This window comes from Trachemys scripta, chromosome 1, assembly GCF_013100865.1.
Source record: "Trachemys scripta elegans isolate TJP31775 chromosome 1, CAS_Tse_1.0, whole genome shotgun sequence".
NCBI classification, from domain to species: domain Eukaryota; kingdom Metazoa; phylum Chordata; order Testudines; family Emydidae; genus Trachemys; species Trachemys scripta.
Window position 1 is genome coordinate 101,859,896 of NC_048298.1, and position 288,358 is coordinate 102,148,253.

General features: G+C 44.5%; 6 protein-coding genes and 1 long non-coding RNA gene across 15 annotated transcripts in view; 6 read left to right on the forward strand and 1 right to left on the reverse strand.

Moving 5' to 3' along the window:
- TMEM178B (transmembrane protein 178B) overlaps positions 1-21,096 on the forward strand; it is a 324,432-nt gene extending 303,336 nt beyond the window's left edge. The window contains exon 4 of the mRNA XM_034779586.1: positions 16,977-21,096. Coding sequence (XP_034635477.1) covers positions 16,977-17,227 — 251 coding nt within the window. The 3' untranslated portion in view covers positions 17,228-21,096. The remainder of the gene's footprint in view (positions 1-16,976) is intronic.
- A 34,199-nt stretch (positions 21,097-55,295) lies between these two features.
- Positions 55,296-112,918, forward strand: AGK (acylglycerol kinase). Of its 2 annotated transcripts, XM_034779598.1 has the most exons (16): positions 55,296-55,443; positions 57,023-57,185; positions 81,389-81,428; positions 87,745-87,824; positions 89,132-89,207; positions 90,552-90,644; positions 91,658-91,690; positions 93,700-93,794; positions 95,971-96,040; positions 96,878-96,957; positions 99,145-99,202; positions 102,106-102,253; positions 103,459-103,556; positions 105,975-106,045; positions 110,783-110,867; positions 112,444-112,918. In XM_034779598.1, the coding sequence occupies exons 2-16, from the start codon at positions 57,076-57,078 to the stop codon at positions 112,645-112,647; spliced, it is 1,341 nt and encodes a 446-aa protein (XP_034635489.1). In that variant the 5' UTR covers positions 55,296-55,443; positions 57,023-57,075; the 3' UTR covers positions 112,648-112,918. The 2 variants fall into 2 exon arrangements, 1 of the variants encoding a protein (XP_034635489.1); XR_004646876.1 differs by lacking the exons at positions 55,296-55,443; positions 112,444-112,918 and adding an exon at positions 108,732-108,874 and having other exon boundaries at positions 57,044-57,185; positions 110,783-110,868.
- Positions 112,919-119,657: 6,739 nt separating this feature from the next.
- DENND11 (DENN domain containing 11) lies at positions 119,658-139,088 on the reverse strand. Its single transcript, XM_034779614.1, has 9 exons — positions 138,831-139,088; positions 126,991-127,090; positions 125,618-125,776; positions 124,606-124,759; positions 124,091-124,229; positions 123,402-123,533; positions 122,946-123,096; positions 122,339-122,407; positions 119,658-121,170 (listed from the first exon to the last, which is right to left on the reverse strand). Exons 1-9 carry the CDS (start codon positions 139,039-139,041, stop codon positions 120,975-120,977), a joined length of 1,311 nt encoding a protein of 436 aa, XP_034635505.1. The 5' UTR covers positions 139,042-139,088; the 3' UTR covers positions 119,658-120,974.
- On the forward strand, positions 132,049-138,065 carry LOC117881864. Its single transcript, XR_004646877.1, has 2 exons — positions 132,049-133,588; positions 133,938-138,065. It is a non-coding gene; the product is annotated as an uncharacterized LOC117881864 (long non-coding RNA).
- A 2,180-nt stretch (positions 139,089-141,268) lies between the features above and the next one.
- Positions 141,269-166,202, forward strand: WEE2 (WEE2 oocyte meiosis inhibiting kinase). The gene is made up of 12 exons (XM_034758013.1): positions 141,269-141,592; positions 145,214-145,575; positions 148,891-149,090; positions 150,050-150,101; positions 153,416-153,588; positions 156,226-156,347; positions 157,627-157,773; positions 159,888-159,992; positions 160,382-160,467; positions 161,496-161,666; positions 161,772-161,914; positions 165,721-166,202. Exons 1-12 carry the CDS (start codon positions 141,577-141,579, stop codon positions 165,878-165,880), a joined length of 1,737 nt encoding a protein of 578 aa, XP_034613904.1. The 5' UTR covers positions 141,269-141,576; the 3' UTR covers positions 165,881-166,202.
- Positions 166,203-173,120: 6,918 nt separating this feature from the next.
- On the forward strand, positions 173,121-181,750 carry SSBP1 (single stranded DNA binding protein 1). Of its 5 annotated transcripts, none has more exons than XM_034779657.1 (7): positions 173,121-173,200; positions 174,726-174,778; positions 177,104-177,164; positions 178,843-178,983; positions 179,694-179,781; positions 180,031-180,119; positions 181,592-181,750. In XM_034779657.1, exons 2-7 carry the CDS (start codon positions 174,755-174,757, stop codon positions 181,633-181,635), a joined length of 447 nt encoding a protein of 148 aa, XP_034635548.1. In that variant the 5' UTR covers positions 173,121-173,200; positions 174,726-174,754; the 3' UTR covers positions 181,636-181,750. The 5 variants fall into 5 exon arrangements, with proteins under 5 accessions (XP_034635548.1, XP_034635566.1, XP_034635529.1 ...); XM_034779675.1 differs by having other exon boundaries at positions 173,192-173,210; XM_034779638.1 differs by lacking the exon at positions 173,121-173,200 and adding an exon at positions 173,230-173,537.
- A 15,653-nt stretch (positions 181,751-197,403) lies between these two features.
- CREB3L2 (cAMP responsive element binding protein 3 like 2) overlaps positions 197,404-288,358 on the forward strand; it is a 126,700-nt gene continuing 35,745 nt past the window's right edge. For 2 of the 4 annotated variants that reach the window (XM_034779686.1, XM_034779692.1), the window contains exons 1-2: positions 197,404-197,892; positions 273,991-274,207. In XM_034779686.1, the coding sequence (XP_034635577.1) occupies positions 197,791-197,892; positions 273,991-274,207 (319 nt within the window). In that variant the 5' untranslated portion in view covers positions 197,404-197,790. Of the gene's footprint in view, positions 197,893-230,429; positions 230,517-230,716; positions 230,987-273,990; positions 274,208-288,358 lie in introns of those variants that run through there. The other 2 variants (XM_034779701.1, XM_034779711.1) reach the window with 2 other exon arrangements.

A 288,358-nucleotide genomic window follows, 5' to 3' on the forward strand; every position in this document is an offset into this window, starting at 1 on the left:
GTTGCTATGGTGAAGGCTGAAAACACTTTCCATTATGAGATTCTGTTATACATGCCTATAACTTTTCATAAATTCTCATTTGGGAGTCCAATTTCTCATGCTTGGTCTCTTCTCAGAGATGAATAATTTTGGGAAGCTTATACAAAATCTTTTCATCCATTTGTGAGTGATGGCAGATACATACACTTACACACAAGAAATCTGGCCATCCCCTTTGAAATAGAACTACATAATCAATGGCTAAAACATAAACATTGAAGAAGGGCGTAAATGTAGTCTTCACTGAGGAATAGTGTCTTTCTTTGGTTTGACAAATAGTAGCTGTGGTTTGACAAAGGTCGGAGCATTTGCAAATGCTGAGCATGCTCATTTGAATTTGTCCATGACACTGGGAGACAGTCACTTAAAAATGGGCACCGGCTGCATACATGTGCTGCTCAGGAAGTGCTTGTGTAATACCACCATGGGCCAGTCACATAATTAACACCTATATGTGGTTTAGACACTAGAGGGGGACAAAGAGCTACTTCGTATTTGCAGGTCTTGGACACAGGCCTTTCAAAACTGGTTAACAGGCAGGAGTGTGTCCTGCCATTTTGTTACCCTGTTAATTTTGATTTTTTTTTTTTTACTCTTCTTTTGCATTTTAAAATTATTTAAGGCCTTGAAGTGGCATAAGCAGCTTAAATTGATCCGAAGTCTTGGACTAGTTTAAGCTCTTTAAGATTAAGGCCATAGACTGCATTAAGCTGCAAACAAAAACGGAACTGGTGAGCTGGCCAGGGGCTCTTATGTTACCTTAAACATTTTTGAATCTGTGCACTGACGGGATATATATGTATAGGTATGAAAATGCATATTTGTCCTGAGAGACTAGCAGTCACCAGTCATCCTTTGGTCAACTAATGCCTGTCAGCTATGGAATGGGGCATTTTATTTCTTTATTTCCTTTTTTCACCAAGAAAATAAAAATCTAGAAAATTAAATAGTTATACCACCTCTTCCCCACACCCCTTTTTAATGTTAGGAAATGCAAAAGTTAAGGTCAATTTTACAACAAGAAGATACACAACAGCGTCATAATACATATGCCCAAAGGACACAGTTAAGGTAGCAGATTAGTCTTAACATTTCTTGACTTCCAAGTGCTTCACTTTGCAGCCTTATTGTTGCGTTTCACACAGGTTTTGCATTTTTTAAAATAATATCACCCAGTTTCAAAAGTAGACACTTTGAACAATGAATGTGAAACACTGCTTTCACTGAGATTGCTTCTGTAAATCACTCTGTATCCTCCATTGTAGTGCCCTTTTGTAACTTCCTACAATAATACTCCTCAAGGAGGGATCGCAACACACATCTCACCACCTACTGTAGCATCAGTTCACTTGTGGGACTATGTGTCCTCCGTCTGGCAGAAACACAGTTTTCACTAAATGATTTGCACAGAACATCAGAAATGGAGCCTAATCTTTATGCCGATACCAACAGGCACAGCACTTTAAAGTGAAAACCTAAGAGTTTATGTCTACATGCGGAAATTGGGGGTGAGGGGTTGAAGCAGTGGTGGATTCCAGTCCAACCCCAGAGATGTAACACAGGTGGTATTCATTTAATGCTTTTAACAGAAGGGATGGATCAGTAACTGCAGCTGGAGAATTTAGTGTCAACTCTGTAGCATTTGATTGCCAGGGAAACATCAGCTGACCTCAAAGACAAACTTCAAATGCTTTCTTTTTGTGGTTCATTTCTGCTGCTCCTAGATATGCACTCACACCCTGAAGAAAAAAGACCAACACAAATAGTTATGGCACCTTTGTATCAGATCACACAAGAACTCTGGCTTTTTGTGGTGCAGAGATCTGACAGTAGCTGTGTGTGTGAGAGAGAAAGAGAGAGTGTATACAACTGTCACGGATCCACAGGATCAGTGCTCTGACCCCAGATTTGGAACAGCCTCTTGGATGACTCCTTCAGTGAGCCAGACCCCTAGTGGTCTCACTCTTCCTTGAGGATAAGCCCCATGGCTTCACAGCCTCCTTAGGCTGGACCTCTGGTCCTTCAGAACCTGCTTCACACTGTGCACTCCATTCAGCAAGCCCCACTGAGGCAGATGCCTGAAGGAGACTTCTACTACCTTAGGGAGCAATGCACCTCCAACAGCATCTGCAGGGTCATTCGCACAGCGTTTATTAGAATGGTTTATTAGTCAACTGGAACACAGCATAGAAAGTCCTTGGTTAGCATAGATTAAAGAAAGTTACTGGCATGGTTCGTTTTTTGTAGCTCAGAGCCCCAGCCAAGTCATGTCCCGTTGGTTCCCACTCTGTCCCCTCTTTGTTGAAGTTCCTGGCCCTTCCTCAGTCCTTTGTTGTCCAGCTGGTCAAACACGGCTGGCTTCCTGTGGAGGAGTGGGCCATCCCTGGTCGTTAGCTGCTGGGTAGAAAATGTCCCAGTGTTTGGCTTTTCCATTCTCTACATGGACTCTCCAATGGCATGGGCCCCAAACTCAAGACAGTGAGGCCTCAGTCACACCTGCCTGGTCGCCTGTTCCAGAGTAAATAGCCCTTTTCTATCCCCTACGTGACAATGCAGGATATGAGGGGAACTGAGGCACGGGGTTCATACAAAATATTTACAGAAAATTCCCACTCCATCACAACAACCCATCGTCCTATACTTCTGATTGGGATCAGCCCGCTTTCTTCAACGTGGCCTACATTAGACTGCTACATCAGTTCATCCTGATTTTGCAGCACAGGGCATTTTTTCACGGTTCTTGTTTTATTTCTTTTTAAAGTAGGCCAGATAGCTAGAGAGAACCTTAATTGCTCACTCCCAAGGCCAGCATGCACTGGGAGAGATGTGGAGGCTACACACTCGGCCCTCTGGGGAGATGAGAAAGCAGGTAATGCCTTGTGCTGCTCGCCAGCAAATAATCTGGCCTTTGGCTCTGGGGAGAGTCTGTGTAGCCCCTGTCTTTTGGGAGGACAGTAGCTCTGCTGTGAAGAGGTGAATTAAAGCTGGACAAAATGTGTGGAGTAGGCTCTGATAGGAACACAAAGGACTGTCCCAGCAACAGCCATGGAAGATAAGCTACATGTTTTTTTAAAGTTCTGTAGTTCTCTGCTCCTTGATAATGTCATAGAATAGAATATCAGGGTTGGAAGGAACCTCAGGAGGTCATCTAGTTCAACCCCCTGCTCAAAGCAGGGCCAATCCCCAGACAGATTTTTGCCCCACATCCCTAAATGGCCCCCTCAAGGATTGAACTCACAAACCTGGGTTTAGGATGCCAATGCTCAAACCACTGAGCTATCCCTCCCCCTGGCATTGAGCTGCTGCTGGCATTTGCATTTCAAGGCCAAAGGAAGATGGTCAAACAAAACTTGAGTTTACTGGGTTTTTTTTAAACAATTACTTATTGAGTGCCTTTAGTATACTGGTACCAAACAGAGAGGAAGGCAGTGCATGGGTAATAGAAGGAGAGGTAGAGCTGGCATGACACCTTACTAGGTAGGAACAACTCTCTGTAGAGAGAGAAAGGGGACTGCCTGTGTATGTGTAACAGAGCCTAGTTTGGAATTTAGAAATTCACTCAAGACTCAGACCCACCTTCCCAGGCACCCTTGCAATGTGGGCCCGTCTTGTCTATTCTTGAGGGCCTTATTAGGGGGCGATAGAGAAGTTAGTCATACATATGGTACTTATGCGGAGTTGGACAGCTTCATGGGAGATGAAAGTTTTAGCTCCCTGCAACATGAAGAAAGAATCCACCTTAGCCCTTTTCAATGCCATGTAATCTTTAAAAGGCAGAAAAATAAGGGATTAGGAGTGCTGCTGCCCACTCTGCAATTCATGTGATACCATTTTCATGGATTTGTCCTGTCTCTTGCAGGCTTCATTTACAGGACAATGAAAATCTCAGTTTGATTTCTGGATAATTATATCCCTCAGGATAAATATAAATGGTTCCAGTTCTAACTGAATGGCTTGGGAGACTGGTTGTGGGATACAAAGCCATCTACAACAAGGTCCGCCCCCTGCCCCATTCAAATTCAATCCAAGTCAGACAGTGAGCAAGAAAAAGTCATTATAACCTGACAGGTGTGTGGTTGCCTGCGTGAAGTGAGGTGGTGGGTCTCAGTACAGTTGCTAATGGACAGATGTCCAAATCATACAACAAACACCACCACAACTGGTACCAGATGGCATCTTTGATGGCATACACAGCAGAGGAATAAGGATTAAATGGACATTGAGATAACACTATCCTCTCATCCCTTGAATTGTTCCTTGCAGGGTATTTTAGAGGCATTGGCAGGGCAGTGTGTGAGAAGTTTGCACTGCTTCTGTTTATGCTGTGCTTCTATAGACAAAGAAAGGACCTCAGCCGCCATGAATCTGACAATTCTCATCAGCTCTAAATTCACTTTAAAAGCCAAAGTCAGACTTCCATATAGGGATCTGATTTTCAGAGCAGAAGTAGATTTATCCTCCACATCCTGGAAAAGGGAAAAATTAGCCAGGGTGCTGAAAGATCATATGAAAAGGGTGCTGAAAGTCTCTTCTTCTTGGGTGCAAAGGCATGTTTAAACTGGATAAGAAGCCTGCTGCGACTTTAATAGTCTGTTCTGATTATGTTTAAATTTCAGCTTACATATAACAGCGAATGTGTAAGAAATTGCAGAGTAATCACGTTTGTGAGGAAAATAAAAGATAAAGTAGCCACAAAGCTAGAAGAAACTGGTTTGAACTAACACAAATCCTGTACTGGCAGGGGAGGAGAGTTAACATGGAAACGAGAAGATAGCAGAAATTATAAATAAGTCTGTGTAACAACGGGAAGCTGAAATCTTATTGTCCAGTGCTGGAGGTAACCATGATGAGATCATCCTGATGAGCTTCCCATTTGTGATTAATTGATCACTACTTACTGAGTGCTTTGCCTTCCAAAAGATTTGTTAGACCCACCTGCTGAGTAAGTGAATCTCAGTCCAACACCTTTACTGCGGTGAATGCGGCACTGTGACAAGTCAAGTCCTTCTATGTGATAATGAAGGTCAGCTCAAATTAATTGAGAGCCCGTAACAGGGGGTTCCTGCCAGTGCTACAATTTGGCATCAATCTAGCAGTCTGGTTATATGGCAGACCTGAGATGTGATGGAATGGCAGGCATATGAATCAGATACTGGACGAACTTGCAGCAGGATAAACAGTCTGGGAGATCAGACATGCAGTGATGGAAGGAGTTATTTCCACACAAAAATTACTTAATTATGACTTTAATTACCACTGCCTATATTATCCCCACACCACTAAAGGGCTATGCTAATACTGTCCCAGTTTTTTGCTGCCTCTGGTTATGCGCTTGCAAGGCAGCAAGGCATCATGTTGGCCTCATGGGTGTAATCAGTCATGTTATTACTGCTGGGCTATCTTGAGGTGAGATGGTCATGGTCATCACCATGCCCACAGTGTTCAACGTTAGTCACTCAGTAACTCCCAGGCTTTGAGCATCCCCTGTTCTATTCTGTTCTGGAGTCCATCTCATCAAAACCTAGTGCGACTGTAGCTTCTGAAGAAATAATGCAAGACAGGATGTGCAGTGATAGTGTCACTCCTGACTTGCGTGCAGAACACGTGGGAGGGTGTGCACTTACTGTGTTGTGCATATCTTGGATGCAGAGATACATGATAGGGTGCACTGTATACACACCATTGGTGCAGTCATACACAACAGGGTGCACTGCAATTGTAGAGTCTTGTGCTCAAATCTTGGGTGTCATAATATACAACAATTTGGAGTTACTGTGTCATATCTATGTGCCATAAGAGAGTAATACACAAAGGGCCAGCTCCTTACCTGGTGTAATTAGGTGTAGCTCAATGAAATGCATTGATTTGCACAAGCTGAGGATTGGCTCAACACGGTGTACAGTTATGGTACAGGATACACGTTCTCCAGGTGTAATAATACACTACAGATTGTGCATTTACAATTCAGTACACATGCACTGCTGCTGAAATAATACACAACAGGATGCATGGTTACCGTGGTTTACTATGCATGCCTCCAGTGTGCTGTGAGACATGAGGCCAAAGGCCAAATGCAAGACGCACCCAACCAGCAGATATATGATACGATAACAGCATTACTATACACCCCGCTGTTTATTGTGGTTCTTAGTTTTTAAAAAGTGTATTAAATTCCAACCCATGTGGGTTTATGGTCTCATAATGACACAGCATGGAAACCCTGTCAGCCAATCAGATAGCTCCTTCCACCCAAGCCTTTTTATAAGGGCAAATGTAAAGTAAATCCTTTGCATTCTGCAACCCGTCTGTTAGCTGATGATGATGCAACGGTGTATAATTAAACGATAATTTATATTCCGTGCAAGTGTGCACAGAGCAATAAAGTGTTCTCAAGAGCCGTGTGCCGCTGAGGCATTCAGTCCATGCACAGAAGGAGTTTACTGCAAAGCTGCTCCCGCACAACGGAGTTTGTCACCACGGAGCTAGGAGCAGTGTTGTTTTATTCTTTAATAATTTCAGGATTGTGATATAATTTAACTAGTTAATGGGACATCTACCTCAGGATCAGGCCGCATTTTGTTATTTATTTGTTTCATGTACCTGGAACAAAAAAATGTGTAGGGTAAAGAGAGGCTGAAAATAATACAGCTTCTGTTGTGATGTGGGGTTTTTGTCCAGCTCTATAATGAAAGATCAGATGACGGCCACAAGACTAGCACAACCTCCAAAGAAATTAATAACCACAAATAACAACCAATAGCAACAACATCCAGATGCAGATCTACAGAAACACTTTAAAAAACAAAACTCACATTTCAGTGAGAATTGCCTGGGTTAAATAAAGTTAAATAAATATCATCTTCTAAATCAGACTTCTGTGGGGCTGTTCTTACCTACTAGAGTTGCAAAGTAACACCTGAGGTTCTTATAACTGTAAGAGATCAGAGAGGAAAAAAATCTCTATTTCCCCCTCCCCCCCCCAATTTATTTATCATGCACATTTGAAAGCACAGTCTGTTCATGAGTCAGTTTCCGTGATTGTTTTTTTGGGAGGAGTGGGGAAGGGTGTGTGTGTCTTTCAGTCAGGCATAGAAGAGATATTTTTTAAAAACCAAGAGGAAAATGTGATTGTAGATCCACATAAATTTTGAGGCGTCTCAAGGGCAGGCATAGTACCAGAAACTACTTGTATCTATTTTTAGGAACTGACTAGCTTTCAAATCCATGGTGTCTCTTTAAGGTGAAGGAACGAATTCCACTAATAGTTGGCTTTTCATCCTTTATCTAAGGCCTCAGTCACAAATACTAGCCACAGGCATGTTTAAACAAAGTTGTTGTTAGCAGGGTTCTGGCACTGTGCCAGCATACAGAGGTTCCTCTAGCTTTCCAGCTTAGGCCTCACAAAGGTGTAGAGGGCAAGGAATCAGGGCCGGCTCCAGGCACCAGCTTACCAAGCAGGTGCTTGGGGCGGCCACTCCGGAGAGGGGCGGCACGTCCAGCTGTTCGGCGGCAATTCGACGGATGGTCCCTCACTCCGGCTTGGAGCGAAGGACCTCCCGCTGAATTGCCGCCACCGATCGCGATCGCGGCTTTTTTTTCTTTTCTTTTTTTTTTTTTTGGCTGCTTGGGGCGGCCAAAACCTTGGAGCCGGTCCTGCAAGGAATTGACACATGGCTGGGCCACAGAGCCCAAGCAAGTTCTCAGAGCAAATAAAAGGGACTCTAAAACTAGTTACTTGGTAATCAGAATGGAGGAATATATGTGAGAAAGCAGAAGTGCAGGTGTGGGGCAAAACTTCAAACCGATTCAGCATGGCTAGTGCTGGCAAACTGAGCCGGTTGTGTTTAAACCAGTTCAAGCAAAATCAGCCTGGTAATCAGATGATAACAAAACCTCCCTACCTGAACATCCCCACCACACTGCTTGTTGCAATCATGCTTAAAAATGGCTGTAACTAGCTCCACACAGTACTGCTTCCGATATGGAGAGGGCAAAAGTGGACTCTCAAACCATAGTCACAACTCATGTATGGTTTTCCACCTCTGCAGCTCTGAATAGCCTCCATGAAAACTTATCCATGCAGGGTCCCCAGGTGCTATAGCGATTAGTATTTATTATTTGTATTGCAGTAGCACCTAGAGGCTCCAATTGAGATGAAGGGTCCCATTATGCTGCACATTGTGTATAACAAAAGGATGGTCCCTGCCCTAAAAAGCTTAGAATCTACATGTAAAATAAAACAACGAGGAGTCCTTGTGGCACCTTAGAGACTAACAGATTTATTTGATGAGATGATGTATGTAATAGCCCTTGCTGGCTGTTGTGTTTGTACCCACACCCTAGGCCTGCATGCTTTTAAGCTTCCTTTGGTCTGGGGAGGCTCTGGCCTCTTTGACATACTTCCTGGATGCAGATTCTCTGTTGGGTACCTGGAGGTTGAACCTCATGGCCCCACTGCTGTAGGCCCCCAGAACCAGTTCTAAACCTCACTCCCACCCCAAAGACACCGCAGTAGCTTAAGCACACCCTTTCCCAGAACGCCAGCTTTGTAGGTTTTCTAGTTTATAATTTACCCCTTCCGGGACATGTGATCCTTGAAGCAAATAGGCACAGACATTGCAAAGGGTTTCTAAAAAGCAATTACTCTTTACTTTAGACACACAGGAGATATACAGATCTATGCAAAATAAGAAAAACCCATGTGTGATTCCCTGCCTCAGTTTACTAACCACTCAAGTGTTCTCTGAGATTTGATCTGGATTCTAGGACTTTTCTCCTTCAACACATGCTTCTTTTACTGTTCTGGTAGGTGAGAGACAGCTGCTCTGAGCAGACCTAGTCCTTTTATAGACTTCCAGACTCCTTTGTTAGGTCAGCCTCAAACCCCTCGTCAGGTGATCAACTGCCTGGTTACCAGCCCACCTGAGTGGACTGGGTCTTATGAGTGCCCGATAGCTCCCTGAGGTAAGGTATCTTCCATTTGAATGGAAGATCATGGAGGTTTGACAACCCACCATTGTTCGCCCTGTGTCTCCACCCTTTGGAATTTCACACGAAGATGGAGGTAAAAAGACAGCAGAGAAGGCATAGACCAGCCTTACAGTCATAATGGAGTTTGTACTTTGATATAGGTAGGTACAGAGGGTTCATAATATCAAACAGAATTAATAAATTGTATATAGATTCCCCAGATTGGCCTCGTCAAGATTAACAGAGCAGGGGTACCTCACAAGTACTGCTGGTGAGTTCTTACACTCCTTTTTTTCAAGATAGAGCTTCTGTTATTACCTTTTATTGATTTAATAGCTAGACAAATACAATTAATGTGCAGTAACAGGTGTTTAACCTCTCCCCATTATCAGGGCAACCATTTTCAAAACCAGATTTAAAGGAAGGGCAGCTGTCTGATTAGGAGTAGCTACTGGATGTCAAACAAAGCAATTTCTGTGGTGTAGACACAGCCTTAGATGAGACTTGCTGTCTTGCCTGACAGAAGCATTTCCCAATGAAATGTGATTTTTCCTTTATCAAAAATATTGCTGTGGCTTTGTCTCATTCACTAGTGTTTCATTTGGGACACTCCCACCTCCCCTCACAAATCTCAGCCTGGATTTCTCTGCCCCCATCCAACAGAATTCAGTTTATTACACTCCTGTCAGCTGTGCTGGTGAAGTCAGTTTTTCTCCCTCCAGTCCTGCTTGGATGCCAACGCATCCCTGATGGACTGTTATTACTGCCTGTCATTCATATTCTATCCGCCAATTCCATGGAGGGGAGATTTAAACCTCAGCCCATCTGCATTCAGTTCTGATTGGGTGATTATCCCAAAGCTGCAGAAAGTGTTTTTGATAAACAAATAAAAATTCTATATTGCCACTGCTGTCCTGGGACGTTGGCTCATTAGTAAACATGGAAGGGAAGTACATGACTGATTGCAAGAACCTATCAGGGCAATTCTTTAGGATTTAATTTTTTGTGGGGAAGAGACTGTTATAATGAATTGTTCATGAAATTTGGCAGTCCTGGAGGCTCTGAAGTCCTGTGTCTAGGGTAGGTACAGTATCATGGGCAACAGTAGTCTACTTTCCCCTCACACCAGTCTAACCCTGACTTGGAGGAGACCACTTCTTGGGGTAGTTAAATCTCCATGCCCATTCAGTCCAACAATGGTGCCAATCAGGAGGGTGGTTTTATGTCATACAGGCATCTATTCACTAGGTATTGGACTGCAGGCCCCAGCTCATTTTGCACTGGTCCCCAAACCACCCTAAAACACACCAGCATTCAGTTATTATCAGTAGCCCTGGTACCTCTTACATCATGAGGCCTGATTAATGGTAAGTGGGGCCATCCTAGTTCTGATAGTTGAATCTGAACAGCATGTGGGATTCACACACTGGACATAAAATTTTCTCTAGCCAGCATGATTCAGCATTTTTGGGGCCTTGGTAAGTTGCAATAAATAGTGAGATAATGGCATGTCATTGATGGATGCTGGTAAATTGGAGTTTAAAATATTGTACATGACGTCTTACATAACCAAGGACAGTGGAGGGGTACGGAGCCATGCACCAGCAAATTGTTGTGCATACTACTGATTATTTATTAGCTCAGTAAAAACACAGAGTTTGATCCAGGGATTGAAACAGCATTTTTAATGAGTTTCAAATTCATGGCTGGTTTTACTCTCCATTGTTTGTAACTTTCTCCTCATTAGTATTTATTATTTTGTTATATGGTGGTGTCTAGAGACCCCAACCAAGATCTGAGCCCCATTGTTGTGGGCACGGTACAAACACTGTCCTTGCCCTGAAGAGTTTGCCATTGAGATAGATGAGACAAAGTGTAGGAGAAGGGGAGTACTTCCTTCCTTTTCGTATTTAGCAACCACATGGTTTCAAACTGGCAACAGAGATTTTCCCTGATATCTCCTCGTACAATCCTATGTCTCTAATGGAGCTGAAATTATTCCTTTTAGCAAAGAAGGGACTCTTTTGCCATTTTATAACCACAGCCTTTTGAAACAAGCCATAGAGCTTGGTTTATAGCTCCGTATCTCTGCCATGCACCTTCCTCCCATCACGATATAAGAGCCTGGATGGCCTGCCACACAGGGACTACTGCATTCCTACCCACACAGTCTCATGTTACGAGGATAATCCATTTAACAAGGGAGGATGTGGGGGAAGGGACTGAGATTTCTAATCAAACAAGTGAGTTGATTTCAGAATAAAGAGGAGGGGATCACCTGCTGACTTCTGGGAAGGAGGCCCTCCAGTGGCCTGCATCTCCTGCTGTTGATTTGCACTTCTCTAAAGATGACCCCAGAGCCTGGGGTGTCTCTACAAAATATTTGGAAAGATCTGGAGCATTTAATCTGGGGTGAGTCTACCCTCTGGGGCAGGGATTGTCTCTTCATCTATGTCTGTACAGCACCCTGCACAATAGGGACCTGATCTTAATTGGGATCATAAAATGTTTATTATTCAGGAATGTCTGGTCACCATGTATAGAATTTGGCCAGAGAGGCAAAGTTCCCCTCAACCGCCCCTTCATTAGAGGGGAAAATGAGGGCTAATATCAATGTATTTCCCCCACACACACTGAGGTGAAAAATCAAACTCCTTCCATTCTCCATCCTATGCCTCTGCCAGGAGCTTTCTGGGCCAAAGGACACCATCAGTGCATTAGAGGAGTGAGTCTTACAGGCTGCCAGCTGCCAGCAAGGTTGGCTTACCACACTACCAGGGGGACAGAGCAGGCTGAATGACCTTCTGTCATGGGCGGCAGTGCAGACTGTATGGCCAGAGTTCTGAAGGTGTTTGCTGGCAGCTGGCTTTGTGGGTTCGTCTAGAGAGAAGCCAAGCCAGTGTGTATCATGCCAATATATAGTTTCAGATACATCAGTGGGAGGGAGAGGAAATGTATGAGGCCAGGGTCATGTATGTGGGAGGCAGGGAGATAAAACCATCTGCAGCAGAAATATATTGAGGCTCTTGGTCTCTGTTTGTTGGTCTTCATTTAGCCTCAGAGCAGGGACAGGTTCAGAGCATCTCTTCCTTTCAAGAGGGCTGTGAAACCTTTAGCTCAAAAGAGCCCGATGCCCACTTACAGTAAGGTTCTGGCAGCAGGTACACTCCCAGAGCAATGTAAAGGGGCCTCAGTGCAAGTGAGAATCAGGCCCAAAAAAGTGTCAGGGGGCCAGTTTTAATCACTCTTTGTGTGTACCTTCATGCCAAAGGAAAATATTCAGAGTTGTGGTCACAGCGTTCCACTCTGTACGATGCTGGCCAGAGCGTTCTGTGCTGTGCAGCACGGGACGGGTTAATGGTTAGCATGCCCAGGCATTTGCATGAAGAAAATGTGAACCAGAACTAAGTATTAATATGGGGGCAGCAAGGAGAGGGGAGTGACTCTTCTAGCAGCTTGCTTCTTACAAGAGGGGTCCCTTCCTATCACAACCCCACCCCATGTAAGGTGTGTCTCCAACTTCTAATGAATGTGGGATTTCCTTGCTGCTGTTACACAAGCAAAGGAAGTGTCTCTAGTGAATTCAGAGATGGAGGGAGCCCTCTGGCATTTTGGCACTACCAGATTATTATTCATTATTATTGGTCATTATTATTATTATTTATTAATTTTATTACAGTATCATTTAGAGGCCACAGTTGAGAGTGGGGGCTCATTGTGCTAGGTCAGTGGTGCCCAAACTTGTCCTCTCACAACCCACCTTTCCTGTAATGGAATGTGTCTGCCCCCGCTGGGAGCGGAGCTGCAGCCGCGGGCCGGGGGCCTGGGGCAGAGCCGGGGCCGTAAGCAAGAGCCGGGAGCCAGGAGTGGAGCCAGGGCCACAGTTGCGGCAGGTAGGCTGGGGGTGAGGGCAGGGCCAAGGCTGGAGCAGAGTGAAGCTAAGGGCAGAGCAGGGCTGGGCGGCGCTCCCTCCCCATCTCCTGTGGTGGCTGGGCTGGGCCCTGTTGTGCATCTCGGATGTTCCTCCATGCCTTCTAAAGGGGTGTGCTCCACAATTTGGGGGCCACTGTGCTAGGTGCTGTACAAACACATAATAAGAGACAGTCCCTGTCCCAAAGAATTTACAATCTAAATAGACAAGACAGACAAAAGGTATATATACACTTCAGTCGGAGGTGTGATTGCAGCTCGGTTAGCTTACCAGCATTAGCTTCAATCTAGCTAGCATGGCTAAAAATAGCAGTGAATATGCAAGGAACAGGCCAACAACATGGGTACAGTCCCAGGGTCCCCAGCATGCTTGTACAGCCTGTGCTGAAGCCCGTGCCACGGCTATTTTTAGCCATGCTAGCTAGATTAAAGCTTGCGTGGGTATTCCAACCTGTGCTGCAATCAACTCTGAGTGCCATGTAGACGTACCCAAAGAGGGGGAAGGAGGAAACAGGTAGAGAGAGAGGAAGTGACTTGCCTAAGGTCACACAGGAGGTCAATGGTGGAGATGGGATTCACATGGAGATCCTAGACTTGTTTTGCTGCAGCCTCTAAAAAGGATTTTGCCATACTGGCATGTCCCTGTTTGCCAAGGATGTCTTTTGGTATGTGTTCTCCCCAACAGCTTGTCTGATTGGCTTCAGACATTCCGGAAATATTCTACTCTAGCATAATTCCACTCATGCCCGCAGAATGGAGTGTGTACAATTCACTGCTTAGCTGCAACTAGCAATGGTAAAGAAGAGACAGAAAAAGAGGCAAAAGCAAGAAGGAGAGAGAAGAGGAGTAGTAAGAGAAGAATGGAAAAAGAGCGAGAGAAGGAAATATTATAAAAATAACATGGCCCTGACTGTGTTGGGGGTGAAGTAAGGAGGAAAATTAGACCATTGGCTCTACTGTGATTTTGGCTATCATATCTAGGGAGAGGTGCTCAGATTCTATGGTAAAATCATAGGATGGAAAGGACCTCAGAGGTCATCTAGTCCAGTCCCCTGCACTCATGGCAGGACTAAGTATTATCTAGACCATCCCTGACAGGTATTTGTCTAACCTGCTCTTAAAAATCTCCAATGATGGAGATTTCACAACCTCCCTAGGCAATTTATTCCACTGTTTAATCACCCTGACAGTTAGGAAGTTTTTCCTAATGTCCAACCTAAACCTCCCTTGCTGCAATGTAAGCCCATTGCTTCTTGTTGTATCCTCAGAGATTAAGGAGAACAATTTTTCTCCCTCCTCCCTCTAACAACCTTTTATGTACTTGAAAACTGTTATCATGTCCCCCCTCGGTCTTCTCTTCTCCAGACTAAACAAACCCAATTTTTTTCAATCTTCCCTCATAGGTCATGTTTTCTAGACCTTTAATCATTTTGTTGTTGTTCTCTGAACTTTCTTCAATTTATCATATCTTTCCTGAAATGTGGCGCCCAGAACTGGACACAATATTCCAGTTGAGGCCTAATCAGTGTGGAGTAGAGCAGAAGAATTACTTCTCGTGTCTTGCTTACTACACTGCTGCTAATACATCCCAGAATGATGTTCGCATTTTTTGCAACAGTGTTACACTGTTGACTCATATTTAGCTTGTGGTGCACTATGACTTCCAGATCCCTTTCCTCAATACTCCTTCCGAGGCAGTCATTTCCCTGATTTTTCCTTCCTAAGTGGAGTACTTTGCATTTATCCTTATTGAATTTAATCCTATTTACTTCAGACCATTTCTCCAGTTTGTGCAGATTATTTTGAATTATAATCTTATCCTCCAAAGCACTTGCAACCCCTCCCAGCTTGGTATTGTCCGCAAACTTTATAAGTGTATTCTCTGTGCCATTATCTAAATCACTGATGAAGATATTGAACAGACTTGGCCCCAGAACTGATCCCTGCAGGACCCCACTTAATATGCCCTTCCAGCATGACTGTGAACCACTGATATCTACTCTCTGGGAACGGTTTTCAAATCAGTTTTGCACCCACCTTATAGTAGCTCCATCTAGGTTGCATTTCAGTAGTTTGTTTATGAGAAGGTCATGCAAGACAGTATCAAAAGCCTCACTAAAGTCAAGATATACCACATCTACTGCTTCCCCCCTATCCACAAGGCTTGTTACCCTGTCAAAGAGAGCTATCAGGTTGGTTTGACAAGATTTGTTCTTGACAAATCCATGCTGACTGTTACTTATCACCTTATTATCTTCTAGTTGTTTGCAAATTGATTGCTTAATTATTTGCTCCATTATTTTTCTGGGTACAGAAGTTAAGCTGACTGGTCTGCAACTCCCCGGGTTGTCCTTATTTCCCTTTTTATAGATTGGCACTATATTTGCTTTTCCAGTTTTCTGGAATCTCTCCAATCTTCCATGACTTTTCAAAGATGATCGCTAATGTCTCCGATATCTCCTCAGTCAACTCCTTGAGTATTCTAGGATACATTTCATCAGGCCCTGGTGACTTGAAGACACCTAGCTTTTCTAAGTAATTTTTAACTTTGTTCTTTCCCTATTTCAGCCTCTGATCCTACCTCATTTTCACTGGCATTCACTGTGTTAGACGTCCAATCACTACCAACCTTCTTGCTGAAAACCAAAACAAAGAAGTCATTAAGCATCTCTGCCATTTCCACATTTTCTGTTGTTGTTTCCCCCCCACACACACACCCCATTGAGCAATGGGCCTACCCTGTCCTTGGTTTTCCTCTTGCTTCTAATATATTTGTAGAAGGTTTTTTTGTTACCCTTTATGTCTCTAGCTAGTTTGATCTCGTTTTGTGCCTTGGTGATACATTATAAGAACATACCATAGACAGATGGTTCACTCCTGTGAAATGTGAAGAGGTCTGGATTTAATTTGGTGAAGTTGGGGGGTGGGATCAAAGAGGAAAATCAAGCTCATAAAGGGAGAGTAGCTCAACGAAACCTCAACTCAAATGAGACTCATGTCTTTCCATAACACTTCTTATCTGCCAGAATTACACACACAAGCTTCTCATGAAGTAGGTAAGTACTCTCATCCTCTTTTGCAGATGGAAAACTGAGGCAGCAAGTTTCAGGGTTTGTCTACACTTGAAGTGTTACAGCAGCATATCTGCAGCATTGCAGCTGCACCACTGTATCGCTTCGGTGTAGATATTACCTATGCTGATGGGAACTCCCATAAAGGTGGTAACTAGGTCAACAGAAGAATTCTTCCATCAACTTAGTGCTGTCTACACTGGGGGTTAGGTCGGCTTAACTATGTCACTCGGGGGGGTGGATTTTTCACACCCCTGAGTAATGTAGCAAGGTTGACCTAACATTTTAGTGTAAACCAGGCCTCAGTGACTTCCACAGTATTACAGAGAGAGGCAGCGGGAGGCTAGAATGGCAAGGAGGACAGATGTTCCGTTTTGTGAAGGATTTGGAGATTTCAAAATGTTCAGAACTGGAGTGAAAACCAAACATTTTAAAATTCTCTGTGAAGAAAAATTCCCCAAAAGTGTCATTTCAGGTGGTTCAGAACGTTTTGTTTTGAGAACATTTTCAACTTTCAGTTGATGTGTTATACTGTGCAATATACTGCAAAATTTTTAAAAAATTGAAAGAAAAGTGATGTAAAATGAAAAACTGAAATATTTTAGTGAGAAAATGTCAAAATGGGATGTTTTGACACAGTCAGAACTTCCCCTCCCCCTTTTCTATTTTCAAAACAAAATACCAGTGAAATTGCCCTGATTTCACAAAGCGATTTGATTCTGATGGAACAGCCTATTCCAATGGAAGTTTCTCCAACCAGCTCTAGTCAGGGCCAGTGCTACAGCTCAGCACTTCCTGGCACCCAGTGTGACCATGCCGCTTTTTGTAGCAATTCCTCCAGCCTTTCAGATATTCCCTTATTGATCACACTGCCTCTTTTGCAGACAGCTGGGGAATGCTACTTTTGTCATTCTAACCTTTCTTTATTCTTTCCCTCCCTCCTTCCCCCCTCTTGTCCTTCTCCAGGTACCTTCTGCATCATTTCACTGTGCACTTGCGTGGCTGGAATCAACTTCGAGCTCTCCCGCTACCCCCGCTACCTGTACGGACTTCCCGATGACATCAGTCATGGCTACGGCTGGTCCATGTTCTGTGCGTGGGGAGGCCTGGGCCTCACTCTTATATCGGGCTTCTTCTGCACCCTGGCCCCTTCTGTCCAACCTGTCCCCAGGACCAACTGCCCCAAATCCAGACCTGAGAATGGGACAGTGTGCTAAAATAAATAAATAAACAAATGTGTGTATATATATATATGTATACACATACATACATATATATATATGTATAGATATATTTATCTCAAACTGATGCCAGTGCCAAGGTAGAGCTCAGTTCAACATGGCACCTGCATCTCCACAGGACTTTCTGTTGCTTCGTTCTTTCTCACAGAGATGGGAAAGCTTTTCTGTAACATGGCTCTTCCATCTAACTCTTAACTTCAGTATCATAATGTAAAGGTCAAGTGAAAATACTGTTGCATCTATCTACTGCCACCTGGGGTGGGTGGGGAAGCAGTTTATATGGAGGATGTGAAACCTGAGTCTGTACAGGACGTGGGGAACCAAAAACTATCAACTGCAAGGCAAGAGGAGAATACAAGCAACAAGCAAAGAAATGAATCAACCATCTGAGTCACCTCTAGAATGTAACCTCCTCGAGGCCATTTTCAAACCCCTAACACCTTTAAAAAAACAAACTGTCCCATCATTATTTTTCTTCCTGCCTAAAAAAGCGGGGGGGAGGAAGCATTTTCTCTTTGCCTGCCAAACTTTAAAAAAAAAAACAAATAAAATAAATATGGAACAACAAACAAACAAACAAAAAAGAAAAAAACCATGAGGACATTTCAGCGGATGTTCTAACAATGCCGTTTTAATCTTCCAGCTGCCTTACATCCAGGCTTAACACGGAGGCTGAACTGCTAACAGAGACGCAGTGGGGGGCCTTTTGAAAATGCTGTGATACATGTGTGTATAACTCTATTTTCCCTTCTTTTTTTTTTAACAAAAAGAAAAATTTAAAAACATTGAAATGTGATCGTCTATAATCCATCCATGCTGTGTTTGTAGCCCAAGGAAGAGGCATCAAGACTGCAGAAGTGCGAGGGAAGGCACGAGTTCTGAGACAGCCGGTCTCCTTCGCTGGAGGTTGTTGGTTTTTTTCAAACGGAACAATGGAAAATTCAGGATGGTGGATACCAGGAAAGAACCATCCGGGGGAAGGGAGGTGGGATAGCCCTTGCAGTTGATTTTCCTGAATATTTATTTGAGTAGGATTTGTTTTATTTTCCGTTTTGGAAATTAAAGATCATTGGGCAAAAGCCATTGCGGAGGAGAAAAGGGGGACAAGTTTTTGTAAGGGAGAAATAAGTGGTGCCTCTTGTTGTGTCCAGGTATGCCAAAAAAGACTTTCCCACATCTTGTCATTGGAAACTGCCCCATTTCACTGGACATCTCTTCTTTCCATTTGGGAGAACAATCTATACAGATGGAATAGAATGGGTCAGATGCAGAGAATGAAAATCCATTCCCCATGAGCTCAAGTCTTGTATGATATAGTTGTGAATCCACAATTAGAATTCTCTCTCTTTTTCTGTGTGTGTGTCTTTCTCTTTTTCCTGCTTCTGCCCTATCTGCCATCCCCTTTCTACTCTGCTCCTCTCATTGTGCAGCTCATAGATCCCAGAACAGCTAATTTAGCAGCTAAAACTCAACTGGGGAGGAATAAATCATCCAGGGAAGCTAAATTTCACCTGAAATTCCAGTAGTTCCTACTGTGGAAGGTGTGGCTGGAAGGAATGCAGGGGAGAAGGCTCCAATAGAGTAACTAAAGTGGAGTCAGAGGGTGCTCTCACTGAATAGCCATGTGAAGGAGTGTAGAGAACCACTTCCTTGAGGCATTTACTGACAAATGTGCAGGGAGGGGAGAAGGGGTATGAAAAAACAGTTGTTAATTCAAGACCAATCTCTGCAACCATTTGTTACATGAATAGATCACGTCACATGTCCTAGTTGGTCGATAGATAACAAACATCCATGGCATCTAAGCAAAAATAATTGGCAGAAGAGGCAATCCATTTGAAACAGAATTTGCTCCAGAAAAAAAAGGACGTGTTGACTTCTAGGCCTATAGTGCTGCGGGGAGACAGTGTTTTGCCTACTTTTAAAAAAAACAGTCATTCTCATACAATACAATTATAGAGACATTGTCAGTCGTTCCCTGCACCCTCTCTCCTTTCCCTTCCTCTAGGTCTTTTTGTTGATTTTGTTTTATTAATCTGGCCCAAAGAAATGAAGACTCTTGGGGTATTTCAGAGTAGGATTGATTTGTTTATCTTTTATTCTCACTAAGCTGTTTGTTTTTTTGTTAGCTTGATTTGGCTTTTACATATTCCACAATCAAGCAAATCCAAGCTGCCAAAGGAGTGTGTTCACACTAAAGTGCCACCTTCTGTAGGTGAGTTTTCATTCATTTCGCTTGCAAACGGAGCTGGTTGAAACATTTAAAAAAATTGAAGAGTTTTGGTTTCTAAATGGACCAATTTTTTGGTTTTTAATTTTTTTTTGGCAATTTTTAAAAATTAAAGTGCTTTCAAAAATCATGGTTTTGTAAATAAAACTGGTCAATTTTCAAAATTCCTACCATATGACTAAGCTGACTAATTAACATTGGTAAAAGGGGGAAAAATAAGAAAACACAGAAAATTAAAAATAACTGAAAGCAAAAAATAATAAATGGAAAACAAAAACAACCATTGAAAAAATGAAAAGTTTTTAGAGAAAATGTTTGAAACGTATTGACATTTTTGAGCAAACCGATATTTTTGTGAAAAAAAATCATTTTTTAAAAAAAAGGCCACATTTCATTGAAACAATTTTTGAACAAAACCTCTCCACCACCTCTATGGTGGGTATGTTAGTAGAACCCTTATATGTAAGTACTTATATTTGATGTGCCTTGGGTAGGATCAAAGTGCACAGAGAGTACCTGCTCCACTCCACCATCAGCTATCATGGCCTGGAAAGCACCACACAGCCGGCTCATTGTGGTATGATCAGTGACAGCTCATGGGTTCTTTTGTCGATGGATTTTCAAAAGAGGCATAGCAGCAAAATGTAAAGAGGCAGAAATCAGTTCTACTGTTCTGTGAGCTCCTCGGTCTTTCTTTCTTCCTGCACCTGGGATAAAAATAGTCCTGCCTTTATGATGATGTACTTTGAAGCTGGCAATTTACAAAATGTATGTGAATTTGTGTATATGTGTGTGGGGAGGGAGGGGGCAGTTACATTCATTTTGCTTTAAAGAAGAAAAGAAGTGTTAACTCTGGAGACTTGGCCCAATTCTCTGATTATCTACTCACTAGCCTATGCCTTCCAAGACCTGCCCTAGGGGTGGGTAATATAAGTGGGCACCCACTATGTAAAAAATTATGTGGACAGCCATTGACGTGACAGGTGAATATTTATCCTTAATTGCTTAATTTTTAGTGTGTGCCAAACTCTGGCTTGTAGAAGGAGCCATTTTTCAAGAGGGCAGTTCTCCCACCCTCTTCCCCAGAATCAGGACAGGAACCCTACGGAGTATTCAGAATTCCACTCAATCCCAGGAACAGAGTGCAAGACACCTAAGTATTTATTTATACATTATCAGGGATCAGAGCCTTTGTCATGCTTTCTATTGGCTCAGACTGGAATTCTGAATCTCCACATGCTCAGTTTTTGATCAAGGGTTATTTTAAAATTCACACCTGAAGCCAGATCCAAAGGTTGTGATTACTGTCTAATTCTATAATGGGCCAAAGCAGAACCCCCAATTCTGAACCCACTCTGAATTTTAGGAAAGCTTTGAAATGTGTTCCTGAAACTACAACCAGATGTGACTCAGGCTCATCTCTAGTTTCTAGGCTTCAGAAGTAGTTCTGAATTGGTTGACAGTGATCTCAATTTTAAGGACCCGTGACTTGATCCTGCCATGTGCTGAACACTCTATCCTAATTCAGCAAAGCACTTAAGCATGTTCTCAACTTGAAGCATGTAAGTAATGCTACTGACTCCTCACATGCTTAAAGTGCTTTACTGCATCAGGTCATAGGACTGATCCCCCATTCCTCTTTCCCCATCTGCTCCCATTGCTGAAGTGATATTCTTGTCCCTGCCTAATACACTGTTGGGTATTTGGATTCTCTTACTGGAAGCTTGATAACTGTAGAGTCCAATATTTGCCAGAGTGTCTCACAAATTGCCTTTCAAGTCTCACTTCTATGACACGAAACGTATATGTTCCAGAGATCCACAGAGGAACCTGCTTAAGTGAACAGAGACGTCATGAAATGCCGCTCATTGTGAAGTAGAATGAATTGTTTCAATGCACTGCAGCATGCAAACTTCAGTTTTACTTATAGTGGATCTCCAATTACTGTGTAGTGCAGTTGTTCTGTGGATTCAATGAGGATTCTCATGTCCATACATACCAGGGGCAGTGTATGTGTGATTGTACTACATGGCAGGATTCCATGTACTCTATATCCAATGTACTGTATATGCCACTCTCTTAAAGCTAAAGCTGGTCGAGTGTCGAAATACCAGACTCATACCAGCCCATCTGTATATATTATCCATCTCTTCTCTCCACCCCCACCCTCCCCATATACACAACTGATCTCCCCATATTTAGTAATCTCATAGTTAGTATTTTAAAAACATTTTTCAGGCATAGCCCTCCATGCCCTGATCCTCAGCAGCTGCCCACAACCCCTCAGGTGAACAGAGCTATTCATGTTTTTGACAAGCAGTTTTGGACAGTGAAAAATGATTCTATGTACTCTGAAAGAGTTAAACCAAATTCCTCTCAGTGGAAGTTCTTCACACTCCCAGCAGAGAATCATTAAAGAATGCAAATGTTCTCCTGATTCCCTCTTCAAGCAAACAGTTTAGGGCCAGTTCTGGTTTTGACTTGTAATCCTACTGGTACATCAAGTGATCAATAGAAAAGGAGCCCTTAGTTAGGGTGAGGGCTGATGGGCAGGATCTCCCCTGCCTGTCCCAAGTGTTACTGGAAGACTGCGTCTTTATGGCTGTCCTTCCCCATTTTGCAGCACCTCTGATCCTGGTTACACTAATAAGTGTAGCTGAGAAGAAAATTACTGTAATCTCTCCTTAATTCTTGAGTGCTACGTGTGAAATGGAAACGAAATAATGAGTTACCAACTGTAGAGCTTAAACAAAGACATATTATTTGAGCTATTTCTTCTTCTCTGTGCATCTACAGCAGGCATCGAGACACTAAAGAAACAAACACACACACACGACCAACGCTGATCTGTTTGTAGCCAAATTGAGAACTCTTTCATGTCCCATACCGTTTACATGCAGAAAAATGCTTATCCAGGCAGAGGAGGAAGGCTTGAGGTGAAAACCTAAGACAGTTTTGGAAGATTGCCAGACTCCACTGAAAAAGAATAGAAAATGTCCATGAAGCACAAACTGCATATAAAGGCTAGTGCTGGGTGAATCTCCAAAGGTAAGGAGTCTAGTTTCAAACAAAGAACCTGAAGTTTGATTGCAAAATCCAAACGATCTGACCCTCTTGGTTCTGCCAAACTGAGCTGGAAATCTGATGACAACAGCCTTTGTCTCAAAAATTTCCAGCACTGCTGCTTCCAGTCTCAGACCTTGGGCCTGGTCCAAAGCCCACTGAAGTCAATGAACCTGTTGACTTCAATGAACTTTGGCTTATGCCACATGAAACCAACTTTTCTTGCAGTATTTCAGCATAGTCCTGGCCAGAGCTGAAAGTTCAAATGCGTGTCCACACATTTCAGAAAACTAAATGTTTGGTGCTAGAAAGAGGCAATGGTTCAGAAGCCTTTCTATGTTTTCTGATTCACTGTGTCCATCTCCAGTAAACACACACACTAATATTCCCCTCTTAGCCATAGCTCTGGTGTCACTCCTGGCAATATATGAGGCAAGGAGTGTGTTCCTGCTGCCGCTGATTAATGGCGAAATTCCTATTGACATCACTGGGTCACAGGATGGAGCCCAATATAGTATAATAATAATAATAGTAACAATTACAATATTCCCTGTAGGTAACAAGGATTAACTTAGAGAACAGGGGCTAGGTGACTGCATAGGTTTAAATCTTGCACACAATAAGACACAGGGGCAAATGCATTTTTTGGTCTCATCCTACTTTCCATTAAAGCATCCCTAAATCACCACCAAATGTAGTGCAATTGTTGTTCCTGCTCAGGAGAAGCCCAGCATGGAAATAACTGGGGAAGCTGTAGGTCACATGCTCAGAAAGGGCCCAGAACAAGAATAGCAGGGTTGTTGAAGGTCAGAATTGATGTGTGTTGGCAGAGTTGTATGGGAACACGTATGCCGTGCCTGCCAGCAGATTCATCATCTCTGTAGCTTGTCTTCTTATCAGTCCCTTGCTTTCAGGAGCAGTAGCTTTTTTTTAACTGGTAAAACACCACTGCAGAGTGGTAGAAAACTTCAATAGTTTCCATGTGCAGTTTATATATACAAGAAGTGTATGTCCATATGCTGTAAATATGGAGTCTGTGCGCTGTATAGAGAGACACTACATGGCAGGAGGCAGCATACCTTTTTTCTATTCTTTTGTACTTCAATCAGGAGGTGCAAAGCAATTCAAATCCCATCTCTTGCTGTATTATACCCCTCCATTCACATGTGTGCACTGATCACATACAGTGCCACTGCTGAAGAGTAGTGAGGAAACACACAAAGCACAGTGGAAACATTTGAGCTGCCTGCAAATGGAATTGGGACAATTTGTGAGTTCACTACTGTAGAGTGTTTGGATACTAAAGAGCTGCCCGTGCTGTATTGATCCTTTGTAACCGAATCCCTGAGACTCAGAGGCAGGACTCCTCCCTATCACACCTCTGTGACCAATCAGTCCTGAGCTATAAACAATGCACCCAAAAAGTTCTGATTTGCCCACAAGTTCCTGCCGTCTTCCAGTGCCCCGAACACCAGTAATAACCCAGCCACAGCCACACATGCTGTGTATGGTACAGAAGAAAACTGCTCAGAGAGGTCGGTGGGGGAACCAATGTGAAGGTCAAAGGCTCATCAGGAGGATAGTCTTGGTGTTCACAGAATCTCACTGAACTCCTTGCAACCAGCTGATCCTGACTCATGAGAGGTTTCCTAGGATGTAAAGGCTGAGGCAGAAAGCCAGTTTTGTTTTGCTTAATTCAGAAGAATGATTCTGTCCATGTCAGCTCCAATCTAAAAAGTTTATGATCGCTTTAGGTGAAAATCACTGCTGTGTGGAGGGGCAGCACCACACCTGTGCACCTCTTGAGCATCACTTGAGTCCTCAACATGGGCATAAGTTGGATTTCAGTGATGCATAGGCCTGGGTCTCATGCTGTCTTTCTGCCCAGGGTGAGTTACAAGAGCATTGAGCAGCAACAGTAAGTGATAGCGGATCTCCCAAGCCATTGAAAAGGCTTTTAATGGAGCAGGGTGGTGACAAACTATTTCTTTTAACATGATTTTGCTACATTTTCACCTGGTCAGAATTCTCAGCCAGTGATGATAACTCTACAGTCTACAGATAAAGTGCAAAGCCTTCAAAGGCACCTAGGTGCATTAGGAGCTTGTCACATTTTCAAAAAGTGATTTAGGGACTTAGGCACTAAGGGTATGTCTGCACTAGAGCTGGAAGGTGTACATTCCAGCTTGAGGAGACATATCCATGCTAGCGCTGATCAAGCTAGTGTGCTAAAAATAGAAGTATAGTCACAGTGGCATGAGCAGCAGAAGGGGCTAGTCTCCCCAGGTAGGTACCTAGGATCTCGGGTGGGATCATACATGGGACAGTTAGCGCCTTCTGCTGCTCACGCCGCAGTGGCTAGATTCTATTTTAGTGCACTAGCTTGATCTGAACCAGTCCCCGTATGTCTCCTCAAGCTGGAATGTACACCACCCTGAGTCAAACTGAGACTAAGACTCCCAAGTGGCTAAATGACTTTTGAAACCGGACCTTAGACGCCAAAATCGCTTAAGTGCTTTGACATTTTTATCCAAAAAGTCAATTTTACCTGTCAATATAAGGTTGCATGTTTATCAAGGGGTTTTGGCAACAATGTAGATCATAAGGGAAAAGATCAAGTCATCAGAACCACAAAGTAAAAAGTGCAGCTGTAGACTCAGTTCAGTTTGGGTGTATTGAATTATTTATAGCACTTGGGCACCAACAACAATCATAGACACCTCATTTAAACTCGTACTATTTTTACTCAGCAATTTCCATCACTTAAGTGTCTTTCTTCCTGTATTTGTTCTTTGATCTTCTACAAACTTTTTCTCTTTGTTCTGATATAAAATAGCAAATCTGGGGACTTTTGAAAGTATTTTGCTGCAGCAACTTAAATTATTTTCAAACGTTTTGAGGTCTAAGTGTGACATACATTGTAAAATTCAAAGCTGTTAGATATACCAAAAGTGGGCCTGCACTCGCAGCGCTTGCTCAGGCAGAACTCCCATTGATTGAAATCCATGAGAGTCTTGCCAGAGAAAAGTCTGCTGGGTTGGGCCCTATTAAAGGGTAAGAGGGTGTGTGTGTGCGAGAGAGAGAGAGAGAGACAGAGAGTATATATTTACATATGGGCCCACTTTAGGTATCTAGTCCATAGTAGGGATTGATTCATCACTGTGTTGCTCCAGCTTCAACCAGTGGAGTTATGCTGGTGTATAGCTGGAGTAACACAGTGCTAAGTTAGATCCATAGATAGATACATGTATATATGTACCTATATGTATATATGTAAAATTATGAACAATGTCCATATATTCATGATTGTCTGGAATACCCTTAGATTGATGTACAGAATTTTAGGCCAGGGCCTGTTTCTATGTTGCAATCCTTATATATCTCAGATTTAAAACAAAACAAATTAGAAAATGTGTTTCACATTGAATCCCTGATCCTGCAACTGCATGTATGTGGGCAGGGTATCACACTGAAGTCTATGGCACACATGGATCCACTCACAGGATCAGGGCCTACCTTTACAACAAGGAGTCTGGTGGCACCTTAAAGACTAACAGATTTATTTGGGCATAAGCTTTCGTGAGTAAAAACCTCACTTCTTCGGATACATGCAAGTGAGGTTTTTACTCACGAAAGCTTATGCCCAAATAAATCTGTTAGTCTTTAAGGTGCCACCAGACTCCTTGTTGTTTTTGTAGATACAGACTAACACGGCTACCCCGTGATACTTGACGGCCTACCTTTAGTATTGTTGAAACTCAGTGGCAGCTCCCCTCCTGACAAACAAAAAAGAGCAAGCTGATTGTTAAAGGGAGGGCTTGCCACCACCCCTAGAAGTGGATTATCAAACCTATCATTAGAGATGAACTCAATTCACAAAATTCTGATCTGGATCCAGATTTATAAGTTTGGAGGTGTCAAGATGTGGGGTTTTAGTTCAGGCCCATCTTTGCTTATAATGCAACACACCTCCAACCCAATTCTAGAACACCACTGAACCTATGCTAACGAACAAACACATGCCTGTCATTAACTAAGCCACTCCGTGAATACCTCTCTTGCTCCACCCACCAAATGACCTGGAAAAGGACATCCATCTGCCAGTAAACAGACATTTAAAAACTTCCTCTTAAAGACATATTTTTGGTAGCTTAATATTTCTTTTGAATCCTAAATATATTGTATTACAAACGGCTCATATAGGATATTGTGGGTAGCCAGATGTTGAAGGCAAGGGGGATCTGCTCTCTCACTGATGTGCACAGGATGAGCTATCCACATTAAAAAAAAAGCCCATGAATCAATGGGAGAACATTTAGTCAGGCAACTATTTGCACAACGATGCAGCCACACTGAGGATATGCCCCAACTCAACTGTTTCCTGCCACCATATGGCAATGGAGTCAATCAAAGAAAGAGATCAGTCATTGACAGAGGAGAAGGATCAACAGTTTGATCCAGTGTGACAACTCCTGTGCTCTCGCATGCTTCAAAAACTTTGTTTATCTCAATAAGACCAACAAACTGGGTGGGGCTGAGAGAATTAAACTGAGTTCCGAAAACTCCTGGATAAGGTTAACGTTAGCTGAAGTGGCACTGCATGGTCACGGTTATCTGCATAGCTCAGTTCTGCCAGTGACTTGGTGATTCCCCCCCCCCCCGCTCTCACCAATAAAGCAGTTGACGATACTGTTAAGATGGGGTTGGAGGAGCTTAGATGGGTTGAAGTGACCTATTTTGTAGCAGATCGATAATACTGTAGCATTCCTGTGGGAGAAACTGTGGTAATCAGTGGTAGCTGAAACTGTGATTTCCAGGAGATCAAATGTCATCCTTTACTGCAATTCTTTCCCCTGTCCCCCATCCCACCTTTTTCACCCTGGTCTTCCTGCTAAGCCCTGCCTACTCTTTTTTTGGATCACTCTCTTCCTCTCTCTCTTCCTTCCTGTGCGTGAGCGTGTGGAAATGTTTCATGTAGAGAGAAGAGCTTTTTTCCAATGAGTCCCATTTTCATACCAACAGCTGAAGTGTGTGACTGTTTTGCTATCCAAGATGTCTGTAAAAATGTAAAAAAAAAAAAAAAAAGACGACGAAATAAAGGATTAAAAATGAACTTGCGGGGGAGGGAATTTGAACGTAAACTGAATTTAAAGATGCAGCATCAATTTTCTAAGGAACTTTTTGAGACCGTCCCTGAAATCTCATCAGTATTCTCTCTCCCTTCCTTTGTATCATGGATGGAGATCTAGGATATTAAAATCTCTGCGGTTGTTCTTCTCACTGTAGAACTCTCTGGTTTCAATGAAGCGTTTGCATGTTTTTGAGACTATTGCTGTCAAAGGAAACCCCATTTTTAAAAGGATGTAAAGTCAATGTGAATGTGACATTATATATTGTGGGGGAGTTAAAGAAGGGTGGTCCTTTCCCCCAGTTTATTTGCTTTTTCTGTTTCTAGTAGCAGACCCCAGGCACCTGATCATTTGCGGCGCCCTTCACCGCTGCACTGACTTTTGCCAGATTATAGGCTTGCCAAGAGGGTTCATCTCCCATCTCCCCAAGCAGTAACCTCAGGATATAGCCAGACTAAGCCACAACTCCGAAAGCTTTGATTCTGGCTTGCCTTTCCGCTTCCCCTTCATAAGATGATTCCTTCTCCTAATAGAAGCCATAATCATTACTCTGACCCTGTGGCAAAGGTGTATGGGAAGCCTGCCATGAGAATACTACATCACTTTGGTACCAGCTGCAAGTCAGGGGCTTGGGGAAGCACCTCCCATGTGAAGGTTAGAGCATCACTAAGACTCCTAGTAGCCCTGAGAAGTGAAAAGCCCAACTTTGCAGATCCATTGAGCCAACAGGCCAGGCCTCCTTCTCCTGGGCCTGATTGCCCACTGCTTCACACCTTGTGCATTCATTTTTCCCTTCTCACAGCGTGCAAAACAGTTGTACAACACTTCCATTCAGAGCTGGGGGCATTTTGCGCAAGGTACCATGGGGACTGAGGGCCGCAATGTTAATCTTATCCATCCACAATACGTGACGGCCATCTGCTCTGGAGACATTCTCCTGCCAGAGATAACACATGCTGCACCAATGACCAAAAGTTATTCAGAAGGGTCCCTTCCTTTTCCCCCTTCTTCACGTTCTCGCTGCTACAAGGAGAGAACACTCTTTTGCTATGAAGGAAGAAAGGAGTCCAACAGCCTCCCGCAGCTCTGGTTAGGATCCAATTGCCTTCACCCAACACTGCCACTAACAGCTCGAGAAGCTTAGCATAACAAATCAGTCAAATGCCTGTGACCTGATACATTTCAGCACGTTTCCTATGACATTCCCGAGTAAAATGATACAAGAGGCTGGTACAAGACATTGGTCTTGTAGACACTGTGGGTCAGCCAGATGTTTAAAGAGGCATCACTATCCTTCATATAAATGCAGTGCACACATATTTAAAATATAGGTGACAATGAACTTGTACTACGAACCAAACACTGCAAGGCTGGACGTAAAAGATCTAAAATGGCATATTATTCCAATATATCGACAGAATGTGTTGATATGTAGCATTTATCTAGCACTTTTCCTCTTCAAAGTGCTTTACAAATATTAATTAATCCACACCATACCTGTGTGAGGCCAGTGAGTATTGTTATACACATCTTACAGATGGGGAATTGAGGCAGAGAGTGTAATGATCTGATTTTCAGTGGTACTGCACCCCCACATCTCCTATTAACTGCAGTTGGCATTTTATGTGCTCAACACTTCTGAAAATCCAGACCATAAGGGATTTGTCCAGATCTACACAGGGAGTCAGTGTGAACTCTGGGATTAGAGCTCAGGATTTCCGGGCTCCCAGTTCTGGGGTCTCATCACCAGCATATCCTGTAAGGCCCTGATCCAGCAAAGCACTTCAGCACCTGTCTAACTTTAAGCATGTGAGTCCCATTGATGGGACTATGCATGTGCTTAAATTCTTTGCTAGATCAGGATCTAAGTTAAAATATACTAAACCAGAGCATATTTTGCATATTGAGATATATGTTCATTTCTGATTGTGTTTCAAGCATTGTCAAATACATTTGAACTATATGTGCAGTTAACTTGGTATGAAGTAACTCAGCCATGTGGGACTTTTTTTAGTGAATCAAATACAATCATTCACTCCGCCAGTAGCCATACAGTTTGGTTTTATTTGCATAATGAAATCCCATGGGCTAGAAGTAAATGAGGATGGCGTGTCCTGCATGGTTCTTACTTCTGTGCTGTCGCCAGAGACAAAGTGGGTCCTGTGGCTCATTGGTGCTAAAAATAAAATGAATAAATAACTATTATGTTAGGTTGTTCTGATATGATGTGAATAAATGTGTTGTTTCATTTTACAATTAATGCTACATCTTACCAAATCTATTGTACTGTCCGTTCCTTCTCGTCAATAATTACAGAAAAAGTGAGCAGAGCTAGTTTTTAAAAAAAAATATTGTTCTATTCCAAGGCCCTGATTCTGCAAACACTTATGCATCAGTATAAGTGTTTGCAGGATCAGGGTCTGAGTTGTTAATTTTAATGGCGGGGCTCGGGGGTGGGGAAATGAAAAGGAAAATTGCCAAGTTCCTGTAACTTTGGAATGACAAAGGACACAGAGAACATTGCAGGACTTTGCTGAAAAACTGGCTGCATCTTGCAATTTTCTTTTTTCAATTGGCAGAAAATACTGTATTTCCATCAATTAAAATCTTGTCTGGTTATTAATTAAACAACTTGTTCATGGACAATTAAAATTAAATAAGTAAACTGTCAATTGTGGAATGTAAACTGATTAAACAATTAAATAAAAAAAAATCATGTTGTGTGTTTTAAGCGGATGTGTCTGCTTATGTCAGGATGGAGGAGGTGGGGCTTCACTCACTTCCTCCCCTGACAAATGGGAGAGAAGTTGAAGGGGGTGGGGTTTGAAGGGGCGTGTTGTTAGTGGCAATGAGCAACAGAGAAGCAATCAGCTATTTTTGAATAATAGGTGTTAGTTGTGTGGACGTATTCTGCTCAAATCTTCCAAACATGAATAGTTTCTGAATCTGCTTAGTTAGGGAAAGGTTCTTCTGTTCCCCATAGGTAGGAGAGCCCTTGGAGCTGTGAACATCCCCACAAATTTTAATCACAGCATCCTTCGTTGGATCTATTTAGCCTATACAAGGTTCTGTTGAAGTTTAAAGAAATATTGTCACGTAGTTAAACTTCAAATGAAAAGTTTATGACTCCCAAAATGAAAATAAAAATGGTCATAATTTCTTTAAAATGTAAAGGGAATTCAGAATCACTGTAGAATTTAAACATTCCCCTGCAGGGTAGTGAACCTAAACTCTATGATATTGTGGTAGGGCATGAGAGCCAGGAAGTGTGATTTGTAACATTTAGGAAACATTCAGAAGGTAGGTAGATTGGAGAGAAGTCAGAGCACTTATAATCATCTACATAAGCAATTAGCTCAGACAGTTTAGACTTCTGAAAACCTCTCCTTCTCACCACACATGGTCAGAGACACTAGTGTAGTCACTTATTACTGTTCCATGATCTCTTTTGCACATCTACTCCAACACTAATAACTTAGGCCTACATTTTCCAAAGTTTCCACTAATATGAGTGCCTAGTTTGAGACAGACCTTAGGTGTCTCAAGTCAGGCACCCAAAAATCAGTGGATTCCTTGGCAAATGTAAGCCTTAAAACCTATCTTTAGAAAAGTGACACTAAACAAAGAGTGACACTGACCAGACTAGTTTCAACTGAGTGAAAATCAAAAAGTAAAGAAGAAAAGTAACAAAGATTTTAAAAGTCATTCCGTTTTTATCATTGGGTTTTTTTATAAACTGTTACTGAACACACAGATAAGAAGTTTTTTAACTATCTTTATGAATAGCCCTTTAAATATCAAAACAGTCCTTTCAGTTTCTGTCCTCAGCCACATTCTGCTGTTGATCCATTGAAGAGAAGTCAAAGAAATAGGAGGATGTACTTAGCACTTTTTTTAATATCCTGCTTTTGCCTGCAAATCAGGAACTTAGATTTCTAAATGGTCTAAACAGAGAGTACAGAGGGAGGGGGAGTGATCAAGGGTGTCAGAAGGTGACAAAAAGATCAAGGTGAATGAGGGTGGAAAAAGTCTGTGAAGTGCAGTGTTAGGCAGAGAAATAATTAAACCCTGGTCCCTGAGCAGAGGATTAACAGGTGTTTTTTTCTCATTGCAGGGATTGCAGAGAAACCCTGCCATGGGGGGTGTGGGCAGTGCTTAGTTTGTGCCAGGGCTTACCAGGGCTGAGCCCTGGCACCTCTAGGCTTGGCAGTTCAGAGCCCCAGCACCTCTGGGATTGCTGCATCAGTTATGAAAGTAACAAAATTGCTTGAGCTCTGGCACCTCTTTCATTACAAATTAAGCACTCGGTGTTGTTGACGGGAAAGGCGGGCTCAGCTGTTGATCGTTCATCTCAGGAAGGAGAAAGATGAGTATAAGAAAGCAGAGGAACAGGAGATGTTTTGTTGTGTGTGTGTGTATGTGTGTGTGGATGAGGAATGTGTGTTCAATTAGCATGGGAACACTCTTTATAGCACAAAAAAGCAGGAGAAGCCTGGCTGGCAGAAACCCTTCTTTTTTAAATGGGCCTCAAACCTCTGGCTGCAGACTTTTAAAAGGAACATTCTGGCTTCGGGAAAGCTTCACAACAAACCTCCAGGTGTGAGGAAGTCATCTACTTTGTGCTGAATTGTGGCCACATTGGCTGAATTGTTTCTGCCAGCAGCAGATGGTCAGAAAGCATGAAGCAGACCTTTCCCGCTGCAGGTTGACAGCAGGCAGGCCGTATCCTTATATGTGGATTTCAAAGACATTAATAGTTTGGAGTGGCTATTCTCTCTCTGATAGAGCCACAGCACCAGACATAAATATCACAGCACTGTACATACACCTAGTCAGAGGTAGCCCCTGTCAGAAGGCACTTGCTTGCTAAATAAACAAGACAAAGGATGAGAGAAAGGAAGGTTTATTAGCCCTGTTCTACAGCTGGGGATCTGAGACACAAAGAGGTTGCACAGAAATCATGAAGCAGATCAAGGAACTGATCCTAAACTGGCACCCTTATTAAGCTATCTCAGCAGAGAGGGCAAGGGCTGAGTTGATCATGGAGACTGAACTACTCAACGGGTGGCAAGGCACTGGGCAGGAAAGCCACATTGCTACTGCTTGTGCGGTTTCAGTTTTGGGGATGTGGCTGGGACTTCAAGCTTTAGGTCTGTCAAGCTGTCATTTTTAACTAGCGCTAACATTTACTTGAAAACTAGCCTTGCCATCAAACGATGATACAAATGCCATCTTTCCATAAAGGAGTTTGCTAAATAGGGACATTCTGGGGAGAGGTCTCTACCTCCCAGTTTCCTGTGGGATATTGTGGGGGCAGTCAGTAGTGTGCAGTGCAGTTCAAACTGAACATTTCAAAGGGGACTCCAGAACCCCATAACTTGAGTTTCTCAAAGAAGCTAAACTACTTCTCTGCCTCTGAACCGTATTAATACAAGCTCTGATCAGCCACACAAAATGCAGCCCCTCCCAAACTGCATAGCAATCCTCGCAGACGCATCCTTCCCAAGCTGAAGGGCCGACCCTGGTGTCTCCCTAGTTTGCTGAAATACAACTGCTTCCTTTCAAAAGGCCTGATAATCTCACAGTGGCCTTTCTTGTCAGAAGCACATGTTAACTGAAACTGACTGGGGCTGCAGGGCGTGAGAATTCTAATAATGAAATGCTTTCATAGCCAGACAATCATTATTCCAGTGCATTACTGGGCTCCTCCCCAGGGACGGACTAGAGAGAGTCATGGTTGAGTTGTTCCTATGGAGGCCAAAATTAACCACCTAAAAAACTACCTTTACTAAAATTTTCTTTCCTGCCCCACCCTGAAAAAAAGTCTTTCTTGATTTGCTGTGAAAGAAAGCTGAATAAGTGTGACAGTGTTATGGTGCTATCGTGGAAAAAATCTGTGAACTAAAATCAATGCGTGGGTGACTTTTTCCACGACAGTGCTATCATCAGCCTATAGCCCACACCAAACAGAGCTGATGGACTAACTCCCACGCTCTGTAAACCCTGAACAATTCCATCGGCTCCCGTGAAGCTACGCTGGAGTAACAGAGCAAAACGTGTGGCCTAGTGTCTTTCAAGGCTAGTCAAGACAAGACATCTTCCTTTCAGGAGGAAAAATGACTAGCACAGAACGTGAAACAGGCTGAAGAGCACATATTTGGTAAATGGAAAGGCTTAAGGAATAACAACCAGGTTCTCAGTGGAGTTTGGACATGTCCTCTGCATTCACTGTCTACAATGACACCCATTAATGCACCCTTACCAATCTCTCTCCTAGCAGTGACCTGATCCGGAGCCACATGAGGAAGAGAGACTGGATCTCTGGGGCCTGGTAATTTGCAGAAACCAGCTGCCACCATGCACTTACACTCAAGGACATTGCACTTGCTTCATTTCTGTAGTGGCATCAAGGCCCTGACCAGTCTATTCCAGAATGGCTGCCTGACTGTTGAGATGAGAGAGGTTTCCTACATACAGCACAGCCTCTGATGAATACAGCATAGTTTACAATACTGTGTCAAGTTAATCTGTGCTATACCAGTCCTTGTACACCCAGTGAACATCTACTGTGCAATCCCACTCTCGCTCTCTCTGCTATACTGATCCCAGTATGTGTGCAAAGGTTGACTTCAGATCTCTGCTATCATGAGCCAAGCTTTTCTGTGATAGATTGCTTCTGTTCCTTTGATTGCTAATTCATGATTGCTTCTTCCAGTCCTTAGATCACTTTTAAAACCTTCTCAGAGCTACGGTTTAAAGCATCCATCCCACAGCAGGCCCTTAATGCCATTCATTCACTATTACTCATCATGTAATATGTGTGATGGAGAGGAAGGGGATAATCTGTATGCACAGAACACTGCAAGAGGTGATCACAAATGTGCCATTTAATAGTCCTGAATCAATGACTTGAAGGCGAGGCCTGTGGAGGGATTAGAACCCTTTCCCTAGGCAAGAGCTAAAGGAACAGCCACTTCGCCACACATTGTTTTCTACCAGAAGTGAGAGAATAGTTCTGTTCTTGAAAATGGGAGCCTAACAGAAATGACTAGAGTTACAGACTGTATAATGTAGGAAGGTGCTCTGCAAAGTCGCCCCTGCCCCCGCCCCAGCTTTGCTAATGCACCTCAGTTTTGACTTGCAGCACTCCCTGTTCTTCCAGATGCTGGGACTGTAAGTGAGGTTTTGGGTTTGTTCAAAGCCAGAACTCAAAGTGAAAATCAAATCCAATAAATGAAAGACAAGGGGAAAGTTTTCAGAAAATCAAAACCACTAAGTTTCACATGGCTCTGATTTCAACATTAACACTGAGCCGTGGTTGGGACCACGGACTGGATGGCTCAGACTACTGGTGGTAATGGGTACCTAGAACATTTCATCTGTAGGTTGCTGGTTTCAATCCAGCACGTTAGTAGTGATAGCAACCTATTGTCCTCTAGATGTCCCGATTTTATAGGGACAGTCCTGATATTTGAGGTTTTGTCTTATATAGGGTGCCTATTACCCCTACCCCTTGTCCTGATTTTTCACACTTGCTATCTGGTCACCCTAGCAGGATAATTCATGAGATTAGGAGGTAGCCGTCAGAGTCTCATGAGCTGTTGTCTGAATGAATTTGCAACCACCCAGTCCCGACAGTAGTGGGCATGTACTGGGATCAGTGACTTGTTTCAGATTAGGAGCTTTGGGGTACAGGAGGAGGCTCCAGGTTTGGGAGGGCTGGGGCAGGGGGTTGGGGCTCGGGGTTGGGGCCTGGGCTTACCTTGTGCATAGGTACTGACTCCGCGTTTAGAGCACCCATGGAAAAAAATTGGTGGGTGCTCAGCACCCACTGGCAGCTCCCCGTGGCCCCGCCCTGCCTCCCTGCTCCAGCTCACCGCCGCCTCCGCCTCCTCCGCGAGCGCGCTGCCGCCTCCTGCTTCTCCCCCATCCCTCCCAGCGCTTGCGCCTCAAAACAGCTGATTCACGGGGCAGGGAGGGAGGGGGGAGGTGGGGGAACGCAGCACACTGGGGGAAGAGGCGGGGCCAGGATGGGGATTTGGGGAAGGGATCCAATAGGGGCAGGGAGGGGGCGGAGTTAGGGTGGGGACTTTGGGGGTGGGGTTGGAATGGGGCCATGGGTGGGGATGGGATGGAGTTGGGGCAGGGCCAGGGACGGGGGGGGGGGCGTGGGCACCCACCGGCGATGGAGAAAGTTGGCGCCTATGACCTCGCACAGCTCCCAGTCAGTGGCACAGTGGGGGTGAGGGGGCTAAGGTAGGCTGCTTGCCTGTTCTGACACCGCATTGTGCGCACGCCGGAAGTGGCCAGCAGGTCGGCGCTAGTAGGCGGGGGGGCAGGAGGCACCATGCACGCTGCTCTCGCCCACAGGCACAGCCCCCCGACTCCCATTGGCCGGTTCTCAGCCAATGGGAGTGCGGAGCCAGTGCTCAGGGTCGGGGCAGCATGCGGAGCCCCCTGCCCTGTCCACCTAGGAACTGGATCTGCTGGCTGCTTCTGAGGCATAGCACGGTGCCCCAGGACAGGTAGGGACTAACCTGCCTTAGTGCCGCAGCACCGTCGACTGGACATTTAGTGGTCCCGTCGGTGGTGCTGACTGGAGCCACCAGTGTCCCTTTTCGATGGATGTTCCGGTCGAAAACTAGACACCTAGTCACCCTAGCGCTGAGGCAGGAGCTGGGGCTGGAGCAGTCCGGAGCCGGGTGCGGTGAGCAGCTGGGAAGCTCGAGGGGGGGCCCTGGTCAGAGGGCCCAGTGCAGGGAGATGCCCTCAGCCAAGAGGCCTTGCAGGCCAGACTGTGAGGGGGAGCGTAACCCCAACGAAGGGCTAACGCTGGGAAGAAGGGTCCTGCCACCTAGAGGCTGAAGATGTGTGGTCACCACCAGAGCAAGTGTCCAACCGCAGCATCCCTGCAGCACAGCCAGGGCCTGGGCAGGAGGCCTGGGACGTGTGAGGAACAGACTGTGAACTGCCCTGACATTCCAGAGAAGGTTGTTTGTGGTTTCCCCATGCCACAGAGCAGGGGTGACGTGTTTTCCTTTCACCTTTCCCATTTTTTCCTTATTTTTTTAATTAGTTGCTGTTTAATAAATTATATTTGCTTTGAGCTACATGTAATGATCAGTGGGTCAGGGAAGCATCCAGAGTGGAGAGAGTACCCCGGAGTGGGGATACCCTAGCCCCTGCCCTAAGATGGGGGGTCGAGCCCCCCAGAAGTCCTGGGCCCAGCCTTGTTGGGGTTATGAGGACTCTGCCCCACAGGAGAGTGGAAGGGGAGTCCTTGAGGTCAGGCAGGCCTCTGGGTAAAGGAAGTGGGAGTGAGGATTCAGATTCTTTCGCTAGCCAATTCCACTGGGTACTTTATAAGCCAGGAAAGTTCCACACAATAGGACCATTCCCCTTGTCACACTCACACCCCCAGGCCCAGAAGAGAAGGGAGCACTGCAGCCCCTTGTGATGACTAAGCAAACTTGGGAATGAGTATGTGAGCACTCATGTACATAGGCCCCTAGGTACACAAGGTTAATGCAAAGCCAAACAAAACATCTCTCTTCAAAGTAAGGCAAGTCTCCTTGTGCCACAGTTCTACTTCCTCACTGACATCCTACTAGCTAGTTGGGAAGGAAGGAGGAAGAGAATGAAAAAAAAACCCAGCCCAGAATGCTGCTTCTCCAGTGAGGACACAGGTGCTTCTTGCATGCCCAATGAAATCACTGTGCATCGGTAGTAATGGCCAAGATCCAAGTCCTCACAACAGTTTAGCTCAGTGATTCTCAACCTATTTATCGTATGTGTTACCTGGGCCGCAGGTTGAGAACCACAGCACTCCTCCCGGAGCTCCTCCCCTGACTCCTCTACCCAGTGCCTCCTGCCCAGAGACCCTTCCACAAAGTGGGGCCAGGAGAGAGCCCTGGGGGGGCGGGGGCTGGGCGACAGAGACCCTGGACCTCTCTGTGCAGGGCTGGGTGGTAGCCCTGACCCTGGAACTGGCCATGCGGGGCCAGATGGTAGGGCAGCCCAGACCACAACATCGCAGGGCTGTCCAGCAGCCCCGACGCTGACCCCGGACCCCAACCCCGTGGGTCAGCCCCCAGACCCTCTGCGAGGCCAGCTGGCCAGCAGCCCCGGACCTTGGACCATCTGTAGGGCCGGCCAGCAGGCAGCCCCAGACCCCTGCTGGACCCTGTGGGGCTGGCCGGCAGGCAGTACCAAACCCCATGGGGCCAGCCGGCAACTCTGGACTCCCACCATGCAGGGTCGGCCAGTGACCCCAACCCTGCCGCGCCCAGCTGGGAAGCCCGGACCCCGTAACGCTGGGCGGCCAGGCAGCCAGGAACCCAAACCCCATGCGGCCTGGTGGACTTTAGCACACAGCTGGCCCACAGTTGTGTGCTAATTGGGCTGCATGCAGCCCACAGGCCGCGGATTGAGAACTGTTGGTTTAGCCAATCCCAGCTGTTTCTTGTTAAAGCTGCAGGGTGGCTTCTCTGTCTTTCTCTCTCAAATAGGCTGACTTTGTGACTGCTGAGGTCTCCGTTCTGGGTCTCAGGACACCTCCTCAGGAGCAAGGAGGTCAGGGGAGGCAAGCAAAATTCATAATCAGAGCTGAAACCCATTTTCTACATACATCGTTTGAATGCTCACAACCTAACGATGGAAACTGAAAGTTTCCTCTGAGATGTGGGCAGGCGCCCTCTAGGGAGAGGTGGCACAGGACTGGGAGCCAGCCCCTCCCAAATTCTAGGTCCAGCTGTGACACTGACATCCTTGGTTGGCTTGGGCAAGTCTTGCAACCTCTCTGCTTCAGTTTACCTACCTGTAAAATGATGGTAATTGTGCTCCTCAGAGAGGTATTGTGAGGGTTTATTGGTTTAGTGTTAAAAAGATGTTTTGGAGAGGTAATTGCTAAGTGGTATTATTACCATTACAGGCGGCATAGTCGCTCTCCATTGTAAAACTCTGCCTTCTGCACCATATTGAACCTTTTTAAAAGAATATTTATAAGATAGAAGGCACAATGAATTAGCACACCACCCTTTCACCTAGATGAGTAGTAAATATAATTAGTGGGCTTAACCTATTTGTGAGTCCAGTGGATGTTTTTCTGGTCAAGAGAGGCACAGACCTGGACTTGGGACTGTGGAACATCATGCATTGACAAAAGTGTGGGCATGGGGACCCAGAAATGCTCTGGCAGGGTGTTAAAGTTCAGGACTGAAGTGCTTTGGCAGAGCACAGTATAGGGGTTATTTGTTATTTCTTTATTGCTGCAAACACATGAAATCAGCTCTGGGCAAGCATGGCCCAAACTTTAGCTGCAGGCAATAGAAGTGGAGGGGAAATGACAAGGGAAAACATTTACTGCATCTTTCCGGAATCAGATGTACACACTTCTCTGCAGAACATTTCTCTGCCCTTTTAAATGTACAGGGAGTCAGAACTGGAACTTGCCACAGCCTGATCCAAGAAAACCCAGCAAGCAAGACAGAGCTTAAACTTGCTTCAGCCAGGAGGCAGAAGCAAACAAATCTTAACTTGCAAAGTCTCTTGGCAACTGTATATAGTCCCTTATTTCCCATATCCTCCTTTCTTCCTGACCCTGTGGTTGGGTAGAGGAAATTCTTCCTTTCCTGTCTCAAGGCCCTTGTCTCAGAATTTCACTGGCTCCTTTGTAGCCCTGCTTTAATGTCCCCCCGCACCTCCTTCTCCCCCCTCCCACCATTTTGATCTCTTATTGGGAAGTGTTACAAGCTGCCCTAATTTTTTATTATGTTTGTAATATAATAAAACTCCACACCTGCACCCTCTTGCCTCAAAACTGTCTGGGGTAGAGCAAACCTCTAGGAGCTATAGGGGGAGTGCACACATGTGAGTCTAATTATCCCCCACCCTAGCAGATGTTGTGGGGCATCTTTCCAATGGGCTGGCGCTCAACCTGCCAGCCAAGACCTCTGGAATCATCTCCCCTCTCAGGGTCCCAGGCGAAACCACCAAACAGCCCACAGGCAGTAAAAGGGGCTAAACAAACGAAAGGAAAAGGAAAACCTGTCAGTAGATCCCTCCATGGTATGGGCCTCTCTGATGTTAGAAGGGCCTGGGAGTATCACTGTCCACTTCCGGGTCCACTGGGATTCCAGTGTAAGTATCACTCCTGTTTCCCCTTCAGCTCAGGGGTCCTGCAACCCCCCTTTGCAAGGGCAGGGGGCGCTGCAAGCCATCAGCCCTCTCTTCAGGGCTGGAAAGGCTCACTAGTCTGTTCCTCTGCCAGGGTTGTCCTGTCTGAGAGGAGTTCCCTCCATTTTAACTCCTGCTCCAGTCCTAGCTTGATTTCCAGGTGCATTGGGATGGGGCCATTCCAGCCCAAAGCACCTCCTTAACTCTTTCTATGTTAGTGTGGGGTTTATATATCCCCTCATCCCCCCCCTCAAAAAATTCAAATTAAAAGCAGGTCTCTAAGGAAATCAAGGTCATTCATTCAGATTAATGTAAAGTAGACAGGAACAGGATAAAAGAAAGGAGTAGTGACGAATAATCTCTCTTCATTCAGAACTACATGCAAAACTCATCTTTCTGCCTTAGCTTTCTCTCAATAAGAACTTTACACACACACACACACTCTCTCTCTCACACGCACACACCTATTCTATTAAACTCTAGGTAAAGAGAGAGATTTTTCTTTGGGCCAAACTGTAGTGAAGAGTTTACAAATTAATCTTTGATAAATGGAAATAACTTCCAGGAGAAAATAAATAAATAAAACGCAGTACAAAATCGGCTTGATAAAAATAGATATGTTAGAGGAAGACATTTTTGATACACCAAACTAATAAAGAAGCATAAATGTTACATCACACACGACACCTCAAGAAAACTACTCCAATGTACTTTCAAACAGTTTCCATTTGGAAGAAAAATTACTATCTGCCAACATTTCTTTTACCAAAGAGAGAAAGAATATTATGTTAGAATATTCAGTATGGATTAAGGGGAGATCTATGTATTAAATCTTATTGGGCTAAGTTTCCAGTTTTGCATGCCCGCTTTTGTATGTACAACTGGCTGCTCAATGTACATGTATAATTGGCAGTTTGCTGATGCAAAATAGGTGATCCCACTTGGAGATATGCAATCACGTGTATGCACAAAAGTAGGCATGCAAAAACAGTCTGAACATTTGGCCCATTGATATCAGTGAGCGTCTATCCATCGACTCCAATAAGCATTAAATTAAGATCTGGCCTCAGTGTCACTTAGAGCAGCCTATGTACCTAAGGACCTTTGGATCGCTGTAGCAGTGCTCAGCTCCATCACATCCCTGACCTGCCGCTGGCTTGCTGGCTACAGCAGGAAAGAGGGTAGCACCTAGTGCAGGAAGAGCCTCCACCAGTTTTACACCAACCGAGAGTTTCCCTTCACAAGGGGTATTTTCTACCAATCATTTATGGCAGTGTTTCCCAAACTTGGGACGCCGTTTGTGTAGGGAAGGCCCCTCGGACTGCGCCACTTCCTGCAGCCCCCATTGGCCTGGAGCGGCGAACCGTGATCGACTGGACTGGGCAAGTAAATGAACCGGCCCGCCCCGCCAGCGGCTTTCTCTACACAAGTAGTGTCCCAAGTTTGGGAAACACTGATTTATGGGTATAACCTATCTCATAGAGCTAGAAGGGACCCTGAAAGGTCATCGAGTCCAGCCCCCTACCTTCACTAGTAGGGCCAAGTACTGATTTTGCCCAAGATCCCTAAATGGCCCCATGAAGGATTGAAGTCACAACCCTGGGTTTAGCAGGCCAATGCTCAAACCACTGAGCTATCCCTCCCCCCAGTAAAAAACCTGGCCCACTTTGCACTGCCTGAGTGGTGCAAACTGGCCACATCCTACTAGAGAATCCTGAGACTGGAATATGATTTCCTTAAAGGATGTAAAGCTTTCTCAGAAAATAACAGATAAAAATCTCTGAGGAGAACAATCTGCTCCACAATTATCCATCATTCATGATGAGCTTTGAATTTCATTTGCGTGCAATTATTGTATATATATATATATATATTTTTTATTGTGCTCTGTTTACTTAATGAGTACTGCAATTGTATTGATAATAGGAAACAGCTTTTCAAAAAGATGATTAGCCAGTTAGATGACATCTTGAGGGTGCTTTTTGTTCATAGCAATAGCTATGTCCTGGAGTAAATAAACTCTGAGGATGAAGATTGTAATGGTAGTTCATCCAGGATGCAGTTATTACCAAGTTAAGTGGATACACCCTCACATTAGTATTATGTTGAAATACCAAACCCCTTAGCCCATTTGTCTTGTTTGCATGGGAATGCTAGGGGGAAAGAGGGCACAAGGAGATTAAATCTGGCTGCAAAATACTGAGAAATGCAAGATAGTGAGATTGCTGACCGGCTCTAGTGCATTAGACTAGTCCAGTAGACTCCATTACAATCCTTCAAATGGTCTCAGTTGGTTTCTGCTGGAACAACTGTATGCCCAGGAACCAGCAGACCAAGTAAACATATTGCTTTGTTCTAAAATCTAGTTACCAACAAGAACCAAAAGTCAGCAACTGGCAGATTTGTGCTGGAATTTCCATTCAGTCTAGTGGTACTGGCAGTGCTCTAGGACCCACAAGGGGTGCACTTGGATGTGGCCCCAGCCCCACACAACTTGCACATTGACAAACAGTGGCAGGACAGCACTGTTCAGAGCGTTGCTGTACGGCTAAGTATCACGTGACTAGCATGAGGTGTGTCTCTAGTAATGCGATGATGTAATTACTGCAGTGACAGTGCTAGTGCATGTATGAAGCCACTAGGCATGGCCAGTATGAGTGATGATGTTTTGAGAAAGCTAAGCAGGCAGACTGAGCTGAGTGCTCCTATAGTTAATAACAGTATCAGCCCTTTCGCTCCTTAGCCAGCCTGCCTCCTGAGTGCTTGCTAAACATTACATGATGTCAGAAGTTATATCGAACCACAGAAGGAATAATTGCTTTTGCAACACAATTTGAAAGGAAATGCTGCACCACACTTTGAAATCCTTCTCATTGCCATGGGGGCCATAGTACAGGTAATGTTATGTTTCCCGGGGGTGACCCCAGCAATGTGACAGGTACTGTTGCTCTTCTGCCATGTGGTAGCAGATTAAGAGGCCTCACAATTTCCCATTGGAGGAGAAATCAGTGACATGGAATCTGTACTTTCTTAGTGTAACTTCTTTATTTACACAATATACACCAGTCTTGGAACAAAGGTGTCACAAACAGCATGCAGGCAAACCCCTCGTTCAGATATTTCAAGCTCAGCACCGATGACCAGGAAGCAATTCTATCCCACTGAAGAACTGAGTCTAGTTGGAGGATTAAGGTAGAGAGCAAAATATCTTGTTGTTTGCCACAACTCCCCTTAAGGGATCTGCATCATAAAGCTAACAACAATGCAGGGCCAGATTAACCTTTTGTGGGCCTGGCGCAAGACATATCTGTGGGCCACCATGGGCCAAGAGCACAGCAGGGTGGGGAGGCTGGACCCCGGAGTGAGGACAACAGCACAGTGGGATGGGGAGGGTCAGTCTCTGGAGAGAGGCAGGGGCCAGGGACAAGCACAGCAAAGCAGTGAGGGCATGGACAGGGTCCCCCCTGGGGCAGCGCAGAGCCAGTACCTACTTCTCTCCACTGGAGCCAGGTCCTCGTGAGCCAGTTTTCTCTCTCTCCAGCTGAGCTGCAGCTCCTCCAAGCAGCAGCAGCTGCTCTTCCTGCCCTCCTGGCATGGAGACTGATTGTGGTTAATCCTGTAATCGGACTTTTAGTGTCCAGTCAGCAATGCTGACCAGATAGTGCCTGTCCACTTTTCGACCAGACTTCCTGGTCAAAAACTGGACACCTGGCAACCATAATGGGCTCAGCACGACGGTGCCATATTAAATCCAGTACTGCAACAATACAAACAACAAAGCACCGTACACTGGTGCACTCTGTGAAAAGGAATGTGCAAAACTATGTGTAACAGTGTCATCTGGTGTCTCCCATAACAATACGTTTAAAGGTCGGGAGGTAGAGGATAAAGAACATTTGGCAAAGATGATGGATAAATATGAGAGATGTTGGAACTGTAGCTAAAAATTTACTTAGGATGAACAAGTAGGTTATTTTATTCATAATATAAGGCAATATGAACTTTCTGCTGCATTCATGACTGACTTGAAGTTCAAAGATGTTAATGTAGGGAACTATGCCATCCTTTAATGAAAGACAGGCTTGTATGTGGAATATAGAACGGCCACAGGAGGTGCAAATTGCTGCAGGGAGCTGATTTAAGCTTAACCCAAGCTATAGGCATTTGCGGAGCCAATGATATGCAGATTCAGGCTGTTACAGACTGAGATGCTCATCCATGTGCCGCCATTTCACAAGGAGAAAGAAATAAAGACAACCAAAATAACAATAAAACAGGTGGAGAATTTGCCTGGCTTTTGGGTGAAGATGCAATTAATGCAAAGGAAGAAAATCATTTTTCAAAACCATCACGCAGTCGCAGCCAAGAGGGTCCATTTGGAGAACAGCAACAAAGTGGGATGGATATCTTTGTAGGTGCAGTAAATGGTAACTGTGGAAACTGCTTCCATTTTGTACAAGTTCTTATACTGCCCTCATCACCATAGTGCCCGAGCACCTTCCAGCAGTGTATTAAGTGACGTGAATATGACTAAACATTAATGGCAGAGTTGTATCCTTTACATTGGATCCCAGACCACAATGCAATGTTACTTCAAAGAACAGATGTAATAAGTAGCTAAAGAAACTACACAGAATTCTAAAGCAATGAGCGTTTCATATTCAGGACATAAATTCCCAATGCAAAGTAAAATAACTATTACTACTTGTTTTAAAAAACAGTGTCATGTAATAACTTTCCAGAAGATAAATTCATCTGAACCACCAGTGTTATGACTCAAAACCTAACTGGCCATGAAAAGAGGTACAAACATGTTTTCAGTAAGTGTCACAGAACTTACATGCAAAGCAGAGTTGGAAGAATTCTTAGGTAACTTCCAAGGCCCAGGGTGTCTGAAAGTAGAATATAACGTTAAAACTGAAAATCTGAAACTCCAGCAAACCACCTACCAAGAAAATTTCCATTTTCTCTCACGCATTAAAAAATAAACAAATAAACAAAAGTTTATAACATGGAAAAAATGGGAGTTATTGAAAAGTCAGAATAATCTAAATTAGGTTCATGGTAGTTGTAACTGAAAAGCCAAACGGATGTGCTTTCATCATTATGTTAAAAGACATAAAACTATCTCATAAAAATTGTTGAAATGGCAAGTAAGCTTTCCTAAGCAAAGAGCATTCTCAATATTAAGTGCAGGACATGCATTTCAGCAGGGATTGGATTGGTCCAACTTGAAAGACTCAGTGGGATGATCCTTTTCCCAGGGGGCTGTACCTTACTCTCCAGAATATGAGTCAAGTTAATTCTCATGCCCTTATGATTGCAAAGATTTTTGCCTATATGGAAAAAATGGGAGTGTGGGAGTGACTTTTTATTACAGTGATGGATTTACTCCTCTTGCATTGAATTAAGATTAATAATGTTGTCCCCCATCTCTGCCTAAGGATGGGAAGTAAAAATCTTGTCTCTGTAGAGTATTGGTACCAAATTTGGAAAAGGTGAAAGATCAAGCATATGCAAGAACGCACAGGACACATAGTCCAAGTTGTCAGAGACTTATCCAGTGGTCTAACATGATTTACACGACTGAGTCAAAACAAAATGGAAATGGAGATGTTCAATGGAAAATCATCAGTGAATCTCTCCTCTTTCTTTTGGATTATGAGATGTGGCTGTTTGATTACCATTGTTCCAGGCCTTGTCCCATAGATTCCCAGGTCACTGCCTCAATACAAAATTAATGAATTGTTAATGATGTATTAGTTGTTTCCAAAGACTCTGATTAAAACAGTATCATCTAGAAATGGGGTGTAGACATGACTACATTAATGGCAGCCATGAGTTAAATATTGGGTCTGGATTTCTAATATTATAACTATCAATAATGTAGACTGAGATACGGGTATCCAAGTTCATGCTTCGGAACATAAGCTGATTGCCACAGGGATCAGCAACGAGGAAAAAACCTTAAATTTCTTATCCCCCCTCTTACCTGTACCGAGTTGCACAGTTGACCAGATGGATTATGGAGAAAAGAAGAAGTGCATTTTTCTCTGAAACATCAGGTATTGGTCACTGTCAGAGGCAAGATATGTGACTTGAAAAACTCCATCCATTCTGAATCATCCACTCTGGAGACTCCTGAGGTTCTCTGTATGGAAGTGAAAATATTTGCTTGTTTGTTTAAACCCTAGAGAAGTTAGCTATTTCCAAGGAGTTGGCCTATAGTTATTGCCCTTCCAAATGAACATTGCTTTAAAATGCATTACGATCATGTGAGCAGTTCTGAAATCTGCTGGCTCTGTGTTAAACTAGTTTCTCTGAAGGGGTCCTGGCTACTCAGTCCATTCTGTGTTAATGATATACATTCAGATAGGAATAGATATGTGGCCTTCACCTTGGGCAGCTGGAGATTCCTAAAAGTAGGAATCAGTATCAGTTAATGACACTGACCTCCTTGGTAAAGTGCTTTGAGATCCTCTGATGAGTTAAGTATTATGTTTATTAAAGAAGTAGCTTGGGATCCCTCTGCACACGGGAGAATCCAGAATGGGATTGCGCTCCATCAATGTTGGGCTGTCAGAAGAGTTCCCTAGGGGACTCTCCCACCTGATGGAAAGTAGGGCAGCCCTGTGGCAGCTCTAACTTATGCTGGGGGAACAGTTGACCCTCAGCCTGCGCCAGAATCAGAGGAGGTGGGTTAGATCCACCTTAGCCTCCCTGCCCACCTCAGTTGTGCTGTGCCAGAGCTAAGGATGCAGGCCTGGATGTTCTCTCTAATATCTAGGTGACATTCTGTCCAAAATATGTCTCATAGGAGTGCAGAGACTTCTGGAATGAATCCTCATTTTAGGAATAGACCCGCTACGGGATTGCTATTTGGGTGGTGCAATATGGCTTAATGGCTTTATGGTTTAATGGCTTTCCAGTGTAATTCAAAAGCCATGAATATTTCCATATTAACTTTTCCCTAGGGAAATAATACAATCTGAGAACCAGGGAATATTCCTGAGCCATGGGCTAGTATTGGGAGGGAGGTGGCTGTGGGACAAGTGGTGTTATTTGCTGCAGTGCTGTGTCAGGAGCATCCCTTCTAATTTCTGGCTTGGGGAAGGTAAAGAAATCCTCCCAGAACCTGTTTTTCTAGAGCAAAAGGAAAGCGTGGCGGGAATGGAAGAAATGTTATTCCCAGGCAGATTTTCTCTGAGTTACCCAACCAAAACTCTGCCACTGTAATTTAGATCATTCGCTAAGCCAGTGGAGCAGGCATTAACTACAGATGTGACTAGCCACGGGACCAACAGCCTCGGGCAGTGTCAGAAATGAGGGCAAGAGAGCCCATCCTGAACCTTTTCTGTTCTCGCAGTCCAGAAAACCTCTCAGCTTGGCTTCACGAACTGCCTATTTTCTCCTCCCCCATCCCAGGCTGTGACTTGTATTGGAAGGTGGGGGCTAGGGAAGAAAAGGTAACAAGCAGACCCAGCAGATGCAAAGAGGATAGACACACAAATTGAAAGACGTGAGGAGGGAAACACTAAATGGGAAACCCATCAGAGACATAAGTCTATTGAGGGATCCCACCTCATGTAGGGAAAAACTGCTGCCTTCTGCAGCCAAGCCTATTTCTATGGCTCAGCAGTGATAGAAAGGCTCCAGCCTACCAAAGAGTATCATAGCTGGAGGAATGTGTATGCTTACAAGGCCAGAGTTCCCTTCTAACAGCCTGATCTGGAGAGCCACCTAGTGGGCCCTCTTCCAATCCTGAGAAAGATTTTTGCTTCAATGAAAAGGGACTGGTCACCTTATTCTAAACCAGGCCTGGTTTTAGAGATTCTGGTGGCCTGAAAGAGACTGGATTACAATCCCCTAATTGGGTCAGAGACAATGGGAGAGTGTGAAGCTACAGTTTCTTCACCGACAAAATGAAAGCTTGAGTGTTTTGTGTCAGAAGCAAGAAGCAAGTCCTTTTCCTGACCAGCTGAACATAAATAGTGTGCAGGGAGAGGAAGATAGTAACCAGGAACTCTGCTGCCTTTGTTTGGTTAAGAATATGGTCGTATTCTGGCCTATCAAGCATGCAACTCCTATTGAGTGCTGCAGTTGGCCAATTGGCAGTTTCCATTTCTGCCACTGAGAATCATGCAGAGAATTTGTTGAAGTACAGTCACCACTGGGTTGGAGTGGGCTCTGGTACTGGTGGGGGAGCTCTTGATTGTAGCCCTAGAATGTCCCACGACCACCACACCCTTGCCTTGGCTGAATATAAGCGGTCAGGGTTTGGATTAACCAGCAGACTGGTAGTATGATACAGGGATCTCCATTTTCCATTGCTGCAAAGATGAAAGAATGGAACAAACAGATAGGGATGGGCGTGTGAGTGCAAGGCTCACAGCCTTGGCTCTTCCAGTTACCTAAAGACACTCCGGTATGCATTGTGTATTTCTGGTGTAAGAACGAACTAGAGATTCAGCATGGTGCAACTTAGTCGGCTACACTAGAATTACCCAATAAAGCAGTTCTCACTTTCCACATGCAGCCCAGAATCGAGCCCAGGTCTGTTGCCTTCAGATCCTGAATTTGAACCTGTAGTGTTCAACAGTGACTTTCAGTGGATTTTGGGTTTATAACTCATAGTGCTTTTGAAAATGCCACTCAAAAGTACATATCAGCTGATGAATTCAATGGCTTATATGAAACAAGAAAGTAACTTCAGTCCCATTCTCAGTGGACAGGTCCAGGTCATAGTCTACCACCACAGTGGAATTAGTGCACTAATTGGTGGTCTTAGGGCAGATTAAGGGCAGATCTACACTACAGCGGGGATCGACATTCTGAGATCGATCCACTGGCAGTCGATTTAGTGGGTCTAGTAAAGATCTGCCAAATCGACTGCAGATCGCTCTCCAGTTGACCACTGTACTCTACCTCCAACTAGAAGAGTAAGGTAAATCGACGGGAGATTTTCTCCCATCAACCCCCTGCGGTATAGACCCCGCAGTAACTCAACCTAAGGTACGTCGACTCCAGCTACATTATTCACGTAGCTGGAGTTGCGTAGCATATGTCGACTTACAGCGGTAGTGTAGACATAGACTCAGTGTAAAAAGCCATGAAGACTCAACTACTTTGCCCCATATGGGTGAGCAACTGAAGGATATTGGCCAGGTAGTGGGGAGAAGCTTTCCATTGCCTGTGCTCCTGCTGAAGCTTCTGCATGGCTAAAGAGAGGAATCAAGCTATAGAGCTGTTAGTCAAGCATCTTTGACATGCAGTGAATTTACGTAAGCTGAAAACAAAGATGTCCCAGAGGCAGTCTCATATTTCTCAGGCTGCTTCTGCTGGCAAACTTGGCAGTGGTAGTGCAGGCAGGCTGGTAGGATGAGAAAAACATTACCCTTCAAACTGGGTTAGACCTGAGTAACTGGGGATGAGGCATCACCTGACAACTGCAAACCATTTGTGGGCTAATTTCAGGTGATACATCTCAAGCTCCCATAACAAACATTTTGACAGGCCAATCTTTTGAACACTGACTCCCTCCAACCTACATAAACCCTCCAACAATCAGATGAGAAGAAAACATTTATTTCAGCTTCCTTCAGTCTAAAAAGGGCTGCAAATGCAGAACTGTTTTGCTTAAGATTAAAAAATGACTACAGTATAGAATCCAGAGGGTATTTTAGATTGACCTTTTACCTTGTCTTCCACTGCACCTGCTGTGCTACCAATAGCCTTTAACATTGTATGAAAAATAATTGAATGCTTGGAAGAAGGTACTTAGTATATTCAGCAGCACAGTAGGTGTGATCTACCTTTAGGGTGATCAGCTGTCCACAGCCAAAAAATAGGACATGTATTTTTGCCAGGAGGGATTTCAGCAAGGACTCTGCATCAGTACATAAGCAAAGCCAGATAATAAGGCAAGCATAAAATCTGTTGTTTTCTTTAGTGTTACTAGTGGCTACCGCTCACTTGAAAGCGTCATCTAGAACGTCTAAGCCAGATTCTCAGCTACTGTAAGTCTGCACGGTATCATTGAAATCCACTGATTTACACCATCTGAGGTTCTTGCTTCCCATGTGATTACCTTCAACAGAAAGCACCTAGCTGAAAGCTAACTTTAAGTAGATACAAAGACCGATTTTGCTATTGTAGTGTCCCACTAACCTTATGGAAAGGCCCTTTTGCAATTTTATTCTAAAACCTTTTCCCCAGTGTTATTCCAAATCCTATTTTAAGGTGTTGATCAGTGCTTAATTTGTAATGAAAGAGGTACCAGGGCTCAAGCAATTTTTTACATTCATAACTGATGCAGCAATCCCAAAGGTGCTGGGCTATGAACTGCCAAGCCTAGAGGTGCCGGGCCTCAGCACTGGTGTTGATAGACAATTATTCTTTGAGCTAAATTTCTCATGCTTACATTCAGCCCAGAGGTGTTTTTCTGCGTATGAACTTTGATATATTTCCATTTGGCCATTTCAGAGATCCCCAAGCATAGAAAATGCTTCAGCCATTAACCATTTTCCAGATTGTTTTGCGTGTGTGTTTACCATACTAAAAATATGGCTTTATTTTAAAAGTTTACCCTTGCCATGGCAGAAGTCTTCAATAAGCACACGTGCACTTGATATGTTTGAAGAGATTTGCCTAGGAAATAAAATTATAAGTATTTGCCAGTTATTTCTGACACATCATAAAGTGTCCCTGCATTTTAAAAAGTTTTAACTACATATTATACTTTCACAAAATAGGGAGAATGGGAGTGTTAAAAAAGGAGAACAATTGGCCACACTGCCTTAAGACAGGCAAAAATTAGGACAATCCTACAAAAAGTAGGACATTCAGTCATCCTATTCTACCTGGATATAACTGGAACATTCAGCAGCACACCAAGTATGACTCTGTAAGCAGTGACTCTGAAAAAAGATTTGGGGGTTTTGATGGATAATCAGCTGAACATGAGCCAGCAATGTGACACTGTGGCCAAAAGGACTAATGCAATCCTTGGGTGCATAAACAGGGGAATCGTGAGTAGAAGTAGAGAGGTTATTTTATCCTGTATTTGGCAGTGCTGTGACTGCTGCTGGCATACCGTGTCCAGTTCTGGTGCCCACCATTCAAGAACGATGTTGATACATTGGAAGGGGTTCAGAGAAGAGCCATGAGAATGAAAAAAGGATTTGAAACCATGCCCTATAGTGATAGACTCAAAGAGCTCAATCTATTTAGCTTAATAAAGAGAAAGTTATGGGATGACTTGATTACAGTCTGTAAGTATCTATATGTGGAATAAATATTTAATAATAGGCTCTTCAGTCTAGCTAGCAGACAAAGGTATACCATGATCCCAGGGCTAGAAGCTGAAGCTAGACAAATTCAGACTGTAAATAAGGCATAATTTTTTAACAGTGAGAGTAATTAGCCATTGGAACAATTTACCAAGGGTCATGGTGGATTCTTCATCACTGACAATTTTTAAATCAAGTTTGGATGTTTTTCTAAAAGATCTGCTTTAGGAATTTTTGGGGGGAAATTCCATGGCCTGTGCTATGCAGGAGGTCAGACTAGATGATCACAGTGGTCCCTTCTGGCTTTGGAATTTCTGAATCTATGAGTGGACATATTTAGAACATTTAACAACACAACAGGTGCATTGTACAGAGAAATAACTGGATTATTTAGCAGTAAAGGATGTTTGTTGTATCAGGATGTACCTAAAATGTTAATCAGCAGTTAATCACACCAAAACAGACCTTTTATTCCAGAGACAATTTGTTCCAGAGCATAAAATGAAACATTAGATATCTCACAGCAGGGGAAAGAACCCATAGGTTTTGGTCTGTTTTCTGTACATGAAAATGCTAAGGGTGGAATGCCCCTCTGGATTCTCTCCTACATCACCTTCATGACAGGCTTCTTGAATAGCCAAAGAACTATGACCACACCATCATGTGCGTTGTCCCCAACACATAAGAGGAATGAAAGTTATATTGTACCTGGGAGCTGGAAAAGCAGTGGAGGGAACGACTCCTTTCTCGCAGGAGGCATAAGGCCCCCAGGATGTGGCCTGTGGAAAAAACAGTTACTCCTAGAAATTGTACCAGAAGCAGCTACATCTGCTGTAGCAGGAGCAAGTGTGTGCCAGCTGGTGACTTTAAAGCCTCTGCACCCCTATCACCTTTTCTTCCTGGATATGCATGATGATCTTATGAGCATAGGAGGAGTCAGATAGCAGATGGACTAAACAGACATCATGTTCATGTTCTTCTGTATGAGAGACGCTGCCAGCTATTTGTTCATGCAGGCTGTTCGACTGGACAGGGCAGAGAAAGAATGGGAGAGGCCCTCGTAGCCCTGGGAGTCCCTGTTATCAGAAGACAACTTGTACTGAGGCATAGGACTGATTTTCAGGGGCAAATGTGGAGGGTACCTAGGATGACTTGCCCAGGAATGTCATGTGGAGAGAGTACAGAGGGCAGCTGGGTAGTAAGGTAGGATGGGGTGTGAGACATGTGGGTTGGAGGATGGTTAGTGAAGGGGACTGGGGTGAGTGAAAGCTGGGTAAGGGTTACTTTGCTCTGGAAGAGGATTTTAGCAAGTGGAAGAGATTTGTACATATTGGGGAACATACACATAACAAGACATATGCATAACAACTAAGTAAGCACAGAATAGCAAAGTAACTAGCCCAGGATCACACAGTGAGTCAGCAGTGGAGCTGGGTATAGAACCCAGGTTTCCTGACTCCCAGTTCACACAGTAACCCACTGAAAAAAACCTTTATTCATAAATTCCAAAGCCAGGAGGGACCATTGTGATCATCTAGTCTGACCTCCTGTATAACACAGGCCAGAGAATGTCCACAAAATAATTTCACAATCATATCTTTTAGAATCAGTCCTGATTTAAAAATTGTCAGTAATGGAGAATCCACCATAATCCTTGGTAAATTGTTCCAATGGTTAATTACTCTCATTTTTTAAAATGTATGCCTTATTTCCAGTCTGAATTTATCTTGCTTCAACTTCTACCCATTGGATCATGTTACACCTTTCTCTGCTATACTGAAGAGCCCATTATTAAATATTTGTTCCCTGTGTAGATACTTATAGATTGTAATCAAATCACCCCTTAACCTTCTTTTTGTTAAGCTAAATAGACTAAGCTCTTTGAGTTTATCACTATAAGTCACGTTTTCTAATCTTTTAATCATTTTCATGGCTCTTCTCTGAACCCTTTTCAATTTATCAGCATCATTCTTGAATTGTGGCCACCAGAACTGGACACAGTATTCCAGCAGCGGTTGCACCAGTGCCAAATACAGAGGTAAAATAACCTCTCTACTCCTACTCGAGATTTGCGTTTATGCACCCCAGGATTGCAATAGTTCTTCTGGCCACAGGATCCCACTGTAGTACCGGGTTTCCCATGGCGCTGGGCCCACAATCAGAAGGGGCCCTAGCCAGCCCAATCCCCTGGCCAACTCACCGGCCAGGAAAGCTGCCCCGTCCCGCCTCTTCCCCAAAGCCCCCGCTCCTTCTCTTCCCACCCCTGCTCCGCCCCAGCCCTGCCTCTTGCCCCCCCTGCTCCACCCCACCCCCACTCCAGCCCTTCCCCTGAGGACTGGAGCAGGGTCGGGCTGGTCAGAGTGGTGGAGCATCCACATCTATTTATTGTAAAAAAAAAATTGCAGAATTTTAAAATATTATGCACAGAATTTGATGCAGCATTCCCTCAGGAATATGGGGCACTGTACAGCTGTGATGGTGGGACTGTGAAGGGGGTGCCGGACAGTAGGTCAGACGGAGGGGTCTCTGGGCGAGGGGGTACTGGGCATAATGGGTCTGTGGGGGAAGTCTCTGGGTGAGGGGGCGCTGGGCATAAGGGCAGGGCACTGGGCAGGGGGGCAGTGTGGAAGGGGCACTCTGGCAGCGCAGGGCTGGGCAATGAGGCACAGCAGTTGTGGGTTTGTAAACAGTGCCCTTGTGCTGGGCTGAGTGGGGCCATTCCCGCTGCTCTGCGCCTCATTGCCCCCAACCGGCCCCTCGCTCTGCGGACCACCCCCATCACATGCCCTATTTCCCCAATGGGGGCCCACAAAAAGTTAATCTGGACATGCACTGTAGCTCATGATCAGGTGATTATCCACCAAAGCAACTCAAATCTTTTTCGTAGTCATTGCTTCCCAGGATAGAGTCCCCCATTCTGTAAGTATGGCCTACCTTCTTTTTTCCTAGATGTATTCATTTACATCTAGCCATACTAAAACACACTCTGTTCGCTTGCACCAACTTTACCAAGCGATCCAGTAGGAGAGACTTTAAACACTACCTAAAATTAGTCCCCAAAGAGTATCCCATTATTAAATGAGTGAGTCATGGAGCAAGATATGTATAAAGCAGTGGTTCCCAAACTGGGATTCATGAACCCCGGGGGTTCACAAGGTGTTACAGGAGGTTCTTGGGGGAAAATTCCCTAATGGTGGACAAAGCTGTCCACAGGGACCCTGGGCAGCATGGGGCAAGCAGCCTGGAGCCTCTAGACTTCCAAGAGCTAAGCAGATCAAAGCAAGCATATCTAGCACACTGAGGAGATTTAAACTTCAAAACTCCTTATAAGAAATGGAAAGGGAAGTGGATATTTTTTGCTGTTTTTAAAATAAATAGACAGCTTGTATTGTTTTTAAAATTATTATGAAGAACAAGTTTAAGCTTTGTTGTAACGTTCGTTGTTTGCCTGGACTGCTCAAGACCTGAATGCTTGTGTAGGAGGAACTCTGAGCTGGCTTCTTAAATACCTTTATGCTGTTTCACATCTGATACTCCTTGATGAAACATAGGAGCCTTGTCTTATAATAGGCTTATTCAAAGTGATACAAGCTACGAAAGCGAGATCTTGGAAGAGTGTTGCTGTTTTCATCATGTAATAAAAATACGGTAATGATAAATAATAATTAATAATAAATACTGTGTAATAAAATGTGTTTTTATGACATGCTTATATTTCCAAGATCACTACTTTTTATAGTTTATACTGAGGTAAAGGAGAAAATCCCTGGAAATATTCATTTTTAGGAGGGGGTTTGTGAGACTTGACATTTTAGTGAAAGGGGTTCACAGGTTGTTAAAGTTTGGGACCCATTGGTATAAAGGAAGGGAGGGGAGGGCTAGTTCCCATTACAGTTGCAGTATTATTTAATTTCATTTCTCAAAAAAGTGATTCCATTTCAATTAATTTCATTGGGGTTGTATATCTCCCAGATGGGCCCAATTCCTCCAGCTCTGGTCAAATTAATGGGACTGTGTTTGCCAACTCTAACCATTTTATTATGAGTCTATCACATGGCTTCGGGCCCCAAAGGGCGCCCCTTACTACAGGCCAGGTGGCCCAGGGACCGAGTCAGGCCAACTCCCCTCCCCGCGGGGCTCGGAACCAAGCAGCGCGGGAGCTGTTTCCAGCGGGGACAGGCCGGGGAACGTGCTCCGGCGGCGGCAGGAAGGAGGCTGCAGCAAGGGGAGTGCGGCGCGTGCGGGGGCTGCAGGGACCCCCGTCCCGGCTGAGCATCGGAAGCCCCCGCCCCGGGCAGAGGCTGCAGGGTGAGCGGGGGAGCAGGCGGCGCGGAGGCTGCTGGCGAGGAGAGGAGGGGCGGGCCGGGCCGGGGGCTGCAGGGCGATGAGGAGCGGGACGAGCGCGGAGGTTGCTGGCGAGGAGGGGCGGGCCGGGGGCTTTAGGGCGAGGAGGAGCGGGACGAGCCGGGGGGGGCGTGCCGCGGGCGGGGGGCGGGGAGGCAGGGGGGGGAGCGCGAGGAGGGGCGGGGCAGGCAGGGGGCATAGCGCCTGCAGGGGCAGGGCAGGCGAGGGGTGCAGAGGCTACAGGGCAAGTGGGGAGCAGGGGTCACAGAGGCTGCAGGGACAGGGTGGATGCACAGGCTGCAGGGTGTGAGGGTTGGGTCTTGTAGGCTGCACAGAGGGCATTGGGCTGTCCAATTAGTTGCGTGCCCTCATGTATAGTACAGCACAGAGTGTCTCTCGTTTGTTCTTTTTTGCACTCGATGGAGCCCTCCATGGTGAAAACTGTGTGTGGTGTATAGGCGGCACTGAGTGGGTATATGTAGGGCCCTACCAAATTCACGTCCATTTTGGTAAATTTCACGGTGTAGGATTTGAAAAATCATAAATTTCATTATTTCAGTTATTTAAATCTGAAATTTCATAGTGTTGTAGTTGTAGGGGTCCTGACCCAAACAGGAGGGGGGTGTATGTGTGTGTGTGTGGGGGGGGGTGTCGCAGTACTGCTACCCTTACTTCTGCACTGCTGCAGGTGGCGGCAACTGCCTTCAGAGCTGGGCAGCTGGAGAGAGGCGGCTGCTGGCTGGGAGCCCAGCTCTGAAGGCAGGACCGCTGCCAGCAGCAGCGCAGGAGTAAGAATGGCCTGGTATGGTATCGCCACCCTTACTTCTGCACTGTTGCCTGCTGAGCCTTCAGTCAGCAGCCGCCACTCTCCAGCCGCCCAGCTCTGAAGGCAGCAGCGCAGAAGTAAGGATGGCATGATATGGTATGTATTGCCACTCTTACTTCTGCACTGCTGCTGGCAGGGTGCTGCCTTCAGAGCTGGGCACCTGGTCAATAGTCACTGCTCTCCGACTGCCCAGCTCTGAAGGCAGTGCACAAGTAAGGGTGGCAGTACCACAATCCCCCCTTAAAATAACCTTGCGACCCCCCCCCCGAAACTCCCTTTTAGGTCTGGACCCCCTATTTGAGAAACACAGGTCTCCCCTGTGAAATCTGTATGGTATAGGGTAAAAGCACGCAAAAGACCAGTTGTCATGGGGGTAGGCCAGATTTCAAGGTCCGTGACGTGTTTTTCCTGGCTGAATTTGATAGGGCCCTAGGTATATGGTATGCAGAAACCAAGAGCATTTTTACTGACCTGCCAAGGGAGGAGAGGATTTCCTCCCCAGTTGGAGATGGTTAGGTGACCTTATAATAATTTTTCTGTTGTGGAAAGCATTTTTGTTGTGCAGGCTAACTGTGCAGACGGATCCATCCCTCTATCAATAGGTGTTTTACAGCTCTTGGTCAATGTCTAGTTTCCTTGAAGGGAAAAGAAGCAGAAGTTTTAGAAGCAATAATATCACAGTTGCCTCTGCTCTCATTAAATTAATCTTGTTATTAGATCATCACACTGAGACTTCCGTCCTCTTCCTGCATTGCCCCGTGAAGATAGACATGGCCAGGGTGGTCAGAATGTTTAAAACCTTCAAGACTCACTGGAAGAAAACCACAGTTGGGGTCTGCTTGCTCACCTGGGGAGGAAACTGGCTCTATGGAAAACACTGGTAATTATTACCTGGCCTTAAAGAAGTACGATAACAATGAACCTTTGTCTGTATTTTTGCTAATACCTTTTGATGTGGCACGTGAACAGCAGTGAAGTTGGGCAAACATCTGTAAAACTTGAGAAGGGTGGTTATAGATAGAGCTGCTTGCTTGGGAACCTTTAAACAGAAAGGTTTTGTGAACAACCTACTGGTCAATGACAAGACTGTAATTTCCCTGAGAGGTTCTTACAGTGGCATGCAGGGCCGGCTCCAGGCACCAGCCGAGCAAGCTGGTGCTTGGGGCGGCAGCTTGTAGGAGGCGGCATTCCGCTCAATCCTAGGGCGGCACGGACGCTTTTTTTGTTTGTTTTGTTGTTGTTGTTGTTCCGCTCCAGCTGCCCCGTAGGGGGCAGCGGCATGGAGGATGGGAGCGCACTGCAGCAAGCCCGGCAGGGCAGCCCCCGTCCTTCCCTCCCAGCCAACCGGAGTGGTTGGATACCTCCTGGTAGGGGGCACTGCGGGAGGGGCCGCGTGGCAGTGCCCTGCTGAAGCCCTGGCCGCCCCCCTTCTCTCTCTCCTCGCTAGCCAGGGCACATCTGCAGGGCAGGGAGTCCCCCTGCACCCTGGCTCCGGCTGCGCCGCAGGTGTCTTTTTTGCTTGGGGCGTCCAGAAAGCCAGAGCCAGCCCTGGTGGCACGGTTATCCAGAGAGAAGCTGCATTAGCTTAGCCATAGGAAGTGTACTCCTCGGGGAATTCTGCACCAAAAAATTAAAAATTCTGCACACAATATTTTAAAATTCTGCACATTTTATTTGTCAGAATCATAGAATATCAGGGTTAGAAGGGACCTCAGGAGGTCATCTAGTCCAACCCCCTGCTCAAAGCAGCACCAATTCCCAACTAAATCATCCCAGCCAGGGCTTTGTCAAGCCTGACCTTAAAAACCTCTAAGGAAGGAGATTCCACCACCTCCCTAGGCAACCCATTCCAGTGCTTCACCACCCTCCTAGTGAAAAAGTTTTTCCTAATATCCAATCTAAACCTCCCCAACTGCAACTTGAGACCATTATTCCTTGTTCTGTCAAAATAACACAATGTAATCACTCTGGTTTCAATTATTTTGATAATTTATTTAAACTACAATACAATGGATGGAGAATGGGAGTGGGGAGCGCTGGAGGAAATCCCCAAACCCCCTTGCCTAAATAGTAATGTAGCTAGGTTTGACCCTTTATTTCTAATTATTAGTCAACAAATATATGCAGCCATATAAGAACATAATAACGGTCATACTGGGTTAGACCAAAGGTCCATCAAGCCCAGTATCCTGTCCTCTGACAGTGGCCAATGGCAGGTGCCCCAAAGGGAATGAACAGACAGGTTATCATCAAGTGATCCATGCCCTGTCACCCAATCCCAGCTTCTGGCAAACAGAGGCTAGGGACACCATTCCTGCCCATCCTGGCTAATAGCCATTGATGGACCTATCTTTCATGAATCTATGTAGCTCCCTTTTGAACCCCGTTATAGTATTGGCCTTCACAATACCCCCTGGCAAGGAGTTCCAGAGGTTGACAGTGCGTTGCGTGAAAAAATACTTTCTTGTGTTTGTTTTAAACCTGCTACCTATGAATTTCATTTGGTGGCCCCTTGTTCTTGTATTATGAAAAGAAGTAAATAACACTTCCTTAGTTACTTTCTCTATACCACTCATGATTTTATAGACCTCTGTCATATCCCTCCTTGGTCGCCTCTTTTCCAATCTGAAAAGTCCCAGTCTTATTAATCTCTCCTCATATGGAAGCTGTTCTATACCCCTAATCATTTTTGTTGCCCTTTTCTGAACCTTTTCCAATTCCAATATATCTTTTTTGAAATCGGGAGACATCTGCGTGCGATATTCAAGGTGTGGGCGTACCATGGATTTATATAGAGGCAATATGATATTTTCTGTCATCTTATCTATCTCTTTCTTGATGATTCCCAACATTCTCTTTGCTTTTTTGATTGCTGCTGCACATTGAGTGGATGATTTCAGAGAACTATCCACAGTGATTCCAAAATCTCTTAAGTGTTAACAGCTAATTTAGACCCCATCATTGTATATGTATAGTTAGGATTATGTTTTCCAATGTGTATTACTTTGCATTTATCAACATTGAATTTCATCTGGCATTTTGTTACCCAGTTTTGTGAGATCCTTTTGTAGCTCTTCGCAGTCTGCCTGGGACTTAACTATCTTGAGTAGTTTTGTATCATCTGCAAATTTTGCCACCTCACTGTTTACCCCTTTTTCCTGATTGTTTATGAATATGTTAAATAGGACTGGGCTCTGTACAGATCCCTGGGGGACATCACTATTTACCTCTCTCCATTCTGAAAACTGATCATTTATTCCTACCCTTTGTTTCCTATCTTTTAACCAGTTACCAATCCATGAGAGGACCTTCCCTCTTAGCCCATGACTGCTTATTTTGCTTAAGAGCCTTTGGTGAGGGACATTGTCAAAGGCTTTCTGAAAATCTAAATACACTATATCCATTGGATCTCCTTTGTCCGCATGCTTGTTGACCCCCTCAAAGAATTCTAGTAGATTGGTGAGGCATGATTTCCCTTTACAAAAACCATGTTGACTATTTCCCAACAAATTATGTTCATCTATGTGTCTGACAATTTTGTTCTTTATGATAGTTTCAACCAATTTGCCAGATACTGAAGTGAGGCTTACTGGCCTGTAATTGCCAGGGTCACCTCTGGAGCCCTTTTTAAAAATTGGTGTCACATTAGCTATCCCCCAGTCATTTGGTACAGAAGCTGATTTAAATGATAGGTTACAGATGACAGTTAGTAGTCTTGCAATTTCACATTTGGATTCCTTCAGAACTCTTGGGTGAATACCATCTGGTCCTGGAGACTTATTACTGTTTCGTTTATCAATTTGTTCTAAAACCTCCCCTAATGACACCTCAGTTTGGGACAGTTCCTCAGACTGTCACCCAAAAAGAATGGCTCAGGTTTGGGAATCTCCCTCACATCCTCAACAGTGAAGACCGATGCAAAGAATTCATTTAGTTTCTCCGCAATGGGCTTATCGTATTTGAGTGCTCCTTTAGCATCTTGATCGTCCAGTGGCCCCACTGGTTGTTTAGCAGGCTTTCTGCTTCTGATGTATTTAAAAAAAAATTGCTATTACTTTTGGAGACTTTGGCTAGCTGTAATTCAAATTCTTTTTTGGTCTTTCTAATTATATTTTTACACTTCATTTGCCAGAGCTTATGCTCTTTTCTATTTTCCTCAGGATTTATCTTCCACGTTTTAAAGGATGCCTTTGCCTCTCACTGCTTCTTTTACTTTGTTGTTTAACCACGGTGGCTCTTTTTTGGTCCTCTTACTATGTTTTTTAAATTGGGGTATAAGTTTAAGTTGAGCCTCTATTATGGTGTCTTTAAAAAGTTTCCATGCAGCTTGCAGAGATTTTACTTTTGGTGCTGTACCTTTTAATTTCTGTTTCACTAACCTCCTCATTTTTGTGTAGTTCTTCTTTCTGAAATTAAATGCTACAATATTGGGCCACTGTGGAGTTTTTCCCGCCACAGGGATGTTAAATTTAATTATATTATGGTCACTATTACCAAGTGGTCCAGCTATATTCACCTCCTGGACCCGATCCTTGCTCCACTTAGGACTAAATCAAGAATTGCCTCTCCTCTGGTGGGTTCCAGGACTAGCTACTCCAAGAAGCAGTCATTTAAGGTGTCAAGAAACTTTATCTCAGCCTCCCTTCCTGAGATGATATGTACCCAGTCAATATGGGGATAGTTGAAATCCCCCGTTGTTATTGAGTTTTTTATTTTAACAGTGTCTCTAATCTCCCTGAACATTTCAGAGACACTAACACCATCCTGGTCAGGTGGTCTGTAATATAGCCCTACTGCTATATTCTTGTTTTTCAAGCATGGAATTACTATCCATAGAGATTCTGTAGTACAATTTAGTTCATTTAAGATTTTTACTTCATTTGATTCTATGCTTTTTTTCACATGTAATGCCACTCTCCCACCAGCACGACCTGTTCTGTCCTTCTGATATATTTTGTACCCTGTTATTACTGTGTCCCATTGACTAAAGCAACAGCATATACGATATAGTATCCACTGTTGCTCATTTCAGTTATCTCTGGAATAAATGTTCCCCATAGGGGTCTAAATCCTGGACTGGTTTCTGAAAAGATTTAAACAGACTTAAATTTCAATCCCAATTTTTAAGATTACTGTTAACATGATTTCACTATAATGCAAATATAGCCAAATGATTCTGAACTGCTATTGCTTTGGGGATTGCAATTCGCTCCATCATCTCCCTGTGTCTTTTAAATCAGTGTGACAAGGGCTTAACTGTTTCTTTTTCCCCTAATGTTAAAATGCTGCCAAGGCCTCCGTGGAAAACAAATCTGCTTATGCTGTGTATTATATTTTTCTTATTTCTTGTTCCCTGTTCTTTTTTTCTTCCTAGGGAGATGAGCATTAAATCAGAATCTTTGTTTTGAAGTGTCAGTCTGCTTTGGCTGCTTCCTTCATGCCTAACTCTTGGGACTTAGCTGTTTTCAGGGGAGTTACACTAGCAGAAAATTTGGCCCATAGTCTTTTCTTTGTGATAGTGTAATTGGTTACTGTGGCACTGATTAATGCCATGGAGCATGACGACTTCATGTGAGGAATAAGCAGTGACGACAGATGAACGGAGGTTCTGATTTCATGTACATGCCTCCAATAACCAAAAGACCAGTGAAAGAGAAATATCAACTACACAAAATTATAAGTAGAAATGTCTCTTCTTAATAGGTTGCCTATCACGATTTTTCTATGTGGTGTCAGTGAGTCTTTGAGGCTGTCTCCCTCCCCCCCCTTTCTCTCCCCAGAAGCAGCAGAAAAGCTGACCTTAGGTTCCTATGAGAAAGCTTTGCCCACTCTCCTGGGTGCCCAAATAGAACTATACTCAAGCACTTTCTGCTGCATGGGGGGGCGCCTTGGAGAGCCTCTTGAGGGTGACTCCACGCTCCCTGCTCATACAGTGGAGCAGTCCTCTGCTGCAATATTCAAGGAGGCTTGTGGACAGCACAGGGATATGGGCCCAGTGGGTCAACATATTGCTTGATCCACTGGCCTTCAAAAAGAGTTATGGGCCACATTCAGTACTGCTCCCCTTGTCTTGTCATAAGTGTAGTTGGCACAGAGAATTCCATTTTCATCATGTTTCTCCTCCACCCCAAGACACATTAGTCCATTTATGTGAGCTTTATTCCATTGTTATTTGTATTACAGTAGCACCTAAAGGCCCATGCAAGATCATAGCCCCCCTGTGCTAGGCACATGATCTATGCGTAGCAAGACACATCCCTGCCCTGAAGACCTTACAGTCTAAAACAGACAAGACAGACAAATGGTGAGAGGGGAAACAGAGGCACAGAGAGGGAAAATCACTGTACTGCCTTTGGCCCACATGGTGTATTCTGGAGTACTCTTTTCTACTAACTGTAAAATGTGAACATTTTGCATATGGTATATTTCGCGCTTTAAATTGCAACTGATTTTTGTGCAGATGGTCCCATGTAATTACCTGTAACTTAATAACTAGTGTAAATTAAATTTCAGTTGTTTTTGAATTCATTCTAAATAATGAAATTTAATTGAGCAATTATTTCAAGTTCTGTAGTATGTCCTACAGAGAAGTGATTATGTTGGACAAAGCACAAGAGAATATACTGTGGGGAACAATGCCACACAGGCAGGAGAGAATGGACTAGAAAATGCGAATTTCATATACTTTTCTCCACTTACGTCTCTTTGAAAAGTATCTGAGATTCTCAGTGTCTTAGTTTCAAAATCTCTCTCTCTTTCTCTCCCCCTATATATATATATATAATATCTGTGTGTGTGTGTTTTGGTGGGAAAAGACGGTCCGGTTAGGACTTGAAAAATGTACCTAATCCCTACACATTCTAGCCCATGTGAAAAATACACATGTTGGCACACCCTCCTGAAATGAAAAGGAATAAAACAGTTGTGCACTATTTATTGTGTGCTGTGTTTGATTACAATAAATTGTCATTCACCTTTCTACATATGTTTTAAAATTTTGACTTGCTATCTCTTTCACCCTCTCCTTCCCACCCCCTTTAAGTGCCTTCATTTCTTTTTGGGCTTCAATCCACAGTATTGCTTTCAGAGCATTCAAAAACTATGAGGTTTTCTTAGAAATCATAAGATTTTTAAAAATACTTAATTTGGAGTCTCTTTGGTTGCCTTTGGAGTTTTCAGCATTTAGGGCTCACGTTTTACATTTTTGCTACAACCATGAGATCTAGAGCTTAATTTTTTTTTTTTTAAATGAAAGCTGAGATTCTCACATAATCATGTCTCCAGGAACTGAGACATAATGAAGAACACCAGATATCACAAGATTCACAATGAAATCATGAGAATTAGAAACACTAATTCTGCATTTTTCTCTTCTATAATCATGCTTTATCTTTCCTTATGTTGTTTTCATCATCTTTTTGTCTCTTTCTTCCTCCAATCCCTTTATATCTCTTTCCCTACATTATGTTCATTACTTCCTTCCCCATATTTTCAGTCTCCTTTCTTCCACTCTAAAATCTCCCTCTACCATACTTCCCTTTTCTAACTTACTTTGTTGGTCTCTCACCTGGCCACTCCCACATACTTTAAACCATCACATCGCAACCACAAAATGCTTGAAAATTGTACTAGATTCCTGATAGCCAGGGGACTAGACCCACTAGCCAAAAATTAATATGAAAAACCATGGAGATGGGCTGTTATCCAGGAGCAGCATCCCGCTGAGAAGCCAAGTGATCCTTCCACCAGTGGTGGGGAGTCCTGGTAGGGTCCTGTCTGTAGGCCCTGTTCACCTAGACCACCTTTCTTACTGGTCTCCACTCCTATCACAGACCCTCCAGGCTGCTGCCACAGTGGGTTGGGGGTGGAGATGTCTCTGTACTATAAAGAACTTTTTAAATAGAATGTTGTGACATTTGTTTTTTAAAAATCCTGTTTTAAAAAATGTTTTCCTCCCCGCTCCTCTATGTGTAGAAGGGTCTCTTGGACAGGCCAAAGAGCCACACCAAATGCTTTCAGGCACAACCCTCTTCCCCTTTCTTTCTCTCTGTGAGTGCACCTGCTTGTTTACTGTCAATTTTGGCTCCACGATCCTTTTCCTGGCAAATACACTTCTACAGGACCTGGGGAAGGGGCCTGCATCTTCAAGGAAACAGTGAAACTGACTATAAACAAAGTGCTATCAAAAAAACAACCACTAATCCCCAACATTACTGAAACTGAAAGAGATTACTTGTAACAAAAGTAAGCACATCATTTTCACGTGGAAGTGTGATTTTTTTCAAGTCGATGTCCCTTTAACCTCCCTGTGTTTCAGTTTTCCTGTCTACAAAGTGGAGATAACACTTTCCTACCTGACATGGTTTTTGTGAAGATTATTAATTCATTTGCAAAGTGCTTTGAGTTCCTTGGGTGGGATGAAACGTAACTGTAAAATGTTATTTATCTCAAAACAGTATTTCTTGTGCTTGAAAACTAGGCTTAACATATAGATCTTTCTTGATCTCTGTGGAGAGCTATTGCTGGGGCAGGAGACAGAGGCCAAAGGACAGGTGTGAATTATTTATTTGTGTACTTAATATTTTTCCCGTCCCTTTTCAGAATGCCAGAGTTATGTGGAAAGGAAAGATGGATATTCCTAGGAGTATCTTGAGCCTGATGGGATGGTGGTCTTTAAAATACCCCTTTGCTTAAAACTTGTCTGTTGTTTTATTATTACTACTTATTAGGTATTGTTTCTGGTTTCCTTGTTGTAATCCGTTCTGGCTTAGAACTTGCTTGTTTTATCTTTAGTGTGTTCTGATTTGAAGTACGTTGTTAAAAATAGAGAGTTCCAGGGCTATCTATAGCACTGTATAAATACAATAGAAGGGAATGTTAATACTTAGGAAACTAGCTAACCTTTCCCAGATGGACATCATATGGGAATGGTCTAATTTCCAGGATTTCCCCATAAACCTCTAGGGCAGTGTTTCCCAAACTTGGGACGCCGCTTGTGTAGGGAAAGCCCCTGGCGGGCCGGGCCAGTTTGTTTACCAGCCGCGTCGCAGGTCCGGCCGATCGCGGCTCCCACTGGCTGCGGTTCGCTGCTCCAGGCCAATGGGAGCTGCTGGAAGTGGCGGCCAGTACGTCCCTCGGCCCTCGCCGCTTCCAGCAGCTCCCATTGGCCTGGAGCAGCGAACCGCGGCCAGTGGGAGCTGTGATCGGCCAGACCCGCGGACGTGGCAGGTAAACAAACCGGCCCGTTCCGCCAGGGGCTTTCCCTATACAAGCAGCCTCCCAAGTTTGGGAAACACTGCTCTAGGGGCTGCTTTCCCTAGGGAGGAGGATGTGTCTTGCAGCTTCTTGGAAGCAGGGACAGGTCAGGATCTTTGTCTATAGTTATTCCTCCACTGATGGAATGTGCTGCAGCCTCTGCGCTGTCAGAATTTTGCAGCATTTTTTTCATGCACCCATGCTCCCTTGGTGACGTACTGTTTACACTGGGGAGCACTGGAGGTGCATTTAACCTCACGTACCTGGTGTGCGAGGCAACACTTGAAGCGCTTAATAAACTGAGTTTAGATTATGTTGCCTGTGAGGTTTGCTGTTGTCGACATCTGAGGCTAAATTACTATGCATGAGGCGTACTTGACTAGACTTGTATCTATCCTTTTAGAACAGATTAAAGGTTTAGTGAAATCTTGTGCTTCTGTTTCTGGCACTGCAGGAGTGTCTGACGAAAGGGCTTGCTTTAGTTGACATCAATTCATATTAGCCTCTGACATTCTGGAATTAGCTGTCTGAGGCTTTGCTTGTTCAGCTGAAGGAAGGTTTTTTGGCTCCCTTTGGCTTTTCCATCCTCTTCTCAAGACTTTGCAGGAAGAAACTCATTTAGTTTTTGCCATTTCAAGGTTCATCCCTTTTTTTGTTCAGATGCTGTGATTGTAGCATTAATTGGAGTTATTTAAAGTAACAACCTCTCCAGCAAATGAATGGCAAACCAGCCAAAGCCATCCTCGATTTGCTTAGGGACAGAAGAACTCTGGAGTACCTGCTTTTGGCCAAATCCTCCCCTTAGATACGTACATGGCTCTCACTGACTTTACTGAGAGCTGCACATACATATTTAAGGCAAGAATTTTGCACTTGGTCTTCATAATTTCTCCATAGTTGCACTCCTTTCCTGTGGGAAAATTGGTTAGTGTCCTATAGTGGATGGGGCCCCAAAAATCTACCTTTGGGTCTGAAGAAAATGCCCCTTCTGTACTACAGCTGGTAACAGGAAAGAGAGAGTAGAGCATGGTAACTCGCCACCATGCTAATCAGATGGCAGAGGATTGTGGTAGGTCATTCTAAAGGTCAAAGAGCTGGTATCTCAGCCTTGCTGTGGCAGACACAATTTTTAAATGCAGCATTTGCCCCAGGGAGCGACAGTGGGTCATTGCACTAGCCTTTCACCTTCAGACACATTAGTTCACATCCTGATTGATTTAGGTCACAAGTGAAAATGAGTTTGGCATGGGAGGTCCCATATTCTAGTGTGGTGGGTGGTATGGCTTTGAGAGAGGCACTGAACTGGAATAGCTGAAGTATTGCAGGTGAAAAGTAAAATATGCAAGAAAGATGTGAGAGTTGAATGGGAAGGGGGATAATTTGTACCATACCTGACTGGGCTGTGCCCAACTATAGCCCTAGTGCTATTATTACAAAACTCTAATTTCTCATAAAATACAAATGCTTAAAAAAATCCAAGTGCTTGCATTCAGGATAGAGGCTGCTCCAGCGGCACAGGAAAAGGAAAGGTAGAATCCAGTCCTGCTGCATGTGAGTATGTTTCCATTGACATTCCCTGGAATTATGCCAGTTTACACCTGGGTTTCCTTTTGTCCTATGTATATACTGTCTGGTGTATCATATTTAAGGATGTGCTCAAGATGCAAGGCAAGGGTGCTTTGTGTGCATGCAGCTATGTGACAATTCTACAGTTTTGTTGAAAGTCAAATAGAGGGTTACGTGAGACTTTGGTTACAAAATCAAGGTGATAGAGTTGAATTATTTTTGGAAATGCGGAGAGGACAGGATAGATAACCTTATCTGGTTATATCACTGCATGGTAATTGGCTGGAACTACAGTAGAGTCATTTCAGAGGATCAAAGAGACTCTGTGACTTGGCTGGCTAAGTGGTTATGATCTCTAAAGTCCTAAAAGTTTGGAGCCCCCCGGTGACAGATTGCTTCTTCCTTACATTCTGTCTCAGCGGTTAGATGTAATGAGTTGGTATTGGTACTCGTTTCTGGATTGGAATCTCCAAGTCTGGCAACAGGGTCTGAATTGGACAGCCTTGTGGGCACAGTGCACAAATCATCTCCTTGGATGTGAGCGGGTGCCTTGTCCACCCTGCTCTACAGACATACTCCACGCAATATGTGAAGTCCAAACTGTGCCCCATCACTCACAAAGAAAATAACAATTATAACATAAAAATCAGCTCAAACTTTCTACCCAGTTTTGGCTGCTTCTCAAAATACTTCTCGGCTTATACCCCAGGACTTCTCCCCCACCTCCTGTATATCCAGGTGACATAATGAGTCACCTGCTTAAGTGAGTTCTGCCAAATTAAGTTTGCTAAACTCTTTCCTATCACGATCGACACCTGCTTAACAAAGTGGAGGTTTCAGGCAAATGCTGCCAGCCTGTTACAGTGATGCTTTTGATCGGCTCTTGAATCATAATTGACAGGGAGGGCCTTTATATTTATTGTTTCAAAGTGGTGGGCACAGTGTATAAATATCTGTTGCATTTTCACCTTCCATATGTAACAAACAAGGAGTTGACTTTCACCATAGAAAATATTGGCAAGGTTCACAGGGCTTTGGCTCTCATTGCCAGTAAGCTAAGTGTCATTGGTAGCGTTAATTTGATTGCTGCACTTTATGTCCCTGCCAGATGATAACTCGGTTTGTCACTTTTTTGAAGGTTCCATCCTGAGCAGCTGCTGCAGCTTTTTGATATTAACTTCATTAAAAACATTGAGCATAAATGCAAAGTCTGGGGAAGCTGATTCAGACTGAGCATCTGATTTTCACATCCTCCCAAAGCCAAGCTTGTAATAGAAACACTGATATTCTGGTCGTGCCAAGTGGCATGGATGCTGCAGTTATATCAGGAAAAGCCAAAGGCCTCTTTGATATAACCAACATCTTTTAGGAGCTGCTGTTGTGGTAGTTTTAGTTGTTAAGTGCTGTGCTCGGTCTTATGCAAAAGACAAAGGAAGATGTAATACTCCCCTTGGGTGATTTTTGAGTAAAATATTGGCCTTGATTCTCAGTCCTGGCTGCGGAAACTCAGTACCGAAACCGGGGGTAGAGAGCACCTCTGTATGTTCAGGATTCTGGAGGTATGAGTTAGAGGAGCCCCAAGGGATATTAATGTACACTGTGCTGCAACCGCTCTCAGTGGTCTGGCATGGCAGCTCAGAATAGCTAGAGTGCAATAGACTCTGGCCATGTGTCCTTTCTTCCGGTGGCATGCCCCTGTGCTGGGGCGGGGGAAGGGAAGGATGCCATACAGCTGTTCTGCTGGGTCTGTGTCACTGGGGGTGTTTCCAGATGGCAGGTTCTGGAATCAGGGCCACTATCTTTATGTTCAACACTATGTAACAAAAGACCAAAACTAATTTACAGAAGCAACTAATAGTATTTTCCCATGTGGGTTCTTCACATAAAATCCCCTCCTGCCCTGTCCACCCTTCCAAGGCTCTGTACCACTGTGACCTTTCTTACTGGAGAATTGGATGGGACTCTTCAAAGAGCTTCACTCTGGGCTCTGTCAATGGAGTCGGTCGATGAGATACCTCTTCCCCTTTTTTTCCTTCACTTTCATGGGGTAACCTTGCTTACAACTGGGCTAGCTACGTAATGGTTAATTTCGACATCGGGAAAGCAGCACCAGATAAACCAGCAGATGCTGTACTTTAAATTTGTTTTGCTGTAAGGCATAAGCGGTGTCTGTAAGCCCCTCGAGGGAAAGACCAGGGTAGAAATTACCTGTGGATATCAGCATAGTTATAGGAAATGTCTGTGCACTCTTTCAGGCAATATGATAGATCAGTCAGCTGGTAAATATGTAACTTCTCTCTGCCTCTTTCTCCTCCTTATCAGAGTGTTACAATAACTGTTTCTTTACTTTACTATCTGGTGCTGGTAAATCAAATCCAGAAAGCAGTACAAAATGTCCCATATTTAACTAATCATTCTTTACTAGCTTGCATTTCAAACATCCGTGGTCTGATAACCCAGTATGCACAGAGACTGAATCATGTTTTGTGGACAGAAGGCTGAAATGTGACCAGCTTATCTGCTGTTTTTTGAGCAGTATGGTTCAAACTATGAAAAACTTTAGCTGTAGAAGCCCTCAAAAACCTATTTTTCAGAGCTTTGGTTCTACTATATGGAATGAATAAGGGCAGATGAATTATGGAGGAAAAGTACTGGTACTTCTCCCAGCTTTTGTTTTATTTTTTAACAGGGAGGGTAAAAACAATTTACCAGGGAACCATAGGGATAGACAAAATTTGTAAAGAAATTAAAACTAGAGCACAAGCTAGCAGCTACCTTGGGAAAAGTACTGGCTCATAACTTCGCTCACTTTGATCCTAGACAATAAGGGGTAGCACCAACCATGCGGTGAAAACAATTATGACTTAAATAAACATATACTGAATCTAAAAATTAACAAAGAAGGAAATGAATGAATGAAAAACCACCAGTGGCAGCAGTTCCTGTGTTTGGAAGTGTCATGCGCATGCTCTGATGAGGCTGTTTAGCATATCAGTGACTTGACAGCTCACTGTAGACAACCTGCATCTGGAAGTTGGTATGAGAACTGCAGAAGCTGCAAACTTTATGGAATGTCCTGGTTTAAACTTGCAGTTTGTGTAAATTGGTCCATGGGATTATTTATGTATTACTTGCCCACATTCACCATATCTGGCCTTGAATACAAATATTAAAGAGAGCATGGTGGGACGTCCTGCTTGGTTCCCAGAATTGTAAGCCACTGTGTTACCCCTCTCAGCCTCATCAAGTAAGAGCTTTGCTGTTGCTAAGCTATGTGTCAGCTTCCTGATACGCCAGCTTGTCTGTCTTGCCAACAGACTATTCAGAACACTGTCAATCCAAATCTTGCCTTGCAGGTAACAATCAGTGAACTCCAGAGTTCCCCAGAGACTTCTCCCTGCAGTGTCTGGTCCCTCTCACTGGACGCTCACAGAAGTTAAGTTTGCTGCCTCCAAAGACACAGAACACATACCAGCCTGATAGTTTAGCTGAAGACTCACACTTTGCTATAATACACAGCACAGAGATGGTTTTGTAATAAAAGAAGAATAAGTTTATTAACAATGAACAGAAGTTTGTGATGGTAAGACTATAAAAACAAATATAGTTACATACAAAACAAAACATGCTTTCTAGTGACTAAAAGTCAATTTCAGCAAGTTGTTATCTTTGTCCAGAGACACAAAGATATTACTCCCCATCTTCACAGGCTCAGAGGGCACTGAACCCCGAGTCCCCTCAGTGATGGATAACTAAAGTATTTTTGTCCCCCTTATGTTATACAAGTCTCTTGTCTCTGCTTCAAGAGCCATGAAGGCTTCCTTTTGTGCAGATTCAGCACTGCAGATGTGATTGTTAAATGGTCTTCTCCCCAGCTCCTTTAGCTTGATGGCTTTGTTTACCTTGTATGTAAATGTACTTCCATTGTCCTCTGTGTGTAACCAAGCTGGTCAGACAGATAAATATATGTTCTTTTGTCTAGGGAAGGCTGCCTTTTATGCTCTGCCTCCCAAACACATTTTAAGAACATATTTCCTGCACACATGTAACTCTTTACATGCTAACCATACACACCTCACACAATAATATTAATCACCAGTGTGTTCCTGGCTTTCATAAAAGATGTACTTTTATAGTATAAAACTCGATATACTTTTATAGTATAATATTGTATGCAATCAGTTGATTCAATTGCTTATTTTTGGGGTTCAGATCTTCTGTTCTCCCTCTCCTCCCCTCCCCCCAGGGTGTCTGGACCCTGATTGTCGCACATGAATGTCCAAATAATATGGCCTTAAAAATTAACCATACTCATCTGTTGACAAAGAACTCCTTATCTATTAATAAGGTACTATCTTCTCCTGGGCTGAAAATTGGTTTGGATGGATTCATCTTGCTCTATAGCCTCAAATCCATCAAACTCAGGCTTTGGTGGATCACAAGAGACAGTGAATTTTAAAGTAGAGGTTCTCCACCAATAATGGAGTGCTGGGAGTGCTGCCTCGCTCTTGGAGGTCAGCACTGGGTATGAACAACAAGAGCATGCCATCTGATAACTGCTGTAGGACACAGGGGAGAATTGGTATTGGGGATAGCCTAGTCCAAGCCATAATTTGCTTACTGAGCTGAGACCAGAAGGTTGAAGGTGGGGCTGAAGTATCTAGTCAGTGGTGCAGTATGGACTTACTGGGCTATATTAATAACTTCATGGTTTACTGTTTGGAATTAGCCGTGAGGGTTCTGTTACCCTGGCACTCAGTATAGCAAATGTAGGGAAATATTTGACATGCAATCCATTTCAGAGCTGGAATTGCGTTAACTATTATTCCGTAGTAAAATTACTGCAATTAGTCACAAATCTGTCACTTCTGGAAGTAATGTTCCTGTTTTTTAATACAAATGATTTATTACTTTAGTTTTAAAGAGTAAACATTAGGTTAAAGGAATGCTGCTGCCTCTGAGGAAAACTTTGATAAATATTCTAATTAGGCACTATTTGGAGGATATATTATTTATATGCTTTCTCTCTTGTTTTAGCCTTCCTTTTGTCTTTTTGTTATTACTAAGGCTATTTCCATGGCTTTTGTGTTGCTAAGTCAATTCATTTGTTCCCCTAATTTATTCCTCACCTGAAATCACCATTCCTCTGCTTTTGTGGCATCACGATTGACTGCTACAGTAACCAATGGTGATGTAACAAAGAGCAGACTATCTGATTCTGAGTGAGGGATAAACAGCCTAAGATTGTGAATTTGTATGAATCGATGATCCTGTTTTAATGCAGATGCCTTTAACAAGGTGTCACATTCTGGAGTGCAACCTAGACCAGTAGTAGGTTGTGTCACTGTCACCATCTGTCCTGTAACCCTGGATGCCTTAAAATGCTCTGCTGCTGTAGCTCCATGTCTGGAGAAGCATGCTGTTGTCTGAGTATCTGTGTGGTGTGCAGGCCTGGTTCAGCACTCTGATACCAGCAGCCTGCCTACAACACAACAGCCCCAGCCTGGTTTCCAGCAGCCTTGGTTATGACTTGCTGAGTGACCCCAGCACGCCCCCAGTCCTGAATTTCCCCAGAACTGTCTACCCTGAATGTCCAGCGCTCTCCTGGAGCATTCAGAGGAGAGAGAAGGTCCATTGTTTCTTCGAAGAGACAAACACACAGTGGTTTGTTGCTTTAGCTGGAGTTAACAATTGCTTCGGTTCAAACACAGAACTGGGTTGGTTAGGATTAAAAGTTAAATAAGTTTATTAACAAGAAGAGAGTGGTTCTAAGTGAATTCAAGTTCAAGGGATAAAGACAAAAAATGGTTACAAGAAAATAAAAGTAAAATACACTTTCCAGCGGCTAAGACTTAACTCAACGAGCAACAGCCTTGGTTCAAGGTAGATTTCTTACTAGTCTCTTTCTTCCCAACCATGTCTGACTTTCTCTCCGTCAGGACCTTCCTCAGAAGTACAAAGGTGCTATTTTCTCTTGTAGGTGACAGATCTTTGCCTAAGCAGGTTTCTCACCTATGTTCAGTTTCCAGAGACTTCTTGGTTGAAGGACCATCTTTCTTAACTTGCAAGAACTCTAGTTCCTTGTGTCTGTCCATTGATGAAATGCCAAGATGGTGTCCTCTCTCTCCTTGTATCTTCCCAAACTCACTGGTTTGTCCCCAGACTCATGATTAGCTCATGCTATTCTTCCCTGCCTCCAGACATCCCATCCCCCTGCTGATGCATATGGAAATTGGGCTTCCATTGTTTTTGGTCACACTGTTTAATCTAATTGGAAACAGGTAAATGGCTGCCCTTCCTCCTATCTGTGAGAGAACCTGTTTCTCCCTGTGTTTGGTCACAGATATTAAAGCATAATATCATTAAGTATCCATATTTCTTCATATGGTGTTAATACGGACATTTCACAATGATATTAATCACCAGTATGTCATAAGCTTTTATAAAAGATCTTACTTGACACACTTTTATAATATTGTATTCCATCAGTTGATTCAGTTACTTAGCATCTTGGAGGAGTCTGAATCTGTAATGATATCTCCCCAATTTCCTAGGTTGATGGCTTTGCTTACCTTTTAAGTAAATGTGCCTTCATTCTCTCTGCTTGATGACCAACAAATACAGCCCTTTGTCTAGGACAGACTGGGCTTATGCATTGCTTGCCAAACACATTTTAAGAACGTAATTCTAGCACATATCCATAACTCTTTGTACACACCTGTACGTACATCACACAAGAATATTAATGATCCATGAGTTGTTAGTTGTCCCACAATATGTCACATACTACCTTTTTGGGTATAAATCATGACAACAGTGTGAAATGTATAGTAAGTATGTCAGGCCTGACAAGAGTTGCTGACACAGTTCAGGGACTCCAGAAATGGGCTGCCCTGCCCTCCAGTTGTTTTTTCCCTCACTGACCCCAGTCCTGTCCAATCAGCATTTCTTTTGATATTATTTTCAATTTATTATGCACTCCCTACAGATTTTAAATTTTCATTGTGCTGGCGATTTTTGTATTGACAGTGACCTACCCTTCAAAAATTTTCAGGGGAATGCTAGGGATGCTTTTGGTGCTCAGAAGAAAGGTGTGGGAGGTGGTTTTGGTATTTAGAAGGCAGTTGGGGCTTTTGGTACTGTGGAAGACGATGCATCGTCTCACCTTCTTTTGCGTAAGGGCAGAAGTGACTACTTCAGGAGACGGGGTTTGAATTCTTTTTTTTCTTCAAGGAGTGTCCCTATGGGTGCTTCACTTTAGGTGTCTTGGCGCCCTGCGCTTCTAGTTGGAGACTTGTGATAGCAGTGCCTGGTTGGCCGCGCACGTGTGGCAGCCATCTCGCGCTACTCTGAGCGGCTATCTCACGAGCACAGCCAACCGCCAACCAGTTCCTTCTCTACCGCCCTTGATTTCGGTCGAAATGACAGCAGCACCTTTATCTGCTCTCAAATTTCTTTAATCTCTGCTTTTTTCTCAGTTAATTTTCCTCATTGTTTATCTCTCCATTCATTTTTCTTTAGTTTTCACATTTAAATAAACCAAAAACGTTCTCATTTTTCTCCCTGCCTCAGGCAGGCAGCTGCTGAAGAGGCATTAGACTGGGACTATTCCCATTCTTCATTCAGCTAGCCCCTCAGACATGCCTGGCTCTCCAGGTTACAAGCGCTGTCTGACCTGCAGACTCTCAATACCAGTGACAGACGGCCACTCAGTGTGTCCGTTGCCTGGGGGAGACACACGTTACCCAAAAGTGTCCCCACTGCAAGAAACTCACAGCATGGACAAGAAAGGCCAGGACTGCCAATTAAAACTTTTAATGATGGAGAGATCCCTCTGACCCCGAGTCCCGGACACCGACGGCACTCAGAGCGCCGGACCGCGAGGCACCGGGTCTGATACTGAGACATCCTGAGGAGAGAAAGACCCTGTGCAGTCTCACTCTCCTAGCAGCAAAACTAAGCCTCATAGGTCAGCACTGAGGGAACAGACGCCTCAGGCACAGAGCAGCATTATGGCGCCACCTGCTGCACCAATACAATATGACAAGTCTGAGGCACCGAGAACGCTCCCTCTGGTTCCCAGCCTGAGCTTGCCTGTGCTCGGGACAGAGTCTCCCGATACCGCAACAGCTTGTTAGCCTTGCGGTCCTACTCATTGCTTCCACCCCTGGAACTCCGCTCTTTGGCACCGATGGCACCCCGGCCAGGTCAGGGCCAAGCGTTATCACTACACCTCTGGCTCAGCCCCCTCCTCTCTCCAGTGATGGAGACACTAGCGGGCACACCTCACCACCCCTCTCCTAAACCTGGGCCCGCTCAGCCACAGGGCGTGGGTTGGCAACCCCCACAGTGGGTGCCCTCTCCCATGGCCTTCCCACTTCTACTGGGATCCAGGGGCGTTATACAGAGCCCAAAACACCCAGCCATCCAGTCCACCTAGGTCCATGACACAGCAATTGCCTCCGCCATCTGCTCCAGCTTCCCCAGAACTGCTGGAGGAGGAAGCTGAAGAATCTGTGGACAGGCCGGAGGGTCACACCCTCCCAGCTACCCTTTCAGGATTTGTTTAAAAGAGTAGCTGATTCATTAGACAGCTCATGGCGGAGTTACCCGAGACTCAACATAAGCTGACAGATATATTGCAAGTTTCTCCTTTATCCAAGCACTACCCATTAATGCTGCCATCCTAGACAAAGCAAATACTGTATGGCAGACTCCAGCCACGACCCCACCTTCTTGTGAGTGATCTGACAAGTACTACGTGCCGGCTAAAGGAGCTGAGTTTTTGTTTACCAACCTTACTCCAAACTCATTATTGATAGAGGCATTTAATCAAAGGGGGAAGCAACATCAAACCAACCCCCCCCCTCGACCTCCCACCCCCATGATAAAGATTGGAAACGCCTAGACCTCTTCGGCAGGAAAGCCTATTCATCAGCGACCCTCCAGTTTCTCATAGCAAACTATTCTGCGTTACTGGCCAAGTGTACACACAATATTTTTTCTCAGATGTCATCTTTTATTGAGCACATCCCAGCTGACAAAAAAGAGCAATATAAAGCTGATATAGCAGAAGGTTTCCTCATCACCAGAACTGTTTTGCAGGCTTCTCTGGATTCTGCTGACACAGTGGATCGCTCCATCGCCACGTCCGTTGTCATGCAGAGGGATTCATCGCTCCATCTCTCCGGCTTCGAAAGGGAAACCCCATCAGTCACTATCACCATAGACGCCTCTCTGGTAGGAATGGAGGGCACAATTGGCCGACATCATCATCCAGGGCTGATGGTTCCTAGAGGAATAAAATCTCCACATAAATCTACTGGAGCTCTGAGCAGTTCGAAATGCCTGCCGTCACTTTCTCCCCCGATCTGCAACAAAACTTCCAGATTCTCATGGACAATTTGGTGACTGTTTTTATATAAATTGCCAAGGAGGGGCCCGATCTTACCTGCTCTGCACAGAAGCAGTTCGCCTCTGGCAATGGTGCATCTCCAACAACATACACATCACGGTATCCTATCTACTTGGAAACCAGAATGCCACAGCAGACAACCTCAGCAGGAACTTCTCACGGATGCACGAGAGGGAACTAGACCCACAAATTCTGCAAACTACTTTCCGACAATGGGGATTCCCCTCAATTGACATTTTCGCCACGACCCACAATGCCAAATACCCACAATACTGCTCCCGAGGGGAACTGGGACACAACTCTCTGAGACCCCTTCCTTAACAAATGGGAGGCCCTGCTCCTGTACACCTTCCCCCTGATCCTTCTGTTGAGTCGTGTCCTACATAAGATCAGACAAGACAAATCCAGAGTCATCTTGATTGCACCAACATGGCCCAGACAAACATGGTTCCCATACCTGACCCACGAACCCTTCCCCTCCTGCCTCACCTACTGACACAGGATACAGGACGCCTCCATCACCCCAGCATTCCAGCACTTTGTCTCAAGGCATGGCTAATCCAGGGATGGCAGAACTCAAAACACGCTGCTCCAAGGAGGTCCAAGACATTCTACTTCACAGCCGACATCCCTCCATACGAAAAACATACGCACGCAAGTGGCAAAGATTCTCCATTTGGTGCTGAGACAAGCAAATAATTCCACAATCGGCCCCGTTACCGACTATCCTTGAGTGCATATTGACACTAAAAAAATCAGGCCTCTCGACTAGCTCACTCAGAGTGCACTTATCAGCCATCACCACCTTTCACGACAAGGTGGACGGACTCATGGTCTTCACCCATCCACTGACTAAGCGCTTTCTCAAGGGTATAGAGAACACTTACCCCACATTTAAGGGACCTGACCCCTATGTGGGACTTCAACCTTGTTCTCCATGCTCTCATGGGGAAACCCTTTGAACCACTAGTGACCTGCTCGTTCCTACACTTATCCATGAAGGTTGCCTTTTTTAGTAGCTATCACATCAGCATGAAGGGTGGGAGAGTTGGGTGCCCTAATGGCACACCCAGCTTATACCAATTCCTCAAGGACAAAGTCATCCTACGCCCACACCCTAAATTCATACTCAAGGTCGCCTCCCTCTTCCATCTCAATGAACCCATTTATTTACCTGTATTCTTCCCCAAGCCGCACGCCAACAACAGGGAGACGTCCCTTCAGACACTAGATGTCCGCAGAGTGCTGGCATTCTATATAGAGAGAACAAAAACATTCAGAAAATCATTCTGGCTATTCGTATCCACAACAGAACGATCTAAAGGCCAGACCATTTCTAAACAGAGACTCTCTAAATGGAATCTCTTAATTGTATCAAACTGTGTTACCAAAATTACAATTTGCAAGCTCCTTCTGGACTTCGCACACACTCCACTAGAGAGATGTCCACATCCATAGCTTTTCTCAAACGTGTACCCATCATGGATATTTGTAAAGAAGCTACCTGGGCATCGCCCCATACTTTCACCAAACATTATGCCCTGGAACAGCCGTCAGCTGCAGACACTCATTTTGGTCTAACAGTGCTCTCCATCATACATACATCAACTCTGAGGGGCACTGCTCTTCAGTCACCTAAAGTGGAGCACCCACAGGGGACACTCTTTGAAGAAGAAGAGAAGGTCACTCGACTTGTGCAGTAACTGAGGTTCTTTGAGATGGTTGTCCTTGCGGGTGCTCCACTACCCACCCTCTCTCCTGCCATCCATCTCCAGCCTCTGACAAACAGAGACTAGGGACGCCATTCCTTACCCATCCTGGCTAATAGCCATTAATGGACTTAACCACCATGAATTTATCCAGTTCTCTTTTAAACGCTGTTATAGTCCTAGCCTTCACAACCTCCTCAGGTAAGGAGTTCCACAAGTTGACTGTGCGCTGTGTGAAGAAGAACTTCCTTTTATTTGTTTTAAACCTGCTGCCTATTAATTTCATTTGATGACCCCTAGTTCTTGTATTATGGGAATAAGTAAATAACTTTTCCTTATCCACTTTCTCCACATCACTCATGATTTTATATACCTCTATCATATCCCCCCTTAGTCTCCTCTTTTCCAAGCTGAAGAGTCCTAGTCTCTTTAATCTCTCCTCATATGGGACCCATTCCAAACCCCTAATCATTTTAGTTGCCCTTTTCTGAACCTTTCCTAGTGCCAGTATATCTTTTTTTAGATGAGGAGACCACATCTGTACGCAGTATTCAAGATGTGGGCGTGCCATCGATTTATATAAGGGCAATAATATATTCTCAGTCTTATTCTCTATCCCCTTTTTAATGATCCCTAACATCCTGTTTGCTTTTTTGACCGCCTCTGCACACTGCGCGGACATCTTCAAAGAACTATCCACGATGACTCCAAGATCTTTTTCCTGACTTGTAGCTAAATTAGCCCCCATCATATTGTATGTATAGTTGGGGTTATTTTTTCCAATGTGCATTACTTTACATTTATCCACATTAAATTTCATTTGCCATTTTGTTACCCAATCACTTAGTTTTGTGAGATCTTTTTGAAGTTCTTCACAGTCTGCTTTGGTCTTAACTATCTTGAGCAGTTTAGTATCATCTGCAAACTTTGCCACCTCACTGTTTACCCCTTTCTCCAGATCATTTATAAATAAGTTGAATAGGATTGGTCCGAGCACTGACCTTTGGGGAACACCACTAGTTACCCCTCTACTTTCTGAGAATTTACCATTAATTCCTACCCTTTGTTCCTGGTCTTTTAATCAGGTCTCAGTCCATGAAAGGACCTTCCCTTTTATCCCATGACAACTTAATTTACGTAAGAGCCTTTGGTGAGGGTCCTTGTCAAAGGCTTTCTGGAAATCTAAGTACACTATGTCCACTGGATCCCCCTTGTCCACATGTTTGTTGACCCCTTCAAAGAACTCTAATAGATTAGTTTCCCTTTACAGAAACCATGTTGACTATTGCTCAACAGTTTGTTTTTCTATGTGTTGGACAATTTTATTCTTAACTATTGTTTCGACTAATTTGCCTGGTACCGACTTAGACTTACGGGTCTGTAATTGCCAGGATCACCTCTAGAGCCCTTTTTAAATATTGGCGTTACATTAGCTAACTTCCAGTCATTGGATACAGAAGCCGATTTTAAAGGACAGGTTACAAACCATAGTTAATAGTTCCGCAATTTCACATTTGAGTTCTTTCGGAACTCTTGGGTGAATGCCATCTGGTCCTGGTGATTTGTTAATGTTAAGTTTATCAATTAATTCCAAAACCTCCTCTAGTGACACTTCAATCTGTGACAGTTCCTCAGATTTGTCACCTACAAAAGCTGGCTCAGGTTTGGGAATCTCCCTAACATCCTCAACTGTGAAGACTGAAGCAAAGAATCCATTTAGTTTCTCCGCAATGACTTTATCGTCTTTAAGCGCTCCTTTTGTATCTCGATCATCAAGGGGCCCCACTGGTTGTTTAGCAGGCTTCCTGCTTCTGATATATTTAAAAAACATTTTGTTATTACCTTTTGAGTTTTTGGCTAGCCGTTCTTCAAACTTCTCTTTGGCTTTTCTTATTACATTCTTGCACTTAATTTGGCAGTGTTTATGCTCCTTTCTATTTCCCTCACTAGGATTTGACTTCCACTTTTTAAAGGAAGTCTTTTTATCTCTCACTGCTTCTTTTACATGGTTGTTAAGCCACAGTGGCTCTCCTTTAGTTCTTTTACTATTTCTTAATTTGGGGTATACATTGAAGTTGGGCCTCTATTATGGTGTCTTTAAAAAGTGCCCATGCAGCTTGCAGGGATTACCCTTTAGTCACTGTACTTTTTAACTTCTGTTTAACTAACCCCCTCATTTTTGCATAGTTCCCCCTTTTGAAATTAAATGCTACAGTGTTGGGCTGTTGAGATGTTCTTCCCACCACAGGGGTGTTGAATGCTATTGTATTATGGTCACTATTTCCAAGCGGTCCTGTTATAGTTACCTCTTGGACCAGCTCCTGCGCTCCACTCAGGACTAAATCTAGAGTTGCCTGTCCCCTTGTGGGTTCCCGTACCAGCTGCTCCATGAAGCAGTCATTTAAAGTATCGAGAAATTTTATCCCTGCATTTCGTCCTGAAATGAAATTTTAAGAATCTCAGTTACTGCACAAGGTAAGTAACCTTCTCTTCCCCAGCCAAGCAAATTTTATTATTAGCTAATTGACCCACTACACCCTGGCCCATTATCCACCACTACATTTACTAATGACAAATAAGTACATTTAGTCTAGAATTTCTGCTGAAATGATCAGTAGTGAAATAGTACTGATACACTACAAGACTTCATTGTTACAGCTCTGAGTATGTATATTGTGTATGTGTATTGTTACATACACTAAGGTGTATGGGGTAATTTACGTCTTTCTGAGTTATTGTTTCAGGCTGCCTGCAGACTCAGGCAGATAGCAGTTGCTGCATTAGTTTAAGCTCAGTTCACAGTCTGAAGGTTTTATTCACAACCATAATAGCTAGAGATTTAGGGCCTTGTAAATTATTATACCTGGAACCCTGGTCTTTAGTAATGAAAAAGGGGGTAATAGCTAGAAAAAATACATATATGTACATGTGCTATATATATATAAAAAAAAGCAAAATTATTCTTATGTAGAATGTTTTCCATATGGTGTTTAAAGGTCTCAGCCTGATATTTTACTGGGTGTCAAAGCAGTAGAAAGAGGGCAGATGCATATGTTTTGAAAAAAACTAACCATTTCTGCCTTAGCTCCTTAAACTTATATTATTTAACGTCCATCTCTCCTTTCTTTTTCCTGATAGTGATAACCTGCTAAGGAGAGCTGCATGCCAGGAAGCCCAGGTAATACCATTTAATATGATACAATTAGATTAAAATCCCCATCTTATCTCAGTTGTGCAGGACTCCTGAGATTCTCTCAGCAGGTCTCATCTACGTGACAAACCTGACAGGGATGCTGGCTGTGTTGTTTGTTTTGAATGGTGGTGGGTTTTTTGGGGGGGTTGGGGGGGAAGGGTGGTGGTGGGGGTTTGCTACGAAGCCCCAGGATGAATGAGGCCCCCTTCCTTCAATAGGCTGGTGTACTTAATTGTACTTGTAATTCAGTGCCATAATAAACAATGTAGTTGCATCATTAAGGTAGTTCTTGGTACTATTCAGTTTGCATAGTCTTTCAGTTATGGAGATTTAATTATTCCATCTGTCTGCAAAGTGATAGTGAAGAGGAAATGGATCGACAGAAGTGGAGACTGAAATTTTATATATACCATAAAATAGGTACACCAGAAACCATGCAAGCTGCTTTATGATAATTTTAACCTAGAGAGATTATCTCTGGGGCTGATGGGATAGTCCAGTATCCTTGCCCAGGTTTCAATCCTGTGAGTGTCTATCAAGATTTTCAATGAGGGTATCAGTTGTGGTGGCTGATTTTGTAATAATCCTACTTGTCCACAAAGAAGTGGACGGAGACCATCAAATTATTTCACGTAGGTCACCGAGGAGAATATTAGCTTCTAGTGAAAGTCTGCGTAGTTGTCCTTTGGGAGCATTGGTTTCACTACGCATTGCTTTCTCTTTACACATCTACTTCTGCTATCTGGGGTCTGTAAGGCCAGTTGACTAGGGCAGACTTCTTACTGTAGTGTTCCTGCAAGGGAAGCCTGCTCTTACCACGTATTCTTTCATTGGCGTGGGTGCTGTTTCCCAGGGACTGCACCACTGCACACACCATTCTTATTCCACTGTTGACACAGTAGATATTTCAAGAGTCTTACTGCCTCCTTGCCCGTGCCAACCAAAGCTTGTTCTGATCATGCTCCCCATGCCAGAACCTTGACAAGGGCCCTTGTAGGGCTCTGAACCATCGCCCATCACTGTAGTATTGGCCCGCCGAGAGGTGTGGGTGTAAATTATTTTTCTCCTCAGACACCTTCACCCAAGGTAACTGCTCAATAGTGAGGCCCATGGAGAAACCCCAATTTAGACTAAGTGCTGCGAGGAAGAGTGTTCTCAGCAGCGTGATTCAGGCTGTGCAGCTTCTCGCCAGAAGAAAGTCTATGGACCCCGAGCCTGATCAAAGTATAAGAGAACCTTTTCAATATCCAACCTTTCCCCATGAACTCTGCTCACAATAAATCAGTGTATTTCCCCACATTTATACATTCAAATTCTCCACTAATTCTGATAGAAAATATCAGTTGCTCTAGACCAGGGGTAGGCAACTGTCAAGGCTGAATCCCCACTTTGAACTTTAGGGTACAAATGTAGGGGCCTGCATGAAAACTTCTAAGCTTAACTACCAGCTTAGGTCTGGTCCGCTGCCACCATCCCAAGGCTAGTTCCCTTTCCTGGGAAGCCTTGAGAGACCTTTACCAATTCCCTGGTGAATACAGATCCAAACCCCTTGGATCTTAAAACAAGGAGAAATTAACCATCCCCCCTCCTTCCTCCCACCAACTCCTGGTGAATACAGTTCCAACCCCCCTGGGATCTAAAACAAGGAGAAATTAATCATTCCCCCTCCTTCCTCCCACCAACTCCTGGTGAATACAGATCCAACCCCCTTGGATCTAAAACAAGGAAAAATCAATCAGGTTCTTAAAAAGAAGGCTTTTAATGAAAGAAAAAGGTAAAAATCATCTCTGTAAAATCAGTATGGAAAATAACTTTACAGGGTAATCAAACTTAAAGAGCTCAGAGGACTCCCCTCTAGTCTTAGGTTCAAAGTACAGCAAACAAAGATAAACACTCTAGTAAAAGGTACATTTACAAGTTGAGAAAACAAAGTAAAACTGAGACGCCTTGCCTGGCTTTTTACTTACAAGTTTGAAATAGGAGAGACTTGTTTAAAAAGATGTGGAGAACCTGGATTGATGTCTGGTCCCTCTCAGTCCCAAGAGCGAACACACTCCCAAACAAAGAGCACAAACAAAAGCCCCCCCCCCCCCCCCCCAAGATTTGAAAGTATCTTGTCCCCTTATTGGTCCTTTGGTCAGATGCCAGCCAGGTTACCTGAGCTTCTTAACCCTTTACAGGGAAAAGGATTTTGGAGTCTCTGGCCAGGAGGGATTTTATAGTACTGTACACAGACAGCTGTTACCCTTCCCTTTATAGTTATGACAGCAACGTATGGCACACGTGCCAAAGGCGGCACGCGAACCGATTTTCAATGGCACTCACACTGCCCGGGTCCTGGCCACCGGTCCGGGGGGCTCTGCATTTTAATTTCATTTTAAATGAAGCTTCTTAAACATTTTAAAAACCTTATATACTTTACATACAACAATAGTTTAGTTATATATTATAGACTTATAGAAAGAGACCTTCTAAAAACGTTAAAATGTATTACTGGCACGTGAAACCTTAAATTAGAGTGAATATATGAAAACTTGGCACACCACTTCTGAAAGGTTGCCGACCCCTGCTCTAGACTCTTATGCTTTCTCTGGTCTTGTTCAGTGCTTAGATAACAAAGTGATTAGTGCCTTATATGTAACCTCCAATAAATAGCTGTTAATACCTCACTACCTGAAAGATGCTGCCAGATTGGAGGGAGTTCACGGAAGAGTAAAGACGAATAAGGGGTTTGAGGTATTGATTTGATTTATAAGGAAGTGTCTAATTAATATGAAATTGAAGAATTAGAGTTAACTTAAGCTTGATTAAGGAAGTGTACGGGTGTTGTAAGGAAAGGCCCTGACTATTAAGCAGAAGGAATGCCTTGAAAACAGTGAGTTATAAGGCCAGAAGGAATAAAGAAGGGAGGATGTCTGGTTCAAAGAATAACTAATGAGACAAGGGGAAGTGCCTAAAAAGGTCTCTGACCAGTCGGAGTGACTGCAGATGGTTTTAAATAAAAGATAATCTATCTTAAAATGAGCCAACATGGCACTTCCCACCTCACACACCAGGGTTAAAGCCTATCTGAATCCAGGTGAATGGGAAAACTGTTGGGCAGCAAGAAGGAGGAGAGGAAAGGAGGTTGTAAATGTTATCTGGATTAAGACTGGAAAGAAGGGTGAAACTGTTTCAGTTTGGTTTTTCGCTAAAGTCGGTACTTGGCAATTACATCACTTGTTTGTTAAAGGATATAAAAAGTAAACTAATGCCTGCCTGCCTGACCACATCGGAGCTGACCACTCTGAGTCTAAGCACCCCTAGGTTTATCCTATTTGTAAGTGTCTTGATCAAATACTTATAAATGTTTTGCTACTGTTTGGATGTAGTAAATTGCCTATTATTTAGGCTTTTTAGGCATGTTTAGAGCAATTGTATAAGATTTGGCCTTTGGATTTACTAAAAGAATTTATGGTTAAATTAGTGTTTGGTTTCCCATATTAATATTTATCATTTCAAATATTGATAATTCCAACAGAAAGCGTAAAAGAACTAAATGTGCATAGTGTCAGAAGGATGTCATTGCAAAAAGGGAGAGTTGCTTAGGGTGGAACAAGGAGATAGAACTACCTTAGAAGTAATGGATTTGAAATTAAGGAAAGGTAAATTTTGCCTGTGTATTGGGAAAGTCATAAAGATAGGATATGTTAGATTATGGATTAGTCTCATAAATGAAAGGGTGGAAACACCATCTTCTGAGACACTTTAAACTGCCGTGGATAAAGCGCAGGAGACTATCCTCCAGGGAACTGTCCTGCATTGGAAAGGTGATAGACTAGGTGGATGAGTAGTTCTTTTCAATCTCTAATTTCCATAAGTGCATTTATCATCAAAATGGTGGTGCTGAGTGTGGCATAAAAACATATATTGAAGCAGCAGCAAGAGCTGATAGGATCAGACCTCTAGACTGTAAGATCCTCAGGAAAAGAGTAATGTTTAATTGTTTGCAAAATGCCATGCATACTTCAGGTGCCATTTAAATAATAAAAATCCAAGGAAGATAGACTAAAAGACCGGTCCAGGGAAAGAATAATACAAGAGATACAAGAGATGCTAATTTTTAAAATATCAATTCTTCATTGAATTCTTAAGCATATTGCAAGTCCTGTGCATACAGACTTCAGGAAGGAGCAAGCTGTGTGCTGAAGTGACCAGTACATCTACATTTCAAGCAAAGACTCTATCAGGGTATGGTGATTTGAACATTCATCACCTTGTGATGTTACATGACCATCTAAAATTCTACTTTACGGGACCCACCACACCATTTAAAACTTTTTACAACTCCTTCTTGTGAATAAGTTAGCTGTCATTGACCTACATATATATGCTCATTTGCAAATGTGATCTGATTGGCTGACGTTGTTCTGAATCTTACTCTTGTTGGACCTCTGAGGACGTTAAGGAACTTTCTGTTTTGTCACATTGCTCTTCAGCTGCTCCCTCTGTAAAATAGGGATTATAATACACCTTAAAGTGGTGTAGTAATATTTGTGAAGTGTATTTGTATGAAAGGTGCCATATAAGTGAAGAGTAAAAGAGTTCGGCTATTGGTAGGTAACATGAAAGAGAAACTGACCTTCTCAAATGTTATCTTAAAATGTATTATTACCTCATTTTAAAATATGCTCCTGTGTTGTTTTCATGATGGTGGACTCTGAAACAGTTTTTAAAAACTGTTCTGTTTATTATTTTTAATTTCCCCTCTTTAAAACAGGAATTTTCTACAGAAATACCCTCAAGTATATCACATAAAGAAATGATTGTCATTAGTCATAAATCATAAGAGTGACAGGTTGTTTGTTTAGAACAAATAAATATATCACATTTCCCCCAGAGTGAATAATTAATTGTTTTCAACAGCTGTAACATACCAGGGGACTATTGATGAGGGCCCTCATTTTCACTGATTTCCCTTAAACAATTGTAATAAAATTTAATCAGTGGCTTTTCCCAGATGTTTTTCAAATAAAACTTAAAAGCTGATGGTTTGATTTCCCCCCCCCCCTTTTTTTTTCTCCCCCAACAACCACTTTCATACACCTTTTTTCCTTTCCCTGCTTTTCCAATTACTTTAAAAGGATAATTGAATTTTATTTTTTAATTGTATAATTTTTTTCTTAGTTCGGGTTCCCATAATAAAGGTGATGATTGGAGTTAATTACTATTTTGAACAGCTAATCACTGAAATATGAGATTTTTTTGTATATAGTGGCTGCCTTGTTCAGCATCACAAAATGCTTTGAAGAGGTTCCCGTGTAAAAGGAATCAAGGACCATCATCTTGTTCTTTGTACAGTACCTAGCACAATGGGGCCCTGGTCCATGACTGGGGCTTCTACATGCTACTTCAATACAAATAACAAAAAGTAGTAATAATAAAGGCTGTAAGGGTTTGGTATGGGAGTGATGATGCCTTCCAGTGAGCTAGGAGAGAGTTTTACAGAGGTGCAGCAGCACAAATGAAAGCACAATCTTCCCTTGCCCATCCCCACAATGAAGAATTGTGGGAAGAGAACAGAAAGATGGCCAGGAATGGAGTGAGCAGATGGTATGAGAGGCTGAGTGAAGTAAGTCCATGAAGAGCTCTGAGAACCATGGGCGCTATTTAGAACTGGGGACAGAGGTGGGATAGGAATCCACTGATGGAGTCTGAAAACACAGGCGTGGGAAGGTGGTGCTCTCTGTGAGAGCAAGTAGTCTGGTTGCAGCGTTCCCTCCCCCTTTAGATGAAAGCTTAGAAAATATGAATTTAAGGAGAATGTACATGACGGAATACCAATAGCCTAGTAAGTGATTACAGCCTTAGTAAGGATTTCAGCAGAAATGGGGTCAAAACAAGGACCAATTCTGACCATGCTGTGGAGGTGGTGGTAGGTAGACATTCAAGGAATATGTAGGAGGGAAAAGAAGTTTAGGATCAAGAATAACTCCCAAGATTTCTATCTGTGGCAGGAAAATTTGGGTCTGAAATAAAGAGGAATGGTAGTGGGAGTCGGAGACTTGAGAGATTTGCTCAGGAGGACTTCAGCCTTTGAAATTCCCTGTGTCACTGGAACAAGGAATCACTAATAATAATAATTAATAGTAGGCTCTGCTAATATGAGAACCTATGTGATAGGCCTGACAGGGAAGGCATTTGTATGTAGTGTGGGGGTGAGGGTATGATGATGATGTTTGTTGTACATTATTTAAAACTGTAGTGACCGGTGACTTAGAAGAGAAACTCCCTGTTTCCTCCTTTTTTTCTTCTTATTTAGGTGTTTGGCAACCAGTTGATTCCTTCCAACATGCAGGTGAAGAAAGCAACAGTTTTTCTCAATCCAGCAGCTTGCAAAGGGTAAAATTCCCCTTACACTTCATTCCCCAAATCCCACGCACCCCTTCTTTATACTTCTAAACTGTCCTTCATTGTGAAGGCCAGCCATCCTGTCAGGCTCAAGTTTGTCTCCACTCCGCTCAAACCTGGTGTTATCTAACTCTTCCTTACGTTACTTGCACCAGAAATGTGGATCAAGATATAGAAGTTAAATAAAATGTTGTTTATGTTTAAAAGAATGAATCCCAAATCATTTTAAGCTTCCTCCATTGCTGGTTTTCTTGTTTCCTGCTTTGGGGCCATCAGTATTCCCTTCCTGCAAGTGACCTTGATTTCCTCCCCAGCAACAATAATAACCAATAATAGTGTCTTCCACATTTGTGACGGTCAGAGATAACCAATGATCCTGTTGCGTGGAAGCCAGCCATTGGGCAAGGGATCCTACCCCATACCTTGCCACTGAGCATGGTATACATGCTTAAATAAGAGACACCGAGCTGGGTTTCTAGAGGATGCCAACAGTTGTCTTGAAAATTGTGTTGGTAAAAATGGTCTGCTTGCTGGCTATGCAGGTGTATATCCCTGCCGTTTGGCTATACTCCCTGTCACATCTGGGGAGGGGTTCAGTGAATAATATTAAAGGACAAGTGAGTTACCTGTCCTGGAAGTACTTTGTCACGCATGTTTTGTCCTATGGCGCTGGGGTGGAATTGTGACAAACCACTCATCTTTGAAAAATGTACAGTGTCCATAATTTAAAGTCTCCGTTTTCTATTCCCGGGCTCTGCTCCTTGCAAGTAATGTATAATTAATGGCATAGTTATTTTATTATGCAGTTCCAGGCATAAAATGCATGCAAGCTTTACCAAATCAAGGTCAGATAAAGTTTTTGTTTTTAAACTTACTAAATAATATATAGAACAAGTAACTTTAAAAATATTTCCCCTTTAAAACTAGAATTTGCTTCCTTCATGACTTTAAGGCATAGTGCTCCATAACACATTAATTGTGTATTAAATAATAAATTACTCTTTCAAGCTCTTGTTTTGATTATTACTAATTATTTTTGGAACATGTTTAAAAAAACTCCTTTGCATTTATAAAGACTGCATAAAAAAGTTGACATACTTAAGAATCAGTCTAGAAAATTCATACATTTGGACCAAAACAAAACCCACCTCTTGCAACTGACTTTTGATAGACAGGCTGAAAGACTTGTTCCACAGAACATGTACTCTTTTTTTGTTTGATTTTCTTTGCTTTGAATTTTCACCACCTCCCTCCCCCTCTCCTCAGTGATTAAATAATTTCCCCCTTACTTTCTCCAGAAAAGCAAGAAACCTTTTTGAAAAGAATGCCGCCCCAATTTTACATTTATCTGGCTTGGATATAACCATAGTTAAGGTAAGACCTGATCTGTTACATTAACCTGTGTGTTATGCTGAGAACTTGGACTGATGCTGAGTTTTTAAACTTCCCAGTTAATTTAAAGACCATTTGAATTCTTTTTAATTTTCAATAGGGTTGACTGAGGATACGTGTACGTCTGTGGGGGTGAGAGGCAACCCTTCTATAACGGATATTTGAGAGGAGACTCTCCCAAATATTTGAGTGTCAGATGGTAATACAGACACACAGTCTAGACTGTCCTTGGAGTTACCAGTTCTGCCTCAACATGTAAAATTGATGTGAGAAAGTTTTGCGATCCGGTTGAGAGCTGCAGATTAATTAAAAATAATCTTGCATACCTTAATGGCTCCCCCAAAATGAAATGTTCTGCTATCCTGAGGGGGATGCTAAACTACAAAGGGGCATGAATTTGCAAAGAGCCTTCACTGGAAAGAAAAAGAAAAGCAAATGTGAAGGGTTCCTGCTGTTTCTGAAGAATCCTTGAGACGGATATGTTGGCTGTTTAGTATTCATTACACACTGGCAATAAAAACTGCTCTTTGGAAGATATGTGTACTCTTATGTATGCATCTTTCTGTCTTGTACCCGTATTGATGAGGTTGTGTTGTTATTTCCATGATAAGCCCCCTATTTTTATTGACGTTTATTCTACTAAAAAAATATAGTGTCAGCCCAAGAAGAAATTCTATTTATTGTATTTATTTTACAAGTCTCTGATCAAACTGCAGCTGTGCTGCTTTAGATTTCACAAGTTTAGCAGAATGTGACTGGGCCAGTACTTGGATAAGAGACCACTACAAAAACCGAGGTGTTGCAGGAAGTAGAGTTTGTGGTTCAGTAGGTGGCATTGTACCCTCTTGGTCAACACTGAACCACTTCCCCAGCATGTTTAGAGGCATTCTTCTTCTGGATGTGCTGCCTTTTTTGGAGGAGACAAAACTACAGTTCTTACCACTGATGACCATTAAAAGATCCTGTGATATTTTCTTTTGCAAGAATAAGAGTGAAAATCCAGCTGTTTGTGTTAAGTTCTTTTTAGACCACATGCAATCAATCTTTAATTCTCCATGCAGTTTCAGCCGAATACAACTGTATTCCAAATACATCTGTCTAGGGTTCACTGTGGCATGTGAGCTGCTTCAGCAAGAAGTGCTGTTAAACGGGACCTGTTTCACTCATCAGTGAAGTGATTTCTGTGCATGTTATGTAATAAGTGCATGGTGTTTTGACGAGACCAATAGTAGAGCAAATCGTATGCATCATAGACTTATCTGTGGCCATGTGGCCATAGACATGGTAAGATGAGTTTCTGACCCTTGATCTCTGTTGGTATCTCAGACAGATTACGAAGGACAAGCAAAAAAGCTGCTGGAATTGATGGAAAATACGGACCTGATCATTATTGCAGGAGGGGATGGAACTGTACAGGAGGTACTGTAGGAGCTTTCTCCTGGCTCGTATATAAAAAAATCACAGTACCATATTGGGGATAGAAAGATGGAGGATTGTGTAACATAGTTGCAGAATGCTATAGTTCTGATCTGAGACATGTTCATTCCAAAACATGCCATGGATTAGTTTTGACAGTGAAACCACTTGAGAGTTACTGGGCAATAAAGAAATCAGAAAATGCTTTCCCAAGCAACTGATATTCATAGTAGCATAACTCAAACTCTGTGAAAGGACAGACTCTCCTATGCACACCCATCCCATCACTTTTGGGTTAAAACTAGTCTGCAGATATTCCACACACAAACCAGAAAGTTATAATGACTGAAAACTGGGGTTAATAGTCCTGAGCAAGGGATGCAGACAAAGAATGTTTAAACGGTTACAAAGGATTCAAAATAGAGTGCTCTTTGTGTGGAGTAATTTCATATTATGAGCGTGATTAGCCATTGGAACAAATTACCAAGGGAAGTAGCGGATTCTCCATGCCTTTCTGGAATAGGGTGTGCAGATGTCCTGATTTTATAGGGACAGTCCCGATTTTTGGGTCTTTTTCTTATATAGGCTCCTATTACCCCCACCCCCACCCCGTCCCGATTTTTCACATTTGCTATCTGATCACCCTATTCTGGAAGATATGTTTTAGATTATGGTCCCTTCTGGCCTTAAAATTGATTAATTTTTTTAATATTTCCTCATGTGTTAAGAGCACACTGAGTGCCATCATAACACGTGCACAAGCATCTGGTTCTTTTACATCCTTAAATGCATATGCTGACTTCAATCAGTGATTGTACATTCAAACCCCTGCCATTCTCTATGGTGGGTACAGAAAATGTACCCCTTTCTGTGTAAGAAACTACAGCTCCTTCCATAAAACATTGGAGGCCTCTTAAAAGTGTATCTATTCTGAACAGCAAATGTCTGCATTTCATAGGTTTCTACTGTAATTGCACAAAAGAATCCAAAAGCCAAATATTTCCACTATCTTTCAGGTCATAACCGGACTCCTCCGCAGAGCAGATGAGGTGAGGGTGTTTGTTTTTTATTTATTTATTTTAATTTATATCTGAGGGGGACATCCCAGGCGTTCAGTTGAACCTCTTGGTCCAAGCGAACTCCTGCAGATAATCCAAGGCTAGCTTGCTGTTTAATGAGTCAGCCATGCTAGTGTCCTGCAGTTTTGCTCACTTCCTTTCTCTTTCTCCCATTTTCAATGAGTGGAATGGCTCTCAGCCCAAACTGTTGGGGGACTTCCAGTTACAGATCAAGGAATGTGCAGAAGCCAGACACACGACTTTCACAGGCCTGTGGCCTAATTGTGACTAGTTTTTTGTTTGGCAATAGAGCTGTAGAAAAAACAAGTGATTTTCTGTATTTGCGACCTAAAACTGAATTCAGTGTGGCTGTGCTCCTACTCCTTTTATGCTCACTTAACGTCAGTATTCAAGCAGTGAATTTCTACTGACATAAATGGTTGCAGAAAGCAAATTTTAAGGGCTCATGTTAGAATAAACTTGCACTGGAAGCGATGATATATTTTACCAGGGATCGGACACTGCTAATTAAGAAAGCAGGGGAGCAGTGCTCCCAAAACCTCTTGGCAGAACCCTGGCAAAAAGGCAATGAAATGATCCAGACCAGGATCTGATGATCCTCTTGGCAATTGGAATTATGCCTGCTTAAACAATGATTTCGTCTGAATGTGACAAGACAACCATTTTATATTTAAACTTTGCAAATAGGCTGGTAATTTTTAAAAGGGACTTGATGAATTTAAAAAACAAATGACGACAACAAAACATTTTTCTCTGCAGTTTTTTGTACTACTTAATGTTGCAGTTGACCCATAAGTTCCCTATCATTGAAAGAGAGTGGAGAAAAAAAATGAATGTTCTGTTTTCTCCATTTGTTTACTGTGAGCGTTTGATAGCGTTTTGAAAGATAGTGCATTGCAATGCAGTTTATGCTAATTTACAGTAGCCCAAAATATTTTGCATGCTGCATTATTCTGCAGGGTGAGGGAGTTCATTGTAGCATAGTCAGAGCTTCTGATTCTGCATTTCTTGGGCCACAGAATTCTCCTACCCCACAGAATTTTGTCCCTACTGTCGGTCCACATGCTAGAGGACCGACAGATCTGCAGATCTGCCCACCTGCTTGTGCTCTGCCTTCCCTTTACAGATTGTGTCTTAACAACACTCCTGATTATAGGAAGAGCCCATTAAAGGCGCTAAAGAGATGCCCTTTTGGTAAAGTGGGAAGGCAAAGTAGGAGCAAGTAGGCCTGCAAAGAGCCAATCTCTTGCAAGCTATAAAATGACACTGTGTAGAGTGAGACGAGGGTGCTAGGAGGTGTAAGGGCTTACAAGTCAGGGGATAACAGGTACAAGTGATGGCAAAGGGATACAGTTTAGCTGATGTGGATTTGCAGTGTCACAGTGCTACAAGCTGCAGTACCCAGCAGAGAGAGAACATTGTGATATACAGTAGTTTACATTGTTTTGCTTACACACTTCAGGGAACACGGTTTATTGTGATGTGGTGCTGCACTAGCTTGCTCCAGCAACAAAGCCTTTACTGCACCAGGGGCCAGAAAACAACGCAGGCAATGACTTCCACAATCAAAGCCTCTGCTGTATCAATTCATTCTTTTTTCTTTTGAGGAAATCTCTTTGTCATGCAAGGTTTCTCTATCAAGAGGGCTTCTGCAAAGATAAATGAGATTCAGTGCAGCAGGGCTTCAGATGCCACCTTGAGTTGCAGAGAGATGGCAGATTGCTGACAGAATCCATACATTAGGTAGTATATATCTGCCAACCTGTGTGTAATGATGCTCCTAATGATTACAGAAAGCTCCTTTGTAGCCAGTTGGCACTGGTGGGTTCAGAGATTCCAATGCCATGTTCTGAGTCATTATGTGTTTACTGCCTCGTTTCGGGAAGTGCCTGACTGCTTAATGCCAAGAGGGCAATAGTCTACACAGGAAGCTTAATTCAGCTGATGCAAATGTAAATTTACTTCCCTCATGTCTCCAGGCCACCTTCAGTAAGATTCCTATTGGATTCATTCCCCTTGGAAAGTCCAGTACCCTGAGCCAAACTCTCTACCCTGGAAGCTTAAACCAAGTCCAGTAAGTTTTGCATGTGAGAGGAGAGATTTGGTGTTATTTTTGAGGGGGAAATGCTGCTTGGTAGTTTGGGTTTTTCAGATCTTCCTTCTATTATCTCTCCTCCCTTCCTCTCTGGGTTACACAGTAATTGGTAGTCTTAAGGGCCTGACAGTCAATGAAATTTAAAGGCAAATTTAAAACTCGTGGAAGGAAATATTTTTTCTTAGGATGCACAGTTTATCCTGTGGAACTCCCAACCCCAAGATACCCTTGAAGCCAAGATCCTGGCAGGATTCAAACAAGGATTGGGAATTCATATGGATAATGAGACTAGCCAGAGATACAATAGACAAAACAACTCAACCGTTTTGGAAAGGATACAAGTTCTCCCGCTTCAGTGTATAAGCCAATATTTACCAAGTAGGTGCTAGGAAGAAACTTCCCCACTATATAGGACAATATATCCCACATATGTCCACTGCAGGGCTTCTTGTGCTTTCCTCTGAAGCATCTGTTTAAGATTCTCCTGGTCACCAGGAGACAGGATAGTGGACAAAACAGACCATGGGTCTGATCCAGTCAGGCAGTGATCATATTTCTGCATTTCGTTATGTTAAATATAAGCTTATTTTTCTGTTTGTTTTAAAAAAAATAATTAACCAACTTTTCTTCCTCTCTCCATGTTTTTCTACCTTTCAATTTCTCCCATACTAATGGATTTATTCCCTTCACTGTGAGCTCTGTTCACTCTTGTCACAGTAACTCATTAGCATTCTGCTCTGTGGAAGCATTGCTGGTATACACAGTGCCTGCAAACCAAACTGACATAACATCTGATCCTTCATTAAAACTCCCAGAGTGCTTTGCAGCTCAACAAGATGGACAATGCTCTAATCAACAGTAGGATAAAAATAATTTATGTTTGGGCTTTGAAGAAGCCATTTGAATTGAGAGATCTCATTGTCCGCTGATAACAAATTGCATAGATGGGGACCACAATATATTGGTGGAGTTGAAAAGAGTTTGTCAATAAGCTGCTTAACAGCCCATGTTAGTAACAGAACCTGAGTGCAGACATAAGAATGATAAACAGTAACATTTTAGATATTTGGACATTGGTTCCTCCTATGCTTATTGGACTTAAATTCTGAGTTCAAAAGCCATAAAGAGCCAAGAAATGGACAAAAAGGTTCCTTTGCCTTCTTTAAGGGACAGATCCAAGGCCCATTGAAGCCAATGGAAAAACTCCTATTGAATTCAGTGGATGTTGGATTGACCAGAAGTGTTTTATATATGTGGCTGTCATGGGAAATGTGCGCCACCTTGAACTTGGGTCTTCTTCGGCGACTGAAGGAGGAAATGTACCTTAAACATGTTTAACAGGTTCTGTGGTACAGAATCTTAACCAGGTTGTTGAGAAAAGCTTTGAGGCCCGTGTGTCATGGTTTAATAGTAACCCTGGGGGATGAACAGCAACCATCAGCAGCAGCATGAAGGCTGGGTTAAGATTGGCAATAATGGTGGCACAATATAAGGCTAAAGGAGCGTAGAATAGATTAATTTAGCATAATAACGTGCATTAAATCCCTGAATCATTTTTATAAATTACACTATCTAAGAGCAATGATATTTTTCAATTTCTCCCATATTTTATCAACAGTCAGTGTCTTACCTTCAAAGCCCACAAAATCTAAGATAACGAGGAATGAATCTTGTCTTGTGCAAGGAAATAAGTATTGTGCTCCCTTATCCAGATAAGTGCACTGATACACTGCAAAAATAGCAGTAATATGCACCTGTATTTTGACTGAGTTCAGTCCTATGCATGGACCCCCGGCACATTCTCTGCTTGCCAATAGTAAAAGAAATTTGCAATTAGAATCCTTAAGGAGATAGGGAATATAGTAGGTGCATGTTCCTCAAGAGTAATTGGATGATGAACCTCTCTGAAAAAATTATGCTGGCTTTTGTCATTCATTACTGCTGACTCCTTTTGCTTCCCATCCAATAAGAAAATGACACGCTATTTAGATTGTAAGATCTTTGGGGCTGTGACTGTCTCTTACTATGTATTTATATAATGCCCAGCATAGTGGGGCCCTGATCTTGATCGGTCTCTGGGTGCTACTGTAATACAAATAAATAATACTTCAAAAGCCCACACTGCTTTTTTGTGGCCTTCTGGCTTTTTTTTCAGACACATTGCTGATGCTACATTGGCCATTCTGAAGGGAGAGACAGTTCCACTTGATGTACTGGAGATCAAGGTAAAAAAAAATCTGTTTCAAAATGGCACCCTCCACTCTCACTTTTAGGTGAAAACAGTATTCTTAAGGCTTTTCTGTTTATTTCTCATGCACTCTGGCCATTCCATTCTCCATAGTATTGGGGAATCCTGATAGATAATGTTTACACAAGAATACTCCCCCTCCAGTCAGTGATGTCATCACTTTGTCGTTATGGTGGAAATCCTTTCATTTGCCCTTCTAATGGGTTGCATACAATCAAGTGGGATGTTCTGAGCTAAAAGGAATAGTTGAGTATTTAAAAATGTTTTGGGGAGGCAGAAAGTGCTCGATGAATGCATAACTTGCAAATGCTGGTATTTCTGGAGGAATGGGATAATAATAGCTATCTGAATTGATTTGAAATACATCTTGTGTAGATATTGGGATTAATAACCTGCCATCCTGGAAAATCTGAGACTGGAAAACCTTTGATCATGCCTGTCGCCTTTCTGAGTACCCCCTTTTTCTGGTGTATCTGTTCTGTGAGCAAACAGCTCTCTTTCCAGCCGGTACTTAGTGGTGCTGTGCAGCACACCTTTCTTTGGGCTCCTGGGCTCCACAAACTGAAATAGTCCTTGCTGGGTGTGCAGTCAAAGTGAACTGCTGGCACCTTGGAAACCTTCAGCTATGATTTCCTCTCTGTTGGAGTAGACAGAATGTACCACTTGAGCTTTGTCCAGCCCTTATTGTTTTTGGTTATTGTAGGACACCCTTGCTATAAAATTTCACTTCTGGGATTGGTCATAGATTAGCTGAATTACTGTTTTATGGTTGCAAAAAAGAATGTAAGTGTGCACTCATTGCTTTTCTTTACAGGGAGAGAAGGAGCAGCCAGTGTTTGCAGTGACTGGATTAAGATGGGGATCCTACAGAGACGCAGGAGTTAAAGTTAGCAAGTAAAGAAATACAATGTGTTTTTTGTAGCTGTGCCTTTTTTTAATACCCCTTGGTATTTCCCCTCCCAAATCTTGCAGTGAGGTCCTTATGAGCTTTAGAAGAGGAAAACATAGGCCCATTCCATAGCATTTTACAATGATAAAGTGTAAGGCATTTCAATGTTCCCTTTCATATGCATTTAGCATTTTACCTTCTGCTGACCTGATTTTGAAAATGTTAACCTCACACTTGCCCTGTGATGTCCAATTCTGGAAGTTCTTTTACAGACAAAGCCAATGGGAAAGCTTTTTCCTGAGTCCCGTCTGAGAGGAGTAATTGTACGTTGGGTTTCATCAGTCACCAAGGAAAAGACACACACACAGAGACTCACTCATAATGTAATTCAACTCCAGCAAAGAACATTAGATGCAATAGAAATGTCTTTCAGCTCCTGGCAGGAGTGGCATGGAATGTACTGTCTGATGATTGTTTTCTGATCACTAAACTAATAAATGCTGGGTTTGCTCCAAATGAATAGTGCTGAGCTGTACTGCAGCTGTTGGGTGTCTGGGAAGCAAAAGGATGTGGTAGTTCGTAAATGAACCACCTCAGTCAGCAGACGAGGGGTCGGGAGTTAGCAGAATGGGGTGACAAGGCCTGGCTTCGATCAGAGTCTTTGTCACTAGGGGGTTCAGCGGTTGGTGAGGGTGCTAAGGGAAGGCACCAGCTAAGGTGTGGCACAGATAGAGTTGAGCCACAAGTTCAGCAGGGAAGGGACCATAAGAGTAGTAACTGGCTCCAGCGACCTCTGTGGGCTGCCTGATGGTTATCCCTCCATTCCAGTCTAGACACTCTCCAGTGGGACTGCCATGATGTTTTCAGAGTAGCAGCCGTGTTAGTCTGTATCTGCAAAAAGAACAGGAGTACTTTGGCATCTTAGAGACTAACAAATTTATTTGAGCATAAGCTTTCGTGGGTTACCGCCCACTTCTTCGGATGCATAGAATGGAACATATATTGAGAAGATACATATACACATACAGAGAGCATGAAAAGATGGGAGTTGTCTTACCAACTCTGAGAGGCCAATTAAGTAAGAGGAAAATAAACTTTTGAAATGATAATCAAGATAGCCCAGTACAGACAGTTTGATAAGAAGTGTGAGAATACTTACATGCTCTCTGTATGTGTATATATATCTTCTCAATATATGTTCCATTCTATGCATCCGATGAAGTGGGCTGTAGCCCACGAAAGCTTATGCTCAAATAAATTTGTTAATCTCTAAGGTGCCACAAGTACTCCTGTTCTTTTTGCCATGATGTTGTCTGTGGTCTTGTGTGGTGGTGGTCATGTTGGGGATGGGAGGCAGTTAGTAGACAGATGAGTCAGTGGTGACAGTGTAACATGGGTGGCAGAATCCCGGTTGAGGTTTATGGGAGCCTATATAGTTTGGGTCTCCTACTCTCCAGAGCTGCCGAAGTTCATGTGCTATAATGACCTTCTGTGTGTGTCATTAAATGTTATCCAGTACTTATGGTAACTGTATTTTTATTATTTAAATACTTATTTGGTCTGAGAGCACTTTCAGGCAAGTAAACATTAGGAGCATCCATTCCTTTAATTCAGAAGTCATTGATTTCACATCCTCCATCCCATCCCTTCATGTAGCCTGCTGAGATGCATCCCACCAGCTCTTGACCATGAGAACCTGAGTCATTTTGGATTGTGTCAGATAATTTGGTGACACTCTGCTGCTGAGGCGTTGGGCCACCTGTAGTACAGGTTTTGTAGTGCATTTCCCTGATCTGTGCAACCCAGCAATGGCACATGGGACTTGAGACAGGAGTCTATTCCTGATTCTGCCACTGACTTGGTGTGTAACCTTGGGCAAGTTCTCTGTGCTGCAGTTTCTCCTTCTGTAATATGAGGATAGTGATACTCTCTTTCACCAAGCACTTTGAAATCAGTGGATTAAAAGTGCTAATGATTACATACTGCTGCTATTATGTTGTGGGAACTACACATCTTGTAGTGTAAAAGTCTTGTATAAGTCATTTTTGTTGTATCTTGAAGTTCAAGTGCACAAGAATAAACTTCAATGGAAAACAAATGTATATACATTGGCATGTGTTGCATCAAGGAAGATTTTACTTTACCCAATGCCCCCTGAGTTTTCTCATGAATTTTGCCTCGGTTCTTTTCAGATACTGGTACCTCGGGCCTCTAAAAACCAAAGCAGCTCACTTTTTCAGTACAATGAAGGTAAAGTATGATTGCATTACTAAATAAAAATAATAATAAAAAGAAAAGTATACCTAGCGAGGGGGGAAGAGAGGCAAAGTATGTGCACTGTATGTGGAGCAATATTCCATGCATTATAATTCCTTTGAGGAGTTCCAGTGACAACATAAACTAAGAGGGAAATTCAGCTAATTTATATACCTAGAAACACATACAGCCTTAATTGTGAAGCTCTGAGCGGGGTATGTTGTTTCTTACAATATATTGTAAAATGCCTGGTCTGAGGAACTGCTGCAACCATAGTCAAAGTCACTAGAGGGAGCAAATAACCACTTTTGAAGCTAGAGAGAGGCTGGTGCAGCTGATAATCGGTAGCGGGAGCTCAGCCATCTTTCTCCAATTCAGTCTGTCTTCAGGCTTCCTTGTGGTAACATTTCACCCTGATTTATTCATCTGATGTCAAAAATGCCTCTAATTAGACTGTATACGAGTGTTGGTAATCAGACAGAGGCTCCCAGGCGGGATAAATTGAACACAAAGGTTAATTGCTTATATCTCAGTTTAAAGTTTTTGGATGCTTTAAGGGACAGGGTGAAGTTTAACATCTGACCTGTGTTAAAGGTGATGCACTTCTATTCACATTGTCCTCCTGATCCCCTTAACGTTAAAACGTACAAACCTTCATAAAAATGCTCTGATATTACTCAGGAATTGCTACAGCAGATCAAATCCATGTAGCCCACATCCTGTCTGTGATAGTGGCCAGCACAGAATGCTTCATAAATCTCCATAATGGATAGTTATGCAGTAGCATGCCCGTGAGAGAAGTTTCTCCCTAACCCCAGGCAGCTAGGGGTTGTCTTCAGATCCTGAAGCAGGAGAGTTGATAATAGTATATCCTAGCTAGCATTACTGGGTATATTCATATTGTTCACATAAACATCTGACTTAAAGAGCATTCTGAACTTTGACTCAGTGATATCTAGTGGCAGTGAATTCCACAGGCTGTTTATACATTGTGTTTTAAAAAAAATCTTTTTCTCATTTTTAAATCTCCTGCCTTTATATTTCCTCGAGAGCCACCTTGCAGACAGAAGAGCCTCATCGACTTTTTCAGTGTCATTCAATACTCTACCATGTTACCCTTTTCACTTCTTCTCTAAACTAAATAGTCCCAACTATTTTAATCTCTTCTTTTTTTTAAGTCTTGCTATGCCACTAATCATGTTCACTTCCCTACTCTGCACCTTTCCAATTTCTGCTGTACCCCTTTTGAAATGGGGTGACCATAATTGATCATAATAGTCAGGGTGAAGGACTTACCATGATTGTATATAAAGTAATTACAGTGACTATTCTCCTTTATTCTAAAATGATGGCCCAAAACATTGCAGCTTTTACAGTGTTTTGAGCCATAACAGTAATTTGGAAGAAATACTAAGTTCAGGCCCTGCTTTTCCCCCAGGATCATTAATATTCGTATGCTTGTACTGCTCTTTCTGAACAATTTGATCAGTCCTATTAACGTGACCATGAGCTATGATGGAATTTTTCACCACGCTTAGAGGTGTGGAGGGGAGGGGCTCTACATTGTGAGTCCTATGATCCAAAACAAGCTTGTAACTTTTTGGCTTACAGTCCTCGCCATTGTCCTGTGCAAAGAAGAATATATGTACCTTGGGCACGTGGGCTATCAGCTGAATTTCTGTAGTGTGTTTTAATTTCAATACCAAACCAGCGGTTGGCATCATTTATTCCCTCTGGCTATGTATTTAGTCTTTTAGAAGTTAGTTAAAAAAGGAAGTAAATGGTGTCCCCAGTTTTAGCCATGGGCACTATTTGAGTAGCTAATGTTTTATTTTAGCCTCTAAAGTTCTGGCGTTAGAATCAGAAATATCACCGGATAACAGTTAGAGCCCTGTGCGGATACAAAATTTGTATCCGCCTCTGATCCGCAGACATGGTCAGCAGATATCTGCAGATTTGCAGGGCTCTAGTAACAGCAGGGCCGGCTCTGGCTTTTTTGCCGCCCCAGGCAAAAAAGCCTCCCGCCACCCCCCCCACCCCCCTCCGGGGAGCGCAGCAGGGGAGGGCGCCGAGCCTGGCCGCGGGCCGCTCTCCCCAACCAGTCAGAGCACCTGGGGGAGGGCGGCGAGCCTGTCGCGGCTCCGCTGGCGGCCGGAGCGCCGGGAAGAGGGCGGAGAGCCTGGCCGGGGCTCCGCTCTCCCTGACCAGCCGGAGTGCCGGGCGGAGAGCCCGGCCGGGGCTCCGCTCTCCCCGGCGGCCAGAGCGCCGGGGGGAGGGCGGAGAGCCCGGCCGGGGCTCCGCTCTCCCCGGTGGCCAAAGCGCCGGTGGGGAGGGCGGCAAGCCCAGTCGTGGCCCCACTCTTGGGCCTGAGCGCCGCGCCGCGCCTCCCCCCTCTAGGTGCCGCCCCAAGCACATGCTTGGTGGGCTGGTGCCTGGAGCCGGCCCTGAGTAACAGCGTGCTATATGTTAGTGTTTTGCCTCTCAAATGCTTTATAAAGTTACTGGAGCTGCCTCTGTGGCCCTATGGTTAGTTCTGTATGTTGCCAGACAGGAGAACTGGATTTCTAGTACAGATTTCTCTCTCTCTTTCTCATCCTCCTGCAGCAGAGGCAACACACATTCAGCCCTCTGCTGGGGAGAAAATACATCTCATTGCTCTGCTAGGGAGGACTAGCTGAACAGGCTCTGGAGTCTTGTGTAATCCTTCCCAGCTGGGAGAATGTCAGCTCCCACATGGGAATCTGAAGGATGGAGAAACTTAAAGTGGGCTACGAGTGGGTGGGATCCTCGGGCTGTGAAGGGAACGTAGCTGTCACCTCCCACTCTCTCACACAGAATAAGCAGATGCTTGCTCACCAGAAGGCCATTTTTCTTCCTCCTTTTTGGGTAAATCCAAGGAATGGCCTCAGAAACATCAAGCTTCCCTTACGTATTTGGGCCCAACCAAGAGACCTCCTGAGGAGCCGGAAGAGAAGCCATCCAGACCCCCTTTGTATGTGAGGATTTACAGAAGGCTTTCACTGTACTGGGCATCTCCCCAAAAGGGTAAGCAGTATGTGTGCGGGCATAGACTCAGAGATGGGCTTTATTCAACAGTGCATCATCCAATAAGATTGTTTCATGGAGAGACCAATAGAGCAGATCCTGTCTGCGTGTGCTTTTATCCTTAGACTCTACTGCAGTGTATAAACGTTGTCCAGGTTTTATTTCTGGTTTCCCTCCTTTTTTACTATGTCTGCCATCCCAAAAGCCCTGTCAGGCTGGTTGCAGGGATGCGGCCATTGTGGTTATTGCTAGCTTGGAAATAATGACATTCAAAAAAAGGATAGAGAAGTACTTTGTATGCTCTGGCCCTCTCCCAGCCAACAATACGTACAACAAGAACTTGAGCTATTAGCTGGGCCAGCAAGTGCTCAGACACAGAGGCCATGAGCATGGAATGCCCAAGTAGACAGAAGTCAAGCACTTTGTAGAGAGACAGTGCAGACACTTCTGGCAGTAGGGGGCCAATCATGCCACTTTCTAGTGGTCCCTGAATCCCTCCTTCTGCTGGACAGCCATGGTGGCCTCAGAGGAAGCATGTTCTCGTTTACTGGATGGAGTGCAAGTATCGAGAGGAGTGAGAAATTTGGCCCACTACTCTGCCCCTTAGGAGTTCTTGGCACTTAGTCCTTGGCCCGGCAGGGGGTGGGAGTGTCACACGGGCAGCACGTTCAGCCCCTCAGGAGAGTGCCTTGCATGCTACACTGGTATTGATGGCTTCCAACTCCCATCCAGTTCTTCTGTGCCAGAAGCCCTACAAATGTAGTGATGAGCTAAAAGCAGGACTAAGTGGTGAGCATAGGCTGTGGCAGGGGTGAGGAGAGGTTGTCTGTGGGAAATAAATATTAGCACAGCAACCTAAATGTCACAGCTTTTGGATTTTGTTGGAGTGGGGGCTACATCCCTTTATTAGGTTGTTAAGTGCTCCTGTTCTGTGAGCCCAAGAGACCTGTCAATCTGGGGTCACTAGGGACTGCTTTTAAAGCGTTTGTGCAATGTGCTGTTTGTCAACTTAACTTTCCAGCCTCAGCCCCCATAGCTTTCCTTCTCTATATGTCGCTTTTTAAATTTGAAGGAAACAAAACCTGTGGAAATAATGGGACAGAGCCGCTTTAGCTGGCACCCGTCTTTCATATTTCACAGCAATGGAACTCTGGTCTGTGTAATTTACTTTCTGGCTAATGGTCTCTTCCCTTCTGGATTCTCAGAAATCCCCCAGGAGGCGACCTTGGAGGCATGGGAAGAAATGCAGCTGTCCACCATTGAACTCTCCATCACAACTCAGAACAGGCAGCTTGACCTGACAGTAAGAGCACAGTCTAAATAAATCTCTTTCCGTGCAGAGCACTCCTTCCTTGCTGAACTCCCATCTTCCTGACCACACAGAGTAAACTCTGTCTTTGTGACAGGTTTCAGAGTGGTAGCCGTGTTAGTCTGGATCAGCAAAAAGAACAAGGAGTCCTTGTGGGACTGCAGAAGAATCTGAGAGAGGGACAGTTTTAAGGGTCATTATAAAGATCCTGCGAGACTGGATTGCAGAAACCAGGTTGGGGCAGAGAGGGCAGTGTGTGTGTAACAGGAAGTTTTCAGTAACCAAATGAAATCCTAAAGCTTTCATGGCAGGGGTTAGACACCTTCTCTCCTTGCCCCATGGGAAAATGGAGATATTTACTGATGCTGAAATGAAGCAGTAAGCCTGGATGTGTGCCTGGAATGTTGACCCTGTCCCTCTGCCAACTGCAGAGCGAAGGACTCAGAAATGCTGGCACTAAAACGAGGACAGTGGCAATTTTAAATTAAAGAGGATAGGAGCTGGTAATTTTTATTTATTTATTTGCGAGGGGCTGGGGAGAGACAAGTAAAGCTGTCCCTTTGAGAGCCTCCTTGGCGCAATATGCCGCTGTTTATTTCAAGCGCCCCTAACACCATCTCTGGCTGGAGTCCATGTTTCATAGCAGTGAAATCACAGCAAAGATTTCTGGGTTGATTTAAGTCTTTAGTTCTGATGGAAAGTGCTGGACTGACATTCTCAGTGATCAAAGCCCTTTGTTTATAGGACCAGGTTAAAAACAGCTACTTAGTGTAAGCTTCCCCATATTGCCCTGCCCCAACATGCCACAATGTGGCACTGCGGGGATAGTTTAATTTCCACACAGCCTTTGGCCTCCCTGCGCAGGCAACCAACAGGAACTGGACTGAAAGCGTCCACAGTCCTTGGATGGTAACAGCTTTTGTCACTACTGAGCTGGACTGGATTAGAACTTGTGATCTAAAATGAAGAACTCAGTGTTCCATGACCATAATCCGGTCCCGAGGACCACTTCTTCATTTCCATTCACTTTGCCTTTCTGTGCAGCAGCAGCGCTAGTGGCACTTTACTAGTCAATGGGGAGGGGTATGTGCTCACTGCTGTGGTCACCAGTGCAGCCCCATGAACTTGCCACCTTTTGAGTGAGTGGCTGGAGGAACAAAACAGTTTACATAGGTGCAGCTTCACCCCCATTAAACAACCATCTTCATATCATATCTTAACCCCACCCATCTGGATCCCCTTAGGTCCTCCATGCTTTTACACTCATCCCTGAGACCACATATAATCGTCATTGTCCCCCCAGCCTGAAGGGACTGGATAGAGAGACTCTTTGGAATCTATCACATAGCTCATTAATCAGCCATAGGCATCTCAGATGAGTAACATGAGTCATTCCTTCCTCCCTCCCATCCCAGGCTCAGGTCTGATCTACACTAGATAGGGTTGACTGGTATAGCTATACCGGTATAGCTATATCAGCCAATCCTCCTAGTTTAGATTCAGCTTATATTAGCAAAAGAGTGCTTTTTCCAGTGTAGCTTACACCAGTTCTGCAGACTAAATAAGCTATACTGGCAAAAGAACTTCTTTGCCAGTCTAGCTGAATCTACACTAGGGCTTTTGCCATAGCAGAAATGTTGTTAAAAAAAATCACACCCCTAGCCAACATTACTGTAAGGGCTAACATTCCTAGTACAGGCCTGACGTAAGCGCATGTAGCAAGTAGGAAATCAAGACAACGGGTCAACTGAGCCAGGAATTTAAAGGGGCAATGTCAGATATACTTTGACCCCAAATCTACATTTCCTACAGATAAGCTTTTACAAAATCAAGGACAAAAAGAAATGCTTCCATCGTTCATATTTTTTAACTCCAGTGGGCATCGGGTTTTTTTTGTTTTGTTTTTTTGTTTTGTTTTTTAAAACGAATAAACATTTCCTCTTGCAGCACTTGCTGGCCAAATGTTGCAGCATTGTGGTACGTAAGAACCTGAAAGAAGCGTTGACTAGGAACTACTGTTTTGTGAACAGAAGTCAGACTGAATAGCCTAGTTTCATTGTCCTACTAGTTACATGGAATGCAAAAAGAAACCAATGCCATAAACGGTAAAACGATCATAAAAATTGGTTTAATATTTTTGTTGAGCATGTGATTTAGTGTTTGGTACAGAATAATGGTTGGTAAGGAATCATTAGATACCATTTTTAACCTGATGCTGACCATTTAAGTAGAAAAAATAAATGATTTTCCTCTCATCCCTTACAAAATACAACCCAACCCTCTTTTTTGAGGGACAGTTCGGGATGTGGAAAAGGGCTGTCTCCTTAAAGAGGGTTTCCAGCACATGCTGCAGTATGGAGGGTGTGATGCTGCAGAAACACTAACAGTTTGGATTCTAAATCTTTTCCATAGCGCACAGAAGACTTCTTGAATATTTGCATTGAACCAGATTCAGTCGGCAAGGGAGACTTCATAAATAGGGGGTGAGTACGGGGAGGCTGCCGTGGGCCATCAGATTTTCTAGTCACAAAACTGACTGTGTTTTCTTGGCTTTTGTGCTGCAAGGTCAAAAGTGGGGAATGCCTTGTGGGGTTTGTTCATTCAAATACAGGTTTATTTTAATTTTCTTGTTTTGGAAGCAAGAGCCAATGTTGTGTGGCTAGAGCTCCCCTCCCTACCTTCTACGATTTCTGCACCCTCCCCCTTTCCTCCGCTCCAATGCTGACTGACATTGTTATTGGTATAACACCATCTCTAAGAGGCCAGGTGTTTTAAAGACAGGTAGGAAGATAACATCCCTGCCCCAGAAATCTTGCAGTTTAGATGAACGATGTGGGGGCTGGGATACAGCAGAATCAACGTGATGGCACCAGTGATGTTTGGCACATGCCTTTGTTAGTGCCAGGATTCAGTTTTTAAGGGAAGGGGTAAAGTCCCTCAGCTCACTAACACATCTCTGAAGTGAGGTCTCCGCTGGAAATGTCTCTTGGAAGAAGTGCATTTTAAGGAGGGACTTGAACAAATAGAGTGGCAGCATGGGCAGACCAGGGGTTCCAGGCATGGGGGCCATGGAAGGAGCTCTGGAGTCTTCTCACCTCCTTCCTCACCCCCTCCCCTCTGCTTGGGATGCTTTTCTGTGAGATGCTCCTTTCTCCTACTCTGTAAATGAGCCACTCGGAGGCACTCGGTGCTGATCTGAGCTTCTTTCCTACCTCCTCTAAGGACCCTCGTTACCAAGTTTATCACATCGTTACTCCTTGTTGAAGTGGAGTGTGAGGTTTCTAGAGAACCGTCACAAGGAGTCTCCCGCAATATCAGATTCTGCTTATTCCAGCAGGCTGATCTTTTGGTTCCAGCTGCTGTTTTCCAGTCCTAGGGCCCCCTCTAGTGAATCCAGATGGAAAGGTGTGGAAATGTCATAAGCAGCTTTTAGGTGCCGCATGGTTACTGCATATCTGTACCTTGTTTACAACATTCATAGCAGTAGCAGGTACCTTATTTGAGCACTCTGCATTACCTCTGTGGGAACAGTATCTTCAGAACTATGAATACCTAAGTGGCATAAGATCAGATGGCATTGGGTGTAAATTGCATCAGCCATGTTGATTGTAGGTTGCCTGCCATTTGCATCTGTGCTGTAAAGACTTTTTAGAAGGAAATGTTTCTGATACTGTTACCATCGGCAGCAAAAGGAATCTGCCTGACCAGGAGAGGGGAATAAAGGAGATTGTGGTCTTGCTTGGGACATCTTACCACCAGGAAGGTGCCAGCGAATTAGTGGGAATTCAGATAGAAAAGTATCTTCCATTCATAGTCAGTCACCAACACAGATTGTTTCCCAGCTGGATTGGATACATGGTTCCCAGCAGTATGTCACGTTCTGTGACGGTGTCATGCAGAAAGCCTCTGAAGAATGTAAACTCATGCAGCTGGCTGCATGCACCCAACACCTCTTTTTAATCTAGTCCCAGAATTTTGTAGGTAAATCAAGAAAGAGAGAATAGAGGGAGAGGGTCTGCTCAGTCCTCGAAAGAGAAGACTGATTAAAAAAAAGCCAGAGGTGAAGCAAACCAGGCTACTGGGAGGGGGACACCAATAGAAAATGCCACCTGAAGGAAAAGCTCTCAAAGGACAGCACCATCAAAGCCACCTCATCACAGAGTCCCTGCTGCCAGCCACCAGAGCAGAGGAGCTTGTCTTTGGAAGCATTTGAGGAAGCGTTTGTGTAGAGGAGTTTTGTTCCTTTTTACCTACCCAAGGGGTGGAGACGTTTGTGGAAATGTTGTATTTCTGCAGTCATTGAGGTGAATCTGTCGGGACTGATAGTGCCTCCCTCTCTGCAATCTTTGTGGGAAACCAGAAGATGAGTTGAGATTGACGGTAGTGGACGCTTTGGAACCTGAAGGGAGTGCTGGAGGCTGAATGCCATCGGATTGAAAAGTGAGATTTATGTCATATCATGCGCTTTGAAGGGCCCCAGGACTGTAAATCTCAGTCGTGGATAATAACAAGCCTCTGCAGCTAGGATGAAGTCAGTATATAAGTTGAGGTGATTACATCATCGCTCCATTTCAAACTCCTGCTCTGTGGGGGAAAAAGAAGCGATACGCCATGTACCACCACTAATTTTCTTTCCCGCTCCCCAGCTTGAGCTCTGTATAAAATTATAAGGGACATCACCTAAGGGCATGAGCTTGGTTACCAGGTGGAATAAGTCAGGCATTTCTCCATTGTACACTGTTGTGTGTTATGATGGGGTTTGGGTTCCTCATAACTGTTTAGCATTGGTCACTGCTGGAGACTAGGTAACGGACTAGGGGGATAATCGTTCCAGCGATAGCATGTATTGCCAGTTGGTGGTGTGATTCAGGTTTTGCGTGTGTGTGTGTGTGTGTGTAGAGGTTAGAGTATATAGTGGGATATCGTTGCCTATGAAAATGTTGTTATTGTTAGGTATTTTTGTTTCTGATTCTTTTTTTTTTGGTCTTACTCTGCATAAGAGACCAGAGTAAGGATCTGAATAAATAGTAAACCCCTCATGACTCTTACGTAGGACCTCTGGGGGGGTAATTACACTGGTTCTAGCTACATACCCGTTTGCTTCTCTAACACCCTCCCTTTCATGATCTTTTGTTCCCTGTCTCTCCCTTGCCTTCCCTGATCATGCAGTTTGATCCACATGGGCAGACTATGCACCCAGGTGGAGGCCCATTGACTTTAGTGAGGCCCTTTGCAGACAGAGGGATCTGCCTGCACAGATGTGTTTGCAAGATTCCGAGTCCTAGATGGTGAACCCTTCTGAGATAGGGAAGGTGTGTAATTGTTTGTTTATAAAGCACAGTATAAATCAACAGCATTGCATGCTGTCAGTGATTTATAAATATATACTGCTATGAGAATGTTAACTCCCTTGAATTCACTCATTAATCTTTTAATATAGATGGTTAAAAACAACATTCCCAATGTCTATCTACATTGCTTGTCTCCTCACCTGTCCCTTTCCTGTGGTATCTCAGCTTTCCTTTCTGTTGCTTTTTCCTCCTCCCCTATTTGTGGTCTTCTTCCCTCATCCCCTGTCCCGCATGAATTCTAAGAGTGTTTGCATTCCCAAAGGCACGTCACTCTTTTGAGAGGGCTTTCCTGATTATATATTCTTAGGACATCCATTATTGAGTGATGTTTGAACCCCCCTTCCTTTCTTATCAGCCTGTTACAGCCTTCTGTGCCTTAGGCCTTGTCTACACTATAGGGAAAAGTCGATCTAAGCTATGCAATTTGAGTTACGTGACTAGCCTAACTCAAGTCGATGTAGCTTAGATCTACTTATCGCGGGGTCCACACTATGCGATGTCGACGGGAGAGCGATCTGTGGTTGATTTAGCGGGTCTTCACTAGACCCGCTAAATCGACCGCTGATGCATTGATCGCCACCCGTTGATCCCCTGGTAAGAGTAGAAAAACCCTAATAGAACAACCCTGGACAGATAATACTGCAGTAACTCCACCTGTTTTAGAGATCTGTAACTCTTGTGTGGAAATAGCCATGATTATTGTGGCCTACTTCTTGAGAGCTACAATACACAAAGGTTGGGACTGTATTATTCTGTTTGCCTGCCTGTCCAGGGCATGTGGGAGCAGAAAGAGCCATACAGCCATCAGTTCTTTTTGGGTTTGGGGAATTCTGTCTTGTACAGAGGGTCAGCAAAAGGTCTGTGTGCTACTGAAGCCCTCTAAATGAAGCTTAAGTTAATGGGACTTATGGAATGCATAGACCTTGTGCTGCCTCTGTGCAGTGAGGTGAATTTAACCCTTGATAAATTAAGAAAACAAAAGGATCTGAATATATGAGGGTATTGTTTTTACCAGTTGGAGGGGAAGGATGAACCAGAGGGTAGCGTGCTGGCCTGGGACGTGGGAGACCTGGATTCGTGTCCCTGCTCTCCCACAAACTTCCTGGGCAAGTCGTTTAGCTGCTCTGTGCCTCCATTCCCTATCTGTACAGTGGGGATGATAGTACTTCCCTAAATACACTGTTTAACGTAAACATGTTAAATATTAGGGATCTCATATACTAAGGCAATGGAGGTCATGTAAGTACCTAAGAGAGGCAGACTGATAAAGTTTACGCAAGCGAACATTTTATTTAGAATAGGTAAAATGAATGGGGTTTGTACCTCCAAACAGGAATGAAACTAATAAAGCAACCTTTGCTTTACCTTGTGCTGGTGATGAAACTGGAAGAGCTTTTGTCAAACACTAGCTTAAAAAACCCAGTACATCTGATTCTAACTTTTGTATTCAATCACGTAACTATTTACTGAACATTTTTTGAGACCATCAGTAATTTTTGTGGGTTTGGTGCTATACGAGGAAGACAGGAATGATACAGTTTGCGTGTAAGTGGACATCACAAACCCACCCTATGAGATGACACAGTGGGCAGGTGCTGCTCAGGAGAAACCCAGAGCATCACTAAGCTTGGGGTGCTAAAGGTCAATATTGAGGTGCATTGACAGTTGTGTGGAGGAGAAGCAACATCTACCTCCAGGAAGCGCTAACTGTCCCTCATGCTTGCAGCCACAAAGGCTCTCATACTGTCTTTTGAAAGGAGGAAATGAAATTAATAAGCACTCGATGACCCTCCTGTATGTCTTGCACCCCTAAGCATGGTTGCTTCTATTGGAAACTATTATATCTTTTTCCTTGTTTGATTTGAACAGAAGTCAAAAGATGTGTGACCCCCAGTTGTGCCCTGAAGGAAGTCAGTGTGTCCAGGCCAGCAGATGCATCTTGCAGCTTCCAGAGGTGAGAAGCCAGAAATTGTGGAAAGCTCGGTCACTTGTTTCTTAGTGCGACACTCTAAGAAACCCCAACTCCCAGCATTGACAGGTGGTCATGCTGTCCTCACTGTGAATAAAGCAAGCCACCTCCAGTGCAGCAGGTCAGAAAGACAAATGGGCTCCCAAACCAGGAGACCCAAGATGTAACCCCCAGTCAGGCATCACTACTGTACATGTCTGTGGCTAGTGTAGGAACTGTGTGGCCCAGCTCCAGAAGCAGCTCGTTCTTGTCCATCCGGCCAGCAAAAAGTGTCAACACGCTTGCAGTGTGAGTAGAATAGGAAAATGGCCTCCTGCTAAAGTTCACGTCTTAATGTGTGCACATCCCCTCTGCTGGCTAGGCTCTGAGTACTGAAATCTTTCTTTAGATTGCCAGTCTAGAAGAGTCCTGCCAGAGGTGAAAAGATGGAGAGCAGAGGTGAGGGTTTATGAAGACCCATGCTAACTGAGTGGAGGCCAGGAGGGAAATAATGGTCAAAAAAGTGCTACAGATATAAATCCCAAGACCTTAGATAAGTGGGCAGCTCTTACGCTGAGAAATGTTTGAGCAGATAAATGTTTAGTTGCCTCCTAAAAATAAGGCAGAGGGGTAGATGTTAGCTTGGGTTTAACATCCCAATACATCTTATTAAGAAGACTAGGCCCTGCATTTGCAAGGATATAGAGTCGATCTACTAGGTTACGTCCACATCTTTAGCTATTATATTCCTCTATAGAGACCTGATCTACCTCATGGAGAATGAGGTCCATACCCTGGCCGAGTGGCCCTTCCCAGGAATTGAGAGAATCTTTGGCACTCTGCTCTTCTGGTAAAGTCCTCACCCAGGCAACCAGACTGAACCATGAATGTTTTCGTTAGCCAGCATCCTCATTCACACACGGCTTCGACATCATCAGAATCTGTGGCTTTGAAAATACGTGCAAAAACCGTCCAGCTCAGGGCTGGATACGTCAAGTATAAATAGGGGGGCTGTTAAAAAGACAAACTTTGTTTACCCCCTAACTGCTGATGAGGCCTTTAGTAACAGAACGCAAGCACATGATTTACGTACAGAAGGTAAACCCATTACCATGCTGATGGACTGGCATTAATCACCGATGATTTTGTGTGTGTGAGTGTAAAACAGGTTTGTGAGCGGGATTGTTTTGAATGAAAAAAAAATAATGTTTAATTTTTTTTCAATCTCAAAGACAAACTCTGCCCAGCTGTAAATAGTAATTCCAAGGGCAAAGAATCCTTAAATTTAAACAGTGCAGACCATTTAAGTGATCTAGCATTTAATTCCTGCCAAATTGCCAATTAGTTACTAAGCGAGGTAATATTTTACATGAGTGTCTGTTAATATATTATGTGCAACCAGTAACAGCTCTCTATGTAGTGGTGAGACTAAACAGGCTGAAAGGCAGACGGGGTCAAGACCCAGCAGAGAACCCAGCTGTACTCTGAAGTGGAGATGTAAGTGGGCACAGGTACCACTGTTACAGCATCACTGTAACAACTGATTCACTATTAAGTCTGACCTATGCTTGATTCTACACAGGGCACAGAGGGCTCCTTTGGCATAGACAGCGAGGAGTATGAGGCCATGCCTGTGGAAGTGAAGCTGTTACCCCGGAAGCTCCAATTCTTCTGTGACCCCAGAAGGAGAAAACAGATGCTCCAGCCAGCAGTGCAGTCAGAAGTCACCTCAGAGGGACCAATCTCATCAGGATCTTCAGGGTCACTCAGGCGAGCGCTAACCTGATTAATGCCATCGAGTCATTAGTTACTTGGCCAGTAAACACACAAGGTATGGGCACCTTGGTGGGAACTGCTCACTTGGCAAGTACCAAAGAGGTAAAAAGTGTACATTTGACTCTGAGAAACAGATTAAGTTAGTGATGTCTTTTTTTTTTTAAAGAAGCCGTCACTGTTCCATGTACGATACTACAGGTGAGTGCTGTAAGACAGATGCTACCATTCTACTGCAAGTCTGTATTAAAGTGGAATGAAAACACACTTCTGTGGGTTTGAGAGTTTGGAGCCATCTTTCTTACCTGTGTTTAGAGCTGAGAATTCTGGGATTTATGGAAAAACTATGAACAAGATGCTGCTGGGGAGCTTATGAAATTCAGGAATTGCCACGACAAGAACAGATACGTGGTTAGGCTAGTCTGATCTCCTTTTGTCAGTGATGGATGCTTCAGAGGAAGGCATAAAACTCCCACAATGCACTTACATAATGATGTCTTACTGTATTGGAGGGAGGGAAATACTTCTGTGACCTCAGCTTATGCTCTTTAAGTGTAGGAACTGAAATTGTTAATTTTATTGTAACTAGTGTAACTTCAGATACTGAAGACCTTCCATAAGGAAACCTCCTGGCTAGAGAGCATCCTCACACTTAAGAGGATTCTGCTCCATTCATATTTGAAGACGATCTCTGCAAAACAAAGCCTTTGCTGGTTCCTGGAGTGGTTGGCTTTACATTTCAAATATTTTTTAGTTCTTCAAAAAATATTCAGCACCACAGAGTTCTACTAGTGAGTGACACTCTACAAAATTAGCCCTTTGATGCTGTTTAGGTGTGTTGCTTTCTAGTAAGTTCTCCTTTTTGTTCTTGGAGCAGCATAGTATATAAAAAGGAGCACTGAACTGGCCCTTTTATCTTATTCCTTAGTGTAGTCCTCTTTTTTAAACTTAAATGGCCACTACCCTTTCTTAAAAGCTGTCACCTCCACTCAGCCACCTAATTATTTGTGTTGCTCTTTATCATGACTGAAATGAAGTCATAGCACTGATTTTCTATCCCTTAACCTGAATATTCTTAACAGCTTATGTATTCTGTGTGGCCTGGCCCTGAAAATCGAGGGAGTCAGTCCTTGATTTTTTGGTTGTGGTGGTTACTCCTGCAGCACGTAACATGAAGGTTAAATTGTCCCTGTTAATACTCATTACTTTGTATTTGGTAGTGGCCTTTGTACTATCAAGTTACAGGACTTTGGGAGGAAATCCATCCCTGCCTGAATGACACTTTTGCTGCTGCTTTCTCTTTCCAAACATCACTGCAGCAATATACTTTTCAGTGTAAGGGGCCAAGCTAAAAAAAGGGTGGTTGTAGGGTTAAGGAAATAGGACTGTTCACTCAGGCTGAGGCTAAATTGAACACTGCCCACTAGGTTAGAAAAACCACTAAGAACCATACTGCAAGGAAAGACCACCCTACCTGAAAGAGCTACACCACAAGCTGAATGGTGTATTGTTCTAGAGTTTTGCTATCACTTTCCTTCTCTCTGTTGCCTAAATGGCTATGCCTAACTCACCTGACAGTGCTATGGAAAGGGGGAGGTTTTTATTTTTTTTTTTTTCCACAGGGGGCACCTAAGCCTCTCTACTCACCCCACCCCATGTTGTACAAACAGGAGGAGTTGAGTTACAGTATTCAGTGAATTTTCAAGGCTTCCTAATGCCCTGATTCCTCCTTTCATCATGAACCAGTAATGAATAATTACACTCCCAGGACAGAAAAACAAGGACATCATGTTAAAATGTGAGCTTTAATAGTTTAAAAACAAACCAAACTGCTGTTTTGGTGTGCAACTTCCGCTTGGCCCCTCTGTGTACAGACAGGCTCAGTTCTGTGCCAATAATTCAGCCTTTAAAAGCCAGGGCTGCTCTTCTCACTGTACCCATGCAAACTGCTCCTGTGCAGCATAGTGGCTACGCGGGAAGCCACTTTCCAGTTCAATTACACTAACAGTTGAAGAAATAACTCCAGCCTTCCTCAGGGCCAGCAGCACTTATCAGTCAACCACATGGATGGTTAGAGCTACATGGTTTAGTAAATAAGGAAACTTGCTGCAGAATTTTGCCAAATCTGGGGCTCCCTTTTGATTAAGATAGTGGCCTAGAGGTTAGGGTACAAGCCTGGGACTTGGAGAGCTGCACTCAATTCCCTGTCCAGTACAGACTTCCTGGGTGACCGTGGCCACATCACTTAAAGAGAGAGACTAAGTTCCCTAGCTGTAAAATAGGGTAATAGCATTTCCCTTTTTCACAGGGCTGTTGTGAGCATACTGTGGTAATAGGGCTATTTAATTACCATCCCTAGACAGAGCAATACATTTATTTCTTTGGAACATAGAAATACCAAGTGCTATGGGACAGACACATAGGCTACTAGGGGAGAGGCTGTTCTAGATTTGATTAACAAATCCAGAGGAAGTGGTTGAGAAATGGAAGGTACCATAGGGGAAGTGATCATGAAATGGTAGAGTTCATGATTCTAAGGAATGGTAGGAAGGAAAACAGCACGATGAAGATAATAGATTTCAAGAAAGCAGTCTTTAGCAAATTCATGGAGTTGGTAGGTGGGGGAAGTAAGTCTAAGCGGAAAAATAGTTCCAGAGACTTGGCAGTTTTTCAAAGAGATATTATTAAGGGCACAAGAGCAAATTATCCCACTGCATAGGAAAGATTGGAAGCAGGACAAGAGGACACCCTAGTTTAACCAGGAGATATTCATTGATTTGAAACTCAAAATAAGAGTCCCACAAAAAGTGGAAACTAGGTCAATTACAAAGAATGAATATAAACAAACAAGTATGTAGGGACAAAATTAAAAAGGCCAAGGCACAAAAGATTACAAAGAGTAACAAGAAAACAATACATTAGAAGCAAGAGGAAGGCCAAGGACAGGGTAGGTCCATTACTCAATGAGGAGGGGAAAACAGGAACAGAAAATGTAAAAGTGGCAGAAGTATTAAATGATTTGTTTCGGTTTTCACCAAAAAAGGTTAGTAGCAATGGGACAGCTAATACAATGAATGCCAGTGAAAATGAGGTAGAATCAGAGGCTAAAATAGGGAAAGAACAAGGTAGATGTCTTCAGGTCACCAGGGCCTGATGAAATGCATCCTAGAATACTCAAGGAGATGAGCCATTAACAATTATCTTTGAAAAATCATGAAAGAAGGGAGAGATTCCAGAAGACTGGAAAAGGGCAACGATAGTACCACTTTATAAAAAGGGAAATGAGCACAACCCAGGGAATTAGACCAGTCAGCTTAACTTCAGTACCCAGAAAGATAATGGAGCAACTAATTAAGCAATTTGCAAACACCTAGAAGATAAATCCATGCTGTTACTTTTCACCTTATTGTCAAGAACAAATCATATCAAAGCAATGTAATAGCTTTCTCTGACAGGGTAACAAGCCTTGTGAATGGGGACAGAAGTGGTAGATGTGGTATATTTTTATTATAGTGCAGCTTTTGCTACTGTCTCGCGTGACTGTCTCATAAACAAACTAGCGAAATACAACCTAGATGGAGCTATTACACGGTAGGTGCATAACTAATTGGAAAACCATTCTCAAAGTAGTTATCAGTGATTTACAATCAAGATAGAAGGGCATATCAAGTGGTTCCTGCAGGGATTAGTTCTGGGTCTGGTGCTGTTCAATATCTTCATCAAATGATTTAGATAGAGTACACTTAAAGTTTGCAAACTATAAAGTAATTCTTCCACTCTATTGTACACTGATTAGGCCTCAACTGAAGTATTGTGTCCAGTTCTGGGCACCACATTTCAGGAAAGATATGGATAAATTGGAGAAAGTTCAGAGAACAACAACAAAATGATTAAAGGTCTAGAAAACATGACCTATGAGGGAAGATTGAAAAAATTGGGTTTGTTTAGTCTGGAGAAGAGAAGACTGAGGGGGGACATAACAGTTTTCAAGTACATAAAAGGTTGTTACAAAGACTAGGGAGAAAAAAAAATTTCTCTTTAACCTCTAAAGATAAGACCATTGCTTCTTGTCCTAACTACCCTGACAGTTAGCTCTTGCTGAAATTTAAGCACTGGAACAGATGGCCTAGGGAAGTTGTGGAATCTCCATTATTGGAGATTAAGAGCAGTTTAGACAAACACCTGTCAGGGATGGTCTAGATAATACTTAGTACTGCCATAAGTGCAGAGGACTGGACTAGATGACCTCTTGAGGTCTCTTCCAGTCCTACAATTCTGTGAAGCCAAATGACAGCAGTGGATCCAGCCCAGGCTGTTACAATTATATACAGCCCTGTAGTACAAATAATCAAGGGTTACACATCATAAGATAGATCTTATGACCTGCTTAAGTAGTTGTGACTAATACAAAGTTCAGAGAACTCTTGGAAGTTTAACCAGCTTCCACTTTCCCTTCTCTCTCCCTGCGGGGAAGAACTGGGTTCTTACATACAGACCCATTTCAAATCAACGGTGAGAATGCCACTGTAGAGTCTGATGGAAAGGCTGTTGCTCTCTCCTTTAAATACAGAAGTTAGTGTGAGGTTAGAAAGACTCCAATCTGAGACATTACAACTTTGTCACATGGCTGTAATGAGGGTATCAGATGGCATGCAACTACAAATGCTAACAGCCATAGTCACATTAAAAAACCTAAAAGGCATCACTTTAAAGGCAAAGTACTTTCAACATTTCTGCAGAAGGATTTTCCACTAGCTCCCAATGACAAAAAGACAGTGTCACATCTTGCCCTCCTTTTAATCAAAACAATCAACAAACAAGCTTTACTGTTAAACACATTCTTCTCCTCTGCCCCCACCCCAAAAAGCACTCCTTTACCAAGACCTTCTAGTTGCACTGGGTTTAAAAAAAAAAAAAAAAAAAAACCACACCCAGAACAGCAAAGTACTACACAGGGTTGCAGTAATTCTCAAGAGTTGACTTTTGGAGGAAGAGGGGAAGAATTCAGATTCATGTTGCCTGTTATGCTAGGAGGAAATATGTGCAATAATGCTTTGTCTTCAAAGGTAGAAACCAGTAACTGCTTCCTTAGCAATTCTTAACCAATCCCTCTATATTACACTGTTGGGTTGCACACATCTACCCTAAGGTTGCAGAACTACCACTGCTTTCACTACCAAGAAGCGAGGCATGAGGCGGAATTACTTCAGACAGCCAAAGCAGATGAGTCACAGCACTGCCTCATATTTAGGGAGCAAATTCCCTCCAATAGAGCAACAAGGAGGCCCTTCTTGTGTGATACTTCTCACCTCCTGAAGCATTTGCCTTTCAAGAGACTTATGGAAACCGGATTACACAGGAGAGCAGATAGACTATAGTTATCCAGCTGGGATGCAAGTCAGCTGATTCTTTTACCCTAGCTATGCCATTGCTTTGCTGCTCCTCCTTTATCCTCTTCTGGCAATGCCATCTGATGGAGCTGGTTTTCTGACAGCGCATGAACACACACGGCCCTGCTACAGCTCAGAAACGTGGTAGAAAGATTTAGGTTGCAGAGGGCTGTAACCTCCCAAGGATACAAACTAAATGCCTGCTCCTGCTCAAATGAACAGAACTACCAACTTCAGTGGGAACAGGAGAGGGCCCCCAAAAGCTGATCAGAGCAAAACCCCTAGTCAAGCAGTAGCAAAAAGGAGCTAGGTGATTCACGTTTCAATGCCTTTGGTTATTCCTAACATAGGTTACTCAAACTGCACTAATGCATGTCTGCCGTTCCTCCTCCTTGCAGAGAGAATCTTGGGTGGGGATGGCTAGAGAGATAGAACCCAACAGAAATGAGGTGGGAGGGTACCAACTGAGGGCAGAGTCAAATGTGGATTGTATTGGGCAATTCAGCTTGAAAAGAGGTCAAAACAAAAGCAAAACAAAAATCAAGATTAAGCCTTCCTCAGAAGTGACCTTTTAATTGCAACCAGCTCTGTTCAAGTTCTTCAGTCTGTCAAACACTAGGCTTGTAGGGAGAATTAATGCAATACAACCACAGAGGATAGACAACAAAAGTAGCAGCATGTTTTTCTCCTGTAGGAAAGTAGTCGGAGTCCAGGAGAAGCAGAGAGAAAAAACTCCACTCTGCTCACCCAGGACATGCTAGGTATTATACTCGTTCAAATAGCACTAGGAGGGCCTTGATTTGCCTGTGCCAGGTTGTTTCCCTCCTTTCCCTTCCCTCAAGCTCTCTGCTCCCTTGGGTTAGGAAAGACCTTGAATCTCAAGTTAACACCTGAGGTGTCTGCTGGAGATAAACCCCATGGAGAGATGGAATGTGCCTGCCTCTAAGCACCTCAAAAGGCACAGACGCTAAATCAGTGATACAATGCAGGAGATTCTGTGAGCGGGAGGTGTGTTTAAATAAATACATGGGTTAAAACAAGGAACTGAGGGGAATGTAGGGTGGTCAGGCTGAACCCTATCCAGCAGCAAAATCCAGAAGAAAGGAGGACTGGAGTGTCCACTCTGCTGATGGCAAGAAACACTTCCATACTAGCTACAGGGCTAGAACATGAAATGCTGGATTATGGCTTACAAGAGAGCCAAGATGCTGAAATAAGTCTAGGGGAAAGGGCAGCTAGATCATTATGGTCTCAGTTCAAACAAGGTACTTAAGCATATACCTAAGTTCAAGCATGTGAGTAAACTACTGACGTCTCCAGAACAGAGACGTCAGTGGTACTGCCTTGCTGAATGACGGCCAGTAAAAACATCACGTGCTGCAAGGAAGCTAGTTACTCCTAGGACTTAGCATCATACATTCAAGTGTTGCAAGGAGAGGAAGGTATCCTGAACACAGCCAGCCTTTCACTGGAACAAGCAAGGGGCTCTATTGTCCAGCCAGTGGTCACTGGCCCACATCCATTGCTGAGGAGTGAGAAATCCCTATGCTAAAGAGAAGCAGAGCTAATGGACAGGAAGAAAAAAATCTGTCACTTTGTCTCCCCCTTCCCACCTCCTCTCCCCCGCCCCCAAACACACACACACACACACACATCCTCACTTCCACCTCTGGCAGCTGAGCCAGAAGAGAACTCCAAGCCACAAGGGAACTCACTGCAAATAGTGAGGCCATCCAGGCACCAGGGCTACAACCTCCTATACCTCTCACTGAAAAAATAAGTGGGCTGTCCCATTGACAGCTGCCTGACAAAAAGATGATCCACTGAACTGAATGCTCAAGCAGAACAATGACTGGTAAGTTGGTAGCCAGGGCGAAGCACAAACTGATACAAACTCATGGCACTGGGAGAACAAGACAGGAAGCCGGAGTAAGTAGCAGACCCGGCAGAAAGATTCTGCCCGTTCTGTTGATGAAGTTAGCAACGAAGGAAGGGCTGATGACGTGTCAGAGCCAAGTATTTCCCACACAGCTCTATCAATGGTGCTCAATCCTGCCCTGAGAAGAGACTGCAAAGCACATTAACTGCAGGGTGCCGTTGTGATATTGGTCGCTGCTCGGTAGGGGCTACCTGGACAATATCCTGCTGTTTTAAAAATCTTTAATCAAAGCAGGATCCATGCAAATAATAAATAAAGGGGGAGTTAGGAGACACCAGGAGGTGAAGAGTTTCTCCATTCTCCTGCGCTCCAGGCATGAAATGGGGAGGATAGGCTCTAGATCACTCCACCCGTCAAATGCTGGAAATGAGAACGCAACACCTTCTAGCATCCCATAATGCAAAGTGATCACATGATCCTGTAGCTCGTCTAGTCTTAACCGTTTTCTTCTGCCACAGATGGGAATGGTGGTTGGACTCCAACTCAACTGCTGAAAGGGTGGGCGAGTGGGGTGTACAGAGTCTAATCTGCATAATTAACTGTCCCCAGTGAGAGACACGGTAGGGTGGAGGATGCTGAAAAGATTGGGGAGCACTGTACAATACCCAGTTGGAGGGGACGTTCTCCACAGTCAATTCCTGAAGGCTCAAATATGCATGATTTCACATTGGTCCCCATGAGAGAAGGTACTTTCCCTGAAATCTCCAGCCCCTCAGAAGTCCAGACTAGGCCAAAAACAGCTGCCAATGTCAACTGTGAAGGTTGGTGAAAAGGTGCCATTGCTCCTATGGATATCAGGAAAAAAAAACAAACCAAACCTTGAGCAGTCAATCCTGAAGAAAGGAAAATAAAATCACATTTTGTTTAAAATTATAAATACTTTTCTGTATAAAGTTATTAAATAAATGAGATCCTTCCAGTGACGGTGTTGTGAGTTCCAGTGATGCTCCTAAGCAATGTTCCATAGTCTTTAAAAAGCCATCGCTGCTCCCTGTCTCTCTTGTCCTCAGTTTAAGTGCAGCAGGGGTTATCAATGACTAGCATGACATCAATGCCATACACTTCCAGCAGGTCCATTAGGAAGCTTCGATCACCTTGTGGGTCCAGGCCCATGCCCCGGGCATGGTCAGCTGTCAAGGTCTTGTCCTGGCTAGCTGACACCTCCATCAGTGTCTGAAATATCCGATTGTTCTGCTCCATGAAAAACCTGCAGGAGGACACAGCCAACAGGGAAGAGCAGATGGGATTGAAAAGAAAAATGGAAGACAGATTTTTTACACCATCCCCAGAGTCCCACTTTAAACATTCCTACCTTCTTTCCACCATGGTATTGCATATGTGGTAGGTCAATAGTGAACCTTTTACTCAACAGGCTTCAGGCTGGCTTTTTTAAGCTAGGCGCTGACTCAACTAACACATTTATTGTGGGGAATAAAAGACCAAGTGTAGAAATCCAACATATGTCTCCCCTAATACAGTGGGGGAACTGAGTGGACAAAAGCACCAAACCACTATGCTGACCCAAATGATTTCTCCATTACCTGTTCTTGAGCCACCAGATTCTAGCTATGACTAAGTTTCAGCACCAAACAAGGAACAAAACTTGGAGATGAAAGCTCAACTGGCCACCTCCTGCATCCCCTTTCAGGTACAGCACTGTTCCCTGGTCCCATATCCTCTCCAACCATAATCTAGTTTTAAATGACTCGAGCAATGAGGCTTCCCCCGTGCGCTGTGGCAGGCTGTTCATAGTCCAAAGCACCTCAGTCTTGGCAAGCTCTACCTAATATTCACCCTCAATTTTCCTTTAGACAATTTAATCGTATTACTCTCGTGCATATCCCTTTCCCACCATAGGACATGAGCAATAATAGTGTGTGGTGAAGGGCTCCATAGGAGGGGCCAGGGTCTATTTAGTACTTCAGTTGCCACGCATTTCCTCACAGACTGCAGGAACCACACAAGCATTACCCAACCCTTCATCCCAGCCTCCTCTGAAACCGCCACACATGTAACCGCCCAGCCGACAAGCAGAGGCAGTTTGCTCCCCACAGCCAGGGCACTGTCTGCATCTCAACAAGCTGTTTGGCCTCCCCCAGCATAGCCAGGAATTCTGAAGAGGATCAGAAGATGCTGGTGTTCTAGAAATCTCTTCCATTTCCAACCCATGCTTTATGGGTCCCCATATCCCCTCCAAACACTTCCAACTGCCCAAACATCTCTATTTTTGCAAGCTAAGCTAGTGTGATATGAAACCAGTGAGACAACGACTGGACCCCAGGCTGCCATTGGTGCCCAGGCCCTCAAGTGCGAAACCACACTTTAAAGACTCCCCGGAGCCTGGTTGTTATTCAGTGGTGCAGGGAGCAACTCACAAGATAAAGAGATCCTCTTCACAGGAGCTGCAGTCCTCCTCCACCTCCTGAGAGTACATCAACATCTGCCTGGGAGAAGGGAGGCAAATCAAACACATGTACAAGTAACAAACCCCAGAGCAATAGCACCAAACAGGATTCTGACTGAAGACATCACCCTTTATTGAAGATAAAGGTACTAAAATCTTCATCTTTAATCTATAGATAGCAGCAGAGTCCCATGGACAGGGCACTAGGTTGGGAGTCAGGAGATCTGGATTCTACTCCCAGCTCTGCCCATAAACCCATTGCATGACCCTGGGCTAGTCACTTCATCTCCGTGCCTGTTTCCCTTCTCACCCTTTATCTACCTTGTCTATTTAAAAATGACAGGGACTGACTAATACTGTGTTTGCACAGTGCCCAGCACAAAGGTGCCCTGATCTCAGTTGGAGTCTCTAGGCCCTGCTGTAATACAAAACACCACCATAAAGGTATTGAATGAGAGGGTCAAAAGAATAAACTAAAGCAGCAAGAAATCAGGAAAATGAAGACAAGAAAATTCAAAGGAAGTGAAGAGATTGAGATACTGGTCCCATCGCTTCATCACTCAGGTCCCCTCCACTACCTCTGGTCATTGAGCCGCCGGTATTTTTCCTTGTCGGCACTGTTAATCTTCAGGAGTGGCTGCAGGTGCTCATGGTGCGTCTTCACATTCTGGTTATCCACATAGACGTCGTAGAGATCTCGCTTCTCCTCAAAGATCTTTTCCGTCGTGCCTGCCGAGACCAGAGGGAGAGGAAGATTTTCAGACACTCTCCTTGCACGGTGGCTGTTCTCACTTGCGTCGCTGTTCGATGAGAACAGGACACAGCCACACCCAGACACGTTACGATCCAGTGATTGCTGGATGAGAACAGGACCTGGCCACACCCAGGCAGGTTAAGATCTCTTCTTTTATTTCAGAGTATCTCTCACCATCAGGAGATTTTTTCAGCTTAAGTTTTAAAAGGTACCTCCTGATCCATCAGAGATTTCAGCTTGGTGTGAAGCAGTAGGGAAGCAAAGAGGCTGTTGTACTTACAGGCCACATAAGACACTTCAGTCTCCAGCATTTCTATGTCTGCCACATTCACATAGAAGAAAGGCTTGGACTCTGGAACGGTCCCCCCAATGCCAGGCAGTGAGACATTGGCTAGGCAGCAACAGCAATACACTGCAGGTGAGAGAAAGGGATAACACAATGCCCACAATATTCCCTCTCAATAGGGTCCACAATGCCCTCTTCTTATTTCTCGTGTCCCCATTTGCCCAAAGTGCTCCTAAACACACACCGTATATAGCACAGCATAGTGGCATCTGACCAGCACTGAAATGCTTACATTTCACTCTGACTCTCCCATTGGGCAACATGTTATTTAAATTCTTAAGTTCCTGCAGAATGTTTAGACATTCTCGCCCCCTGCACCCAGCTTGTTGGTGGAATGAAAGTCAGGCAACAGCATCTGGTGCTGCCACACAGAGACAAGAGTTCAGGTTCGTAGCTCTTCGGGCCAACAAGGCCTGGGAAAAACATACTTGCAAGAAGTAGAGAAGAGGAGCCTCAGGGTTGCTTTGCAAACCCTGCCCATCACTTTCCCTAGCGGTGGGCTTGGGAGAACGGCACTGCGTCCCTCCATATCAGCTAGGAGGGGTGTGTGCACATGTGTACAAGTCACTGTCCTTCAGGCGTGGGAAGGAAGAGGTTTGAAGGTTTTGATCTTGACGCCGTACCTCTATAGCAGACAACTCCTACTGGCGGTGGTGAAAATATCAAAATGCGCTTGCGTAGCAGAGCGAACTTCCAGAGGATGAAGATCTGCTCTCCAAAGAACTTAATGAACTGAGACATACAGCCTGCGGGGTGTGTGATCTGAGGGTCGGGGAAGAGAACAGCTCATCAGAGATGCTACAGGAACACAGAGATGCTAAATACAGAAGCAGAATATGGGAGCAAGTCTTATATATACACAGCCCAGCACCACCCACCACACTTGTGACACTAGATGCGTGGGAGCAAGAGCAGCACACTGCAACAGTCGATAGTTGCTGCCTGAGATACTCAGCCTAAACAACAGGAATCTACCTTGTGCAGCTCAGGGCTCAGCCCACAAATGCTGAAATGCGTGGAGAAAACGCCACTAGCTTGCCTAGCAGAGAGACTTGCTATACACAAATTAGCTAGTCCTACACCCATCGGGAGCATCATGCACTGCACGTCTATACACGCTGGACAGCACCTGCCTCACCTTCATCTCTGGATACATGTATCTGTGGATGGAGGGCAGCCAGTGGACGGGTGGCTGAGAGCTGGAGGTACCCTTGCCAGCAGGGAGAACCCCCTTCTTGTCATCATAAAATGCCTCTAGGTGGGAGTAATGCCCTGGCATCTCGAGCTGGTGTCTAGAAAAGACAAAGTAGGAAAGATTTATGGAGTCCACAGACCCCAGGGCCCTTGCTCCCAGCCACATACATCTCCTAGTCCATGATTCAGCCTTGGGTGCCTCAGACTTCACAGGCTGTGGCACCAGCATCATAAGCATCTGTATCTTTCAGTGCATCCAAGGAACATGGGCAGGGCTGAGATGGTCAGGCAGGACTCTCATACTCCATGCATGGGAGAATGGATCCTGGTTTTTAACATTTAGAACAAGTTCAAACAAGATGACATTTTCCTGCAAGTCCTCTTTTACCCTTACTTAATTCCCTTAGCAAGCTCTGATCCTGCAGTCCCACTGGACAGCGCTGTGTAGACAGCAGAAGCAGGTATGTAGCCAAGAACAAAATCTCACTGTTGGCTCTAAAAATCTTCCAAGAAACCTTTAGCAAATTGATGTTTTAAGGGACAGGAGGGAAATCAACAATTATTTTGTTCTAATACCTGTTCAAAACAAGCAATTCTCCAGCAGATTAAAAAAAAAAAGTGTTACACACTGAAGTGGTCCTGTATTACTAACTCAAGTTTCATTTCTTTCCTCCATCATGATCCTCATTTCCTGTAACTAACACACACACACACACACACACACACACACACACACACAGAAGTACTGTTTCTTGGAAAAAGGTCTTAATGTGGCAACATTTCAAAGTCTTAGCTCAAAGCCAAAACCTTATTGCACATGCAGGGAAAATTACCTTTCAAATGACACGCAACCTGATGTTCAATGTAGCCTGGGAAACCTTCACATCCAACCATCCACACAAACATTCAGACCCTTCAGTACAGGAAGCCAGTCCTGTATCCCACAGACAACTTACCGGACCTGGTTCTCCAGGAAGTGCATATATCTATAGAGCAGGGTGTACGAAGGGGAGAGAATCCCCACAGACTTCATGCGGGCGCCACGCTCTAATTCACTCTCCACGGGCATGTTTTCAAAGCAGGCCAGGCCGAAGCAGAGCCCTTTCCGGAAATAACTGGGGACAAATGTGCAACAGAAAATAACTAGAAAGGGGGAGGGTGGGAAGAGAGGCACATACATGGCAAGGCATAACAAGCAGATCCTAGGAAGGGCCATCAAAAATATCAGTTCCTCACCCCCTCCATCTCCTCCTGTGCACACAGGCCTCTGCCATTTTAACCATGTCTTCTAAATCTATTGACAGCATGGTCTACATTACACAGTATTCAGAAAGCTGGCAGCCTCCAGTGCCTCTCTTATCACTAAAGGCCCGATCTTTGCTAGCACTGGTGCAGTGGAACCTGTGTTAACAACGATGGGGAAATTTTTAGAAGAGAGGCTCGGGTAGAAAGCTGGGCCTAGGGAGCATAACGTCGTGTTTCCAAAGAACAGCGAGGATAACACACCACACTTTATAAAGTAAGTCAGAGTAGCTGTCGTAATGATGGCCTGTTTGGCCCCCAAGCCATTTCCCAGGCTTGCAGAGAATGGAAACACTGCAGATGAAACACCTCCTCTGGCCAATCAGAGAGTGGAGTCTACAAGCTCTAAAGGGAGCAGCTGTCAGTCCTCTTTGGCCAAAGGGAAGCACCACAACTCGGGGCCCTTGAGAGCAGAGTGGGGAGGAATACGATGGGAAGGGCATGAACCAGAATTCCCATTAGGAGGCGGGAGGGACGAGGAAGTGAAATGGGGACAGGACATGATCACTACTCAACATCTAAAGGAGACATCCAAGTTTTTTTAAACATGTTTTCTTCAGCGTTCTCTCTTAAAACCACAAACAACAAAACCCTCCCCTTCTCCCCCCTCCATTTTGCTCTTTTCCATCTGGCAAAGAGTTTGTTCCATCCCCACCACGCCTCCTGGCTGACTGCTGACATTCCTAACGAGCCTGAAATTAGCAATTCTGTTTGCTTCCTTGTTTGTTCGTGCCTCATGTATTAGTGTCAGTTTACTTCTAGGAACCAGGTCTGCTCTTGTTGGCGGGCTGGCCACCAGAGCAGGAGTCATTCATTATACGTTAGGATCTACATAAATAGCAGATATTTGATGCAGCAGATGCTAAATATCTGGAAAATTCACTCCAAAGCAGCTAGTTTTATGGCAAGTCAATTTGGGGGGCCTTAGTTGATGGGCAGTGTTCATTTTTACTGCTTTGGACTAAGGGAGGAGGGCATGTGTGGCTAAGGAGGATGGGAAGGAACAGCGCAGCCCAAATATACTCACATGAAATCCGACTGGACTTTGTGCGACCCACTTGCCATGGATTTGAACTCAACACCTTCTAAGTCAATGTCTTGGGGCAAACACCATTCCACCATGTTACCTGCGGGGCAAGGGAGCGATAACTTTTCATTGGAGTAGAAAAGGGTCCCACCCTCTTCTAAAGATAAAGCAGCAACAAATCAACAGCAGCCAGGTTTCAACCACTTGGGTATCAAGGAGCAGTGCACTGGTAACAGTATTTTAAAAGGCAATACAGTTTTTGGAGCAATACAGGGCGGTTATTACATGGCCTTACAGTGAGATGGGTCTCTCCAGTACCTGAGCACAGATGCAACCTTATCACACTCCATGTGCTGCCTGTGAGACAGACATGCTGCACTGAACACCAGTACATTGCATGGGCCTCAAGAGTTATTTCAGAACCTATTTAATATCTTGCAGACTTGCCCCTCCAAGGCTTGCCAGGCAGCAGCTACAGCAGATAGTTCCTCCAGGTATTTGGGCGGGGCAGTGAAGGAGGGACTAACTCTACTGATGCTCCTGCTGTGAGAGTTCTGTGGACAGAAGACTTCAGTCTCCAAAGCTGAGAATCTGACCCCTCTTCTCAGCACTGTAGTGCAAAAGCAAAGCAAAGGGAAGGATGTAAAATTAAATAGCCAGGCATTTGGTAAGTGCATCATATTGCCATGATAAAGTCTTGGATTCAGAAAGGATTTTAGAAATCCTGTTCAAGAGAGGCAAGAAGCATAGATTGGTTGGGCTGGAAGCGACCTCAAGAGGTCATCTAGGCCAGTCCCCTGCAGGCTACGTAATAACTAGATCATCCCTGACAGGTGTTTGTCTAACCTGCTTGTAAAAATCTCCAATGATGGAGAGTCCACAACCTTCCTAGGCAATTTGTTCCAGTGCTTAATAACCTTGACAGTTAGGAATTTTTTTCTAACGTTCAATTTAAACCTCTTGCTGCAATTTAGGCCCATTGCTTCTTGTCCTATCCTCAGAAGTTAAGAAGAACAATTTTTCACTCTCCTCCTTGTAACCGCCTTTTATGTACTTGAAAACTTATGTCTCCCACTCTTCTCCAGACTCCTCAATATATGTTCCATTCTATATGCATCCGAAGAAGTGGGCTGTAGTCCACGAAAGCTTATGCTCTAATAAATGTATTAGTCTCTAAGGTGCCACAAGTACTCCTGTTCTAATTTGTTCAATCTTTCCTCACAGGTCATGTTTTCTACACCTTTAATTATTTGTGTTGCTCTTCTCTGGACTCTCTCCAATTTGTCCACGTTCTTCCTGAAATGTAGCGCCCAGAACTGGACACAATACTCCAGGTGAAGCCTTATCAGCATGGAGTAGAGCAGAAGAATTACTTCTTGTGTCTTGTTTACAACACTCCTGCTAATACATCCCAGAAGGAGGTCTGCTTATTTTATTTTATTTTTTGCAACAGTGTTACACTGTTCTCCACTCATATTTAGCCTGTGATCCACTATGACCTCCAAATCCCTTTCTCCAGTACTCCTTCCTAGGCAGTCATTTCACATTCTGTGTGTGCGCAATCCATTGTTCCTTCCTAAGTGGAGTATTTTGCATTTGTCCATATTGAATTTCATCCTATTTACTTCAGACCATTCCTTCAGTTTGTCCAGATCATTTTGAATTTTAATCCTATCCTCCAAAACACTTGCAACCGCTCCCAGCTTGACATCGTCCGCAAACTTTATAGGTGTATTCTCTGTGCTACAATCTAAATCATTCAGAAGTCAAATCTCCAAGAAGAATGGAAAATGGACTCTCTCCCCTTTCTTCCAGGCTCATGAAGGCGTATTAAAAAGCCTAGGCAAGAACTTTGTATGTAGATTTATGGCCAAAAGTGAAAGTGTTATTATCACTACTAGTAGGCAGGAGTGTATGCACAGCACATGGTAAACTGTAGCACCAGCCATGCTCATGTCAGTGGAACCTTATTGCTTAAAAAGAAGTGTGTGTGTATATATATATATATATATATATATATATATATATATATATATATATATATAAGAGAGAGAGATAAATAAATACATACATGCAGGCCACATATACGACCATGATATTCATGTGAAAAACTTAAGTACTGGGTTAACAAGTTTGTGGTGTACCTTTGACTGCTTCACCTGCACTCTGCCAACAAATCCATCTTTGTCAAAGCTTCTAACATTCCAAGCCTCTGAGCAAATCAGCTGGCTGTATTTTTTAGTATATAAAACTTAGTTACCAAAAGGATTTCCTCCTTTTCACTAGTCCAAGGCCCAGGACATGCAATCCTCACGCCTAGACCTGTGATATTTTAATGGTTCGATAGCCCACAAACCACAGGACAGCTGGTATTCCACCTCACACCCGAAGTGTGGGTGTGGAGACTCCACGACCACTCCTATCCTTCTTGATGGCTCTGCTTGGGCAATGGATCGTTTCTCTGGAAGCCCATTTTCTTCCTTGGTAAGACTGGTCAAACAGGAATCTTAAAGTCAACGCCCTTATACAACTTCCATGGAACACATCTCAAGCTAATTAATATTTTAAGAGCTGACTGAAATGTTTCACGGATTTCCCAACCTCCTAACTCTACAGCACAATAATTGTTCCAGCAAATACAAAAGTGCACAGACACAGAAAAGATTAAGACTGAATAAACTGGCAACTATCACCCCAACAAGAAAAAGTTTAACGCCTGAAATAGAAAAGAATATCTAGGAAGTCTGATCTTGGGGTGGAGATGATGAGAGAGAATATTTTTTGAGATGAAAGATGATCCATACAGAAAGACAAAAAATATTACAAGTCAATCTAATCCTAAACTCTTTCACAACAGATTTGTGGGCTACATACAGAGTTTGGACCAATACAAATATTCAGGGATGAGATTTTTCCACCAAAAGTTATACTACTACAAGCCTCAGTGGGTACACAGTTATACCAATATGAAGGCACCTGGTATCAGTATAGCTTACTCCCCTTCCCAAACACTATCCGTATATAACAACATCCACTCTGGGATGTGTGTGGGAATACATCACTTTATAGCAGTGTAGTTAAAACAGTACAACTTGTGTGTTTAGACAAGGCCTTAGACTTGGTCAAGACTTTGAGAAACAAGAGCCTAAAAATTGACACCTAAATAAGTAGCTGATTTTCAAAACTAGCTGAGCACCTAGCAGCAACCATTTGGGTCAGTAGGAGCTGTGGAGTGCTCCACATTTAAATAAGTGCCTAACTTTAGGTGACTATTTCTGAAAATCCTGGCCCTTCTTTGTATTTTGCATATTGCACAAAGGAGGGAGCACATAGAATTCTATTTAGCTACTGGAATTTAGTAGCCTATTTTTCTGCTCAAGTAGACATTGTTTCCAATAGGTTTTAGGTCCTGGTGAGATAAATACATACAGCAAGTTAATTACAATAACAGCAGAGATTTCACGCGCATCCATTCTGTTCAGAGATGGGGAGGCCAGTCCTAGGCTGTCTTGTCAGCAATGTCATCACACAGCTAACGAGAAGTCACTACAACCAAGCAAGGAGGTGGGGATAAGGACTCTCTGGAAGACTCATATATATATATATATATATATATACACACACACACATACACACACACATATATAGAACTGGAAGGGACCCTGAAAAGTCATTGAGTCCAGCCCCCTGCCTTCACTAGCAGGACCAAGTACTGATTTTGCCCCAGATCCCTAAGTGGCCCCTCAAGGACTGAACTCACAACTCTGGGTTTAGCAGACCAATGCTCAAACCATTGAGCTATCCCTCCCCTACAAAGGGGATTTCTCATTTTATGATGGTAAGGCCCAGAGACCCCAATCAGGGCTCTACTGTGCGAGGTGCTGTACAAATACATATGAAGACAGAGCCTTTATTGATGTACCTGGGCCTTTTAGGTAGTGTACAAGGCTGGCGGAGGAAGCCACTATGATAATGCCTGTGGTTTGTGTTTAGAGTTATATGTAGCCACTTTTTAAATTTTATAACTGTTTTTAAAAAGACACGAGATGATCCTTCCCTGAAGAGTTTAAGGAAGTAGATCAGGGCTCCCTCAACCACAAGTTGTGGTTAGCGCCAAGTTCCCCCGCAGGTTCCTCTTTCAAACGCAATTGAAAGTCTAATGCTCATAATGAATCAACTACTGATCTTCAGCTGCACACTTAATAGTAATACGTTATCATTCCACAGCACCTTTCAGCCAAAGTACCTTCAATTAGTTAAGCCTCAAATATCACTGCGGGGGTTGGCAAGTATTATCGCCATTTCACAGATGTGTAAACAGACAGAGGTTAAGTAATACACCCAGTTCCACAAAGCAGGTCAGTGGCAGAGCAAGTGGAACTAGAACCCTATCCTGTGCTTTAGCCACTGGAGATCAACATGCTCACACTGGAATAAACTCATTCAGTTGCACTGTTTTCTAGGATTCCATTAAAAAGAACATTAGCCACCAACACCTGTACTCCTGGGCAGTCGCTCTCACCACCTTGCCTTGTGCGATGACGTGGCAGTCATGGAGCAAGCAAAGAGATAAAAATCAGTCAGGCGAGATGCTAGAGCAAACAAAGGAGCGACTTTTCCCACAGGCACAAGCTTAGTTGCCCACAGACAGGAGGGAGGGGGAAGGGAGAAGCCTCTGAGAGAGCAGGAAGCCTATCCCGTTCCCTGACCATGCACAAAGCAGCTCCCAGGCTGGTGAGGAAGGACTTCCCAAGCCGCATTCAAACAACTTGAACTTCAGAGCACAATGCGAAGGTTTAAAGAGAGAAGCTCGCAGGTTCCTTGAAGAACTTTTGTAAGCCATTCGTCAGCACCAGGATAAGTCAGAAACAGCATCAGCAGCTTCTGGAAGGAATGGAGCCAAAGAAAGTTTCCCTTGTAACTTTCTGCACTATTCCTCTTATTTTTGGATGCTCCCAGAAGCTACTGTGACACCAGCATTTAGCTTCTTTATTAAAGTAACCATCTGTTCATCTTTATTAAAGTAACCATCTGGGGGTGGCTGGGGGGCATCACACACAGACATGAAGATCTATGTATTAGTGAACACATTTTTAGATCTATACACTCCCAAGCAGTATCTGCAACCCAACACTGCAACGCTGTGCTAGTGCCTGAGAACCAGAAAGTGAAACTAAACATGGTTTAGCTCAACTTGGAGAATGAAAGAAATACAAAAAAGAAACAAAACAGCTGAATAATGATAAATTGGACTTTTTCAAAGCAGTTATTGGTTCACTTGTAGGCCTGATCCTCCACTTGCAGGACCAGTAGTTTGGCCACTCAAAGCCAGCTGAAGGACTGGGGCCTTCACAAGCTTCAGTGTTATTAAGAAGACTACAGACTTAGATCCGTATAATAACTACATCGCTCAGGGATGAGAGAAATCCACATCCCTGAGTGATGTAGTTATATCGACTTAACCCCCCATGTAGACAGGGCTATATCAGCAGAAGAGCTACTGACTCTCAGGGAGGTGGATCAACTTCACTGAAAGGAGAGTTCTCTCCCATCGACTTAGGCCTGCTCTATACTACAGAGTTAATTACGTCAATCTAACTCTAAGCGTCTACACTAAACGGTAGCTCCTATTGATGTAACTCGCCCACTACACCGACCTAATAACTCTACCTCCACGAGAGGCATAGCGCTTAAGTCGATTTAGTTAGGTCGACGCAGTGTCAGTGCAGACACTGTGTTCCTTACATTGACTGTTACTGCCTTTCAGAAATCGTCTCACAATGCTCCATGTGCAATGGACATGCAAAAGTGATTTAATTACTGCGATGGCTGTATGTCAACATAACTTAGGTTGACTTAATTTTGTAGTGTAGACTTGCCCTTAGAACATCTTTATTAAAGCAATACAATGGTGCAGCTGCACCAATGCAGCATTTCAAGTGTAGGCTTGCCCTACATCCCAAACTTAATACCAAGATAGTTGGCTGCGCACCACAATCATATAAGTAGCAAGAGACAATTTGACCTGCTCCTATTTCTTTTAGAGTGCACCACCTGGAAACAATAATGGGGCAGCCAGCACTGTGCGCAACATTCCAAGATGCCAAACATTGACAAGTTCGATACAAGTGCCCCTCAAAAAATGCGAGATTGCATCTCTCTTTAGCCTGAAAGATCCCACAGCAGCGCTTCTCTTTATCTTGTCCCTCCTGTGTCCATCCTATAGGTGAGCCCTATCTGGACTCCTTGCTGTTTCTGGATACCCCATAAAGCCACACAAAAAACATCTTTTCCCCTCTCCAACCCTCAGGATGACCAACTGTGGCTTCTCCATTTGGGTTTGGATTTTGGGAATCCAAGCATTCACAACCTCCAGGCTTAATTACTGTAATTCTCTCTACCTAGGTATGAAACAGCTGATTTTACAACAGTTCCTGGTGACTCAGGACATAGAAACCCATCTGTTCAGCAAAGCAGGCCTCTGACAGCACATCACCCACAGTGCTCTACTCTTCACTAGCTCATGGAATTCCAGGTCAAATTCAACATTTCAGCCTTCACCTTGGGAGCAAGACGACAACCTTCATGTGATGTTCCTGTTAAGTGCTGGTGTTTTTTGTGCTTTGTGTAATAATAATATATGGAGATATACCTATCTCATAGAACTGGAAGGGATCCTGAAAGGTCATCGAGTCCAGTCCCCTGCCTTCACTAGCAGGACCTATTATTGATTTTGCCCCAGATCCCTAAGTGACCCCCTCAAGGATTGAACTCACAACCCTGGGTTTAGTAGGCCAATGCTCAAGCCACTGAGCTATCCCTCCCTCCTAAATATAAATTGTAAATTAACTAACATACCAATGTTGTCAACTGGCCACTGGATGTCACATTACCAACCTCTGAGTGAAAGTAGCAATGATTATATTTCCTCAAACCACCCTTTTCAGGACCAAAAAAGAACAGTTGGGCCAGCCCTCCAAATATACGAACTTACTGTAGAAAGGATGTCCATGAAAAAAGTGGTTTACCGCTCGAGGACCCTCAAAGACCATCACATTGACATCATGGCCCTCCAAGAAACACGCGTAAAAGACAACGACAAAGCTGCCAGACATAAAATCTCATAGAATGGGGGGCTGCTCCACCGTCTGTTTGACATTAGCAGAGACATCCTCCCAGTGAAGCAGGCAGGATTTCACTGGAGGAGGAACTGCTGTGACCAAGTAGCTTAACTCACCGGCTACACTGAGGCAGGATTCCAACAGAAGTTGAAGACAGGAATCGTCCTTGTTGATGTATCCTCGGCATATGACACCGGATGGAGACAAGGCCTCCTCTTCAAGGTCTCCAGTGTCATTCACTGTCAGCAAATGATCCGCCTCTTGGCAGTGATGACCGGGGACAGCTGGTTTAAGATACACCTTAATGGCCAGATCAGTAGACCAAAGACTCTTCACTCGGGCATCCCTCAGGGCTCTGTCCTGACCCTGATACTTTTTAATCTATACACCATGGATATACCAGCAACGGAGTTGAGGAAATTCATCTATGCAGATGACATTGTCCTAGCTGTTCAGCATACAAGCCTCCATACTATCAGCTGCACCCTAACCCGAGATCTTAGCACAATGGCTGATTATTTCCAATGCTGGAAACTTAGGCCTAACCCAAAAAAAAAAAAAAAAAAAAAAACCACCATGGTGACCACTTTCTGTCTGAACAATAAAATGGCTAATACCAAACTCGTGGTGCAGTTCTGCAGTGAGAGCGTCAGCCATGAGGCTAACTCAAAGTATCTCAGCGTTACACAGGACCGGAGTTTAACCTTTCTACAACATCTCGAGAACACCCGCTATAAGGCCAGGTCCCATGCAGCACTTAGGAAATTGGCCAGAACATCATCAGGCTCCAGTCCATGGACCTTACAACCTCAACAACTGCTTTGGTACATTCTGCAGCTGAATACTGTGCACCAGTGTGTTCTCACAGCAGTCACACTAAACGCCTTGACACTCAACTCAATAACGCTATGCGCATAGAGTCAATTTGAGCGTTCCTGACACTGGTCGACTGGCTCCCGGTCCTACTGCACATCCAGCCTCCATAAATTAGAAGAGCTGCCCAGACATCTCACTTTCTCAACTACGTCAATGCAAACACAAAGACCCCGCTGCACGATGACCTGCAGAACCCACCAAAGACAAAATTAAAATCCTGCAACCCTCTATGGGTCCGCATCAAGACTCTTACATTTAACTTTGATGCTGAGGCTAAATGGAGAACCACAGGGAGTGTTTCGACTGCTCAAAACAAACAGCTTGTTGTTGACCCTGTCAAGGAACCACCGGGTTTTGATTTATGTCAGAAAGACTGGTGCAGATTGAATTACATCAGGACATCTCCTGGGAGATGTGGACAAACCCTCTTTAAATGGAAAATGAGGCAAACACCTGTAGGAGACTGTTGTCACCAGGCACAAATGATGGAGCACATCATTTCTGAGTGTTCCCTTTGTTCTTTCACCAGGGGCCTGAAGGACATTCACCAGCTCACTGCTGCAGCAAGGTCCCTACTATCAAATCTAGATATAAATTTGTAATTGTGGTTACCTCCCCAAGCCATATGAAAGAAGAAGTCTTCACCTTCAGAGTCCTCCATGGGCTTGGCACAAGTTACCCAGGGGACCATCACAACCCGCATGGTCGTGACCTCCCGTGAGAGCCAGGTTCCTGCGGTATTATGGGACTGTCAACCTCAAGAACAATGCTTGTGCACGCAGGAGACCAAACTTTCTTGGCTACTGCCCATAACTTACTCCTGGAAGAGGTCAGGATACACAAACGTCAGCGTATTCAGAGCAAAATGCAAAACTGTGACCCAGCCCTTCTGCCATAGCCACCCTGGCCCTCTCACAAGAAGCGAGTCACTGCTGACTGAAGGAAAGAGAACACTATCTGAAGTGCATGTACAAACATATACATAAGTGATGTATCTAATACCCTAGATCGAGGCAGACAGAACAGTAGCACAGCATGTGTGAAGGTATACGGCAGGTATGCTCTAACGTACCAACAGGAAGTTAATAATGGACAACAGCAGATGCAGTGGTGGACTAGCATTTTCTGTAATCTTAGTGTCATGATTCAGCATTGCTTACTGAGGTCAATAACAGAAGAGAATTAATACCAAGTTTGTGTAGGACTGCGCAGGATCCCAAGTGTGTGATGAAAGACAGTTTAGAGATAAATTCACCACTCCTTGGGAAAACAACATTAATCTCTTAAGCACCAAACAAAAGAATCAGAGTCACCTCTGCAGACAGAACTCAAGACAGGTCTGACACCAATAAATATGTATGATTTGTTAGGTACAGTCAGAAGACGTCAGGAGGCATGGATCAGCGTTCACGTTGCACTGCCTGTCAATACCCAGCCCAATCTGGAAAGCTAATAATCCAACCAGCAGACCAAATTCGGTGATGAATCCTGGTCACATGCCACCTGAGGCACGCTGGGTATACACTAAGAAGCAGCAGCACAAGTCAATGCTCTACATGCCCATCAAGGGAGGTAATTTACTCTTCCATACAGACACTATTGCTAAGGCTAAGATTTTCTCATGGATATATTTAGTAAAAGTCAGGGACAAGTCACAGGTAATAAACAAAAATTCATGGAAGCCCGTACCTGTCCCTGACTTTTACTAAAAAGATCCCTGACAAAATGGGAAGGGAGGAGTGTCCAACACCCACAACAGCTGGGGCTCCAGGGTCCCCCCCCCTCCACTGCACAGCAGCTGGGAGCTCCGGGGGACCCCTACCCCACACAGCAGCTGGCAGCTCCAGGGCCCCCTGCTGCCTGGGTGCTGCCCTGCGGCTGACACGGAAAATGTCACAGAGGTCTCTGGAAGTGACAGATTCCGTGACATAATTGTATCCTTAACTATTGCTACTAGACATAGTTTTCTAAAGTTACTTGTTGTAGAGAAGCGTGAAGAGTGATTGTTTTCCCCCTTTGAAAAGTTGCATGTGGACAATAGAGGTCAAATTTGACCACTTCCTTACATCCCATTTTCACCATTTCCCTGTGAATTATACTGTATAAGTGGACGCACTTAAGTACAACCCTCCACAGCAGATAAAACCAGCACCAAAGACAAGATGTACTGGTACGTTACCCACCGTTACCCAGTACTTAAAAGTACAGCTGGAAAGTAGTCCAGCTTTTGCAGAACCACTTTTCACTCTGTGTGCCCAACTGCCTACTCACAAAATGGCAGAGGAGTTTTAGGAAAAACTGAGGTTTGCCCAGGGAGACTCTAATCATATTTAACATCACACTTATTTGGAATGCTAAACCCCATCCCCTTGATTATTATACTGTGTGGTCCACTACACTGACATAACACCACTGAGATCACCTATTTTGGTTGCACCATAGAGAAAGCCACCTCCTGCACTAATAGAAAATTAAATCCTAGTGCTAACCCCTATTTCCCATATGCCCTCTTCTCCCACTTACTTATTCTGATGTGGCAACACACCTACCTACATACATTCTCTGCCCTGCCTCCCCCTATCCCCCTGGATGTGCAGAATCAGTAAAAAGGCAGTGAATCTAGTGAGAATGGAAGTCAAAGATCTTGAATTCTTATCCCAGCTTTGCCACTGACTTGCTGCATGGTCATCAGACAAGAGAGCCTCTCTGTGCTTGTTTCCTTATCTGTACTACTCTTCTACCTATTTCACAGGAATTCTGTGACGCTATAGATAAGCAGAGTGTTATTAATCTGCACAGGTCCCATGATGAGGAAGGGAAAGCAACACCAAGATCTCAAAGTTGCATGAACGGAAGTAAATCGCACTTTGTTGCACTAGACTCGGCAAATATAATGCAAGCCACAGGAAAACAACATGCATGCTGGGGAAGTGGTCAGATACTGTAGTGATGGTGGCTATGTTCATCACCATCTAACACTGTATGTGTAGCAAGTGACTGTTTGTAGCCAATGTTTGGTGGGTGAGGCTTCCATGGCTTGCCTCAACTCACTACCAATAAACAGCTATGGGGAAAACAGGGACACAGTATATTTTCCTGTGAGAAAAAGCTGCAGAAACCTGCCTCAACTCATCACCAGAATAGAGGGTGCTGAAGTGGGGAAGAGATTCCCAGGGTTTTTCCATCACCCCATGAAAATCAGTGGGTGAGGGGGAGGATTTAAAGAGGAGGAATGTAGCAATGTTTTCTGGGAACCTGCTTACCTCCACCCCCCAACTCATCACAGTGATGATCAGGCTTCTGAGCCAGGGAGTAGGGGAGGGAGAGAGTAGGAGAGAAAGAGATTCCCTCACGGTTTCTCTCTCATCCCCCTATGGGCATGAGCACTAGATGTGTGAGGTGTGCAATATTTCCCTTGAGAAAGGACCTATTGAGGCCCCCCCTCCAACTCATCACAGCGATGACCAGGCTGCTCAGCCCGAGGGGTGGGGGGAAAGAAAGGAAGAGGAGCAGGATTCCCAATGTGTCTTTCACCCCGTGGACGAAAGGGGAGGCAGCGTTTTCCTGGGAACCTGCCGAGGCCTCCCCAACTCACGACAGCGATGACCTGGGAGCTCAGCCTGGGAGCGTTGGGTGGGGGGGAAAGAGACGGGAGATTCCCAGTCTCCCCCAACCCCAGCAGACATATCGCCGGGGTGGGGGTCACGGAGAAGGCGACAGGGGGCAGCAGCGTTTCCCATCACTGCTGAGCCCGCGGTTATGGATGCGGGAGGGGCTCCCGCGGCTTCCCCCCGGCAGCGCATGGAGGAGGCGCAGCATCCCCGCGGGCCGGGCCGCCCTTACCCGAGCGGGGATCGAAGGTGACCACGAACACCGCCACGATCTGGTCCGCCTCCGCCTCCGGCCCCCGCGGCAGCTCCCCGGGGCCGCCCCACGCCGCGCCACCCCCCGGGGCCAGGCTCCAGCCGCCCCGCTCCGGCTCGGGCTGCGGCAGGGAGACCGCGGGGCCCTCGGCCCAGAAGAGCAGCGGCGCCTCGTCTGCCGGCTCCACCATGGCCTCGGCCCGCCGACTGCACCGCGGAGAGCCTGGCGGGCGGGCAGGGACGGGGGGAAGGGGTGGGCGGCCGCGGAGCAGGGGGCGGGGCTAAACCCGCTTGGGGGCGGGGCTTCCGGGCTGTGAAAACGCTCTATCTCGCAGCCCGCTTGGGTCAACCGGGCAGTCAGATAGGGGCCATTCACATCCAGTCACGTGACCGCGCGCTTCCGGGGCGAGGTGGGGGTGTGGTTTGGAGTCGCAGCGGGGCAGCGGGCAGTGGCGCGCGGCGCGTTCCAAGACGGGAGCTGGGGACGCTCTGCCAGGGGCCTGCGGAGAGCGCTGCGGAGCAGCAGAACTGTTCCCTTCGGGGGTCCCCAGGGCGCTGTAGCCGCGCTGGCGTTCCTCTTTGCTCTGGGTGTTCGTGCATCACTGGCTGGGTCCCTTGTGTCTACATGGCAAGCGTTGATTGAGGGCGCTGGTGAGCGCTCCAAAGCTAACCAAGGGGAGCCAGTGACATTACCCACAAGTACAAGCAGTTACATCCTCGGCCCTTCAGCACCACGGGTCTAAAAGCTCAGAGATGAAAACACACCTAGGTCCTGACCCTGCAAACCTCTTTGCATAAGTGGGCTGAAGTGGAGGCGTCCATCAGTGCAGTGCCATTTACAGGACTGGGGCCCTAAATCAGTGGTTTTCAAAAATGTGGTCTGTGGACCTCTGGGGGGTCTGCAGACTATGCCTGAGAAAAGATTTCCAAAGGGGTCTGCACTTCCATTTGAAATTTTGTAGGGGCCTGCAAATGAAAAAAGGTTGAAAACCAGTGGCCTGGATACATTTGACATACTGGGTGCTATTAAAAAGTAAATGCTGTATTATAGGATGATGCTACTGTGCTATTGCCTAGAATATTTTTGTTATAGTATTTTTATTGCTCTTTGTTTTAGGATATTTATCTCAATCCCCATTGTATTAGGCGCCATTCCTTTAACTTAGAAGAACATCAGTTCCCTCGGGGAAGAAAAACTAAATTATCATCTTTTTTCCTCACAGATTAAAGTTCCTTTCTTAAGAGGAATTAAATCTACATTGTTTGTTTCCTCAAGCGTGCAGCTGGGGCCACAACTCAGAGATGAGTTTTATACCCCAAGAGTGGAGAAACTGCTGGATTTCAAGTGACCTGGAGTTTGTGCAAGTCAGTTTCTCTACTGAGATTAGTATCCTCACAACCTGGAACCTAAACTGTCCGTTTCATCATCCCTGTTAAATGCAACTGGCATAGTGGGATGTGCAATCAGATAATCATAAATATGGGTTATTTATACTGTACCAGGAGATGTTAACTTTTCAGTGCTATGCACTGTAGATCGTATAGATAGATTAGATTATAAAATTATTTTGATATTATTTTTTGAAAAACAGATATTTGTGCCACTGATCCAAACATTAGATTGTCATTTGCTGCAATATTTCTGAACTATATTGTCTGTGCTAATATAGGTCCTGATCCTGAAAGTGGATGAGTGTGGGCACCCCATTATACCAACAGAGAGCCCGATTGAAGTCAGTATGGACTCCTGCACAGACCTCTTTGCAGAATTAGTGCTTAAGGATATAGTTTCCTTGGGGCTGTGCCTTGTGACTTCCACTGCGTTATGCACAACACTGAGCACTATTAAGACTCCATATATATTAATAACAATTAGTACAAAGGTAACCCAAATAGACATAGCTATTGAAGTGTAATCTGGCTAGCGCAAAGGACAGAGATCCAAGACTTCTAAATTTCTGGCTCTACTGCTGATTCTTTTTGGGAACTTGGAAACGTCTGTGTTTCTTGAAAAAGTCACTTAATCTTTCTGTACATTATTATACCCATCTTTATAATCCTAACAGAGAAGAATCTAGAGGCCCTGGTGGATGCTCTTTCATCCCAATTAGGCAGAATTCCCAACTAACAGTAGACCTCTTTTCAGAAGAAATGCCGCTGTCTGAGTCGCTGTAGAGCTCTACTGAGCATGGCATACTAAATCAGCCCATGGAATTGAGCAGAGACAATATCTACACTAGGGTAGAAACAGAACCTATTGCCTGCTCCATGTCAGTGCCCTCAATAGCTAAGAGATGCTCATCAGGAATAGTTGGCTTGAAAGTTGTAAGCTCTCCATTGGGGGAGGCAGTGATGATGACTGAGATGTATTGCAGCTACAGAGGGACTGAAAGCTGTTTTCAGAGGAGCACACAGAATCAGGATAAGATTGAAACACAAAAATCTAAGAACTACCAAGGCAATCCAAAAGCCACCAAGTTGAGTGTAATTACTATCCTTATTAAGCAGCCATCATTGTCATTAAATATTATTAGGCTTAAATCAGTTCCCTTGGAGACTTTCTGATTAATTGGATTACCCAATTAAGCAGCCCAAATTAAAAGGAAGGTATTGTCATAAAATTCTTAATGGTCTCACTTTTTTCCTATGGAGCTGGTCTGGATATGCAATACACCATTCAAAAGCGGCTTTGGCATTTCAAATTGATCAAGTGGTGACCAGCTGCTATGAACTTCAGATCAGGTAGATTCAATATTGAGAAGGTGCACTGTTTGTTTCACAAAACCTATACACAGTTTTACTTTGCAGCAGCATGTGGTATTTAGCCTACGGCGTTTTCTGTGGAAGGTGACTTGTAAAGGGGAAAAAAAGTGGCCTGTTTTGCTACTGAATGAGGCTTAAAGAAAGGCCAATCCTGCATATATTTACACACATACCTAGCTTTACACTCCAAGTAGCTCCATTGACTGCAACAGGACTACTTACATATTTAAAGTTAAGCACATGCTGAAGTGTTTGCAGGACCAGGGAAAAGTCTGAACAATTACCTAATTTTTCATATTAGAAATACCAAATATTGAGTTCTGGTTTTTGTTGGAAAAATTCCCCCAGGACTAGAGCAATTATAACATCTTAGGAAACAGAAACCTGAGTACATTAAGAGCTGAAGCAATTTTTAGACATACATACAGTTTAAAACTCAAGGCCAAATTCTCTGCTTGAGTAACTTCATTGAAACCAAGGGAATTATGCCAGGAGAGAATCTGGCTTCTGTGCTATTTGTTTCTGTTAATACATATTTAATTCAAATAATTGAAAAACAATTGGGCAAAATGTGTTGTTTGAAACAGATTAAAATATCCCTGTACGTCTAACTGAGGGCTGATAAATCTCTTAGCCAGTTCTACAGTCCTCCAAAGAATTGTCCGGCAAACACAGGAGGTCAAGTCTTGTTATTCCTAATATACCACAACAAGCAAGGGTGAACACCCTTTTATGCCTTCTTTATATGGTAAAGAGAAACAATAAGTAGTAACAAGCCTTCCCCTCCTCCTCCTTTTTTTAATCACATGTCCAGTTTTCTTCAGTAAAGCCCTTTATGATATAAGGATGGGACGGTTTGGGAGACAGGGGACTGACAGTTGGGGGATGAGGTTTTTCATCTCTAGGTCACTAGTTCAAAGCTAGTTAATAGTGACTGGAAAAGGAAATTCTGTATTTATTCACTTAGATTTAAAATAAAAGATTCCTACCCAAGTTCTAGTCACCCTAGCACATCATTAAGAACACATTGAAATCTCCCCTCCCCCGCAGCATTAAAGTAGCCATTTCACAAGAACTCAGCCAGCCAGACACCTATATTCCAGCTTTTCACCATTGTGGGAAGCACACCCTCAGCCTTCTCCAAAACCCTTCCCAAACAGGTGTCTTTGATAGTGTGCCCAGAAGGTCACTGAATCTGGGTTATTTCAGACTATGCAGGTGTGAGGGTTTGAGAGCCATTACAAGGAAGACCCTGCTAGCCGTCCAGTCTCTGGGGATCCAGCTTGGGCACCCCAGCTGACTGCAGTTGTGATAGTATGGCTTAGGAGAGAGGTGATCCCTCAAGTAAGTCGGTCGCAGGCCATTTATGGCTTCATAGGTCGTAACCAACACCTTAAAGTCCTCCCAGAGACCAATAGGCAGCCAGTGGCCATCCTGGAGCACTGGTGTCATGTTGCCAGTAAAATGCCTCATTCAACAAATGAGCCCCTGCATTCTACACCAGCCTCAGTCTCTGAATGGTTCAAGGAGTAGCCTCATGTAGAGTTCATTGCAATAGGATAACTGGGGCAAGGTCCACATCCAAGAGGAAAGTTCACAGTCTCCTAGCCGGCTGCAGGTGGTAAAAAGCTGACTTGGTCACTGCTCTGTTATCCTCTGATAGCTATTTAGTAGCCCGTATAAAATGAGTTAATCACTGGTACAAAAACCTAAATTGCCATCCCTTTTATTAGTAGTCAGCTCACATTGCTAGGACTGCATGGCCCTCGATTGAACCTCCCCTCTCCCTCCTACAGGTGGCCCCTCCAGGCCCCCTTGGTATGTATGTGTGTGGGGAGGGAGGGGAGATAGGGAACACATGCACTGCTTATGCCAGAGCTGTACCTGTTCTGTGGCTAGAGGATTCCCCTTTTTCATGCTTGCCATTCTGGCAGCTTTCCCCGGCACTAAGGAAAAAAAGCCATTGTAGTTCCCAGTTCCTTAAAATTCTATATTCCTCTTCAAAAACATGCACTTCACAATGGCACACAAAATCCTTGGTTTCTAAGGACAGCCACAAAGAGAAGGGCCATTGTCCCACTCCTGGGTGGGTGAGAGATGAACGACTCTGTGGGCGATCTCACACTATACATTCCCAGACTTGACAAGGTTCTTTAATCTTTAGCTGCTCAAGCACCAGGAAGCTGGAGTTGTGAATCTTTTCCTTGACCTTGTAGAGCAGTGGTTCTGAAACTTTTGTACCGGTGACCCCTTTCAAATAGCAAGCCTGAGTGTGACCCCCCCTTATAAATTAAAAACACTTTTTAATATATTTAACACCATTATAAATGCTGGATGTAAAGCAGGGTTTGGGGTGGAGGGTGACAGCTCACGACTCTCCATGTAATAACCTTGTGACCTCCTGAGGGGTCCCAACCCCCAATTTGAAAACTCACTCCTGTTGTAGAGGCCCGGTCTTGTTCTCCCTCCCTTTCCGTCCCCTTTTGAGGTCTAACACATTCTAAATAATGCTATTGAATTTCTCCACATGGGTTACAGCACTTGCTCAAAACAATGTACTACTCAGTCAGTGAGTCTAAAGGGAGACCTTAGAAGTGGGACTCAGATATTAGTCCTGTAACCAAAGGACTAATAATTGACAAAGATACAGGCTACCTATCTTGTCAGATTAATGCAAACTAAAATAGACAGGCTTTCAGGAAATGCAGCCTCTTCATTAGGTTCTGGGAAACTGAGTGAGGGACAAGAATTAGAAAGTAAGGAGAAGGTGTGTAGGAAAGTGTAGCTGTCCCACCGGGCTGTTTGCAAACAGTGAGCTCTGCTACACTACCATCTAAGTCTATGACAAAATGGAATGGCCTTTGACTTCAATAGGAGCAGGATGGGCCCCAGCAATTGTAAACAGGTGATGCTGAGTTCTAATTGTCACCTATTAACAATGGTACAGCTGCAGGCTGGTGGTTATAAATGCTGTGGGAGCAGCAGTAGTTGGTAGTTTCTCACTAAGAATGGGCTTTGCTAGAAAATATTTGGTAACTGTGTGAGGGTCTCCTGCTTTTACAGCTGTATGTAACATAGTACTTTCTCTTAGAGATGTAGTGCCAAGGAGCTAGTGGGAGTCACTATATCTGGCTTATCCAGTAGTATAATGTGATTTGTGTATCTGTTGTGGGAAGTAGATGGAATATTTAGTAACTCTTTTTTGGTAGGGGGGGGATACTTTCTATGCCTCATCCCGATCTTATTTACACAGGCTTAATATCACAATAACACTTAATTTGGGCTATTCCTGATTTACACCAGTGAGAGTAGGACCAGGATTTATTTTACAAAGATTGAACTAAGCTCTGAATGGATTCTTTGGGGGGAGGGTAATTCCAAGTTATTTTCCCTTACTTAGTATAGTCAAATGACTGTTATGCTCAATCTAAACTCCTGTATATGTGGGGTTAAGGCTACAAATCTGATATCTGAAATAATGAATCTCCTGTGGAGGAAATAGGGTGGTTACTTACAATCAATCTTGTAAAAAACACTCCATATCCCCTCTTACTGATCAAATGGGACGGTATCAATTGTATTCATTCTGTGTCTTTCTAGCCACAATGGATGACTGGGACGAGAGTGATGAACTTATCCAGAAACTGGATTTTTCCAGCTGCGCTGAAGAGAATGAGATGGAAGAGGACAGTAGTATACAAGAAGAGGCTCCCCAAAGTTCAAGCCCCCAGAAGAGCTGGGATTTTCAGAGTTGGAGAGTTAACAGTCCTCTTGCAGTAACCCCCAAAAGAAAAGTCGGTGATGTGTCTCTGACTCGTACTAAAACATGGGTGAGTCCCACTGTGGACTCTGCTTCATCCTTGAGAAAGACTACTGGTCCTGCCTGGGAATGTCCTGGGACTCCACTGCATTACGTCACCTGGAGAAAACTGCAGCTGTGTGACACCCCGCACACTCCCAAGGCAAGGAAATGTCTCTCTGCCCATTTGAAAATATGTTGTATTGCAAGAATTACATTAGACAGGTGATGAGCAGGGGCTACTGCCTACCATTTGGAACATGCTTGTTTGACTGCCACCTTATTGGTTCTCCCCTCTGCCTCATTCCCAGTTTGTATGTTTTACCCACTTTCTCATCATAAACCTAGACTGAGCACTGGAAGGCAGGGGCTAGTTCTGTTGTGAACCACAAATATCTCTTCCCCGGAACAAACATTTGGGGAGTGTCTAGTCCAGCATTAACAAGCATGCTTAACTACCTTGCGTTAACTGGCAATCAATTTAGCTTGGCTAAAAAGACATCCCTTACCCTTAGATGTATCCTTAGTGTTGAGAGCCCCGTAAGCATTCTGTGTATTCAGGCAGCGCCCAGTTAAAACAAAGCTTAAGATCAGTACGAAGAAATGTTCTTTATAGTGGTCAGTATTTAGAACTCTCTACCATTGAGGTAGATTAATTGTTCTTAGTAGGATTCAAGGAGAAAACAGACCATTATTTGGACATACATAGTACTTGGAAGCAAGATGGTGTAGTTGATTACTTATTCCTGGTTTCCAGATTGTTCTTTGGATTGTTAAATGGAACTTGCTGTTAGCAAGAGCTGGCTAGAAAAAGGGAAAATTTCATGAAATGTAATGGTATTTTCCATTCATTGTCAAATCTGAAACACCTCTAACCAGTTTCTTCTGGCCAGCTACGCTGATACTTCTGTGCACAAAACTGAACTGTTCATCAAAGCTGGGGTTGGGTAGGAATCATTCTCATGGCAAACTAGTTTTGTATGAGCCCTTAGGGGGTGGAGTTGGGAGAGGAATGTGGTGGAAGCACTAATTGCCTTCCTCTGGCTCACTGATGAAAGATATTTGTGTGCAATAGATACAAAGTTAAGTTTCTTGGAGAAGGTCATTGATTAATTTTGGTCCTTATTTTTTCTTCCTATAGAAGTTCCTGAATGAGTTCCCTATAGGGTGATGTATCAATAAAACAGACAGTGCTTCCCTCCTGTACTGGTGGAGACCTGGAACTCACTGTGTCCTCACAGGGCTTCTCTGCATTGTTGTAAATGCACAGATGTCCCTTTGCATCCTGTGACTCACAAAGGCCATCACCCCCAGTATTTCTTTCTCAATTGACTGGCAACTAGGTTGCTTCTTTGGTTGAATGGAGCACAGCAGACCCAATTCATAGAATATCAGGGTTGGAAGGGACCTGAAGAGGTCATCTAGTCCAACCCCCTGCTCAAAGCAGGACCAATCCCCAACTAAATCATACCAGCCAGGGCTTTGCCAAGCCTGACCTTAAAAACCTCTAAGGGAGGAGATTCCTTTAATGCTTCTTGATGCAGTTTTTTTTTGGGGGGGGGGGGAGGGAGGAGATAGGATTTGGATTTCCACCTGGCCAGTCGATCCAGGGACTAATGTACATCAAAGGGCTTTTGCTTTTGGATCTCCTTGTATCTCTCATGGATTATGGGTCTGGTGAGGAACAGATGTCATACGACTAATAGTGCAGATAGCAGTTTAGTTTGCCCATCCACTGGATGATGTTCTGGTGTCCCACTTCTGACTTGCAACATTCCCTTACTGCAATTTGGACACACACTACTCCTTGGAGCATTAGAGAACTGGAGTAGGAGCTTCCTTAGGCTTAACTTGAGAGCTTGGCATAATTAATCTTCTTATCAAGTGTTAGATGTTGGCAAACCACAGAATCTTAAACAGTCTGACTAAAATCTCTTTCCTCAATTGCACAAGTTTATTTTCTTGTCTTGTGATGACATCCTGCTAGTTCTCCAAGAAGTCCTTTAGTCTAAAATAGGGGAATCAAGACCTGCTTTTAATGTAATAAATGCTGAAATGTTAAAATTTTCTTTTCTCTACATATCATAAATAAGTAGAAGCCAGTTCCTTAGTATTCTAGGATGCATTTTGTCAGGTCCTGCTGACTTGAAGACCTCTAATCTGTCTAAGTAACTCTTACCTTGCTCTTTCCCTATTTTAACCTCAAATCAGACTCCATTTACACTGATGATCACTACATTAATCATCTGATCACACCTCGCCTTTTTGGTGAAAACTGAAACAGCCCAGTGTTAAATGTCCTTTTTATCACTGTGTTTTGTTATTGCCTTCCCCTCCTCAATGAATAATGGGCCTACTCTGTCCTTGGTCCTCGTCTTGTTTCTAATGTATTGGTAAAATATTTACTTGTTACCCTTTGTCCTTAGATAATTTAATTGTGTTTTGTGCATTGGCTTTTCTAATTTTGTCCCTAGATGCTGTTGGGTTTTTATATTTATCCTTTGTAATGTGAGCTAGTTTCTGCTTTTTTATGACTTCTTGCATTTCAGGTCACTGAAGATCTCCTGATTAAGCCAGGATGGTCTCTTAACCATACTTCTGTCTTCCATACGCATTGGGATAGTTTGCTCTTGTCATCTCAGCATGCTACAAGGAGTGCATCTATAGTGCTGCTGGGAGGTATAATTCCCAGCCCATGTAGACTTAGCTGTACTAACTTTGCTCCAGCAGAATACCTAAAAATAGCAATGCGGCCACCTGGCCATGGAGGCATAGGTGTCAGCTCAGGCTAGCTGGCAGGGTACAACCTGAGATCCTAAGCATGTATCTGGGCTGCTGCCGGTACCACAGAGGCCATGCTACCATTTCAAGAAGTTGTCTTGAGCAGAGTTTGTGCATGTATGTCTATCTAGCCTGGGTAGACATACTCTTCCCAGCTGCAGTGTAAATTCACCTTAGCTGGCCACACAAAGGTAGGGATGAATCTCCTGTGTGAAGCTAGAAACTTGTTTTCATCTGTATGGAAAGCACCATAACAATGACAATTAATGAGTCCTCAGAAAGGTGATTCAATGCACTTTGTCAGTAAAACCTTAACTAAAAACAAACAAACCCGTCACCTTCTAGTAACCAGGCTCTTATCTAGAGGAGCAGCAAGCTACAAAGACTCAGTCTTGAGTGATTGTCTTATTGCATTTTGCCTTGTAAAATCTCATGGGCTAAACTTAAAGATCTCAATCTGTCTCTCTTATCAAAGAGAAGATTGAGACATGACTTGACTAGAATGAATCTTCATGGAGAGAAAATATAGATACTAAGTCCCTTTTCAGAAGGGGGGTAAAGATGTTAGCGGACAGCAAAACCACCTTTTGGTGGATCAGACCCTGAAGACAAACTGGCAAAGTATTGCTGTCTGCCCTGAACAAAACAGTAGCTAGAGGACACTTTTAACTCACTTTGTTTTTATTTTTAAATCCAGAGTCTCTTAACAAAGACTGCTTTTCCTTCAACCGTGGGAAAATTCCCCTCCAAAGGTCCCCGGCACTTGAGATTTACTCCTGGTGCTGATCCAGATGATTCTTCCCAGGCTTCGCTGGTCAACATTAACCCATTTACACCAGAGTCATATCGGCAGATGCTCTTCCCTCCCAATGGCAAAAGGAAAGCTAGAGGAGAGCTGTAAGTGTACTGTGGCTAAACAGAGAAGGGGGAGGAAGGGAGTGAATTTTTTAAAAGAAACTTAAGCAATGATGGAAGAATTTGGTACATCTTCCTCCTCGCTCTCCCAGGATGAAACCACTAAACTCAGTGGAGTGGAATCAGGCATGCAGAGCAAACGCTACTGGGAGGTGGGGCTGGTAAACCAGAAATGTGAAATAAAGAACTATCCTGGCTTCCTTTTATCAGGACTATGAATGTAATATAGCCTGTGCTTACAATATTTGTATCTAGGACTATAACCAACAGATGAGAACAGAATTCAAACTGTGGTGGGAGTGGGCCCCACCTTTCTCTCTCCCAAGTCGTGAAGGGTGGGGCTAGCATAGCTCCCCATATGCACTAGGAAGGCTGGTGTATGTTCAGAAAACATTGCACATGAATGGCTCTGAACTGCATATTCTTGACCCCTTCAAAAAGTCAGGTTCAGATCGGGTTGTGGCCTAATCTATAATACATAGTGAAACCTGATTATAGCAAGATTCTGCTCACTTCCGAAGGTCCCAAATTGCATTTAGACATGCTCTGAGCAGGGTGTTCTATAAACATAGTGGCAAAACCCCTGGTGCCTGTTCCTCCCTAGTGATCCCACAACTTTCACCTCTGTTAGAGCTGCATAGAGAGTGTAGTGGTGGCAAGCTATCAAATTAACTAGTGTGGATGCCACATGGAAGTTGGAATATGTAGACTTTCTAAACTGGAACATGAATTTCCCAGCTCATGATCGCAGCTTTCTTTGGCCTAATCCAAAGAAACTCACTGTGTACCCATCCTCCGGAAGAGCCTTATAAATATTTTACCAGACTTGAGTAGTTTTGAAGCTGCTCTTTAAAAATGTAAACATGTGAAACCTAAGTCTTGTGACTGCTGCAATAGGATAGTGTGTGTCCAGGCTCACTTGTGGCTAAATCTCATTTTAGGGGAGATCCCACTCTAAACGGGGGCAAGGTGGAGCAGGGGCTGCCAGCCAAGGTGAGTGTCTCTGCATAGTTGCCAAGTACAGAAAAACTTGCCCCTTACTATATCTGTACTAGTATTAATAATGTACGCTATTGTGTAACTCAAGAATGCTCTGAGGAAAAAATTATATACTTAAGTTTGAATAGCAGAGAATCCAGGAAGAACCAAATATGGTACATTAATCGATGTCATTAGACTGAAAGTAGTTTACTTGATTTGACAAACTTACATTTGGCTAGGTCTGAAACTCTTACAACTAGTTCTAGAATTCTCACTGGTCCTGGCCAACATCCATTCTATAAATAATCATGTGATGGCCAGGAATTCATATTCCTTCATGGGGAAAGTAATAAGACTACTGTAAATACAGACAAGCTCTTGCTATCTCAACATGGCTGGAAAGAGTAATTCTGCTGCTACCCCTATTAAATAGTGTTCAGTAAGCTAGTAACCTCAAATTTCCAAATATTAGTCTGTAGACTTAAGAAAATATTTATTGTAACTTTACAGTGAAAGGTGTTAGCAGCTAACCATTCAGACTGGTGGTTCTGTTGCAACAGCTGACATCATGAACACTTGAAATAGGGTAGTACATTCCTAAATGCTGCTTAGGTGGTTAATCTCAGTCACCACCTTCAGCAGGAAAGAGAATCTTGTACTTGGTCATGGCAAGTAAGTGAAAGGGACGTTCTTCTCAAAAGATTTTGAATAGTACTTGTATCTCACATTATCGGCAGCTCACAGCACTTCACTGACAATTAAGTCTGAAGTCACTTCACAAGGATGAAGACGGACATAACTGTATTACAGATTAGTAAACTGCTACAGAGCAGCTAAGTAGTAGTGACTCTGTGGCAGGGCTGAGAAGAGTCAGGATTCCACTCACTGCTAAATGCTTCTCTTTTTATCATTAAGTATAAGCAGAGGCTGTGCCTACACTAAGAGTGCTTTACTGGTATAGGAATCCAGCACAATACTGGCAAAGCTATGTTCTGTACCCTATAGTAAAACCATCCCCCATGAGCAAAACAAACACATTTTACTGGTATAAGTGCATCATGTTAGGGGCTTCTGCTAGCACAGTGATGATGGTTAGGGATGGCCCCCTTGGCATGGCTGTGCTGGCAGAAATCTGTAGTGAAGACATTGGCATCCAATGTGATCCTCTATGGCTAACTACACCGGCTGAGTGCATCTGACTTCACTGGAGATGAACCAGTTTCCACCACCTGAGAATCTGGCCCCTATTCTGTTTTAGGATCTAATCTTTTTATAATCAAAAGCTTGTCACTTCATCTGAATTAATCTTGGATTTACTCAATATTTTTGCTTTTATTTATTACAACAGACATTAGTTTTTCCCTATGTGACAGCTATCCAAACAAATTGAGCTGTTTTAAAAATCAAACCAAGCCAGAATCATTTAAGGGAGTGTTAAAGAAAAACTCAGTATCTCCATTCAACTAGGTAAAAATCTCAGCTCCTTTACCTTGGAGTCTCTCCCTACTCCACAGACGATAAGTGAATCAATGCAGCTACAAGTATATTCATCATGAAAGCAGTCTAGCAGTGCTTGGGTTGTGCTAAGAAATGGAGAGGTGGTGCTCCCTGCCTGTGAGGGCCAGTGATGCAGCTTAACTTTGACTTGTGTCTTGGAATTTCTCTTGCAAAGCAGAACAGCAGTATAACACTTATGACTATGACAAACAATGGAGATATCCAGGATCATTATGGACTACCATGCTCATTAAAAGGAAGCCTCTTACCACTTAGCAATAGATTTGGTTTGACACCAATCAGACAAAACCACTTGTCTAGGGTGAATAAAAGGCCCACTGTTAAGTGTGAGCATGTTAGCTTGGTGCTTAGATTGGTGTATCTTCAGTACTTTTTTAAAGCCTTTGCAGACACTTTTTAAAAAATGTTTGCAGTGAGTTGGGTATGTGTACTGCTTTTTATGCTTAATAGTATCTGGGGGCCACATTTTAATTGTCCTGTGCAGCACCTCTTCCACTTATGATCACAAACATCTGAGGGAACCTCAGCCATTGCATATGTGGGAAGAAAATGTGCAATGTGAGTCTTATTTTGGGGGGAGAAAAAATTCATGGACTACTCTTGCTCTTTATTTCATATCCCATCTTCATTAGTCCCCTGCTTCCTTGGCTATACTGTCCAGTTGTCTTGTATCTTTCCCTTCTCCCTTGGACATTCTTCTAGTGATGGTGGCAGATAACTCCTCGTTCCTCCCTTCCTCTTGTGTATCAGTGGCTACTAACATAGGCACACAGGTTGACTCTTTTCCAGCTGTTTTCCTCGGCTCTTAATTGTGTGAAGAATGGCCTGGACAGGTGGAGTAGCTGGAAACTTGGACAGGCAGCATTGTGACTACCTCACTTGTCACAGACCTTCAGCAAATACTGTGAAGAATATTGAAAGCTTCTAGACCAGTCTGAACTGCTGCAGTATTGCACCTACTGTATGCAAATATAGAACAACCATGATGAAATAACTTGTGCATAGCTTGGGGGGCATGCTAGCCAGGATACCAAACTGTCTTCTAAATTCAAAACATGCATTAGTTCTTACTTAAACCGCAGCTGGACATGTGGAGCTCCTGTCTAAACTTTTAAAACACTGCAGACTGGTAGACCCTGCCCACCTAACCCTATGCTTCTGAATTTGCCTTCTTCCGATAACTGATATGTTCTGACCAGCCCTCCAGTGGTCTTCCATCTGGAAATTCCTTTTCTGGAGGACAAGAACTAACAGTTTGGTGGTACAGGTCTTCTTCCACCCAATCGAATATCTGTAACCAATTCCCATGTAACTCTACTGTAGTTAATGATTGGAGTCCAATAACATTACCTTCTGCTGCTGCTCCACATCCAGGATGGTTATCTTGGCTGTGGGTCACAACTACCTACAGGTGGATAGCTGAAGTAGCCTCGAGGTCTATGCCATGGGACCATTTATGCACAGTTAGCTAGAACACCGTGCCCAATTCCTGACCTGCATTAACTAATTGCAATGCTAGTGAGTCATGGGGGAGAGGGAATTCTTAGCTACTTTCTGCTTAGTCTGTCAGGTCATCATCAAAGGCCCTGGAACTGCAAACTGGTGATGGAAGGAGGCCATTACAGAGAAGCAGGCAGGAGCTCTGTGTCTGAATGGTTGAGAGTACACAAAAATGAAGAGGGAGCTGAATGGAGACTTTACATGTTAGTTTTATAGGGTCCGCCCTGCACCATTTAAGACCACCCTTGGTATATGATGAGTCCTTAACTTTTCTTTCTCTTGTTGCTTTGCTTTGTCTAATCCCCTAGAGATTTCTCTTGAGAGAGAGCAACATGGTTTCCCGCTACAAGAAGGAATTCCTGGAGCTAGAAAAAATTGGGGTAGGAGAATTTGGCTCTGTCTACAAGTGTATCAAACGCCTAGATGGATGTGTGTATGCTATCAAGCGCTCGAAGAGGCCTCTGGCAGGATCCTCCGATGAGTGAGTGTACGATCTGGAAACTACAGTGGTAAAAACGCTGCTCTGTGTCAGTTGGGGTATTTTTTTTTAATGGAATGCTAGGCATATCTTTGAGACATGTATTTCTACATTACTCACTGCTCCTCCATCCCTCTAAGGATCTTTAAAGCATATCTTTGGAAACTTGTAACTAACACCAGATTCCAGGACAAACCTTGGAAGGAGGAGTAGACTAAAACAGTGGGGGTGTTCATATTCATAGCTCGTAGAAATGTAAGGAGAGGCCATATGGACTGACTTGCCACCTCACTTTGTATCTTGGATTTCATGAGAACATAATGGCAATACTGGTTCAGACCAATGGTCCATCCAGCCCTGTACTCTGTCGCCAACAGTGGCTGGTGCCAAAGGCTTAAGAGGGAATGAACAGAACAGGGCAATTGATCAAGTGATCCATCCCCGTCATCCAGTCCCAGCTTCTGCCAGTCTGAAGTTAGGGGTATCATGAACATGGGGTTATGTCTCTGATCATCTTGGCTAATAACCATTGAATGACTTATTCTCCATGAACTTACCTAATTCCTTTTTGAACCCAGTTATACTTTTGGCCTTCACAGAGTTCCACAGGTCGATTTGTGTAATGTGTGAAGTAATTCTTCATGTTAGTTTTAAACCTGAGACCTATTAATTTCATTGGGTGATCCCTGGTTCTTGTTAGTGAATAAGGAAGTGTTGTTTACCCCTTCACATATCTGCACTATTCATGATTTTATATACCTCTACCGTATTTCCCCTCAGTCATGTCTTTTCTAAGCTGAACAGTTCCAGTCTTCTTAATCTCTCCATATATAAACTGTTCCATACCCCCTAATCATTTTTGTTGCCCTTCTCTGTACTTTTTCCAATTCTAATGTACTTTTGTGAGATGGGGGCATCCAGAACTGCTTGCAGCATTCAAGGTGTGGGCATACCTTGGATTTATATAGTGGCATTATGATATATTTTGTTTTATCTATCACTTTTCTAGTGGTTCCTAATATTCTGTTAGCTTTTTTGACAGCTGCTGCACATTGGACAGATGTTTTCAAAGAACTATCCACAATGACTCCAATAACTCTTTTCAGTGGTAACAGCAAATTTAGACCCCATTTTGTATGTATACTTGGGATTGTCTTCCTAGGTGCATTACTTTGCACTTATCAAGACTGAATTTCATCTGCCACTTGGTTACCCAGTCACCCAGTTTTGTAAGATCCCTTTAACTTTTCACAATTTATCTTTGGAATTAACTATCTTGAGTAGTTGTCTGCAAACTTTGCCACCTCACTGTTCACCCCCTTTTCCAGAACATTTATGAATGTTGACCAGCACTAATCCCAGTACAAATCCTTGGGGAACCCCACTATTTACCTCTATCTACTATGAAAACTGACTGTTCATTCCTATCTTTTAACCAATTAGTGATCAAGAGGATCTTCCCTCTTATCCCATGACAGCCTACTTTGCTTAAAAGCCTTTGGTGAGGGACCTTGTCAAAGGTTTTCTGAAAATCCAAGTACACTACAGTCACTGAATCACCCTTGTCCACATGTTTGACCACCTTCCACCAAATCTAATACATTGAGGCATGATTGCCATTAACAGAAATCATGTTGACTCTTCCCCCAACATATTGTGTTCATCTGTGTCTGAGAATTCTGTTCTTCACTATAGGTTTAAACCAATTTGCCTGGTACTGAAGTGACGCTCACTGGCCTGTAATTGCCAGAACTGCCTCTGGAACCTCTCTTACAAATTGGCGTTACATTCACTATCTACCACTTTACTGACTGGTGGAGAATCTCCAATCCCATGCAACTATCTGGCAAACCCCACTGTATCTGTTACTAATATTACTTTGAAACCTAGAGGGCATGTGAAATTGATACTCAAAGATGATTTGGGTCTCTTTGCTCATGTTATACTTGCTGGGCTAAAAGGAGCTTCCTATGTAGTTCTGGAAATGCCACTCTTCCTCGGTTTATTAGGGGTTGTTGAAACAAAGGCCATGACTTCGCTCCTGGCAGAAGAGGGAGTAAGTTCACAAGAATGCACCCGTTCTTACAGCTTTGGGTGCAGGCAGGTGGATCAGTGTCCTTCTATCACTCCATGGTAGACTAGACACTAAAGTAATAAATATCAGAGGCTTCATCCATTGGACATCACCCTGTTGTGCTGAGGCTCCACAAGTAGAACTCTGAAGTTACTGCTAGTTTTTGGGTTAACTCACTAACTGCCAACCTTGCTTTAGGTCTGACATGCCCAGCCAATACTCCATTAGTGGCTGCTGTGGCTTTGTGTCAGAATAGATTACTTCCATCTGATCTTGACTGCTTCTTATATTCGTCTCAAGATGCTCCTCTCCATAAGCTTCTGAAAATGCTCCTTCCTAAGGACAGGATGGGATTTGCTTCAGAGCCGAGTAATGCCATTCAATCTCCTAAAAATTGCTGTTCAGCATAAATGCACATCTTTCCCTTCCTCCCTCTTAGGTGCTCATAGCTCTCAATCCTGGCCTGACTGGGGAGGTGAGATCCGGTTCTGAACTAGGGTTTCTTGCAGGGCACTGAAGCCCCATTTCTAGAAGATCGCCATTGTTTCTTCTGTTTCCATCTCCAGGCAAATGGCATTGCGGGAAGTCTATGCCCATGCAGTGCTTGGACACCATCCCCATGTTGTGCGCTACTACTCTGCTTGGGCAGAGGATGATCACATGATCATTCAGAATGAACACTGCAATGGTAAGAACCTCAGCCTTGTTAAGAGCATAAATGTCAGGGTGACATCTGGTTCCTTGTGGTGCTTAAACCTATCGAGCTCCATCTTACAACGGAGATCAACTTCAGTTGGGTTTAAGGTCAGTTTCTAAACCTAAATGCTAACTTTAATGCTTTGCCTTGAGCCAGGAAGGTAACAGCTAGCCCATGTGATGGGGAATGCTATAATGACAATGGGTATAGGGGCAGCTTTAAATAAACTTTAAATGCAGGGTGGGGTACCTATAGCTCACGCATGGTATGCACTCATCATTAGGAATTTTTAAAGTTTTCCCTCATTGCTGTGGTACAGCTGATCTGGGGAATGCATTCCTGATGCCATTGCTGTTTGGGAGTCTGCCACAGAGCTGTACGCCATCAAGCCTCAAGTACTGGAGTAACAGCAGTTTAAAAGGAGCTAATCTGGTACATGAGTGGAACATACCTGGAAAGCAAATTCTCTTGCTCTGACTTAGCTGTGTGAATGGTGCAGTGCCTCAGAGGCAGAACCATAGTGAGGGGGAAACTCCCAAACAGCCTGCTCCTGACCTCGTTCCAGTTGGCAGGAATTAGTAGGTGGCGGGCAAGTCCACATCTGGACACTTGGAAGCACTATTGCAAACATCTGGCTCAGTTTAATAGCTTGTGAGATCTGGGTGTGCGATGTTTTTCTTTTTGTTTTTGGTTTTTGCTTTGGAGTTGTGAGTTAAAATTTAGGTTGCAGTAACAAATGACTCTTGATAGTCACCACTGTAACTCAGCACAACTTTCACCGTTTACGAAGACACCCATGACTAGAGTTGTGGGGGTGCAGCTGCATTGGGTTAAAGATTAGGCAGAAGAGCATTTTGTGCAATACCTGATGCACTGAGTGTATCTAAATGAAGAGCAATAAAACAGCTCTGTTATGAGAGTCTTGCCACCTACATTTCTTTAAATCACTGATTTCTGTATCGTAGACTTCCTTGCTCCCTGATCTGCCACTCTTAATAGCTTTAGGTCCCTTCCTGGCAAATAGAAAGTCGGTCTAGAGAGCTGGAGAAACCACCATCCTATGCGATGGCAAGTGTAATGCCAGATGGCTTGTACGGTGCGTAAATCTTTCCTAAACGTTGTATGGCTATTCTGACCAAGGTTTGCCACCCTTTGTGTAGTTCTTTAGTACTTAGCAATAATGGGTATCCAGAGTCCAGCAGAAAATGAGTTCAAGCATCTCACTTCACTAGGAAAAATACCTGCATCAAAAGTTGACTATTTCTCTTAGGTGGGAGCCTGCAAGATGCGCTGTTGGAAAATGCTAAGACTGGGCGCTATTTCCAAGAAGCAGAGTTAAAGGAGATCCTGCTGCAAGTTTCCATGGGGCTAAAGTACATACACAGCTCTGGCCTGGCACACATGGACATCAAACCTAGTAAGTACAGCTCTTTCCTTGTCTGGTCCCTCTCCCCTCATGCTGCCTGTGTCCAGTAATCTGTGTGGTGGTAGGTTGGAAGGTATCTTTCTTCCTACTCCTCATGGAGTCTAGATCCGCAGTTGAAAGGAAAAGTTGTTGTTGTTGTTCTCCATCTTCCTCTTCTCTCCCACCCCACTCCCCCAGAAATGTTTACTGATCATTCTGGATCTGGACAGGGAGCACTGCTATGCTCTGTGTAACTGTAAGAAGAGCATTCAGGTACAGTTATAACACTCCCTCTTCCTGTTTCTTGTGCATGGTATGAACAGAAGAAATGCAATAGTACAGCAGTTGCTCTAAAGAGCCCCACTACTATGCGAAGAGGCTTTTTAGTGGCAATATTCAAAATGCACTCTAAGATGACTGGGTTCCATGCACACACCATGCTTTTTCAAGCAACAAATGTGTACCTAAAGTAAAGTAAAAGAACATTCTTTGCGGACTACAGAGCCACATACTTACAGTAACTCTCCTAGAGGAGGAACTCCCAAGCACAGTTAGATATTAGTGGAAACTCAAATAAGCATAGAAAGGACACTGTTTAGAGAGGTGCTCCAGGGCTCCTCCCTGTGCTATCAATGCCAATCTCTAAATTTAATGGGTTAACTACAAAAGTAGGATCCACTAAATCTCTATCTGTTATATTATAATCTTGTAGAGTATACAACTCAAAACTGAACCAATATTAAAATGGTACAAAGCAGAGTTTCATAACTCTGACAGCCAACTGTACAACTTTAAATGCAAAGAAATGATGATTTTTAACATCTTATTCATTAATGGGTGGGGAGGTAACTGGGAAAAACATGCTACTCAAAGTGAGAGCTAACTTAATTCAGCCAGCAAAAGTTGACTAGTGCTGTTTGCACACATTGAACTAATTTGTTTTTGAAATGTGTGTGAACAGTGCAAACTCTGAGATGGCAACAGTCTACTGGCATGTGTCCTACATGCAGACTTTGAGCATTTGTAACTTGCTTGCAAGAGGGCTGGACAAATTGTGGGTTGACATGATCCTGTAGTTTTTTACTTGGGCAAAAATTCTAACAGGAGTTTGGCCTGTAGGAATTTGCTTTAATAAGGACTATAGGGTTGGATTGTTGGCCAGGGATTTAGCCTCCAAACGGGATTCTACATACAAAGTCTCAAATCAGGGATGTGAGGTTATCCTCCCTAACCCAATAAGCGTAGTGAGTCTCACTGGGGAAAACTGTTTTGCTGTGTGCAACTCAAACTGAACGTTGTTCCAGATTCAAACAAACCCACAACTGGACAGAGGGAAGGAAAATTGAGACCAAATGAGAACTTTTAAACTCCAAAGAAGTGAAATGAGTAGCTTGGGGCTTCTCTTGCTGAGCTCCTACAGCTTCCATTGATTACTAGGAATTGTAGGCAATCAGAATTTCTAAATTCAGGCCCTTGATACTCATCACTGCAGTAACATTCAGTACCTTAACTAGAAGAAGCAAATCTCTAGTTAGGCAAACATCTCACGTCTGTCTCAAATTTTGCTATTGCACTGAAAAATGTAGTTGTGAAACCTTCTCCTTTACAGTTGGAAATCATAATCCAGGGTTTTTCTTCCTTTCTCCTTCCCTCTTTATAACCCTGGCTGACATAGAAGTGTTCGGTTTCATATTGGTGACCAAGCAGGTCAGCTCAAAGGGGGAAGGACTTCCTTGTTCCTTATCTGGCTATTCCCTTGTTGCTCAATATAGTACTCCAGCTCAAGTGTCCTGCACCATGGTGGTGAGGTTGTAGGAAACCATGTCCATTTCCTTTGTCTACCTTGAAGATCCAGATTCACTTTACTATGAAATATTCCAATATAATTGTAAGATTAAGACACTGGGGTATATGGATTGTGGTGGGGGTGTGGGGGTGTTTTGGGAGGGGGGGAGATGTACTTGGAGCAGTAATCAGGTGAGTAGAAGCCACTTGTACTACTCTATATGGGAAGGGAACTGATCTACTTCAAGAAACTCCAAATCTGTTGACCATTAGGATACCTGCAAGAGCATTCCATTATGAATAGCCAGGGTTCAACTACATATAAGCCTCTTTTCTTCTAGGTAACATCTTCATCTGTCACAAGCTGGTGACTGATGGCTCCGCTGCTCAGGAAGAGAGCGACAGTGAAGATGATGGGTTCTCTTCCAATGTGGCATATAAAATTGGTAGGTTTAATCTGACTCATGGACTGTTTAGTGACTTCTTTCTAAAGCTGCTCTTAAATACTATGCTATAGCCATAGGGATACTATGTCCCTCAGTCATGACCTGCAAAACTCAGTCCTGGAGGCATAGAGCACAGAGAGAGACTTGGTGAAATGTATCAGTCTTCATAGATCTGAGGGCTGTGGTGAATCCAGCCAAGTTATTTTCACTTTGGATTAAAATCCAGACTTCGGATGCCTGGGGTTGGGGGAGGAGCTGGCTCACTAGCTCTCTGATTCCACCTGTTCTTTTGGCCTCTCGGAGCTCCTTTAAGATGCACACATAGTGGGACTTCCCCCGCAGATCTGTGGGTGTCTGTTGGATTTCTAGTTAGTTTCTTCTCCTGTTAGGTGACCTGGGCCATGTGACATCAATAACTAATCCCCAAGTGGAGGAGGGAGACAGTCGTTTTCTGGCCAATGAGATTCTGCAAGAGGTACAACTGCCCCTTTCATTTGTGGGAGGATGGGGCGTGTATGTGTGAAACGGGAGGGTTGGCAGTGGAATATTGTATCTTCTTTATTAACCTGGCTTATATATTTCCTTCCTGGTCCTCAGCTTGGTTGAATTCTGAGGCAGGAACCCCTCCTTATTTCTGTAAAGCACAATTGTATGGTGATGTATAAATATTTAAATATACTTGACAATTGGGTCTCTGATAGTCTCTGTAACCACATTACATCTCAGTTTATGGGATGGGAAGTTAAAGATCATCTCAAATGCAGACGGTCCTGGTGGGTAGAAACCTGACTACTGAATTGGAGCTAGAATTACATTTAAAGCATCTTTATATGCTAGGGTCATTAACACCTGGACAGATATTTGTACAATAGGTATGATTTCCCTTTCTTCCCTACATGGGGGTCTCCTACCTAATCCCCTGTATTAGACTAACCTTAGCTTTGCCACTCTGGCATAAACCAAAATAAAGGCCCCCACCCTGTCACAAAGACAAAACGTTAGTGGCCACAGACAGGTCAGGAGGATCGAGGATGTGGCCCAGAAACTTCCCAAATGGAAATCTCCTTTGTGGTAAAATATATTTAGTGTCCAAATCCAATCCATCACATTCCAGCCTTGCATCAAATAGATGGACAGGTGAGGTAATCTAGCAGTAGGCTGACTTGCTACTATGTTGTAAAGGTCAGAGGCATAGATTAGCTAATTTAAGGAGTCCTTCCATCTTGCTGTTGCCTTTCCGGATGTGGGATAGAAGTTCCTCAGGATTTGGAGGATACTCCCAGCTGTGTACAACCTGTTAAAACTAAACAGTGGAAGTGGACCATATTTTTCTCTTCGGAGTCAAAGCTGCAAAGAGTAATGATTGGGATGGTGGAGGTAGTGCCAGGTAAATGCTTTTTCTAAAGTACTTCCATGAACCTGTACTCTTATCTTAATGAAGGACCATTTTACTACACCAAATACTGGGGAGAATGTGCATGTAATTGGTTCTCTTCTCCACAGCAATACTGCTATCTGCCAAAGGCAGACATCTTTGCCCTGGCATTAACAATGGCTCTAGCAGCAGGGTCAGGACCATTGCCTCGCAATGATGCCATGTGGCACCATATCCGCAGAGGCAACCTTCCACCAATCCCTCAGCAGCTCACACATGGCTTTCATGGACTCCTTAAGGTAAGGCTCTTCAGGGTGCAATGCAGAGGGGGAAGGGATGTCTCAGATTGGCATTTCATTAGAAGAAACTGTAACCCTCCACTCCTTCCCCACTTCCTCTTCTAGCTCATGGTTCACCCTGACCCAGTTGTAAGACCATCCGCCACGGCTCTTACTAAACACCCAATTCTTCGGCCCTCTCTTGGAAAAGCTGCACAGCTCCAGAAGCAGCTAAATGTGGAGAAGTTTAAGACTGCCATGCTGGAAAGGTAGGGTCTATCTGGGCATAAAGAGGAGGAGCACTGCCGGACAGTGGTGCATTGAGCTGATTGCTTTAATGGCGTGGCAACTGCTCATCAGCCTTTGGTTTGAGATGGTTGGTAGAGCCCTGCGGATATCCACATCTGCAGACCACTTTTGCAGATCACAGCTCAGATGCAGATACAAATTTTTGTATCTGCGCAGGGCTCTGGTGGTAGAAGTACTGGAGTTTTGAATAGTGGGTCTCTAGGGAACTTGGTCCCCAAGTGTGTAGCTAAAGGGAGGGCATTTGAGTCATGGGTATAGTTTGGGGAGTGTGGGGGGGGGCATTACCCCCAAACAGAGGCAAGGTGTTGGTGGGGGGCGGGGTTCGCTTTCTCCACCAGACTTCTGCTCAGCCTGCTGGGGGAGTAGAGGGGGGATGTCCAGCCTCCCCATGCTTCTCCCCCCACCCCACCCCCCACACGTTTCCGCTGGCAGAAGGAGCAGAGGAGGCTGCTGGAGGGAGCAACTGTTGTTAAAGGCTCTGGGTTGCTGCCTCAGCAGCTGGATGCTGCCTCCTGGGTCCTAGTGCCTGTCTGTTTGTTGTACAATGAGTGCCCTCTCCCTTGGGGGGGGGGGAGGGAGTGAGGCAGGGGGAAGAGAAGGGGATGGCAGTGGGGAGAGGAAGGGGATGGGGAAGAGAAGGGGATACAGGAATGTGTGTGTGGCAGGGGCGAGGGGGGGAGAAGCAGGAGCCCAGCATGTGGCTGCCCCCCCACCCCCCAATATCTCCATCAAACTATACCTATGTTTCTAGGGCTCTGCCACAATTCACCTGTATGTAGCTCTAAGAAAGCAGCAGTTCACCTCCAAGTGAAGTGCTGTGCTGGCTAGATCATCTGACTAACCAATGACTTGGCTGACCTATAATCCTGGCCACTAGGGGAGAAGGTGGTCAGCTACAAACAGGATTTATCAACCTTTTTTGATCCCAGGGACTGGCCTGCTGTCTTCCTAAACTGTCAGGGAGACCTCAGGGACGAGCACTGATCAACAGCTCATTGAGAAACACTGAACTACAACATGGAATCTGTGTGTAGGGTAGGGGAATAAATACTGAACTGGCTGCCCTGCCCAGAAGGAAGTGGCAATGTTGAATCAATGCAGATCAGACTTCTCTCTAGCCCCCTCCAGCTGCTGCTGCTAGTGGCCTTAAGGGGACGGGGCTGCAGCTGAGGTTATGGGATCAGGTAAGATGTGTTGGCTCTCCTGCCACCAGCTAGGGAGGGGAAAGATGAGAGGTAAACTCTTCTCCCCATGGACAAGAGAGCTTGCAGACTCTGGAAAAGCAAGGCAGAATCAGACAAGGGAATCTCCTACAGATGAAAGCATTACAACAAATGGAGACTAGCGTTGCTTTTGACTGACTGGATTCAGGGCAGCAGGGAGGAATAAACAGACTTGTATTACAGGACTACTTGTGATCTACTAATATCCAGCCACCTCTAATCTTTGAAGGAAAAAATGTAATTGGGGATGTGACAGGTTGGATCACAGAACCCCCCCCTTGGGAGCTGCCAACTGATGTGCCAAGACTACTTCTGCCCCTCCTTTCCCTGCCAGCTCGGGACCCCAGCACCCTGTCTTGCTGAGCTAGACACGCCCGTCTGCTCCAACACAGACCCAGGGTCTGAATTATTTGCCCCAAAGCTGCAGACTTAACTGAAAGCAGCCTACGAAAGGGTTCTTGTCTTTAACACTCAAATGCCCAACACCCAATGGGGTCTAAACCCAAATAAATCCGTTTTACCCTGTATAAAGCTTATACAGGGTAAACTAATAAATTGTTTGCCATCTATAACACTGATAGAGAGAGAGATGCACAGCTGTTTGCCTCCCCCCGGTATTAAATACATACTCTGGGTTAATTAATAAGTTTAAGTGATTTTATTAAATACAGAAAGTAGGACTTAAGTGGTTCCAAGTAGTAACACAGACAGAACAAAGTGAATTACTAAGTAAAATAAAATAACACACAAGTCTGTCTAATACAGTAAGAAACTGAATACAGACATAGGTGTGCGCAGCCCATTTCATTAGGGTGTGCACCCAGGGAGCCCCACCCTAGCTCTGCCCCTGCCCTGCCCTAGTCCCACCTCCATCCACTCCCTCCGACTTCCCTCCCCCTGACTTCCCCCCTGCTCCTTGTCCCCTGACTGCCCTCCTAGGACACTACCCCCTACCTGTCCCCTGACTGCCCCAACCCTTATCCACACCCCCACCCCCAGACAGACTCCCGGAACTCCCACGCCCTATCCAGCCACTCCCTGACAGGACCCCCAGAACTCCTGACCCATATAACCCCCCAGCTCCTTGTCCCCCGGGTCCCCCCCACTAACAGCCCCCCCCCAGGACCCTCCTTGCTCCCTGTCCCCTGACTGCCCTGACCCCTATCCACCCCCTGACAGACCCCAGGACTCCTATGCCCCATCCGACACTGCCCCCTCCAGAGACCCCCCCCACTCCGTGACTGCCCCCCTGGGATCCCACCCCTTATCCAACCCTGCTGGCTCCGGACCCCTTACCATGAGATGAGGCTCCTAGCCTCCCCGCGGAGCCAAACACTGCCCCACGGGAGCACGCAGCCCCGGCCCCTAGAGCATTGTGCACGTGGCGGTATGTCCTCCAGGGGACTCCAAGGCAGGGGAGGGGCCGGCAGCTTGCTGCATTCGGCGGGCACTCCAGCCCGGGAGCGCGGACCCCATGGCTTGCCGCACTGGGGAGTGGTGCCATTTGCCCACCCCTGCATTAGGGTGTGTCTGGGCACACCCCATGTGCACGCCTATGAATACAGATAAGATCTCACCAGTTCCAGTAAGCTTCCTTTTACAGACTAGTCTCTTGCAAGTCTGGGTCCAGCAATCACTCACACCCCCTTTACTGTCCTTTGTTCCAGTTTTTCAGGTATCCTGGGGGGTGGAGAGGCTCTCTTTAGTCAGCAGAAGCCAAAATGGAGGGGTCTCCCACAGGCTTAACTAGACTTTCTCTTGTGGGTGGAGACCCTCTCCTATGCAAAGTCCAGCTCCAAGATGGAGTCCTTGAGTCACCTGGGCAAGTCACATGTCCATGCATGACTCAGATTTTACAGGCAGAAGCCATTGCCCACATGGTATTTTGAATGTCTCCAGGAAGACCATATGGATTGGAGCATTCCAAGATGCATTGTGCCTTAAGTGCTTCTTGATTGGGTACTTAACTTTGCAAATTACTTCCTCCAGGAACTGACCAAATGCTCTACTAAGGGTATTTAGAAATCAAGCCAGTACACAGCCAATATTCATAACTTTGAATACAAAAATGATAAATGCATACAAATAGGATTAATAGATTCAGTAGATCATAACCTTTACATAGATCTGTTATATGGCACAGGTAGCATAAAACCTATTCCAGTTATGTCATATTCCCATAAAGCATTATGGGGTACAACATCACAGGGGACACTAGATATTTGTGACAGACTGGGAAACAAGTTTGTCACAAGTTGCCCTAGTCATCAGGTCAACTGCCAGAAAACCTAACCTGTTGTGGAGCAGAAGCGTTAGCTGGAGCTGCTTTGAGTCCTGGTGGACTGAGCATAGTGCTGGGAGCACTATGAGTTCTCCCAGTCCTGCAACTGTACTGCAATGATGTTCCCACCTAGGTTTGTTAACTTACCTGGGTAAATTGGGGGATGGTGCTTGTCTAGCTTTGAAAAGCAATGACCTGTCTCTGCAGCTGGTGAGGACCGAGTATGGCAAGCTCTGACTTCTCGTCCTCTCCTTTCTCTCAGGGAACTGAGAGCAGCCCGTCTTGCTCAGACCTTCAGGAAGGACCAGTCCTTGGGATGTGCCAGACTAGAGTCTGAAACCTCTTCCAAACAGAACTGCAACAAGCGCCTGGTAGGAGGGAAGAATTCTCGCTCATTCAGCTTTACATGGGGGGGTTACTGAAAATCCCATCATCCAAACTGTTCAGGCTGACAAGTGTCCCTGTGGAAGCAGAAGACCCATACAGACCAAAGTGCCATGCTAAAACTCCCTGGAGTAGTTCTTGCCTACTCATCATTCATACAGCTTCATGCTGTCATGACTGGAAGTGACTAGTGTACAAATGTCTGAGACCTTCTCCACCCAATATAAACTACAATGCTTCAGTCTTGTATCTCTTAAACCAGTTATTTCTGATGCAATGGGCTGGCTGACCTATGTGTTAGTTTTGGTTGTATTCTAGGCTAGGAATAGTTTGATTCCCTTCTTCTCTTATGCAGCTAAACTAGGGCCTTTTTTTTTCTCCCTCCCCTTCCCCCCACACCCCCCGAGACCTTTCTGTGGCCTTGACATTCTGGCTGTGCAGGTACACTGAAAAGGGGCATCGGCAGGTCCAAAGAGGAGATAGTGTCCTGAGCTATGAATGGACTTACACTTAGCTCCTGATGGAGCAAAGGGAGTTAAGCATGATACCACCTAGTCAAATTGGGATTTGAGCTTTGGGACAAGCTCGTTAAGACCACAGTCCTGAGATACTTCAGATCAATGTGAAATGAACTAAGTGGCATTGCATTGTGGGAAGAAAGCACAAAGTAACTCAATGTCTTTACTGTTAAATGAGTTTCCTGCAGAATCTGAAGGAACGTTTTCCTTTCTAGAAACATCCATAACCATTATGTGGCTGGGCTTCTGGGGGCTAGCTCCTGAAGCCTGATCTTTGGATTTGTGAGGGCTTTTTGCCCAGTTGAACAGATGGCCCATAGGATACAACCTCTCTAACGTGGTGATAGGTGGGTCTATATATCCTCTTTCCTTTCTGCAGAGCTACAGATAGAGTTGCCTGTCTGCGGGATTTGTCTTTCAGCAAAGTGGAGGGAAGGTTGAAGTGTTTTTTTAGAATCCTTCAGTTTGGGGTTTGCTTATATAAAGTGTTAAATCTAAAACTCAAAATAAATTGTATCCCCCTGTTATGTTTAACTCTGTGACATTGTTTCTTATTGAATATCTTCTAGCCCAAAATCCCTGGGAGTTAGAGCTATGACTGGGGCAGTATTTCTAGAAAAAGATTCTAAGCCCTCGACTATTTTGATTACTTGGCTTTTGTTTGTATTTTATTTAATTTATTTAATTTCACTTCCAGCTGCTGGACAGCATCAGACTTTAAGCTGTTGAGTCCTTCCCCTTTATTTTTTAAAGTGGAACATGCAAATAAAGATTTTACCATTCTTTTTATCCAAGACAACTGTGTGTGGGACTTTTTTTTTTTTTTTTTTTTAGGATGGGGAAGGTGTTCAAAAGTGGGTCTTAAAGACCAGACATGTGCAAAATACTTATCACGCCCAAATGTGTATGTAAGGCACTGGATGATGGAATCTTTCAGCTCTAGGCCATCAGCTCAACTCCGCTCAATGAGTTGGCTACTGCCCTGTCATTAGACTGTACCGGGAGCAGGGGAGGAAGAGGAGGAAAAGGTTAGTTTGTTTCCATGTGCTAATGGACACGTGGCTTTTGTGATATGGACAGAACTGGCATCCCTGCCAGTAGTCTCGAGGGGAGCAAAGATCTGAATGGACACGGAAATGCTGAACTACCTCCAGCCCAAGACCACCTTGTAGTTGGAGCTAAGGACAGTAGCCAGGAAAGCTTTTATGAACTGGCCCCACCAAATCTGGTCTGTTCAAACTTCAGTGTTTCCTTTGACAAAGCACTTATCATACTTTGTTTCAAAACTATTAATACCCAACAGTAGGGCCTTTATACTACTAAAACCACTTTTCAAACTTGCTGAATCTGTTGATTTTTCGCTAGTAATGATCAAATCTAGAAATACCAGGAAATTGCCCAGCATTTAATGTAGTGAGTTTCCTGAGACTAGAACTAATGAAGATTTTGAATTGATGGGTCTATCTGATTAAAATATACTATCATGGTAACTCTACCAGACTTTTTGAAGTCTCTCCACCTAAAAAGTTCAAGTTTAAGGCTTGCTGAGACTAAAGCATGACAAATGTTGACTTAAAACTTGTGTACTGATGGAAGAAAGGTGTGGGTTTTTTTTGTTTTTTTTTTTTTAAATAATCTAAGATGGTAGTTGTAGGTTAAGAAAGGAGTCTTGCTCCTTTGATATCTTAAGGAGCTTGACTGTAGCATGTTCTCAGTGACTAATAAGCTTGTCAAAGGAGTGGGCAGTTGGGTGGGAAAGCCAATTTTGTACTTTAAATAGAAATGTTCAGCAGTGTTTGGTACTATTCCATGTGAGAAACTTTACTTTCAGCTGTTGTGTTGGAGAACTCAATAACTACTGACAGGAAACAATGTAGCCTAGAAGTGCATCCTTAGCCCTTACTTTCTGTTTATGCCCCAAAATAGGATTTCACTCCAGCATAACTTGGCAGAAAGCTGCTTTGGCTAAAATGCAATGACGTCTAGAAAATCAGCTGTCAAAACAATTTATTTCAGTCATTACTACTGTCAACTAAAATCTGATTTTATCATTTGGGGGAAAATGGCAATCGTAGTTGCAGAACTTAACTTTTTTTTATTTAAACTGTACAAATGGTGTAGAACAGGGGTGGGCAAACTACAGCCCACAGGCTGTCTGGCCTGTCAGAACTTTAAATCCAGCCCTTGAGCTGCTGCTGGGGAGTGGGGTCAGGGGCTTTCTGTGTTGTCCCGGAAGCAGCGGCATGTCCCTCCTCCAGCTCCCACACGTAGGGGCAGCCAGGGGGCTCTGCACACTGCCCCTGCCCCAAGTGCTGCCCCGCAGCTCCTATTGGCCGGGAAGCGTGCAGAGTCACCTGGCTGCGCCCCCACGTAGGAGCTGGAGGGGGGACCTGCTGCTGGGAGCTGCTTGAGATATGCGCTGCCTGGAGCCGGCACTCCTGAGCCCACCCCAACCCCCTGCCCCAGCCCTGATTCCTCTCTCACCCTCCAAACCCCTCAATCTCAGCGTGGAGCTCCCTCCCAAACCCCTCAGGTCCACCCCAGAGTCTGCACCCCAGCCAGAGCCCTCAACCCCCTGCACCTCAATTTTGTGAACATTCATGACCCGCCATACAATTTCTATACTTAGATGTGGCCCTCAGGCCAAAAAGTTTGCCCACTCCAATGTAGAACCATAGGGTTAGAAGGGACTGCAAGAGTCATCTAGTATAAACCCCTGCCAAGATGCAGATTTGTTGTGGCTAAACCATTCAAGACAGATGGCTATCCAGCCTTCTCTTGAAAGCCTCCAGTGAAGGAGCTTTCACAACCTCCGTAGGCATCTGTTCCATTGTGCTACTGTTCTTACAGTTAGGAAGTTTTTCCTGAGATTTAATCTAAATCTGCTATGCTCTAGTTTGAATTTACTGATTCTTGTCCTTCCCTCTGGTGGCGAGAGAGAACTGTCTTCTCAATCTTTTTTTTTTTTTTTTTTTTACGGCAGCCTTTCGAGTATTTCAAGATTCTCATGTTTCCCCTTAATCTCCTCTTTTCCAAACTAAACATACCCAGTTTTCAGCCTTTGCTCATTTCCCTCTGATAATCTTTGTGGCTTGCCTCTTGGTTCTTTCCAGTTTCTCTACATCCTTTCTATACAGTGGTGACCAAAATTGGACACACTACTCCAGCTGAGGCTGAACAGTGCAAAGTTGAATGGTAATGTCACCTCCTGTGATTTGCAAGTTATGTCTGTTAGTTCAACTTAAAATTGCATTTACTTGTTTTTGCAACTGCATCACATTGCTGACTCACGTTGAGGTTATGATCCACTAAAACTCCCAGATCCTTCTCAGCACTGCTGCTGCCGTCAAGCAGGTTATCCCCCATTCTGTATTTGTGCATTTGATTTTATTTCCCTAAGTGTAACACCTTACATTTGTCTTTGTTAAATTTCATTTTGTAGTCTGTAACTCAGTTCTCCAATTTATCAAAATCCCTTTAGAATGTATGTTCTATCCTCCAAAATATTGGCAACACCCCTCTCCTGCCCTGCTTGGTGTCATCTGAAACTTTGATCAGTATGCTCCCTATTCCCACATCTAGGTCATTAATAAAGCTGTTAAACAACACCAGACCCAGAACAGATCCCTGTGGAACCCCACTTGAGGCCTCCCTCCAATCAGACATCATTCCATGAATAATTAGTTGTTTAACCAATTACGTATGCACTTAATGGTAGTTCTGCCAAGCCCACATTTCTCCAGCTTACTTATGAGAATGTCATGTGGGATAGGGCCTGTGTCAAAAACCTTGCTGAAGTCCAGGTATATTAGGTCCATCAAATTCCCCTTATCCACCAAACCAATTACTCTGTCAAAGGAAATCAAGCTGATTTATCATGATTTGTTCTTGGTAAATCCATGCAGGTTGCTAGCGATTACCTCTTCATCCTCCAGGTATTTGCAAAGAATGTTTATACATTGAACCTTCCCCGGTCTAACCTTCCCTGGCTCCTCCTCTTTTCAAGATGGGCACTACGTTAACCCTTCTCCAGTCTTGCAGGACCTCTCCTGTCATCCATGAGTTTGCAAATATTGCCAGTGACTCAGATTTCTTCAGCTCATTCCTTCAGTACCCTCAGGTAAACAGCATCAGGCTGTGCTAATTTGAATTAATACAAATTGGTCAGAAGATCTGATGTGTTGTTTACTTATCCCAATCTGCATCCCTTTCCTTTATTGTCTATGGTAACTTTGCTAGTCATCTGATCAAATGGGGTGTGTGTGTGTGTGTGTGTGTGTGTGTGTGTGTGTGAGAGAGAGAGAGAGAGAGAGAGAGAGAGATGAAGCAAAGTAGGCATTGAGCAGCTCTGCCTTCCTATCATCTTCCATTTCCAGCTTATCTTCTGCAGTGGGTGGGAGACTCGCACCTTCTTTGATGATGTTTTGTTTTGTTTGACATATTTGAAGAACCCATTCTTATTGTCTCTAACACTCCTTGCCAACTGTAACTCATTCTTTGCCTGGGCTTTCCTGATTTTTGTCCCTACACACTTGTGCTATTCCCATGTATAATTCCTTGGTGATGTACACATACAGGAAATGGAAGGATTTTTTTTTTTTTTTTTTTTTTTTTTTTCCCAGATAGCATTGGCCTCTTGTGGCAGTACTTATCTTTCTGGAATAGCGTGAGTCTCTAGTATTGCATCTTTTAGGAATTGCCAGCTCCCTTCATCTCCTTTTCTTCCTTCTATTCTGAGTTGGTTGAAATCTGCCTTTCAAGTCTAGTGTCCTTAGGAGCTTGATTGCTTCCTCCTAAGTCCATGACCACCTTCCCGTTTGTTTTGGCCAATAAGACTGAATTAGTTGCAGATCTAAAATTGATCGCTCTCTAGTTGTTTCCTCAACTTTCTGAATCAGATGTTTTGAGAATATTACAAGTGCCTGAAAAGGTTTTAACAAAATGCTTTTCAATTTTCTTTTAGCTCAACTGATTATCCATCAACTTACTATTCTCACGTAGTCTGTTTCAGTGCTCTGAATGAAGTCAGGCAGGCTTCTCAGGTACTGTCTCTCCCCTAAGGGCACTCTCTCACCAGGCCAAGAAGCCTCCTTGGAGCATTCAGCATCCCTGTTCACACTGTGAGCTTCCTGCAGTGAGCCCACTGGGCTGGGACACCTGGGGAAGCCTTATGTCCCCAAAGGGCAATGCACCCTAACATCAGTCAGCAATGACTCTCTGCTAGCATTGTAAAACAGAAGGGTTTACTAGTCAATGAAGACACAGCCTAGAACAGATCTTCTTAGCCCAGAAATCAGGAATGTTCAACATAGTTCAGTGTGGGGGAATTCAGAACCCTGAGCTCTCCCTGTGGGTCCCAAACTAGGAGATTCACCAGACACCATCAGTTAGGCCCTGCTGCCTTGCCTCCTTCCTTTGTCTCTTTTGCAGGTAAATAGGTCACGGACCTGCACATCTCAATGTGTTCTCAAGTATCTCTGGCTGATTCTTGCATGAGATGGGCCCTAGACATCAGTTGCCTGGATACAGAGTGTCAGCTGTGGTGTGGGCCCAGGCACCTAGACAGCAGTTACACCTGCCCCCTAGGGGACTCTGCCATGATCACACACCCTTGTCTCATCACTTAGAGCAGGGGTCGGCAACCTTTCAGAAGTGCTGTGCCGAGTCTTCATTTATTCACTTTAATTTAAGGTTTTGCATGCCAGTACTACATTTTAACCTTTTTAGAAGGTGTCTTTCTATAAGTCTACAATATATAACTAAACTATTGTTGTATGTAAAGAAAATAAGGTTTTTAAAATGTTTAAGAAATTTCATTTAAAATGAAATTAAAATGCAAAGCCCCCAGACTGGTGGCCAGGACCGGGGCACTGTAAGTGCCACTGACAATCAGCTTGTGTGCTGCCTTCGGCACCCCTACCCCTGACTTAGATAGTTGAATAATATATAGGGTAAATTGACACATGCACACACTATTCAGATAAAATGTTAAGAACATTCCTATTTTGTCATAGCTTCTATTTTAAATTGTCATCAATTTACAGTATGATGCTAATTTAATGAGATGCAGAGATTTAAAAAGCGTTTAATACTTATACCACACTGTCAACCTCCTACGTCAAGACTGACATGGCAAAGCAGCTTAAAATAACTCCTAGTAAGTACTCGAGCAGGGATTGTGTGGCTTTGCTTGTCAAGTCCAACTCTCCAGAAACCTTGTCCCAATGGGTTTGGGGAGGGGCAGGGTCAGTGATCTTCCTCCATCATAAGCCCCTCTGCCCTGCCAGTAGCACTCACACATCGGGTTGCCAGTCATGTGTTTTTTGTTTGTTTGTTAAACCAAAACACCCTGTCAAAAAGGGACACGGGTGGCTCTAGGCAGCTCTTCTGACCGGGCTGTTAAAAGTCCGGTTAGCCACCCCCAGCAGGGCAGGCAGAGTGCCTGTAGAGCTCCGTGTGGCTCTCAGGAAGCTGCCGGTATCTCCCTCGGGCTCCCACGTGCAGGGTGGTCTCGGGGGGCTCTCTGTGCGCTGGCTCGGCAGCTCCCGGGGGCTGGGCAGGCTGGGGGGGACAGGAAGTGTAGCCCCCTGGCCGCCCCTACGCCTAGGAGCCAGAGACACGCACCAGCCGCTGCCGAGAGCTCGGCGCTGCGCAGAGCCTGCCCCCGCCCACTCCCCGTGACAGCGAGCGAGGGAGGGAAGGGGGAGGCCGTGAGCAGGGGCGGGGCCTCAGGGAAGGGGCGGGGCAGGGCGTTCCGCAGGAGGGCACGTGGCTCAGCTGGGGCGCTGCTCGCGCGCGGGGAGCAGCAGCTGAGGCCTCGGCGCAGGCGCGGACACTGCGGTAAACGCAGGTGCCGCCTGGGCGACAGCGCAGCGCCGAGCACCCGGCCCCCTCCCTAGGGCGGGGGAGGAGCCGGATGGAGCCCCAGCGCGGGGAGGGAACCGCTTTCCCCTGGGCCTGAGCCCAGTCGCTGCCGGAACTGCGGATGCGGGGTCGGGTTTCCGGCCGGACCCTTTCCGCAGTCACCCGCTCGCAGACGGAGGGAAGGGGCGGGGCTGGGCTGCTGCGCGCGCGTGTTTCCGGTGTCGAAGCCGGTTCCAGTCTCAGCCCCGCCGCGTGCCCAGAGCCGGACACCGCCCGGCGACGCCTCGGGGTCAGAGTCCAGCCCCAGCGCGGGGTGAGCGCGTGACGGCCCAGTCCTGGCGCCCGATTCCCGGGGTGCGGCGGCAGCCGGCGCCCGATTCCCGGGGTGCGGCGGCAGCCAGCGCCCCCCGCCCATCTTAGGTCCCCTCCGCCACCCCTGCTCCCTCCCACTCCCCCCGCCTCTCCTAGGGCCCCCTCCCAGCTGCTCCCCTCCCCGTCCCGTTTGCCAGCACAATCCCGGGGGGAGGAGGGGCGGGGGGTGCCTCGTTGGGCTCTGGTGGGGGCAGCACAGGAAGGTCTCTCCCGGCAGCGCCCCGGGAGCTTGCTGTGGCTGCTCTGGAGCCAGGGGCAGGGCTGCGCTGTAGCTGTGGCGCCATCAGGCTTTTGAGCTGCTTGGCCCGAATGCCAAGGTGTTGTAATGTGGGCAGGTCTGTATTGCAGAATTACACAGGCGTAACTGTGTTGTTCAGGGATGTGGAAAATCCACACCCCTCAGCGATACAGTTGTACTGATCTAACCCCCAGTGTAGGCAGCGCCATGTCAACGGGAGGGCTTCTGGCCACATAGCTATCGACTCTCACTGAGGTTTATTAACTATGGTATAGTAGTATCTGCACTGAAGCGTTACAGCAGCGCAGTTGCGCGGGTGCAGCTGTGGTACTGTAGCCTGTGTAGACCTGCCCTGTGTTTTGAATGAGACGATTAAAAAGTAACTGGTTAGTTGGATTTAGTTGGCCACAGTCTGAAGACAGATTACTGGGCTAAATGGACCTTTGGTCTGACCCAGTATGGCCGTTATTATGATCTGAGGTGTGCTGCCTGGGGGGGCGGGGAGAATGTTAAGTGGCAGTATCAACTAATGATTTAAATAGATCTGAGGCACTGTCTACAATTACGTTGGCATAATTTATGTCACTCAGGGGTGTGACTAAACCACCCCCCCCCCCGAATGACATAAGTTACACTAACATAAGTGTCCATGTGTCAGATACTGTGTCAGTACTCCCGCCAATTTAGTTACCGCTGCTCACAGAGGTGGTTTTATTATGCTGATGGGAGAGCGTTTTATTAATGCATAAAGCATCATCACCAGATGTGCTGCAACGATACAGCTGTGCCGCTGCAGCACCATATGCGTAGACGTGACCTAACTGGGAGGAGAAATTTTAATGCTCATTCTCTTTTGGTTTTTTCCACCCTTCCATGTTCTCAAATACACAGTCTAATCACAGAAAAAGAAAACCGCAGAAATGTTGCGCAGGCCAATAATCCAGGTAACAAGTTACTGGTTTTGTTAAAAAGTTTAGCTCATGCACAGTCTAATGATGTACAGCTAGTGCATGAGCCATTTAAATAGTAACATAATTAACTATGTGCAGTATTGTTCTTATGTTACCATTAAAAATAATTGCATGCAAAATCCTTCATCTTAATACACTGTTAAATACTCAATCCTGCAAAGTTGTAAACATGTGCCTAACTCTCTGCTTGTGAGTATTCCTATGTCCTTCCATTTTTGAACTTGAAGCGCTTTAACCAGACATCCTAACTATAATTTTTTTCTTTAAGGTTGTAAGAAAAAAAATATATAAATTATGTATGTATGTGTAGTAAGCAGTGTTTCTTTTCTTTCTGTATTAAAGTAATCAAGGCTTTAACTACTCTTCCCATCCTAGGCTAGCTGAATCTTGCTCTGGGTGTCTGTCACACATTATTTAATATAATGATACATTGTATTGTTTACAAGTGCACATGTGTTTCCCTGTAGGGGACTCCAAAACAAAATAGTTCCTGTCACCACTATTGAATGAGTGAGACTGTTTTCCTTGCTGCAATAATCAAAAATTGGCTAATTGAATACTTTGTAGACCCATCAAATGATACCATTCATCAGGGTTCCTTAGGATTCCTCAGTAACTGACAGCTGGCTCTTACTGTTCTTCTTAAGCAACATTTTCCACAACTAAAAGCCCTTCTTTACAGAGGTATGGCCTGAGATGGTATTTGATCCCATTACACCCACTGTTGCAAACTTATGCAGTGATATCTATTTAACGCTTTAATACAGAAAGTATTGTATCATAGTTGTTCCAAAAATTTTCTCTCGTCTGGAACTGCCATGAGGGTCAGTAGCCTTCTTTCTGTTCCAGCCCCACTAGGTAATTGAACTACAACCCAGAAGGTAGCCAGGCTCTCCACCAAAATATTTGCAAAAATGTATCTGTCATAAATATTATTTTGACTCCACAATTCTCATTCTCTTCATCACCATCCTTAACTGTAAATTGTATCATATTTCCAGTTTAAATTAATAATTCATATCCATCAAACCATACTCTGTGATAAAGAACTTGTACAACTATCCCATGTGGGTAGAAAAATCACAGGGGATTATTACAGTACAGTATGGGTTACTTACAACATCGTATTAAATTCAGTTGTAACATATAGGAAAAGCTCTTTCTACGTAAACCACCCCTATGCCATGCAACCGTACATACTGCAGAGTTGAATCCATTATCAGGAAAAATAGAAGTTTCCCTTTGTGTCTGTCTGGCCTCATGTTATTTCTTCCACCCATCAGGTATTCTGTGCCTCATTTCTTTCATAAACACTGCAGAACCTATGGGGGAAAGATAAACTGTGAGCTTTCAGCTTGTGGGAATATAAGAATGTATGCCAAGATTTTGTTTTCTGGCGTTAATTTAACAGTCATTATAAGCCAAATGAAAAATGGTTCTATAAATCTGACTGGCATACACTGGGCATTAATTCTAGATGTCTTGTACGTAAAAAGCAAATTGCCTCAGTAGGTGGCCAAATCAATATGCCAAAGCATTTTGCTATTGCATTTTGCATTATCCTCTATTTTAACATCTTTGTCACTAGAAGGATTGTCAGTCCTCTTTGCTCCTTCTGCCACTCCCCTCTCCCCTTGTAGGAAACTTACCGTACCTACAGTCCTTGTTTATGGATCTTGTACAGATATGCTCCCTGACTTTCTGCAGCTATTGCCACTTTCTTCCTCCTCTGACATGGCACTTGCAAGCATTGAGTCTTTCCTTCTCGTTTCTCCCCTTACGTTTACCTACAGTGAGTCTCAAATTTTTGTGGCACTTAATTGTTTTTAGCTTTTGAAGGGTGGATTGGGGTCACTGCACCACTTATGTCAAAAAAATCGTATGTAGAGCTGCTGTTATGCATGTCTTGTCTGTACCCAAAGTTAAGCAGAAAAATAACAAAAGAAATCAATACCAAGTGTCTGTAAATATATTTTCTACTAAACATCATATAGAAACAGCGATAGTTGGGCAGGAAATTTCCCAAGGATTACTAGCTGAAGGTATGGTTTCGGGACGTTAGCGTTTCCTATCTAGCCCTTAAGATCCAAATTCAGCAATGCACTAAACACATGCTTGACTTTTAAATGCCTGCGTAATCCTGTTAGCTTCATTTTACTGAACTGGACCCTAATTCAGAAAATACCCTGAAATTCAACTATTATTCTTTATTTGTTAACTAAATCTCTTCAAATTATCGGAGAACTGGTGTTCAGGATTGACTGGCGTGGAGCCTTAAACATCTGTCTGTCCTCCTAGGTGCTTCGTCAGTTTATAAGACACGAATCTGATTCAGCCAGCTCCTTGATACTTGAAAGATGTAAGTAGATGTTATTTGTTTGAGAATCTTAGTACTAGTGAAATGTGCCTGATGGGTCTGCCCAGAGATGTATTATGTCCTCTGCTCGCAGAAGAGGCTCCTGTACAAGTATAAGCACTCAGAAACCATGGTGATGAGCACATTATAAAAGCCTGGAAAGATATCTGCTTCCCCAGAGTGACCAGCAAAGAGTGAGAGTAAATTCCGTCTCCAGGCCCATTTGGTCCTCTTCCTCTCTGCTAAGACTACTAACAGTCAAACATGTGGTGTCTTTAATAAATGTTATAATATCTTTCTATTACTGTTGTGGAAGAACAAGAAAATATTCCTTTTTCCTCAAGAATCATCAGCTTTTACTTTTTACTTGTGTAATATCTTATTCCATTCTGACTTTTTAATCATGCTGCATTTGACCTCTTAAGGGAAACTTAATGTTTTATCTTACCTAATATTTATCTGATCTTATTTCTGCAATGATGTCTTCAGAAATGTTTCTCCTTTTGCGATCCAACCAGTGAAAATAGAAGGCAGGCAGTTGCTATTAAATAATTTTTTTATTATTTTACAGTGCCCAAAAGTATGCTAGGCACTTCATGGTACAACTATTAATGCCCCTGAAAACGTACATTCTAATTTTATATATATAATGAATTGAGTGGGGATAACAAAACAGTAAAGGGAATGGGCCAAAGAAGGACTAGGGTTACAGTGATAAATTGAGTAGCTGTGCGATTTTAGATATGTGCATATCGTGGGGGTACAAAAGGTCTCTTCAGGACTGTCTTCCAGACCACCAAGGGTAGAAGTGAATGCTTTCTACTGCCGGAATTCTAAGTGCGAATTTATAGCCATGGCTGGCCATGAAATATTGGACATAAAACTTATCATTCTTATTACTATGCCATTCTGACTACTATCTTGTTTTACCCACTCCCTTTTGATTCAGACATAATTTTAGTAGTGATAAATTGGCAGAACTAGAAACCATCGTACCATCTGAAAGTTTGAAATCCTTTTCAAATGACATAAAGCATTTGTTACTGACGTTAGGAGTCAGTGAGACCTTGGCTGTTTAAAACCCTGTTGGAATTAAAGTGCAAAAAAGAAAAGGTGGTAATCATCAAAACATAACTTTAAGGTACTTTAGCTTTGAGTAAGGCTTGTTGTAATGATGGGGGGAAAGAATTATTGCAGCTTTGTTGTGGTAAAAATACAAAAATCAAGATTTCATTTTAAAAAAATTTATTTGTGTGTGTGTGTGTGTATGTATGTATATATATATGTATATGTGTGTGTGTGTATATATATATATATGTATATATATATATGTATATATAATATAATATAATTATAGAATTAAAAAAAGTATTGGGACAAGGAATAGAAGAAAATGAACAGTGTGAGCAGCTCCTTCCCCCCTGAAATGGAGACTCCTCAGAGATGTTGGTCAGCACTAGTGTAGGCATCATTAGAAGTCAGAGAATCTGGATTCCTTGGGTTTTGTGATAAACTACTATCCTGACTTCTAACTTATCAAGGTTAGAAAAGCTGAAATTGATCCATACAAAAGTTCTTGGGACCAGTCCAAGCAGTCGTCCCGAACTTTGCCTCTTTCAAGGATATCTCCTTTTGCTCCTGGTGCACCTCAGTCTGATATTTTCTGTCCCACACATTTCAGCCCTGAATCGTATCCAGTTACTTGGTCGAGTAGGACAGGACCCTGTTATGAGGCAAGTGGAGGGAAAAAATCCTGTTACAATTTTTTCTCTTGCAACCAATGAGATGTGGCGATCAGGGGAAAGTGAGGTGTTCCAGGCAGGTGAGTCTGTGTAGTTATTGGAGTGGAATAATGTGTTTTTCACCTGTTGTAATGCTGTTACATTGGTAAATAATACCAATCCAGAGCCTTTGTTGATGTAAATCCATGTAGCTCTATTTATACCAATTTATACTAGCTGAGGAGCTTGCTTATCATGTATATCCAGGAAGCACTTTAGTATTTCTCAAAGGCATTTGTTGAATAGTGATTTGTGGCAGACTTTTCTAAGAAGGACGGAGGAAGCCTCCAGCTATTGCTCGTTCATCATTTCACATAGACTTTGTGGGGGTGGAGTAGGTTCCATTCTCCCATTACCTCCCACTGGAGATGAAATAATGACTACATCTTTGTTTAGATGCCACTTTCAATTTGTAACTGCATACTTTTCTCCTAGCCTGTGTACAACGTGCGGGCTGCAGGGAGAAATAATTGCATGTAATATGAGCCGTGGTTTCTAAACAAAGGTACACAGTATATGCGCTCTCATTATACTTGTATCATGTTGCATGGTGTTTCTGGCCCTGAAAGGAAGAAGAGTGGAAGTTTCAATAACAGTAAATTTCCATTTCTCCGATCAACCACTTGACTTCTTAGCTGAGGAGCACTTAAGTATTGAAACAAGCCCTCCGCAGTTTGTTGTGTTAGAGAGAGAGGACATGGCATCCTTTGGCACCTTTGTCATTCATTATTCTTCCTTTCATGTAACATAGGTGATATCACCCAAAAGACAACGTGGCACAGGGTCTCTGTGTTTAGGCCAGGCCTGAGAGATGTGGCATATCAGTATGTGAAGAAGGGGTAAGTGGCATAAAAAGAGTGCTTGGGGATTGAATGCCTTAACAGTCAGTTAATTTGAAGTGAATCAGGCACAATGGGGGTGGTTTTGTGTAGATGTTAAAATAGAAGCATGTCGTGCTTAAAGCATTTAGTGCTCAAAGACTACAGACAAATGAGGCAAGATCTCTGAACTCTAAACTGACAATTTATAGAATAAAAATAATGATGTAATCCTCTAGCCTGTGAACTGAATTCTTATGTTCATGTTAGTGCTCGAATCTATGTGGAAGGGAAGATAGACTACGGTGAATATACAGATAAAAACAATGTGAGGCGGCAGGCCACAACAGTCATAGCAGGTAACAAACTTTATTAGTCAAACCATGTTGTTTTGCCATTTCCAGAAGTGAAGGGGAACAGAGAAATAAAGTGTGGTTTATCCTCATTCCCAAACTTCATAATTTGGAATTTTGAGAGAATGTATCTGTGGTTGTATTTTTAGTTCCTGGTCTGTGCCAGTAGGTGTCATCTGACACAGTTTCTGAAAAGAATTAGGCAGGAAAGAGGTAGCATTTGTGGATTGCTGAAAAGTTGCTGACACAAAGCAGTGAATTGTAGCAAGTGGGTGTTTGTGCATTTTCTCTGCGCTGCACATTGGAGAGAAAATTGGACATGTACACTGCTGTACAAGGTGGGCCTTGTTGAAAAGTTCACTCTCAACTTCAGCAGGGAACATTTTTCTGTGTAAGCCTTTGATTTCAGGCTTTCCGCTAAATGTTAAGGTCTTCTCCCTGTGAAAGGAGTGTCATGTGGATATAGCTAGATGGGGAATTTGGAAAGTAGGAGCGAGGTGGCCAAGAATAGCAGAAGAGGGAGCGAGCAAGCAGACGTTCCTTGGGCTAGGAACAATCATGAAGAAAGATGGAAAGTTCAGAAACTCGTCCTCTTTGCTTCTGTAAACGGCAATGATTTTTTTTATTTTTAATTACGTGACTTATTGGCGAGATCAGTATCCTGAAACTTTAGGGGGTTTGTTTTTAGCAAAGGGCCCCAAAAGCTGAGTTATAAAGGAAACATTTGTGTTTCAAAACTGTGTATAGAAAGTTGGGCAAGAGGTGAACAAAACATGCACTTTTAATTTTTACTTGTGGTTGTTCCCGAAGTGCAATTTTCTTGCTGTCATAAATCCACTTGTTCAGATGGCCCAGCATGTACTGCACTGTGATATTGGCCCTTGTTATTAGCACACTTTCAGAGAGCCTGCCTGTAGGTATATGGCAAGTCTCTTCTTTCAATGGTTCTCTAAAGTTTTCTTTTTAATAGCTCTTTAAAGTAGGGTTATTGAGAATTTAGGAGACCACTGGAAGTTAAATGTGGACTTTTCTTAGTCCTGCTCCATGCTGATTATGGGGGGGATGATATCAGCTCATTGCATTTTGGGATATCCAGCATAAGCGAGACATTAGCAGTAATAATAGATTCATAAGAGGGACAAATTCAAATCTTTTTTGAAAATTGCCTCTAATTATATATTTGGCCATTAATCCTGTTAGACGCTTGTGGACACATGCTTGAAAATACCTATGTTCACCTTGATAAGGTCACTTGACCTGGGGAAAAGAGAAGAGAATCATCTGTATCCATCAGTGTTCGTTTTCATGGGATATTTGTTCTGGATACTGAAACAGTACCAGCCCCTGCATTTTATTTTTAACTTCCCTACAAAGTAGTGTGTGTGTGTGTGTGTGTGCGCGTGCATATAGATATGTGCAGCAAGACAAAACACTTATCTGATCCTGAAAATTAACTACTCTGTTGCATTTCCTTTCAGATAACATTATTTTTCTGAGCGACCATATCAAAGAGAAGGTGTGAGATGTTTAGTGCTTGGACCCATGCTGTTCCTTTCATTTTATAGTATTTCCTAATTCTGAAATCATGCATATTGCTGTATTTTCTGTAAACAAATTAAAACACCCTTTTATATGGATAAAGGAAGAAGTGTGTTTTTTGGTCTTCAAGCTTTGGCCTCTGAATATGTTTCTTTTACTACTTCTCTGTTCTGTTCTATCCTAAGGGGCAGCCCTTGGGACTATATCAGTTTGAATCAATACATTTATGATTAGACGTTGCATTTCTGAGTTTCTTGGGCATTTTTAGCCTGTATTTATTACAGGCTCCCATAATCCCTGGTTATAATTTTAATTCCAATCCCTGGAAAATTTACTTAAATCTGTGCCATACTTGTTTTCGTCCACCAGGAGGAGCTGTAAATGCACCACCAGATGACTTTCTTTCACTGCTTCTCCATTTAGAGCAGGGGCCGGCAAACTTTTTGGCCTGAGGGCTGCATCGGGTTTAATACATTGTATGAAAGGCCGGTTAGGGGAGGGAGTCGTGGCCCGGCCCCCACCTCCTATCTGCTTCCCCTCTATCCCCACCCCTTCCCGGGACTCCTGCCCCATCCAACCCACCCTGTTCCCTGACGGCCCCTCTGGGACCCCTGCTCCATCCACACACACACACCCCACTCCCTGTCCCCTGACCACCTGTGGATCCCTGCCGCCCCATCCAACCCCTCCTCTCATTCCTGAAGGCCCCCCCGGGACCCCTGCCCCATCCAACCACCCCTTCTCCCTGTCCCCTGGCTGCCCCATCCAACCCCCCATCCTTCCTGACTGCCCCCCCCCCAGGACTCCTGTCCCCATTCAATCCCCTGTCCCCCCCAACCACCCTGCCCACTATCCACACCCTGCCCCCTTACCACCACCCTGAACTCCCCTGCCCTCTATCCAACCCTCCCTGCCTCCTTACTGCGCTGCCTGGAGCACCGGTGGCTGGCGGTGCTACAGCCGCGCCGCCACCACGCAACACAGAGCAGCGGGTCAGGCCGGGCTCTGCAGCTGCGCTGCCCCAGGAGCTCACAGCCCTGCTGCCCAGAGCATTGTGCCAGCTGCGGGGGAGGGGGAACAGCAGGGAAGGGGCCGGGGGCTAGCCTCTGATTTAGAGAGTAACATTGTTGCACTGTAGAGACTTCCTGTCTTTGGAGGGAAGGTCCAGAAGTCTCCGTTCCAGCTAGGATGGGATGGGATAAAATGTTCTCTTATGTTGTAATCCTGGATGAGCTGTCAGAGCAGCCATGAGTTTCATTATTGCCATATCTGATCAAAGTAATCTATGTAAAAAGGATGCTAGTTTTATTATAAACTGTAGCTATAGAAACTCAAATTCCTGCATATGATCCCAATGGGGTGGGGGAGAACCTGGATGGTGGAAATCCTTACCGTTGGAGTGGAGGAAGACCGCATGTTTCATCTCTCCAGGCATAATGTAAAACACTTTTATTTTTATTTTTTTGCGGACTTCCCCTACAAAATGGCTAGTGAGATTATCCCCTTTCCTTGTGTTTCTCCAGAATGATCCTAGCAATGTGATCAATTTGGAGGAAATGGTCCGTTCCTGGATAGGAAAGCTGCTACTTACGTTGTTGTATCTGGCCTCTGGATTACTGCAGTGATGGGTACACTGGAAATTCTTAGCTAGTTACGTGGGTTGGTGTCTACATGGAGGTCATGGCATCTTTTAAAATGAAAATGAAATGGAGAATAAAAGTTTAAATGTGCTATCTTCTAGACTGGTTCCTTACTGACCATAGTTCCTGCCCTTCCCACAGTTGTCTACATCCAGAACTAAATATGTTGGTTTTTTTCCTGAGGCTGAAAAGAGAACAAATATTTTGTGGTCATATATAAACTGAGGCTGTGAACCACAGCAGTACCAAGGCTGTTCTGTCAGTAGCAGTAACACCTTGTGCCACCTCAGGTTCCTGACTTTCCTGGCTATTGAATTTTTATCCAGTGTTCATGTAAATATGAAGTGCTCCATTATTTCTGCACGGTCCTGTGCTGCTGTCCTGCCTCCAGATCATGCCACCAGAAGCACAGTCACACTGGCAGGTGACACTGACTTCATGCTCCTCTGATAAACTTCAGAAAAGCAAGTGGGTGGGCTGGGTGTGGGGAAGTAGATCTTGCCAACTGATCTTTCACTGGAACTAAACTCTCTAGCTTTTGTAAAGCATCAGCACTAATACCAGATGACAATCTTCTATACCAGACCCTTGCTGTCTAGAAGGAATACCAAATATTAGCAGAATCCTCTAGACTTTAAGATGAAATGTGCTTGTCACAAAAACCTGATTAAAATGACCTTTTGGTTAATCCCACAGGTGGGCCGTAGATTGGCTTCTTTTGTTAAAATGGAAAAGGTCAATACTGCATATCCCTTTATTTGGGATTGAAGGCAAGAGGAGTGTGAAAGCTCTGTTTAGTTGATTATCTGGCAGTGCATTCTAAAGCAGAGTAGTCCAAAGATGGCACATTGTGTCAGTTATCTATAATTTTTACTGATTTCTGATCCAGTTCCAGATTTGCTTTAAGGTGTTTCCCTGTTATCTTTAAAGCCCTGAATGTGGTAGGCTCTATATTTTAGTGACTTCCTATCTCTCAACAACTCACCATGACAGCTGAAATCAACTGGGATGATGCAAATGATGGAGCCTACTGTAAAACATGAGACTTGAGAATGAAGACTTCTCAGTAGAAGGCCCTTAACTGTTGAATTCATACTGGAGATAAGCTTCAGGAAAAATGTAAGACTCATCTCTTGGAGCGGACCTTCCTTCAGTAATGGTCACTGACAGTGGCCACACACTGACCTCTACCTACAACTCTGGATCAGGAGAGAGACTGAACTACTACAAATTGTGGGATTATCTATCAAAACTTAACATTTGTTCATGCTACAAATGATTTTCACTTTTCCTGGGTTTCAGTGTTGTCTTTCAGGGAATGGCATTCAGCTTTCTCTTGTCCTCATTAACCTCTTGGGCAACCTTGATTATTGGCACTGATTGGATCTCCTTACAGAAGCATTTAACCTTGAAAAGGAATTACTGTATTTGTAGCAGGTAAGAGTATGAGGTTTGCAATGCCCTTCGTTACTGAAGCACTAGTTTGCAACGGTGTTGTGAATTTCATAATGAGATTGAGACAAAGCTGTAGGAGTGCAAACCAAGTCACTTGCACTCAGTCTCCCTGCTTCCAGAACAGAGTGGGGGAACCCCCCCCCCCGCCTCCTATACTTGTTTTTGGCTGTAATGCTTCGATTAAGGAAGAGCTATGGGCACGGTGCCTAATATAGCGTTTTGAACATTCACATGGCGAAGAACGCTTTTAACCTTTACAAACGTGTGACTTATATTTGAGAACATAGCTCTAACTTGCCCAACTTCACATATGGGATAACATGAGGGGTGCTCAAAATATAGCTGGTAATGAAGTGGGTCTGATTTCTTTGGCAGACATGTCTTCTCTCGCTTCTGTTTCATGATTCATCACTTCTGATGATAATTAGTGTAGCAAACTGAATAGAGAGTGACTGGATGGCTTGGGACTGGTAAATGGATATTGGAGTCTTTTACCACTTGGTCTCTGGTTGAATCTAGCCCAGGTTAGTGCTGCCTTGTGATGATTCCCTAGTGCCTTATGTGAAATTAATTGGTGTTTCAGTCCCATTCCTGCTAGCCATCATGAAGCCAAACATCTACTTGCGATATAAGTCTCAGCAGAGAGGTCATGAATTGCATAGGCAGGAAAACTGTGAGGTTCTTACCCATGAAAGCTTATGCTCCCAATACTTCTGTTAGTCTCAAAGGTGCCACAGGACCCTCTGTTGCTTTTAGCCCTTAGAGAAGTCCCTGCAGGTAAAAGGTGAGAGAGCTTCACTAAAGCAAGCTTCTGTTGCTGTCTGCGCACTTATTATGTGGTTTAATAGAAGACTTTCTTCAGTACTGTCAATCTTACATTTTGTGTTTGTTTTCTTTTACTTAGTCTTTGAACACACTGAGGAAAAAATCTGCTCTCATTTACACCTCTGCCATGATGCTGAAGGCACTGGGGTTACATGGGTGTAAAATAAAGTAGAATTTGCCCAGTATGTTTTCCCTTTTCCCAATACATATGACAATAAAATGTACATCCAGTGAGTTTTTCCTAATGTCCAGTGTGAATATATCTATTTTCAGCCCTAATGTAGTGGCCATGTATCCCTTACCCTTAGCTTGTTTGGCCTTCCGTGCCTCCGATACCTTCCATCAGCCATTCTGCTTCAAAGAAAAACTGCAGCGTTTTCCCTACCTATGACCTGGCCTATACCCAGAACAACCTCCTTTTTTCTACTTCCCTATACGTCAGAGGTCAGTGTTTGCAAAGTATACCATTCAGTAACACGTATGTCAGACAGCCACACCAAATAAGGTTCTAGAAGATGAGGGAGAGGTAACAATTTTATACAAAGAGAGAACGATAAACTAAAAGATAAACATATGTGTGCCTGGATGTATAGGATGGAAAGCATTGCTAGATTGACCCCCAACATGAGAAGTGTGAAATATTGAAAAATAACCTGGATTTATAGCATGGTAGAAACTAGTCTAGTCTCTGACCCAGGTCAGAGGAAACAAACATGAGGGGGAAGATTCAGGAGAGTGTAGGGATAAGCATGTCTGTGTATGGTCCTTACCTCTGTTATAGCATTCTTGCTCTTGTAGGTGAAGATATTTATCTTGTCTGTTTCCTTAGCGGCATGTCTGCTCATGAACAATAACACACAATATATTCAGTTTTAGGTATTAGTTGCTGTTCCATGTACCAGGATACTGGGTAATTTATATTCTCTGGAAGGATTCTTTGCCTGCTCTCTTTCCTCCTTTCTGGCACTTGGTACACATTGCCACTTTCTAGCAACCTCTTTTTAAGACAGTTTCTTCCCCAAGAATTGTTCTACAGCCCCAAACTTCAGTCTTGCACATGTATGTGGCTGCTCCCATATAGTGCTAACGACTTCATACAGCACCTTGTATTGCATACACAACAGTTCTATTTCTGACTAGCAAACGGAGGCCCTTTACAAGCAGTATAGATTGAAATAGCAGAGACTTAACACTCACTTTAATAAAATAGCAGGCCCAATATATATTGGATAGATGGGGTACCAGAGCTTCACTGCTCCTGTAGCAGTGCTAGATGGACAGCTGTGAAGATTATACTGTATTTATTAACAGCAGTGGTATAACTCAGGCAGTGACAATGGAAGCTTCCCCATACCACCAGTTTGCTTCAGCTCCATGGCCACCTGCTAGTTGTGGGTGGTGGGTTTTATGTGGCCACCTGTCTATCGAATTTCAATCACTTAATTCAGTTCTTATAGGCTGATGAACAGGTATCTGATGGTAACAGAGGAGATGAAAGGCACCATAGCCAATGGCCAATCCCCTGAGCCACTCTCTCTTGTTTTGCCTCTGGTTTTTACTATGAATTGTTCTCCCTCCCTTTTTTATATTGGTTCCCTTTTGAATACTCCTGCAGTTGTGACCTGCTCTCCCCATCCTAATTGAAAGTTTAAAAGATTCAATTATAAGAGACCTGTAATTGACAAAGAGGATGGTCTAATTTGGGAAAGGAAGCAAGATTTGGGTAGGGAGCCATAATTGTGCTTGCTATGGAAAGAATGGCTAGGATGGGAAAGGGAACACACTTGTTTACCCAAAGGATCCACTTTCCAGGCAGTGCTTTAACAGAGGGAAATGGGCTGATTGTGCAGTTCATCAATTAAAGCTTCCTTCCCCAAAGAAGCATTAAGAGGGGAAAGTTCAGTCCTCTGCCCCTGATCAAACACCACCTTGCCTAACCCGGGATCCTCTGCACATTCACTAAGCAAATAGTCAAAGTCACAATAGAGCATCCGCGTTCTCATTTTAATGTGTTTTTTTTTTTCTGTGATTTATAGAGCAAATACTACTGTCCTTTACCTTTCTCACTCAGGCAAAATGTTTAGTGCCCTAGTCCAAAGAGTCTGTGTCTCAGCAAGTAATTTTAGAGGGATTTAATTTCAGCCAGCAAAGTGGTAGGAGACCCTTTTGTTAGAAAAGGGTTTTTCATCCAAAGAATGTAGCCACAAAGGCATTTAAAACAAGATACCTTCTAATGAAAGAATAGACATTTCTGGAAGAGGACTTGCACTTTCAAATGTCAAGACCTACATCTTTCAGGGCTTGCCCACTGTCATTTATTTGGCAACACTGTTTACAAGCCTGGGACACAGTGAATTTACACCTCTTGGTGCTAATAATATGGCTTCAGATGCTTGTACTGTACTGAGGTGCATGATCTATAACAATTTAAAGGCACTTATCCTAACAAGATAATTTGTAAAAATGGCTGGGAATTGTCCATCAATGTTCTTCGGGGGAAAATGCAATTTCCACAAAACTGAAATTTTCCATAGGTTTTTGCTGAAATTTTTCAATTTTCCACAAAGGAAAATCAAAACTAAATATCTTGTATTTAGGTTGACCCAAGCTGGACAATTTGATTTGCTGAACCAAACAGTGTTGGGCTGTTTGACATTTAATATGTATCTTGTTTGAGCTCCTGTGGTGCCTGATGGGAGTTCTTCATGCCCCTATTACATACGAACATGAGAATGGCCATACTGTGACAGACCAAAGATCCATCTAGCCCAATATCCTGTCTTCCGACAGTGGCCAATGCCAGGTGCCCCAGAGCGAATGAACAGACCAGGTAATCACTGAGTGATTCATTCCCTGTCACCCATTTCCCAGCTTCTGGCAAACAGAGGCTAGGGACACCATCCCTGCCCATCCTGGATAATAGCCACTGATGGACCTATCCTCCATGAATTTATCTAGTTCTTTTTTGAACTCTGTTATAATCTTGGCCTTCACAACATCCTCTGGCAAAGAGTTCTACAGGTTGACTGTGCACTGTGTGAAAAAATGCTTCCTTTTATTTGTTTTAAACCTGCTACCTATTAATTTCATTTGGTGACCCCTAGTTCTTGTGTTACGAGAAGGAGTAAATAACATTTCCTTATTTACTTTCTCCACACCAGTCATGATTTTATAGACCTCTATCATATCCCCCCTTAGTTGTCTCTTTTCCAAGCTGAAAAGTCCCAGTCTTATTAATCTCTCCTAATATGGAAGCCATTCCATACCCCTAATCATTTTTGTTGCTCTTTTCTGAACATTTTCCAATTCCAATATATCTTTTTTTGAGATGGGGCCACCACATATGCACACAGTATTCAAAATGTGGGCATACCACGGATTTATATAGAGATAATATGATATTTTCTGTCTTATTATCTATCCCTTTCTTAATGATTCCCAGCATTCTGTTTGCTTTTTTGACTGCTGCTGCACGTTGAGTTGATATTTTCAGAGAACTATTCACAATGATTCCAGGTTCTCTTTCTTGAGTTGTAACAGCTAATTTAGTTCCCATCATTTTATATGTATAGTTGGGATTATGTTTTCCAATGTGCATTACTTTGCATTTCTCAACATTGAATTTCATCTGCCATTTTGTTGTCCAGTCACCCAGTTTTGAGGAATCCTGTTGTAGCTCTTCGCAGTCTGCCTGGGACTTAACTATCTTGAGTAGTTTTGTATCATCTGCAAATCTTGCCACCTCACTTTTTACCCCTTTTTCCAGATCATTTATGAATATGTTGAATAGGACTGGGCCCAGTACAGACCCTTTGGGAGACCCAATTTATCTCTCTCCATTCCGAAAACTGATAATTTATTCCTACCTTTTGTTTCCTATATTTTAACCAGTTACCAATCCATGAGAGGACCTTCCTTCTTATCTCATGACAGCTTACTTTGCTTAAGAGCCTTTGGTGAGGGACCTTGTCAAAGGCTTTCTGAAAATTTAAGTACACTATATCCACTGACTCTCTCTTGTCCTCATGCTTGTTGACCCCCTCAAAGAATGCTAGTAGATTGTTGAGGCATGATTTCTCTTTACAAAAACCATGTTGACTCTTCCCCCAACAAATTATGTTCATCTATGTTTTTGACAATTTTGTTCTTTATTATGTTTTCAACCAGTTTGTCCGGTACTGAAGTCAGGCTTACTGGCCTGTAATTGCCAGGATCACCTCTGGAGCCATTTTTAAAAATTGTCATCATATTAGCTATCCTCCAGTCATTTGGTACAGAAGCTGATTTAAATGGTAGGTTACAGACGACAGTTAGTAGTTCTGCAATTTCACATTGAGTTCCTTCAGAACTCTTGGGTGAATACTTTTGGTCCTGGTGACTTATTACTGTTTAGTTTATCAATTTGTTCCAAAACCTCCTCTAATGACACCTCAATCTGGGACAGTTCCTCAGATTTGTCACCATTCTCTATGGGCTGAGCTATATGGCTGAATGATGTCACCCATGATTTACCACTGTCTCCCTTCAGGTTGAATCAAAGTGGTGATGCAGCATGGGAGATGTCGTCTCAGAGTAGAATGGAGGCATGAGGAACTCAAATTACAACTTTGGTGATGCATTGGGGCAACTCATCAAGATGCAGATTAATGTTGAACTGACCGAAAATGTTTCAACAAACTGAAATGAAGTATTTTCAATCAGGACTTTTTTTTTTTAGTTTGCCTTGAAAATTCTTTTTTTGATATTTCAGCTCTTTGTCCCAGCTGAAGATGAAAACAAATGTCAAAATATCAGAATTTCACAGTGGATGGAAATTCCAATTTTCTACCACCTCTAATCATTTGTATTGCTGGTAACTTGTTCAGAGGGAAGAATAGGAAGAAGCCTATCTTCTGCAATTTATGTACATAATGTTTGGATTGAGTTTTAAAGTAGTGTTGTATTGCTAAGACATCCAATTTTTCTAATTCACATTCTAATATCTCAATCCCTTTCCTCTAGAATCTTGTGTACTCAGTAATATGAAACAGATTAGAATCAGACAGTTCCTAAAATTACAATGTTCAGTTTTGAATTAAATCCAAAGACAATAATGCCTAATGAATATGTAAACAGAAACCTCCAAGGTTTTCTAAGTTCAACTACGACAGGTATTAAGGTGATTATAACTGGATGCTAGGATTCTCATAGAGCTTCAATTTTTTTTTTAAATACTCCTCTGTGTTTGAAGAAATGGCCTGGTGTGCAGTGTATGGGAAACACTACTTGTTTGCATCAAGTGTTAGGAAGCCTTTGATTAGTCTAAGCACTGAGAACAATTGGATGTTTTCCTTTCTGTTTCTTTTCACATTTTTGTGTGATTGAATTTACTGCCTTTGAAAGTAAGACAGTGGTGCAACTGGCAAATTTAGGTATAGCATAATGACTCACTGTAAGCTTCCCTTACATTGATTTGCCAGTTTGCCTCAGCTCTGTTCCTACTGTGTACCCTATTCTATTTTTGGACCTTGATGTGACTATGTCTAAACAAATATCTAGATACTCAGATTGCCCCCATAACCCTAGTTTCTGAAGACTTCATATTTCAGTTTTGAAATGTAAAAAGTCTTGTTATTCCACACCTTATTCTCTCAAGTGAAGAGTGCAGGTTAGGTGATGATTTCTCTTTTGTTCATGAGGTAGACCAATGCAAACTAGGATAAGCCCAGAATAATGTTCATGTGATCTAAGCAAAACTTAGACCTGAGCCTACAGAAATAAGAGGTTAGTGAATAACTAATCCACTACTCCACCTAACATTTCAGGTTTTGTGCAGCTAATTCAACTTAACCTTTACATGATTGAAATGTGCTTTATTATTTTTGTATTATAATCGTGCCTGGAGATCCCATTGTGGTAGGTGCTGTACAAATACAACAGAGACAATCCTTGCCCCATTGGGCCTATACTCTAAGTATAAGACAAGACAGATGGATACAGAAAGATGATTTAGACTAAATACTGATTCAGATGTTTTTCTCTACTTCTGTCAGAACATTCTCAGTTTCTGTACAGTGATAGGCTAAGGCAGTGGTTTTCAACATTTTTTCATTTGCGGACCCCTAAAAAATTTCAAATGGAGGCGTGGACCTGTTTGGAAATCTTAGTCTTCAGACACCCACGTTGAAAGCTACTGTTCTATGGTAATGACAACCTTTTGTGGACCCTTTAGAGCAGGGGCGGGCAAACTTTTTGGCCTGAGGGCCACAACTGGTTTCATAAATTGTATGGAGGGCCAGTTAGGGGAGGCTGTGCCACCCCAAACAGCCAAGCGTGACCCGGCCCTCGCCCCCCGACGCCCCGCCCCCCCCCCCCCCCCCCCCCCCAGGACACCTGCCCCATCTACCTCCCCCGGCTCCCTGTCCCCTGACTGCCCCCGGAACTCACACCCCTGACTGCCTCTCACTGCCCCATCCAACCCCTCCTCTCATTCCTGACTGCACCCCCCTGGGACCCCTGCACCCCTTCAACTCCCCCCGTTCCCCACCCTCTGACCACCCTGACCCCTATCCACACCCCTGCACCCTGACCACCACCCCAAACTCCCCTGCCCTCTGCCCAACCCCTTACCGCGCTGCCTGGAGCACTGGTGGCTGGCGGCGCTACAGCCACGCCGCCTGGTTGGAGCCAGCCATGCCACCACGCAGCACAGAGCACCGGGTCAAGTCAGGTCAGCAGCTGCGCTGCCCAGAGCATTGCACCGGCGGTGCGGCGAGGCTGCAGGGGAGGGGAAACAGCAGGGGAGGGATCGGGGGCTAGCCTCCAAGGGCAGAAGCTCAGGGGCCAGGCAGGAGGTTTGCGTGGGCCGGATGTGGCCTGTGGGCCGTAGTTTGCCCACCTCTGCCTTAGACAGTCTGTGGACCCTCAGGTTGAAAACCACTAGGCTCTGTACACTAATGAGCAACTACTTGCATGCCTAGTTGCTGCTAAGTAGTAGATATTTAATTGGAAACAGTTGGTATCAACATCTGACACGAGTCATTTTTGTTCTAAGCTTTACCTGCTGTGTAATCTGTTGATAATGGGCAATTGAAAAGTTGCTCATTTTATAGTGTCCTACTTTCACTTTTTAAAAAATGAAATAATTTTGGTGAAAACTGACAGATTGGATAATCTAATCCATCTCTAAATTCTAGGACTCAATCCCCAGGCCAGTGCAGAAATATTCTCTATAGTACACAGTTCTCTTAAGTTCTGCCCACAGGACAGGAATGGTACAAGCAGTGGCAGTGCAAGTTCACCTATATGCCCCCTCTTACTGTGCTTCAGCTTTGTTCTGGGGAGTTAGTTCAACTGCGAGGCTCATTTAGTTCTTGGCCCCTCTCCAGCTGTCAACTAGGATTGATTGGATTGAAATAATCAAACTTCATGCAGGCCACAGAACAATTGTCAGATGCCAATGACTCAGTCACTACCACCTTTGCCCTAGAGGAAGACTACTTCCTATTATTACCAATGCTGTAAACCAAACTGCCGCCACTTCAGATCCCTTTTGTCTTTCCTACGCTATCACCAAAACTTCACAGTTTAACTGTATTTATACCTCCCTACTGTATTTCCCACTCCATGCATCTGATGAAGTGGGTTTTAGCCCACGAAAGCTTATGCCCAAATAAATTTGTTAGTCTCTAAGGTGCCCCAAGGACTCCTTGTTGTTTTTGCTGATACAGACTAACCTAGATACCACTCTGAAACAGTTTAACTTGTCACTGCTCTGTGTAGCTGCTTATGCCACAGAACTCCCTCCTGACGTACAGGACCTATGTTTTATATTCCAGGGATTTATAATTCACCCACCAGTACTCACCTCTTCTCTGATGCAACAGTATTTGCTTTTGCTATTAAATGCAGAAAGTGTCAGCTGGGCTCTGAGGTAAATCACTAAGCTAACAACCAAGATAGTATGCCTAAATAAACAGTCATTGGTTAATGTAAAGGTTGCTCTCATTCTTAAACTTCAATTATTTGTTTTCCGTCTCCTCCCAGTGCTATTTGCTGGGTGGAGTATGAATGTGGGAGATCCTGGGGCATAATTGCTCATAAGGATCTCTGACAGGAAGAAAGGTAGTTTATTGGTTTATTACTGCAAACATTTCTGTTCGTGCCTTAAGCCATTTTGCATTTGGGTGACAGTGAAAATTTAGGTTCATGACATCAATTATAAAATACCACCCATGGGTGTGTGCATGAGAGAAAGGAAGAGAAAGGCAGGGATCTTTAAGTCTAGATCAGGGTGGCCAACCTGAGCCTGAGAAGGAGCCAGAATTTACCAATGTACATTGCCAAAGAGCCACAGTAATATATCAGTAGCCCCCTCATCAGCTCCGCTGCCCTGCTCCCAGCATCCCCTGCCCACCAGCAGCCCTACTGATCAGCACCTCCTGCTCCCTCCCCCCCCCCAGCTGTTTTGTGGCATGCAGGAGGCTCTGAGGGGAGGGGGAAGAACAAGGGCATGGCAGACTCAGGGGAGGGGGCAAGAAGGGGTGGAGTAGGGACAGGGCCTGCAGCAGAGCCAGGGGTTGAGCACCCCCCTGCCCATTGGAAAGTTTGTGCCTGTAGCTCCAGCCCTGGAATTGGTCCCTATATACGGAGCCACACGTGGCTCTAGAGCCACAGGTTGGCCACCCCTGGTCTAGATGTAAGTTTAGCAGAAGTAACAGCTACTGCTGCAAGACAGGATTTAGTTAGTATACAAGGTGGGGGGTAATTGAAGTGCTATGAGACAGTATTTCTACATTTCATATTTATAGGGCAGTAGCACCCAGAAACCCATCAGGCTCAGGCCACATTGTGTTTGGTACTGTACAAATGCAAAGACAATCACTGACCTGACCAGTTTGCAACTGAAGATGAGTGACACATGAAAGGTGTCAGGGGAGGGATACAATAAAATGTCTGCAGGTTATATATACACACAAATACATGATTTAAAAAAAAAAGTGCTTAGTGCTCTCACTCTAGCAAACATTAATTGTCTAATTTCTTATAGGCCTCACAGCAGAGGATGGGCTGTGGAGGAGGGAAAGTGGGGGGGGAGGGGCAGAAGGCTTATGGATCAGTTCAGAGAGGCTGTTTTGTGTGGAAGAAAGCCTCAGACCATTTGTATGAGAAGCTGACAAATGGACAGACGAGGTTGGCATCTCTAATGGCTGGGGTTAAGCAGGAGTAGTACACTTGGGGGGGGGGGAATTCCACACACAATATTTTAAAATTCTGCAAATTTTATTTGTCAAAACAACAATATAATCATGCCAGTTTTAATTATGTTGGTAATTTATTCTAAAATACCTGTCAGCAAGTAATACCTGTAACAATGCGGACAACAAAAAATGTTCAGGACGTGTTTTTGACAAATAGATTCCTTACTAGATATATTAATACAGAACTTTGAGTAATAATTCATTTAAATTACAATACAGAAACTTATTTCCCACAGCCCTCAGAAACAAGGCAAAGGCTTGCCAGAGTCAGAGATAATGGAGGAGCTGGGGGAGAGGGAAGTAATTGCTGGGAGAGAACCTGGAGGGTTGTTGGGGAGAAGTATGCAACAGGTTTTTTGGGGGGGACTGTTAGGGAGATGGGGAGCCTCCCCCATGCAGACCCTGGCTGACCCCTAGCCTCTCCCATTCAGTCAGGAACATCCATCCAGTCCATGTCTTTCCTTGCATCCCCTCCCCCTGTCCTCATGTGTCCCTGCATCCCCTCCCATTCAGCCCCCAGGCTCAATGCTGTTGCCCCATTAGCTCCCATGCCACCGCCCCAGTCTGTCTCTCCCCCCCCCCAAGCCTTGCTGAACCCCAGTCTACATGACCCCCCTCAGCAGCCCCACATGCCTCACTCTGTCCATCCCTCCCCTCACCTGGCCCCACAAACACCATACTAGGAGAAAAAGCAGCTTATGCTCTTTCCCTCTGTGTGGCTGGCCACCCTCTCTTTTTGCACCACAGCAGCCTCTGGTGGGCAAAGAGTGTAATTGCAGCACCTCTCCAGCAAAATAATATAACAAAAATCTGCAGGGGGATATGAATTCTGCACAAGTGCAGTGGTGCATAATTCCCCCAGGAATTGAACAGGCACAGTGACAAAGGGCCTTGTAGGCAAAGTCAAATACTATTAATAATTTTGCATATAGACCTCATTAGAAATGGAATCTCTGCTCTGCAGCAAACTTTGGCATCTCAAAACTTGACATTCCACAGCTGAATGAAAAGCCTAGATTTCCCACAAAATGAAATTTTTGAAAAATATTTTCTTTTGGAAATCTTGAAACCATCTTTTTGAATTGTTTTGACTTTTATAATTTTTATAAATTATAACAGAGTTGAAACAATGTTCCCATAACTTCCCCTTAAGTGTTATGAAATCAATACATTTCCACAGAAAAATCTAATTTAGCTGAATCAGCATTTTTCCACTGGAAGACTGTTTCATCAGAAACAGTTTGACCAGGTCCAGTTGTATGCCAGTAGACCAATTCACTGGCCCAGGAACAATCAATGCCACACACTAGAGTTGGTTTTAGGCCATTGTCTCAAAGCACAATTTATTGGTTAAACAGAAAACTTAAAGTAAAGTAGCTCCTCTGCCCAGCATAGGCCACAATTCACAAAGGCCTTGTCCTCAGCCCCTCTGGGTCCTTGACCTGACCACAAGAGTCTGCCTGGTCCCTGTAGTGCTCACTCTCTAACACATTTGCCTGAGAGTCATCTCATAGTCAAGTATCAGAGGGGAGCCGTGTTAGTCTGAATCTGTAAAAAGCAACAGAGGGTCCTGTGGCACCTTTGAGACTAGTCAAGTACTTTCCCCATTCCACTTTTTACTACACATCCTCCTTATAATTCTTCAGCTTAACTGACCACTTGCTGGCCTTTATAAGGGCCACATGCTCTTCAGTCTATCACTTGACCTCTAGCTCCACAGCCTCAGTTGGAACAGAGCTGATCAGACACAGGTGGGGCTGGCCCATATCCTCTTAAAGGGGCCAATCCTCCTGTGAAATGTAATTTCACATCACTTGAATGTTTAAAAACTTAAAGCAAATCTGGGACTTAGGGGTTCATCCTACAAAGTACTGAGCACCCTGGTGACCCTGACCCAGCACAGCATTTAAGCATGTGCTTAGTTTTAAGCATGTGAGTAATCCCAGTGTGACCTGTGCTGGTCCCTGGCAGGTCAGAAGCCAGGGCAACCAATCAGAGCAAGGGACTGAGGCTACATAAACAGGTTCAGCCCAGCCTTTCACAGCAGTATAGTTGTGACAACTGGAAGGAGATTGCAGGTGTTTCATGGAAGCGTACAGAAAAATCTTGTGTGTTGTAAGATGGCTTTAGGCTAACTGCGGAATGAGACACAGAGCTGGGGAAGACCTCCAGCCTACCTGCTTCCTAGCTGTGTGTATTCTCACTGCACTCACTGTTTTGATTTTTGCTTCTCAAGCGCGGGCGGGGCTTTCCCCAGGCTGTATTCTTGTCGCTATTGCATTGGCTAAAGCAACTGTCAGTCCCACAGCTTTGCTGGCCCAGCAGCGCAGCTGGGAGGGTGGGGGCACGTTCTATTGGTCAAAGGAAAGCAAAGCAATAGGCCACGGTGGGGCGTGGGAGGGGCTCCCCATTGGGTGAAGCAGGCCAGGGAACCCCCGCCCACATTCCACAGCTGGAGAGGTGTGGGAAATAGTGCAGTCTGGAGGCTAGTTCCTTAATTCTGATTGGGCAGAGTCTTTGAAACTAGCCAGCTTCCCTTCAGTGATTGGCAGTTTTTATGGAGGGGGAGCCAGCATCTGAAGGGGTGGGGAGGGAAGGCTGCTGGTGTCAGTTTGAGTCTGGACTCTGAGCAGCTGTGGGGAGGGTCTCCAGCTGATAGAGGAAACTCGCTACCTATTAAACCCAAACACAGACACATTCTAATGCAGATCAGCTGTGTGCAAACAATACGGGAATTGCAGTACTGAGCACTGGAGAGAGGAGAGTAGGGTTTGTTCTGGAAATTTGTCTCAACTTAAATTGAGATATCTGTATCATATAGATATAGATTTGAGGGAGTATTAAGTACAAAGAGTGAGCAAAAGGAGATCTTTGGTCATATGGAATAAGGCTTCTCTGTGTGAGCAGAGTGCCCATAGTGAAGTGTGCCCAAATACACATACCCTATCTCCCTTGGCTTTATTGTGGTTCTAACTGACCATGGAGGTGTTGGAAAATGGGGAGCAGAACCTGTTGCACTGGGATCGAAAGCTGAGTGAGCTGTCAGAACTGGTGGACTCCGATTCCCTGCTAAACAATACGGTGAGAAACAGCAGTGCTGGGCTGTTTGTGTGTCTTCTGTACGGACACTAACGTGTGTTCGTCTTGTCACGGGGGAGGGTGTGCAATAATTTCAGTGTGGGGGGGGAAGCCCCTTTCTTTGGGGGTGGAAGAGCAGGAATTGGGCTATCACCCATTTGCCTGAAAGTTGGGCTGGTCTGTTATCAAGAGTTCTTGTGAATACTCGGTGTAGGAGGCGTTCAGAAATCTTCCTTGTGAGATTATGAATGTGTGTGAAAAGTATGAGTAATACCATTTTCCTTCCCTTTAAGCCTTGCTTTTCTTTGTCATTCCAGCTGGGTGGCTGAAGAAACCCAGGATAGAACTGGGCCCCATTTGGCTTATGCCTTTGGGGGAAGCCCTAAAACTGCTTTACAGTTAGTAATGATTGGGGGGGGGGGGGAAGAGAGCTGGTATTTGGAATTTTAATTGGGGTGGTAACTAGGAAAAACAGATACTGAAATGCATTTTCATTTCTTCACGTCCTTCCAAACGAGAATGACTGTGAGCATACAGGGAGAACCCTTGCAGTGCATTAAGGTGCTGTTGGATCCTAAGCCATTTTAAAAAAGACTGAAATTTCATATTTTATTAAAACAGTAGCAGCAGAGATGGGTGTGTAACTTTATGGTTTGGATTCCACTCCCCCCCCCCATGCCAATTAAGAGGTTTGTAAAGGTTTAACTTAAAGCATCAGTAAGAAAATAACAGACTTCAGGACTTTACCATAATGGGTTTATTCTGCAATTGGGTGAAATCCAAGACTTTGAAATTCTGAGGAACTGGTTCCTGCATTTCTGCAGCCCACCATTATCATTAGAGGTTATGCTTGAAACGGAGTTGGAACCCTCCTATCTCCTGAAAGATTTTTGTGGTGTATTGGGGGTATAAAGAGAGAAAGAAGACTTCGTCCTCATCTGACAAATGCACTGTTAATTGTTATCAAAGGCACAGCTGTAGCCAGATGTTTAATTTACTTTACTGCAGTGTGCAAAAAAAGTCACTTCACCCAAAATAAGGCCAAAAGTGGGTTTTCCCAGGGTACCACAGGAAAGGGGGGAAATTAAGTTCTTCCAGGCAAACAATGCAGAATTACTCAGTCTTCCACAGCCAGGACAGAGAAAACAGTGTTTTCTACTGAAGATCTTATTTTTTTTATAGTGGTTGACAAACCCTTGTTGGGTGGAAATGGGCCAGGCTTTGACTGAATTCTACAAAATATTGAAGAAAAATTGGTTTGGGTGTTTAGTGTACTGAGTGATTGAATTCTACCATGGTGCAGATTACTTTATATTACTAGTTGCTGCAAAGCTGAGAATTTGGAATTGACCATCTGTTTAGTAGGCTTTTAGTTTATTGGGATGCAGAGTTGTGGCTGTGTTGGTCCCAGGATATCTGAGAGACAAGATGGGTGAAGTAATATCTTTTATTGGACTAATACAAAAAAGTTTATTTGGACACAGACTATGGAGGCATGTAAATATTGGAGGCATTTTCAGTGCAACACTTCATAGCTTCTGGCTACAGAAACTCTCACTGTAAACATGCGTCTAACCCTGGAAAGTGAAATGCTTTACAGGGACTTTCCTATGGCATGGCTAAGCAATCCCTCTGGTAAGTTCTTTCTTGTAGGCTGACTTTTAGGGGGAAAAAGGTGTGTTAATTGGCATGTTAAAACTATAATTACCTTGTTTACATAGGGATTTTAGTGTATTAAAATCCTAATGTAGACAAAGATAGTGGTAGTACTAATGTGCTAGTTAACCCACCCTTTTTTTCCTGGTGTGGACATGGCCTTTGGTTAGTTTAAAATTGCCCTTGAATCCTCAGATTCCAGTTGACTTGCTTTTGGTAGCAGCTGTTGGTGAAGCTGTAGGCATGTTTGTCTCTGTTCTTCCCTGCAAGTACATCGTATAATCTCTGGACTGAAATCATGAGCCCCACTCTTCACCACTGCCTACCATAACAGTTATGGCAACTTCCTTTTCGGCTGGGGCTCCCTTTCCCTTTGGAGACCATCAGTGGGGCGTAACATATCAAAGGGGCTGCTGTTGTGTCACAAGGATTCTTGTCTTCCTCCCCTCCAACTTTGATTTTTGTCCTGCAAAGGCAGAATGTTTTATCACTTCCTGTCAGTCCTGGCAAGGAGAGATGAAGATCATTAACTGAACTCTTTTCTCTTCCATGGAAATGCATCATTTGGTTACCATGCCGGTTTCCAATATTAACCACCTTTCTACGGTGGGAAATTATTGTTGAAGCACAAATACTATTTTATGCCTTTAAAAAACAAAGATGCAAAGTCCTTGGGGGAGTAGCTATAAAGGGCCAATAAATATATGAAATTTAACTGTATTTGCCAACTATCTTAAAAACAACAAAAAGCAAAACAAGAAAAAAACCCAGCCTCAACCAAACCAGTGTTAGGCCTCCAGCTGTTACTTGTCTCTAATGCAGGAGATGTTTTGTGGGCATGTGCTGGCCTTTCAGCTCTGCAGACCTTAGTCTCTGATCTCAGGTGAAAATGAGTAATATTTTCTTGGGTATGTGGGTGGAGAGGGTGCATTCAAGTCCAATGTGTGTGCATAGCACACAGTAATAAAAGTTGACACAATTGGTGAGTCTCTGCTCAGGAGAAGTCCAACATTGTAATTCTGGGGACTGCTATAGGTGAGGGCTGAGGTGCGCTGGCAGAGCTGTATGAGGAAGCTTGCTCAGCATTTACCTGCACTATGCCTGGCTCAGTGTAGGCAGTCCTATCTGTGCCTCACTTCTGTGAGTACTAATATACCCAGGTAAATAAAAGGGAATAAAAGGTTTTCATCTGTGAACTGGTGATGTACCATAGTGCCACCATGCAGTATCATAATTCTGCATCACAGCAAAGATTTTCTGTTAGTCTATGTGCAGAAACATGAATAACCATATAAGGCCTAACTTGCCGTGTGCTGGGCAGGCTGGCCTTAGGGTCCTGGGAAGCATGCCTGTTGCAAGTTCCGAAGTTTAATGCAACTAGAAGGCAGGCTCTCTGTTGCACACTGTAACTGTCTCTTTCTTTAACTATCCCATTTAACTGCTTTGTCATTGAAATTTCTTATGCCTTGCACAATTTATATCTTCAGATAGCTCTAGGGGGAAAGCGCTCCTATGTTGGATTTCTTTAATGAGCTAATAGGCGCTTTAATGACAGGAAGCGCTGCACTGTTCTGTTGAAGGGTGCGCACACACACACACACACTCTCTCTCTCTCTCTCTCTCTCCCTCCCTCTTAATTTAAAAAAAGGAATATTCTGAATGAAACAAGGGACCCCTCTGAGAATATTCTGCTGGATTTTATAGCTGTGTTTGGGATGCTTCCTTCCAACTACTGTTTGGATCTTTGTCGGTGACAAAGATTGAATTGCCATTCTAATTCATACTGTCAGCCAGAAGTATTTCCCTAATAAAAATCCAGAGCTTGGGTGAGAAATTGTGACCACCCAACATACATTTCCCAATAGGGTGACCAGATGTCCTGATTTTATAGGGACAGCCCTGATATTCAGGGCTTTTTCTTATATAGGCATCTATTACCCCCCCCCCCCCCCCCCCCCCCCCCCCTTTTTTCACTCTTGCTATCTGGTCACACTATTTCCAAATCCAGTTACTGGCTATTTGAAATGTTTATAGCTTGTAAACTAAATGACATTCTGGCTGCCCAGTGGTCAGAAACAGTGCTCCTGTCTCTGCTGTGTTTAAATGGAGAATGCTCTGCTTGTTGTGTGGCAAATAATCCTACCTAGGCATTGACTCTTAGGAGCATGTAGGAAGAGGCCTCTGAAGGGACCCAAACAGAGGCAAGAAATTGATATGTTTCTGTTGTCGGAAGAATTCTGAGTGAAGCCACCAAGAGAAGGAGAAACAAAAGCGACCAATAGTATGAATGATGAAGTGGGTGTATTTCAAAAAGAGAGGATGGTATGATTATTTTGACTACTTATTTTTTCCATAGTAATCCCTCACAGGGAAAGAAAAGCATCTTTTCCTACTGTCACTCGCACTCTTATTTGCAAAGTACCGTTTCTGTGGAGGAATATGTTGTGCCTGCTGTAATGAAGTAAAAACTTCACAACTACCTTTAATCAAGCTTCTCAACTGAGTCAAAATTTAGCATTTCCCTGGTTTAGACTTCAGATCTTGTAGGATTCGTTGGCTTCGCTGCTTCTGCTACATATGCAAGTTTCTTGCTTGGTGTGTCCATAAATAGCAACGGGGGTGGACAGTGAGGAGTCTGTAGTGCCCCTGTAGACCTGCTGCTGTCAGATTTATGTGCCTTCAACTGTTTGCTTAGTGGGATGAACACCACAGATGTATTTGCTTGACCACTTATCTCTCAAATGATATGCTGACCCGCCCATGTTCCCTAGTGCAATGTCACTGTCTTGTTGGCAGCCGATGGCATGCAGATTGAGTCTTCCTCTGGTCTTTGCCTATTCTTGTCTGGGCACATAACTGTGATTTAAATGTGAAAAAGTTGGTAGTACAGTCCCATTAGTGCCATCTCAGAAGATGGACATGCACCATTATAAAGGCTGCTTATAAATCCCAATCTTCAGCAGACACCTCTGTGCTAGTGAAACTAGCATCCCACCTTGTGACTAAGCATCCTATCCTCTAAACAGAGAGACATACGTGTGTGTGTGTGTGTTTAGGAAAGATATGAACAGCCTTTGAAAGACGTCTTGAATAGGTACAATCTTCTATTAATGTGTGATAGACAAAAGCAAAAAAAAAAGTGTGATAGGAAAACTTACGGGCAGGAGGAGGGATCCACTTTCCTTCTGCAGTCTAACAGTGATGTGTGCATATGTAATATACAAAAGGATAAAATTTTTGTCACTGAGACATTGCCTGAGACAGCTGCCTTTATATAGTTAAAAATGCTTAACCCCCTCCACACCCCCAAAGCAGTTCAAGATTCAAATTATTAATCAGAGCTGTGTAGACCACGTGTAATAGTACAAATACATTTAAACACACAATTATTTAAAATTGTCCATGCCCAGATTCAGCTCCCTGGGGCTTCAGTGGTTTTTTTCTTGCCATAGCTGGTGATCTCAGCAGTGCCTAAAGCACCATAAGGAATGCGGCTCCCTGCGCCACTGTAACTGTTAGTGACATCCTCTGAAACAGAGCCCTGAGGAGCTGCAGGCAGGTCTTGGCAGGCAGCAGGCCTTTTAGGTAACTCTTCAAAGGACAGTAACACATTGGAATTCAAGTCTGCATAAGCTGACCTACAGTTGATGCCGTCCCAGCAGGGCTGCGTGCCTCAGTGACAAATACCAGGTCCTGATACAGATGGATAAATCTGTTGACAAAATGCTCTGTAAAATGCCAACTACCTGTTCCATTTCTAGAAGGCAGTCAAAAGGCAAATGGTTCTTGTAAAGAACTTTTAACTGTCAAAAGCGTATCCAATTCTGATGAGGCAATCTTGTTCCCATTTTGTTGTTGTTAACCTATTTATTGCTTGATTCTGCTTCTGTATGGCAGCAGAATGCAGCTGGATTTAATATCGATATTGAACTAGACCATCCGCGTTCTAAAGGTGATACACGGGGAGCAGAATTGGAGGTGTTTGGCCATATGCAGAAGGTATGTATGTTGGATAGCACTGAAATAGTTGACTGAAATATTTTAGGCCTAACTTTTCAGAAGTGACCAGTGAATTTGGGTATCTGAATTCTTGAGTACTCAACTTGAGACACTTCAAAGGGGCCTGATTTCTCAAAGTGCTGAGTATTTGCCCTCTGAAAATGGAGCCTTTGAAAGGTATGCAAATTGAAATGGCCCAAATCTCTAGCCATTTCTGAAAATGTAGGCCTCAATGTGGGCTTCAGTATAGCATTTGCATGAGCTGTATAAATCCATGAGGACACTACAGTTGATGCTATGGATACTATAACTTCTGAACACTTGTAGAGTGTGGGCTTGTGGGGCGTATGCAGTCAGTTTGCATCTGCAAAGGAATGCATTGTTCGCTCTGGAGTCTCAGCAGGTTGACCATGCTTTCCCTATTTGATGCACCTGAACAAAAATCAAACTAAACATAAAGTTCAATGATGTCAGAGTTCAGAATCGAGTTTGTCCTCGAAGAAGAGTTGGGGAAACTTTGAGCTGTTCTTATCTCTTCAGATAAATTGTCCATTACAAGCTAATGAATCTCATCAGGAATTTGCAATGACTCATTTTCTCTGTTTCACAAACACTCTGATCACTGTCGTCTGCTTAGTATTCAGTTGACTTCTGCAGAAAGAGTACATCTGAATGGGCTTCCTTGGATTGCCTGTGTTTTTCAATGTGTGGCACTTGAGGCTATATTTAATTGGTTAATTATATCTGATATGATTATTAATTTTACATACACACTGTAAAATTCAATGTTTCCACAGCATGTGTACCACTGGGCCTGGAGTGAGCTTTACTGATTTAATATATTTAATTTCTTTTGGCAGGGTAGCCAAGTTATGGCTTCTGTGAAAAACATAACTGTGTTTCTTGTCTTAAATCCTGGGTTAATGTAACTTTTTATTTAATTTCCTTTTGATTTTGAGAGTGCTGGTACATTTTATTTAAAAGTGGAATTCATCATATTGCACATTTAGTTTTAACTCTGCCTGCTTAAGAAGTTGACTAAAGACTGATCATTTCTTCTCATCTGTAACTGGGCATGGAAGGCAATTCTGCAGTTTGGTTTATAGCCTAATGTGACATCACTAATCAGGTCTTCTAAAGAATTGGTCAAGGCTCTCCAATAAAGAGAGAAGCAAAGATGTACATATATTAAAAAGGCAGATAAGTTAAATAAACAACTTGGAGACAGTCATTCTAAATTATGAAGGAGCTGAATAACTTTTGAAACAAAAAAACAACAAACTATTTATGCTCTACACTTCCCATTTAAAGCCTTTTTTCTTTTTAAAAGAGGAACACAGTTAGTTCAAATATTCAGCAAATCTCTTGTAAACATCTCTGATCTAAAACCTGACTTGAGAGAAACACATGGTGGTTTGAAACTTTACCCTTACCATCATATTTCCTGCCAGTTAAATTTAGAAAAATAAGTGTATCGGATTTTCTCCAGCTGGGCTTCTTTTGGACTGACGTGTAACTGTACACTTAAGGTGCTGAATCTGTGATGATGGTTGAGGTAGAGAAGAAGAGTGATCTGTTCTGGGAATGATTTTTGGGGTATGGTGGGTAATGGCAAGTGTGCCCATGTAGCACAGAAAACACTATTTTTGGTACGTTGTGGAAGCCTGTAGTCTGCAATATCCCAGCTAAATGTTTCTCAAGACTTAGAAGGATCCTGTTGAAGATATGTAAAGGTATATTGCTAATCAAGGAAGTGGGTAGAGTGTGATAGTCTGGACAAATGAAATGCATCATTCATGTTATTAAAACTGGGTTGTCCTACAGCTGGGAACAGAGAGTTTTTCATTTGGCTAAGTTATGGTAAGAGAGTACAGCCTTAGAATTCCTCACAGATCTCCGTACCACACTTTAAAGAGACCTTTTCAGCCCTATCCTAGAAAAGGTGGCAACTGTGCAAGCCTTTCAAATAGATTTGGAATAAAACTGGGTTCTTTTCAATCTTCTTTCTTTTCATGAGCATCAGTATCTTCCACAGCAGTAACGATAGGCTACCAGGCAGCTGATCGCCCCAACCCACATTTGGGATAGTTTAACTTTGTTATGCTGTTTTCTGGCTGTCACTTCTTCATGCAGCAGTTATCATATTCTGTCTGTCTCCTCTTCCTCTCCAAATAGAGCTCCAAGCTCTTGATTGTCTAGTCCAGGATTTCTTTGCCTCCAGACAAACAAAAAAGTTCACAGTTGTTCTCAAGGTATTAAAACAGGGCCTGTGACCAAACCTCTCCCACCGCCCAACTATTGCTGCCTCCTTGTCTTTTAGCTTCTCTTGTTTGCCTGCTGCAGCCTGATGGCAGCACAACTCACTGGGATAGGACTCCTGTGCCAAAGCCCGTTGACCAAGACTTTGGAAGTGGAGTAATTTATTCTGGAATAGAATCACGTTTATTCCAGAATAGCGTATCCACACAAGGTATTATGCCAGCATAGCTAATAGCCATAGCTATACTGGGAAATTTCCCTGTGTAGATAAGTGCTTACACTTCTCATGACCTAAGCTACATGAGGCATTCTCAGTTTAATTAAAGCAAGAGACAGAGAGGTGAAGAGCTTGCATGCCATGAAGGCAGTCGTTACCTTCCCAATTCCCATTGCTGCTTCCAGAGATCTCTTATTGGGGCCTGCTTCCCCCTACCCCCCCCCTTTCCCCCCCCCGGATCCAAGGCCATAAACTCCACTTTTCAAATCTGACCTCTCCTGTTACTTAAACACACTAGGGTATGGATTTGCTGCTTTCCCTTGGAAGGCAAAAGACCCTTTAATGGTTAATAGCCACCTTTCAAAGGCTTAACCTGGCTCCAGTATCAACTCCTTGGCTGCCATTATCTAGTTTGTCAGGCCCAGTGTTAAAATCCCATAAACAACTAGTCCTTTGCCAAGAAATGTGAATAATGAGCAGGTCCCCGGAAGTTTTGTCACAACATAGCTCTGCGCAAGCATTCTCAATTCAGGGGAGAGAGCCTCATCTTTGCCTTCCCTCTAGGTCCTCTGTCATTCAATACCATGTAGAAGAGTGAGACAGAAGTCTGTCTCTCTAGACAGAAGCCCCTTTACTGGCAGAGGTAACCATGACACTCTAAGACTTTCAGTAATAAGGGCATTTGATTGTCTCTTGAAGTCTGGGATCTCATTTAGAGCTGTCCCAGGCTTCCAAATATATATGTTTCAGTAATAAGGGCATTTGATTGTCTCTTGAAGTCTGGGATCTCATTTAGAGCTGTCCCAGGCTTCCAAATATATATGTTTTTGAATGTAGGTCCGGTACTCTGGCTCTAGTTCTCTATAAGGGAAGGCTTCCTTCATAGTACCTCGCTACTTCGTGGGAGAGAGGCAGGGTTGCATGCAGTGGAGAGAATCTAGGTGACCTATTGGTTGTCCCCTGCAACTGCTCTAAAGCAAATGCTACTGTATTGAAATTGGAAGTCAAGAGAGAGAAAATACAGTGGAAGAGTAAACACAGCATTTCTCCTTGGGTATGTGGAATAGGCAATAGGAAAAATCCAGTTGGTTAGGAGTAAATTATTAAATTCTAATGGGGTTAGGGATGTTCTGTTTAAGCTGTAAATGAGGGACTGAGGCAAATGTGAGGGCTGCATAATAATGATAGTTTTAGCCTTGTGGAACTTTTTTGGCAGCAAACATTATCTTTTTTTCAGTTGATTCGACATTTCTGACCTAAGTAACATACGGTAACGAAGGTTGGAGGAAAAAAGATCAGATTGTAAATACATTCATTTGCTATATTTTATGTAAAATATATTTTTGCTCTCTTCCCCCCAGCTTTTGTATGTTGCTTGTCTTCTTAAACCCTACATCCTTTAGGGTAGAGACTATATTTGCTTCTGTGTCTGTAAAGTGACTAACAGCATCAAGCACTGATTCAATCAGGAGCCTCTGGGCTATACTAAATACAAATATTAAACATGAGGGGAATAGAGGTTAACGTCCCTCTTGAATGAGGGACACTCTTCATTAGGAGGCCAAGTTGAGGGGTTGGAAAGGCACTGAGAGGAAAGAAACAACATAAATAAAGGATGGGATACTAGCTAGATAGGATGGATTTACGCGAATAGAGCAGTCTCTGCAGCTGCCTTTGATCCAAGTGAGTTACGTGAAGATGCCAGTGACCATTTAGTGCCTGTCCTGCACCTTGGAAGTCTACTTGTTTGCCATCTGATAGCTTTAAATCTTCCGCATGTGATCCTACTCTTCTGTGATTGGTACTGATGAAAAGCAGAAATCTGTCTGCCAAGAAAGGATTTTCCCATGCAGTTGCACTGAGATATGCTTCATCATTTCACACAAACTGCTGGAGTTTGGTTTTCGACTGGAATGCCTGGTCGAAAAGGGACCCTCGCGGGCTGTTAAGTCAGTCAGCAGCGCAGGCAGGCTCCCTACCTGGCTCTGCGCAACTCAAGGGGAAGCTGCTGGCATCTTCTTCTGGCTCCTAGGCAGAGGGATGGCCACAGGGGCTCTGCGCGCTGCGCCCATTGGCCAGGAACTGCAGCCAATGGGAGCTGAGGGGGCGGTGTCTGCAGGCGCGGGCAGCACGGAGAGCCATGTGGTTGTGCCTCCACTTAGGAGCCGGAGGGAGATGCCGGCAGCTTCCTGGGAACTGTCTGAGGTAAGCGCCGCCCGGGGTCTGCACCCCAGGCCCCCTGCATCCCAACTCCATGCCCCAGCCTGGAGCCCTTTCCTGCATGACAAACCCTTCATTTCTGGCCCCACCCCACAGCCCATACCTGCAGCCGGAGCTCTCATTGCCACTCCCCCTGCCCCCAAAGCCCCTGCCGCAGCCTCGTGAAAGTGAGCAAGGTTGGGGGAGAGTGAGTAACTGAGGAAGGGGGATGGAGTGAGAAGGGGGCATGGCCTCTGAAAAGGGGCGGGGCAAGGGTGTTGGGTTTTCTGCAAATTGAAAGTTGGCAACCCTAGTTCTATGGTAAGAAAATGGAGTCCAAATGTTGTGTTTTGGGAACCTCTTCTCTGATTTCATGCTGTCCATGGCAGTGAAGCATCAGGCTGCTCTCTTCTACCTACATGCTAGATTTGTCCAAAATCAGAGAAATAAAGCCAGTTTGTGCTAGTGAGATCTTTTCCTCACCGTGGAAAGGGATAAAGAGAAATGCACCTACATGTGTTTGTCTTGTATGGTTTGGGGCTGCAGGTGCTGGGGAAGCTGCTGTCCCTCAGCTTTGCTAGCCTGACTCAGTTCTGTTCTGCAACACCCCTGAAATACTTCACTCCTGGCTCTTGCTTTAGCAGAGATTGCCCACATCATACCGGCATGCCTTACCTCAGATGGCAAAGTGTCCATGACAGATGGGAGGACCCAGCTCTCTCACTTGCATCAAAGATGGTGTGAGTGTTGCCACTGACTTACATGAGAGCAGGAGCGCGGCCTTCACAAGATGCTTCAAACTTATTTAAGCTTATGATGCTGAGAGATGCTTTTGAAATTGGCTAAACAATAAAAGCATCCTTACATGCCGCAGCAGCCAAGAGTGTCGAAGGCATGGCTGACAAAGTATTTAGAGATGAAATGGGTGAGGTAATATTTTGGATGAGCTTCTGTGGGTGAGAGAGGCAAGCTTTTGAGCTTACACAGAGCTAGTCTTCAGGTTTGAGAAATATACTTAGGCCTGGTCTACTCTACAGAGTTAGGTCGACATAAGCTGCCATACGTGAGCATCTACACTACAGTGTTGCTCTTGCTGATGTAAGTCTCCCACTATACCGACTTAATAGCTCCAGCTCCATGAGAGGCATAGTGCTTAGGTTGGTGTAGTTAGGTCGACGCAGTGTCAGTGTAGACACTGCAGTTACTGTTCTGGCTGTCAGCCCTGGGTGGCTGACAGCTGGTGCAAGCCCTCCTGGTGAGGATGCACACTGCTGACAGAAGGAGCTAGCGTGGACATACAAAACTGATTTAATTACTGCGGTGGCTGTACAGCGACGTAACTTAAGTCGACTAAATTTTGTAGTGTAGATATGCCCCCAGTGTCACAGCTAAATACAAGGTGGGACAGATTGTTTAGCATAAGTAATTAAAACATATTTCAAGGGACCATTCAAGGTGTGGTGGCCTGGTAACACCCCGCCAGTCATGGTGGGGAGGCAACTGGGGGGAGGGGGGAAGAGGTTATTAGTGGGTTATAGATAGTTGTAATATGCCCTAAATCCAGTATGTCAATTCAATCCATGGTTTTTAGTGTCTAGCAAAGTTATGAATTTATGCTCCCAGGCTTGTCTTTTGAAAGTGTTGTGCAGGTTTCCTTTAAGAATGAGGACTGAGAGGTCAGATATAGAGTGATCATTTTGTGAAAAATGATATAATGTTTATCTTTTTTTAAAATCATTTTTCTGTGAGAGTTCCTTCGAGAGCGTAGTAATTGTCTGGTTTCACCCACATAGTTGTTGGGGCATTTAGTGCACTGGATGAGGTACCCCACATATTGTGATAGGTTTATATAGGACCCATGGATCTTGAAAGGTGTGTTGATTAGAAGTGGAAATATGTCCACAGGTTTTGTATCTACTTGTTCTTACTGAGTCTGGTGCTGCTTTGAGCTGAGGTGTCTTGGCATGTGTAGAGCTTGCTTCTTCTAATGATCTTGGAGAGGCTGTGGGCAGGGGGTTGTTTGAAGGTCAGAAGAAGGTGTTCAGGAAAGATTTCTTTGAGGGTGTGGTCCCCATCGAGTATGGGTTGCAACTATTTAAAGATACCATGTCTAGGTTCTAGGGTGAGGCGATATGAGACAACTAGTTGTGTGCAGTTGATGAGGGTTTTATTTTCCATATTAAAGCAGGTTCTCTTGGGGTGCTTGGATGGCCTCTTCCATGTTGTGATCTATTTCTTTGGGGGAGGGAGGAGTGTCCTTGTTTGCTGAAGGTGGTTTTAAATATGTTAAGGTTAGGGTGACCAGGTGTCTGGTTTTTAGATCGGAACACCCAGTCAAAAAGGGATCCTGGCAGCCCCGGTCAGCACCGCTGACGAGGCCGTAGACTGTCCAGTTGGCAGTGCTGTGCAGCGGGGCTGGCAGGCTCCCTGATGGCCTCTGCGCTGTGTGGCTCCTGGGAAGCAGCCAGCATGTCCAGCTCCTAGGCTTAAGGGTGGCTGGGGGGGTCCGCGTGCTGCCCCGCCCGCAGGCGCTGCTCCCATAGGTAGGGCAGGGGATGAACTAGCATGCCTAGCAAGTGGCTGTTGAGGATTCGTGGCGCGCGTCTGTGCTGCTGCTGCCGGCGGCCCTCTTCTCCTTCTCGTGCTCCTCCTGTGGCTGGGCTCGAGCTACGGCATGTGCTCTGCGGCGAACGGCAGTCTGTCTGTCACCCCATCGCTGGCACCCAGGAGTTGGAGGTATGTGTATCCCCATCTCTGAGTGCTGGGAATGGGGCTGTACCCCCATCCCTCTCACTGCATCCCTCCCCGTTCCAACCCTCTGCATCCCCATCCCCCTCACTGCATCCATCCCACCCTGCCCCCACACCTACCCATCCTAGCCCTTACAGTGCTCTCCCACCCATCCTCTCGACCTCCCAGAGCTGCCACCCGCATGTTCTTCGCTCCCTGCACCCCATTCACCTCCATACACTGCTGCACTCCCATTATGTCCCTATACACCCCTGTTCCCCCCCACATCCTCATGCACCTGTAGCCGCTTGCATCCCCACCCTCCCTACATACCCCCCTACCCCCTTCTCTTCTTCACTGTCCCCCTCTCACCCCTACCCTCCTCTCATCCTTGGCCTCTTTCCCTCCCCATCCCCTCTCCTCCCTTCCTGGCTGGGTGTGTCTATGTAGGCAAGTATGTGCATGCATGCATTGTATGTGTGTAAGAGACTGTGTATCTTTCTGTAGGGAGGTGTGTGTATTGCTGCATGTGTGTATACCTGTGTGAATAAAATTTGCAGCCTAACTCTGACTTTTATTCCTTTTGCTGGTTTGCGCACCAAGAAATTGATGACACAAAATGTGTATTCATATCATAACAAGTTTTTTTAAAAGAGATGGGAACTCTAAAAGAAACATATTATTTCTTAAAGTGAATATTGTTGACTAATAATTGCAGAAGAGCCAATGGATCAGACATTTCTCCCCACCTTTGTCTAGCTACATTATAAACTCTTTGTTGCAGACTCTCTCTTTTTATGTGTATGTTCAGCATCTACCACCCTGGAGCTCTGATCGTAGTTGGGGTCTTTAGGCACTAACCAACAATTTGTAAGAATAAATAATATGAAAGTATATGTGTTTGTGCATGCTAGATGTGTACACATGAATACATGTGTGTATCTGCATGTAGGTGTAGGAGTCGGTTTCTACAGATTTATTTATATAGGTATATGGACAGGTGTGCATTTCTGTGGTTGTGCTCTATGGATTTGTATTTGGGCTTCAGGAGTGGGCCTTTAATAGATCCATTACAGCTGTGATGATGTGTGGTCCTAATTCCACACACACAATTACAATATCTTCAGTGAACAAAAAACATGGAGCTGGGTATGAAAAATGGGAAGAGGGGAGGGAAAGAATCCTGAATTTCTTTGTGAAATTTCTTTTTCTTTTTAAATTACCTTTTTGGACTATTTTGCTGCCAGCTCTAGCGTCCTGTAACAAATAAAACCTGAAATTAGCATAATACATCTGTCAAAACAATAAGTATGCCTGTTTGGGCCTTGCAGTGAAAATGATCAGGTGAGCGAGGCAGGGGGAGAACAAGCAACGGAGGGAGGGGGGATGGAGTGAGTAGGGCTGGGGCCTCCGAAAGGGGCGGGGCAAGGGTGTTCCGTTTTCTGCAATTGGAAGTTGGCACCCTAGTTCAGGTGTATATCCTGGACCTTTTTTTCCTCTTCTAAGAGCCTTGGTTACCCACTGTAAGCCACGGGCATTGCTTCTGAACTAACCAATAATGCAGGATGCTAGAAGTTTGGCCGATGTTAGCTAATGCACTTCATGACCATTTTCATTTTAATTTGGTAGCCTTTTGAGATTCCCTAGCGGTGGTCTCTTATCCTTTATAGGAGCCACATGGTCAGACACTAAATTCCTTGAGTCTCACATTGGTTGTAACTAGGGTGACCAGACAGCAAATGTGAAAAATCGGGACGGGGGTGGGGGGTAATAGGAGCCTATGTAAGAAAAAGACCCAAAAATCAGGACTGTCCCTATAAAATCGGGACATCTGGTCACCCTAGTTGTAACTCTTGCTGACCTCAGTAGGACTGATGATGAAATCCAAATAGAATCCTGTTTAGTCTTCCTACGTGGGGGTGTTTGGAAGCTGCAATGGAAGGCCTTGTAGGAGAGGAGAGAGCAAAAAGGAGAACAGCAGTACAGGATTCAGTGGATTTTGTCTGTTTTGGCCTCATTCGGACAGATGTGGGTGTGGAAAGTGCTTTCTCTGTAGTCCTTTTCATCTCAGGAGTTTTCAATGCCCAGTGAAAAATTGATCTGTTAATATATAATCAGTATTTTTTTTTTGTCTACACATACTCAGAACTAAAACTAAGCAAGTTCAAGAAAACAATGTCTGATTAAGAGTTATTCTAATCCTACTTACTCAAGAACAGAAGTAATCACTGTGTGTGATGTATGAAAATTACTCTGGAGAGGATAGTGATATACATTACAGGCAGGATTATGACTTCATGTGAGGAACTGGCATTAGGAAGGAGATACTTTTAAAGCGCTTGGCTTTCATGCAGATGTTCTTAGTAAAACAGAATGAAGGCAGGGAAAATTGACTTTGGTATTGTACATTTTTTCAGGTTTCAGAGTAGCAGCCGTTCTTTTTACATTTTTTCAGTGAGAAGTTAGTTATTCTATAGGAGACAGTTGCTGACTTCCTGGAGAATATATGTCCCTCATCTTGGTAATTCTGTCTGGCTGGGCTAGTCACAAGTTTTGATTGTATATCTCTCTTTCAGTTTCTTACAGCTAGAATTTCCTTCCCCTGCCCCCGCCCCCTTCCTCCTAGCAATCCTCTCTCACAGCTGTGTTGAGTGATTCTGGCTCTTACATTTTTGGTGTGTGTGTTTAGGGGTCAGGGTTGTAAACTTAGGTTTTTTTCAATAGAATAGAAAATAGAAACAGACTTCTGTTTTGTTTTTTTGTTTTTGTTTTTTAGTATGACTGGTGCCTAATCTCTCTCCTCTGTTTTCTTTGTGAAAGACTGAAGTGGGTAAGAACAACTATGTTAAGGATGTATGTTTTTAGTGGCTGTATTCCATTTGCCCTTCCCCCTCAATATGACTCATGGAAACAAACTCTTCTCTTAAACTCTTGAGAACAAAGCGTGCATTTCCTCTGGCCCCTCTCATTCCAGCTGCTGTCTATCCCTTAAGGGAGAAGAACACCAGAAACGATAGGAAGGGTTCATGAGTACAGTTAACAAATGACAAAGACACTTTAGTTGAGCAAGAGAGGGGAGTGAGCTGGAGCCTTCAGAAGGCCTGCAGATGTGAGATTTCATTCTGTGTTAACTCTGCCCCTGGGATGCCCAGCCAGCTCACTCTGCTGATAGCTGGCAAGCTTTGCTCCTTCATAACTCCCTAAAGGAAAAACCACTGCAGAAAGTAATTTTGGCATTTTGTTAGAAAATGAATGAGGAATTTGTTGTCTTGCTGCTTTGGAATTTTGTCCATATTCCATTCTATTGTTCCTTGCTTCCTTCAGTGGAAACTTAATGCTGAAGCAGATAGGATGCTATCCCACCCAGAACTAGGAAAAGAAAGGAAAAGAAACAAAGTAAATTTACCTTCATCCTAATGCTGTGTGACTTGTAGATACTCGTTTAACTGAATAGCTCTTCCAGCTGAAAGACCTCTTAGGGCATCTGCTAGTCAGTTTTCCCTGTCTGTATGGATCTTTCACACAGTCCCACAGGAGAGATAGACATTAGTTGTTTTTTAAAATAGGAAAATGTGACTATGAAACCTTAAAAAAATGCTAGGGCCAATATAGTACCTGAAACATCTCTTTAACTCCTTTTCTAGAAATTAACTAGATTTCAAATCAATGGTGTCCCTTTAACTCTTTGTTTAAAGATCTAGAAGACAGGTCTGGGGAAAAGAAATCCAGCACGCTGATTACATTTACAGATACTCTGAGGGCAAAGAGGTTATGAATAAGGCAAGAAATAGATTAATTGTGGAAAACTTGCAATTCTTAAGGCAACAGAAGGAAAAATAATAGAAATAGTTATTCTGAGAGAGAGAGAGAGAGAGAGAGACTTGGAAAGCAGTAGTGTCAAAAGAAAAGCCAGAGGTGGCTGTGAATGGCAAATTAAACATGAAATTGCAATGGCAAAAAGTACACTTTTGGGGAAGCATACACCTAGGTCATGAGGTCTGGGGGCTTGCTAATCCCACTTGGTGCTGCTGTGACTGCATTTCAAGTATGTGTTTTGATTCTTGGCACCTGAACACCTGTGAGAGACTATCTTGAGGCAATTCAAAGAGGAGCAACAAAAATGAAGTGGTTGGAACAACTGGTTTATGAGGAAGGTTTAAAGCATTCAACATGCATTGCTTTGGCAGGTATTTTGAAGGGGGTGTGGAGTTGACCTGATCATAACTGCTTGTGCTTTAAAAAATAAAACACTACAATGATGAGCTGGAAGGCTTTTTCTCAGTTTCAGGTTATAGTTAATTATATAATGAGTTTTTCAGTATTGATATAAGAATAGACAGTCCGAGGCTTTACTGAAACTGTGGTTTCTTCTGCAGTTTTTATAATATTGCAAAGAGAATGAACGATTGTTTTATTGTAAATATGAAATCTTTATATTAGTCTTTTAACAATTGCCATTTTAATCTCTGGTGAATCTTGAATACCAGCACCATCCACATACAAAAAATATTGTCACTGCTCATGAAGAGGCTTTTGAATCCAGAGGGCCAATTTTTGACTGTCTTCAGAAAAATAAGTTCTCCATTCTCATAGTCCTAACCCAAGTAGAGGATAGCACTTGTGGGGGAAATTGATAGCAGTCAATATAAATTAGAAGTTAAAGGTGCAGGAAAAACAAGGGACGCTAAAGACCTCGGGGGAAGTCCATGGCTGGCAGGGCTAAGGACAATCAAGGTTTAAGTGTATCAGGAACAAAAGAAATCCCAGCGATGTAGGCCCATTACTGGATTCGTAATGATGCACAAAAGGCAGAAGTGTTCAATAAATATTTTTGTTCTGTATTTGGAAAGAAGCAGGGTGCAGAACTTGTATCATAGTTAACACAAACTAGTACTTTCTTGTCCACTAATAACCAAGGAGGATGTCACACATCATCTTCTAGGGATAAACACGTCTAAATCAGCAGCCTCCAGTAACTTGCACCCAAGAGTCCTGTTGAGTTAGCTGAGGAGAATCTCACTTGCTGATGTTAGATTTTTAATAAATCTCAGAATATTGGGGAAATTCCAAAAGATTGGAAAAGTGAAAATGTTGTGCCAATATTTAAAAAGGGCATACAGGATGACCCAGGTAACTATATAGGTCAGTTAGTTTGACATCAATCCAGGATAAAATAATGGAAAAGTAGATACAGGATTCTTAATTTAATAAAGAATTAAAGATTGAAATACAATTAATGTCAGTCAATGTAGTTTTATGAAAATAGCTCTTGTTGAAGAAACCTGGTTTCATTCTTTGAGACTCCAAATTTGGTTGATAAAGGTAGCTGCATAGATGTAATACATTTAGGCTTAGGTAAGGCATTTGATTTAGTAGCATATGACATTCTGATAAAATTTAGTACTATAGTAATAGTCAATGGGTAGTCAATGAATGGGGATGTTTCTATTGGGCTTTTGCAGGGATTGGTACTGAGTCTGGTGCTATTCAACACTTTATCAATAATTTGGAAGTAAATGTAAAATCACTACTGATAAAATTTGCAAATTGCACAAAGATTGGCAGATTAGTAATTAACGATGAGGTCAGAGAGGTCGTACAGAGCAGTCTGGATTGTTTGATAATCTGGGCGAATTCAGTTTTATTAAAATACTTTGTTTGAATGTGTCACATAGGAAGTCAGACAAGTTGATCTGATGATCCCTTCTGGCCTTAAACTTTCTGAATCTGCTCCTGCACCTGGTGGTTCCTTAATAGTTTCACTCCACTGCTCTAGCAGGCCTAACTAAGGATTTAAGCAACTCCTTAAATCCACATGTACTTAAGACACATTGAAATCAATGTGTAATCAGGTGCTTAAGTGCTTTGCTGAGCTGGAGTCTGGAATTATGTTCATGGCATATACGTTGCAGCCTTCCAGCATGTGTGTAACTATACATTATTTCTTAAAATTCGTATGTGTCAAGATTCTGAACTTCAAAACAGAGAAAAAGAAAGCAGGCTGCTCCCTAAGGGAGCAAGGAACTCTCCCCAATTTATTTTAAGCTGGCTCTTTCCAGACTGAGTCAGATCACATGCTTTGCTACCAGCCACTTGCTGCAAGCAGGACCAGGAATCTCAGTACCCTCCCTCCCCAGCGCTTAAAGTGATAGCTTGAATGTGCCACAAGGATATCATCTGTTTCAATCTGCTGCTGTTCTTGCTGCTACCTCTGAGCACATGCACAACACTGTTATGTGGCAATAAGAGGGGAAGCAGACACAAAGAGAAGAGGAAATGGAGAGGGTAAGACTACAAGCATTAGGGGACTGGTCCTGCAATATAAAGACCGTATAAATGAGTTCAGAACCAAGTTTGGTACAGTACATCATTTACTGTACTATTGATGTCTGGGAGAAATGCCAAGCATACTCAGCCTCCAGGGTGACAGGTACTGCATTGGTCTCCAGCAACTGATTAGAGTAGCATCAACAGTCCCTAGAGAGAGCAACAACCAGATATTCTCAGCTAAAGGAACATTTGCTGCAACATGTGCTAGACGAGGAAGAAGAGAAGAATGCAGATAAAACATTAAAATGAGGGATGAGAAAAGCAAAAAGTGACTGACAGGGTGTGTGTGTAATATGGGGGAAGGAGGTGGGGTGAGCTCCTTAAAGAGGGGAGAGAAATGGCCTGCTTTAATTTCAGGGTTGAGATTGAGTTGTTTTACTCCTTTGTTATCAGACTAGTCAACTCACTCAGAAATTGAACCATCTTCCCCACCCCCATTTTACAATGATGTGAGATTCTCTTTCCTTCTTTGCCCCCAAATGACACTAAACCTCTGAGACGGTGCCTTGCACCATCAACACCTGCGGCACATTGCTCAGCACTCCACTGCCATTCCACTTGCTGTTCTCTTTCTCTGGTTATGTACGCACAACTTATACTGACTTAGGCTGTAATAAAGCTCCCACTGAGTGATGTAAGTTATACCGACCTAAGCGCTGGTGTGCACAGTGCTATGTCGGCAGGAGAACTACATTGGTGCCCCGCCCCCCTTTTTTAGTAACCTAGATTCAGCCACTGTGTAGTCCATATGGACACAACCTGTATGGCGAAGCATGACTGGGGTTAGAGAGAGAAAGGGACGTGTGCACTGGAGATGAGAAGTAGAACACTTACATTCAGAAAGGATGGGTAATTTCTTTTCTTGACATGCTTCATATTCAAACGCCGTTCAGATAAGTGACCTTCTCCCCTTATCCCCCTCTCTCCCTCCCCCCCAGCCCTGTCTCTCTGAAGGAAGAGTACTTTGAAGTTTAAGCTTCCTTGGACAGCATAGCTGAAGGGATGGGTGTCGAATCTGTATGAGCGCTTCTGAGCTGTATAATCGGTTTTAAACCATTTATATTTCATGTGGAGAGGGGGTGATTTGAGGTACCTGCTGCAGCTGCATCAAATGAGTTCACAGGTGGTTAATACCATTCCATGTTCTGATGTAGGTATCCTCATCATTTTTTAGGTTTATGGTAGATACAGAGTAATTCTGCCATCTACTCAGTGTCTGTCCTGAGGAAATTGTCTTTTGGGACTTTCCCTAAATCTTCTCTCTCTTTCCCTCCCAACAGTCATATACAGTCACCCCACACAAGAACAGCCATACTGGGTCAGACCAAAGATCCAGCTAGCCCAATATCCTGTCTTCTGACAGTGGCCAATGCCAGGTGCCTCAGAGGGAATGAACAGAACAGGTAATCATCAAGTGATCCATCCCCTGTTGCCCATTCCCAGCTTCTGGCAAAGAGAGGGTAGGGACACTATCCTGGCTAATAGCTATTGGTGGACCTATCCTCCATGAATTTATCTAGTTCTTTTTTGAACTCTGTTATCTTGGCCTTCACAACATCCTCTGGCAAGGAGTTCCACTGGTTGACTGTGCGTTGTGTGAAAAAATACTTTGTTTGTTTTAAACCTGCTGCCTATTAATTTCATTTGGTGACCCCTAGTTCTTGTGTTATGAGAAGGAGTAAATAACACTTCCTTATTTACTTTCTCCACATAGCCACAATTTTATAGACCTCTATCATATCCCCCCTTAGTCATCTTTTCCAAGCTGAAAAGGCCCAGTCTTATTAATCTCTCCTCATATGGTAGCTGTTCCATACCCCTAATAATGTTTGTTGCACTTTTCTGAACCTTTTCCAATTCCAATACATCTCTTTTGAGATGGGGCGACCACATCTGCACACATTATTCAAGATGTGGGCATACCATGGATTTATGTAGAGGCAATATATTTTCTTTCTTATTATCTATCCCTTAATGATTCCCAACATTCTGTTCACTTCTTTGACAGCTGCTGCACATTGAGTGGATGTTTTCAGAGCTATCCACAATGACTCCAAGATCTTTCTTAAATGGTAATAGATAATTTAGACCCCCATCATTTTATATGTATAGTTGGTATTATGTTTTCCAATATGCATTACTTTGCATTTCTCAACATTGAATTTCATCTGTCATTTTGTTGCCAGTCACCCAGTTTTGTGAGATCCTTTTGTAGCTTTTCGCTGTTTGCCTGGGACTTACAAAATTGCTCAAGATAGTTATCTGCAGATTTTGCCACCTCACTGCTTACCCCCTTTTCCAGATCATTTATGCATGTATTGAATAGGACTGGGCCCAGTACAGACCCCTGGGGGACACCACTATTTACTTCTCTCCATTCTGAAAACTGACCATTTATTCCTGCCCTTTGTTTCCTATCTTTTAACCAGTTATCGATCCATTAGAGGACTTTCCCTCTTATCCCATGACAGCTTACTTTGCTTAAGAGCCTTTGGTGAGGGACCTTGTCAAAGGCTTTCTGAAAATCTAAGTACACCTTCAATTGTCTCAGGTCCTCCCCCTTCTTAGCTACTTTAACAAATAAGAGTGAGTGCCCAGTTAGGACACATGCTGAATATGTGAATCCCATAATAGAAAAGAGAGGACTTGGCCTTGTCTGCGTGAGCGTCAACACACTTCCGCCAGCTGTACAAACAGAGGAAGTTTTCTTTGCAGTGTGTGCATTTTAAATTTCTCTCAGTTGTTTTTATCCTTGGAAATTTGTTGTGGGCAGAAAGATGGCTTCCTTTTAAGTGATGTGCCTAATGCAGGCTAGAAAGTGAGACCTGTTACTTAAAAGATGCTCTGAAAGCTCTTTTGAAAACAGCAGTTCCAAAAAGTGTGTCCAGCTGCTCTAAAGTAAAGCTCCTCCTTTGTGCCATTACCCCGAGCACTCTACAACGAGGGTCCATGTGCACCAGGCTGGTGTGTGGGAGATCTGTGTTCAGGAACTTGTCTCATTATCCCCCTCCTGCCGCTCAATACCCTCAAAGCTGCATGCAACATACTGTAGAAGTAATTGAGACACGCCTTAGTGAGTTGGTTGGGATTCAAGCTGTTTAAGTTGCTGCTCCCTGTAGTTGAGTTGTGATTGACGTGCAGTAGGCACACATTCCTGAAAAGCTTCCTCATCCTTAGCCTCATTTCTATCATATTGGGGTAGTTGAACATCTCACAATCTTCAGCTTACTTACCCTCACAAACTAAGTAGCATTGTCCGTAATGTGCAGCTGAGGAACTGAGGCAAAAAAGGATAAGTGACTTGCCCAAGGTCTTACAGGAAGTCTGTGGTGGAGCAGGGCTTGGACTCAGGTTTCCCATGTCCTAGATTTGTGCCCTAGCCTCCAGACTATCCTTCTCATAAGGGAACTGATGCCCCCATAGTGACAATGGAAACTGTAGGATTTGGGAATCTGGTATAAAAGTAGAAGGAAAAAGACAAAAAAATACTAAGATTTTCAAAAGTAGATGATCATTTCAGGTATCCAACTTGAAACACCTTAGAGGGGCCCTGTTTTCAGAAGGTGAGTACTTGGTTTCAGTAAATCAGGTCCCTTTAAGGTGTTTCAAGCTGGACATCCAAAATTAAGGCCCTCCAAAATCATTAGTTGTTTTAGAAAGTCAAGCCAGATGTAGATGCCTAAATAAGGGCTTAAAAGCTGAACTTTCAACAACCAGTCTTGAGTCTTAGCCACATAGACTAAACAGGACAGTTTAGTCTAGCAGTGGTAGCGGAATGTGTGTCAAAGCCCAGGCAGAGATAAGGAATCAGATTTCAGAGAAGATGAGACAAACATGGATGTGAAGAATCCTAGATAGAAATGGGGCACAGATGTCTGGATGCCTACCTGGGGAAAGGCTTCCATGCTTCTGACTTGCAAAAATACAGAAAAGAACTCTCTCTGTGCAATGATGCTCAAAACTCTAAGCTGTTCGCAGAGTTCAGACACCACTAGACTCTGAAATGACTGTGAGCTGGAAGTATGCAGTGTAGTTGTAGCCGTGTAGGTCCCAGGATATTAGAGAGACAGGATGGGTGAGGTAATATCTTTCATTGGGCCAACTTCTGTTGGTGAGAGAGACAAGGGGTATGTCTACACTACGAAATTATTTCGAATTTATAGAAGCCGGTTTTATTGAAATCGGTTGTATACAGCCGATTGTGTATGTCCACACAATAAAATGCTCTAGGTGCTCTAGTCGGCAGACCGCGTCCACAGTACGAGGCTAGCGTCGACTTCCGGAGCATTGCACTATGGGTAGCTATCCCACAGCTATCCCACAGTTCCCGCAGTCTCCGCCGCCCCTTGGAATTCTGGGTTGAGATCCCAATGCCCGGATGATGCAAAACAGTGTCGCGGGCGGTTCTGGGTACATGTCGTCAGGCCCCTCCCTCCCCCGTCACAGTAACGGCAGACAATAGATTCGCGCCTTTTTACCTGGGTTACCTGTGCAGACAACATGGAGCCCGCTCAGCACAGCTGAGCTCACCGTCACCATATGTCCTCTTGGTGCCGGCAGACGTGGGACTGCATTGCTACACAGCAGCAGCTGCTAACTGCCTTTTGGCGGTAGACGGTGCAGTAGACTGGTAGCCTTCATCGGCGATCTGGGTGCTGGCAGCCGTGGGGCTTGCCTTTTGGCAGTAAATGGTGTATTATGACTGTTAGCCGGCCTATTACAAGTCGGGTCATCGCACGTTAGCAGAGTCTTCCCTGAGCAGCAGCTCGTGCAATAGGCCTGAAGACCATCGTCATACACCGCCCAGTATTTGCTGCCAAGCACCCAGAAAGATGCCGAGGGCTATCAGTCACGCTGCACCGTCGTCTTAAGATGTAAAAAATAGATTTTCTCTGTATTCATTTGCTTCCCCCTCCCTCCGTCAACAGGGTTTTCAGTTTAATCTTTGGGGGGGACCAGTCTGTGACAGTTGTTTGTGTCTCTCCCTGATGCACAGCCACCGTTCTTTATTTTAATTCCCTATGCCTGTACGCCATGTCGTCACTCGGCCCCCCTCCCTCCTTCCCCTAGGCCGTCAGATACTACGTTTGCGCCACAGCTCGAGCCGAGAAGCGGTTCGCGCCTTTTCTTTGAATTCTGGGTTGAGATCCCAATGCCCGGATGATGCAAAACAGTGTCGCGGGCGGTTCTGGGTACATGTCGTCAGGCCCCTCCCTCCCCCGTCACAGTAACGGCAGACAATAGATTCGCGCCTTTTTACCTGGGTTACCTGTGCAGACAACATACCACGGCAAGCATGGAGCCCGCTCAGCTCAGCTGAGCTCACCGTCACCATATGTCCTCTGGGTGCCGGCAGACGTGGGACTGCATTGCTACACAGCAGCAGCTGCTAACTGCCTTTTGGCGGTAGACGGTGTAGCATGAGTGATAGCCGTGGGGCTGGCAGCCGTAGTGCTGCATTGCACCAGCCCCTTGCAGGCGATGGTATATTATGACTGGTACCCGTCGTCGTCGTACTGGTATGGCTGTCAATCATGGCCACCTGGGCAGACATGCTACTGTTTCGATGATGACGGTTACCAGTCATAATATACTATTTTCTGCCAATTGCCCAATATTGTCTGCTAAGCACCCAGAAGAGGCCGAGGGCGATGCTGGGTGCTGGCGGACGTGGGGCTGGCAGACGTGGGGCTGCATTGCTACACAGCAGCAGCCCCTTGCCTTTTGGCAGATGATGGCATATTATGATTGGTATCCGTCATCGTCATACTGGTATGGCTGTCACTCATGCTGCAGCGTCGGCTGCCACCTTAAGATGTAAAAAATAGATTTGTTCTGTGTTCATTTGCTTCCCCTTCCTCCGTGAAATCAACGGCCTGCTAAGCCCAGGGTTTCCAGTTTAATCTTTGGGGGGACCATTCTGTGTGACAGTTGTTTGTGTTTCTCCCTGTTCCTGTACCTGTACGCCATGTCGTCACTCGGCCCTCCCTCCCTCCCGCCCTCCTTCTCCTGGTCCATCAGATACTACTTTCGCGCCTTTTTTCTGACCAGGCGCCATAGCTAGCACTGGGATCATGGAGCCCGCTCAGATCACCGCGGCAATTATGAGCACTATGAACACCACGCGCATTGTCCTGGAGTACATGCAGAGCCAGAACATGCCAAGGCGAAACCCGGACCAGGCGAGGAGGCGATTGCAGCGCGGCGACGAGAGTGATGAGGAAATTGACATGGCCATAGACCTCTCACAAGGCACAGGCCCCAGCAATGTGGAAATCATGGTGTTACTGGGGCAGGTTGATACCGTGGAACGCCGATTCTGGGCCCGGGAAACAAGCACAGACTGGTGGGACCGCATCGTGCTGCAGGTATGGGACGATTCCCAGTGGCTGCGAAACTTTCGCATGCGTAAGGCCACTTTCATGGAACTTTGTGACTTGCTTTCCCCTGCCCTGAAACGCCAGGATACCAAGATGAGAGCAGCCCTCACAGTTGAGAAGCGAGTGGCGATAGCCCTGTGGAAGCTTGCAACGCCAGACAGCTACCGGTCAGTCGGGAATCAATTTGGAGTGGGCAAATCTACTGTGGGGGCTGCTGTGATCCAATTTGCCAGGGCAATGAAAGACCTGGTGATAGCAAGGGTAGTGACTCTGGGCAACGTGCAGTCAATAGTGGATGGTTTTGCTGAAATGGGATTCCCAAACTGTGGCGGGGCCATAGACGGAACCCATATCCCTATCTTGTCACCGGAGCACCAAGCCACCGACTACATAAACCGCAAGGGGTACTTTTCAATGCTGCTGCAAGCCCTGGTGGATCACAAGGGACGTTTCACCAACATCAACGTGGGATGGCCGGGAAAGGTACATGATGCTCGCGTCTTCAGGAACTCTGCTCTGTTTCGAAAGCTGGAGGAAGGGACTTTCTTCCCGGACCAGAAAGTGACCATTGGGGATGTTGAAATGCCTATCGTGATCCTTGGGGACCCAGCCTACCCCTTAATGCCATGGCTCATGAAGCCATACACAGGCAGCCTGGACAGGAGTCAGGACCTGTTCAACTACAGGCTGAGCAAGTGCCGAATGGTGGTGGAATGTGCATTTGGACGTTTAAAAGCGCGCTGGCGCAGCTTACTGACTCGCTCAGACCTCAGCGAAAAGAATATCCCCATTGTTATTGCTGCTTGCTGTGCGCTCCACAATATCTGTGAGAGTAAGGGGGAGACATTTATGGCGGGGTGGGAGGTTGAGGCAACTCGCCTGGCCGCTGATTACGCGCAGCCAGACACCAGGGCGGTTAGAGGAGCACAGCAGGGCGCGGTGCGTATCAGAGAAGCTTTGAAAACGAGTTTTGTGACTGGCCAGGCTACTGTGTGAAACTTCTGTTTGTTTCTCCTTGATGAACCCTCCAACCCCCCCCCCCACCCGGTTCACTCTACTTCCCTGTAAACCAACCACCCCACCCCACCCTCCCCTCCCCTCCCGCTTGCAGAGGCAATAAAGTCATTGTTTTTTCACATTCATGCATTCTTTATTAGTTCCTTACAGAGGTAGGGGGATAATTGCCGGGGTAGCCTGGGATGGGTGGGGGAGGAGGGATGGAAAAGGACACACTGCATTTTAAAACTTTAACTCTTATTGAAGGCCAGCCTTCTGATGCTTTGGCGATCATCTGGGGTGGAGTGACTGGGTGGACGGAGGCCCCCCCACCGTGTTCTTGGGCGTCTTGGTGAGGAGGCTATGGAACTTGGGGAGGAGGGCTGTTGGTTACACAGGGGCTGTAGCGGCGGTCTCTGCTCCTGCTGCCTTTCCTGCAGCTCAACCATACGCTCGAGCATATCACTTTGATGCTCCAGCAGACGGAGCATTGCCTCTTGCCGTCTGTCTGCAAGCTGACGCCACCTATCGTCTTCAGCCCGCCACTTGCTCTGTTCTTCCCGCGATTCAGCCCGCCACCTCTCCTCTCGTTCATATTGGGCTTTTCTCATCTCCGACATTGACTGCCTCCACGCATTCTGCTGTGCTCTATCAGCATGGGAGGACATCTGCAGCTCCGTGAACATCTCGTCCCTCGTCTTACGTTTTCTCTTTCTAATGTTCACGAGCCTCTGCGAAGGAGAAACATTTGCAGCTGGTGGAGGAGAAGGGAGAGGTGGTTAAAAAAGACACATTTTAGGGAACAATGGGTACACTCTTTCATTACAAGGTCGCATATTTCGGCTTGCAGGCAGCCATCGTAGGCCACAGTGTTTTGGCTTTTTTAACCTTCTTAACATGCGGGAAAGGTTGCAAACAGCAGCGCATTTCCCATATCAAGGATGAATTGGGTTGTCCATTTAAAATGGGGTTTCAATGTAAAAGGAGGGGGCTGCGGTTTCCCGGTTAACATGCGGCACAAACACAAGTAAACCACCCCCCCCCACACACACACACACGATTCTCTGGGATGATCACTTCACCCCTCCCCCCCACCGCGTGGTTAACAGCGGGGAACATTTCTGGTCCGAATAGCAGGAACGGGCGCCTCTGAATGTCCCCCTTAATAAAATCACCCCATTTCAACCAGGAGAGCTTTCTGGAGATGTCCCTGGAGGATTTCCGCTCCATCCCCATACACGTTAACAGACTTGCTTGCTTTTTTTTGTAATGTTTACAAATATTTACAAAGTTACACTCACCAGAGGTCTCCTGTGTGCCCTGAGGGTCTTGGGTGAGTTCGGGGGTTACTGGTTCCAGGTCCAGTGTCACAAACATATCCTGGCTGTTGGGGAAACCGGTTTCTCCGCTTCCTTGCTGCTGTGAGCTACCTACAGTACCTCCATCGTCATCTTCCTCGTTCCCCGAACCGTCTTCCCTGTGTGTTTCTCCAGTGAGAGAGTCATAGCACACGGTTGGGGTAGTGGTGGCTGCACCCCCTAGGATCGCATGCAGCTCCGCGTAGTAGCGGCAAGTTTGCGGCTCTGCCCCGGACCTTCCGTTTGCTTCTCTGGCTTTGTGGTAGGCTTGCCTTAGCTCCTTAATTTTCACGCGGCACTGCTGTGTGTCCCTGTTATGGCCTCGGTCCTTCATGGCCTTGGAGATCTTTTCTAATACTTTTCCATTTCTTTTACTGCTACGGAGTTCAGCTATCACTGCTTCATCTCCCCATATGGCGAGCAGATCTCGTACCTCCCGTTCGGTCCATGCTGGAGCTCTTTTGCGATCCTGGGAGGACTCCATGACGGTTACCTGTGCTGATGAGCTCTGCGTGGTCACCTGTGCTCTCCATGCTGGGCAAACAGGAAATGAAATTCAAACCTTCGCGGGTCTTTTCCTGTCTACCTGGTCAGTGCATCTGAGTTGAGAGCGCTGTCCAGAGCGGTCACAATGAAGCACTGTGGGATAGCTCCCGGAGGCCAATAACATCGAATTCCGTCCACACTACCCCAATTCCGACCCGCAAAGGCCGGTTTTATCGCTAATCCCCTCGTCGGAGGTGGTGTAAAGAAACCGGTTTAAAGGGCCCTTTAAGTCGAAAGAAAGGGCCTCGTTGTGTGGACGTGTCCAGGCTTAATTCGGTTTAACGCTGCTAAAGTCGACCTAAACCCGTAGTGTAGACCAGGCCAAGCTTTTGAGCCAGGCACAGAGCTCTTCTTCAGGTCTGGGAAAGGTACTCCCAGTGTCACAGCTAAATTCAAGGTGTTTAGCATAAGTAGTTAGCACGTATTCTAAGGGATCATTCAAGGTAGAGTGGCCTGTTAACACCACTGTGGTCACAGGACAATAAATGGGGTGGAGGGAGGGCTTAAACAACTATACCTCACTAACCCTAGAGCATTACCTTTCCCAAACCTGAAGAAGAGCTCTGTGTACCTCCAAAAGCTTGTCTCGGTCACCAACAGAAGTCGATCCAATGAAAGCGATTACCTCACCCACCATGTCTCTTGTGAGCCCTGGAAGAGCTTTCAGGGTATTAATATTCATACAAGCTGACTAAAATCAAATTGCTTCAAAATTCCTCTGTCACGTCATTGTTGCAAGTAACAGCTCTCCAACTGGAACAGGGGGTTTATTTATTTGGGCCAGGTATACAACTATGGACATTTCTCCCTGTTGGGACTCATTGGCTCAGTGTAGTGATATGACTTGGGTTCAGATAAAGCTAGGTGTATTGACTCATATCAATAAAAGAAAGCGAGAACTTGAACTAGTTGGTGGTGATAGCACTGGTTGTCTTAAGATTTTTTTTTTTTTTTAAAACAGAGGCTGCTAACCCTCTAACCACAGACCCAAGCTATCGTTGCTGTGATCCAAAGAAACGTCCAGGCTCCAGCTTTGAGGACAAATTTATTTCACCTTGGCCAGAACACGTTGCCGGCTAGGTCAATCGAGGACACTGTAAATTAGAATCATTCTTTGATTTTCTTTTCTGTTCTTTTGGGTGCACGACATGTGATTGCATCACTCATCCAAGTATTTTCTTGGAAACTGTCTGCAAAACCCTGTTTCCAGTTAGTGATGCAATTCTTTGGGGAGACTGGGCCAAGCCAAACAGAAGTGTTTTCTTGCTTTTTGGGATGAGTGAGGGGTGTCCCTGGACAGTGACCTCGAAAGCAATATATGCATATACATTTAGATGCAAATATACATTTGATCTTCTCAGAAACTTTAGTTTACTTTTAAAAACAAGCAGCATTGCTATTTTGGTGGGCGGTATTCATTTAAAAAGTGAACTTTTCCATGTATTTGTGCCAATAATGGAAAGCTGGGACAAAATGTAGCTCTCTACCGCACTATGTGAGATGCAGCTGGGGCCCCTTTTCTATTTCCTCCTCTTCCCTTTCCTCATTACTTTTAAAGTACAGCCTCTGAAAACTGTGATCCGGCTTGTTCAGAAGTGGCCAAATGTAAGAGCTCCAGAGATCTTTATTGGCAGTGGGGATAAGACTCCTTGCCTGCCGGCCCCCTGTGCACAGGGCTGGCTCCAGGCACCAGCCGAGCAAGCTCGTGCTTGGGACGGCAGATTCTATGGGGCAGCAATCCGCCCAATCCTAGGGCGGCACGGCCGCTTTTTTGTTGTTTGTTCGCCGATCCGGCCGCCCTGTAGGGGGCGGCACCGCAGAGGAGTGGAGCGCCCTGCTGGGAATGGGCTGCACGCTTCATCTGCCCCAGCACCGGTGCCAGGTCTGTAGCAAGCCCGGCAGGGCAGCCTGCGTCCTTCCCTCCCTGCTGACTGGAGTGGAGCCCTCCTGTCAGGCGGCGTAGTGGTTGGGGCCGAGTGGCAAGTACTCCGCTGAAGCCCTGGCTGCCCCCCCTTCTCTCTCTCCCCCCGCTCCCTCCCTCTTCTCCCCTGACCCCGCTAGCAGGGACACGTCTGCAGCTCAGGGAGTCCCCCTGCACCCTGGCTCTGGCCGCCCCACAGGTTTTTTTTTTTTTTTTTTTTTTGCTTTGATGTTCTGGCTGTCCCAATTTTTTGTTGTTGTTGCTTGGGGTGGCAAAAAAGCCAGAGCCGGCTCTGCCTGTGCAGTGCTTGTGTTGGAACATAGTGAGGTTATTTCATGATTTGGTGCTGAATCCAGCTTGCCTTACTTATGTGAGCAGTCCCAGCGAAACCCAGGGAACTTCCGATAGTGTGAGTAAGATGCACAATGCACAGTCAACCTGTGGAACTCTTTGCCAGAGGATGTTGTGAAGGCCCAGAGTATAACAGGGTTCAAAAAAGAACTAGATAAATTCATGGAGGATAGGTTCATCAATGGCTATTAACCAAGCTGGGCAGGATGTTTGCCAGATGCTGGGAGTGGGCGGCAGGGGATGGATCACTTGGTGATTACCTGTTCTGTTCATTCCCTCTGGGGCATCTAGCATTGGCCGCTGTTGGAAGATAGGATACTGGATGCTTTGGTCTGACCCAGTATGGCCGTTCTTATGTTAAGATGAGCAGGGTTCAGCCTCATAAGGCAAAATGTTACAATGTGACTCAATGATATTTTATTGCCCCAAAGACGAAGCCCTCAGCAGCCACAGAAGGCTATCTGTAACCAGATAATGTGGCTGTTTGATGCAGGAGACTTAACAGGGCTGACATGAGTTAATTAGTGTAGGCACTGACTCCATGGGTACTCTGGGCTGCTGAGCACCCACCGGTAGCCCCCCTATCAGCACCTCCCCTAGCGCCTCCTGCCTGCTGGTGGGATAATGGGAGGGAGTGGAAAGGGGCAGGTAGAGGTGGGGCAGGAAGGGGTGGGGGTGGGGTCGGGGCCTTGGGGGAAGGAATGGAGTGTGGGCAGGACCTGGGGCAGAGCCAGGTGTTGAGCACCCCCCAGCACATTGGAAAGTCAGCGCCTGTGTTAATTAGCCAGGGTAATAAATGCATTAAAAAGAGAAAATATGGGAGCCTGCTAAATCCAGGCTTGACTTTCCCTCAGGCTTTGAAAAGCCTCTCTAATTGCTCCACAGATGTCTGTTGTTTCTGATCACTAATAGTATACGCCTTTTGTGTTTAGTGTCAGTGCACTTCATCCAGGGTCCTTGGCCTTCTGAGGCACTTTGCTTTCAATAAGCATGTTGCATTACAGGTCTCAAAATGTTGGAGGGTCCCGATTAGCTGGAAATTCTAATAAAATCTTCCATTAGAAAAAATTGACCAGGCCAAGGCTATAACAGGGTTCAAAAAAGAACAAGATAAGGTCATGGAGGATAGGTCCATCAATGGCTATTAGCCAGGATGGACAGGGATGGTGCCTTAACCTTTACTTGCAGAAGCTGGGAATGGGTGACAGGGAATGAATCACTCAGTGATTACCTGTTCTGTTCATTCCCTCTGGGGCATCTGGCACTGGCCACTGTCGGAAGGCAGGATATTGGGCTAGATGGACCTTTTGGTCTGACCCAGTATGGCCGTTCTTATGACATTTGCTCTTGTTTGCAAATGGGGATGGGTCAGATTATATGTACATTTTAACAAAGTATATACCTGCCACCATCTGAAATGTTTAAATAGAGCTACACCTTCCATCTGCATATGCTGACCTGGGAGAGCTTTTCAGATGAGACAAAATTGGGGGAAGGAGAGCATTTAAAATTTTATTTGAAAGAGGGGAAAAATTAGCCTGTATGAATAGTTATAAATAAAAAATCAAGTATGATTAATTGGACCATTCAGGAGGAGTGAGAGGACGCAGAGTAGATGACTGGAGTCTTACTCGTAGCATGGGGTGCCAGAACCAGCCAGTGAGGCCAGACTCCTATCTCCAGGGGTAAGTATTATGAAGTAACAACTGTGATTCCGTAGTAAGTTATACTAGGCTTTTCACACCAAGCTCTATTTGTAAATTGCATTTCCCCTTTTCTCTCTCCTTTTGCAAACTTCATGCAGTTATACAGGTGCCATTTTGGAAAGTGTGACCTTCCTGTCAGACTGGGGGAGGCAGCCTGAGCAACATGCATTCCTTTGTTTGGTCAATGATTAGCTGATAAAGTTTAACCCAAACTGGCTCAGCCAGTTATTCTGGTTAAGAAGCTGTCTAGCGGGGAGTCGATGAAAAGGATTAGGACATGTAAAGGAAGATAGGAGTGCCCTTGCCATCCTTGCCTAAAAGTGATGTGAACAGCAAAGCAGACATGCAGAGACTATTTGGTGTATTCTCAGAGGTTTCGGGAACTGAACACACCTGCCAATCGCTAGAAATCTTGCTCTGTCAGTTTTTGGAACCCTGGGGAAAAACGGGTATGTTAAGCTATTTTTTTTTTTTTTAAGTTCTTTTGTGTAACAGGATAGGGGAGGCAGCCCAAGGCAAAACATCATTTGAGCATAACGTTTTACTGTTGAATAAAAAAAAGTAAAGATAACGAAGAACTGTTTAAAATGGTATTTTACATTGCTTTAGGAAACAGCAAGAGTAGCAAAGGAGATGCACCTTCGGGTGGTAGTGTAGCACATGAAGGATTCAACAGCACAAACTGAATTTTGAGATTATCAACATCAGAGCTTTTTTGTTCCCCTAAGGAAAACCTTAATAGGCATTTAAGTGAATCTCTTCTGTTGCCCTTGTCACCTTTGGCCTGTTTAGTGTAATACTGTGTCTAATGATATGTCTAGCTTGTTTGTTTACATTTTAGTGTCATTTGATGCCAGATGAGTGGGCAGATTTGGTGTTTATGCATTGCCTTCCCCCTGGGGGAACTTGTGCATAAGAATGGGTGAAGATGGGCAGCCTTACTAAAGGAACATAAATTAGCACATTGTGGGGTCCCACTAAATGGAACTTCATATGAACAAGAGAAGGATGTGGCAGTGTTTAATGGTCTGGGATTTCTCCATATACACTCGTGTCAAATACTTAATACAAGGTGAAAAAGCTTTCTTTTCCTTTTCTAAGATTTATGTTCCACAGTCTTGGTTAACAGGAGTCACAAACCAGCATTAATGTTAGAATGAATGAGCTAATGTGTAAGTGCACTGCTGTCCTATGTTAGCTAGAAACTACACTGCTCATCTGTGTTTTCCAAGCTCTCTGTTGCTAGCAGAGGTTCTCTTTTTAGCTCAAGAGGAAGAGATCTCTGTTTTGGAGCAGGAGGACCTGAGTTCTAACCCTGCTGTGACTGTGAAGTTCCATGCTGTGGGTATGCTGTGCAGCATAATGACAACTCTTGCTGTGCAAATAGTGAGAAAAACGATTTTTGAATTCTGGAAGTACTTGCAGTTGGGGTTGTTGCAGACATGATTGCTGTGCATGGAGAGGCTCATAGAGTATAGTATGTTATGATCAGAACTGACTTATGGGAGATTAAGAAAAAACTAGAACAGGAGTACTTGTGGCACCTTAGACTAACAAATTTATTAGAGCATAAGCTTTCGTGGACTACAGCCCACTTCTTCGGATGCATATAGAATGGAACATATATTGAGGAGATATATATATATATATATATATATATATATATACACACACATACAGAGAGCATAAACAGGTGGGAGTTGTCTTACCTGTCACCTCCTACAAGACAGGCCCAACAAACTTAAGAAAAAACTGGACTAGTTAGGCTTCCTGGCAAGAGAACCCCTACCCTTCTTTTCAACACCCTCAGGATGCCTGGAAGCACTGTGATGTGTTACTTCTGTAGCAGGAAATGTGCCAGTTTCTAGCTGGCTGGCATATGGCAAATTGGACACTAGTAGGCCCTAGCCCTTCCCCTTCAGAGATGTCTGATGTGATTTTAAGTGTCTGCTGGTGTACACGCTAGGAGCATGGACTAAAAGTATATGGTCTCCACAGCAGGAGGACTTGAGTGCCCTCTGCTCTTGGTAGGAGAACTAGAAGTGCCCTCTTTCTAAGGCTCAGAGGTGGTGGCTTAAGGGAGGACAGGCAACAGCATTTCACTCATGAAAGTGAGACACAGTTTAGAACAAAGCATAATGTAGCTGGGGCTGTACAAATATCTTCACTCCGCTCAGGCAAGGTTTCCTAATTCTGATCTGCAGTACTCTCTTCTTGTCAGCCCTAGGACTTCTCCAGAGCAGAGAGAGTCTTCAACATGTACAATGTCCACCTCCAGTATGGAGCACTGAACCCATGTGGCAAAGCTCAGCTCAAGCCAATTTTCCCTTGGAATGTAGAAGGAATTCCTCCATGGTGCGAGACCTTCACATTTCTATTCTTGCAGTGCCAAGTTTGCTTTCTTCTCAGGCTAAGGCCTGGCCCACACTATGGGGGGGTGGGGAGAATTGATCTAAGTTATGCAACTTCAGCTACATGAATAACTTAGCTGAAGTCGACATACTTACCACGGTGTCTTCACTGCAGTAAGTCGACTGCTGACGCCCTCCTGTCGACTCCGCCTGCACTTCTCACTCCGGTGGAATACCGGAGTCGACAGAGTATTCGATTTTTGACGCGATAAAAATCGACCCCCACTGGATCAATCGCTCTGGAGGTAAGTGTAGACATGCCCAAAGGGAGGGAGGAGGCTAGTCTGGTGATGTGAACCAGCCACGGCGAAGCCTTCCCAAAAGTGTGGGGGAGGGGGGGAAGGGGAGTAGGGGCCCCTGTCCCTTCTGCCCGAAACCCTGCACCCAGCCAGGCTAGAAGCTGGAGCAGGCTGGGAGCCATGGACCCTCCACCTGCCTAGGGTGGGGGACCAAGAGCAGCCCCTGGCCCATTTCCCCATTTCCCTGGAACCCTACCCAGGGCAGGTGGAGGATTCCTGGCTCCCCACAGCGGCCCACTCCGGTGTGGGGACGGGGCCTTGGAGCTGCAGCCTGGCCATGGTAAGAGCTGTATGGTCAGGCAACTGTGAGGAGCCGTGGACCCTCCACCTGTCCTGGTTGGGGCACCCGGGGGTGGGAAAACAGGCCGGGGGCTGCTCTCAGGTCTCCCCATCCTGGGCAGGTGGAGGGTCTGTTGCGCAACAGACCCTCCCCGTTGCCTGGGCTCCCCAGCTGGGTTCCAGCCGCCAGCCTGGCCTGGGGGTGGGGGGAAAAGGCGGTGCCTTGGGTGGAAGAGGAGGGGCAGGAGGGCCTGTGGTGAAAAGTGGGAGGACCATGGTCCCTTTGCACACTCCCTCCTCTCCCCCTCTTCCCCATTCTGGCGCCGTTGATCTGAGCACAGGGCTGGGAGCCAGGAATTCTTTAATTGTAGTTTTGCTTCAGATACCAACTCCCACTGTAGCTTTGATTCCTAGATTATAAATCCACGAGACCATTGTGATAATCTTGTCTGACCTTATGTATAACACAGGCTATGGAACATCCCTGAATGAATTTGTGTGAACTAGAGCATGCATACGTACATTCTTTCTCTCATTGTGCAAAGCACTATAGAGTCACATCACAATGAATAGTAAACACAACACACAAGAGTCATTGGCCAGCAATCTTCCTCCACATTTGAGGTCTTCACACAGCCTTGAGAAGTGCTCCATATATCCTCCTGCCCAGTCAGTCACCTTGTCAAAACACATTTTGCCATGGGTGCCAGCTGTAATGGACAGGAAGCACTCATTTCCGCAAAACTTCCTGCAGCAATCTCCCTGCACTCATCCTCCCACATTACTTCTAGGGGAATTCTGCACCAAAAAATTAAAAATTCTGCATACAATATTTCAAAATTTTGCAAATTTTATTTTTCAAAATAACACTACATAATCATGCCAATTTCTATTTTTATTTTGGTAATTTATTTCAAAATACCTGCCAGAAAGTATGTCTGTAATATTACAGACACAAACAAAAATTCCCCCTGCCCAGAAGTAGAGAGTTAAAGAAACCCCTATGGCAGCCCAGTTCCTGCTTCTGTCCCCTCCCTCCCTCCCAGAACCCAGCTGGGGGCACAGACACTCATGCCCCCCCAGCCCAGCCACTGTCACTCCCTACCCAGCCCAGCCACTCTTACCGCCTCCCCTCAGAGCCCCGCCGAGGCCCCCACCAGCCCAGACACTCTCATCCTCTACCCCCCAGGGATCTAGAGGGAGAAACACCCTGATGCTGGGTCTCAGTCTTGCACAGTTTCCTCTGTCCTTCAGGGTGTGCTGGGAACTGCAGCTGCCGGAAACCCTCAAGCTCCTTCCGCCTCCCTCTGGCAGTGTCTTCTGTTTGCAAGCTGGGCTCTGCTGGTCCAGTGGCTCCTAGTGGTGGCCAACATTTCTGCAGCCCATTTCGGGGTAGGAGGGAAAGGAATTCTGCGTGCACAATATTAATTTATGCCAAGTGGCGCTGAATTCCCCCAGGAGTACCACATATCCAGCAAACTCAAGTTTTCTTTATCTGATTGTTTTGATGATATGTTATGCTGTAAATTCAGGCAATCACTTCCAAATTAGTCATGACAAGACAAACAGTAGAGGACTGAGACTCATGCTGTTTGTAAAATGACTTAATATTAAACAGTACCTTGTTCAAGCACTAATTGTCAAGGCAATTGACTTGGACTTTCCAGATTTGCGGACTCACAAGCAGTCTGACTTTTCTTCATGATTTCAAAGAGATGCTGTTCTGATATGATGGGGAGTTGATCCTTCCAGAAGGCTGACATAGAATCATAGAATATCAGGGTTGGAAGGGACCTCAAGAGGTCATCTAGTCCAACCCCCTGCTCAAAGCAGGACCAATTCCCAACTAAATCATCCCAGCCAGGGCTTTGTCAAGCCGGGCCTTAAAAACCTCCAAGGAAGGAGACTCCACCACCTCCCTAGGTAACACATTCCAGTGTTTCACCACCCTCCTAGCGAAATAGTTTTTCCTAATATCCAACCTGGACCTCCCCCACTGCAACTTGAGACCATTGCTCCTTGTTCTGTCATCTGCCACCACTGAGAACAGCCGAGCTCCATCCTCTTTGGAACCCCCCTTCAGGTAGTTGAAGGCTGCTATCAAATCCCCCCTCATTCTTCTCTTCTGGAGACTAAACAATCCCAGTTCCCTCAGCCTCTCCTCATAAGTCATGTGCTCCAGACCCCTAATCATTTCCGCTGCCCTCCGTTGGACTCCTTCCAATTTTTCCACATCCTTCTTGTAGTAGCCAATCAGAACTTAGTAATAGCCAACATAAAGGCCAAACTGTGAAAAAAGAAATGACCAGCAAGTACCTTCAGAATCTGTTACAATGTCAACTGAAAGTCTGTGAAACACAAGTGAAATTCAAGAAAATGATTGAACGAAAGTTGCAAGCTGCTGACCTCCGCATGGGGCACATAGATGAAATAGAGTACAAAATCTCCTGCTACGTTAGAGAGACCATGGATGAACTCCTGGGCAAACGGATCCTAAAGAAGAAACTTTGGATCATGAAGATTATAGAGTTATATGATCCATGAAGGAAGCTAAGAGCACAAAGGAAGATGGATGAAACCCCAAGACAGCAATATTCCCGTGTGACACAAGAAATAGAAGCAGTGATTAAAGTGGCAAAAGAAGATTGGCTTGAACAATACTGCATCAATATACAGAACTCTTTTGCAGCAAATGTCACTAGTAAGGCCTACCAAACCATCAAGACTTTCGAAAGGTTTCTCGGGCAGGAAAAATATCATTTCACCCAACACTTGGGGTAAGTGTTGCTGAGACATGTATAATACGAGATAAATGAATTCTAAGCTGGACGTGAAGGAGGCAGAGGGGGTCTAGAAGCTCAACATTTCCTGGTGAACCACCTCATATGGTTGATGAAGTTGAGGATGCAGTACGGACTCTGAAAAGCCATAGTCTCTGGAGTGGATAACGTAGAAGCAGAACTAATTAAAAGAGGTCGAGAGGCACTCATCTGGACATCCATTAGCTTATCAATTAGAGCATAATTTTTAGAAAAACATCTAATCTTTGACTGAAAAATTTCCAGTGATGGAGAATACACCCCAGCTCTTGGTAAGTTGTTCCAATGGGTTAATTACTCTCATGTTCAAAATTTATCCCTTATTTCTAGTCTGAATTTGTCCAACTGGTGGTTCTTGCTATACCTTGTTTGCTGCACTGAAGAGACCTCTATTTCAAATTTTTTTCCCGTGTACTTATAGACTGTGATCAAGTCCGCACTTAACTTTCTGTTTGTTAAACCACTTAAGTCAGCCTCTGACTCATTTTCTCCATCTGGAAAATAGGGATAATACTTACATGCCTCATGGGTATGTTTGTGTGGATTAATTATTGAAGAGACAAAGGTCCTAGTAGTGTTACAATGGAGCTTCTGCTACAGTATGTGTCTTATAGCTTTTGTTTTTATTGGCTGTGGAAAAACCAACACAAATGAAACTTAACGGAGGCCTATAGAACTGTGCATGGCCAGGATGAATTAAGTATTGCTGTAATGGGAAGTTCGGCACCATTTATAGAACAAACAAAGGAAAAAGGATTATGCACAATGTGTTCCTTATAACCGCAGTCACTGCTGTGGATACAGAACTGAAGTAATTGCTACTGGATGAGCAGCTGCTATGAGATTCCTATGGCACCTGTTCTGTGACTGAAATGTTCACGTTACAAATAATGCTGTAACAAGTGGATCCCTAAGTTGGTGGTCTCGGTGGAAGGCAAAGATTAAATGGACTGACCTGCCCCTTCCTAGATGAAGATAACCTCTTATGGTTAGAAATCTGGGTGCAGAAAGGAAGCTCATACTGCCGGTCTGTGCTTATATCTGGTTTTTGTGAATCAAGCTTCAGTTTTCCATGCTTCCCATCCAACACCTGAACGTACTTTACCCATCTCAGTGTGTGCTTGTGTTTGCAGCACTGTCTGTGGAAGTGCCACACTTTTGTGGTTGCAATATGCAGGGATCTGGAGGGGCATTGCAGCTGAAGTGGAAACTTCAGATGCAATTGTAGTGCTAGAGCTGGTCTCTGGGGAGGAGGCTGTTCAGAAACAATCCAGTTTCATTTTTATTTAAAAGAAAAAGGAGATCTGGAGAGGGGTATTGGAGGAAATGAAGCTTCAATTTCCCCTGCAAAGTTGGAATTGGTTTTTAAACCACTTTTAAAAACCCCCAAACAAAACAAAAAAACAAAAACCCAAGGCTGCAGAACAGCTGGGAGGAAGTGATGGAACCACATAGGATACATTGTAGGTTCCTTAAACAGAATATGTCCTGATTTGACACTAAAGGCCAGACACACAGTGCAAAGGCTATCCCTGAGGGGAAAAGCAAGCAAGAACTATAACAAAGACTATATCGATACTAGGGAATTTTACCCCAAGGTTCCTATCAGTGCTCTAGCTATGCTAATTATAGCACCATTGAGGATTCTGTTGGCAAAACTGCCAGGGAAGACCAAAGGCCAAAGGTTGCTTGGCTTTGTTTGCAGGGCTGTGCAAGCCAGCAACTTGACTCTGTCTTGAAACAATTAAGGGCTGGCTAATGATGTGACTAGAGGATTAGTTTTAGGGCTAGAAACTGTACGTTTATAACCCTGACTTGAGAGCTGAAGTTTTGTGTCTGTATGTTGTCTTTTGGTTTTATTTAGGTCGTATTTTTATTAATTACGAAACTCAATCCAATTCAATTGAAGAATTCCACATGGGACCTTACCCTGGGTGCATTAGCGACCAAGGTGTTGTCGAAGTATTTTTTATAACTTGGAAGACTCTCATTGTTACCTGCACATCTACCAACGTGATAATATGCCATCATGTGCCAGCAATGCCCCTCTGCCATGTACATTGGTCAAACCGGACAGTCTCTACGTAAAAGAATAAATGGACGCAAATCAGACGTCAAGTATTATAACATTCAAAAACCAGTTGGAGAACACTTCAGTCTCCCTGGCCACTCGATTGCAGACCTAAAAGTTGCAATATTACAACAAAAAAACTTCAAAAACAGACTCCAACAAGAGACTGCTGAATTGGAATTAATTTGCAAATTGGACACCATTAAATTAGGCTTGAATAAAGACTGGGAGTGGATGGGCCATTACACAAAATAAAACTATTTCCCCATGCTTATTTCTCTCCACACACACACCCCCCCTCCCCCCCGCCAGTTCGTCATACCTCCTTGTCAATTGCTGGAAATGGGCCATTTTCATTACCACTACAAAGTAGTTGTAGTTGTTGTTGTTGTTTTTTTTTTTTTTTCTCCTGCTGATAAAAGCTCACCTTAACTGATCACTCTCCTTATAGTGTGTATATTAACACCCATTGTTTCATGTGGTGTGTGTGTGTGTGTGTGTGTGTGTGTGTGTGTGTAATATATATAATCCTCCTACTGTATTTTCCACTACATGCATCCAATGAAGTAGGCTGTAGCCCACTAAAGCTTATGCTCAAATAAATTTGTTAGTCCCTAAGGTGCCACAAGTACTCCTGTTCTTTTTGCAGATACAGACTAACACAGCTGCTACTCTGAAACCTCTCATTGTTATAACCTCTTGGAACTTTAAAATTGAAAGCTGTTTTATTCCTTCAGTCTTGCTCACACTGATTTATTGAGTTACTTGTGAGCACTAAGCTCCTAGTTTCTTAGAAAAATAGTGTTGAAACTTCTAATGTATTAAAAAAAATAAAATAAAAAGAATTTCTAAGAGTTGCATGGACTTTTCCAAAAGAGAGTTTTTTTTATATAAAGCAGATGTTAAGATAACTAAGATTTTTGGGTCCTCCCATCTTGAAGGTGTCCCTTCACAGCCCACAATCTCCAAATTGGACTTGGACATGAGACTAATAATAGTCCAGGTGGTCTGGGAGTGCTTCATTATAATAGCCTGCCTTCATAGCTGTACCCAACCCCCAGCATGTATCTTACAATTAAAAAAAAATTGAGACGGGCTGAGACAGTGGAAGCAAAAGTGTGCAATCATAGGAGGATGTGTGCGCTCAGTCCCAGACATTCCTTTTTGCTGGAGAATACAGAGTGGTGTTTTGAACGCCACCTGGAACCCTGCCAGCTCTCCCGCCCCATGGAATGCATTCTGTCTGGGCGTCTCAGCAATCAGGGAACCAGGGAGGGGAAGGTGGAGGCAGGCAGGCATTCCAGGGTTTTGGGTCCAATGCTTGCATTGCTTTTCTTTCGCCATGAGGAATCTGGAAAGTAACTTCTCTTCCTAGTCTTTAGTCTCCACGGTCCCTTGTTACTGACCCAAATTCTTCTTTATCTCATACAAACCTGGTGTAAGTAAACACCCCTGTTCTTAGTTCCCAGTAGCTTGTGTGTGTGTGTGGTGGTTTTTTTTTTTAACAGCATATAGAAAGTCTCACTTTTTTGTCACCTAGCTTGTTTACCTTGGAAAAGAGTTTCAGAAATTGTTCATGAAAAGGAAATTAACCACACCTCACCTTAAATGGGAGCTTGTTGGGCCCAAGACTTGACCTGGCTCTCTTTTGCCGTATAATCTGCGTGCACAGTCTATTCTTTGTTTGTGTGAGGGATGTTTTTAAAATAAATTCTTCAGTATTTCCTTTGGGATGGGGGAGAGAGGAGAAGAGCTGAGTTGAAGCCAGCAGCTCAGCTCTTGAGACCCTATTCAAATAAAATGTGTGAGCATAATGTTCAACTAAAAACTGTCAGAGAAATGGATTTTGGTTTAATCCTGCTAAGGGGCATATTGTTAATGCACATATCACCGCAGGGTGAGTCTTAAATGGTGACAGTGGTATGGATGGGTCTGGTACGGTACTGAGATAGGGCTGTAGCTTTATTGCAGTGAATAATGGGAAATACTTCCCCCCCCCCCCCCAAAGGTCTCGGAATAACTGCAGAGAATACATGTTGCAGATGTAGTTTCTTTAAAGTCAGCCTGTTTGCATATCTGACAGGTTTCTTTTCACCAGGCTTCAGACTCCTTACCTGCAGAATACAGCTCCTTCTAGTGGTGTCATTGGGATAATAAAAGCTGTATTTGCTCAGCTTATATATGAAAAAGTCAACAGCCATAAGACGCCATTCTTGATGCATGCTTTGGCTGTGGTAAAAATACATATAATTAGATTCAGGAGGTTACTTACCTGTAATTTGGCAGTTCTTTGAGATATGTGGTTCCTCTCTGTATTCCACTGAGGGGCTTATGCATGCTTACCATGCATCCAGAGCCAGAGAATTTAAAAGTAGTAGTGTCCCTTGGTCAGTACATGCACCCTGAACTCACCTCACGGTTTCTTCTGAGGTGATAAAGGGTGGGGCGGACCAATCACGTCTCCAGTTCCTTCTCCGCTGCAAATCAACAGATCTGCAGCAGAGAGGAAGGAGGGCAGACAGTGGAATACAGATAGGGACCGCATATCTCGAAGAACCTCCAGTTCCAGGCAAGTAATCTCCTCCCCCTCTTTGAGTGATGGTCCCTATTGTACTCCACTGAAGGTGACTATCAAGCAGTACCTAAGTCAGTAGAGGGTGTGAGGATGTAGATGGGAGAATTGAGTGGCGGATAGCTGCACCAAAGGAGGCATTCACCGCTGAGTAATGCACCAAGATGTAATGAGTAGTGAAGACTAACTGAACTCTACATGGCCACTCTAGAGGAAAGGAGGGCCCACCATCATGGCCCTGAGCTTGCCAACTGAGCTTGCCAACGTGATAGCCACCAGGAAGGCGACTTTCATGGACAGGAGGGACAGTGAACACGACACCAACGGCTCATAAGGTGGTTTTGTTAACATAAATAGGATCAGGTTGAGATCCCATTGGGGAGTGATGGGCTGTACAGGTGGGAAGGTTCTAATGAGGCCCTTCCAAATCTAACAGTCAGTGTGGTGGTAAGGAGGGCTGCTCCACAGGGGACATGGAAGGCACTAATTGCTGCTGTATGGACTTCGATAGAACTAAGGCAAAGACCCGACGCCTTCAAGGATAGTAGTAGTCTAGGAACAGGGGAATCCCCACTGCTTCTGGGGAAAGTCCTTTGCGTTCCGCCCAGCAGGCAATGTGTGTCCACTTGGCTCAGTAACTACGCTTAGTGGAGTTCTTCCTGCTGCTGGAAAGGATATTTTGTACCTGTGATGAACGTGTCCATTCCAGAGATGTCCATCCAAATACCATGCTCTAAGGTGAAGGTACCCATGGATTGGGATGGCTGATGCCACTGTTACGTTGTCATTAGGTCAGGTGGAGCAGGGAGGGAAATTAGGGTGTGTGCAGATATGCAAAGGAGATTGAGAAACCAAAACTGTCTGGACCAGTGTGGGGCTATCAGGTTGACTGTTGCTTTGTCCCGTCTGATGTTGTGTAGTACCCATGGTAGGAGCAGGAAAGGAGGCAAGGCATAATTGAGTTGATCCGACCAGGGGAGGATGAGGGCATCACCCTGAGTGCTGCTCCAGACCCCCTCATGAGCAGAATGTGCTGCATTTTCTGCTCACTGAGGACACAAAGAGGTCTCTGGTTTGAGTTCCCCGTTTGTTGAAGATGGCCTGTAGTAACAGTCACGGAGTTCCTGCTTGTGGTTGATGCTGAACTGTCTGCTGAGCGAATTCAGTTACATTCAGTGTCCCTGAGAGAGAGGCTGCACACAAGATTATCTTGTGGTTGATGCACCAGTTCAAAAGGTGATTACTTCTGAGCACAGAGCTGGCGACGTCGTGCCCCCCTGTTCGTTGATGTAGCACACCGTCGTGGCATTGTCCAACATGATGAGAGCCTGGCATGCCCTTCTTACAGCTCAGAGCTCCAGAACATTGATATGCATTCTGGATTCCTGAGAGGTCCACGTTCTCGGAGTCATATGTCCATCTATCTGCACTCCACAACCCAGAAGGGAGGCATTGGTGATCTTTCCTTTCAGGAAAGGGGCACAGAAAGGGAACTCCTGCACAGATTTCATGAGGCTCCTTCCATCATTGGAGCATGTGGTCCATGGTGTGATGAGTTGGTGAAAAAACTTTCTGGATGCAGCGAAGGTGGTGACGTATGTGCATGAGGCCATGCGACCTAGAGGGAGAAACAAGTCCTGGCCACGACCAACGGATTGTCAGTTACACGAGTTATAAGTTCTTGCAGAGTCTAGAATTTATCCTGTGGTAGGTAGGCTCAAGGTGTGACTGGGTTGATGGCAGCCCCTATGAAGTCAAGGCACTGCATAGGTTTTAAGGTTAACTTTTTGGAGGTGTGTAAATGCCCAGGGAATGCAGAGTAGCTCTGGAATCCGTGTGGGTGTGGAGGGAATCGTCTGTTTTTTGGTTAAAAAGATGGGGCTCATCGAAAGGGAGGTCATCTATGGTATTTTGTATCTTCCTGGGGAAATCAGGAGTGGAGCCATGATTCCTGTCGTCGCATAACTGTACCCAGGGCCACGGACCGCGAAGAAGTGTCTATCGCATCCAGAGCTGATTTGAAGCACAGTCCTTGCCACCAATTTATCCTTGTCTGCTTGTTTGGAAATGGTCCTGATCTTGCTGTGGTAGTTTTTCAGCAAATTCATCCTTTTTACAGTAGTTTAGGAGATCATATTTGGTGAGCAATGAATGCCTGGTAGTTTGAGATCCTGAACTGAAGGCCCACCGATGAGAATATTTTACGGCAGTGCTTAATTTGTGCCAGGACTGAGCCCTGGCGCCTCGGGGCTTGCTGCGTCAGTTATGAAAGTAAAAAAAAAAAAAATTGCGTGAGCCCCAACACCTCTTTCATTACAGATTAAGCACTGCCTTATGACCCAAAAGTTCCAATTTCCGTTCCTCCTTATCTGATGGAGTGGCGCATAGATGCTGCTTCCTGGAACGCTCAGTCAGTGCTTAGACCGCAAGAGAGTTGGGAGGGGAATGTGAGAACAGAAATTTAGACCCCTTAGCAGGCACATAATACTGTCTTTCAGACTCCTTGGGAGCATGTGCCAAACTCTCCTGGACAGCTCGAATATAGCCTTTTAATGGGTAGTGTACTCTACCTGGTGCCGATGAATGCAGGATGTCCAGGACCTGGTGTTGGGTATCTTGTACCTCCTCCAGTGGGATGTGATGCCATCAGGGGATGAAGGGGATGCCAAACCAAGTGCCGCATCTGGAGAAGAAGATAGAAATGTCTCCTGCTCAGTAGGTGCTATTGGAACTGGGCTGAGCGGTTCTTTCTCTATCACTGCTTCTGAGCATCTGCTGGAAGGCGCGCAGGACAGTGTAATGGAAGAAGTCTCCCTTGCTGAATGTGCAGGTTCTGACGGCGGGTATTGTGGCCAAGGACCCCAATATGGCCTCCATGATGGATATTGCGGAGGACCCCAGGGCATAGGAAACCAATGGCAAAGGATGCTTCTCTTACGGGGTGCCAATGGTGTCGATTCTATCCCTGGTACTGGCGGATCCGTCCTCTTGTGGGGGCTCTTCTCATGCTTATGAGGCTTGGCACGAGCTCTCACCATGACTGGAAGTAGTGGAAGGAGTCTTGAACGAAGTCTCACGGCCATGCTTCCTGGCCTCCCGTCTAGGCCCTGGCGTGGTGTCCATAGTGGGGGTACCATCAGTGGTGAATTTGGACTCTGTAACTCTTCGTTGTTTCAGGCCAATGCACGGGGGGCCCCCGGCCTGCATCCGAATGAGGCATCATGGTAACTTCCATGAGATATCTCTTGAGGCCAAGAGCCCAACCTTCTCCAGGGAAGGACTGGTAGAGGCTGCACCTGGATGTGACATAGCTCTCCCCCAAGCAGTAGAGATGGCATTGGTGTTCATCACTGACCGAGATGGAACGTGGGCAGGAGGCACAGATTTTAAAGCAGGGGGGCTTCGGCATAGTTCAGTACCTGTGCATGGGTACTAACGGGGAGGATGGGTGCCAGAGACAAAACAGGCCCCCAAACTAACTATTCTACTCTCAAACTACTAGAAATGATCCAAAAGTAGCAAAAATATGTAAAAATTACACCTCTACCCCGATATAACGCTATCCTCCGGAGCCAAAAAATCTTACCACATTATAGATGAAACCGCGTTATATCGAACTTGCTTTGATCCGTCAGAGTGCGCAGCCCCGCCCCCCAGAGCACTGCTTTACTGCGTTATATCCGAATTCATGTTCTATCGGGTCGGGTTATATTGGGGTAGAGGTGTATATACAAGGTTGTTAGAAAAAGTGTGTCACAAGCAAGCGGACACCAATCGTTCTGACACGGACCATGTGGCAGTGAGAAGGAATGGAGATGCAGTTGGTCCACCCTGCCATTTATCACATTGCACAAAACCAAGGGGCGAGTTCAGGACAAGTGCATGGACCAATGGAGGCTACAACTTTTAAATTCTCTAGCTCTCTGATGCGCAAGCATAAACCCCTCCGTGGAATACAATAGTGACCATCACTCATAGACCAGAGACTCATAGACTTTAAGGTCAGAAGCAATCCCAATGATCATGTAATCTGACCTTCTGCACATTGCAGGCCACAGAACCTCACCCACCCACTTCAGTAATAGACCCCTAACTTCTGGCTGAGTTACTGAAGTCCTCAAATCATGATTCAAAGACTTCAAGTTAGTCTCCACCATTTACACTAGTTTTAATCTGTAAGTGCCCCATGCTAAGTGGGCATGAGTTAGCCATAATTTAAAGTGGATGTTTGCTTACTCAGTTTTCAGTTATCTATCTGGTGGTTGGTTGGTAACCTGTGAAAAATGAGCTTGGGTACGTCTGCCCTGCTCTCAGTGAATATGCATCCATATGACTAAGACCACCATCGTAATTGGCACCTCTTTGGGCATTCTCAGCAGAGAGTAATTAGGCGAGGAACCTGAAGTACCTTTCTGCGCCTACAGATTATCCCTACAAGGAGAACTCGGATATGTCTGTAGAGGAAGCTTGCCTTGTTTTTGCCTCTGCTCTTTGATCACATTGATAGCTTCAGTCTCCAGGGACTGGGAATCCAGCTACTTTCATGAGCACTAAAGATTGAGTGAAGGGAGAATGGACAGACATGTCTCCCTTATCTTTTTTTTTTTTTATTATTTATTTATTTATTTTTATTTTGCTAATGTTTTTGGTGTATCCCTCATTTTGGGTCTCTCTGGCACCGCCGTTCTTAGCAGATCACTCTCTGCCACCTTCAGTGCTATAGCTGTCCTGAGTGCTGCCTGGGAGCCTCTCTGCATTTCCTTTTAACAATCTGAAGTTAATTTCTTTGCTAAATAAAAATAAAGTGCATAAACAGACCCTTTAAATCTGCCTAGTGATTATTTCAGATGTGGCATTCCTCATGGGACAGACAGAGGTATGAAATGCCTATGGTTTATAGTCAATTTGCTTATTTATTCCTTCCATTGTAGCTATTATGATGTATGATGTCAGTGCTGACTAATAATAGGACACTTTGTCTACAATGGCGCCATTGAGGGGACAGTATGAAAACTCCCTTTGGGCTCTGTTCCCACAGCTACCCAGTGAGTGCTTTTTGTTAGTGTCAAATGTAGGATCCTGCCCATGTATAAGTGCCATCTTTCTAATACTCCTCTCCCTTCCTTGATTTTTTTCCCAAAAGTGTTTATTTGCAGACCTGCTTAAAAAATGATCAAGTCTGGAGCACTAAAATTTTAAAACCATACCAGGCTACCCTCATTTTTCTTTCATCTTTTTTATTTTTAAAAGGGAATCTAATTTGAATTGCAGTTTATAGGGAGGGGACTTCCCATTTTGAATTAATATTCCAAGTTCCATTCTGACTGGCTTATGTACCCCTTCCAAAGGGAGTAAATAATGAGATACAGACATAACTTTAGCTTCTGCATCACGAACCAGATATCGGAACAGTTTAGGAAGGGGTCACCAGTAATATATCCCACCTCTACTTTACTCCCACCCTTGCAACTAGTAAAAGGCTGTAGGGGGTGGTTATGTTTAGTTAGATGGGCTGTTTAAATCCTATTCTCTCCATCTGTTAGACATTTCAAAGCCACGTTGCGTGTCCCTGTAAAGCTTAGATTGGAGGAGGCTTGTGTAACAAGATTTTTTTGTATATTTTTGTTTTGGGATCCCTCCATAATTTGGGTCACTTTTATGTAATATCTGTTGATCTACTAGATAATTTTAACTAAATAATTTTTGCCACACAAACTGGGACGCTTAAATGTGGTGGTTGGTGTAGAGTAGTCCTCTGCTAATGTTTCCATAAGGGGAAATACTGTTCTTCATCACTCTCCACTCCTTTCCTTGGATCTTAGCCACTGGTGTTCCACATCTAGGCATACAAGTGAGCAGGTAGGACTGTAGAACAGGTAGGACTGGGTCATGGAAATCCAAGACCTGCTGCGTTCTACATCAGGAAATAAATCTTCTCACAAAACACAATCAACCTGTGGAACTCATTGCCAGGGGATATTGCGAAGGTCAGACGAGTGAAAGGGCTCAAAGGAGAACTAGATAAGTTCATGGAGGGCAGTTCTGTCAATGGCTATTAGCCAAGATGGTCAGAGAAGTAACCCCCTGCTCTGGATGTCCCTAAACCGCTCTGACTGCCAGAAGTGGGGACTGGACACCAGGGAATGAGAACAATCAATAACTGCCCTGTTCTGTTCATTCCCTCTGAAGCATTTGGCACCATCCTCTGTTGGAAGTCAGGCTATTGGGCTAGATGGACCATTGGTCTGACCCATTATGGCCATTCTTATGGGACTGGTCCAGACTAAGTCCAATCATCCTACTCTTACTGAAGGCCTGCTTTTTTTTTTTTTTTCTTCTTCAGGGATGCTAAGCCATCTCTAACTTCAGTATAAATCAGTGGGAGTTGTGGGTGCTCAGCATCTGTGAAAATCAGATTTTAGGAGTCAGAGAATATCCTGAGTCCACAACACACAGAGAAGGAAAAGTCAGTTTGATCTTTGGTTTACAAAATCCACATTATCTTCTAAAGGCTGCCTGTGAAATGACCAAAGTAATGATAACGTTCAGATATCCAGGAGTCCTTTCAGGATCCTTCTGGCTGAAGTGCTTTACAGACTAAACACAGGAATCATTTGCAGGCATTGCTTTCTGTTTTAACTTTTTTTAATGGAAAAAGCAGAGTGATGGTGGGATTTTCAAAGATGACCAACTGCTGTTGAAATTCAGCGGGGCTGGGCACCTAACTCTTCAGTTCCTTTGAAAAATACCAATTTTAAGCTATAATTTTCTAATATTCTATACTGCTGCCTTCTGTGAACCTATTTCTTACTGTTCTGAATTTCAGTGGTTTGTGGTTATTGCTACATCTCTATTTTCAGGCAGTTCCATCCATGTCAGTAAGTAGCAGTTTCAGGATCACTTCTCTGCTTGGATTATTTGCTTTCTGGATGTTAGTTTTTTCTCTTGTAAATGAAAGAACCTTCTTGATACATTTGCCTGTATACCTTACATAACAGTCTTCTGGGTAAAGTCACTGGTGAATTTCAAATATCTCAGGAGTCCTGTAATGTTTCATTTCTCTTCCAGGCCAGATGGTCTGTAGCAGATGCCCGCAGGCTGCAGAACAGTTACAGTGATACTGTGTGTGTGTGTGTGTAAAATAAATATATAGATATAGATAGTATAAAAAGATCTATAGTAATTATAAAGTGATTGGAGAGAGAGACAGCATGCGCAGTGGCACTGCAAGTTTCCGTTGTACTATCCTGGCAACGTGCCTTAGCCTTTACCTAAAGCCAAACATGTGTACGGCTTGTTGCATACTGGTCTGTGGGGATGTGAATTGTAGAGAGCTCTAACTGCTTGTGTAGACTCTGCTGCTGGGAACTAAAAGGTACCTAATGTGCCTTAATGTTGTCTTGTTTGAAACAGGATTACATCAGTGCTAGCTAACTGCTCCAGTCTCATTCAACCTTGAACCTTTCAGTTCCAAAAAACACTCCCTTCTCCCACCCCGGCAGGCACTCTTCCACCTGTCTGGACAGATTTGTTTTGTCTCCTCCATCAGATGTGAATCTGATCTCCTGGGGAAATGATTGTTGAAGATAATGGTGCTGGGTGCTACACCAGTTTGATGATGATCCATTCAGGGATTCATACAATTATCTATTGTCGCTGGTTTACAATGTGTACTTCGTAACCAAAGTGGTGGTGGAAAATCATTCTCTTTTTTTTTTTTTTTTTTTTTTTTTATTTATTAACTCTGTTTCAGTCACCATTCCTTCAGTCAGGAAAGACTTCATGGGAAATTATCTAGGATTTTTAGAGCTAGTCCATGTTGTCCCTTAATTTCCTTGAGTCTGATGTTCCTGTTTGGTCCCTTTCTCCACCTTGATGCCTAAGTGCTCTGCTCTCCCTGGTGCTAGGGAACAAAAGGCCAAGATGAAGAATTTAACTATAGTTGCCATCTTGAGTGCTCCATATAACTCCTGTTAGTGTAGTCTCTGAGCTCCTCACAATCTTCAGTGTATTTCTCCTTGAAACACCCCTGTGAGATGGGGAAGTATTATCACCCCCATGTTACAGATGGGGAACTGAGGCACAGAGAGACTCAAAGCTTGCCCAAGGTCACACAGGAAGTCTGTGGTGGAGCATAGACCCAGCTCTCCTGAGTCCCAGGTTAGAACCCTAATCACTACTAGACCATATTACTTCTCTTAGTTATTCAGAGCCTTTCCCACTGAGCTAATGGAAACAATGATTTTCTTTTTTTAAAGTCTGGCACGTCCCAGCTAATGGCTGGCTTCTGATGATGAAGACATGTCTGTTATGGCATCATGGCATGGACCCAGAAGCAGACGTGGTGTGAGGGTTTCAGTGGCAAAGATCTGACTAGAGAGGAGGAAACCTGTTGAAACTACGGCTAGATCTTTCAGAGGGGCCGAGCACCCATAGTTTAATCTGACCTACGGGTGCTCAGCATTCATGGGAATGTAGATCATAATGCAGAGAATAAGGTAAAAATAGAATTTGTATTCATTGCAAGATCTCTTAAAAATACAACTGCTGTTATTGTCATCTTTCACAATGACAAATAATTATCTCCTCCCCCACCTTACATCTTCTCGTGCACTCTCTCTCTCTCTCCCTCTTCTCTCCCCTCCCCCCTCCAGACACTCAGTCAGAGCATGAGCAGCCTTTAACTGTGGCTTCCTGAGTCTGGGTTTTCATTGCCCAGGGTAATGGGTGATTATATGTGCATGTGCTTATGCAGTGTCTACAGCTTCTTCCTTCTTCTCTGTTGTCACTACTAACCCAGCAAATCTTTTTGGTCATCTTGAGACCACCCTGACTTCAGTAGATAAGATTAATTTAATAACAAAGCTCTAAGTGCCAGTGAAATAAGATGTATGTTTTGCGTGTGTGTGTAGGACTTTAGTGTATGTGTCAGCTGGGGTGAAATTGTGCTTTCTCAGCATTGCAGACCAACTCTGCCTTCCGGGGGCTGAAACTCCCTTACCTGTACTCTCTGCCTCTCCTCATTCCTATTGAATAATGTGGCTTGTTTTGACAGTTCCACCCTAATTTATAAAAATAAGGGGAGCTTTCGCACTAAAGCAAAATAAGATTTATTTTTTAAATTCCTTAACTAATCTTGTGTGTGTGGTTTAGTAAGAGTTCTCTCGCTTGTATTTAATACATCATTGAAGTAACTTATCTTTTTATTATGATCTCTGTCATGGAAATCTTTCTGATTCTGAGGACTCAACATCATGACTTCACTTTTAGGGATTTGATGTGCTGTGGGGATGGGGGGAGGGAAGCCGAGACACATGCTGGTTTGGTGATTAGCAAACCTGGTAAGAGAAACTATTAAATATGTGACTGATAAATGGGTTCTTTATTTGAAAGTTGTCCCTTGGTATGAAAGTCTCTCATGATTTCTCTCAGCCTTTCCGGGACTCTCCCATTAGTGCCAAAATCTATGCTCCACACATAGTGTGTACTTAATTTAGCAACTGAATACACAATGACCCCCTGGTGGGGGTCTCGGTCATGTATGTGTATTTTGGCTTCTGCCTAGCTGCAGTTTTTCCTCTGTTCCTCATAAGGAAATGAAGAATATCAAATATGGGATAGGGAGTAGCGTGTGTTTATAGCTTTTTGATCCCTTGCATGGTACCCTCTGAACCTCATAATTAGACTTCAGGATCTCCCACCATACTTTCCCCTCTCTGGCCCCTTTTGAGCTATTTATTGAGTCAGAGCCACCAGTCAAACAGAACATGACAGAGGCATTCCTGTGGAGCTCTGCTCTTTCAACAGCTGATCGTGAACACTCCTTAGTGACATACCTTATAAGCTCTTTCCTTCCCTGGGGGTAGGGTGACCAGATGTCCTGATTTTTATAGGGATAGTCCTGATTTTTGGGTCTTTCTCTTATATAGGCTCCTATTACCCCCGACTGCCTGTCCCGATTTTTCACACTTGCTGTCTGGTCACTCTACCCGGGGTGGCAGGGGGCGTGGGGGGGCTAGGAGGACCCCACACTTCACAGCATTTTCAGCCCTTAATGCCAGGCTGGGCAGTGAGAGACTTGGAATGAAACTCACGTGGCCTCTGTGATAGCACAGAGCCCCAACAAACAGGCGCATAGTTGGGTCCTTAAAAAATAAAGCAAAAAGGGCAGACCCTTTCTAATGGATTGTTCCTTGAGGATTTGCCTGCTCATGCTGTTGACTTGAGCTGTCAGGTTTATTTGCCAGTTACTTCATTCAAAGGAAGTGTATGGGTTGCTATGTGTACACATGAGCAACCTTTGGCCTCAAACCTTGATTCTTGAACTGTGTTCCCTGCGTGGGATTTCTGATAAGGACATAAAAAAAAAAAAGCTGGTGAATTGGAATGAGAAGCAGAATCAGCTAGTTTCCCAGCTCTGAGGTGTACAGGACTCTCCAGAACACGTTGCTGGTCACATGGGCAGCCTCTCTTGTTACTTAGAGGCAATCTTGATCCAGTTTTGTGTGGGGATGGCTTGAGGGGCCTGACTAATAGCAGGGGCTGGGCTACAGTGAGCTGGAGGAAATGAATAGACTTAATGTGGTTTGTTGCAGAAGGGAGTTGGGAGGTGGAGGGGGCATCAGTTTTTGTTCTTGTCAACTGTCACTTTTTTCATATTCCTCTTATCTTCCTCCAATATCAGATACCATTACGGGATTCTGCCAGTTTTTCTCTCTCAACACCTCCCTCCCCAAATTCTTCCTTAGCCAAAGCCTGACCGAGGGTTTAAAACCAGCTGTTTTTAATATTTAAAAAAATGTTGAAAACACATGGGAGTAGTCCTCCATGTATGCTTCACTCCAGCATGTGTGATGTTGCAATTGTGGAGGTACGGAGAATGGAGGAGGGGAAGCTGTAGTGGGGGGGGGGGGGGGGGGAAGCTTTTTCCTTTTCTTCCTTCCCCCCTCCCCTCCCCAGTCCCCTTCCCTGCCCTCACAAAGAAAACTCTAGCTGCATATATGGGAGTGTCCTTGTTTTTGATCAGTCTTAATAGGGCAAATTAGAATATGCTCTTCAGAATCTTCCATGTGACCCCTCACTGTGACACGTGTTGACTTCCATTGGTTTAGGGAAGCAGGAATCTAAATTCCTGGGCCTCGGTGTCTTTTCTTTTCCCCCACTCTCCGTTGTGGCTAGAAAAAGAGTGTGATTTTTAAGTTAGATGGGCTAGAGTGAAAAGTTCTTGCAGCTTTAATCATGCAGTTGCTACAGATTGACTCCATAATAATTGGTATTAATTTCAAGATATAATGCACTGACACTTACTTGGCAAAAACATCTATTTGGGGATGGAAGAGATGCTTTCATAATCTTCGCATGCTGCTCATCTTTCCTCCCCCACCCCCAGTGGTGTTTTTCTCCGTTGCTGTTGCTTGCACGGCTTTGTCTTCTAGCTTCTTCTCTCATAGTGCCAACTCTGCTCCCACATGTTTTCTCAAGGCACCAGTGGTACAAAGTGGCCACCGTGCAGGAGTGAATTTCCCCTTGTAATTGTTGTTAGTGCTGGGCAAGGATAAACAGGGAAATTCAGAAAGAGCAAATGGTCATATCACTCACTGTATTATCTAAGGAGATGTGCTAGTGGAACACTAAGCTTCATAGGGAAGATCTAACTTTGCAGCTTTGTGGTCAGAAGTCTCTCTCACCTGTGGTTGCCCTGTCGTGTGATGCAAAGGTTCCCACCTGCCCCTTTACTCTCTGGGAATGAATGACTGTTCTGGGTCCTGAGCCTTCACTTGTTAACCTTTTGCTCTGTAAAGTTGACTAAACAGGTAGCAATATTTTTCCTGAGATTGTAACTTTCCATTAGTCCAGGAAATTGGAATGCAGGCTCTAACAATGGGGGGGAGGGGGGCCCTGAAAACAAAACTTAGGCAAACAGTACACATGCTTTTCCTTATATGCAGTGTAGTTGTAGCCGTCGGTGCTGAGACCGTGACTCAGTGCCAGGACTGGAGCACCCATGGAAAAAAAATTAGTGAGTGCTTAGCACCCACTGGCAGCTAGTTCCTTCCCCTCCCACCCACCATGGATCAGCTGTTTCACGACATGCAGGAGGCGCTGGGGGGGGGGGAGGGGAGGAGCGGGAATGGGGTGTGCTGGGGGGGTGGAACTGGGTGAGAAGAGGCAGAACAGCAGGGGGAAGAGGCGGGGGCTTAAGGGAAGGGGTGGAATGGGGGTGGAGCCTGCAGTGGGGGAAGGGGTGGAGTAGGGGGGGGTGGGACATGGGGTGGAGTGGGGGTTGAGTACTCCCAAAGCAGGGAGGAAGCCGGCACCTGTGGTTGTAGCCGTCGGTCCCAGGATATTAGAGTGACAAGGTGGGTGAGGCGATATCTTTTATTGACAAGATCTCTCAGAACACTATCCTCACTGCCATGAATGTCATTTCCCTATTCACCAACATCCCTCACAATAATGGCATAGCTGCCTGCCTCAGATATTTACAAGACAATGGACAACCCTTGGATATCCACCCCAAACACGTGACCAAACTCCTCCGTTTCATCATCACCCATTACAACTTTACATTCAACAACAAACACTTGCCCAACCATGGGAAGAGCCAGGGCTACTGGGATGGCTCCCCAATGTGTCAACCTCTTCATGAGCCACCTTGAAGAATTTCTGGACAAATGCACCATGAAACCAATGATCAACATAGATGATATTTTCCTCTTGACAGCCGGCTTAAACTCCCTCATAGATTTCCACCACAACTTCATCAACCACCACACATCCATTAAACTCTCTCTGGAACACTCCCACACTTACATCAACTTCCTAGACACCACAGTCAGCTTCAACGATGGAACTCTACAGACAACCATATATAAGAAACTGACTGATCACCACATCTATCTTCATAGATCCAGTAACCACCCCAAACACACCAAGAAATCTGTTTTCTACAGCTGGGCACTCAGATACCACAGAATACGCTCTGAGGAGGAAGTCCAGGATATACACCTTAACACACTTAAAAGTGCCTTCACCAAACAGGACACTCTACCAGAGAAGTAGATCGCATCATGGAACAGGCCACCCGGATACCTTCTCCCTCAGACCAAGACATACCAACTCAAAGCAGCGCCAGAACAACAGATGCAAAACCTGTGGACATATCTCCACTACTACAATGATCCATACAACACACATGCCTATCACAACATGTGGTGTATACTTCATCCAGTGCACTAAATGCACCAATAACTATGTGGGTGAAACCAGACAATCACTACGCTCGAATCAACACTCTCAGGAAAATAAGACACCAACAACCTATCACCTGTGAGTGAACACTTTCACAAAGTGATCGCTCTGTCTGACTTCTGTCCTCATCCTCAAAAAAAAAACCTGAACAACGCTTTCAAAAAGATGAGCTTTGGGAGCTTAAATTCATGATTCTGATAGATACTAAAAATTATGGCTTGAATAGATACTGGATTTATGGTTTATTAGAACAGTCTGTAATCCACTAACTCCCCTTTTGTCCTATGACTGCAGAGGTGTTAGTGGGCCACTGTGCCTTAAATGGTCCCTTAGAATATTCGCTAATTACTTATGCTAAACAATCGGTTCCATCTTGCATTTAGCTGTGATGCTCAGGAGTATCTTTTCCAGACCTGAAGAAGAGCTCTGTGTGGCTCAAAAAGCTTCTCTTTCTCACCAACGCAAGTTGGTCCCATAAAATAAATTACCTCACCCACCTTGCTTTTCATTGGACATTTGTCTGATCTTATTCTCCATTCCCTCGTTTGGGCCTCTGTGACCATAAGGATGTTTCCTTTTTTAGTTTTGTAAATTTGGTAAAAGTTCACGAAGAGTGTTGTCTAGGGTCAAGTAAACACCTATTTCAATTAATGGTTTCTTCCCCGGGTGGATTAAGACATAGTGTGCCTTTTCTAAAGGAGAAAGCATTGTAGGGATGTTGATTTCATGAAATGGGTGTATTGGACTGTTTGTCTATCACATCTTTAGGAGAGAACCTCTTTCATGCACTAGGGTACAACATGCTGTGCAGCCTTGGCTGTACCAGTGCATTCTGGGATTCTTGAAGTACCTATCCCATAGTGCTCAGCACTGTTTCTGGGAACCAAAGGCTTTTGGGTCATTTCCAAACACAGGACACTTTATGGTGGGATGGAGTTAGGAGGACCAGCTGAATTGATAAGTTGCAGAGCTTATGACTTCTTGCCCACAATGAGGGGAGAGAGTTATATACTCAGTCCCAAGTTAAAGCATTGTTCCAGGTATTGCAGTAGAGTAGTACAACCACTCCACTATTTCTAAAATTCTTGGAATAGCTCTAGTTTGGACACGCAGCTTTGAACAAAGTTGCAAGCTCAGAACGCTTATCCATGGTTTCGGGTTGGTGATGGTGGTTGGTTGGTAGTGAGGGACGGCATGGGTGGCAGGTATCATAGGCTGGGGGAGCTTGTGTCTCCCCAAACAGCCTGGTGTGGCCCCCTCCACCCCCAGACCTCTTCCTGCAGTTCACAGCACTCTGCCCTGGCTCAGACTGTCTGGGGCTGGCCGGCCTGCTGCGGGGACTGGGGGCGCTCAGCACTTGGGCCCTGATGCCTGCCTGGCACGCTGGGGCTGGGGTCCACGGTGGGGGTGCTCTGGGCTCCTATGGGGGAAGTGGGGAGAACAGGGCCTCGGGCAGAAGGGGAGGGGCCGGGGGCTAGCCTCCCGCAATGGCCGGGTCACTGGCCGCCCATGCCGGTATCCACCAAAACAGTGGGCTCCGTGTGAAGATGACAGAAGTCAGTGTTAGTGCGGGCTGGGAGGATGGGGCATCTGTCTTGGATCACAAGCAAGATAAACCTTTGTGTTGTGAGCAAGGGAAACTATAAGCTACTTATTTACTGAGAAGTTAAAAGGGTTCTTGATTATGGAGTTTTTTTTGGCAGGGGGTTCCATCTGCCTAGTAAGATTACGTATAGGTAATAGTGTGATCCAAAAACCAGCCCCACTCCTTAGTGAATGATATTGAAATGCCCATCTCAGCAGCTGAACACAAAGTCCTGTCAATGTTCTTTCTCCCTGCACCTAGATAATGGATATCTTCCTGATAGAGAGGGCAGCAGTTTACACTGGGCAGGTCATAAAACCCATGGCTGATGAGATCATCATCCCTAAGCCATTTGATCCTTGAGCTCTGATGAAGGCTGTGGGCTAATGTCCAACATGAGGTGTCATGCCTGTGGATTGCTTCACCTTTTTTCCCCTAAGCTTAGATTGTGGACACACTACCACTTGGGCATATATGTTGCTCAGGGGTGTGAATAAGCCACCCCCTGAGAAACATAAGTTACACTGACCTAAGCGCCAATGTGGACAGCGCTGTATCGGCGAGAATGCTTCTCCCGCCGACATAACTACCGCTGCTTGCGGGGGCTGGAATAATTAAGTCAACAGGAGAGCTCTCCCCGGTTGTCTTAGAGCATCTGCACTAGCAGCACTCCAGCACTGCCGCTGCAAGCTCTGTAGTGTAGCCACAGCCTTAGGCTACTCCTCTTTTCTTGTCTCTTCCCTCAACTCCACCCCACACCACACCACCACCCAATCAAGTGACTGTTAATTTATTTGGAGGGTGACGGGTGTGTGTGTGTGTGTGTGTATATTTATTTTTATACACCAATTGTTTTGATCATTGTGCATAATAATATTGTTACTCAGGCAACGTTTCACAGACATCTGGCTCAAGGTACTTAGATAAGTGGCCTCACTTTTGAAGAGCGCAGAGCACTTAAATAAGGATTTAGGAGCCTAATTTTAGGTGTCCATTTTTGAAAATCTTAACCTTGGTATTTTTACTTTTAAATGAGTACAGAAAATATAATTGCAACACAAAGGCTAGTAAGTCATAGTGAAATAAATTGAGAAATCTCTCCTTCAACAGTTTGGCTCTAAAAACAAAATCTTTACTATTTTATAATACCTAGGCAACTGAATTATAGGGCTCTACAGTTCCATTTATACAGTTCTGTATAAATGATGGGAGTAAAGTTAAAGCCACCAGAAACCTCAAGATGAACAATAGTGCCCATAAATCAGATTTGCTGTTTCAATATTGAAACAACAATGAAAAGATTTAATTCTTAAATATGGAAAGAAATAAGCACTCTTTTTAAAAAAATGATTTTTAAAATGTCATATCAGTCATCAAAACAGCAAGCAACAGCACAGAAGTTCTACAGATGGAGCAAATATCAAACCGTGCTTCCTGCCTACACTGTTCAACATCTTTTGTCTGAAGATCTGGGCATAATACTTCTAGTATCTTCTGCAAAGGAATGATGTGAAGCTCACTCACTGTTTGCAAAGCATTTCTCGGGCCTTTCATCCAGCACTATGCTGTATTACATGTAAGGGCTGAAATCACTGTAGTTTTGTGGGGATGAGGAAAAGGAAACAGTACCAGTCCTAGCCATCATGAAATTAAGTACTGAATATATCCGTCTTGTCAACCATTACTGTAGTGTTAAAATCCACATACATACAAGAGGATATTAGAATAATTGAGTGGCAATAACTGACGCCAATTATGCAGCTACAAAACATTTTGTTCTTCCTGCCTAGGGCAACAAACAAGCCATTAAAAGGAGATTAGTGAGCCACAAAGCTGTGGGTGAGAGGTTTTAACTTTTTTAAAAACTCATTGAATTGTTTATCCAGGGTTTAGCTAAAAGCTGTTATCTGAAAGTGCTTGGTAGATAGAGGATCCTCATGTGTCTTTAAATGCAAGTCCCTTCCCTGCAGATGTAAAAACATATAGACTTCATCCAACAAATTCTCATCCCAGAACAAAAATGTCTTGCTGGTTTCATGCTCACACAGTATGGCTGGGAAGAGAATAGCTGCTTCTATCCCTTCCTCATTGAAGGTCATTTTAAAAAAAAAAACTGGTCTAAATGAGCAACGCTTTGCCTGGCTGCCTGCTATCAGTAGAGAGACCACTAACCGAGTGGGATGGAGGCTGAACTGCCCTATGTGTCTGGGATGAGTCATGTTGGCTGGAGTTGGTGTTGGGAAGTTTGCATGGCTGTTGCCTATTTTGAGGCTAATAAAGGCTCCGTCTCCAGAGCTGTCAATCCAGCACACTTCTCAAGCAGTAAAATCACTCTTAATAAAAAGTTGACTGCAGTGTAACTAGAGACGGGAGTGGCATGCTGGAGAAGAGTGGGGGCAATATTAATCTGGCTTCTCAGGCTGAGATCGTAAGAGCAGCCTTATGAAAAGAATGATGTGTATTCCAATTAGCCTAGTGGACAGGGATAGGGGGCAAACAACAGTAGCTGGGACAACAAGAGAACAAATGTTTTCTGCCCAGTAGAGTAATCCAGGCACTGGGTTCGAACCTAGCAGAGCTAAAACCAAATTGAGATCTGCGTAGGATCCAGATGTGGTTCTTCCTGGAGGGCTTCCAGCCTACTGACTCACGGCTGTGGAGCTCAGGCCTGGGTGACTCATCTGTTCACAATCCCTGATTTTATAGGAAGAGGGCGGGAGGTAACAGAATATATACACAACCCATTTAAAGCGAGATTAGACTAGAGTCCTGTACTGGTTGTGGGAGCGGGGTTTCTTGATTGATATGATTCTAGGTGGCCGGGAACCAGCAGTGCCATCCATTTCCCTGCATGGGAAGATGATCCCATACAGAGGGATGTCTCTGCACAATAGGGTGGGGAGAGGGCACAATCTGGTTCATGTATTCTCCTAACGCAAGGACTCGAGTCTAGTGCAGACAGCAACATTTAGCTTCCCTAAAGTGGGTGGGGAGGGGCCGTGACCCTACCTGTCCCTCCACAGCAGCCCACAAACTTGTTCCCAGGTCAGAGCTCCAGGAGACTTTGTGCCTGAGTTAGACACAGAGCCTGAGAAAGCTCTCACTGGAGCAGCGTGCCTCTTCACTGCACCCTCTCTAAACGCTGAATGATTATGGTTTGGGGGAGGGAAATGGCCCCTAAGGTCTTGTTTTCTTGGAGCTGGTAAAAGCATGTAATCAGGGCCCTCCCTTTTTGGTGGGGGAGAGGGCAATGAACCAATATGCTAATTTAAGAATCCCTGTATTACTTCATCAGAGATGAAACTAAACCCATACATCTAGTCAATAGCTGTTCTTTAGTGTTTGCCAGGGAAGTATGTGTATGGGTGTGTGCAGTATAGAGCTGCATTGTGAGATTTACCCAGCATGAACTTCAACGTTTCTAGCTGTGTAAACAGAGTGAGTTGGGAAGATGTGCACGCTGAGCTACCGTGTGAATCCATCAGCTCTTGACTTTCCTGGCATTTGTTTGCCAGCTGCTGACACAACCAGAATGTTTCTTTGTTTAGTGGATTTTTCTTGTTACATCCAGTTTTATTATTCAATGTTAAAATGACTAAGTACTGATGTGAAGTCTGCATTAACAGGCCTGGTTAAGTAACTCATCCACACAGGTTCAAGTGCCAACTCCATATTGTGCTTTATGCACCCCTGCAAAGAAGGACATTTCAAGTCAGCCAACTGCTTGATAATAAATTTCATAATAGAGTAAAATGTAATGGCAGGTGATTATCTTGTTGTTGTACATTGTTTTTTAGTTTGAATTTAGCACTGGTAGAAGGTGCCAGACTGACAGGCTGGACAATTGAGATCCTCTCTTCATCCTCAGAGCAGATCTGTGAGCCATGGCAACACAAGCCTCCTTATGCTGTCCCACCAATGTCCTTCAAACCTGACCTGGAAGGACCTCTTCCAAGGACCTGTCCCTCTGCTATATTGTCTGCCATATTAGGAAACAAGTCTTCCACGCTGTTTTAAAAAGTTTGTGGAGCTAATGCAGCTCCACAGTCAATGTGGAGCTAAAGGTGAGAAGATAGTTGAGTCTCCATACCTGCTGGCTCCTTGGCACGGCCGTTCACGTTAGAAGTGGTGGTAGCTTTTTTTGATGAGTGCAACTGTCTGCTAGTCATGCCAAGTCTCAGTTTATGTAGGTCCCTGAATAGCCATTGGAGGGCAAGAAGTGATTGTTTTATTTTCTTAAGATATGATTTTAACAATGTAATTTAGGGACCAACTTCTGAGCAGTTTGGAAGGGGATATGATTCCTGCCATTGCACCTCTGTATAACAGACCAGAATCATGCTGTTTCTAGAATTAAGGTGGGCTTTACTCATGAGTGCAGGGTGTATATAACATGTCCCTGCACTCACGTGAGCAGTTGATTGTGTGACAGATTTACTCATGGGGAGGGCAGGCAATGGTCCTCCTACCATCGTCCCTCAGGGAAGCAACTGAACTCCATCTAAGATATGTGCTAAATAATGCTTCTCCTGGATGTCCTGGCTCAGCCCCCTCCCCCAAACCATGCTACTTTACTTTCTGGCTTGCTCTGGACCCCTGGGAGAATGGGGTTGTGGGTGGCTTGTGCCACTTGCCCACAGTCTGGGTCTGGCAGCTGGAGTGAATCCAGTTCATTGCTGTAGGAGAGTGGTTCAGTTGGAAAGAACAAACATTTCTGACAGGGCAATATTATCTGTGTAACTATACAGTTTCTCTATGTAAGAACCTTAGTTTTTAATAATGCATTTTATTAGGCTGGGTAAAGCAGAGTCAGGGTTATATATGTAGTGTGTGTGTGTGTGTGTGTGTATTTTATATACACATTTATATGTATACATTTAAAGAATCCAGTGGAAGGGGCAAAATTAAGAGGTTCCAACTGTTACATATGTGAATGTAGCCTCTCAATTCCTCTCCCCCTGGGCCGAATTCTTTCAAATGTCTTTTCAGAGCACAGTGATGCTTCCTATAACTGCTGGTATGCTATCACCTCAATCTGCCTTTTGCAGGGTACTTGTGGTGGTCAGGCCTGGCTTTGGGATGTCATGTGGAGAAGTGAGGGTTCCCATGAAGTTAACATAAACAGTGTCCCTGTTTGATTAAATGAATCTCTCTGCACTAGACATGGAAGACCTTATGCCTAGGGAGATCTCTAGCAAAGGAGCTCTGTCTGACAAAAACAGGTAGATGCTATGGAGAGCTGCGGCCTCAGGCCCCAGTTGGTCCATAGCCAAATTCTGCTTTCTAAGGTTATGACAAAGTGGGAGGTTTTTTTTTTTTTTTTTCCCAATATTGTTATGATGCCTATGTGTGCCTCAGTTTCCTCCTACAACTTGCATGGCAGCTACCCAGTGTGTGTGGGGGGGGGGGGGGGGGGGGGGAAGGGGGGGGGGGGGAGAGAGGATTTAAGTCTGTTCTCAGGGCAGAGCAAGAGACACAGACACACCCCTCTCTATTTCTTAACTGTCTGGGCCATTGAAGAACAGGTTGAAACTGACCCAAATCAACAGAGGGTCCAGCAAGACAGATACGCCCCAGTAACTGAACAATCCATACCTAACATCAGGAAACCCCAGCAGGCAGGACATGTACACTGAGCTGGAGAACAAAGGGGAAATGGTGTCAGGTGATTGGGAGAAAGGCTGCCCTTGGGAGGGACTTGGGAGCCCTCACCTGGGTGGACAAAAAGGCAAGAGAGGGAGTCAGAGATGGAGTCCATCACAGCTTGGCTGACTCATCAGGGCACTGGTTTAACTTCTGCCTCTGTGCCAGCTAAGGACTTTCAGATTCTGTAGGCCAGGTGACTAATAAATTGTTGCCTTGTTCTGAAAAAGCTGCCTGTGTCGTCATAAATGCTCAATGAAAACATTGTGCCCTGAAGGGGCATAGTACAAGCCTCCTGCAGGCATCTGGCTTGGCTGGATTCTCTTCAGGGAGCCTCAGAAAGAGACAGGAATTGCTGGTGCCAGAGGTCCAGTTCAGGAATTGTGGTGGCCATGGGCTTGCCCCTGCAGAACTGTGTGGGTCCTTGGGGCCCAGCACACTAAGGTGTCACTCCCAGGAGCTTGGTTATAGGCTGGAGCATAGACCAGACTCTGTGACAAAGGTCTATCTAAAGTTCCATGTGTTCCTGGATCTGGGATTCCTCTCCTGTTTGCTTACTGCAGGTGATCTCTTTAGGAGTTCTGTGCTCCCAGCAACCACGGGGGACATAGGCAAGAATAGATCAAAGCAAATGTCCTGAACAGTTTTAGAAGAGCAGCAGTGAAAATTCTCCCTCTTCATACATTTGAAAATTGTAAACATCCTTTATTATGTTTTTTGTTTTTGTTTTTTAAACAAAGATAGTTCTCATTCAGTGACTTTTATCAAGGTGAAAAGAGAACAAAAATCCACAAGAAAAATATAGAAAGAGATCCTTTTAATATGCAGGGAAGACAGTTTAATCCTACAAGTTGATTCATTGTTCCGACACTTATCTGTAGAAGGTATTGGCACTGCTGTTGCAGTTTATACAGGTGTGTGAGTGTAGAAGGAAGTTGGCAATCACAAGAGAGCTAATTTGCAGAGCTACAAAAAAAAATAATTGTTGGTACAATTTTTTTTTAAGAAGAACTCTGTTCTGGTAAGAGATGCCAGACTGAAAGGCCTAAATACAGAAGTTCGCTCTTTATCAATACTCTGGTATATTTAGGCTTTGGAAATGTAAGATTCTCCATGCTGCCCCCTATTGGGCCTCAATCCAGGGGTGAGAGTTTGTGTACTTATTCTGTCTTTGACCTCCCTATTGACACTGTCACTAGGGTCCCCGTAGTGGTGGTTGTTTTTCTGATGCACCTTCCACTTGTAACTGGACTAGGGTGACCAGATAGCAAGTGTGGAAAAATCAGGATGGGGGTGAGGAGGAAATAGGTGCCTATATAAGAAAAAGCCCTGAATATTGGGACAGGCCCTATAAAATTGGGACATCTGGTCACCCTAAACTGGATGGACTCCATGAATTCATTTAATACAGGCATTATAAGGGGGAGGCTTTCAGAAGCCCAAAGTGCAGTTAAGTGGAAGTCCATGGAAGCTGGCCTCCTAATCACCCTTTGTGCCTTTTGAAAGTCTCCCCCATAATTGTTGCTGAAATGCCTTTGTTTTTTGATTCTGTAGGAATGCAACAGTGTTGAGTGAGGACTTCAGTTTCCTTTAAAAATAATTCAAGTTGCTCTTTAACAAGTGTTCCAGCGGCAGTGATTTAAAATGGACCAAAAGTATCAGTAGTTTGAGTGAGAACGCTTTTGTGCTGGTTCAGACTGAATGAGAAGAGACCCAGCTATCTCCAATTGTCTCTTTGGACTCTGAATTGTGTGATCTGAACCTTTTCTGCCTTCTGTCCTAAAGTGTTACCTTGGACTGTTACTTGCATGGTGGCTGTATTTCAGAGGTGGATTAAATCAGTTTTCAACCCTGTCAGGATTACGATTTCCCCCCCCCCCCCCCCCGCCGCCCAGTCTGGCCTGCAAGGCCTCTTGGCTGGGGGTGTCTCCCTGTGCTGGGCCCGCTGCCCAGAGTCCCCCTCACTCTCCCCAGCTGCTCACCGCACCCAGGGTCCAGACTGCTCCAGCTGCTGCTCTGCCTCCAGCTCCCTGGCCTGCTTTTCTGGCCCCTCTCATGGCTCTGGTTGCTGCAGCTCTGCTCCCAGCACTGACCTGCTCCCTGGGCTGCTTCTCAAGTTCTCTGTCTGGCACAGCCCTCACTTCGTTGCCAGCTTTTCATGCTGTAAATAAAGCAACCTGCTTTCACAATAAGTCAAAAACACAGGCTAATCCCATTTCAAAACCAGGCCAAAACAAGCCAATCCCTGAAAGAACCCCAACACTCTGTGTGACGGGATCCCCAGCGTGCAGTCTCGGACTGTGGGAACACTCTGTCCCCCTGAACACTTCCAGCCTGGGTGCTCTCTCACAATGCCTTGCTAGTTGCTGGTGAATGTAGCTCCCTTGCTGGACAATGGTGGTTGATGGGTTGTTAACTTGTTTGACACCCTGCCTGGGTGTTGGTTACTTTCCTTGCTGTTGTGTCTGGGGAACTAATATCTGGACAAAATTCTCATAACTTCCTATATATTAATGATATACATAGATGGATAGAGAAATGACTGACTTCCAGCAGATCATAACCCTTCCCCTGATACCTCACAAGGCACACTTTATATGTAAGATCACGATTATATAAAAATTAGGAATATGGAGGTTCCGGGATGTTCCCCCAAGGTATAGAGTGTCACACTCTACATCTGTGGCGCATAATTCTGCACACATAATTGTTTCATATACAAACGATCTGATAAGGAGGCCAAACTGAGGTTCCTTTAAAATTATGGCCCTTTATGCCTAAATTTAGGGAACACTTAATGTTGTCTAAAGGTTAGAGCAGCACACTGGGTTCTATCTCTGTCTGTGCCACTGATTCATTGGATTTCCTTAGGCCAGTCATTTAATCTCCCTGAACCAAATTCATTGGCATTGTGTTCCAGCTAATCCCCATCCCTCTGCCAATTTCCCACTGTCCCTGCCCACCTCTGCTGCTCCCCAGCCAGACTCTAGTCCTCCCCCCCACCCCCCAGCCCAGTTCTGTCCTCCAGCGGTCCTGTGCCCGGTTCTGCCACCCCCCAGCTTAGCTCCTCCACAGCCCAGTTCCCTCACTCCCTGAAGTCCCATGCCCGGCTCTACCCCACCAAGCTGTGCTCCCTCCACTCTGTTACCAGCCCGGCTACCCCCAGTGCCCTGCCTGCAGGTGACATAGCAGCTGGCGCTAATTGCCAATCATCATTCAAGCTTTCTTATTAGCTGGGCCAGGGGCAAGCCGCCCCCCCTTCCAAAAAAAGCTACAAGCCACCAGCTACTTTAAAAGCCCTAACAAGTCCAAATACTGTACTAGCCAGCCTGCGATGCACAAGCCAACTAAGTCTAAAACAAGCCCAATTTCTGCTTATTTTCCATGGGTTTGGTATCACAAGTCATCCCCACTCTGTCTCTGGCAGCTCCACGGACCCCTCTGGCCTCTTGCCTTCTTCATTAGCCTGCCTGCCCTGTCAATCAGGCTGACCTGGAGCATTGGCCTCTCCGTATTGCCCCTGGGGCAGTGTTTCTCAAATGCTTGTAGCCACAGCCTCCTGGGCTGGGGGGAGAGGGGCAAAGCAGTGGTCCCTCCTTGAGGGCCACTAGCATTGGTTGGACTCTGCCCCCCCTCTGGAGACACAAATGCTGGAGGAGGAGGCTGCTAGTGAGTTCCCCACCTTCCTGAGGATGTAGGATTGGGCTCCAGCCTTGGGGTGGCGGGCAGCAGGCTCTGCCATGGGGCTCCAAGCCTCCATTGCCCCTGACCCCCGCTGCCTCTGCTGGCCTATCATGCATTCCCTCCTGTCTCCCACTTCCTGACCTCCCTATCCAAGGCTTAATTTGTCCTCAGGCTTGCCAGGAGTGAGTAAGTCTGCTGCTGTGAAACGTGATATTTGTATGTTTTTTTAATACCACTTTCACAGCAGCAGATTTACTAGCTAGCACAGGGGCAGGCAAACTTTTTGGCCGGAGGGCCACATCAGGTTTCTGAAATTGTATGGAGGGCCAATTAGGGGAGGCTGTGCCTCCCCAGCCAGCCAGTCGTGGCCTGGCCCCCACTCCCTATCCGACCCCCCCCCGCCTCTCGTCCCTTGATGCCCCCCCCAGGACCCCTGCCCCATCCACCTCTCCCTGTCCCGACTGCCCCCGGAAGCCCTGCCTGCCCTCCATCGCCCAATCCAACCCCTCCTCTCATTCCTGACTGCCCCCCTAGGACTCCTACCCCATCCCACCCCTTATCTGTCCCTTAACCGCCCCCTGGAACCGCTGCCCTTGACTGCCCCCTGCCACCCCATCTAAACCCCCTCTCTCCTTCCTGACTGCCCCCCCAGGACCCCTGCCCCCATTCAACCCCCCTGTTCCCTGCCCTCTGACCACCCCAACTCCTATCCACACCCCCACCTCCGACCACCACCCCGAACTCCCCGCCCTCTTACCACGCTGCCTGGAGCACCGGTGGCTGGTGGCACTACAGCTGCGCCGCCTAGAGCATTGCGCTGGTGGCGCAGTGAGCTGAGGCTGCGGGGGAGGGGAAACAGCAGGAGAGGGGCCGGAGGCGAGCCTCCCGGGCCAGGAGGTCAGGGGCTGGGCAGGAGGGTCCCGCGGGCTGTAGTCTGCCCACCTTTGAGCTAGCAAGTCTTTAAAAAAAAAAAAAAAAAAAGGGGGGGGGGGGACAACCAAAGAAAAGGAAAAAGAGCAACAACAAAAAAGACAAGAACCTGCAGAACACCTTATTTGTGTTTCAATTCTGTATAGGTCCTGTAAAGACACAACTGTACATGATGTTTATTATTGAGTCTGCAAAAATATTCAATAAATTACAATGAGGTGTGTGTGTGTATGTATGTGTGTGTGTGTGTGTGTGTGTGTGTGTATATATATAAAAATTTTCCCCGTAAAGTTAAGTATTTTAGGAAAAATTGTCAGCACAGCCACCAGCAAGAGTTGGTGGCTGCACTTTGAGGCCACCAAAAAATTTGTTGTAAGAACCCCTGCCCTGGGGACTGTCCGTCTCAGGGTCCTGATTTCCTATCGATCCTTCCTCTTTCCTTTTGGTACTGGGGAGTAAGCCAAACCAAAAAAACCCCCCACGCACTGAGTTTTAGTAAGGGGCCAACAGTCCCCTTACACAGGGCTCCCTGTGGTGTGGCCCTGGGCAATTGCTCTGCTTGCTACTCCCTAATGCCGGCTTTTAATCTACTGAAAAAGTTGTGGCACGGGTGGGCCATGGAATTTTTATACCGGGCGGGGCTCAGAAGGAAAAAGGTTGAGAACCTCTGGATTAAATGATTCCTGGCATGTTCATTTAAGGTAGCAAATCACATTTTAGGATCCTTTGGGATGGAAAGTTTTAGTCATTTTCTTTAATAATAATAATAATAATTAATAATTAATAGATGATATGGGGTCAGAAATGGGAGATGGTGATTGGGATGCTTGTTTTGTATCTTCATGACTAAAGAATCACAATAAGCACACGCAAGTATTTTAGAGAGAGAAATGTTCCGAGCCTGCCCTATAAAACTGAAAAGAAATGACTGATGCGCTCCATGGGCATGGAGGAAAGGGAGCAGTATGCACTGTGGAAAATCCATCTTTAGAACAGTACTGCTTCTTGTAGGATTGGCCAGGCTTGTGTCTTGCACTTGTTCGAGCATGACTTTCTCTCCTTGATTACAGTTTGACAATAGTTAAATACCTTGTCCTGTCAATAACAGTGTTTTTGATTTTGACGGCGATAGGATAGGCAAATAAAGGCCTATTTTTCTAGTCTGCGTATCCAACAGTGGAGAATTACAATGCATGCCTACTATTGCAAATATTTAGAGGCGCATGGGAAGTGATGCACTAGTGAGTCCTTGGCTCTAGAAATTCATGTAAACAATGGTTTGAAGTGGTCATGACACTCTTTTTGGGTCAACCAGTACTAGCCCTGGAGTTTGTTTAGTAGTGTTATCATTCAGGGCACTTAAAGATAAGAGTATACATGTATTTGTCCCTTTTTAACAGCCTTGTCACTAGCCAGCATCATTACTAGTCAATGACCTAATTCCTCCTTTTTTTTTTTTTTTTTTTTTTAACTACCCTTTAGTCTAATAAAAACCTTTTCTTGTCTCCAGTGGCCAGTACAGTTGACAGGAGTCTGTTAATGCTGAGGTAAGGCCCAGTCCTGCAAGTTGCTCCCCCGGAAGGTTCTGTGCACTCCAAATTTCCAGTGACTTTAATGGGATTCAAGACAAGTCAGCACTTTGCAGTACAAGGCTTTTAGGTTGCAAGCTGTCCTGGAGCTATAAAATGAGGGGGTATGTGAGTGTAGCTGCACCATTTCCATTACTTGACTACATATTACTGACTAGTTAAACTCTTAATTTATGCTCAAGGGAGCTAAATCTTGAATCTGTGTTTCCTTGTGCAGGAGAGAGAATAAGCGCCAAAGTCAGCACTGCCTGCAAAAACAGAGCAAATAAACCAGGGACTTAATTTCCACTTTCAAGATATTATAGCCCAATTCATTAAAGATTCCTGTATTTATTAGCTGTTAATGCAGGATGCCTGATTGATTGCAAGAAGTTACATTTCTATCTTCTGTTTACTTTTTGGAGTATGAAAAGAGAACCCCCTGGGTGTGTGTGTGACTAATGGAAACTATCATACTCTGTCTGTGTATGCCATGCCGCTGTCTGGAATTGTTTCCTGAAATGCAATTACTAAATATGAACACACACACTAAGGGTATGTCTACACTACGAAATTAGTTCGAATTTATAGAAGCCGGTTTTATTGAAATCGGTTGTATACAGCCGATTGTGTATGTCCACACAATAAAATGCTCTAGGTGCTCTAGTCGGCAGACCGCGTCCACAGTACGAGGCTAGCGTCGACTTCCGGAGCATTGCACTATGGGTAGCTATCCCACAGCTATCCCACAGTTCCCGCAGTCTCTGCCGCCCCTTGGAATTCTGGGTTGAGATCCCAATGCCCGGATGATGCAAAACAGTGTCGCGGGCGGTTCTGGGTACATGTCGTCAGGCCCCTCCCTCCCCCGTCACAGCAACGGCAGACAATAGATTCGCGCCTTTTTATCTGGGTTACCTGGGTTACCTGTGCAGACAACATGGAGCCCGCTCAGCACAGCTGAGCTCACCGTCACCATATGTCCTCTGGGTGCCGGCAGACGTGGGACTGCATTGCTACACAGCAGCAGCTGCTAACTGCCTTTTGGCGGTAGACGGTGTAGCATGAGTGATAGCCGTGGGGCTGGCAGCCGTAGTGCTGCATTGCACCAGCCCCTTGCAGGCGATGGTATATTATGACTGGTACCCGTCGTCGTCGTACTGGTATGGCTGTCAATCATGGCCACCTGGGCAGACATGCTACTGTTTCGATGATGACGGTTACCAGTCATAATATACTATTTTCTGCCAATTGCCCAATATTGTCTGCTAAGCACCCAGAAGAGGCCGAGGGCGATGCTGGGTGCTGGCGGACGTGGGGCTGGCAGACGTGGGGCTGCATTGCTACACAGCAGCAGCCCCTTGCCTTTTGGCAGATGATGGCATATTATGATTGGTATCCGTCATCGTCATACTGGTATGGCTGTCACTCATGCTGCAGCGTCGGCTGCCACCTTAAGATGTAAAAAATAGATTTGTTCTGTGTTCATTTGCTTCCCCTTCCTCCGTGAAATCAACGGCCTGCTAAGCCCAGGGTTTCCAGTTTAATCTTTGGGGGGACCATTCTGTGTGACAGTTGTTTGTGTTTCTCCCTGTTCCTGTACCTGTACGCCATGTCGTCACTCGGCCCTCCCTCCCTCCCGCCCTCCTTCTCCTGGTCCATCAGATACTACTTTCGCGCCTTTTTTCTGACCAGGCGCCATAGCTAGCACTGGGATCATGGAGCCCGCTCAGATCACCGCGGCAATTATGAGCACTATGAACACCACGCGCATTGTCCTGGAGTATATGCAGAGCCAGAACATGCCAAGGCGAAACCCGGACCAGGCGAGGAGGCGATTGCAGCGCGGCGACGAGAGTGATGAGGAAATTGACATGGACACAGCTCTCACACAAGGTACGGGCCCCAGCAATGTGGAAATCATGGTGTCACTGGGGCAGGTTGATACCGTGGAACGCCGATTCTGGGCCCGGGAAACAAGCACAGACTGGTGGGACCGCATCGTGCTGCAGGTATGGGACGATTCCCAGTGGCTGCGAAACTTTCGCATGCGTAAGGGCACTTTCATGGAACTTTGTGACTTGCTTTCCCCTGCCCTGAAACGCCAGGATACCAAGATGAGAGCAGCCCTCACAGTTGAGAAGCGAGTGGCAATAGCCCTGTGGAAGCTTGCAACGCCAGACAGCTACCGGTCAGTCGGGAATCAATTTGGAGTGGGCAAATCTACTGTGGGGGCTGCTGTGATCCAATTTGCCAGGGCAATGAAAGACCTGGTGATAGCAAGGGTAGTGACTCTGGGCAACGTGCAGTCAATAGTGGATGGTTTTGCTGAAATGGGATTCCCAAACTGTGGCGGGGCCATAGACGGAACCCATATCCCTATCTTGTCACCGGAGCACCAAGCCACCGACTACATAAACCGCAAGGGGTACTTTTCAATGCTGCTGCAAGCCCTGGTGGATCACAAGGGACGTTTCACCAACATCAACGTGGGATGGCCGGGAAAGGTACATGATGCTCGCGTCTTCAGGAACTCTGCTCTGTTTCGAAAGCTGGAGGAAGGGACTTTCTTCCCGGACCAGAAAGTGACCATTGGGGATGTTGAAATGCCTATCGTGATCCTTGGGGACCCAGCCTACCCCTTAATGCCATGGCTCATGAAGCCGTACACAGGCAGCCTGGACAGGAGTCAGGACCTGTTCAACTACAGGCTGAGCAAGTGCCGAATGGTGGTGGAATGTGCATTTGGACGTTTAAAAGCGCGCTGGCGCAGCTTACTGACTCGCTCAGACCTCAGCGAAAAGAATATCCCCATTGTTATTGCTGCTTGCTGTGCGCTCCACAATATCTGTGAGAGTAAGGGGGAGACATTTATGGCGGGGTGGGAGGTTGAGGCAACTCGCCTGGCCGCTGATTACGCGCAGCCAGACACCAGGGCGGTTAGAGGAGCACAGCAGGGCGCGGTGCGTATCAGAGAAGCTTTGAAAACGAGTTTTGTGACTGGCCAGGCTACTGTGTGAAACTTCTGTTTGTTTCTCCTTGATGAACCCTCCAACCCCCCCCCCCACCCGGTTCACTCTACTTCCCTGTAAACCAACCACCCCACCCCACCCTCCCCTCCCCTCCCGCTTGCAGAGGCAATAAAGTCATTGTTTTTTTCACATTCATGCATTCTTTATTAGTTCCTTACAGAGGTAGGGGGATAATTGCCGGGGTAGCCTGGGATGGGTGGGGGAGGAGGGATGGAAAAGGACACACTGCATTTTAAAACTTTAACTCTTATTGAAGGCCAGCCTTCTGATGCTTTGGCGATCATCTGGGGTGGAGTGACTGGGTGGACGGAGGCCCCCCCACCGTGTTCTTGGGCGTCTTGGTGAGGAGGCTATGGAACTTGGGGAGGAGGGCTGTTGGTTACACAGGGGCTGTAGCGGCGGTCTCTGCTCCTGCTGCCTTTCCTGCAACTCAACCATACGCTCGAGCATATCACTTTGATGCTCCAGCAGACGGAGCATTGCCTCTTGCCGTCTGTCTGCAAGCTGACGCCACCTATCGTCTTCAGCCCGCCACCTCTCCTCTCGTTCATGTTGGACTTTTCTCATCTCCGACATTGACTGCCTCCACGCATTCTGCTGTGCTCTATCAGCGTGGGAGGACATCTGCAGCTCCGTGAACATCTCGTCCCTCGTCTTACGTTTTCTCTTTCTAATGTTCACGAGCCTCTGCGAAGGAGAAACATTTGCAGCTGGTGGAGGAGAAGGGAGAGGTGGTTAAAAAAGACACATTTTAGGGAACAATGGGTACACTCTTTCATTACAAGGTCGCATATTTCGGCTTGCAGGCAGCCATCGTAGGCCACAGTGTTTTGGCTTATTTAACCTTCTTAACATGCGGGAAAGGTTGCAAACAGCAGCGCATTTCCCATCTCAAGGATGAATTGGGTTGTCCATTTAAAATGGGGTTTCAATGTAAAAGGAGGGGGCTGCGGTTTCCCGGTTAACATGCGGCACAAACACAAGTAAACCACCCCCCCCACACACACACACACGATTCTCTGGGATGATCACTTCACCCCTCCCCCCCACCGCGTGGTTAACAGCGGGGAACATTTCTGGTCAGAAGAGCAGGAACGGGCGCCTCTGAATGTCCCTCTTAATAAAATCACCCCATTTCAACCAGGAGAGCTTTCTGGAGATGTCCCTGGAGGATTTCCGCTCCATCCCCATACACGTTAACAGACTTGCTTGCTTTTTTTTGTAATGTTTACAAATATTTACAAAGTTACACTCACCAGAGGTCTCCTGTGTGCCCTGAGGGTCTTGGGTGAGTTCGGGGGTTACTGGTTCCAGGTCCAGTGTCACAAACATATCCTGGCTGTTGGGGAAACCGGTTTCTCCGCTTCCTTGCTGCTGTGAGCTACCTACAGTACCTCCATCGTCATCTTCCTCGTTCCCCGAACCGTCTTCCCTGTGTGTTTCTCCAGTGAGAGAGTCATAGCACACGGTTGGGGTAGTGGTGGCTGCACCCCCTAGGATCGCATGCAGCTCCGCGTAGTAGCGGCAAGTTTGCGGCTCTGCCCCGGACCTTCCGTTTGCTTCTCTGGCTTTGTGGTAGGCTTGCCTTAGCTCCTTAATTTTCACGCGGCACTGCTGTGTGTCCCTGTTATGGCCTCGGTCCTTCATGGCCTTGGAGATCTTTTCTAATACTTTTCCATTTCTTTTACTGCTACGGAGTTCAGCTATCACTGCTTCATCTCCCCATATGGCGAGCAGATCTCGTACCTCCCGTTCGGTCCATGCTGGAGCTCTTTTGCGATCCTGGGAGGACTCCATGACGGTTACCTGTGCTGATGAGCTCTGCGTGGTCACCTGTGCTCTCCACGCTGGGCAAACAGGAAATGAAATTCAAACCTTCGCGGGTCTTTTCCTGTCTACCTGGTCAGTGCATCTGAGTTGAGAGTGCTGTCCAGAGCGGTCACAATGAAGCACTGTGGGATAGCTCCCGGAGGCCAATAACATCGAATTCCGTCCACACTACCCCAATTCCGACCCGCAAAGGCTGGTTTTATCGCTAATCCCCTCGTCGGAGGTGGTGTAAAGAAACCGGTTTAAAGGGCCCTTTAAGTCGAAAGAAAGGGCCTCGTTGTGTGGACGTGTCCAGGCTTAATTCGGTTTAACGCTGCTAAAGTCGACCTAAACCCGTAGTGTAGACCAGGCCTAAGCCTCCTGCCTCTCGAAGGAAATATAATAACCGCTGCAAAGTTTGCATCTTGACTGAAACTACCCCAGAGTTTGGATATTAATCAGATCAGGAGGTTTGATTCAGGCCCATCTCTAATAATAGACAAAGAAGTGTCATGCATCTTAAATGTAACCTTTGCAGTGCACCAGGGAAGGACTTATTAATGTTGGTAGTCAGAATGCCTGTTACTGCAGAGTTGAGAACCTGAACTTTAACATTAGCCTCCGGTCAAAAATAATCAACATGCAGCTATTCAGCCTGAATGTAATTCTTTAAACCAAATGTACTAGCAGTTTGTACCAGAAGAAACACAGTTCAGGGTTTTGATCCTTTCTCTACGCTAGGGTAAGATGAAGAGAATGTTCCATACCACTGGAATAGGCACATTGGGCTTAAAGATTGATTGGTTCACTAAATACTATGGATCTGATCACCGGTTTCCCCCTCCATCCTTTCTCTGTGGCTCAGTGAGCATGTAAACCCTATGGGACAGATTACATATACAGATGAAGGATGTGTTTTGAATATAAATCCTTAAGGATGTTTCCCTGCATGACTGGATGAAATATGCTTTTTCATTAATGCAACACACTCCAAAATTGCATCCTGGGAACAAAGGGGTAGGCGTCAGAATATGACAACTGATCTTATTTTCTGCTTTCAGCAACATGGGCTTTTACCTGTTTCTTAGACTTTTATAGGGAGCCAATCACCACAGCAACTAGGCATTTTAAAGGGCCTGCTCCTTCACTGGTACACATTGGTACGATCTCTGCCATCGTCCACTAACTAAGAATCTGTTTCCATGTATATAGTTTGCTCACTTTATGAGCAATCCATAAATAAGGAAAACTATAATTGTCTGTAACAGTTTGCTGCTGATGAGACAGCATAGCTAAATTAACGTACATACATGAGAACCTTTTTGTTCTATTTTCAATGTGGAGTAGTGGTTAAAGCTGGGATTGGGAGGCAGGACTGCTGGGTTCCATTCCGAACTGGCACAGACACGTGGTGCAGATACTGCAATTATTTTGGTCAGTGCATCTCTGTTGTTGGCTAGAGACACCCGTTAGATAAAAGTTCTTCACCCTCTGTCTTCCCAGCACTTCACGGAGTTCCTGGATGAGTTTTCGCAGGATGTCCTAGGCCAGCTCTTGAATGACCCCTTCATGTCTGAGAAAAATGAGATGATGGAAGTGGAGCTGTCCCCAGCATCCCCAGCTCCCCTCATCCAGGCAGAACACAGCTACTCCCTGTGCGGCGACTCTCGCCCCCAGTCCCCACTGACCCACGTTTCAACTGACGACAACTTCAATGAAGGTAATGGTGATGTGGGTGAGTTGATGCTGACCTGTGTGGAAAAAATCGCTGTCGTGTGCATTACTTATGAATGGCGCAATATCCTAGCTGCACAAGTCTAGGATGGTAATACTTTTAGTAAAGTAAAATGTGAGCATGCATGAGAGTGAATTATGACTAAAAATAAATTGGAAGAAGCGTATGGTTTTAATTTGATTATAAATCTGCAGACAGCATAAACTAAGATTGTCACCAGGCAGAGAAATTCCACTCAGCTGAAACTACTGATCATGAGCTACTGGAATTCAGCATATTAAAACATGGGCTTATCAAAGGGGAATGAAATTTGAAGAAAGTAGGCTACTGGTGAGCTCTTTCTTATGAGCATAGAAGAAAGTTAGGGAATCATAAACCCACACCATCCAAAAATCTTCAAATTTAAGCTGCTTAATGCAAGACTTTTAAATCCAGTGTTTAGCACTTGGAGCTCTTCAATCCTCAATAGCATTGAAAAAATAACCACCTATTTTGGTGCCTAATTTATTAGGTCTGTCAAGTGATTAAAAAAATTAATTGTGATTAATCGTGCAATTGTGCTGTTAATAATAGAATGCCATTTATTTAAATATTTTTGGATGCTTTCTATATTTTCAAATATATTGATTTCAGTTACAACACAGAATACAAAGTGTACAGTGCTTACTTTATATTGTTGTTTACTAATATTTGCACAGTAAAAAACAAAAGAAATGGTATTTTTCAATTCACTGAATACAAGTACTGTAGTGCAATCTCTTTATCTTGAAAGTTGAACTTACAAATGTAGAATTATGTATTAAAAAATAACTGCATTCAAAAAATAAAACTTTAGAGCCTGTAAGTCCACTCAGTCCTACTTTTTGTTCAGCCAGTCACTCAGACAAACAAGTTCGGTTACAATTTGCAGGAGATAATGCTGCCAGCTTCTTGTTTACAATGCCACCTGAAAGTGAGAACAGGCGTTTACATGGCACGGTTGTAGCTGGTGTCACAAGATATTTACATGCCAGATGCGGCTAAAGTTCATATGTCCCTTCATACTTCAGCCAGCATTCCAGGGGACATGCGTCCATGCTAATGACAGGTTCTGCTCAATAACAATCTAAAGCAGAGCGGACTGACGCATGTTCATTTTCTTCATCTGAGTCAGGTGCTACCGGCAGAAGGTTGATTTTCTTTTTTGGAGGTTTAGGTTCTGTAGTTTCCGCATGGGGGAGGGATAGCTCAGTGGTTTGAGCATTGGCCTGCTAAACCCAGGTTGTAAGTTCAGTTCTTGAGGGGGCCACTTGGGGATCTGGGGCAAAATCAGTACTTGGTCCTGCTAGTGAAGGCAGGGGGCTGGACTCGATGACCTTTCAAGGTCCCTTCCAGTTCTAGGAGATGGGATATCTCCATTATTTAAAAAAAAAAAAAAAAAAAAGACTTCTGAAAGCAGGCTCCACACCTCATCCCTCTCAGATTTTGGATGGCACTTCAGATTCTTAAACCTTGAGTCGAATGCTGTAGCTCACACTGGTATCTTCTTTGCATTTTGTCAAATCTGCTGTGAAAGTGTTCTTAAAACAAACATGAGCTGGGTGATCATCTGAGACTGCTATAAGATGAAATGTGGGTAAAACAGAACAAGAGACATACAGTTCTCCCCCAAGGAGTTCAGTCACAAATTTGATTAACACTTTTTCTTTTAATGAGCATCATCAGCATGGAAGCATGTCCTCTGGAATGGTGGCCAAAGCATGAAGGGGCATACGAATGTTTAGCATGTCTGGCACATATATACCTTGCAACGCCGGCTACAAAAGTGCCAAGCGAACACCTGTTCTCACTTTCAGGTGATGTAAAGAAGCAGCAGGCAGCATTATCTCCCTTAATGTAAACAAACTTTTTTGTCTTAGCACTTGGCTGAAAAAGTAGTAGTACTGAGTGGACTTCTAGGCTCTAAAGTTTTACGTTGTTTTGTTTGAGTGAAGTTATGTAACAAAAAAAAATCTACATTTGTAAGTTGCACTTTCACGATAAAGAGATTGCACTACAGTACTTGTATGAGGTGAACTGAAATACTATTTTTTATCATTTTTACATTGCAAATATTTGTAATAAAAATATTAAGTGAGCACTGTACACTTTGCATTCTGTGTTGTAATAGAAATCAATATATTTGAAAATGCAGAAAACATCCAAAAATATTTAAAAATTTCAATTGGTATTCTATTGTTTAACAGTGCAATTAAACGCAATAATTTTTTTAATCAATTTTTTTTAGTTAATCGTGTGAGTTAACTGTGATTAATCAACAGCCCTATAATGTATGTATTTAGGAATTTAACTTCAGATGCCCAAGTCTGAAAATCTAGGTCACTGCAATTAAAGTTCAACATACTGCTGCCATTCACTGGAAATGAGTTGGGGGTGGGGAAGTGAGACAAGAAGCATCCAGTGTCTTTTCTCTATGGGGTAATTGTAGATGTAAGACTAGAAAAGAACCTGTCTTGGAAATGAAGGAGAAGGGAAGAAAAATAAACCAAAATGTTAGTTAGTTAGCTAAGGCTTGCAGTAAAAGGTGAGGTAGCAAAAAAGCAGAATGGGTTAATGCTGGAATGAGGTGGATGTGAGTAAGAAGGACTTCTATAAATACATGGAGGGGGGAAAAAACCCTAGAGAGGAAGTAGGCTCACTAATAAACAAGGAAGGAGATGTAATCATCAAGGGACCAAATTCTCAGCTGGTGGACATGGGCATAGGTCTGACAGCTGAGGATCTGACCCAATGATTCTAAAACGGTTGAGATACTGAATTACTTTTAGAAATTAGGCTCCTAAGGGGGGAAAATAGGGGGAAAGAGTTGTGGACCACTGAAGCAGTAATAGAAACCTTGTGAAGCTGATCAGACAATTGTAGATAGGTACAACTCTTATCGGGTGCATGGGCATAGGGGAAGGGCTGTGGATCAAGGAATGGTGAGCATTAGCAGCTTTTCATAGCAGAGTTGCTGGCATAGGCACTGACTTGCAGAGCAGGGATATGAGGGAAACATGGGGGTAGGAAGGGAGGGAGGAGATTCAGCCCGAGCCTGCCAGTTCTAGGGGGGGAAAGCATATTTATGTGAAGATGCCAGCAGGTAAGATAAAGCTCTGACAGCCAGTGGCTGGGAGGGGGATAGGATAGGACTGTGAATTAAGAATAAAAGCCTTGACAGACTTTTACTCATAATAACTGGTTTACATTTCAAGGCTATTTTTGCAATGAAAAGCAGTACAATCATAAGATGCATTTAAAAAAAAAACGGGGGAGACTAGTGCTTAGGTCTATAGGATTAGCAGTCTAAGCCGTTCATAACGATCACCAAAAATCTGAGTTTCCAAAGATTCTAGTTTTGTGGTACTTAACTCTAAAGTAACCCAACCACACTTCCTAAAATCACTCAAAGGCACTGGCCCTCATTGAGGACAACTGAATGAAACCAATGAAGAGTTTCTAGGTGAAAGAGTTTGTGAAATGATCCAGAAAATGTTACTTACCAAAAAGCTCCAATATCACTCATGTTTCCAGGCTGCCTTGTCTGATTATCTTCACGCTATTTATGTGGGAAAATTTCTCTTATGGCCAGAGAACATGCAAGCACAGAGAACAAGAAATTTCAGATGAAGTTATAATGAAGGAAGTGATCTGGGCTTTGTTAACTACCTTTATGGACAAGTCCAATGAAATTCAATAGGGGTGAAACATCAGGAGTTAAATAGGGCTCAAAATGTTTGTTAAAAATCTATAGACTTTAATAGAGAATGATATTCTTACTATATAATTCAACAGATGGGTTTAAAAATAGAAAATTAGAAAGCCTTTCATCTGTTAAATTATATAGAACATTCCCATAAGAGCTGTTAAGATCATAACTCTGGAGTGGAGTCACTAGCATAGCCCTATAGTCGCTGTTGAAACAAAAACAGATTGGAGAATACTTGGGGGAAAATTTACTGCGTTTATGGCTGCAAGATGTAACACTCGGGGGTGTTAAATACATTGACTAAGTGTTGAACTAATTGTCCTGATGACTTTTGGAGGGGGGAAAAAATCCAGAGAACTGCGGAAGTACTGTGGGTAAAACAGAACAAGGTTAAGAACTGAATTCCTCACTTATCTTCAATGAAGTGAGGTGCAGGTGGAGCACAAGCGCTGATAATTCCTGTCCAATTTTAACTTCAGTCCTTGGGGGAATAATGGGACAAATATTAACAGAGCATCTGCATATGACTAACTGATAACAGGACTAGGATCGGGGTGAAAGCAACTTAACTGGCTTAGTTATACGCAGGGCGGCCGGGGTCCTGGGCAAGGTGTGGAGGGGGCCGGCTCTGGGCCCCCCAGAAGGGCAGGGGCTTTGGGCAGAAGGTGTGGGGTTGGGGCCAGACTCCCCTAGTCAGCCTTCAGCACTGCCCGGCCCGTGCCGCCCGGAACTCTAGCGGTGATTTAAAGGGCCTGGGGCTCCAGCCACTGGTGCGGTAGCGGCAGTCACGGCCGGGAGCCCCAGGCCGTTTTAAATCGCCGGGCCCTGAGGTAGCTGCCTCTTTTGCCCTTCCCCCTTCCACCCCATCAGCGGCCCTGCTGGTACAGTCAGCTGTGGACCGGCAGCCACTTCCTTACCAGTACACCATAACATCTTACTTTCCCCTCTGACTAGGATCGACAAATTCCATAATAGGTGTTATGAAACAATCTTGCATTTTCCAGGAGAGGCCCTGGGTACTTGAAATGGGGGGGGGGGGAATCAAGAGATGAGGCCAGATAAGAGGCTGAGTGTAAAGAATGTGTAAAGGAATTACATTCTCTAAAATATTAGCCCACTGAGCAGATGGCTTGACACCTACTGCTGTATATTTGCATTCACTCCATGGAGATGAGTTGTGATCTTACTAACACTGGAGAAAATTCTGCAGGAGGGGAGCCAGAAGCAGGCTAGATAAAAAGATTCTGCATATATTTGCAGAGGGAATCTGAAATGATGAGGAAGAGAGCTCAGAAAAAAGTACAGGCCAATTGGATCAGATTTTGACACAAATTAAGGATCCAGCCCTATAGAATGGGGCTCTTATTTTGTAAGACTTCATGTGGGGCAGTGTGACACTCTCCTCAGGGAACCCAGAACTGTAAGCCACCGTGTAGCCCATACGCCATGTAGCCTATATGCAAGTGAGAGCTTTGCTGCTGCTAAACTGTATCCGCTTCCTGACGCTCCAGCCTGTCTGCCTCTGCCAGTCAAAACCTTGCTTTGCAGGTAACAATCAGTGAACCCCAGTTCCAGAGTTTCCCAGAGATGTCTTCCTGTGGTGTCCGGTCCCCTCACTGGGACGCTCACAGAAGTTACTAAGGTTGCTGCTGCCAAGGAGACAGAGCACACACCAGCCTGTTAGTGTAGCTGAGGACTCCCACTTTACCTCAGTATAACAGCACTAAGATGGTTTTGTAATCAAACAAGAATAAGTTTAATACAGAACACAGATTTAAGTGATATCAGCTAAGAATAAAAGATAGAAAAGGGTTACAAATAAAACAAAAACCACGCTTTTTAGTGCCTAAAACTGAATTTGAGCAAGCTATGCCTTTGCCTGAAACAGTTTCTCACAGCAAATTTTCAGCAGCTCCTGCCTTTCAGGCCAAGAGGATTGACTGTTCACAGGCTCCGATGGTGCTGTTCTCTGTCCCCTAAATGATGAACATAAGAACATAGGAATAGCCATACTGGGTCAGACCAAAGGTCCATCTAGCCCAGTATCCTGTCTTCCGACAGTGGCCAATGCCAGGTGCTTCAGAGGGAATAAACAGAACAGGTAATCATCCAGTGGTCCATCCCATCCCCCGTTCCCAGCATCTGGCAAACAGAGGCTAGGGACACCACCCCCATACCTATCATATCCCCCTTTAGTTGTCTCTTTTCCAACCTAAAAAGTCCCAGTCTTATTAATTTTTGCTCATATAATCCATCTAGTGATGGATCACTAGACTATCTTTGTGCTCCCCTTATGTTTCCCAGGGTCCATTGTCTTGGCCTCAAGAGCCAGGAAGACTTCCTGGGGGTGCAGATTGTCCCCTGATGTGCTTACTAAGCTGTTTCCCCAGCTGCTTGGTAGCTTGATTGATTTGTTTACCTTTATATGTAAATGTACTTTCATTGTCTATGGCTTACAAAGATTGATCCAGACAGGTAAATACACATTCCTTTGTCTATGGCAGGCTTGTTTATCAAGTCTGCCCCCAAAACATATTTTAGGAACATAACTCTTTACATACCATCCATCCCATACATCACGCAATGATATTCATGGCCATCGTGTCACCAGTTTTGGTGCGATATCTTACTCAATTCACTTTTACAGTACAATACTATTGTACACAGTCAGATTATTCAATTGCTTATTCTTTGGAATTCAGACCTCCTGTTCCCCCCTGGGGTGTCTGGACCATGTCATCACACAAAGCTGCTTTTCTGTTTTGTGGGTGAAGGCAATAACTTAGCATGGTGTGTTGTTTTTTGTTTTTTGTTTTTTGTTTTTTTTTAACACCCTTTAATACCCTGGCCTAGCAATAAGCATTTATGGCTCAACCATGCAACATGCTGAGTGCCTTCTACTCAGCGTGTGCTGACTGCGGGGAGAGGAGTAGGAACATTGTTAGATGAGACCTTTAGCCTGTAACACTAAGAGTGTCTATATGCTGCACACTTTTTACAGCAGTGCGTGGGGTACATATGCTGCATGCTCCCTAGCACGGGTGTGTGTGTATATATAGCAGTGTAGATGGTGAGAGACTGCTTAAGTGAATAAAGACATGCCCAAACCCTTAAGTTATGTACCCAACACAGCTCTCTACATACCCAAGTAGTGCCTCCCCCGTCTATGTTGCTATTTTTAGCTGCATAGTGTCCTGCTGCTGGAACCGTTCCCCTCCTCAGGGGAAGCTCTGGGGAAAAGCTACCAGCAGCTCCTTGCCGCTGGAGCTTTTCCCCGCTGCCTCTCTGCCAAATGGAACCTTTTCCCCACTGCTGTGTGTAGCTACACACTGCAGCCTAGATGCAGGCTGCTTTTCACTGTGGGGCATAGCTGCGCGTACCCTGCAAGCCACTGCCAGTGGTGTGCAGTGTAGATGTAGCCTAAGGGAAAGTATCATATGTACTTTCAAAGGGTAGCAATAACTACCAGCTACCGTCATTGCACCACAAGTAACAATGCTAAAGCACATGCCTTGCCACCTATTACTTTATCAAGACTGCTTATTACATTACCGTATATATTCCATCATAAGCCGGTTTGTTTATAAGGCGACCCCCCTCCATAAGTAACAATAGCAAATTTTTATGACCCATTCATAAGCTGACCCTATAATTCAGGGGTTGGCAAACTTTGGCTCCTGGCCAATCAGGATAAGCCACTGGTGGGCTGGGACGGTTGGTTTACCTCAAGGCGTCCGCAGGCACGGAGGTAAACCTAAGTAAACAAAATGTCCTGGTGCGCCAGCTGCTTACCCTGACGGGCTGGGACAGCAACTGGTGGGGAAATTTTGGGGGGGAATTGGGGACGGGGGAGATAAGCTGGGGGTCAGGGAAGTAACCCCTGCTGTGACCACCCCTCACAAGACCCCACTCCTAACCTGGGACCTCCCCGCATGACCCCTCCCTATGTCACCCTTAGCCCAGGACCCTCACGCTCTCTCCATCCCATCCTTCCCACCTTACCTGGGGTGGGCCAGGGGAGGATGTCTCTAGCCTGGCTGGAGCTGCTTCAGCAGGCCGGGCGGCATGGCCACAGCCTGATTCTGCTGGCCCTGATTCTGCTGGCTGTGCTGCCTCTCCTTTCACCCTTCGTTGGGTGGAGGCGTGGGGGGAAGAGGCTGTGTCCCACTTCTCCCCTTCTCTATACCCGTTCATAAGCCAACCCCCTTCTCTGATGCTTCCCTTTTTTACTAACAAAATTTGGTTTCTGAACAAGTATATACGGTAAAAGTTCTGATATATATTTGGCTGTAAACTAACTTCCTGAGCTTTTTATTTAGTTGTTTTTAACTTGATGTATTTTAATTATGTAATTCTAGCGGATCTGCTACTTAGCATTCCGTTACCATTTATGTATTATTTTTACTTGAATTGGGAGTGGGCAGGTGACTGTTAAATCCCTCGCTGAAGGCCCCCGGCCTTATGGTGAATCATGGCTCTGGTGAATCACTAAATATAATGTAGCTGCTCCACAGGAGGACACCTGCATAAAAGGCATGGTGGGGGTGGTGGAGGTGGAGAGGTTAAGCAGCAATGTAGAGGTGCTTTTTTTATTCTCCACATCCAATTTCCTAAAGGATAAAGTTGCCTTTTTTTAAATATCCTTGGAAATTGAAGCTTGTTTCCCTAGTAACAGAGATTCTAATTTAATTTCACTGGAAATCGTGTTGCCGTCCTAGCAGCAGGTGACACACTCTGAATAGAGATGGAGTGAAGAGGAGGAAGCCCCCTCTGTCCACCCACGTGGGGAGAGGGTGGTGGAGTTTATATTGAATTTCTGCTGGAGGGAATCCCTCCATCAGGCTATCAAAGAGCCCTCGGTGATTGGCCTCTCCAGTTTGAGGCAGGGTCCCTGGTAAGTGTAGTACACAGGGTGGGACTTGTGTGCAGAGGTTTCTGCTTCACTCTGTATCAGTTCAAGACCACTAGGTTTACCTCTATGATCTGCAAATGGGGACCGAACCAAACTGAGCTCAGACCTGCTGCTTTAGAGCCTAAGGTATGAATCCAAAAGTTCTTGTTCTATGAACAGATTACGCAGATCAAGTGGATATATCAGAAAGGTCTTTCATAGGGAGTAGTAATGATACAATACCTAGCTCTTGCATAATGGGTTTCATCCATAGTTCTCAAAGGGTTTTATAAAGGAGGTCAGTATTATTATCCTCATTTTACAGATGGGGAAAACTGAGCAATGAAGTGACTTGCCCAAGGTCATTTACCAGGCCAGTGGCAGAACCCAGGAATAGAACCCAGGTCTCCTGAGTTCCAGTCCAGTGCTCTAACCACTGGGACACACTCAGGATGAGGTGAAGCTAAAGAAAAGTAGTACATTTGGTGTTTTGTGAAAGGTTTTCACAATTTACATTTAGAAGATATTGAGGAATCTACTCCTGCTTTTATCTGAAACCAAGGCTTCAAAGGTATTCCTGGTCCACAACATTCACATCAAACATGTCTTTTAATTTTTGTTTTAAATTATAGTAGTTGAATGATTATTCTGATTATTATTATTTATTATTGTACTTGCAATAATATTTATTACATGGGGCCAATTCATTTCTGATCTGAGTTCAACTAAGTGGCACACACCAGGAATGAATTTGGCCCACTTTCAGGAGTATTTAAAAATATTTCCATGACTTAAAAAATTAAGACCTACAACTATAATTTATATGGATAGAGCTTCAAGAAGTTCTAAGTTTTAAACAACCTCCCACTGCTGCAAGCACTTAAGGCCATACTTAACTTCACTTATGTGATCAGTCCCATTGATTTCACATGAGTAAAGTTAAACGTAGGCTTAACTGTTCGCAGGATCCGGGCCTTACTTAACACTGCATTTTCCTAGATCATAATTCTTTTAAAGTTCAATGTATGCAAAATATACATTTTCTTTCCAAAACCTTTTCTGTATATTTGTAGGTTATCTACAAAACTGCATGTTTGAAAGCTTCAATCCAAATATGTCTAGTAATGAGTGCAATGCATAGTGTAGCTATTTTGCAGCATATGTGCAAGGGATGCCTGATGTCGGTTGGAATTTTCAGACTCTCTTATGGCATTAAATTCTGCATAAAATTTGTAAACTACACTGACAATCTGTAAAAATCATTTTTTATGTATAGATCTGTGAACCATTGACTTACCCTTTGCTGACGATATTCTGGTGTTTTTCTAAGTTGGTGAATAAGGAGCAAAGCATAAGAACTGGCTGCATTCCACTTAGACAGAACACACATATGCCTGGGGAGATATGTAGACAATAGCATGAAAATAGAAACTATGCTCCAGAAGTTGATGAGCTTATGCCAAAGTGTTCATTTCCTGCATTACAATTTATTTCAACTTAACCATGAACCCTGGGTTTGGGGAACAATTGCAGAGGCTTCCCATGAAGGTAGGATTCTGAATAATTTCTAAGCACGAGACATTCCTGTGTGGGGCATGCGAATAGAAGCGCTCACAGCATATTAAAATCTTCTGGGGACTTAAGTCCCCTTTGAGAGTTTTAAACCTCAAGAACAGGCCTTATTTGCTATTACAGCTAGACAGGGGAAAATATTTCCTCCCACCCCTTCCCAAAAAGTAGTAGGAGATAGAAACACAAGCTTAAGAGGCACCATGGACCAGTGAATAGTGCAGCAGACTAGGAGATGGGAAAGACCTGGGTTCTATTCCTGGCTCTATCACTGACCTGCAGTGGGCAAATCTCTTTGCATCTCCTTCTCCTCCTGCCCTTTGTCTATCTTGTTCACTTCGATTGTGAACCCCTTCGGGGCAGATGCTGTCTCTTACCATTTTTTCTACGTTCAGCACGTACTACAGTAGAGTCCTGATCTTAACTGGGGCCTGTGGGTGCTAATGTAATACAAATAGCCATACTAAAAGAGAGCAGCGAATGGCAGGAATCTGGAGGCTGAGGCTTCTACGTCTTGCTGGAGTTTTATGACTTCTGAGGAAAATGAAATACTTTGTTGGCAGACTCCACCTTGGGAGCCTCCTGGGGGTGTGTGAAGGGAGAAGGGTCGGCAGCACTGGGATCAGCCAACTAGCTGTTCATTTGATAAACGGTGACCAGGTGGCTGTACGTTCCTTTCCCTTAGCCCTGAAGGGCTGAGGATTATCCTTGGTGCACACCTGCCTTCTTTCCTGTGCTTCTGTACCCAGGAATGCTTTTGTGGTTACTCCTGGACTTGAAACAACTTGCCTTGACTAAAAGTGAGACTTGGCATTTGTGGCAAAAACCGTCTTGCAATTTTATAGTTAGAGAGGCTGAAATTGGGTTGCCCCAAAGTAATACTCATCCTGTGTTTGCCAAGGCAGTGTTATTCTCTAATGGGTTCTTTTAAAAATGAACAAACCAAAAACAAACTAACAAAACCAGACAATGTGGAGACACTTATAAAATCAAAGCCCAAGTTAATCTCCATATGCCTAATACAAACAGGGTCCTGTCACTTATGTGGTCAGGTGTTTTCCTTAAATACTGAATTAATAAAGTGGGGCAAATTCTTCACTGATCTACACCTTGTCCCTTCCCATTAATTCAGAGCAAAATGTTGTTTGTGAAAAGTTCCACATAGCTCATTTTGCAAAGGATGCTGTCAAGGCATCAACGTTGGTTGCCTCCAAATTTGACTGTTTGTTCAAAGTGCATGTAATCCTTTCCCACTCCAACCCTCCACAATAAATGCTTCACTGCTCACTTCTCAGAGGTGGAGAGGGAACTCTGTCACAGTGGTGCAGTGCTTTAATGGTCCTAGATCAGTGGTCTCCAACCTTTTTATGCCCACGATCACTTTTTGAATTTAAGGGCATCCCAGGATCTACCCTGCCCCTTTCCCGAGGCCCCACCCCTTCCCCAAAGCCCCACCCCACTCACTCCATTCCCCCCCTTCAGTCGCTTACTCTCCCCCCACCCTCACTCACTTTGGGCTGAGATAGGGGGTTGGGGTTCGGGAGGGGGTTCAGGGTGCAAGGAGGGGGCATGGGGTGCTGGCTCTGGGAAGGGGTTCAGGGCTGTGAGTTGGGATGCAGCCTCCCGCTGGGCTGCACTGAATAGGGGGCGTTAGGGGCCCAGGGCCCTCCCACCTTTTGAAAGTGGACCGTCCTGCCCACTTTTCCCCATGGGCTCCGCTCTCGCCCCCACCCCTCCTCTCCCTCCGGAGGCCTCGGCCAGGTGGGAAGTGGAGCCTGGCGGGGGCGCCTGGGCAGCAGGGGGTGCTGCACTGCAGACCCTCCATGGGGAACTGCGGCCAATGGGAGCTGCGGGGGTGGCGTGGGCAGTGTGTAGAGTCCCTTGCCCCCCAGGGGCCACAGGGACGTGCCAGCCACTTCTGGGAGCAGCACAGGGCCAGGGCAGGCAGGGAGCCTGCCTTAGCTCTGCTGCACTGCCGACCAGGAGCCGCCTGAGGTAAGCACCTCCCGGCTGGAGCCTGCACCCCACACCCCCTCCTGCACTCCAACCCCCTCCCCCAGCTCGGAGCCCCCTCCCAGAGCCCTCACCACCTCCTGCACCCCAAACCCCTGCCCCAGCCCAGAGCCCCCTCCTGCACCCAAAATCCCTTCCAGAGTTTGCACCCCGCACTCACACTGCCTGCCCCCAGGCTCAGCCCAGAGCCCTCTCCTACACTCCGAATCCCTCGGCCCCACCCTGGAGCCACACCACCTCCTGCACCCCACCCCTTGCCCCAGCCTGGTAAAAGTGAGGGAGGGGGGATGGAGTGAGTGGGGCAGGGCCTCGGGGAAGGGGTGGGGCAGGGGAAGGGCAAAGGGCGGGGCAAGGATGTATTTTTTTGGTCAAGGTATAGTCAAGGTCAGGACTCCAGAGAAAATTAATAATGATAAGTAAATAAAAATATTTTGGGCTCCGTTCAAAACAGCTGGTGGTCCGGATTTGGCCTGCGGTCTGCCTATTGACTATCCCGGCTGTAGTGTGATCACTGTACTTCTGTTACTCCCCCCCTTCTCTATTTAATTTTGCCAGTCTGAAAAGTACCCCAGTGTTTGATTACCAAACAGTGCCTCCTTTGTCAGAACTGCTTCAGTGGCTTTGGTTTCATTATCTTTGGTGGTAGCAGTGGGAGGGTGGGAAGTGGGTGGGGAAACCATCTGGAAGTCTGTAAAAGGAACTATTTGTTAGATGAATGCAGCCTCTCACCTGATGGGGGTGGGGTAGAGAGTGGTGGGATTGGCATCTAACATTACAGACTTAATAAACGGGGCTTGTGTCTGCCTCTGGGTGTGCTGAGTGGGGGTAGCAGGAGTAATGCTGAGCGACCAGGGCCTGTGAGGTGGGGGGAGAGTCAGGGAGCATAAGGAAACAGTTATTCATACAGACAGGGGCCAGCTACCTTTCAGAGGCTGGAAAAGAGTGTAAATCAGACCACTGAGTTAGGATATTGTACTGTGCTATGAGTGATGCCTTCAGCAGCATGTGAGGGCTTTTACACAGGCATGAGTTCTTTACAGAGTAAAAGGCACTGCTTGATTCACTGTGGAGTGGGTTCTCCTTATCTTCTTTCAGTGGAGATGGGGGTGGGTGTTTTTCCTATAAAGCTTTGAGTCCGCTATAGTATGAGCTTCACCTCCTGCTATAAGCTGGCGTTCAGGCTGCAGCTTCACTTGTCAGATATCAACAGCCTCCATTATTACTTTTTTTTTTTTTTAAGGGACGATACATTTGAATGTCAAGGATTGTGAACATGAGGGGATTGTAGTATTCAGGCAAGTAACAAGCAGCATACAGCTCTGCAAACATATCTGTCTGGCCTTTTAGTGCCATCGTGCTGTTCCAGTGGTAGGGCCCCCACCTACCTCTGCATCTAATGTCTGAACAGTGATGCTTCAAACTACCTGTTGAGAGACAGTGGCTGGTGGTTTTAAGAAATGGACAAATGTCTGCCAGAGGCTAGGTTAAAAATTAAATGGCTTTACTAATGACTTTAAGTCCATGTGAAAAATCAAGTCTCCAGAAGAAAAAAGTTAAGCTAGGAGGCATAATGTGCACTTAGGTTCATTACTGCTCAGTATCAATCCATGGTGGGCTGGACAGATGCAGTGAAGGCCCTTCGTTGGAATCCTTGATGAAGCTGAGGCATAATGGAACTCTGGTGTTTCAATGACCACTGCTAGCTTGCGACAGTGCTAGCAGCCAACAGCAGTACTCTCAGGATAACACTGTCCTCTGGAGCCAGGGTTTGGAAGCCTTAGGAAGAGATTTTGTAGCAAAGATGACAATTAAATGTTTTAAGATACACTGATGCACTCTGCTCTGGAGTGGTGGGGGACGGGGAGGGGAGTACCTGTAGCTTTCTGGTCAGGTGGGTACATTTCTCAGTTCCACACTTTCAAAGAGTTGATTGAAT

Excerpts from the sequence above, each read along its gene's own strand:
- SSBP1 (XM_034779657.1), top strand. The coding sequence starts at position 174,755 with ATGTTGCGCAGGCCAATAATCCAG. Across the intron at positions 179,782-180,030 it reads TATCAGTATGTGAAGAAGGG|TGCTCGAATCTATGTGGAAG; the intron begins GTAAGTGGCATA and ends TGTTCATGTTAG. Across the intron at positions 180,120-181,591 it reads GGCCACAACAGTCATAGCAG|ATAACATTATTTTTCTGAGC; the intron begins GTAACAAACTTT and ends ATTTCCTTTCAG.
- DENND11 (XM_034779614.1), bottom strand. The coding sequence starts at position 139,041 with ATGGTGGAGCCGGCAGACGAGGCGCCGCTGCTCTTCTGGGCCGAGGGC. Across the intron at positions 124,760-125,617 it reads TTCCTGGAGAACCAGGTCCG|ACACCAGCTCGAGATGCCAG; the intron begins GTAAGTTGTCTG and ends TGTCTTTTCTAG. Across the intron at positions 123,534-124,090 it reads AGGAGTTGTCTGCTATAGAG|TGTATTGCTGTTGCTGCCTA; the intron begins GTACGGCGTCAA and ends TCTCACCTGCAG.
- AGK (XM_034779598.1), top strand. The coding sequence starts at position 57,076 with ATGGCCAGGGTGGTCAGAATGTTTAAAACCTTCAAGACTCACTGGAAG. Across the intron at positions 91,691-93,699 it reads TCCTCCGCAGAGCAGATGAG|GCCACCTTCAGTAAGATTCC; the intron begins GTGAGGGTGTTT and ends TCATGTCTCCAG. Across the intron at positions 102,254-103,458 it reads CTGGGCATCTCCCCAAAAGG|AAATCCCCCAGGAGGCGACC; the intron begins GTAAGCAGTATG and ends CTGGATTCTCAG.
- WEE2 (XM_034758013.1), top strand. Across the intron at positions 159,993-160,381 it reads CAATGTGGCATATAAAATTG|GTGACCTGGGCCATGTGACA; the intron begins GTAGGTTTAATC and ends TTCTCCTGTTAG. Across the intron at positions 161,667-161,771 it reads GCTTTCATGGACTCCTTAAG|CTCATGGTTCACCCTGACCC; the intron begins GTAAGGCTCTTC and ends TTCCTCTTCTAG.